Source organism: Neoarius graeffei, chromosome 17 (genome assembly GCF_027579695.1).
Source record: "Neoarius graeffei isolate fNeoGra1 chromosome 17, fNeoGra1.pri, whole genome shotgun sequence".
Lineage (NCBI taxonomy): Eukaryota > Metazoa > Chordata > Actinopteri > Siluriformes > Ariidae > Neoarius > Neoarius graeffei.
This window is the reverse complement of record NC_083585.1, coordinates 26,892,684-27,181,041: the sequence shown is the minus strand read 5'-3', so window position 1 is coordinate 27,181,041 and position 288,358 is coordinate 26,892,684. Positions and strand designations below refer to the sequence as shown.

General features: G+C 42.4%; 4 protein-coding genes across 6 annotated transcripts; 3 read left to right on the top strand and 1 right to left on the bottom strand.

Annotated features, from left to right (window-relative positions):
- Positions 1-12,895: 12,895 nt before the first annotated feature.
- On the bottom strand, positions 12,896-33,095 carry LOC132864651 (cytochrome P450 2F2-like). Its single transcript, XM_060898065.1, has 9 exons — positions 32,934-33,095; positions 20,158-20,320; positions 19,874-20,026; positions 19,591-19,751; positions 18,873-19,046; positions 18,661-18,796; positions 18,361-18,548; positions 18,129-18,270; positions 12,896-13,192 (listed from the first exon to the last, which is right to left on the bottom strand). Exons 1-9 carry the CDS (start codon positions 33,093-33,095, stop codon positions 12,996-12,998), a joined length of 1,476 nt encoding a protein of 491 aa, XP_060754048.1. The 3' UTR covers positions 12,896-12,995.
- Positions 33,096-55,651: 22,556 nt separating this feature from the next.
- Positions 55,652-82,552, top strand: spint2 (serine peptidase inhibitor, Kunitz type, 2). Its single transcript, XM_060943919.1, has 9 exons — positions 55,652-56,101; positions 60,783-60,953; positions 70,339-70,404; positions 70,926-70,976; positions 71,141-71,296; positions 72,982-73,035; positions 73,133-73,303; positions 80,184-80,228; positions 80,858-82,552. The coding sequence occupies exons 1-9, from the start codon at positions 55,753-55,755 to the stop codon at positions 81,031-81,033; spliced, it is 1,239 nt and encodes a 412-aa protein (XP_060799902.1). The 5' UTR covers positions 55,652-55,752; the 3' UTR covers positions 81,034-82,552.
- Positions 82,553-139,725: 57,173 nt separating this feature from the next.
- On the top strand, positions 139,726-242,546 carry plekhg2 (pleckstrin homology domain containing, family G (with RhoGef domain) member 2). The gene is made up of 20 exons (XM_060943489.1): positions 139,726-139,743; positions 152,342-152,419; positions 157,583-157,977; positions 166,249-166,349; positions 177,520-177,586; positions 179,450-179,496; positions 181,970-182,120; positions 182,382-182,513; positions 198,981-199,163; positions 199,318-199,410; positions 220,667-220,753; positions 229,269-229,302; positions 229,504-229,596; positions 229,865-229,963; positions 232,877-232,915; positions 233,074-233,084; positions 233,188-233,433; positions 233,649-235,155; positions 235,243-236,299; positions 239,621-242,546. Exons 2-20 carry the CDS (start codon positions 152,371-152,373, stop codon positions 241,491-241,493), a joined length of 6,264 nt encoding a protein of 2,087 aa, XP_060799472.1. The 5' UTR covers positions 139,726-139,743; positions 152,342-152,370; the 3' UTR covers positions 241,494-242,546.
- Positions 242,547-244,021: 1,475 nt separating this feature from the next.
- il15l (interleukin 15, like) lies at positions 244,022-283,478 on the top strand. 3 transcript variants are annotated; one of them, XM_060898062.1, is made up of 4 exons: positions 244,022-244,454; positions 266,525-266,572; positions 267,010-267,126; positions 282,089-283,478. In XM_060898062.1, the coding sequence occupies exons 1-4, from the start codon at positions 244,251-244,253 to the stop codon at positions 282,221-282,223; spliced, it is 504 nt and encodes a 167-aa protein (XP_060754045.1). In that variant the 5' UTR covers positions 244,022-244,250; the 3' UTR covers positions 282,224-283,478. The 3 variants fall into 3 exon arrangements, with proteins under 3 accessions (XP_060754045.1, XP_060754044.1, XP_060754046.1); XM_060898061.1 differs by having other exon boundaries at positions 267,007-267,126; XM_060898063.1 differs by lacking the exon at positions 266,525-266,572 and having other exon boundaries at positions 267,007-267,126.
- Positions 283,479-288,358: the final 4,880 nt, after the last annotated feature.

Genomic DNA, 288,358 nt, shown 5'->3' with positions numbered 1-288,358 from the left:
AGAAATTAATTATAGACTGTTCCTCAGTCCACATTTCAATTTCAGAAATAATTTAATAATCCAGAGAGGAAATTTGTCAGATGCGTGAGAGAGGCGGATGTATGTGCAGAAGTGTTTATTCTAATACAGTGTGATCTATACAAAAAGGTGTACGAAACACCCACAAAGAAAACAGTCCAAATCGGCAGGCCAGGTCATGAATGAGAAAATAGGCAAAGGGTCGATTAAGGCGCAAACAATGTCGTAAGCAAAACGAGGACGAGAACTAGGAACAGGAGTCGAGAAACCAGGAAAACCACAAACACAGGAAACAAGGCTCGGTAATGCGCACTGAACGTGGTGTAATACTTCACATCGTCCTTGCATCAGCACAGTCCTTAAATAGCCGAACACTTGGTTCATAATTGAGAACAGGTGCGCCTTGTTCACGGCGCACGCACGCAGCCCGAGGCATGACTCTTGGTGCACGTGCCACAGCGTGCAGGACTGACAGAACCCCCTCCCAAAGAGCTCCCTCCGGGAGCAAAAATCCATCATACGGGGCCCTGGTGGGGGTGGGGATTCGGGCTTAGGCTCTGGACATGACTTGGGTTCTTGACTAGGAGTAGGCTTGATTGCGAGACTTGACGTGGACTCTGGACTGGGCTCAAGCTCTGTAGAGGGCTCTGGACTGGGCTCAGGTTCTGTAGAGGGCTCTGGACTGGGCTCTCTTTTGAATTCTGACTCTGGCTCCGCCTCTGGAGCAGACGCTGGTGCTGACTCTGGCCCCGCCTCTGGTGCAGGTGTTGGCATGGGAACAGGAACAGGTGCTGGCTCTGGCTGAGAAACCAGCTCAAAAGAGACAACCTCCTCTGCTGTCTCTACTTCAGCCAATAGGGAAATATATGTGTCTTGTTTGAACAAATTTCACCCTTTAACTGATCACATTATGTTATGTTATGTTATTGTGGCAGTTCGTAAGAGTGGGCGGAGCACAGAAGACGGCAGGACAGAACTAAGTTTTGAAATCCTTTTTATTTTGTACACTTTTCAGTGGTCTCTCAGTAATATACAGACACTCGCGCATACACACACTTCCGGTGTCTGGTTCGGGAGAGAGCTCTCCTCTGCTCTCGCTCTGTCCTTAAATAGGGCGCGGTCACTGGGGAAGACACACAAACACACGTTAATTAACATCAGGTGCAGTGATTCTGCCACTTACCTTCCCTGACTCCGCCCTCCGGTCACAGACCGACGCTTGACCATGCCCCTGCTGCCACAGTTATGTTATATAAAATGGTTAATTTTCCAACCCATATCAGAGCACTATTTAAAGGGTTAATTCATCATGAGATACCAAAAACCCACCACGATTTAAAAGCACAGGAGAAACATAAGATAGATCTAACTGGTCCCCAGTCTGGCCCAAAATCATCTTGTTTAAAAACGACATATTTAAAATGTTCTATAAAACAGTTGATGCTAGATCACCCCGTAGGGGACATAAGAAACATGTGCCAACAAAACAAAATAATTTCTTCCTGAAATCATATAACCTGGTTAAGGCTGCTTCACCCTTAAGATTGCCATAATACAGTGGGGCAAAAAAGTATTTAGTCAGCCACCAATTGTGCAAGTTCTCCCATTTAAAAAGATGAGAGAGGCCTGTAATTTTCATCATGGGTACACTTCAACTATGAGAGACAGAATGGGGGGAAAGAATCCAGGAAATCACATTGTAGGATTTTTAATGAATTAATTAGTAAATTCCTTGGTAAAATAAGTATTTGGTCACCTACAAACAAGCAAGATTTCTGGCTCTCGCAGACCTGTAACAACTTCTTTAAGAGGCTCCTCTGTCCTCCACTCGTTACCTGTATTAATGGCACCTGTTTGAACTCGTTATCAGTATAAAAGACACCTGTCCACAACCTCAAACAGTCACACTCCAAACTCCACTATGGCCAAGACCAAAGAGCTGTCAAAGGACACCAGAAACAAAATTGTAGACCTGCACCAGGCTGGGAAGACTGAATCTGCAATAGGTAAGCAGCTTGGTGTGAAGAAATCAACTGTGGGAGCAATTATTAGAAAATGGAAGACATACAAGACCACTGATAATCTCCCTCGATCTGGGGCTCCACACAAGATCTCACCCTGTGGGGTCAAAATGATCACAAGAATGGTGAGCAAAAATCCCAGAACCACACGGGGGGACCTAGTGAATGACCTGCAGAGAGCTGGGACCAAAGTAACAAAGGCTACCATCAGTAACACACTACGCCGCCAGGGACTCAAATCCTGCAGTGCCAGACGTGTCCCCCTGCTTAAGCCAGTACATGTCCAGGCCCGTCTGAAGTTTGCTAGAGAGCATTTGGATGATCCAGAAGAGGATTGGGAGAATGTCATATGGTCAGATGAAACCAAAATAGAACTTTTTGGTAAAAACTCAACTTGTCGTGTTTGGAGGAGAAAGAATGCTGAGTTGCATCCAAAGAACACCATACCTACTGTGAAGCACGGGGGTGGAAACATCATGCTTTGGGGCTGTTTTTCTGCAAAGGGACCAGGACGACTGATCCATGTAAAGGAAAGAATGAATGGGGCCATGTATCATGAGATTTTGAGTGAAAACCTCCTTCCATCAGCAAGGGCATTGAAGATGAAACGTGGCTGAGTCTTTCAGCATGACAATGATCCCAAACACACCGCCCGGGCAACAAAGGAGTGGCTTCGTAAGAAGCATTTCAAGGTCCTGGAGTGGCCTAGCCAGTCTCCAGATCTCAACCCCATAGAAAATCTTTGGAGGGAGTTGAAAGTCCGTGTTGCTCAGCGACAGCCCCAAAACATCACTGCTCTAGAGGAGATCTGCATGGAGGAATGGGCCAAAATACCAGCAACAGTGTGCAAAAACCTTGTGAAGACTTACAGAAAACGTTTGACTTCTGTTATTGCCAACAAAGGGTATATAACAAAGTATTGAGATGAACTTTTGTTATTGACCAAATACTTATTTTCCACCATGATTTGCAAATAAATTCTTTAAAAATCAGACAATGTGTTTTTTCTGGATTTTTTTTTTCTCATTTTGTCTCTCATAGTTGAAGTGTACCTATGATGAAAATTACAGGCCTCTCTCATCTTTTTAAGTGGGAGAACTTGCACAATTGGTGACTGACTAAATACTTTTTTCCCCCACTGTATATGGAATAAAAATTAGCATCTCCAAATGGTTGGCCTGTTTAGGGGCCATCAAAGGCCAGAATTAGAATGTAGGATTAGCCGTTATTAAATGTTTTAAAATCAGTGAGTAAAAAAAAAATATATATATATATATATATATATATATATATATATATTCAATCTTGTATGTCCAACATTTTAAGTGGTATCATATATAATCTGTGCACATTGGGAGAAACACAGTTTACAATACAGATATAAAAATATACAATGATTTTTAAAAAAGAGAGAGAAAGAAAAAAATTGTTTTGGGCTAAGTGAACTGGGAGTCATCTAGTTAACCCCCAGTTAATTTTTGTTAAAAATAACTGATATACAGTAAAAAGCAGACTATATGATTTTAACAAAAGCCAGAATTTCGAATTTATGCAAAGCTCATTTTAAATAATTAAGATTTAAATTTGAATTTGTTCTTCTAAAAGATAAAGTTTAACTTTTTCAAAAAAGAAAAATTGTTTGACAATTTGATGGCCACCAAAAATTCACCACAATCTAATGAAAAGCTGCAAAAAAGAAACCTCAAAACTTCAGCCTTTTGTCAAAGGTGGACTGAACGTGAATCAGCTGAAGGTTTCTGAAGGTGGCGTTACACTTAAAAATGTGCACACAGGCCAGTGAATAAAAATGAACTACTTCAACAAAGCGTGTATTTACAAGTTAGATGGTAACACATGCGCTCTGCTGTTTATTAAAACCAGCCCTCAAGTACACTGTGTACAGCAGGGGTCACCAAACTACGGCCCGCGGGCCAGATCCGGCCCGCCACCCCCCTTTGACTGGCCCCCCAGCCCCTCTGCCCCCCATCACTTGAACCGGCCCTATGAGGCAATCCCCAAAAGTGGTCATGGCCTATTTTTTTAAATTGCTTTTTGGCAAATAATAACATGTCTGTATCTTGTATTTTGTTGATTTTATCAATTAAAATTGATATTTAGTTATAAAATGAACTATTCATATTTTCCGAATTTTCGTCATATGCTCACGATCAAGCAGTGACAGGCAGCGCATGCGCAGAGAACTGTCAGTGTTCAGGACAGCAAAATGGCTAGCGGTAAGTGAAAAGCTGACAGAGAGTGCAGAGTTTTTAAAGAACAGTGGACCACCGATTATTTTTTCGTTCAGTGTAAGGACCGTGCAGTTTATCTTGTATGTAAAGAAAGTGTGCCGGTTTTCAAAGAATATAATCTGCGTCGTCACTATGAAACCCACCACAAAGAGTATGCTAGTTTGCGAGGGCAAACAAGAGAAGACAGGATTCGGAGGATGAAATGCGGACTGGCTGCACAACAGAATGTATTCCTTCGCCAAACCCAGATCAACCAGGCTGCTGTCCGAGCTAGCTATAAGGTAGCTCACCTACTAGCTACCCATGGAAAGCCGTTTACTGATGGGGACTTTGTTAAAGTATGCATGCTTGCTGTGGCCGAGGAGGTGTGTCCCGACAAGAAGGATGCACTCAATGCGGTGAGTCTCTCCGCACCTGCTATGACCAGGCGAACCGAAGATTTGGGGGACAACGTGTATGACCAGCTGAATGAGAGAGCGTCAGAATTCGAGTTTTTTGCTTTGGCCATGGATGAGAGCAATGACGTGCAGGACACAGCACAACTGCTGTGATCTATTGATCTATTGCTCATATTATTATAATTTCACTGTTTTTTAAAATGTATTTATTTTATACGCCTATTTATTTGACCTTTATTAAGTGCTGCATACAATTATTATTTATATTATTAATAATATCAACAGGCCTACCTACAATTTATAATTTTCCACTCACCTTTGCCAGTGTCAATCACCTCAAATAGGCAGATGTTTCTTACCTTGACAGCTTTGATATTATTTTTATTAGAAAATAAATAAATGGAATATCAGTGGTATTTCAAATTAAAACAAAGTGTGAAGACTCGATTACTACTTTTGCAAACCACTAGTAAAGATAAACAAATATGTGCCAGGAATCAAGTGTTGATATAGTAGTATGGATATAGTAGTGGGGATGGCTGTGCCAGGCTAGTAATCTCTACTACACAATGAGGCCTGCTGGTGGTCATATTTGTCTGGGTCATACAATTCTATGTGATATAGCTGACCCGACCCCGGCTCCCATCACAGTCAGGAACGACAATGTGGCCCCCAGAGAAAAAAGTTTGGTGACCCCTGGTGTACAGTTTTTACTCTCGGACACCAGATTGTAGAACATAATATATAGAATATAAATTTAACGGTTCTGTCACAAATCAGAAAACTGAGTTATTTTGGTCCTTTTCACATGCACACATGGTCCCTTAGGCAAAGCTCATGTCGCAGTAGTAGTTTCTTAAAAACAAACCAACCCACACAACTTCTTACAATACTGGCTAGGACCAATCAAAGGGGATGGAGTTACTGACAGCAGGCACCATGCAACATCAGAAGAAAATTCAAATGTGTCTGAAACTTTGTTTCATTTATTTAACAGAATAGCACCCAATTTTGGCACGCATGAAATGTAAAAGATTCATTGGGCACCACTATTCATCTTCCTCAGTGATTATTAAAACTGTGTTTGTGTTAACGTACCCAAAAATGAGTAAATTCCACTTGCTGGCATTTGCTACTCAGACATCACCTGTCTGTATACTACATACACAAGGAATTAAAAACAAAATTCATTTGGTTTCAAAATATACCCATATCACACTTTTGTTCTAACTGACAGTACACCAAAATATTCCCTTTTATTCTGTCTACATTCACTGGATATGAGCAACCGTGTGCTCTGATTGGCTACTCTACTACTAGGCTATCAGCTCATATACCATGAGTAGAGAAAAACAAAATGGCAGAGCGTGTTGCTGAACCAATTGAGGACGAAATAACTCTACTCAAAAATGAAAAATTTATCATCAAGTATTTAAAAATAGCAAAAGAATATCGTCCCCCCCCAGTAGCTCCTGTTCCACACTCCAACCCAGTCGGTGGCGGTAATGGACCTTTAAGTTGGTTTGTCAATTGCCAAAAAACCCTAAAGAAGAAGAAGACTCCAAAAAATACAAAAAAGCAACAAAATATGGAATAAAACTATTTGCTGGGAAGAACATCTTTTTTTTTCCAAGAAGTATTATTATAGCATTTTTCACAAATTGCTCCTGTCACTTTGCCGGTTTGTGTACATTCTAAGCAGAAATGATTTTGTTGGACTTTTTGTGTAAAGTTTTTATTTATTGTATTTGCAAAAAATAAAAATGCTCTTTCTCTAAATCCAGTGAATGTGGATAGAATAAAACAGTTATTCCACTCAATCTCATCGTACATGGCTTATAGCCAACTCGGTGCTAAGTGCCTCATCGGTTATCAGCTCATGTACGACTCGATTTTATGGAATAACTTAAATAGCACATGAAAAAAGATCATTAGACAATTAAGCTACTTAGTGTGGTGATAGATTTCTTCACTGGTTGTGTGTGTGCTGGTGTAGTTCTGGGAAAAAACAAAACAAACAAACAAAAAACCCTGTGTGATTAATTCTTAGACCACTTGAGTGGTGATTATCTTTAATGTCAGCAGGCTACCAGTGACAGTCAGAAGTAACAAGCTAGCAGTTTAACATGTGTTAGTTTAACACAAAAGAAATGTTGTTGTGTAAATTGCAGTTTCTATTATTTTCAAATCAACAGGGGGCCCTGCCAGTGCTTGATACATAAACCTATTTGTCAAAAGATTGTGAAGTGTGTATGGTTTTTTTTTTTTGTATGTATATTTTAAAAACCATGGGGCCCCCTGGTGGTCTTGCAGAGCTGTTCTTAGGTATGTCATTATTTCTGTCTGCCTGTTAGTCAATATCCATCCATCCATTATCTGTCGCCGCTTATCCTGTGCAGGGTCACAGGCAAGCTGGAGTCTATCCCAGCTGACTACGGGTGAAAGGCGGGGTACACCCTGGACAAGTCACCAGATCATCACAGGCCTGACACATAGGTGGGGTTTACATTAGACCGTATCAGCGGATCATCAGATTAACGTTTTTAAAACGATTCGCGTGCACACAGCAACGCCAATACACGGATACGCTCGGCTCCGCAGGCATCCTGCGCTCCAAATCACTCCGCCCTGAACAGCGAGTGCCCTCTGGAGGGTGCGCACTCCGGCCCTGCGCAGCTCACAGAGCGCGCGAGTGAAGCGCACAAGCAGTGATTCGGGACTGAGCCGCTGTGTGTGTGATCTCAGTGCATGTCGGGCATGCGCGTCACTTACCACTTGCAAGTGGAAGGATGGCAAGCCTAAAGACAATCATAACTACACAATGGGCAGTATTTGCATCAGTATTTGCAGTATTTTCATACTTTTATACTCTTCAATGAAAGGTGATACAAGGCGGAAGTCCGCGCCGTTTTTCAGCAGTCGCATCACATGACCAACGTCAGCGAATCAGGAAGGTGGATGTCACAGTGACGTTGTCCAATGACGACGCCAGCTAGAGCTCAGCACAGCGTATCCGCGTATCCACGTATTCTCAATGTTTACACAGCACCGTACCAGACACGATCTGGATTGAATACGTGGACCCTGGCGGATTCTTGTTTCCCGGCGTTTCCAGGCGTTTTAATGTAAACGGACAGTGCATCCGCGAAGAAAACGAGACAGATACGGTCTAAAGTAAACTTGGCCATAGACAAACAACCATTCACACTCACATTCACACCTACAGTCAATTTAGAGCCACCAATTACCCTAACCTGCATGTCTTTTGACTGTGGGGGAAACTGGAGCACCCGGAGGAAACCCACGCAGACACGGGGAGAACATGCAAACTCCACACAGAAAGGCCCCTGTCGGCCGCTGGGCTCGAACCAGAACCTTCTTGCTGTGAGGGGACAGCGCTAACCACTACACCACCGTGCCACCCCAATAGTCAATATTTATGATATAATACCAAAACGTCAAGGATGTAGTAGCTCATCTGGCCTAACATCAGGACAACCATGACTACCAAAACATCAAACAGAACTGAAATGTGACGATGTGAGAGAGGACCAACCTCCACGACTAATTGTTTCCAACAGGAAAATCAACAAAGGACTAAATTTTGTTCCCCGAGGAAAGATCGACCCAAAACATCCATCAGAACTGAATTTGCATGATAAATGAGAGAGGAGATACAATTCTAGTCAGAAGAAAATTCGTGAAGTCGACCTAATTAGCAGTTCGTTAGCACAAATATGACAAAACAATGACCAAGTTTTGTGTAGAAGGTCTAGTTCTTTCAAACAAAACAATCAGAACTCAAATCCATTGAGAACTGAGGGAGGAGATATGATTTAAGGGCAATTCCATGTAAATGTCAACCTCACCATGCAAAAATAAAGCAACATGTAATACATCAAAACCACTCCCAGAGATATCACCAAGGCCTGTATTTTACAGATGTGAATAAGTTGAACCAATTTGTAACTAACCTAATATGTCCCTGTCAGTCTTTCTTTCTTATAATGTAAACCCCAAGCTAAAATCAACTTTGATCATGTACAATTCTATATTATTGCCACAAGCCACAGAAATGTATGCTAAAATCCACAAAACAGCAAAACAATAGCCATCCTAAATATTATTTAAGAACTTTGATAGTTTTAGCTGATATTTAGAGAGTTTTTCAAAGGGTTATGGTGGTTAAATTGCTGATTTTCTAAACATATGCCATGTCTATTTCAGACGCGTCACATCCATAACGGAATTTCGTCACATCCATAACGCTGACTTTTCCTTCCGAAACTCTGCATGAAATACAAAATATTTTAAACAAAGATTTTTTTAATATTCACCTTGGACCCCTCTATCAAATGGATATCTCCATTTCGACATTAGGTTTACAATTTCATAGAGTTTGATAAAAATGTACAGTCACCCAAGAAAAGTGATACTTTTTCTGTCACATCCATAACGCATCTTTTATTGGCATTTTCTGGCATGCCCTAGATGTACTATGGGAATTGTTCTTGTTCTATCACTTCTCCAGTATGGTACAGCCTTAAAATATGCAACACCTGTTTAAATACTGGGAGACAATAAAACATGCACTGGGTCATTTGTTGCCATTTTGAGTTCAAGTGTCACGTCCATAATGCTGGAATTGCACTTAACTGAAACTCAAGATTGTAAATAAATTGTTTACAACAGGAAAAATCAACAAACAAATGACCAAGTTTTGTTCCTCATGGGAAGATCTACCCAAAACATTGATCAGAACTGGAATCTGATGAGAAATGAGGGAGGAGATACAATTCTAGTGAGAGGCCCTTTGAAATTTGTTAATTTGGCCCTATTACTAACTTGTTAGCAAAAAGAAATTGACAAAACAACGACCAAGTTTTGTGCCGGTGTGAGGAGTTCTTTCAAACAAAACAAATCAGAAGGGAAATTCATAGAGAACTGATGGAGGAGATATGATTTAACTGAATTGTGGACGACGACGCCACGCCATGGCAACAGCTCATCGGTGTTATGGCCAGACGAGCTAATCATATAACTAACACAATAATTAGTCAATTTTATTAGTCAAAAATGACACACTAGTTACTCAGTTAAGTAGGTGAAATACAGCAACACTAAATTTTTTACTCCTTAAAGCCACCCTCTTTCCCACCTACGTAAACAAAGCCACGCCCCCAGAATCTCAGGTGCCTGGCAGAGTTAAATTAGTATTTAAGGGTTTACATCATGGGGGCACGGGCGCAGATAGAGGGGGGGACGGGGGGGATTCGTCCCACCCAGATTTAAATTCACCTCGTTCGGTCCCCCCCCACTTATAGGGAGGAAAAAACGTCTATGCTGTCTTTCTTTGCATAAGGCAAACCTCACTGAAAAATCAAAAGACTAATTACCATTCGGTTTATTGAGGTGCACAGCACCCACATGCAATGAACCGGTGCTACAGGTGCTCTAGCCCCTGCCCCTTTTCTGTTTGCTGTCCAAAGTGCCCTTTTCATAGGGACTGTTTTTTTTTTTTTTTTTTGCTTTTTTAAATATTTGTAAAAGATAAGTTAGCTCCAAGCCCTGTGATGACCTGGCGACTTGTCCAGGGTGTACCCTGCCTTTCGCCCGTAGTCAGCTGGGATAGGCTCCAGCTTGCCTGCGACCCTGTAGAAGGATAAAGCGGCTAGAGATAATGAGATGAGATGAGAAGTTAGCTCCAACATCAATATTCTCTACAATTTGACAATAATATATGAAATTATAGATTTATAAAATAACGTTTTTCTATGTAAATGCGGGCATCAATCCGTGACGTCATGCATTCAGTGCGCCTCCGTGCAGAAAGCGCATGCAGGCGGTTGACAGTGGGAGACAGTGCGAGGAACGGCATGGTAAGGTCACACTGAAAGTCTCCTTTCATTTCTTATCTGAACATGCAATATTGTGCAGCTTAGAACACAACAGTAAATGCGTAGGGTTGTTTATCATTTAATGAAGCCGCCTAGGCTATATTTAAACCGTTTGCTCCATCCATTTCATTAACGTGGCAGATTCGGAAACTTTAGTTTGAATGACGGCGTTAATAACATATTCTAGCAGCTTCGAAAACTTAAGGCTGAATGACGACGTCCACAACATATTCTATCAAGACTATTATGTTATAGTAGCTTAGGTTAGTTGAGTTAAAACATAGGGAAATGTTTTCTAAATAAGTGAAAGCCTGCATTATGCAAAGATGCCAAGGAAAGAGAGGATAAAGAAGCAGAAAGAGAAGGAGCTGCGGGAGGCAGCAAAAGGCAGTGGATCTCTGTCCAGTTGGGTCAGAAAGAAAACTACAGGTCAGACTAATCTTCACTTCAGAATGAACAAGAACTATCTGACATGTCTTGTTACCAAGATCAACTATATTTTCATATTAATGCTTCAATAAATACATACAATAAATAAAATTTGTTCCAAGTGCCCTTTTTTGAATGTTGAGCCCCTGCCCCTCCAAAGGTCTTTGCACGGCCCTGGTGCACAGCAGTACATACATAGTTGCAACTGCGCAGACTGCACAGGTTGCGAGCTCGAGCTTGGTTGCTATGGTTACCCACAACATGTTTGACAGGCATATCAGGGACAGCGCCTCCTAGTTCAGGACCCCAACACGGCATGATGAAGGGTGCCAAAAGGCAGAAAACGATTGCATCGTTTAAAAAAACAAAAAAACAAAAACGACTGTAAGTAAACTGTGCCTTACTTTATCATATCACCTTGCAATTTTTTGATAGTCTGTTCAAAGTAATGTCGTAGTGAAAGTAAAATCGTACGGAGTAGAGATGCCTTTCTGGTAGCCGCCTCCTTTCGGTGGTAGCCTGTAGATACAGTGCTCTGAAGGCAGTTTTAATGTTTAATCTGGCGTTCCCTGCCATAATTTCAGCGAGCATATTGTTTCATAAGGAAACTTTGCGAAGAGTTGTTGACTGACTGCCGCTCACGCAACACACAGGCATAGTTAGAAAGTCAGGATGCACTGGTTTACACTTTACACACACAAACGTAGCCCAGCCTCTCGCTATGTTTAACAGTTGGAACTTAGCGGTTTTAAAACTAGTTTTGCAGTTTTGCAATTTCTGCGCGTGATGATAATGTGTAAACTTTGGATTTCCATAGGCTATGTTAAAATGTTATCATTGTCCTGGCCTGCAGGTAGTTCCTGGTGATGGCAGTGAGGGAGGTGAAATAACATGTATACACACTACCGTTCAAAAGTTTGGGGTCACCCAGACAATTTTGTGTTTTCCATGAAAAGTCACACTTTTATTTACCACCATAAGTTGTAAAATGAATAGAAAATATAGTCAAGACATTTTTCTGCCCATTTTGAGCATTTAATCGACCCCACAAATGTGATGCTCCAGAAACTCAATCTGCTCAAAGGAAGGTCAGTTTTATAGCTTCTCTAAAGAGCTCAACTGTTTTCAGCTGTGCTAACATGATTGTACAAGGGTTTTCTAATAATCCATTAGCCTTCTGAGGCAATGAGCAAACACATTGTACCATTAGAACACTGGAGTGAGAGTTGCTGGAAATGGGCCTCTATACACCTATGGAGATATTGCACCAAAAACCACACATTTGCAGCTAGAATAGTCATTTACCACATTAGCAATGTATAGAGTGGATTTCTGATTAGTTTAAAGTGATCTTCATTGAAAAGAACAGTGCTTTTCTTTCAAAAATAAGGACATTTCAAAGTGACCCCAAACTTTTGAACGGTAGTTTGTGTGTGTGTGTGTATATATATATATATATATATATATATATATATATATATATATACACACACACACACATATATATATATATATATATATATATATATATATATATATATATATATATATACACAAAATGGAATCATTTGCTGACAGCTCAGTCCCCCCCAGTTCAAAAATCCTATCTGCGCCCCTGCATGGGGGGGGGGATTTCAGATCTTCCTATGATGGTTACATCACTCTGACTGACAGAGGAAAAAGTAAAGCCATTCCAGACAGCATGACCAGTTATACTCTCTTGAATCCCTGATCATCGATGGCTATAGAATTTTCTGATTTCAAATTTGCCACGATTGTGCAATTCAGGAACTTAAAATCTGTTCTGTAATCAAAGAAGAGCTTTAATAATAAATGATCAAATCTTGAAATACATTCAAAATTGCAAGAAGAGTGAGTAAAGAGAAGCTAGAACTGCGGTAATGGGTTCCATGTTCAATTACGTTTATACTGTACTATTAATCATAAACCAGTTGTGAGTATACAGATATTTGCTGACCAGCTCTACATTTCTCTTTCTGGCTGTCTCAGCCTGATTCCCATCCTGTATGGTTGGGGACGAAGTAAGATTCCATATTCAGGAGTGAAGTCTGGTTCTCCTGCATCTTCAGGCCAAATGAACTGGAAGCGGCGCAGCAGAGTGACCACGACGAGGAAGATCTCCATGCGAGCCAGACTCTCACCTAGACACATGCGAGCCCCTACACACATGGAAAGACACACATTAACGTGCCATGCTAACTCATTAAAGGAGATACGCAGAACCTTTATTTTTAAAATACATTTCTGAGTAGATAGTATCGCCATCCTTGACTCTTGTATGCTGCATAAATGGGAATAAAAAATATATTTTTGAGAATTAAAATCGACCGCAAAGTTGGCATTCGAGCTGCCCCGCTGAGCCAGCCAGCCCTGAGTGCGTGATGTCACAGCAGTAACCGGTTTTAAGGCCGAGCCCTTTGACAGCTATAGACCAAAGCCAGACTCGGCAGGCGAAAGTGGTTGCAATGGCCCATAGACCGTGGAACCGCCCGGGCCAGGGGGGCCGTGGCCTGGGTAACTTTTTGAAAAGTATTAAAAAAATAAATAAAATGTTGGCCTGCGAGTGTTTTTCAACTCAAAACATGTCGACAAAATCGAACTTAAACCCAACCCATGCTGTAATTTAATCAAACATTTGCTTAAACATTTCCTAAACCAATATTTTTTGATGTTGAGCAACGTGTATACGTCGTGCGTGAAATGTTGCAAAATGTACACAGCACAGTTTCTGCGCAGTTATGTGCTGGCATATTGTGGAAATGCACACACTCACACGCACACACGCACACACACACAGACGCGCACTCGCGCGCGCACAGACACACGCAGCTCTGACAAAACTGCAGGCATATTCCCATACTTGCCCGTCAGTGGCGGCTGCTGGTTTTTAAAACAGGGGAAGCCCATTTTACGCATTCATCGTAAAACCTGTAGGCCGGATATCAAAGCATAGAAAGGTGTGCCCCATTAGCATAGTGAACTAGAAAACCCTACCTAGTGGCAGAAAGTATTTTTGCTTGTACATTTCATGTTATAGTCTGGCTTGCCAGGCTAGTGCCTCATATCCTTAATCAAAAATATCAAACATCCAAAAATCACTGGCTATTCAATGAAGAGCCTTGAACATCATACCCTGATATGCAACACAGAGTCTTTAACACAACACCCAGCTGTGCAACACATCCTTGAACATCTTCTGCAACACAGTCTGGAAATTCATAACCAGGTAGGCTATGCAACACACAGAACCTTGAATATTATACCCAGGTATAACCTATAACACAGAGCCCACCATTCTCTTAACATTACTGAACAATATACACACTTCAGATTCATGAACATTATATGATGCACACTATTTATACGAGCACCTTCATCGATGGCATGTTCCACCCTGACCCTCCCCAGACAGCTAAGTCTTGCACATGAAGTGACATGCTCATTGCTCGTTTCATGCCTTTTGCAAGCCCTTTTTAAATTCACCAGGTTACCAAACCCATCTTTTGACCAAACTAAATTTCCCTGAGAGGGCTTCATCAAAAGACATAGCCAACAGTACATTTTATTAGTCACAGGAGACCCAGTCAACCAGTTCACATTTTCATACCAAGACACCTGAAAAGACCTGTTATGACCTGCTGATTTTTGAATGAGATTAAGCTTGGGCTTTGGTCTGCCTTGCTCTTTAATTCTCACTTTCTCCTCATATGGCAGAGTGTCAAAACATTTTGACAAAAGCATGTCCACGACGTTTGCCATTATAGCAGATAGATACCAGCTGTTAGCAGCTAGCACTGCAGATCCCAATAAGGCTCAAGCTAGCCTACAACCACGTTGATTGAACTACAAATGAAATAAACGAGTGAATTCACAAATGATCAAACTGATAGAATGGATGAAAGTTAACAGAGCACAACGAGTAATATTTACATTTATTTACAGAGTAATGTACAGAGACATCAATGAGAAGAAACGTTTATATGAAAAGAAATTCGGACAGCACTTTGGCACACGACTACACTTTCTCGACATCCGCTAGGGACTGACTGATCATGCTTACCGTGTTCCTCGCCGAAGTACAGCGACCACCCTCCTCATGTCTTTCAAACACCACCTCCAATAATCCTTTATCAGCCCGGCTTCTTGGCCCTCCCATGTCCCGTTTACCCCCAGAGATACCCGGCTTCCCTGGAAGTGACGATTTTGTCGATTTTAACCAATAACAACTAGCCGAAATTGGCTGTTCAGAGCCGTCTCGTAGACTGTAACGGATACCTGGCTGCCAGTCCATAGAGCCCATTGAAATAAGAAAGGTTACAGCCTGGCAGCAAAGGTGATTCTCGTAGCAAACTGCAAGTTCGTCAGACATCACTCAAATAAGTTACAGGATGACATAGGGATAGTTATGAACGTAAATACAATCTTGGGCATATATTATGTTATGCAAGTTATTGTTTTAATGAGAATTCAACGTCGTAGACACCGCAGTTTGGGGAGAGAATTTTAGGGGAAGTTCGGCTTCCCTTGTTGTCTCTGAGAAATCGCCCCTGGTGTCCGTGTATAATGTAGCCTATATGCATCATGTCTGACCTAACATTTCAGTGACATCCTCTTGCGATTGTGGCCCCCCCTTGTTCAAATGCGTTCCGCGGTCTATGCAATGGCCTCTTCGTTTGGATTTATTGGAGATTCTTTGGATTCCTCAGATAGTAATACATCTGACTGTGATTGTCCTGAAATTGGAGTGTGTGTACATGCTACTGCTATACATGTAGAACCATATCAGTTTGTACCATCGGAAAGTGAATCCAATAGTAACACATCGGCTATGGAGGCCTCCACCTTACAAAATAAAGCCAAAGAACAAAGCCGTCTAGAGAATTGGATGGAATTGAACTGACAGTCTCATGTGACTCTCATTAAAACAGGATAGGTGTTATAACTTATGCAACATACATGCACATGCATGCATTTTCACTGATAAAACATAAAAGGCTCATTAAATAATCAGATGAACTGAGACAATCACATTCTGAGGCAAATTAAATAAATCTTATACCGGTAACTTAAACACACAATGCAAGTTACATGTATTAATCTACATGCAGGTAAACAACGAGTGTTGTTATGCAACCAAATGAGAGTCGCATCTTACCCATCCGTATTCTTGCTTCTTGAAGGCCAATTGTTTTGAAACAATCTGACTTTCAGTTCTTCGTTCATTCACTTCTTCCACGTAAGGGCGAGATATTGCTGCTGAGGCAAGCATATCCAGTGGGGAAGGGGAAAAAAAAGCATATCCAGCAGAGAAAACTGAGGGCTTGGCCACTCATTCTCCATTTTCTCCATATTGAGTACTCCGCCATTACTGCTCGGCTCACACTCCGGGAGAACTGGTGCAACTGAACTTACTTTACTTTTCTTGTAGTTTTCTTTTCCTTTAATTGTTGGTACTGAACCTTCTTTCAATACGGGCTTATAGCCAACGCTCCTCAACAGATCAGAGGTCTCGTATGAGTCATCAGTAAAATGTCCCCATAAATTTCTCACAAAACAAGTCCAAATCTTTGCAGTTTGAACATTCTTGGGCCATGAATGCAATGTAAATCCACCTTCTGTCATGTTGCTGCACCCGTCAGCAACACATCTACGTGGCATGGCGATAAATTAGCTCAAAATGGAAAACCGGAGTTGCAGTCAGCTCTGTTTTTTAGTATAGCGGAAATGGCGATGAGACCGAAAGACTTCCTGCTGTGACGTTATGGACTTCAAGGTCATTCACTCAGACTGCTGGTATATGAATCATTTTAACCGTAAAAATTACTATATTAGATTTATTGTTAATGCTTAAAACTATTCCTATGCCATTCTTGTGGTCTCAAGGCATTTATAAACAAAAAGTGAGGCCATGGTTCTGCGTATCTCCTTTAATAATGCAATCTTTTTATTTTGGCACTGTGTTCTGTGAAATTGAATCAAAAATAAAAAGCTAAACTGCCTTTCAATTTCATAAAATCGCTGAAATGTAATTCACTCTGAAATTTGGTCATTGTGATACATGTTTACCCTGCGATAACCTGGCGACTTGTCCAGGGTGTACCCCGCCTCTCGCCCATAGTCAGCTGGGATAGGCTCCAGATTGCCTGTAGAACAGGATAAGCAGCTACAGATAATGGATGGATACATGTTCATTTTTGTAATATCTTACAAAAAAAAAAAAAAACAGGCCATTCTGTGGCTGGGAAGTTATTTAATTTGAGTGGACTCCCAAGCAAAATAATGTGCATGAAATCACCTGCTTCATGCAGTCAAGCAGACAGAGGAAGTCAGAGTGCGCATGCGCAGGTTTACCTTTGACCGTGCACTGACAGTTACATCATTCTGTCGCTAAACGAACAGCTGATCACACCAAGGTGCTTGCTGAGTGCTGATATTTATTAGTTTGGTCCTGCGTTTCCTTTCCTTCGTTAGGTTAACGTGGGGTGGCCTTGGGCTGAAGTGCCCTTGAGCAAGGTACCTAACCCCTGACTGCTCCCTGGGTGCTCTAGTGTGGCTGCCCACTGCTCTGGGTGTGTGTGCGCGCGTGTTCACTGCTTCAGATGGGTTAAATGCAGAGGATGAATTTCACTGTGCATGTGACAAATAAAGGTTTCTTCTTCTTCTATATAACATAACCTCTTTTCTTCTCGCTTTCCGTTACCGTAGTCGGTCCTTCACGTTTCATTCACACACTCCCATCCTCCATTTTTCTCTCCTGTTTCAAATTTGTATCCCACAATGCCTTGCGCAAATGGGGAAAGCCCACCACGCGATGCATGACGTAGTATCTTGAATTGGGTCATGGTGAAGCAGGAAAAAAAACAGCGGAGAATTTAGGGCCATGTGGAGATAAATTCATTAATTGTTCTTTTAGGAAAAAAAGTAAGAAAATCGGAAGTCTGTGATTTGAATTCAGTAGCTGTCAGTCCCCTAAAAAAATAATTGGGTGTCGGGGAAAATTCTTTTTATGACCTACACATGAAAAATCTGAAAGGCAGTCTAGCTTTCATTTTTGTGAAATATCCACTGCCAGGATATCCTGAAACCAGCTCTTACCAGCAGAAAACGGCATGAAGGCTTCAGGCTTCTTAAACTGTCCCTGATCATTGAGGAAGTTTAATGGATTAAACTCACGATGGAATTTCCACTGGCCTTCTTCACTTAGCACTGAAGAGAGGTGGGGGATAATTATAGTCCCCTGAAAACAGTAAAAGAAAGAAAAAGATCAAGATGGGTAGCAGAGGGTAAATTAAACCATGGTCTGAAATTGTTAATTTGAAACCAAAACCTTTGGAATGCTGTAGCCCATGACTTCGGTATCTCTTGTGGTGCAGTGGAACACACTCAGAGGTACGATATTGGCGATGCGCTGACACTCGTGAATCACAGCCTGTGTGTATGGCATGTTGTGCCTATCCTCAAATGACACACAAGCTTTTCCTTCCAAAACCTCATCAATCTCTTGCTGGCATTTCTCTAGAAACAACGTGGTTGGCACTATTACTAATCAAATTCAATCTATTAATAATACTGTTTTACATTTATGCAACAAGTAGACAAAAGAAGTGCAATTAATTATTATATAAACCCTGAATTTCTGGATAAGCCATGAGGTAGAGGAAAGCTGTAAGGAGTGTGTTGGACGTGGTGTCGGTCCCAGCTCCATGCAAATTTAAAACGTACATTATTAGATGTCCTTCATCAAAGGTGGATCCATAGCTTCTCTGTTGAAAGCAATACATTAAATAGTTGAGATTCCATGTAGCACCAGAACAATCTTATAGCCAGACAAACACATACTGTATCAAGCTCATCCAGATAGCAGTCCACAAAGTCTCTTGGTTGTCCTGGAACTCTTGTTGTCTTGTGCTCGTCGATCATGGTTTTTGTCATTTTTTTCATTAAGTCGGCATTTTTAAAGGCCTTCCTGAAGGGAAGAGGTAGCGATCTCACAAATGGAAGCGTATCATAGATCTACAAGAAGCCAAGACATTCTATTATTTTTATGGGTTATAATTGAATAAATTACATCAATTATTTCAGCTATTACTTCAAACCTAGAATTACACTGCATGTCCAAAAGTATGTGGACACTGGACCAGCATACCCATATGTACTTGATGAACATCTCATACCCAATTTACCTCACAGCCCCTTGTTTTATTGATACGATAACCTCAATTTTAGAACGCTACTATCAGAATTCCTGCTCATTCTGCCACAAGAGCACAAACCCCAAAGGTGTTCAGTGGGGTTGAGGTAAGGGCTCTGTTCAGGCCATTTGAGATCTTCTACACCAACCTTGGCAACCCATGGCTTCATGGGCCTCTCTTTGGGCGTCTTAATTCCAGTGAAGTTAAATCTTAATTTTACATCATACAAAAGACATTCTAGTCAATTCTGTCCTCTTAATTTTGTGGCAACATTTTGGGGGAAAGACTCACATGGTCAGGTGTCCACATACCTTTGGCCATATACTGCATCACTATACTGTCCTGGTGATAAGATAATATCTCACCATTCCCCATGGTCCATTAATAATTTTGGTAGAGTCTTTGAAAAGTGTAACAAAATTTTGAAGGGTTTCACTGCCGTAGTTATAACGAATACCAAACAAAACCAAGTAGATGATGTTTGATGCTGCATAATGGAAGAAAGTCTGAGGATTCATGGAGCCTCCTACAAACAGAAACACTGTGGTAATGGCTGTGTTTTTTTTTATTTCTTTGTAAAATCAAACAAGAAATCTTTTATTAAAGAGCTATAAAGGAGCATGATAAATAAAGCAACAATGCTGATACCAGCACAGCTCTCCAATTCAGAAACAAGGTGTTCAATTTCCCCCAAAATCCTGTCCTCCATAGAGTATTTCCCCATGCCAAAGTTCCTCAAGGTCATAAGGGCAAAGCGCCGATGCTCCTTCCATTCGAGACCATAATCAGTAAGTACGACTCCTGTTAAATTTCACTCATGTCAGTAACTCACTTCAATCACTATTTGCATGTAGAGTAAAATCCTTAAAAAAATAATGATGATTATTATTATAATTAACCACAGTTAAGTAGGTACTTATTTATGATCTCACCTTTCCCTTCATTTAGATGGCTGATCAGCATATTTTGTGGGCGTCCTGAAAAGTCTACAGATTTGGTCACCAGAGCTTCTTTCATAGCCTTCAAACCATTAAGAACAACAGCTGGTTTTCTCCCTAGATACAGGCTGTAAACATCTCCATAGCGCTCGGCCAACTAAAGATAAACAACACAAGTCTTCATTTATTCAAAGCATAGAAGCGTTTTGCAAAAGAGCCATTTGTTTCGATGTAACTGACATCTTTAACACTTATTAAATCTAGAATTAAAACAAAATGTTAACTTGGCCTATTATTAATTATTACTACAACACTATTTCCAAAAAAGTTGGGATGCTGTGTAAAATGTAAATAAAAACAGAATTTATTTGCTTTAACCTTACTTTCTTTGACATGGAGAGTACACACTAACACTGTAGGGTTACACAAGCAAACTTGTTGTACGAATCATTTATTTCTTTGTTTTGAGTTACCGTGGTTGACGGAGGAGGTCCCGTCCTGGTGGAGCAAAAAGGGGTGTGTCTGAAGACTCCGCGATCCTGGTGCCAGCTTGTTAGGCCTAAAGCATATGCTCATACATGTCAACCTATACGGAATGTCCGTATTTTATACGGATTTGATTCAATAAACGTAGTACACGGGCGTACAAATAAAGTTATACGGATTCTTTAAAAAAACTTCAATATTTATTTAGAGCTATAATCAATTCCCACGATGATAAAAGAGCGCATAACATTTACAAACGTACTGTACACCACAGAAAGCACAGACAGCCAGTAAAGAGTCTTATGAAATCGCGCGTTATCTTGTGGTAGCGAGACTTTGTTCCACTTCTGATCATGCGCACACCGCATTGCAAGAATCCTGGCAACCATGAAGTAACATTTTGTTTGAAAAGCGTATTTCCACCTGAGCAACTTTCAATAGCGACTGAAAAGATACTGAATGGGCACTCTGGCAAAGAAATTCAAAACACAATACAGCGGTAGGTTTCTCCCTGAATGGAAGGACCTTTTGAATGGCATAATCCAACCGGCAGCCTCCAAAAACGAAGAATACGCACACTGCACACTGTGTGTGCGTGACATCAAAGTTGCAGCATCGGGAGTGTATGATGTGAAAGAACATTTCAAATCGAAACTGCATCAGCGGAATGCAAGCCAAAGGCAAAATCAGCCACTGATGACAGTATTTGCGCGCTCAAAAACTGATATGCCAACAACTGGAAAAGACAGAAGACACAAGGTAGTGGGCGTTTTAGTTCAAGTTAGGCAGTGCTCTGTTTACCCCACAGTAATGCTGACTGTGAGAGAGTTTTCTCTCAAGTCAGGAAGATACACACAGAGAGCAGAAAGAACCTGAATGCAGACACACTGACCTGGCCTACTGCAGTGTAAGATCAACACAGACGCTTGCTGTGACATGCAGCCTAGTGAGGTATTGGTGCAGAGTGCTAAAAAAGCTGTCATGGAGTACAATTCAGAACATTAGAGTGACACTTTGTGTTTTTGTCAAACATTGGAGCTTTGTATTCATTCTGAAGGTTTATTGTTATTAATATTGAATAAAAAGTAACTGGGATATATCATCAGTGTTGGGCAAGTTACTTCAAAACTGTTTTGCATTATTTATTACTTGTTACTGTCATTTTAAAGTAATTAGTTACATTACAATATTACTGTATTTAAAATGTAAGGCATTACACTACTATTGCATTACTTTTAAGTTACTCTCACCAAAATAACTGGAAGTATGGATTTGGCAATCTAAATGTAGCTCAAGACGCTCAATTAGCTCATCACACATCCAGTGGAAGGTGATGTGGTATCTGACTGAACTAGGCTTATGGTTAAAAACAGTAGAATATAATAGCCACAGTGATGGCTCATGGCACAATACAAGGAACAATCATCGCAAGAACAGACAAAAGGTGAAAGTCTGGCAAATTGTGATAGAAATACTGTAACTTTAGGCCTATTCATATTAACATTAATTGAACTGTATTGTATTGTAATGTCTAAAGATATGACAGGATACAAAATTAGCATTTCTATGCCTTTATTGTTTTCAAGTTTACAGCATTAAGCATAGTTTATGCTTCATAAAAAAAAAAAAAGATTAGCCCTAAGGGATATGACTCCATTTCAGAAATTTAACAAAAATGAACATTATGGCAAATCGTAGCCTACAATAAAACTGGCCTGAAAAAAACCCACAAGCCTTTTAAATCACAGCTAGACAATGACTATTAGCTATATGAGGCTACCCAGTCACATTTCGAAAAACAGAATTAGAAATAACAAAATCAAAGTGCTTTTAATGATATTGAAGTGCTTAGGCATATTAGCCCTCGAAGGAAAGGCAGCTCAATCACTTTAGTCTGACTTCCGACCAGAAAAAAACCTCAGTTATACAGGACAAAAATGTAAACAAACTGTCAGCATATCTTCAACAACATACTCCGCCACAAGTCTCCTAACCTCTTGAGGCTGAAGGAGTATCTCAGAGCGGCAGAACGTTAATTTTGGCTGCTTTGTGATTTTATCGCCACTCTCATCCTCCACTTGCTTCCTTGCTAACTTCATGTTACTATGGCACCTCTGTAAATGTTTAGTTAAATTACTGGTGCTATTTCGGGAAGTGGACAGTTCTTTAGGTTTAGCACACAAAGTGCATTTGACTACGATGTTCTTCACATCCTTATTTTTCACAAACTTAAAATAATGGGCGTGTGCCCATCTGGAGAATGTGCTATCCGCCGTTAGATCAGCTGCAGGTTCACTCATCTCTCTCTTCTGTCTGACTAGCCTAAAGGAAAAGGAAGTGAAACATTTTGCGCGGACTTTTCACCTCTGCTGATCTCGCGGTGATTTTGGCGAATTTGTATGAAGGAAAAAAAGCCCACCACTTCATTCCAGGTTAAAAATGCATTGTAACGCGCATTACTGACATTTGTACCGAGTAAAATATTACCAATTTTTTTCTGTAATGCCTTACATTACCGCGCTACTGCAAAAAGCAATGCATTACAGTAATTTGTTACTTTTGTAACGCGTTACTCCCAACACTGTATATCATTGTTAATTATCATTCAAATTTTAGGTAAATTATTTTAATTTGCATCTTATAAGGATTTTATAAGGGAAATAAGGATTTTGGAGGTTGGTTATACAGGTTTGATTGACCAAAGGTTGACATGTATGTATGCTATTGTGTCATGGGGGGCTCAGTCAGGGTTTAGTTAGTCCTGTCTCGTGCTTAGTAGTATCTGGTGCCCACTTTGTTTACCCCATGTGTGTTATTTGGTTTGCCCAAGCCACTATATGTATTATCCCTCTTGTATCATTGTGAAAGGTCATTTTTTTAAAGTTAATTTTGTTATCATTTAGTTATATTTTGTTGACCTATTTTATAGGCCTAGTTATTAATCCCTAGGTTTGTGGAATTTTTTTGTATTTGAGTAAATAAAACCCAGATTTTCACTGACATCTCCTGTGTCCTCATTGCCTCACTGCTTGGTCCCTAAGACATACAAAATTTTGTAGATCACTTGTTGTTGCGGGATTGTTACTGGTTTAAAGGCTAGAAAGCAGGATTGTTGGTTTAAACGCCATTGCTAGAGCCTGGTAAAATCAGTCACTGCAACCTGTTTCAAGGACCTGAACAGCTGTTTGGGGCACAAGCCCAGTAAGCATGAGAACATCCGTGGTCAGACCAAGTGTGTCCACACTTCCAGGGCACGATTTCCTGAAAGTCAATTCATGATTCACTGAAATACCAGTTTCAGTTTTGTCCACCATGAAACACAGAGGGCTGCCCCACAAACGCATGAAAATCAAGCACCAAATCTTCAAGCAGATTGAAGAATGGAAGTTGCTACTAGAGAAAGAGTACTAAAATCATAACATATAAGCCAGATCACCTGATTGGGTTCTTTCTGAGATATCTGATGGGGGGGGAGTGGAACACACCCCATTCAGGATCTATGAAGCCTAATTTCCTTCTAAAAACAGCTGTTATGTTCCAGGTAAAAAGATATTTCTCTGCAGAGGAGGTCCATCACACATTCTGTATTAACATAACATATTTAACTTTAACACGCAGCCAGGAGCCAGTTTTCTCACTTATTCAAGAGAGGAGCTGCTGGCCCTGAAAACAATGGGATGAGCCAGGATACGACACCCCATCCCGGTGGAGCTGAAGAGAAACCCAGGGGCTGTAAGGCTGGAGCTAAGCTAAAGGCTAGGCTAGCGGACAACCGGCGGTGCTACAAACCATCCATTCCCTCCGTTATCATGGGGAATGTGAACTCGCTGCCGAATAAAGTCGACGAGCTTTCCGCTCTGAACAACTAGCGGATTTACCAGGAGAGCAGCTTATTTATCTTTACGGAGACATGGCTAACACACCTTGTACTGGATGCTAACATGGACCTGCGGGGATTCACTGCTGTGAGAGCCGACAGAGACACTAACACATGCGGGAAAAGCAAAGGTGGGGGACTCATCATTTATGTGAACAACCGTTGGTGTAACCGGGGACATATCTCCGTAAAGACAGTTTTATGTTGCCCGGATTTGGAGCTGCTAGCCGGTAGCCTGCGGCCATATTATCTGCCAAGGGAGTTCAGTCACATGATCGCCATCTGTGTTTACATCCCTCCGAGGGCAGACACAGCTGCTGCATGTGAGCGGATTCACTCTGTCACAGCAAGGCTGCAGACACAGCACCCTGAGGCATTTATCATAATTTCTGGGGACTTTAATCATGCTACTTTTGACTCTACTTTGGCTGCTTTTTATCAGGCTGTGGATTGTCCAACAAGGAACAACAGGACAATTGACTTGCTATATGCTAATGTGAGGTATGCATACAGAGTCACACCCCTCCCCCCACTAGGGAAGTCTGACCACAACCTGGTTCTTCTACAGCCGAAGTACACCCCCCTGGTTCAAAGGCAGCCTGCAACAACTAGCTCCATCAGGAGGTGGTCCCCTGAAATGGAAGCTGCCCTCAGAGACTGTTATGACATCACGGACTGGGATGTGCTGCTTAGCCCACACTGTGAGGACATAGAGGGGCTGACACACTGTCTGACGGATTACCTTAACTTCTGTGCAGATGTGGTCGCCCCCGCCAAGACTGTACGGCGTTACCCTAATAACAAGCCATGGGTAACACAAGAAGTCAAAGCTGTCCTCAACAGGAAGAAGGCCACCTTCAGGAGCAGGGATAGGGAGGCAATGAAAGCAGCACAGCAGGAGGTAAAACACTGCGTGAGGAAAGCTAAGGACAGCTACAGGAGAAAGGTGGAGCAGAAGCTGAAGGAGAACAGCATGAGGGAGGTCTGGGAAGGTGTGAAAACCATCACAGGCCACAATAGAAAGACCAGAGTCGTTGAGGGGACAGTGGAGAGGGCGAATGAGTTGAATGACTTTTTCAATCAGTTCAACCAGCCCACGTCCCCCCCCCCACCCTCTCCCTCACTGCAGCCATCTCTCCTTCTTCCCTCAACACACCTCCCCCCAGTCATTACAGCAGCCCCCTCTTCCCCCACCTCAACACAGACATGCATTACTGCAGACCAGGTCAGAGGTCAACTTGAGGAAGCTTCACCCCAGGAAAGTAGCAGGCCCGGACAAGGTGTGTCTCCGACTACTGAAGACCTGCAGTTGGGGAGAGTGCCAACCCTCTGGAAGACATCATGTATTGTTCCAGTTCCCAAAAAGAATCAGTCCAGCGAGCTGAACAACTTCCGACCAGTGGCACTCACTGCACATCTGATGAAGACGCTGGAGCCGCTCTTCCTCAGCCTCCTCAGACCCCAGGTACAACATGCCCAGGACTGTCTGCAGTTTGCGTACCAGGCAGGTGTTGGTGTGGAAGATGCCATCCTCTACCTGCTACACCGAGCCCACTCGCATCTGGATAAGGGAAATGGCACAGTGAGGATCCTCTTCTTGGACTTCTTGACTGCCTTCAACACCATCCAGCCCCTATTGCTTCAGGACAAACTGAACAGGATGCGAGTGGACCCCTGCCTGGTCACCTGGATCTCCAGCTACCTCACTGACAGGCCGCAGTACGTCAGGCTGAAGGACATCACGTCTAACACTGTGATTAGCAGCACCGGAGCACCCCAGGGCATGGTGCTGGCCCCTCTTCTCTTCACCCTGTACACCGCGGACTTCTGCTACAACTCGGAGCTGTGTCACATTCAGAAGTTTGCCGATGACACAGCCATCGTTGGGTGTATCAGTGACGACAGAGAGGAGGAGTATAGGAGCCTGGTGAGGGACTTTGCTGTGTGGTGCAACAGGAACCATCTGCAGCTCAACACCTTGAAGACCAAGGAGCTGGTCATTGACTTTGGGAGGTCCAGACCAAGGTCACGACCAGTTCTGATCGAGGGAGTCGAGGTGGAGGCTGTAGATTCCTACAAGTACCTCGGGCTATGGCTGGACAGCAAGCTGGACTGGACTTGCAACACCAAACACATACAGGAAGGGACAGAGCAGGCTATACTTCCTTAGGAGGCTGCGGTCCTTTAACATCTGCAGGAAACTCCTGTAGATGTTCTATCAGTCTGTGGTCGCCAGTGTCCTGTTTTACACTGTGGTGTGCTGGGGGGGGGCAGCACATCCAAGAAGGACAAATCCAGGCTGGACAAACTGATCAGGTGGGCCGGCTCTGTGGTAGGCATGAAGCTGGACTCTCTGGTGACGGTGGCAGAGAAGAGGTCTATGGACAAACTATTGAACATCATGGACGATGCCAGTCACCCTCTGCACACCGTCATCAGCAACCAGAGGAGCCTGTTCAGTGACAGAATGCTCCTTCCCAAGTGCAGGATGAACAGACTTAAAAACTCCTTTGTCCCTCATGCCATCAGACTGTACAACTCCTCTCTGGGGGGGAGGAGGGGTAACAGGAGGACAGAGGACGGGAAGGAGCAGTAGCCTAGCCTAACAATAAGCAATACCGGACAATGTGCAATATAATGTGCAATATAATGTGCAATATAAAGTGCAATATCTCTCCTGCCGCCCCCCCTTCCCCCCTTCCCCATATGTTATTCTTTTTATATTTGTATATGTAGATAATTTATTTTAATTTATCTAGAAGTTTTCTCTATTTATTTTCTCTGTTTATCTCTAATGATGCTGCTGGAATCTTAATTTCCCTGAGGGAACCCGCCCAAAGGGATCAATAAAGTTTTATCTAATCTAACATTTAACACTGTAAGAAGTAAGACTTGTGAGAGTTCTGTTTCTCATGGCTCTTCACACTCACTTATAGGGTCACTTAGACAGAGTGGCTCGATGGTTAATGGGTAACTGATTAGATAGTTGAAGTTCAAGCCTCAGCACTGCCAAGCTGCCACTGAACAAGGCTTTTAACCCTTGGACTATTGATCAATTTTTGTATTTGAACTGGTTGAGATGATTACAGATTGTTTCTAAAACTTCTGCACACTGCATCTGACTCTCCATTTTTACAAGTACTAATTGCATGAGGGTTCCCGCCCCTCCACAGATTGCCCATGATGTTTGTATACATTGAGGGTTTTGCTTACAGTAACATGATAAAGTTAATAAAACCTCAGTCTGTACTGAGATAAAGACCCAACTAGAAAAGTTTTCAATTCACATTCTATAATATCTTGGAAATATTATAGCATAGATAAACCATTACAGCTAAGGTAGATGTTCATTAGTTTGTTAGTGTGGCATGGTGGTGCAGTGGTTAGCACTGTTGCTTCACAGCAAGTAGGGTTTTGGGTTTGAACCCCATGGCCAACAGAAGCCTCTCTGTTCAGTTTTAATGTTCTCCCCGTGTCTGTGTTGGTTTCCTCCAGGTGCTCCGGTTTCCCCCACAATTCAAAGACATGCAGATTAGATAAAATACCCAGCCACTGGGGTTGTACCAGCCAGTGCATACTTAGTGCTGGTCCCAAGCATGGATAGATTGGGGAGGGTTGCGTCAGGAAGGGCATCCGGTGTAAAACCTATGCCAAATCATGCAGAGCAGATCCACTGTGGTGATGCCTAATGGGAGCAGCTGGAAGAAGATAATGACACAGTGGTGCTTGAAAGTTTATGAACCCTTTAGAATTTTCTATATTTCTGTATAAATATGACCGAAAACATCATCAGATTTTCACACAAGTTCTAAAAGTAGATAAAGAGAACCCAGTTAAAAAAAGGAGACAAAAATATTATACTTGGTCATTTATTTATTGAGGGGCGGCATGGTGGTGTAGTGGTTAGCGCTGTCGCCTCACAGCAAGAAGGTCCGGGTTCGAGCCCCGTGGCCGGCGAGGGCCTTTCTGTGCGGAGTTTGCATGTTCTGCCCGTGTCCGTGTGGGTTTCCTCCGGGTGCTCCGGTTTCCCCCACAGTCCAAAGACATGCAGGTTAGGTTAACTGGTGACTCTAAATTGACTGTAGGTGTGAATGTGAGTGTGAATGGTTGTCTGTGTCTATCAGTGCGTTTACATGCACATAGAGAAAATTGAATTTCTGCCGTTGCTCGACTGAAATCGAAGTTCAAAATGCCATGTATACACCTTAATTCGGCTGAAATTGAACCGAACTTGATTTCTCGGAATCGAGCTACACGACCTAGATTATGCGATTTCTGCCGAGCTACTTAGTGCATGTATACCCTATTGAGCTACGTATTCGAGCTACTTACTTCAGCACTGCCCCTTCCGGAAGTGACGAGTGACGAGACCACAAGCGGGAAACACAACAGCCTCGGTTGGCATGAATCTTTTTCTTTTTGTGGCATTGTTTGCACTGTTAAAATTTAGCTCACTTACTGTATCACCAAATACATCTGTTGCATAGCTGTGAATTGTGTACATAAACAAGTCACTGTATTTGTGTGTGTGTGTGTGTGTGTGTAGATGTCCAACATCTGAAGAATGTCAATAAAAACAAAACAATTTAACTTTTTGTGTGTTTATTAAGACAAGTTAAATTGTAAGCAAAAAAATATATATTTTTTGTAAGCAAAAAATGGACTTTAGAAAAATATACAATTGTGCAAAATAAGTTGTCTTACAAAACAGTGGTCTGCGCAGGACAGTTTGTAGCCTTACAGTCTGTTAGAGCAAGCCTAACAGCTTGAGCACGGAACTGCCAATGTTGCCAGATTGGGGGGTTTTAAGTGCTTTTTGGCGGATTTGAACATGTTTTGGGCTGGAATACGTCAGCAGTATCTGGCAACAGTATAGCTCTTCTTCATGACGACAACCGGAAGTGTACCAACACGATGGGGCGTGTAGCGCCACGTGTGGCTCGGGTGCACAATGCACCTTGCACAATAGCCCGATTTCACTTGTGCATGTAGGATTGGATTTCTCTGGCACCCCTGCTGGGACCCTTTGCTCGATTACCAACAGTAGCTCGATTTGGATGTGCATGTAAACGTACTGTATGTGTCAGCCCTGTGATGACCTGGCGACTTGTCCAGGGTGTACCCTGCCTTTCACCCGTAGTCAGCTGGGATAGGTTCCAGCATGCCTGCGACCCTGTAGGACAGGATAAAGCGGCTACAGATAATGAGATGAGATTTATTTATTGTGGTAAATGATCCAATATTACATATCTGTAAGTGGCAAAAGTATGTGAACCTTTGCTTTCAGTATCTGGTGTGACCCCCTTGTGCAGCAATAACTGCAACTAAACATTTCCGGTAACTGTTGATCAGTCCTGCACATCGGCTTGGAGGAATTTTAGCCCATTCCTCCATACAGAACAGCTTCAACTCTGGGATGTTGGTGGGTTTCCTCACATGAACTGCTTGCTTCAGGTCTTTCCACAACATTTCGATTGGATTAAGGTCAGGACTTTGACTTGGCCATTCCAAAACATTTACTTTATTCTTCTTTAACCATTCTTTGGTAGAACGACTTGTGTGCTTAGGGTCATTGTCTTGCTGCATGACCCACCTTCTCTTGAGATACAGTTCATGGACAGATGTCCTGACATTTTCCTTTAAAATTCACTGGTATAATTCAGAATTCATTGTTCCATTAATGATGACAATCCATCCTGGCCCAGATGCAGCAAAACAGTCCCAAACCATGATACTACCACCACCATGTTTCACAGATGGGATAAGGTTCTTCTGCTGGAATGCAGTGTTTTCCTTTCTCCAAACATAATGCTTCTCATTTAAACCAAAAAGTTCTCTTTTGGTCTCATCCGTCCACAAAACATTTTTCCAATAGCCTTCTGGCTTGTCCATGTGATCTTTAGCAAACTGCAGACAAGCAGCAATGTTCTTTTTGGAGAGCAGTGGCTTTCTCCTTGCAACCCTGCCATGCACACCATTGTTGTTCAGTGCTGTCCTGATGGTGGACTCATGAACATTAGCCAATGTGAGCGAGGCCTTCAGTTGCTTAGAAGTTACCCTGGGGTCCTTTGTGACCTCACCGACTATTACAAGCCTTGCTCTTGGAGTGATCTTTGTTGGTCAACCACTCCTGGGGAGGGTAACAATGGTATTGAATTTCCTCCATTTGTACACAATCTGTCTGACTGTGGATTGGTGGAGTCCAAACTCTTTAGAGATGCTCTTGTAACCTTTTCCAGCCTGATGAGCATCAACAATGCTTTTTCTGAGGTCCTCAGAAATCTCCTTTGTTCGTGCCATGATACACTTCCACAAACGTGTGTTGTGAAGATCAGACTTTGATAGATCCCTGTTCTTTAAATAAAACAGGGTGCCCACTCACACCTGATTGTCATCCCATTGATTGAAAACACTTGACTCTAATTTCACCTTCAAATGAACTGCTAATCCTAGAGGTTCACATACTTTTGCCACTCACAGATATGTAATATTGGATCATTTTCCTCAATAAATAAATGACCAAGTATAATATTTTTGTCTCCTTTGTTTAACTGGGTTCTCTTTATCTACTTGTAGGACTTGTGTGAAAATCTGTTGATGTTTTAGGTCATTTTTATGCAGAAATATACAACCCCGATTCCAAAAAAGTTGGGACAAAGTACAAATTGTAAATAAAAATGGAATGCAATAATTTACAAATATCAAAAACTGATATTGTATTCACAATAGAACATAGACAACATATCAAATGTTGAAAGTGAGACATTTTGAAATTTCATTTGAAATTTCATGACAGCAACACATCTCAAAAAAGTTGGGACAGGGGCAATAAGAGGCTGGAAAAGTTAAAGGTACAAAAAAGGAACAGCTGGAGGACCAAATTGCAACTCATTAGGTCAATTGGCAATAGGTCATTAACATGACTGGGTATAAAAAGAGCATCTTGGAGTGGCAGCGTCTCTCAGAAGTAAAGATGGGAAGAGGATCACCAATCCCCCTAATTCTGCGCCGACAAATAGTGGAGCAACATCAGAAAGGAGTTCGACAGTGTAAAATTTCAAAGAGTTTGAACATATCATCATCTACAGTGCATAATATCATCAAAAGATTCAGAGAATCTGGAAGAATCTCTGTGCGTAAGGGTCAAGGCCAGAAAACCATACTGGGTGCCCGTGATCTTCGGGCCCTTAGACGGCACTGCATCACATACAGGCATGCTTCTGTATTGGAAATCACAAAATGGGCTCAGGAATATTTCCAGAGAACATTATCTGTGAACACAATTCACCGTGCCATCCGCCGTTGCCAGCTAGAACTCTATAATTCAAAGAAGAAGCCGTATCTAAACATGATCCAGAAGCGCAGACGTCTTCTCTGGGCCAAGGCTCATTTAAAATGGACTGTGGCAAAGTGGAAAACTGTTCTGTGGTCAGACGAATCAAAATTTGAAGTTCTTTATGGAAATCAGGGACGCCGTAGAGGAGAAGGACGACCCAAGTTGTTATCAGCGCTCAGTTTAGAAGCCTGCATCTCTGATGGTATGGGGTTGCATTAGTGCGTGTGGCATGGGCAGCTTACACATCTGGAAAGACACCATCAATGCTGAAAGGTATATCCAGGTTCTAGAGCAACATATGCTCCCATCCAGACGACGTCTCTTTCAGGGAAGACCTTGCATTTTCCAACATGACAATGCCAAACCACATACTGCATCAATTACAGCATCATGGCTGCGTAGAAGAAGGGTCCGGGTACTGAACTGGCCAGCCTGCAGTCCAGATCTTTCACCCATAGAAAACATTTGGTGCATCATAAAATGGAAGATACGACAAAAAAGACCTAAGACAGTTGAGCAACTAGAATCCTACATTAGACAAGAATGGGTTAACATTCCTATCCCTAAACTTGAGCAACTTGTCTCCTCAGTCCCCAGACGTTTACAGACTGTTGTAAAGAGAAGAGGGGATGTCTCACAGAGGTAAACATGGCCTTGTCCCAACTTTTTTGAGATGCGTTGTTGTCATGAAATTTAAAATCACCTAATTTTTCTCTTTAAATGATACATTTTCTCAGTTTAAACATTTGATATGTCATCTATGTTCTATTCTGAATAAAATATGGAATTTTGAAACTTCCACATCATTGCATTCCGTTTTTATTTACAATTTGTACTTTGTCCCAACTTTTTTGGAATCGGGGTTGTAGAAAATTCTAAAGGGTTCACAAACTTTCAAGCACCACTGTATTTGAGACCAATGCCCATCTATCCTGAAAGTTTCATGAAGATTGGTCCAGACGTTTTCCTGTAATGTTGCTAAAAAAAAAAAAAAACCAAAGAAACCCGACCAAAAACAATACCTCCCCTGCTTACTCCATAGTGGGAGAGGTAAATAATATCATGCCATACCTTTTCAAAGTCTTTCAGAGGATTTCTGATGTCCAGCTGAAACAAGTTCCCAAATATGGGGATGGGTCGTGGCCCAGGGGGGAAGTTCTTGGGCGTCTGGATCCTGAGTAAGTGGAAAAAAAGGCATATACAAAACACAGCAATAATCAAGTAACCCAACATGATGACTATCACACTGCTCTCCTGCACACTGCACTCCTTCAGCTGGAGTGCACAAACTATAGGCATGCGCACAACAACTTTACTGTAGTTCCCCCACCTGGCCTACCAGCAGTGGCAGAGGGCGTGGTCTGAAAGGAGGACAAGCCCCCGAAGAAGAAGGTGATAACACACTGAGCTCTATATAAAATGTGGAGAGCTCATAGCCTATTCCCTGCTGTAGAGCCGAGTGAAGCCAACTTACCACTCACATCGCATGTTAAACCATCTTATCCGATCAAACTTGTTCCAAGAAAAGTATCTCCTGACTTTTTTCTTTCATTACCTCCTCTTATTTTCTCAACTTTACCCCCATTCCTTACATATCTTTATAGCACTCCGCTTCACTGTTATTGTTTTTTTCTTCCCTTTTCCAGTTCAGTCTCTGATCATTTTTAAACGGCTCTTTTACTACTAATTATTTCACTGGAGATTATTTCAGTTTTTCTCTTATACAGTGTATCTCTCTTTTTCATATCTATCTATCTATCTATCTATCTATCTATCTATCTATCTATCTATCTATCTATCTATCTATCTATCTATCTATCTATCTATCTATCACAAAGGCTGTACAATATTTCCTTTCTCTTTAGGCAGTTGTTGAAACAGGATTATTTTCTCATGTTATTTGCCATTTTCACTTCATTCTCACAGTCATGTCTTAACAATATTTATTGGTTGCAAGCTGCATGAATATTGTGACCGTGAATTATGTGACCAATAAATATTGTTAAGACAGGACTGTGAGAATGAAGTGAAAATGGCAAATAACATGAGAAAATAATCCTGTTTCAACAACTGCCTAAAGAGAAAGGAAGTATTGTACAGCTTTTGTGTTAGATAGACAAAATTTAGTCCTTTGTTGATTTTCCTGTTGTAAACAATTTGTTGTGGAGGTTGGTCCTCTGGCGGCACGGTGCTGTAGTGGTTAGCACTGTTGCCTCACAGCAAGAAGGTTCTGGGTTTGAGCCCAGTGGCCAATGAGGGCCTTTCTGTATGGAGTTTGCATGTTCTCCCCGTGTCTGCGTGGGTTTCCTCCGGGTGCTCTGGTTTCCCCCAAAGACATGCAGGTTAGGTTAATTGGTGGCTCTAAATTGACCGTAGGTGTGATTGTGAGTGTGAATGGTTGTTTGTCTCTGTGTGTATAACCCAGTGACTTGTCCAGGGTGTACCCCGCCTCTCGCCCATAGTCAGCTGGGATAGGCTCCAGCTTGCCTGTGACCCTGTAGAACAGGATAAGCGGCTACAGATAATGGACGGATGGCTTGGTCCTCTCTCACATCATCACATTTCAGTTCTGTTTGATGTTTTGGTAGTCATGGTTGTTTTGATATCAGACCAGATGAGCGACTACATCCTTGACGTCCTGGTATTATATTATAAATATTGACTAATAGGCAGACAGAAATATGGCCCTTTTCCACTACCCTTTTTCAGCTCACTTCAGCTCGCTTCAGCTCACTTCAGCCCGACACGGCTCGCGTTTCGACTATCTAAGAACAGCACGACTCAGCTCGCTTCAGCCCTGCTTAGCCCCTAAAACTCGCACGGTTTTGGAGTGGGGCTGAAGCGAGCCAAACCGTGCCGAGTGAGGCTGGGGGCGTGAGCAGACACTCCCCTGTGCACTGATTGGTGAGGAGGAGTGTCCTCACATGCCCACACACGCCCCGCGAGCACACTGGGATCTGTAAACACCGTAAACCCGGAAGAAGGAGAATTACGAATTACGAGAATTATGAAGCCTTATGCACCTCGCCTCATCTATACGCTCTTGCCAGTATCTGTTGGCGTTGTCGGTGACAACAAGCCACAGCACCAAGACCAGCAACACTAACGACACCATGTCCTCCATGTTTATTGTTTACTCTCCGGGTTGTGAGACTACCGCTTAAAAGATCACTGATGTCACTGTTTGTGCCGCATAACGACATCACCTGACGTCCACCCACTTTCGCTAACTCCACCCAATGTGTCCACCCACTTCCAGCCAGCACGGTTCAGCGCGGTTGTAGTCGAAATGCAACTCCAACAGCCCCACTCAGCTCGACTTAGCCCAACTCAGCACGGCACGGCTCAGCCCAACTCAGCCGTGTTGGTAGTGGAAAAGCGGCAATAGTGACCTAAAAAAAACCACACATTTTACAATCTTTTGACAAATAGGTTTATGTATCAAGCAATGGCAGGGCTCCCTGTTGATCTGAATATAATAGAAACTGCAATTTACACAATGACATTTCTTTCGTAAGTGTTAATCTAACACATGTTAAACTGCTAGCTTGTTACTTCTGGCTGTCACTGGTAGTCTGCTGACATTAAAGATAATCACCACTCAAGTGGTCTAAGCCAGTGTTTCCCAACCTTTCTTGAGCCACGGCACGTATTTTACATTTGAAAAATCCCACGGCACACCACCAAACAAAAATATCACAAAAATGTATATGTGTGTGTATATATATATATATATATATATATATATATATATATATATATATATATATATATATATATATATACACACACACACAACCCCGATTCCAAAAAAGTTGAGACAAAGTACAAATTGTAAATAAAAACGGAATGCAATGATGTGGAAGTTTCAAAATTCCATATTTTATTCAGAATAGAACATAGATGACATATCAAATGTTTAAACTGAGAAAATGTATCATTTAAAGAGAAAAATTAGGTGATTTTAAATTTCATGACAACAACACATCTCAAAAAAGTTGGGACAAGCCATGTTTACCACTGTGAGACATCCCCTTTTCTCTTTACAACAGTCTGTAAACGTCTGGGGTCTGAGGAGACAAGTTGCTCACACTGCAAAAACCCGGCTTACAAAAACAAGAAACAAAAGTAATAAAATGAGGAATATTTTACTTAAAATAAGCAAAATTATCTGCCAACAGAACAAGAAAATTTGACTTGGCAAGATTTTTAAAAACAAGTAAATATATCTAGCTTTAGAAACCCCACAGATGTCTTAAAACTAATGTATTTATACTAAAAACAAGTAGATTTGTACTACTCATTTTAACATGCTAGATACTTTGTCCCCCAACCAACAGTTTGACTATTTCATCTGGGCATATTGGTGTGCTCTGTTTAAGTAAGTGTTGATACCAACTGAGACCGCCAAATAAATCAAAATCAAAACAACAAACCAATCCATTTTGTAGCCTATTTTTGTTGCCAGATTGACAATACAACAATTCATTTAATTTAGTTATCTGTTTTGTGTTAAGAGATTAAAAGAAAGGATAAGATGCTTGAAATAAGAAATTCTGACTTTGACAAACTTGTCATGGTTAATACAACACCGATGAAATTATGGTAATTCTCATTTTAAGACAGAACTTACTCATAACCAGTAATAAAATCTCAATAACAAGTTATAATACCTTAAGATAATTGAGGGAAAAAATGCTTAAAGTAAGTGAAATACTCTTACACAAAACCTGCCTGGAAAGGAGAATTATCTTGGCAGACAAATAACAAGCATATTTTGTCTTGATTTAAGATATTTAATCTTGGTTAGATTTTACTTTTTGCAGTGAAGTTTAGGGATAGGAATGTTAACCCATTCTTGTCTAATGTAGGATTCTAGTTGCTCAACTGTCTTAGGTCTTTTGTGTCATTTCTTCTGTTTTATGATGCACCAAATGTTTTCTACGGGTGAAAGATCTGGACTGCAGGCTGGCCAGTTCAGTACCCGGACCCTTCTTCTACGCAGCCATGATGCTGTAATTGATGCAGTATGTGGTTTGGCATTGTCATGTTGGAAAATGCAAGGTCTTCCCTGAAAGAGACGTCGTCTGGATGGGAGCATATGTTGCTCTAGAACCTGGATATACCTTTCAGCATTGATGGTGTCTTTCCAGATGTGTAAGCTGCCCATGCCACATGCACTAATGCAACCCCATACCATCAGAGATGCAGGCTTCTGAACTGAGCGCTGATAACAACTTGGGTCATCCTTCTCCTCTTTAGTCCAAATGACACGGCGTCCCTGATTTCCATAAAGAACTTCAAATTTTGATTCGTCTGACCACAGAACAGTTTTCCACTTTGCTACAGTCCATTTTAAACGAGCCTTGGCCCAGAGAAGACGTCTGCGCTTCTGGATCATGTTTAGATACGGCTTTTTCTTTGAACTACAGAGTTTTAGCTGGCAACGGCGGATGGCACAGTGAATTGTGTTCACAGATAACGTTCTCTGGAAATATTCCTGAGCCCATTTTGTGATTTCCAATACAGAAGCATGCCTGTATGTGATGCAGTGCTGTCTAAGGGCCCGAAGATCACGGGCACCCAGTATGGTTTCCGGCCTTGACCCTTACGCACAGAGATTCTTCCAGGTTCTCTGAATCTTTTGATGATATTATGCACTGTAGATGATGATATGTTCAAACTCTTTGCAATTTTACACTGTCGAACTCCTTTCTGATATTGCTCCACTATTTGTCAGCGCAGAATTAGGGGGATTGGTGATCCTCTTCCCATCTTTACTTCTGAGAGACGCTGCCACTCCAAGATGCTCTTTTTATACCCAGTCATGTTAATGACCTATTGCCAATTGACCTAATGAGTTGCAATTTGGTCCTCCAGCTGTTCCTTTTTTGTACCTTTAACTTTTCCAGCCTCTTATTGCCCCTGTCCCAACTTTTTTGAGATGTGTTGCTGTCATGAAATTTCAAATGAGCCAATATTTGGCATGAAATTTCAAAATGTCTCACTTTCGACATTTGATATGTTGTCTATGTTCTATTGTGAATACAATATCAGTTTTTGAGATTTGTAAATTATTGCATTCCATTTTTATTTACAATTTGTACTTTGTCCCAACTTTTTTGGAATCGGGGTTGTATATTTTATATATATATATATATATATATATATATATATATATATATATATATATATATATATATACATACATACATATATATACACACACACACACACTGGGGCAAAAAGGTATTTAGTCAGTAACCAATTGTGCAAGTTCTTCCACTTAAAAAGATGAGAGGCCTGTAATTTTCATCATAGGTATACCTAAACTATGAGACAAAATGAGAAAAAAAATCCAGAAAATCACATTGTCTGATTTTTAAATAATTTATTTGCAAATTATGGTGGAAAATAAGTATTTGGTCAATAACAAAAGTTAATCTCAATACTTTGTTATATACCCTTTGTTGGCAATGACAGAGGTCAAACGTTTTCTGTAAGTCTTCAAGGTTTTCACACACTGCTGGTGGTATTTTGGCCCATTCCTCCATGCAGATCTCCTCTAGAGCAGTGATGTTTTGGGGCTGTCGCTGGGCAACACGGACTTTCAACTCCCTCCAAAGATTTTCTATGGGGTTGAGATCTGGAGACTGGCTAGGCCACTCCAGGACCTTGAAATGCTTCTTACGAAGCCACTCCTTCGTTGCCCGGGCGGTGTGTTTGGGATCATTGTCATGCTGAAAGACTCAGCCACGTTTCATCTTCAATGCCCTTGCTGATGGAAGGAGGTTTTCACTCAAAATCTCATGATACATGGCCCCATTCATTCTTTCCTTTACACGGATCAGTCGTCCTGGTCCCTTTGCAGAAAAACAGCCCCAAAGCATGATGTTTCCACCCCCATGCTTCACAGTAGGTATGGTGTTCTTTGGATGCAACTCAGCATTCTTTCTCCTCCAAACACGACAAGTTGAGTTTTTACCAAAAAGTTCTATTTTGGTTTCATCTGATCACATGACATTCTCCCAATACTCTTCTGGATCATCCAAATGCTCTCTAGCAAACTTCAGATGGGCCTGGACATGTACTGGCTTAAGCAGGGGGACACGTCTGGCACTGCAGGATTTGAGTCCCTGGCGGCGTAGTGTGTTACTGATGGTAGCCTTTGTTACTTTGGTCCCAGCTCTCTGCAGGTCATTCACTAGGTCCCCCCGTGTGGTTCTGGGATTTTTGCTCACCGTTCTTGTGATCATTTTGACCCCACGGGGTGAGATCTTGCGTGGAGCCCCAGATCGAGGGAGATTATCAGTGGTCTTGTATGTCTTCCATTTTCTAATAATTGCTCCCACAGTTGATTTCTTCACACCAAGCTGCTTACCTATTGCAGATTCAGTCTTCCCAGCCTGGTGCAGGTCTACAATTTTGTTTCTGGTGTCCTTTGACAGCTCTTTGGTCTTGGCCATAGTGGAGTTTGGAGTGTGACTGTTTCAGATTGTGGACAGGTGTCTTTTATACTGATAACGAGTTCAAACAGGTGCCATTAATACAGGTAACGAGTGGAGGACAGAGGAGCCTCTTAAAGAAGTTGTTACAGGTCTGTGAGAGCCAGAAATCTTGTTTGTTTGTAGGTGACCAAATGCTTATTTTACAGAGGAATTTACCAATTAATTCATTAAAAATCCTACAATGTGATTTCCTGGATTCTTTCCCCCATTCTGTCTCTCATAGTTGAAGTGTACCTATGATGAAAATTACAGGCCTCTCTCATCTTTTTAAGTGGGAGAACTTGCACAATTGGTGGCTGACTAAATACTTTTTTGCCCCACTGTATATATACACACACATATAAAGCCAAAGCCAACGGGGGATACCCCCCAGGAAAATTTTGAAAAATAAGGCCTTACAAACCACTTTTCCTGCAATCTGAGCTGTAGTAGATAAAAAAATCTGTTGTCTTTTTTATATATTTACATGAAAATATGTTTCAAATCAATAGGAGTATTGTTTGAATTCAAAATAAAATCACATTCTACATTCAAGGGTATGGTTATAATTTATGATCAACAAAAATGACAAACTAAATTCACATTAAACTTAAGTTCTATTAATTATCAAAATGTTCATATATTAAATAAAATTTCTTAGGGTGACTGACCTTTTCTCCCTATGTCCTCATTAGTTGCATATGATTTCTTCAAGAAGTCTTTTGAAATATTTAAGTTTTCAAAACTGTCAGCATTAATTCAGATTTACTGACTATCTATCATATACATTCAATGTATGAAATCAAACGAATGCTAAGTTTATGGGATAATGTCTATGTACACTTTATACAATTATTTATAGTTGACAGTCACTTCTCGGGGCGGCACGGTGGTGTAGTGGTTAGCGCTGTCGCCTCACAGCAAGAAGGTCCGGGTTCGAGCCCCGGGGCCGGCGAGGGCCTTTCTGTGTGGAGTTTGCATGTTCTCCCCGTGTCCGCGTGTGTTTCCTCTGGGTGCTCCGGTTTCCCCCACAGTCCAAAGACATGCAGGTTAGGTTAACTGGTGACTCTAAATTGAGCGTAGGTGTGAATGTGAGTGTGAATGGTTGTCTGTGTCTATGTGTCAGCCCTGTGATGACCTGGCGACTTGTCCAGGGTGTACCCCGCCTTTCGCCCGTAGTCAGCTGGGATAGGCTCCAGCTTGCCTGCGACCCTGTAGAAGGATAAAGCGGCTAGAGATAATGAGATGAGTCACTTCTCATTTTCATTTCGACTTCTTCAGCTTTTTGGCCAAAGACAAAAGCTTGTCAGTCCTCTCTTTTGTAAGAACTGTTATGATTGGCTGTCATGCTCTCGCCATCGATGTTTTGGCCAATTACATTGTAGATAACACGTATTCTACCGCGAGACTTAGCAAGACTAAAGATGGCAAAAATGTAAACATGTAACATCGTCGTAGGAATGAATTATGCTTGAGTATCACGAAGGAACATACCCCAACCCCCCTCAATAAATGAAGAAAAAATCTCAACGGATTTGGCATAATATAAAAAGGTCGATTTTTACTCAGAAAAAGCGGAAATCCGCCGAAAAGCGGGAAACTCTCATCCCTGCTATCGCTATCACCGCTGTCACACCCGAAGCATTACTAATTCTATTGTTTGAATGGCAACAGGTAGATACACAGGTTAATTAGCTACCTACTGCCATCTATTGGAAGAGTATTTAATTATTCTGCCGGTCACTATACGTCGCTGTCATAGATGAACGAAGACAAATTATTTGCAGTAAATAAATAATATTCGGAACAATGAAGTGAAATTGGATAATGTCCCATGGTACACCTGATGATCTCTCACGGCACACTAATGTGCCGCGGCACAGCGGTTGGGAAACACTGGTCTAAGCATTAATCACATAGGTGTTTTTTTTCTTTCCAGAACTACACGAGCACACACACAACCAGTGAAGAAATCTTGTCTAATGATCTTTTTCTTTTCATGTGCTATTTAACAGTTATTCCACGAAATCGAGTCGTACATGAGCTGATAACCGATGAGGCACTTAGCACCGAGTTGGCTATAAGCCATGTACGATGAGATTGAGTGGAATAACAGTTTTATTCTATCCACATTCACTGGATTGTGAGAACCAGAGCATGTTTATTTTTTGCAAATTCGATAAATAAAAACTTTATACAAAAAGTCCAACAAAATAATTTCTTCTTAGAATGTAAACAAACCGGCAAAGTGACAGGAGCAATTTGTGAAAAATGCTATAATAATTCTTGGGAAAAAAAAAAGATATGTTCTTCCCAGCAAATACTTTTATTCCATATTTTGTTGCTTTTTTGTATTTTTATGCCTCTGCCACTGTAAGGTACAGGAGGCATTATGTTTTCGGGTTGTCCGTCTGTCTGTGCGTCCATCCGTGCGTCCGTCTGTCCGTGCGTCCGTCCCGAAACCTTGTGAACGCGATATCTCAAAGGCTAATGAAAGGAATTTCACCAAACTTTCACCATTTGTGCGCTTTGGGACAAACATGAACTGATTAGATTTTGAGATCAAAAGGTCTAAGGTCAAGGTCACTGTGAGGTCAAATGTCTGTCCGAAAACTTGTGAACACAATATCTCCAAGGCAGATGAAAGGAATTTCACCAAACTTTCACCATTTGTGCATTTGGGGACAAAGATAAACTGATTAGATTTTGAGATCAAAAGGTCTAAGGTCAAGGTCACTGTGAGGTCAAATGTCTGTCCGAAAACCTTGTGAACACAATATCTCCAAGGCTAATGCAAGTAATTTCACCAGGTCAAGATTACTGTGAGGGGAAATATCCATCCCCAAATCACAACTTAATAAGGCGTGTAGTTTACTGGGCGGAGGCATCCCCATCGACACCACTGGCGTCGAGCTCTATCTAGTTTGGGGGGGGGGGGGGTTCTTCTTCTTTAGGGTTTTTTGGCAGTTGACAAACCAACTTAAAGGTGTATTACCGCCACCGACTGGGCTGGAGTGTGGAACAGGCACTATCTATTGATTGATTGATTGATTGATTGATTGATTGATTGGGGGGTATATTCTTTTAGCTATTTCTTATCTCATCTCATCTCATTATCTCTAACCGCTTTATCCTGTTCTGTTTCTTTTAAATACCTGATAATAAATTTTTGGGATTTTGTTTTCAAGCAGAGTTTTTATTTCATCCTTGGTTGGTTCAGCAACACGCACCGCCATTTTGTTTTTCTCTACTCATGGTATATGAGCTGATAGCCTAGTAGTAGAATAGCCAATCAGAGCACACGGTTGCTCATATCCAGTGAATGTAGACAGAATAAAAGGAAATATTTTGGTGTGCTGTCAGTTAGAACAAAAGTGTGATACGGGTATATTTTGAAACCAAATGAATTTTGTTTTTAATTCCTTGTGTATGTAGTATGCAGACAGGCAGTGTCTAAGTAGCAAATGCCAGCAAGTGGAATTTACTCATTTTTGGGTACGTTAACACAAACTCAGTTTTAATAATCACTGAGGAAGATGAATAGTGGTGCCCAATGAATCTTTTACATTTCATGCATGCCAAAATTGGGTGCTATTCTGTTAAATAAATGAAACAAAGTTTCAGACACATTTGAATTTTCTTCTGATGTTGCATGGTGCCTGTTGTCAGTAACTCCATCCCCTTTGATTGGTCCTAGCCAATATTGTAAGAAGTTGTGTGGGTTGTTTGTTTGTTTGGTTGTTTTTAAGAAACTACTACTGTGACATGAGCTTTGCCTAAGGGACCATGTGTGCATGTGAAAAAGACCAAAAAAACTCTCATCTCATCTCATCTCATTATCTCTAGCCGCTTTATCCTGTTCTACAGGGTCGCAGGCAAGCTGGAGCCTATCCCAGCTGACTACAGGCGAAAGGCGGGGTACACCCTGGACAAGTCGCCAGGTCATCACTGGGCTGACACACAGACAACCATTCACACTCACATTCACACCTACGCTCAATTTAGAGTCACCAGTTAACCTAACCTGCATGTCTTTGGACTGTGGGGGAAACCGGAGCACCCGGAGGAAACCCACGCGGACACGGGGAGAACATGCAAACTCCACACAGAAAGGCCCTCGCCGGCCACGGGGCTCGAACCCAGAACCTTCTTACTGTGAGGCGACAGTGCTAACCACTACACCACCGTGCCGCCCCCAAAAAACCTCAGTTTTCTGATTTGTGGCAGAACCATTAAATTTATATTCTATATATTATGTTCTACAATCTGGTGTCCGAGAGTAAAAACTGTACACAGTGTACTTGAGGGCTGGTTTTAATAAACAGCAGAGCGCATGTGTTACCATCTAACTTGTAAATACACGCTTTGTTGAAGTAGTTCATTTTTATTCACTGGCCTGTGTGCACATTTTTAAGTGTAATGCCACCTTCAGAAACCTTCAGTTGATTCACGTTCAGTCCACCTTTGACAAAAGGCTGAAGTTTTGAGGTTTCTTTTTTGCAGCTTTTCATTAGATTGTGGTGAATTTTTGGTGGCCATCAAATTGTCAAACAATTTTTCTTTTTTGAAAAAGATAAACTTTATGTTTTAGAAGAACAAATTCAAATTTAAGTCTTAATTATTTAAAAAGAGCTTTGTATAAATTAAAAATTCTGGCTTTTGTTAAAATCATATACTGTAGTCTGCTTTTCACTGTTGTGATGTATTGGGAATAATACTCTTATTCACACCACACCAGTAGGGGATGCTCTGCTATATCCAGTTGCATGTGTGCACATCAGTAAATAAACCAGTGTAGAATTGCACCCAAAATGTGGTCGGTCTTCACTCAAGTTGTCCTGCATATTGATGCTATATTATGTGATAATATGACTGGAGTCTAACTAGAGAAGTCATAACAAATTGGCGACGAGATAAGTAACCCACTGATGCGGTCAGATGATGAAGAGATCGCCCTAGATCAAGCTATCAAGGAGGGAATGAATACAAGAATGGCAGCACACATCGGACGTATAGAGTGTTTTCATCGACATCACCAAAACATGAAAGTCCTGGACGTGCACCATATTGGAGGCACTGATAGAGAAAACAACCATTCACACTCACATTCACACCTGCGGTCAATTTAGAGCCGCCAATTAGCCTAACCTGCATGCCTTTGGACTGTGGGGGAAACCGGAGCACCTGGAAGAAACCCACACAGACACGGGGAGAACAGGCAAACTCCACACAGAAAGGCCCCCATCAGCCGCTGGGCTAAAACCTTCTTGCTGTGAGGTGACAGGGGCTAACCACTACACCACCGTGCCACCCAGGAAGTCTATAGTAACTCAAATAATCACTCTTGGCAACCATGGTGAAAAGAAAAGCATTTCAGCATTTACAAAACATTGAAGCTTGAGGTAGATGGGCTACAACAGCAGAAAACTACTATAGGTTCCATACCAATCAGCCAAAAGCAGGAATCTGAGGCTATCATGGGCACAGACTCACCCAAACGGGACAGCTGAAGACTAGACAGACAAACAAACAAACAAAACCCACACCTGTCTTTTCCCCTTACCTTCAAATGTCTAGTTTTGGTGAGCCTGTGCTTAATGGTAGTCTCAGATTGTTGTTCTTGGCTGACAGGAGTGAAACCTGATGTGCTGTTGTGCCGTTGTAGCCCATCCACCTAAAGGTTTGATGTTTTATGCATGCGAAGATGCTTTTCTGTTCACTACAGTTGTAAAGAGTGATTATATGAGTTACTGTATCCTTCCTGGCAGCTCAAACAGGAAAATCTCGCCATTTTCCTCCGAGTTCTCGTAACACGGGGTTTCCACCCACATAACTGTTGCTCACTCAATGTTTGTTGATTGTTTGTTTTTTACACCGCTGTGTAAACACTAGAGATTATTGTGTGAAAATTCCAGGAGATAATCAGTTACTGAAATTCTCACACATGCTTTTCTGCTCACCACGGTTGTAAAGAGTGATGATTTGAGTTACTCTAGACTTCCTGTCAGCTCAAACCAGTCTGGATCTTCTCTTCTGATCTCTCTCACCAACAAGGCATTTCAGCCTGCAAACCGTCCACTCACAGCTGTGAATATTAACTGAAGCTCATGACTTGTATCTGCATGATTTTATGCATTACGCTGCTGCTACATGATTGGTTGATTGGTGTACAAGCATTTCTGTTAAACTGTACAGTGAGTGTACTTTTTGAAACTAGCACCAAGGAATAAGCAATTAAAATGTGCCATGTTGCCTTTAATAGGATCAGACAGATCCAGGTTGTGATAAACATTTTAATTAGTGCTGAAACCAAGATCCTGAGCATCCTTTTACCTAAGCGTTTTACCTAAGTGCTATGAAGTAGCGTTAGTTGATGCATTGTCATTTAGTTTTTTGGACAAATGATTGGGGACATATTAAAGTAAATTCCTGGGCTGATTTTGGCTCCCAGTCTGCCCTGGTAATATACCTTCTCTATCTACCTACATGCATCTGATTGCATACTGCTTGCTTGCCTCATTTGTGGGGAAAAACACTGTTGTGTTGCTTGTTAAGGCTACTCTGGCTCCCCCTTGTGGGAAATCTTCAGAATGTGAATGAGTGAGGATGAGGTTAATCACAAAAGCACTTTTTCCAGATTCTTATTCGGAGTATGAAAAAAATACATATATTTATAAAATAACTCAAAGTTGTCCAAAACATTCTCTCTAATGAACACTGATATGTCTTGTCACAGTTTTTTGCATACCATCCATCCATCCATCCATTATCTGTAGCCGCTTATCCTGTCCTACAGGGTCGCGGGCAAGCTGGAGCCTATCCCAGCTGACTACGGGCGAAAGGCGGGGTACACCCTGGACAAGTCGCCAGATCATCACAGGCCTGACCCATAGAGACAAACAACCATTCACACTCACATTCACACCTACGCTCAATTTAGAGTCACCAGTTAACCTAACCTGCATGTCTTTGGACTGTGGGGGAAACCGGAGCACCCGGAGGAAACCCACACGGACACAGGGAGAACATGCAAACTCCGCACAGAAAGGCACTCGCCGGCCACGGGGCTCGAACCCAGGACCTTCTTACTGTGAGGCGACAGTGCGAACCACTACACCACTGTGCCACCCCAATTTAAAAATCACAGAAGTAAAATATACCAAGTGTCTGTACTTTATATTATTCTACTCTTACCTCTTACAGTTTTTGAAACTGAAACCTCCGAACCAAGCCTGACATACACATACTGTTGCCATGACCCAAACTTTTATGTCCCGGAAATGGCCCGGCGCTAGAGCTCAGTGGTCTCAATACTCTTTTCGACAACTTTCCGTAACAACTCGGAAGTGCGTCACATCTACATCACACATGGGACCACTGGCCGAAGAAGGCGAGGAAATGGGGACAACCTGGAGTATATTTTAAAATAGGAACACACTTCCCCTTGGTAATAAGCATAAACATGTCTGAAAGCGATTTCTTTAGTCTAGTCCATTTATTTCGAATGGTGAACCAAATTGTACACACTCACCTGCCATTTTAATCGGAACGCGTGTATGTGCAGTGCGCGATTGTTACAATCTTCCATTCTTACAGCACAATGACATAGTGGCTAACGCCTCTATATGAAGCAGTAGCCACAAAAATTCTTTCTTATCTATGAAAATGTCCTACCTGCATTAACTGCACATGCACACAATGGATCATTCACTATTTCATACATGCCCATAAATATATGCTGCCATCAAATGAATTGAAGGGCTGTAGTTTTGTTGCCTTTAGACAAAGAAAGAAGGTTAGTTTTATAGTATTTTGTAACATTCGCGCAATTATGAATTATTCTTTATTTGCCTATATGCGAGATGTGAACTTGTCATGACACGTGTTGATTTAGGTTGGAGTATCATACATTTTCAAAGTACCATGTGCAGGAGATATAGTGCATCTGAGTACTGCAGTTTGAATTCACTATAGTTTAGGACTGTACATCATTCACATGATTTTTCAGCCCTTTTAAACTTGGTCATGGGCAACATTAACTCACAGGGTTTGCAAACACTACAGGAAGCACATACAGTGGATATAAAAAGTGTACACACCCCGTTAAAATGAAAGGTTTTTCTGATGTAAAAAAATAAGACCACAATAAATAATTTCAAAACTTTTCCCACCTTTAATGTGACCTATAACCTGTGCAATTCAATTGAAAAACAAAACAAATCTGTTAGGGGGGAAAAACATAAAAAATAAAAAACGTACAATAAGCTGGTTGCATAAGTGTGCACACCCTTAAACTAATACTTTGTTGAAGCACGTTTTGATTTAATTACAGCATTCAGTCTTTTTGGGTTCACACCTGCCATCTATTAAAATGACTCTGATTAACCCCAAATAAAGTTCAGACATTTACTCAGTCGCATCCTCCAGCAAAAGCCAGGGTTCACAGAGAGCTTACAAAGCATCAAAGGGATCTCATTGTTGAAAGGTATCAGTCAGGAGAAGGGGACAAAAACATTTCCACGGCATTAGATATACCATGGAGCACAGTGAAGACAGTCATAAATATGGGACAACAGTGACATTACCGAGAACTGGACGTCCCTCCAAAATTGATGAAAAGACAAGACAAAAACTGGTCAGGGAGGCTGCCGAGAGGCCTACAGCAACACTGAAGGAGCTGCAGGGATTTCTGGCAAGTACTGGTTGTGTACTACATGTGACAACAATCTCCCGTATTCTCCATATGTCTGGACTATGAGGTAGGGTCAAAGAAAAACTTCCAGGCCTGGCTAAATTTTGCAAAAAATTACATCAACTCTCCCAAAAGCAGGTGGGAAAATGTGTTATGGTCTGATGAAACCAAGGTTGAACTTTTTGGCCACAATTCCAAAAGGTATGTTTGGCACAAAAACAACTCTGCGCATCACCAAAAGAACACCATACCCACGGTGAAGCATGGTGGTGGCAGCATCATGTTTTGGGGTTGTTTTTCTTCAGCTGGAACAGGGGCTTTAGTTAAGGTGGAGGGAATTATGAACAATGGTGGTGTAGTGGTTAGCACTGTCGCCTCACAGCAAGAAGGTCCGGATTCGAGCCCAGTGGCCAGCAAGGGCCTTTCTAATGCCCCTTTTCCACCAAAGCAGTTCCAGGGCTGGTTCGGGGCCAGTGCTTAGTTTGGAACCGGGTTTTCTGTTTCCACTGACAAAGAACTGGCTCTGGGGCCAGAAAAACCGGTTCCAGGCTAGCACCAGCTCTTTGCTGGGCCAGAGGAAAGAACTGCTTACGTCAGCGGGGGGCGAGGTTGTTAAGACCAACAACAATCGCAAGACTGCGAAAGGTCGCCATTTTTAAGCGACGAGAAGCAGCAGCTGTACAAACGCGAAGTCATCCATTATTGTTGTTGTTGCTGCTTCTTCTTCTCCGTGTTGTTGTTGCTTCGATATTCACGCCAAGGTTTATGCAAACGCAGCGATGTAACTGACGTATACAGCGATGTAATGACGTTGCTCCCCTTAGCACCACAAGCTATGGAAAAGCAAACTGGTTCTCAGCTGGCTCACAAGTTGTGAACCAGCACCAGCACTGGCCCCGAACCAGCCCTGGAACTGATTTGGTGGAAAAGGGGTATGTGTGGAGTTTGCATGTTCTCCCTGTGTCTGTGTGGGTTTCCGCCGGGTGCTCTGGTTTCCCCCACAGTCCAAAGACATGCAGGTTAGGCTAATTGGTGGCTCTAAATTGACCGCAAGTGTGAATGTGAGTGTGAATGGTTGTCTATGTGTCAGTCCTGCGATGACCTGGCTACTTGTCCAGGGTGTACCCTGCCTCTCGCCCGTAGTCAGCTGGGAAAGGCTCCAGCTTGCCTGCAACCCTGTAGGACAGGATAAGCAGCTACAGATAATGGATGGATGGATGAATTATGAACAGTTCTAAATACCAGTCAATTTTGGCCCAAAACCTTCAGGTGTTTGCTAGAAAGATGAAGATGAAGATGAATTTCATATTTCAGCATGACAATGACCCTCCAAAAAAGTTTTGGAATGGCCCAACCAGAGCCCAGACCTAAATCCAATTGAAAATCTGTGGGGTGACCTGAAGAGGGCTGTGCACAAGAGATGCCCTCGCAATCTGACAGATCTGGAGTGCTTTTGCAAGGAAGAGTGGGCAAATACTGCCAAAGTCTAGATGTGGTAGGCTGATAGACTCCGACCCAAAAAGACTGAATGCTGTAATTAAATCAAAAGGTGCTTCAACATAGTATTAGTTTAAGGGTGTGCACACTTATGCAACCAGCTTATTGTACGTTTTTTTTTTTTTTAAACATTTTTTCCCCTGGGGCGGCACGGTGGTGTAGTGGTTAGCACTGTCGCCTCACAGCAAGAAGGTCCTGGGTTCGAGCCCCGGGGCCGGCGAGGGCCTTTCTGTGTGGAGTTTGCATGTTCTCCCCGTGTCCGCGTGGGTTTCCTCCGGGTGCTCCGGTTTCCCCCACAGTCCAAAGACATGCAGGTTAGGTTAACTGGTGACTCTAAATTGACCGTAGGTGTGAATGTGAGTGTGAATGGTTGTCTGTGTCTATGTGTTGGCCCTGTGATGACCTGGCGACTTGTCCAGGGTGTACCCCGCCTTTCGCCCGTAGTCAGCTGGGATAGGCTCCAGCTTGCCTGCGACCCTGTAGAAGGATAAAGCGGCTAGAGATAATGAGATGAGATGAGATGAGATTTTTTCCCCTTAACAGATTTGTTTGTTTTTCAGTTGAATTGTACAGGTATAGGTCACATTAAAGGTGGGAAAAGTTTTGAAATTCTTTATTGTGGTCTTATGTTTTTCTGATGTAAAAAATATCATTTTAACTGGGTGTATACACTTTTTATATCCACTGTATTTATGGTGTGATTAAATCTATAATAATGTACTGCCCTGGGGCAGCCATGGCCTGAAGGTTAGAGAAGCAGCCTTGGGCCCAAAGGGTTGCTGGTTTGATTCCTGGGACTGGCAGGAAAACTATGAGGGGAGTTGAGTGAATGAACAGCACTGTCTGTTCCCTCTGTATCATGGCTGAAGTGCACTTGAAGTCCCCAGGTGCTATAGCATAGCTCCCCACTGCTCTGGGTATGTGTGTGCGCTCGTTGCTCACTTGTGTGTTCACTGCTTCATATGGATTAAATGCAGAGGAGGAATTTCACTGTGCTTGAGTGTACGCATGATAAATAAAGCCTTCTTCTTCTTAAACACTACAGGAAGCACATATTTATGGTGTGTTTTTAATCTATAACAATGTACTACCACCTTAAACACTAAGGGAAGCCCATATTTCCTCAGGATCCTCTTTCAGGATGGCGCCGCAGATGGCAGCCTCCACGCTACCACTAGACATACAAGCAGCTTCTTTCCCAGTGCCATCAACGTCATAAATATCTGACCTGATCCATCCTTGCCATTACACTATTTTACCACTTGTATCTCCTGTAACATAGTCCTGTTAGCACGACTTCACTGCACTCTGTGTACACTGACTGTCATGTATATGTTTTAGTAGATTGTTTATTGTCTGTAAATATCCTACATATTGTCTGTATACGGTGTACTGTTTATATTGTTGATAGCATACTTATTTATAATGTATATTGTATATTACTGATAGATACTTTTTATGCATATTATAGATATTGATTATTATTGATTTTAGACATTGTATATAATATACAGTACTGTACAAAAGTCTTAGGCACGTGTAAATAAATGCTGTCGACCAAAAATGGCTTAAAAATAACGAAATGAAATGTTTCACCATTTAAAAAAACGCTAGAAACAGCAGTAAGCAACAATAAATGAAACAAAGTCAATATTTGGTGTGAGATGACCATTTGTTTTGTTTTTAAAATAGTAGTTTCAGGTACAATGAGTGCAGTTTTATAAGGAAATGAGCTGTAGGTTTTACTGAGTATCTTGCAGAACCAGACACAGTTCTTCTGGACACTTACTCGCTTCTTAATTTGACACCAAAACCCAGCAGCCTTCATTATGTTTTCTTTTTTTATCTGAAAAGTGCTCTCTTATGTAAAGAGCTGCTCAGATACAGACTTTTTTCTGTAACATTTAAGTTTGTGCAGGAAAACAAATGTTTGGACTCTAAAATGTTTTTGTACCAACTCAATAATGGAGAAGTCCATCCATCAGTTATCTGTAGCCGCTTATCCTGTTCTACAAGGTCGCAGGCAAGCTGGAGCCTATCCTAGCTGACTACGGGCGAGAGGCAGGGTAACACCCTGGACAAGTCACCAGGTTATCACAGGGCTGACACATAGGCCAAGTTTACATTAGACCGTATCTGTCTCGTTTTCTTCGCGGATGCACTGTCCGTTTACATTAAAACGCCTGGAAACGCCGGGAAACGGGAATCCGCCAGGGTCCACGTATTCAATCCAGATCGTGTCTGATCCGGTGCTGTGTAAACATTGAGAATACGCGGATATGCGGATACGCTGTGCTGAGCTCTAGCTGGCGTCGTCATTGGACAACGTCACTGTGACATCCACTTTCCTGATTCGCTGGCGTTGGTCATGTGACGCGACTGCTGAAAAACGGCGCGGACTTCCGCCTTGTATCACCTTTCATTAAAGAGTATAAAAGTATGAAAATACTGCAAATACTGATGCAAATACTGCCCATTGTGTAGTTATGATTGTCTTTAGGCTTGCCATCCTTCCACTTGCAAGTGGTAAGTGACGCGACATGCACTGAGATCACACACACAGCGGCTCAGTCCCGAATCACTGCTCGTGCGCTATACTCACGCGCTCTATGAGCTGCGCAGGGCCAGAGTGCGCACCCTCCAGAGGGCACTCGCTGTTCAGGGTGGAGTGATTTGGAGCGCAGGATGCCTGCGGAGCCGAGCGTATCTGTGTATTGGCGTTGCTATGTGCACGCGAATCGTGTATTGGCGTTGCTGTGTGCACACTAATCGTTTTAAAAACGTTAATCTGATGATCCGCTGATACAGTCTAATGTAAACCCCACCATAGAGACAAACATGCAAACTCCACACAGAAAGGCCCCTGTTGGCCACTGGGCTCGAACCCAGAACCTCCTTGCTGTGAGGCGACAGTGCTAAAAACTACACCACCATGCCGCCTAATGGAGAAGTCATAAAATAGAAATCTATAACAAAGTTTGTATGAAGAAAAAAAAAATAGGGTGCCTAAGACTTTTGCACAGTACTGTAGGTACTGTATATTATGTATATGATAGCGATAATAGTTATTGTAGATTGCATATTTATTATATTGTGTAATGTCTATAAATGTATATATATTGTACATTATATATACATATATACATTTTTCTTTTATTACACAGTAGTGGTTAGCACTGTCGCCTCACAGCAAGAAGGTTCTGGGTTTGAGCCCAGAGGTCGACAGGGGCCTTTCTGTGTGGAGTTTGCATGTTCTCCCCGTGTCTGCATGGGTTTTCTCCGGGTGCTCTGGTTTCCCCCACAGTCAAAAACATACAGATTAGGTTAATTGGAGGCTCTAAATTGACCGTAGATGTGAGTGTGTGAATGGTAGTTTGTCTCTGTGTCAGCCCTGTGATGATCTGGCAACTTGTCCAGGGTGTACCCCGCCTCTCACCCATAGTCAGCTGGGATAGGCTCTAGCTTGCCTGTGACCCTGTAGAACAGGATAAGCAGCTACAGATAATCGATGGCTGGCTGGTTAGCGCTGTCACCTCACAGCAAGAAAGTCCTGAATTTGAGCCTGGTAGTCGGCGAGGGCCTTTCTGTGTGGAGTTTGCATGTTCTCCCCGTGTCTGCGTGGGTTTCCTCCGGGTGCTCCGGTTTCCCCCACAGTCCAAAGACATGCAGGTTAGGTTAACTGGTGACTCTAAATTGACCGTAGGTGTGAATGTGAATGGTTGTGTGTCTGTGTGTCATCCCTGTGATGATCTGGCGCCTCTCACCCATAGTCAGCTGGGATAGGCTCCGGCTTATCTGCGACCCTGCATAGGATAAGAGGTTATGGATAATGGATAAATTATATTACACATATATAACTTACATATGCTTATATTCACCCCCCCCTTTTTTTCTGTATCACTAGAGAGACACAAACTTCCAGAACCAAATTCCTTGTGTGTCAGCAAACTTAACCAATAAACATTATTCTGATTCTTATGGTGTGTGTGTTTAAATAAATACTATTCAGACCCTCCAGAATTTCGCGATTTGCAACTTCAACGCAAATTCAACCAATCCCCGTGAATTCAGGGCGGTGTTGCAATTATATCCAATCATCGCAACGTTCCCGCAAATTTGACCAATCGTTGGCGTCGTCTTGAGGTGATGTCGACAAACTACCTTCCACCTTACTTCCAGTGTTTCCAGATTGGGCGGTTTCATGCTCAGTTGGGCGGTTCAAGTGCATTTTGGCGGGTTTTGAACATAATTTTGGGCTGGAAAACGTCCGCAGTATCTGGCAACACTGCTTACTTCTGTGTATACAGTGAAGGACTGTGTGCACTTTCCATTATTTGTTTTACTTAATGCAAGAAATTAATGGATGCCAACATTTTTGCCAAAATGGTATTTTATTTTCCATTGTTTAGGCAGCTTCAGCATCATCCTGTGAAATTCTGTTCAAATTGTTTTGTTTCTTCTATGAAACCTGAGCCATTTCTTTTATTAGTTTATAATTATTGTTTAATTTAGTCTTCAGGAGAGACTGCCTGCACACAGTACTAGTATTAATAGTTTTTTTTTCTTACATGAAAGCTGAGGCATTTATATTATATTTTAAGGTAACTTCATGTTGTGCTGTGAGGTTCTATGCACTTTAACTTTTGAACCAACAGGTGCATTTGGATAAGTAAAGCCTATTTTTCTGCATTTTTGTAGTCCTGGTAATCTTTTATATTGGTTAAGTTGTTTATAGGACCATTTCTCAGTGTCTTTGTTTTTTTTAATCAATAGTTTTTCAGTAATAACTTAATATTTAACATATTGCTCAATTTTAATCACAAAAAGAGAAAATCGCAACAATTTCTCGCAACTTTCACTTCCTCCCGCAATGTAATCACAACAAAAACCTAAAAAACACCGCAACTTTCATCGCAATTTTTTGGAAAACTCCCCGCAACATCAGACATTTTAGCCCGCAACAATCACAAAAAAGGCCCGCAAAATCCTGGGGGGACTGACTAATATATTACCACTTTAAACACTAAGGGAAAACAAAAACCGCATATGGTTATAAATCTATGCTATTGGGAGGAAAATCCAGAAGACGGTCAGTACCAAGAGATCAGTGACACTTCTGTTTGTGTTTTTGGATCAGATACTCCTTCACCTGCGGCATGGTGGTGTAGTGGTTAGCACTGTCGCCTCACGGCAAGAAGGTCCTGGGTTCGAGCCCCATGGCCGGCGAGGGCCTTTCTGTGTGGAGTTTGCATGTTGTCCGCGTGGGTTTCCTCCGGGTGCTCCGGTTTCCCCCAAAGACATGCAGGTTAGGTTAACTGGTGACTCTAAATTGACCGTAGGTGTGAATGTGAGTGTGAATGGTTGTGTGTCAGCCCTGTGATGATCTGGCGCCTCTCACCCATAGTCAGCTGGGATAGGCTCCGGCTTATCTGCGACCCTGCATAGGATAAGAGGTTATGGATAATGGATAAATTATATTACACATATATAACTTACATATGCTTATATCCACCCCCTTTTTTTTCTGTATCACTAGAGAGACACAAACTTCCAGAACCAAATTCCTTGTGTGTGTCAGCAAACTTAACCAATAAACATTATTCTGATTCTTATGGTGTGTGTGTTTAAATAAATACTAATATATTACCACGTTAAACACTAAGGGAAAACAAAAACAGCATATGGTTATAAATCTATGCTATTGGGAGGAAAATCCAGAAGACGGTCAGTACCAAGAGATCAGTGACACTTCTGTTTGTGTTTTTGGATCAGATACTCCTTCGCCTGCGGCACGGTGGTGTAGTGGTTAGCACTGTCGCCTCACAGCAAGAAGGTTCTGGGTTCGAGCCCTGTAGCTGGTGAAGGCCTTTCTGTGTGGAGTTTGCATGTTCTCCCCGTGTCCGCGTGGGTTTCCTCTGGGTGCTCCGGTTTCCCCCACAGTCCAAAGACATGCAGGTTAGGTTAACTGGTGACTCTAAATTGACCGTAGGTGTGAATGGTTGTGGGTCTGTGTGTGTGTCAGCTCTGGTGACTTGGCCAGGGTGCACCCCGCCTCTCACCCATACAGATAATGGATGGATACTCCTTCGCCTTCTCAACACAATGACGTCAGCGAATCAGGAAGTGCATTGCTAGTAATTCGAGCGGAAGTAAAACACCTGTGAACAACAGACAGCGATTTTTAACTGCGACGGAAAAAAACAACAAAGAAGAAATGATGTCTCGCTTGTTTTTCATTTGCCTTTTTGGTGCTGGATTAGTTCTCGGGCAGGAAGAACAGTGCCTGTTCACCGAGACGAACCAGGGTTTGAGTCCCGACTGCTTGGACGCGGTATCGAACGACTCCGCTCACCTGGCCGACGTTTCCGACGAGCAGGAGTGCCGACAGGCTTGCTGTAGTAGAGAAGACTGCAAGCTGGCCCTGTTTGAGACTCCAGCCGATGGCGGGTCACCCAGGTGTGTCCTGGTGAAGTCTCTGGAAGACGCTAAAGATATCTGTGTTTTGGAAGCGAGCGACAACACCAAGGCATTCCTCAGGACGGAGCGAGCCTACAGCGCAACAGGTAAACACTGGCCCAACAAACACTACATGACTCTCATGACAAATGTCGCACTCTTTTTTTCACTCGGTGGTATTGTTTTCCAAGCAGAGAAACCCATTAATACTCCCAGAGCCAGATATTCCCACGTTAAATTACAACATATAGTAAAGGCGAATCTGCGTTTCTCAAACTGTAGGCTGAAGTTCCACTTTCAGAACCATCCACACTAATGGGATAATAAATAGCAATATGCGCCTTTAATGGAATAGAAGCTAATAAAATATATTGTAGTGTTGCAGAGAGGAAATTCTGGAGTTTTGTTTGTTTGTGGTGTGTGTTCAGTTTGTTCATTAGGTTAGTACTTTTCGGGGGGGAAAAACACACAGCTGACTTATTGCAGTTCTTCCTCCAATCCGAATCATTCAGCTCCTTCGGTCGTTCATTTTCTAGTCAAAACTTAAAATGACTAAACACTACATGACTCTCTTCACAAATGTCGCACTCTTTTTTTTTTTTTTCACTCGGTGGTATTATTTTCCAAGCAGAGAAACCCATTAGTACTCCCAGAGCCAGATATTCCCACGTTAAATTACAACATATAGTAAAGGCGAATCTGCGTTTCTCAAACTGTATGCTGAAGTTCTACTTTCAGAACCATACGCACTAATGGGATAATAAATAGTAATATGCGCCTTTAATGGAATAGAAGCTAATAAAATAATATATTGTAGTGTTGTAGAGAAGAAATTCTCGTTCATTTAGGTGAAGGATAGGTGGGTTTTTTTTGGGTGTGTGTGTTCAGTTTGTTCATTAGGTTAGTAAAGGCGAATCTGCGTTTCTCAAACTGTATGCTGAAGTTCTACTTTCAGAACCATAGACACTAATGGGATAATAAATAGCAATATGCGCCTTTAATGGAATAGAAGCTAATAAAATAATATATTGTAGTGTTGCAGAGAGGAAATTCTGGAGTTTTGTTTGTTTGTGGTGTGTGTTCAGTTTGTTCATTAGGTTAGTACTTTTCGGGGGGAAAAAAACACACAGCTGACTTGTTGCAGTTCTTCCTCCGAATCCGAATCATTCAGCTCCTTCGGTCGTTCATTTTCTAGTCAAAACTTAAAATGACTAAACACTACATGACTCTCTTCACGAATGTCGCACTCTTTTTTTTTCACTCGGTGGTATTATTTTTCCAAGCAGAGAAACCCATTAATACTCCCAGAGCCAGATATTCCCACGTTAAATTATAACATATAGTAAAGGCGAATCTGCGTTTCTCAAACTATATGCTGAAGTTCTACTTTCAGAACCATACGCACTAATGGGATAATAAATAGCAATATGCGCCTTTAATGGAATAGAAGCTAATAAAAATAATATATTGTAGTGTTGCAGAGAAGAAATTCTCGTTCATTTAGGTGAAGGATAGGTGGGGTTTTTTGGGTGTGTGTGTGTTCAGTTTGTTCATTAGGTTAGTAAAGGCGAATCTGCGTTTCTCAAACTGTAGGCTGAAGTTCTACCTTCAGAACCATAGACACTATCTCATCTCATCTCATCTCATTATCTCTAGCCGCTTTATCCTTCTACAGGGTCGCAGGCAAGCTGGAGCCTATCCCAGCTGACTACGGGCGAAAGGCGGGGTACACCCTGGACAAGTCGCCAGGTCATCACAGGGCTGACACATAGACACAGACAACCATTCACACTCACATTCACACCTACGGTCAATTTAGAGTCACCAGTTAACCTAACCTGCATGTCTTTGGACTGTGGGGGAAACCGGAGCACCCGGAGGAAACCCACGCGGACACGGGGAGAACATGCAAACTCCACACAGAAAGGCCCCCGCCAGCCCCGGGGCTTGAACCCAGGACCTTCTTGCTGTGAGGCGACAGCGCTAACCACTACACCACCGTGCCGCCACACCATAGACACTAATGGGATAATAAATAGCAATATGCGCCTTTAATGGAATAGAAGCTAATAAAATAATATATTGTAGTGTTGCAGAGAAGAAATTCTCGTTCATCTAGGTGAACGAGAGTTTTGTTTGTTTGGGGTGTGTGTTCAGTTTGTTCATTAGGTTAGCACTTTCGGGAAAAAACAAAAACACAAAGCTGACTTGTTGCAGTTCTTCCTCCGAATCCGATTCAGCGCCTTCGGTCGTTCATTTTCTAGTCAAAAACTTAATGACCAAACAGTAGCCTAATAGACTAGTTATGTTTTAAAATGTATTATTGTATTACTGTAAAATAACCAGCCAGTGTTATCAAAGCAAGATGAAATTGGCCTGGATTTTCAGTAACTCTAAAAGATACCGTGCATGCTGTATTCTCTTCCTCTTACACATTCAGATCATTGTTTAAGAATTGCATACATAATTTATGTATTTCATAGTTTATCAGCAACAATATTTTTACGCTTTTGTATTTGTGCAAGGGAAAATTGTCGATTGGGACTACCCGTCCTGTAATTTTCGCCTGTCAATCAGCTTTGTATGGATTTATGACGAACTCTATTAGATTCTTCTCCAGCTTCTTTTTTTTTTTGGGTGGGGCACATTCCGAGCCATAGTGTGCAGTCTGGACTTCAACAACTCCTGCACATGCGCCTTACACATATGTCCACTTTTCAGATTTGTATATTTTAGATTCCTTATTTTTTATTCTATGTATATAGCGACTTTTATCTGTGCTAAATTCTTCTGTCTTAACTGTTCAAGCACTAATCACCAAAGCAAATTCCTTGTATGTGAGAACAGACTTGGCAATAAACTTGATTCTGTGAAAGACTCAGACGAACCGAATCACTGATCAGGGGTGGGTTTCCCAAAAGCCTCTTAACACTAGGAGAAAGTGTGTTCATTGTGCCGCTCGCTCTACCATTTAACGATCTTTGTGCTACGATGCTTTTGGGAAACCCAGTCCTGTTTAGGTTCTGTTCATTTATGTGATTTTCATTTGAAATGATTCATTTGTTCGTTCGGTTTTCATCTCTGTTATATTGAAGACATTCCACAATACATGTACTTTGGTTAAAAAAAAAAAACCCTGAACAACTGGTGAAAGTTTAGTAATGTATTTATTTATATAGGCTACGTCTTCAGAAAAAAATGTGCAAACACACGTTTATGAAATGTCAGCTACAAAGGGAAGGAATAGAAAACCTGTGTAATTTTTTACACACTTTTTTTTAATATATATATTTCACACGTGTGTGATATATATAATCCCCCCCCCCCAAGTGTCCTACTATTGTTAAAATAGATGTGTGCTAAATATATTACAAAACCAGGCAACTATAAGGATGTAGTCACAAGTTTTGTCCAAAAGGTGCAGCCCAAAGTTGTACAGGCTGTGTTACAAAATCAGCAAGGTGTGATTGAGCTGAAGTCAAACATGGACTGATCACGTACACGAAAAAATGTAGTACACAGCTTTATTCTTTTCTTTTTTTCCAGTCTTTGTCTCATTGTGTTTCTTCCTTTTCACTTGAACTACCTGATAAACTGGTATTGGCATTCTTATGTAAGCTTCTGATTGCAAGGTGTGTGCAGCAAATTATACTTGACACACACAGACAGTAGAATAGTTTGAATAGTAGGCATGTAACTTTAGTCAATTCACAATCTTGGGTTCACGATTTGATTTTAAAGAAATTTTAAATGAATGTTTTATTACCAAAAAAGCAGCCTTTTATATTCCTATTCTGTATCAACTTTTCTTTTGTTAAATTAAACAAGTGTTTTTCTTTTCTTAATCAACAGTAATATTTACCCACATTTGTAAAGGCTGGAGTAAAATATAATGGCCTATTAACCAAAATATTCCTTTTATTAAAAATGAAAAGTGAATAACAAATGGGCCTTTTCTGAATATCCATTTATGAACATTTGTGATGACTATAATCAGGATTAAACATTACCTCTTTTTCATGTTTCTTTACCCTTCACCAGTCTGTGTGTTTTTTTTAAGAAAAAGAAAAAAAAGCGCAGATTTCTTGTTAAATCTAATTGTCCAGTCAATCACACAACAGCTCCTTCCCATTATAGCTCTATTTGTTTGTTTTTTGTGGTTTTAGAGCTGTGTTACTTCTGTCTTGAGTGAAGTCATGTATGTTTTCATGATTTTACATTACCGTCTGCTGCCTAAACCAGCCTTTCTCAACCAGGGTGCCGTCTGGCTTCGTTAGGGGTGGCGTCAAAAAATTATATATTCTAACATTTGAAATAAATAAAATGAAAGTTACACTAATACAGATCATCGCTGCCTCATGCATCATCAAAATTTGTCTCATGGCCCCCTTTCCCATGTCACAACGTCACTGCCGGGGTCAGTGTATGGTCAGCGTGACTGCGTATATTTTATATGGGGGTGCCTTGAGAATTTGCATACTTCTGAAGGGTGCCATGACTGAAAAAAGGTTAAGAAACGCTGGCCTAAACAATACAATTGCAGCTAGGAAAAGCTAAAATTACGTAGCCTGATGATGATCGAGATTTGTTTTTAATTTCGTTGTTTTGAATCGTCAAGTGTGTTTTGATTTTATTGTTGTACGATATATTACATGCTTATTGAATACTGTTAGCCACTTGTTTAAGAGCATGCACAATAGTGTATAAATAAATATTTAACTAGTGCATTAAACACTAGTGGCTGAAGGAAAACGATGTATAAAACCATCTTCTCTATGTATATTTCAGAGTATTGCCGTTTTGAAAAAGAAGTTGGTCGTTGCCGAGCATCTTTCCGCCGATTCTACTACGATGTCACTGACCAAACCTGTAAAATGTTTGTGTACGGGGGATGTGGAGGAAACCGCAACAGGTTCGAAACAGAGGAGGAATGTCAGAATGCTTGTCGTGGCATAACAGGCAAGTGTGTGTGTGTGTGTGTGTGTGAGAGCTCTGTCTGAACAGTAGTTATGATAGCTGTGAACGTTTAGATCAGTTCAGCCTCCAACACGATAATTGAAATCATAATGTGCTGCTCATGTTCAAGGACAAAACAGAATAACCTGTGCTAAAATTGTATGTTTGAAACCTGAGCTGATCATGGGAGGTTTTCTGAGATGTTTCTTCTATGTGTTGTGTGTTGAAATTTGAAATCCTAACTATGAAGGGCACATTAGATATCCTTCCATGGCCAACAAATTGGTTTCATTACTTTACTCGGTGATTCTATAATTAAAATCTACTGATGATACTGTAAATACAATCAGTGCTGTAATGGCTTTGTGGACTTTTTTAAAAAAAAAAATATATTTTCACTACTCTCTTGTTTCATTTAGAAGGGGGTTGGCGAGAGAGGCAGCAGATTAGACGGTTTGCTCTCTCCGAAATGGTGTTTGTAATGCAGCGTAATGACAGATGTCTAAGAACACCTTGTTTTGTGGAGAGTTTTGCTTTGTTTTTCCTTTTCAGTATAATTGGCACCTGGTGAGTGTGTTGGATTTTACTTGACTGAAACAGCAGCCATAAAATGCCACATATACAATGATATATGCAAGATTCACAAAAAAAAAACGGGTATTTTGTAATCAGGCTTTTGTTTTAAAACGACATGGGAAGCCTGGTCACTCCTAAAACTTCAGTAAAATACAGCAGTGAAATACTTCTATATTAAATTTAGACACATCCATATTATTCATCACTCTCTTGGGGTAATTCAAGATTTTACTAAATCAAATGACCATGTATCTCACTGCAGGATCGTTCATTTTATACAAACTGTTTTTGTCGGACAACACAGCTTGCATAAAAATCTCAGTTAAAGCCTGTAGAGGCAATGCTGATTGAACTGCACTGACGCATGACCTCTGTGGCAGATTAAATGCACTGTTTAACGGGGTAAAAGATTAACGCTCGCTGAGCAAGAGACTTTTAATACGTCGTCATGAGGGTCTCTGGGAGTGAACGGGAGGGTAGGTTTTTGTGGTTGTCCTGCCCAGATGAACATATTCTTCATATGATTAGGAGACCTTTCAAATTAGCGGACGCTCATAACCAGTCACTGAAATGGTAATGAACATGACTGACATCTCAAACTTAAACATATCGGTGCTCATAGCTGGACAGTCACACCTGGAAAACGCTCTGGACTCTTATGCCGCTTTTCCACTACAAACGCAGCTGAGTCGGGCTGAGCCGTGCCGTGCTGAGTCGAGCTGAGCGGGGCTGTTGGATTTGCATTTCGACTACAACCGCGCTGAACCGTGCTGGCTGGAAGTGGGTGGACACATTGGGTGGAGTTAGCGAAAGTGGGTGGACGTCACGTGATGTCGTTAGGCGGCGCAAGCAGTGACATCAGTGAGCTTTTAAGCGGTAGTCTCACGACCCGGATAGTAAACAATAAACATGGAGTCGTTAGTGTTGCTGGTCTTGGTGCTGTGGCTTGTTGTCACCGACAACGCCAACAGATACTGGCAAGAGCGTATAGATGAGGCGAGGCGCATAAGGCTTCAGAAATTTTCGTAATTCTTCTTCTTCCGGGTTTACGGTGTTTACAGATCCCAGCGTGCTCGCGGGGTGTGTGTGGGCATGTGAGGACACTCCTCCTCACCAATCAGTGCACAGGGGAGTGTCTCCTCACACCCCTAGCCTCACTCGGCTCGGTTTGGCTCGCTTCAGCCCTACTCCAAAACTGTGCGAGTTTTGGGAGCTGAGTAGGGCTGAAGCGAGCTGAGTCGTGCTGTTCTGAGGTAGTCGAAACACGAGCCGTGTCGGGCTGAAGTGAGCTGAAAAAGGGTAGTGGAAAAGGGCCATTACAGTAATGCTTTTATGGCTGAGGACTGCAGTTGACTTGCTAACTTTAGGACTGCAGTTGTCATGAACAGTTTTGCACTCAAGTTTCCATCAATGAAGAGTTTATAACATCAGCGAAACTGACTTCATGTTAAAACTGTTAATGTTATAGTCATGTTGTCTGTTGTTGCCCAAATGAGGATGGGTTCCCTTTTTGAGTCTGGTTCCTTTCGAGGTTTCTTCCTCGTGGCGTCTGAGGGAGTTTTTCCTTGCCACCGTCGCCACAGGCTTGCTCATTGGAGATAGATTAGGGATAAAATTAGCTCATGTTTTAAGTCGTTCAAATTCTGTAAAGCTGCTTTGCGACAATGTTTATTGTTAAAAGCGCTATACAAATAAACTTGAAACAGTCTTACACAAGTATTATCTATTTATTTCATATGTTAATTGTACTTGGTAAACAGTGCAGGAAATGAGGAATTTTAAGAAGACTGTCGCAGGACAGACAAGTCTGAAATGTTGTCTGTCCGTCCAAATTTCAGCCTGTCTGAATGACGGGCCAAACGCTCGGAACAATGTGACCTGGCTGAAGGGCTTTAGATGCCTGGAGATGGCGTCTCAGCTATGTCCAGGCACATTTATGTGATCTTCAATGGTCAAATTATACTAGACATTAGTTGCTAATTACACTATATATTGAATATAATTTACAAGAAAATGTCAGATTCAAGAAAAACTTAGTTATACCCAAGAAAACAGTCGCGCACGCGCACACGGGTCAGTTCCATGTCTAGAACAAAGTACGGAGAGCAAGGATGTTCCAGTTGGCTACAACTTCCTGGTACTCATATATACAGTAGATACTATAATAACACTCATGACTCATGTCAACAATGACTTTTTTTTTTTTTTGAAATGTGTTAAGAAATTTAGTAATTAACAATACAGCTATTCTTACCTAGAGTTTAAAATTTTGAGGACGAGATTCCAAGTAACTTTGGGAGAAAATGACTCAGCTAGACATGGGAATATCATTTGGCATGGAGACTAAAATCTGCTGGACTAGAACTTAGAAAATGGAAGAAAATAAAACTATTAAAATATAAATTTACATCCTACCACGCATATGATTTATGATGGTCATTCTTATTATGAATGGAAAAACAAATTGCACACAATAACAACCATTGATTGGCAGTTTGGCACTTAACATAATACAGTGCTGCAAAAGTCCTGACGTCGGATCAGGCCGAGCCTGGGCTGGTTCGAAAGGGCTCAGGAAGAAGGGTGTGCCTGTAAGTTTTGGCACATCGGTGGCCAAGATATGAATTTTTAAAGTCGCGCCTGCGGAGGACCCCGTTTCACAAGCCGTGTTACGACATGATGTATTCGCCCAGTGTAACATTTTGGAAGTAGATTAGACCCATATCTTTACAATTTTTTTTTCATGGGCCATCCGGTCCGATGCTTTTGAAATACAGACAGGCAAATGCAAAAATTACTGGTCAGTGTCCGCCGGTCCGGCCTTATTTCCCACACTGGCTTTATAAGTCTAGCTAGCGGTCATGATGACGATGTGAATTTAGCTAAATAAGAAGCTGAGATGTTACTAACTCTGACGTTCGATACTCTTACTTATGAGGAAAGACTGATAACTGAACAGTAGGGTGGACCATCAGATGAAGTGGAACACCCGGATCCATTTATATAACTTACCTGTGCTTCTCCTATTTTAAAAGCCATTGGTGTGGATATATTTTGGAAATGATTGATGTTTATTGAAGTTCTTCAGTGTACAACTTTTATAAAGGTAAAGTAAACCATAGCAAAGATGTCCATTCATTGATGAGAGTGAAAGGAAGGTTCTAGAGACCATAATTTAAGAGCATTGTTCTGTGAATTTAACTTTTTTTTTTAAGTGACATTTCTAATTTTATGGAGTTTGTGGGTTTGGTCCAGCCAGCTACTTTTGTATATTAGTTCAGTTCTGTTTCAGTGTGTGGAAAGCAAATTATCCATCGAAGTTAATTATGAGCTAGGATAATAAAACATTTGATCTTTCCTTCCTGCTTTGCCCAGTACTTGCTTTGTGCCTTTGCAAAGCTAGCGTGCAGTCATTTGTCACGTTACAGGAAGTCTGGCACAGATGGCTTCACATTACACCTAGTTGTTGAGTAACCGGTCAAGTGACCTCTAGAAACCTGTATGACAAATGTGTTTTAGAATGGTTTCTGTCCTCTCTTAACCCTTGCCCTTAGTTGAGTGATGCATCCTCTAGTTGCCACTGTGGGGCGCTCTCGACAAAATGGGCTAAACAGTAGTGAGGCAGACGGTAAAGAAAGCAGGCTGAATATTTCAGACTAGGTAGATTGTGAAGACAAATTGTCAGGCCCTTTTTATGTCTATTTTAAAAATTATGAACAGCAGTTTAATATTGGAGAGAATATGCACCAGAGGAATACTTTACCTTTTTTAAAAATACATAAATTTTTATAGATTCTTCCAAAAACGATTCAGTGAACAGTGCCTGACTTGGGGGGGGGACAATCGACTGGAACATAATGAGCTCTGTAGTAGAAATGGTCCCAAAGTTGGTCAGATTGTCCAATTTCTGCAGTCTCTTTCTCAGAGGTGTGGGGATGGTGTTTGAAAGCTACTGAAGAGCTCGTTTTAATCGTTGTAATGTAGTCGTGTAACCATATAATGTATGCGTGTTGGTCATTGCAATCCAGGGCGATCAGTCACTTCACAAGAACAGATGATTCCTGTCATGGGTAATGAGATGGGAATTTCACAGGCTCTCCATGAAGGTGTTCATGAGCTCTAGATCCGCTTTAATAGGAGCACCTGCTCATTGATGTAGATGTTCAATCAGCCAATCATGCGGCGGCAGCACAATGCATATAATCGTGTAGATACAGGTCAAGAGCTTCAGTTCATGTTCACGTTAGCTGAATGAGGGGGAAATGTGATCTGTGACTTTAACCATGGCAGAGAATTTCAGTAGCTGATTACCTCATGGGATTTTCCCACACAACAGTCTCTAGTGTTTACACAGTGATGTAAAAAAAAAAAAAAACAGATTGGGCAACAGTTCTGTGGGTTGTGGAAACACCTAGTTAAGGGAAGTCGGAGGGAAAATGGCTAGTTTTTCCTGTCTGAGCTGCCAGAAAGGACCGTACAACTCGTGTAATCGCTCTTTACAACCGTGGTGAGCAGAAAAGCATCTCCACATGCACAAAACATCAAACCTTTAGGTGGATGGGCTACAAGGGCATAAAAGCACGTTGAGTTGAGTTTCACTCCTGTCAGCCAAGAACAGGAATCTGAGGTGATCATGGGAACAGACTCGCCCAGACTGGACAGTTGAGGATTTAGGGGAAGGAAAAAAAAAAATCTCCAGGTTTTTTTTTTCCCTTCTTCTTTCCTTCAACTGACCAGTTCCGATGACTCTGTGCCCATGACAGCCTCAGATTCTTGTTCTTTACTGACAGAAGTGGAACCTGATGTAGTTTTCTGCTGTTGTAGCCCATCCACCTCAAGGTTTGATGTGTTGTGCATGCTGAGATGCTTTTTCTGCTCACCACAATGCTGTCGACGTCCAGTAGCGCAACCTACATCCAAGGAAGGCCCGTCTCTGAGCAGGCTTTGCCCACAGACGTGAACTTCCACGCTATGTGCGCTCAGTTCCAAAATGAGCGATTTCACCTGGTGGTCCACACGAGTGCATATAATGAATTTAAGAATGATGCACAGATGTATTCTTTTTCTCATTTATTGCACTGATTTATTAAGTCACGAACAGTGTAGTTTAATAAAACATTCAAGCTGGAAATGAAAATTTTGTAGCCTTCGTATGGCTGTTAACCATATGCCTATCACATTTAACTGCGCAATGTAATGGATCAAAATGTTACGTAAACAGTTGACAAATAAAATTAAGCTATTATGATTTCATGAATTTACAGGGGTTTGTTTAATCATGCTTGTAGAATATCATGACATTTTATGACTGTCCTTTATGTAAGGCCCCCGTCACACTTATTCGGAATTAGCAGGAATCAAGCAGAGCCAACCGGAATGAAAAATTTTTCAAAATTCGTGCCACATTCAGGCGGGAATTTCAAACTGACCAACATTCTTACGACTTTGTAAGAATGCTGTTCGAATACTTAGAATGTGCTTCGAACCCACCTCGAGTGATTTTCTTTTACATTCCAGGTGTATTTGCTTTCGAATGCAGTTCAAATGTCGTTGGAACACAGTAGGAATACCTAGAATGCAGTAAGAATATTAAGAATGCACTTCAAATGCCATACGAGTGTGGTTCGATTGCTGCCCGAATACCACCCGAAGTCTGGTCGGAAGGTGCCTCGAATGCTGTACAAATTCACCTCAAATGCAGTCAGAACGCTCCCGGAATAGCTGCCGAATACGTTTCGAACGTCTAAGAATTCAACGAGAATGTAGCTTGAATACTTAGAATGTACTTCGAATATCCCGGAATATACAAAATTTTCATTCCGGCCCATTCGGGACATTCTGGCAGGATCTGAAGTGGCTTGCCATTTCGGTTTTTCCCTCGAACGTGATCAGAATGTTTGTTTGTTTCGAATGCTGTTGGAATGCCGTAAGAATATTCAGAATGCAGTCAGAATACACTTCGAATGCCATTCGATATTTCTCTTCTTCAAATACACCTCGAATGTTTTGAGCATGAGCAAAACATTCGGGCCGGCCACAAGAACAGGCCCGAATGTTTGGAATGCAGTCAGAATTTTTAGAATGCACTTCGAATATCCCAGAATATACGAAGACTTTTCATTCATTCTGTAGAGGGCCACAGATTTGGAATGAGCTTGATGACGCTCTTAAAAATGTCACGCTGTATTTCAAACTTTGACAATAGTTGTTTCTTTAAGTTTTTCTTAATGTATGTTTGATTGACCAGTCATGTATAGACCCCTTTCACATGACGTCACCGCGCCGCGAGATTTTGTTGGGCGCCATATTGGAAGACCAAGTACATGCACTCACAATATAAAACAAAGTACGAGCGAGAGTAAAGTGACACGATGGATGATAATTCTGGTTGTGAGTACATTACCAGCTGCAGAAAGGGCACGGTATGTGGAGAAATTGGCTGTGATTGATGGGTTTGACCCATATGATAAGACTCGCGGCAAGGGAGAATGGAAACATAAGGAGGACCTGACACCAATTCTGTCATCTGTTTGCTACCCAGACATTGTAAACTATTTGTTGTTTACACCCAGTGCCTACACTCAGTGTTCGAACTATGCCGATATTTTCAGGGGGTCCCTTTTTTTTCCCGGGGGGGCGCTTGCGTTTGTCTCGGAGCGCGGATCTCCAAACACATGAGAAGCCTATCTTACGCACATATCACGCGGACTCCACACACACATCGCGTCTGAAGTCATAACTCATCAGGGGAAATCGTGTCCACATTGGCATGTTCAAAAAACAACCTCGCGTCAACAATGATACCACATGCAAGGAAAAAAAAAAACAGTCAGGCTACTCAACAACCAACTTGGCAGCAGCGAGCAAGCCCCAAACCATCCTAAATTATTATTAAATTGTAGAAGTCTGGGAGGCTTGCTCCTCATACAGTTATCAACTTGGGGCTAATTTAGCATGTTTTAAATCTGAATTTCTTGCGTTTGCTTACCTCAAAGTGTCCGCAGATCATGCACAGACTTATCCATTATATCCACAGTTTTTTGCCAAGTCTCACACAGGTTTCTTTCAAATCTACTGTTGGGCCAATAAATCATAAATAAAACAGCTCAGATTTGTTTAAGTCGTTTGCCACTCCACTTTATTCTCGTGGGTTCACATACCGCTGCCGTTATTTCCCCCTAATCACGAGTTTGTTGGTCTTCCAAAATGGCGCAGGGTCTGTTTACTTCCAGTTTCGGGTGACGTCAGTGAAAGGGGTCTATATAGGTGGGTAATTTGGTGTACCAGTGGTGTTTCCTCTCATTGATGTTGCCCTGAAAATTGTTGGCAATGCTGCCCTTAATCAGAATCAGAAGCACTTTATTGCCAGGTATGTTACACACACGAGGAATTTGACTCCAGTTCGACTTAGCTTTCATAGTACAGACAGACAAAGAAAGTATGGGGAGGGGGGGAACACACACACAGAGAAAGTCTCACTGCAGTGAACTCCAGGGGGAGAATCGCGTTTCTACAGCGACGGCCTTGAAGGCAGTGCTGGCTGGGAGAGCTAAGATAAGATTGGAATTTGTTTAGACTTGAGATGGGTAGATGTCCTTTTTCGCTTAACCCGCTTGTCCATTCTGGCCACCAAAATGGTCCATTTCTCTTTGCAAAGCCATCAACTTCTCCATGATGTTATCAATGTTGCGACTCAAGTTCTGAATAGCTACAGTCTGAGTGCTAACAGCTCTGCCCACCGCCTCAATCATGTCGGGCAGCTTTGTGGGGCTTTGAACAGCTGCCACCGTTAACTGATTTCCTCGATACACCAGGGCAATGCCAAGTCCAATCAGCAAAAATCCTGTGATCATGGTTCCGAATAGGTAAATATCCTCAATGTCCTCCACGGAAAGAATCGCCAAGCACACCACACGCCACTTGTCCCAGGCATCCATGGTGTATCCGGCTGCAAACGTTCCTGCAGGACAGGCAGGTTCCCCCGAACCCAGACTTCTAGTCGAGAAGATTGTGTCAATTGTGTGAAGTGACCAGTTGATCAAATCCATAATTTTGATTCGGAGAACAGTGCAGGAAGGGGGTCTCAGACAAGATGAGTCCGCAGAAGCAAAGCAGGAGAGAGGCTTGTCAGGAAGGGAGAGGCTGAGAGATGAGAGGGAAAAAACACCCACACATTTCGCTCCTATCAGGACCGGAATGTGTAGGCATTAAAAAAAAAAAAACACCTCAGCGCAGCATTCCGTGAAGCACGGAGAAGAATTAACACAACAATTACACAAAAACATAGAAAGTACGAGAGAGCAAAGTCCCGTGGCAGCTGTCTGTGGTGCCATCTTGGATGGAAACAGTTGTATCTTGCCCCTAAATTGTTGTGTCCTGACTTTTTTTTTTTCTCCTCACACACAAAGTTGCGTTTGAATGCTGGGAATGTCTGGTGTGTGTGTGTGTGTGTGTCTTATAGTGTGTTGTTGTATTTAATGTTTGTTGTGTTAGTGTGATTGTGAGAAATTGGGCCCCCTACTATGATCTTTAAGTAGCTTCCTTGGGGTGCCCCCTTTTTCACACACTGAGCCATTGCAGTAATGTTAATATGTTTGTAAGATTTCTTTTGATGATGTGCGCGTGTGTGAAAATCAATCAATTAATTCCGACGGCATTCCAGCTCATTCCGCCTCTAGTGTGACTACCCTATAAGATACTGCTAAAAAATGGTATTGTTGTCCTGAAGTTCATGTCAAAAAGAGAATATTAGTTTCTTGGTAACATTTTTATTTTAAGTTTACTTTTGTACAAATCTTTGTTCTGTGTACAGGTGACGTGCTTACTGCTAGTCCAGCATCTCTAAAATCCAGAAAGGCCTTGTCCCAAGACCTCACAGGTAACATCCTTCTTCTAGTCCACTGAATTGCTTTATATCGTATGCTACTAATTTGAAGGATAAATATTTAAAATTAAAACAGGGTCCGTGTGAGTTTTGAAAGAGGATTAAAATAGGAACAGTTACGCTGATTGTGATTTGAATTAAATGTAGCTCTGGCATCTGAAATCTCATTTCTCTCTCTTACGAGGGCGAGATGCTAGTCTATTCGCCTGAGGAAATTCGCACAGTTCTGCAGTGTTGCGTTCCTCTGTAAATCCACACATTGAGAGGAACAATGTGTTTATCATTCATTTACTTCTCTTTTGGTCTAGTGTAATAATGCTTAGTGTTGTTTATTGGTGTGGGGAAATAAATATGCATCGCTCATCTAATATAGTTGTTTGTTCAAGTAGTTTTGCCTGTCAGTTTTATTTAAAAAAAAAAAAGCTTATAGCTATGATGTAGTGTTAGAAATCGATCACATTAGAATGAATACACATGGGGTGAATTGTGCCTTGATCTCATGTCTACATCCTCAGCTAAAACTTCTGAAGATCCCCTGCCTGAAATGACGACAGAGGAATATGCAAGTATGTGGGCTTTTTTTTTCCCCCCTTTTAATTCTTGTAGTTTTTAAAAAAAAATTAAGCCTTTTTTAAAATTATTTATTAAATTCTCTCCAGTTATTTGCAACCTGGGACTGTTGGCTGCTGGTGTGGAAGGTGGTAACACAATCTCATTTTCTTATTTTCAGAGAGGTGCCTGGCTGAACCACAGGTAGGGATGTGCAAGGCCTACATCCCACGCTACTACTACGCAAGTGGCACGTGCAAACCCTTCATATATGGTGGATGCGGTGGCAATGACAACAGCTATGACTCTGAGGAGGACTGCATGAAAACCTGCACAGGTATGTATAAGGCATTTACTCTATGATGCGCATCCTCACCATGGACTTAATGGTGTCTTGGTACTTTTCAACACCGAAGGAGGAAACTTAACTGACATGGCAACCATGGAAATTTTCTTTTGAGTCCAGTGATCAGGGCTTTGAACCGGTTCAAGGAACGAAAACCGGGAACTTTTTCTGTTTCACATGGAACAGAAACGAAACCAGAAACTTTATTATTTTTTATGTTCCGGAACAGAAACGCTTATTAAAAATAATGGTAACCGGTTAATACCGGTTTTTATTTCGTTCCTTAAAGTTTCCGTAGCCTACAAATAAAGTCATTCTTCTCCTGCGCAAGTTTCTATGACCCGCTGGGGTTCACTTCCTGTGTGACGTTCACTAGACATTCGCTGACTGAATGTAGAGAGCGGGAGGGTGGACTACTATCACGTCTCCACATCTTAAATAAGAGGTAAATATTGCAGTCTATCGTTATTCAAAAACGTCAATTCAAACACGATATCAATATATTTGTCCACGTTAATGAGAGGCTCACGAACATTAAATGACGTTAACCTCTGTTGGCCTATCAATGCATAGGGCCTGACTAGCCTTTGGTAACGCACTAAACGAATTATCTTTCATTTTTGGCACTTTTTCTGTTTGTGTAGATGGGAAGACGTACTGAGAATCCAAATCGCCAACATTTGAAATAATAATTGTTTTGAATTATTTCTTGTCTTATTTAATGAAGGTTGTAATAGAATTAGCCTACATTTGGCTTAAGCCGGATGAGACAGAGACATAATTTTATAGCCATTTGTTAAACAGCTGACAGGGAACGTAATTAACCGTTCCGGGAACGAAATATTTTTGTTCTAACCGGTTCGGGAACGTCTATTGAATGGTGGAACCCAAAACCGGAAATGTTAAAATTCCGTTTATGTTCGGAACGAACCAATAGGAGAAAAATTCTGGTTCAAAGCCCTGCCGGTGATGGTCTTGTTTTGAAGTCTGTAGGTATGCACAGAAGTGTGGAGAACCAATCAGATTGCACCTTTTAAGATTCTGAAGCTTGTGGCCAGAAAACTACAGTACCAGCCAAAATTATAGACACCCCTACTCATTCATGGGTTTTTCCGTATTTTGACCATTTTCTACATTTGTAGAACATTACCGAAGACGACAAACTATGAAATAACATATGGAATATATATGATGAGTGTTAAACGGTGTTTCATGTTTTAGATTCTTCAAATTAGCCACTGTTTGGTTTTTTCCCCCCTTCTCGATGACATTTTGGACTCTTGGCATTATCTTAACTAGCTTCACAAGGTAGTCCCCTGGAATGCTTTTCAGTTGACGGGTGTGCCTCGTCAAAAGGTAATTGGTGCAATTTCTTGCCGCCTTAACGTGTTTGAGATCAAACAGTAAATAACCCTGTTCCACAACTGTAATAATCCATGTTGCGTCAAGAACCGCACAACTAAGTAAAGAGAAATGACCTCTATCATTCCTTTAAGACATGAAGTGACTTAATAAAAAAAAATAAATAAATTAAAAACATTGAGTTAGGTGTGTCCAAACTTTTGACTGGTATTGTATATTACAGAAAAAGATATTAGCAGCCTGCGGGTGGAGCGTTTGGGGCTGAGCCTACGTGTTAATTGAGTTTTTATAATGTTGGAACCTCTCTTTTGTAGTGAAAATTGTAGATTCCAAGAAAACACCGGATTCTGACAATGCAGCATACCAAGGTAACGTGGCGTTTTCATCAAATGACTGACTAATTTCATTTGTGTGAATGAAAATATTGTATCTATAGCGTGATTAAACACTGTGTGCGCTACACAGAGGCTTGTGTTGTGCCAGCTGACTCTGGGCCATGCCGCGCCGCTTTCCCGGTGTTCTACTTTGAGCCGAATTCCCAGTCTTGCCAGGAGTTCATCTATGGAGGCTGCAAAGGCAACAAGAACCGTTACAACACCCTGGAGGAATGCATGTCCAATTGCGCTGGGAAAGACGGTAGGAGATTTTGTATGGGGTGGTGTAAATTTTTTTTTTTTTTTTTTTTTTTTTAAATGAAGGATATTATTATATCCTATATCCAGTTATTATATGAAGCAGGTGTTATTACCTTGGTGTTGAGTTACTGTTGGTTTTAATTCTAGAAAGGTAGTATATTTTAATTATGTCTAATTGTTTAATTATATTTTTTCTTATAGTGTACCTGAATTAATAAATAGGAAGTGACTGCTGGGTACAGTATTGAACTACATAGAAAAGCATTAGACATGCACACAGGAACACACTCGCCAAAGGATAGACGAGTAACATCTTTTAGTGATGGTCCAAAAAAAAAGTCCATAGTCATGCCAAGTCTCTGTTTTCATTAGCAGACATCGTAAACAGAGGTATTTGCTTGCTGTTACTCAGCTTTTTCTTTCAAACCACACACAACCTATGCTTGTGTGTCCCTTCATGTAATTTTTATTAGCATTCATGGTATTATATGTTGCAGGACATGAAGCACTACACAACATATGTGAGGGCATTACAGGAGCTCGTTTCAGAAGATGTTGCAGAAATCTCATCATAGCGCTTTTAATAAACTGTGTTCTATTCTATTATGGTGGTTTTTGTTCTGTTCTGTTTTATTTCACACTCCTTTTTACCCAGTCCTTACCTGGCTGGCTCACCATGGCCAGCAGGTCTCCATAATACCGGTAGAAAGACAAAGAATATGAAATTGATAGTTAGGACTTAGAATGTCTGCACCATGTTGGACAATGAAAACAGACCTTAGTGTAGAACAGCTCTGATTGCAGAAATTTAGTTCTTTCACAATGTCGATGCTGTAGCACTCCAAGAGACCAGGCTTGAAGGCCAAGGATAAGTGCGAGAGCGCGAATAAACCTCCTTCTGGCGTGGGAATGCGGACAGAAGAAAAAATGCAGGAGTTGCTTTTGCCATTTAGCAAAACTGGCAAGCTGCCATCACTACCAGTGGGAATATGAGAGCGAATCATAAGTTTACACGTACCCACAGGAAATCACTAGCTAAACCTGATCAGTGTGCATGCACCTACCATGACCTATCTTGATGAGGAAAAATAAGCCTTCGATCATGAATTAGCTGATGTGGTAGACAAGGTACCTCAAGTAGAGAAGCTTCTGTTCCTGGGAGATTTCAGTGCAAGGGTAGGAAATGATCACGTAACATATATGAAGGTCTCATCTCTATCTCTAGCCGTTTTATCCTTTTACAGGGTCGCAGGCAAGCTGGAGCCCATCCCAGCTGACTACGGGTGAAAGGCGGGGTACACCCTGGACAAGTCGCCAGGTCATCACAGGGCCAACACACAGACGACCATTCACACCCACATTCACACCTACGGTCAATTTAGAGTCACCAGTTAACCTAACCTGCATGTCTTTGGACTGTGGGGGAAACCGGAGCACCCGGAGGAAACCCACGCGGACACGGGGAGAACATGCAAACTCCGCACAGAAAGGCCCTCGCCGGCCACGGGGCTCGAACCCGGACCTTCTTGCTGTGAGGCAACAGCGCTAACCACTACACCACCATGCCGCCACATATGAAGGTACTATTGGAAAATTTGGCAAAGGAAATAGGAACACCAATGGTGAACTCCTGCTCAACATTTGTACTCCATGTGAATTATGCATCACTGGGTGGAATGGTGGTGTCGTGGTTAGCACTGTCGCCTCACAGCAAGAAGGTTCTGGGTTTGAACCCAGTGGCTGACGCGGGCCTTTCTGTGCGGAGTTTGCATGTTCTCCCCGTGTCTGCGTGGGTTTTCTCTGGGTGCTCTGGTTTCCCCCACAGTCCAAAGACATGCAGTTAGGTTAAGACGGGGCAGCCTTGGACTGAGGTAGGGCTGAAGTGCCCTTGAGCAAGGGCACCTAACCCACAACTGCTCCCCGGGCACTGTAGCACAGCTGCCCACTGCTCTGGGTCTGTGTGTTCACTAGGCCCGTCACGATGATAAATTTTGTTGGACGGTATATTGTCTCAGAAATTGTGATAAACGATATTATTGTTGCCGTCTTTTCAAGGCAATTTCATGCCACTCGTAAGATAATGATCATGCAAATACACCCTTTCAAAGAACAGTAAACTTTAAGTCAACTTATTCAATTCGACAGTGGAACGTAAATATATAAATAACCTAAATAAATAAAATAATCAAACAAAACCACTCACAACAAAAACAATAAATAAAATCCAATCTATACCTCTTGAAAATTGCACTTAAGTAAATAACTTGGCACAGGGTAATAAAGACGTTCTTTTCTTCACAGGCAACGTTCAGTTTCTCAAAGATTAGTTCCCAGATAAACACAGTGCAAAGTAACAATGTATTGCCAGCTGTCATTTGGATAAAAGTAACAATTAGAACGAGAACATGTAGGCAAGGGCGTAGGTTTGGTATTAACATTGGTGGGGACATAAACCCAGTGCCAACCCCCAGTGGCGCCAACTTCAGGTCAACATTAGAGGGTCACAATGTTTTTGCTCCATTGTGTTCCACTAAGAGTATCCATCATCTCTCCAAAGTCCAGACTTTTAAAATTTGAAGTTCAGAACTGTAGTGATTCATTAATAATAATAATAATGGGGCGGCACGGTGGTGTAGTGGTTAGCGCTGTCGCCTCACAGCAAGAAGGTCTGGGTTCAAGCCCCGGGGCCGGCGAGGGCCTTTCTGTGTGGAGTTTGCATGTTCTCCCCGTGTCCGCGTGGGTTTCCTCCGGGTGCCCCGGTTTCCCCCACAGTCCAAAGACATGCAGGTTAGGTTAACTGGTGACTCTAAATTGAGCGTAGGTGTGAATGTGAGTGTGAATGGTTGTCTGTGTCTATGTGTCAGCCCTGTGATGACCTGGCGACTTGTCCAGGGTGTACCCCGCCTTTCGCCCGTAGTCAGCTGGGATAGGCTCCAGGTTGCCTGCGACCCTGTAGAACAGGATAAAGCGGCTAGAGATAATGAATGAGATGAGATAATAATAATAATATGCAATTCATTTGATTAATTGCAAATCTTGCATACGATGATTAACTCATTCTACCACATTGCAAATGTGTTTTACAAGCGAATAGCGCATTGATTGTTGGGAGGGTGTATGTTACTTTCCCTCATAAATGGAAGTAAAACACACATACGGAGCCTTAAACACTGTTACATTAGGCTGGCAGGGGGAATCGGCGATCTTCTGTGTGATCTTTAACTAGTTTTAGAATGCTAGTTTAAGCTGATATGTGATTGATCTAATGGTAAAACAGGACAAGGTCTCTAGAACTTTTTTTTGACATGTTGAAAGGTTACAGTTTTACTTGGCAACAGAATGCCTCTGAATTCTGATTGGCGGTTGTTCGAGGGGAGGAAGAGGAGGGAGCGACGGGGTTCTACAGAGAAGTTTTTAGCCTACTGCTTTCAAATGAACCCCCTCGAAAACCAATCAGTTCAGTGTATGCATGTACTCGGTATGTGACGTTTTCAAAAGAGAGGCGGGAGTAACCAAAAATTTCTGATCAAGAAGGCGGAGGCTGTTATGCTTTATTATGTGAAAATGTTTGATTTGATTAAAAGGTGTCTGGGCCATGAACAGTGTCCACATCACCATCGCGTTGTTGTTGTTGTTCACATGTCACATTACCCGAACTTGGTCAGGGCTCTGCAGGTCTTAAATGAAGCACTTCAAATTAAGGGTTAGCGGGCTGCTAAAGTTTGCAGGCACTTCACAAGCAAGACTAGGTGCAATATTAGCCAACAGTAGCACAATTTGATATGATTTAATAATGTCTTTGTGATCTTAATGAACACCAGTTGTTGTCGTAATCAAGTTGGACTGTTATTTACATGCCACACAAACTTAAACAGTCATATTCGTATGTTGTTGTTTTTACACACTGAATACGAACTGTTGTTAACGGATTCATTTTACAAGCTAATCTAACGTTATAGTCTTCAAGGACCGTTTGCTAGCTAGCAGTGGGTCACTGCACTGCAACTCCACTTGCTAATTGACATGGTAGCCAAACCTACTTGCTGTTTTCATGACCACGCCCCCAGAGCGAATATTCATGAGCGAATTTTGCATGGTTTCGCCCAGTAGAAACCTACAGTAACCATTTGTGTACCGCGCACGGAGGTTTTTTTTTTTTTTTTTTTTTTTTTCCCCCCTGCAATCAGAAATATTGGTAGGGACAGATCAGCCGTCGTTTGATATTGGTAGGGACGCGTCCATACCCAATTCTACGCCTACGGTCTGTACAACGGAGCAACGTGTTGTCTTTTCCCCATTCAGTGGATCCCCTGGCTGGATAACTGTTGCATGCTGGGAGGCTCTGCCTCTGACAGAGAGCGTGTTTTATTCAGTCAGTGGGTCAAGCTAATACTTTGGTGACCTTCCCTTTGTAGATGTACAGCGCATAAATGCCAAAATCATGGTAAAAAAAAATTACCGAGTTCATTTTCATTTACCGTACAACAAGTCGGTATGTCGAATCTCACGACAGGCCTAGTGTTCACTGCTTCAGATGGGTTTGTTCGTTTTGTGTGTATGCTTTTATCTGCGTTGTACTATGAAAGCTAAGTGGTACCGGAGTCAAATTCCTCGTGTGTGTTTGCATACCTGGCAATAAAAGTGATTCTGTTAAATGCAGAGGTTAAATTTCACTGTGCTTAAGTCTGTGCTGGAGTGTATGTGTGACAAAGGCTTCTTGGCTTGGCTAATACCTACTTTCGCCAACCAGACAAAAAATTACATCTGATGCCACCCAGCATCTAAACGCTTATCTCCTTGATTGTCATGACCTTGCAGATCCAACATAAAGGAGAGTCCGTCAACCAAGGTAATACAAGGAGCTGAATGCTCAACAGACCACTATATGGTCCAATCAAAGCTGAGACTTGTATTTCTTAGACATGAGAGCAGCCTCCACAACAAATAAGAAACTAGACATGGACAAGTTGAGGAATGAGGAGACACGGCGCAAACTCAATGGCTATTACAGCTGCTCTACAGGAAAACGCCCCGATCAAGAAGACGCAGAAAACATTGAGGACCTGTGGCAACAGCTGAAAGATATTGTCTACACAACTGCAAGTGATGCACTTGGACAGCAGAAGAAAAATACACCAGACTGGTTTATTTATTACCCAAGGCCATTTTCTACGGAGAACTGAGCCAAGGAAAGGGGAGACGAGGAGGACAGACTGGGGTACAAAGGTGTTTTGAAGAGGAATATGAAGAATGCCAGTGTTATCGATCAGACATGGGAAAGTGATGCCTTGGAAAGAGCCACATGGCGAAGCATAGTTAAAAGCTCAGTGTCCGCAATTGAATACAAGCGTCAAAGGAAGTATGAGGGCTCACAAAACCAGACATTCCATAGTAGCTCAACCAGGCCGTTCATGCCACCGTTGCAGACGACTCCGGTGCAGGCCTCGCGGCCCATCTGCGTTCCTGCGCATCCTAATGAAGCATAATAAAAATATAAATTAACACCAAATCTAGGGGAAGTTCCACAGCTATAATCACTTAAGTCAGTGATGAAACTACAGTCTGGACTAGAAAGAAATCAGCCCCAGCCTCTACTTCATATAATTGTGTGTTTCGGCTTATGGCAATTGGTGCTGCTGTTATTAATAATCCACTTTTAATCGATTTATTAACTGCAAATAAAGTTGTATTTATGCATTTTTCCTTGTGAGAGGGTGGGCTTAACCCTGTTAACTCCTTTATCCCAGCCAGCCACCCAAATACAACCAAAGCAAATATTTCTGGGCTTGCTTTTTCCTGCAGATAGAAAGTCCTTTAATACGCAGAATAGAACTTGAGATTGAAATGGGTGAGTTGGAGGAAAAGAAAATGTCCAGGGCAATGTACTCCAGGACCAAGACTGCAAAACACATTTAGAGACCACAGCATTCATCACTGTTATTAAACTTGAAATATGCGGTAATGTACGTTTAATCAATCGTGTTCCAGGAGCTGATTTTCACACACATTCGAAGTTCATTCAGAGCAAACCTCAGACCACTGTTGGTCCTGTAGAGTGCACTTGGGGTTGAAAATACCTCAAAGCCTTGGTGCAAACATACTTTGGTCTGGGGGAAAAAATGAACCTTTGTGAAAATCCCCTGAGCTAAAAGTTCCCCTTTTTTTAACATACGGCACACTTATCATCGAAACAGCTGTACAGATACTTGGGTCATTTTCACACTTCTTGTTGAGTGGTGTTTTTTTTTTTTTTTTTTTATAAATATACCCCCCCCAAGTCTGGGAGTAGTCCTGCGAACAGATTCCTGGTTCTCCTGAAAATGGTGGTCTTGGACTTGCTTCCACTGAACCGTGGTGCAGTCAGAAAGCTACTGGAACTTAGTGCCTCATGCTGAGCAATGTGATTGGTTCAACTTGACGTTGCTTCCTGTTTCAAGTTTTGTGATTGCAGGGAAAGGGTTATTATGGTCAGCGGAGGAGATGGAATGCTTTCTTAATGCATAAAACCAGACTTTCACAGGACTGAAGGGCTGTAATTAGCTCATATTTGGGGTGCGAGTGTTTGCACTGAGAGGCACGTCCTGTGCTGTCCTGCATGTCTAAAAAGCTTTTGATACACGAATTGCTCCACTTCTTTACTGCTTGTGTTGATGCATAATAATAATAATAATAATAATAATAATAATAATAATAATAATAACGAACAGCAAACACTTGCTGATTTATCTTGGAAATCTGGATGTACATAAGGTGATGTATGGAATTGCACAGTTCAAAAGGAATTCTTGTATGTTAAAGCAAACTTTTTTTTTTTTAAATATATTAACCTAAAAAGTGATGTGTTTTTGTACTATGGTCATAAGTATGCAATGTTCCTGTAGGTGGATTTGATCAGCATGGAGACCACGTGACTCGCTGGACTCCAGGTAAGACCGTATGACCTGAACATGCAACAGGTCTTTGAGATTTTTATTATACATACGATACCAGTCAAAATGTTGGGCACACCTCCTAATTCAACTATTTTTCTTGATTTTTATTAAGATCCTTCAAGTCTTAAAGTAATGATGGCCGTAATTTGTCTTGACTTAGTTGAGCGGTTCTTGACGTAATGTGGATTACTGCAGTTGTGGAATAGGGCGACTTACGATATCTTTATTTACTGTTTCAGACACATTAAGAAGGCAAGAAATTGCACTAATTACCTTTTGATGAGGCACCTGTTAATTGAAAAGCATTCCACATGACTAACTCGTAAAGCTGGTTAAAATAATGCCAATAGTGTACAAAGTGTCAAGGTAAACGGTGTCTACTTTTGAAGAATCTAAAATATGAAACTGTTTTTCCATGTTATTTCGTAGTTTTGATGTCTTTAGTATTCCATAATGTAGAAAATGGTCAAAATACAGAAAAACGTGTAGGTGTGTCCAAACATTTGACTGGTACATTATATAATGCAAATTATGATTAGGAAAATCATTTTTCAAATTTTCTGCCTTTTTTGAAAATCACTTCCTTGTTGGTTTCTTAAAATTTTTTTTTTCCCCTCTTTCAGCCTTTTTCCTGGTTTCCATTCTGGCCGTTATGTCAGTCATGCTGTTTGCTGGCTTGCTCGTGGTCTCAGTGCGCCGTGTGAAGCAACAGCGCCTCCTGCTACTGGATGACAAGCAAGAGCTTCTACCAGAGGAGTACATTCCTGAGGATGATTCATCCCACAATGAATCCCACTAAATCCTTTCTTTTCCCCTCTCTGCTACTGAGCACCAATATATATATCTCTACACTCCGATCCTGTTACACACACCTTGGGTTTGGGGAAGCTTTGAGAAGCCAGGGCATTAGTACAATGGTACGATATCAGACCCAGTGGTGATGCGTAGAGCAAAAATGTCCTGGATAGGTGAAATTACACTGACATACTAGCTTAATGATTCTTTATGTAGCACACAAGTGAGATGAACATAGTTCTTTAAAACACTGGATGTAAGAATCTTTAAGGGAGAAAATATGGTCTTTAGTTGTTTTTTTAGTGATGGGGAAAATGAGTTTTAACATCCTTTTCTCTTTGCTTTATTTTTTATAGCATGAAACAATCAGCAAATGCGTGAATTTACTTTCATTTGCTCATTACAAAACAGTTTCTTAGCCTCTCCCTTCATTGGAAAATGGATGGATTTTTAGAAGGTTCATTAATGCATTCCATCGTGTGTATGTGTGTGCGCTAAAATATGAAGGGATTTTCTGTTTTTCCTTTAATTTATTCTACCTGCTGATAGAGCAGTCATTTTGGGTGGCTACCCCTGTGATGGCCTTCATAAAGGGGTGGGTTTTTTTTTTTTAAAAAGAATAACTCATTTTTCTTTTAAATAAAGTGAAACACATATACCGTATTTGAAAAGAATTAAAAGCCAATATTACAGAATGTGAAAAAAATGGACAGAAATTTGATTCTATAGAATACTCCGCTAATTTCAGATTTTCTACCAAAATTAAAATGGCTACTACATTAATGTGTACACAAGTCCTTGGCAGCAAGTGAAATCTAATAGTGCGTAACAAAATGAATTGGATTAGTTTAAGATTTAAAATGCTTTTAAAATTATTTATCTGACCAGTATGAAACACAGTTGTGGCTTCTTGGCATGTACAGTACCAGTCAAAAGTTTGGACACTCCTCCTAATTCAGTGGTTTTTCTTCCTTATTAATTAAAATAGACTTTGTCTTGAAGTAATGATATCTGTTGTTTCTGTTTACTTAGTTGAGCAGTTCTTGACATGGATCACTACGGTTGTGGAATAGGGCTATTTACTGTATTATTATTTACTATTTGATGATCTCAACTGTATTTAAGACAAATTCCACTAATTAACTTTTGACAAGGCTGACCTGCTAATTGAAAAGCATTCCAGCTGAGAACTTAGTGTCCAGACTTTTGACTGCTATTGTATACGTTATGTTGCTCACAAAAAGTGAGCTGGAGAACTACAGGAAGTGTCAAGCACATAAAATAAGAAATTTGAACTTAAGATCAATATATAAATGATATAAAGCCTGCTGGTGGCCGACTGGACTGATAAACAGGTAGTTATGGATTATTCTTGGTAATTGCTATATTAAACTTTGTATGTAAATGTTCTAATGGCAATAAAACTACTGATTTATGTAACAAGATCTTCACCTCTGTTTTATGAGTATTTCATTATCTGTTTAGAAATGGAAACTAGATATATAATAAACACTTGGAATTAATACCCTTGATGTGTTGAAAAGTTTCATCTATGCAGCCAATTTGGTAATCATAAGTGATTTTTTTTTAATACTTTGTATTGCATAAAAAGCTTGGTTACCCAAGCTTTCAACTCTATCCAGAGTCTTCGCCAGGAGGAAATGACGTCACTTCGAGCATGCATTGTGCATGCCCGAAAGAATGTTGTCCCAAATCTCCGGAAGCTGGTACCGGCCCCCGTCTCGGTTCAGGGAGGGCTTGAGGGTTCTGATGTGGATGGCTTCTCGTACACCTTGTTTAAACCAGTCTGGCCCCTGGTCTAGAATTTTCACATTGTCTAGCTGTATCCTGTGTCCCATGTGGTGTTTTGTGAATATGTTGCGATACCGTCGATGATTGATTCCGAACTTGGGCGTCTATGTTCCATGTATCTGGTTCGAAGAGATCGTTCGGTTTCACCAACATAAGCATTACACTTCTTGTCACTCCTCTCACACTGAATGAGGTACACAGGCAAAAAAAAAAAATCTACAAAGCCATCCACATCAGAACCCTCAAGCCCTACCTGAACCGAGACGGGGGACGGTACCAGCTTCTGGAGATTTGGGATGACGTTCTTTCGGGCATGCACAATGATGAAGACTCTGGATAGAGTTGAGAGCTTGGGTAAGCAAGCTTTTTATGCAATACAAAGTATTAAAAATCACTTATGATTACCCTTGATATGTGTTATTTATAGTATAAAAATGAGCACGTTAATCTCATCCTTCCAGTTACTCCTTTCTTAATGATGCAGGCTATTAATGACTGAGCTTTTTAATTGGGTGTAGACTTTACAGTGCAGTGGTGAAAAGCAACAGAGTATATTGGGCCAGGTATTCAACACACCCTGGAATGGATTCTTCAAGACTGAAACTGTACTGGAAGGATGAACACAATTATTCAAAATAATATTCCCTCTATTGTTTATTGGATGGTGTCATCCAAAATCTTCCATGTGTTCAATTGGTTTGGGGTCAGGTGACTGTGTTGGCCATTACATACGATTTACTTAATTTTCGTACACATCAAACTGTTCAAGGAACCCTCATGCCCAATAGCCCCTTGTGTTGTTTTTCTTTGTCACTGTTTATACAGTGAGAGTAAAAAGTATTTGATCCCTTGCTGATTTTGTTGGTTTGCCCACTAATAAAGACATGATCATTCTATACTTTTAATGGTAAATGTATTCTAACATGGAGAGACAGAATATCAAAAAGAAAATCCAGAAAATAACTTTAAAGAATATATATTAATTGATTTGTATTTCATTGAGGGAAATAAGTATTTGATCCCCTAGTATGCATTAGGAGTTCTGGCTTTCACAGACCAGTTAGACACTCCCAATCAACTTGTTACCTGAATTGAAGACACATGTTCTAACTAATCACCTGTATGAAAGACACCTGTTCACAGAATCAGACAATCAGACAGATTCCAAACTCTCCAAGATGGGTAAGATCAAAGAACTCTCTCAGGACCTCAGAGACAGGATTGTTGACCTGCACAAATCTGGAATGGGCTACAAAAACATTAGCAAGATGCTGGGTATTAAAGTAACAACCATTGGTGCAATTGTGAGAAAATTTAAGAAGTGTAACATGACCATCAATAGACCTCGGTCTGGTGCTCCACAGAAGATTTCACCTCGTGGGGTGGCAATGATCATGAGAACTGTGAGAAATCGGCCTGCAACCACACACCGGGAGTTAGTGAATGACCTCAAGGCAGCTGGGACCACAGTCACCAGGAAAACAATTGGCAACACTTTGCGCCGCAATGGATTAAAATCCTGCAGTGCCCGAAAGGTACCCCTGCTTAAGAAGGCACATGTGGAGGCCCGCCTAAAGTATGCCAATGATCACCTCAAAGATGTACAAAGTGATTGGGAGAAGGTTCTGTGGTCAGACGAGACCAAAATTGAACTATTTGGCCTAAACTCTACTCGTCATGTGTGGAGGAAGAAAAATGCTGCCTATGACCCCAGAAACACTGTGCCCACCGTCAAGCATGGAGGTGGAAGCATTATGTTTTGGGGGTGTTTCTCTGCCAAGGGCACAGGGCTACTTCACCGCATCAGTGGGAAGATGGATGGAGCCATGTACCGTGCAGTCCTGAGGGACAACATCCTCCCCTCTGCCAGGAAGTTGAAAATGGGCCGTGGTTGGGTCTTCCAACATGACAACGACCCGAAGCATACAGCAAAGGCAACAAAGGAGTGGCTCAAGAAGAACCACATTAAGGTCATGGAGTGGCCCAGCCAGTCTCCGGACCTCAATCCAATCGAAAATCTATGGAGGGAGCTGAAGGTCCGAGTTGCCAAGCGACAGCCCACCAACCTTAATGATTTAGAGAGGATCTGCAAAGAAGAGTGGGCCAAAATTCCCCCTGATATGTGTGCTAACCTTGTGGTTAACTACAACAAACGTCTGTCCGCTGTGCTTGCAAACAAAGGCTTTGCCACCAAGTATTAAGTGCTTTTGGCTAGAGGGATCAAATACTTATTTCCCTCAATGAAATACAAATCAATTAAAATATATTCTTTAAAGTTATTTTCTGGATTTTTGTTTTGATATTCTGTCTCTCCATGTTAGAATACATCTACCATTAAAAGTATAGAATGATCATGTCTTTATTAGTGGGCAAACCAACAAAATCAGCAAGGGATCAAATACTTTTTACTCTCACTGTATGTTTAGTGGTTAAAATATGAATATTATACTGTCTGTGGACTGGGATTTTGGGTTTGATGTAATAAATGTACAGTATCGGTCAAAAGTTTGAACACCTACACATTCATAGGTTTCTTTTGTATTTTGACTACTTTCTGCATTGTAGTACCATACTGAAGACATCAAAACTATGAAACGAGACCATCAATGACAGCGTAGCTCACTCCAGCCACATCTAGTCCAGAAGGAATGATCTAAAGCAGGCCACCTTGCATAATAAATGTTGCAAGCTATATACACCCTAGGAATACCTATCTATTTGCCAGAAATAATCCAAAACGTCGAGGAATTGACCGAGAAGAAACGATTTTTGTTGAACTGCTCATTAAGGCTTAATTAGTCCATAATTTCATTAATATTTGCAATTAAGCAAATCTGGGTAGAAGTTATATTCACCCTAGATACCCATACCTTCATGCCAGAAAGAAACAAAATCGGAGAAGAAGCAATTTGTGTGGAAACTGCTCATCAGGGCTTAATTACTCCATATCTTCATTATTAATTGCAATTATGCAAATCTGGATAGAAACTATCTATATGCACTTTAGGCAGACCTACCTTCCTGCCAAAAAGAATAAAAATCAGTGAAGAATTGAGAAAGGAGGAGTGATTTTCATGAAATGTGGACGACACCAGATGGACAACACATGATGGCATAAGCTCATCGTTTATCGTCCGGATGAGCTAATAACGTATGGAACATGTATGGAATTATGAGGTGAACAAAAAAAAGTGTTTAAAAAAAACAATATTTCATATTTTAGATTCTTCAAAGTGGGCGGCACAGTGGTGTAGTGGTTAGCGCTGTCGCCTCACAGCAAGAAGGTCCGGGTTCGAGCCCCGTGGCCGACGAGGGCCTTTCTGTGCGGAGTTTGCATATTCTCCCCGTGTCCGTGTGGGTTTCCTCCGGGTGCTCCGGTTTCCCCCACAGTCCAAAGACATGCAGGTTAGGTTAACTGGTGACTCTAAATTGACCGTAGGTGTGAATGTGAGTGTGAATGGTTGTCTGCGTCTAGTGTCAGCCCTGTGATGACCTGGCGACTTGTCCAGGGTGTACCCCGCCTTTCGCCCGTAGTCAGCTGGGATAGGCTCCAGCTTGCCTGCGACCCTGTAGAACAGGATAAAGCGGCTAGAGATAATGAGATGAGATGAGATTCTTCAAAGTAGCCACAGTTTACCTTGATGACGCTTTGCACACTGTTGGTGTTATCTTAACCAGTTTTATGAGGGAGTCACCTGGAATACTTTTCAATTAACAGGTGTCTCGTCAAAAGGTAATTAGTGCAATTTCTTGCCTTCTTTATGTGTTTGAGATCAAATAGTAAATTATGAACATACAGTAAATAGTCCTATTCCACAACTGTAGTAATCCATATTATGTCAAGAACCGCTCAACTAAGTAAAGAGAAACAACATCCATCATAACTTTAAGACATGAAGTGACTTTAGTTAATAAAACATTAAATTAGGTGTGCCTAAGCTTTTGACTGGTACTGTATGGAAGTATGTATATACATGAAAATGCAGTTAAATGCAAAAGTTAGCATCTACCGTTGTTTGTGGATGGAAAATGTGTGTCCTGCAACACAGAAGAATTGGTTTGCCATGACCTTCATTCAGTCTCCAGATCTGGTTTAAAGACGGTCCTGTCTGTTTAAGCTCTTAAGAGGATACAAAGAGGTTGGAAGCAGCTTTGAAACCAGTAATTGTATTGTTGCTATGAATCAAATGTATTAGTTTCCTTCATAATGTCTTATGGGTATGCAAATGTTTGCAATCAACTGTATACAGTCTTCACTGGAGGTATTGGAACAGCAAGTCAAGGTTTTTTATTTTTTGGGGGTTTTTTTTTGGCTAGACACTGAAGACATTTGGGTTTGAGATCAAAAGATGAATATGGGATGACATAAGAATTTCAGCTTTCATTTCCTGATATTCATGTCTAGATGTGTTCAACAGCTGGGAAAAGGATGCATTTTGTTTGAATCCACCCATTTGTCAAGTGATCAAAAATTATTGGAACATGTACCGGACATGTGTTTCTTGTTGCCCAACTGTGCCCTGTTAGTTTGATTTTTTTTTTTTTAAACAATTAATAGCTCTGAATATCTACTCTTGGTCTGAGCCCTGGATTTCACTTGTAAAGACTGCATTTATTGTTAAAAAGGGTAACTTAACATGAAGACCAGAAAGCTGTCTATTGAAGAAAAAGAAGCCATTTGGAAGCTAAGAAAAGAGGGAAAATCTATCAGCCATTACACAAGCACTGAGCATAGCCAATACAACAATTTGGAATGTCCTGAAAAAGACAGAAACCACTGGTGTACTAACAACCAGACATCAAACAGGTTGGCTAAGAAAACAACAGTCGCTGATGGCAGAAACTTTGTGAGAGCTGTGAAGAAAATCCCAAGAACAACAGTCAGTGACATCACCAACAGCCTCCACAGGGCAGTGGTGAAAATATCACGATCCACCGTTCGAAGAAGACTACAGAAGCAGAAATATAGATACCACAAGATGCAAACCACTCATCAGCAGTAAGAATCGGAAAGCCAGATTGGAATTCACAAAAAAAAAAAAAAAAACGGAGATGAGCTACAAAGGTTTTGGAACCAAAATTAATGTCTACCAGAAACACTGTCTGCCAATTTACAGAGAAATCATTATTTCATTATTCATTCATTCATTAAGCCCTTTGCTCCTCTTGGGTGCATAGGCCGTTGACGAACAACCTCCATTTCATTCTGTTGGTGGCTTTCTGTTCAAGCTCTCCCCAGTTCAACCCTCTCTCAGACATTTCTGCCTCTATGCTTCTTCTCCAGCTGTTCCTGGGGCGACCTCGTTTCCTTTTCCCTTGGGGGTTCCACTTCAGGGCTTGACGGGTGATGTCTGTGGCAGGTTTTCTGAGGGTGTGACCAATCCAACTCCATTTTCTTCTCTGTATTTGTACATCTATGGGGGTCTTGATTTGTTCTTTTCCATAGATCCACGTTGCTCACTTTGTCTTTCCACCAGATGTTTAGTATCCTTCTGAAGCAGGAGTTGATGAATGTTTGTAGCCTGTGTGTTGTGTATTTTGTTAATGGACTGGCCACTGGTTAGTTTGACCTCACCCGACTGTGTCCATCGAGTTTCTGCCAGGCCCAGGACTGTGAGATTGTAGAGCTCCATTTCCTTGCCAATGGTAGCAGCCTTACCAGCCTGGTATATGGTTCTGATGTTCCATGTCCCCACAGTAATGAGTTTCCTTGGCGTCAGAAGGTGTTTCAGCCTACCAGCTCCCTTGCGGGTTTGGCTGGTAGGCGTCATAGTCCCCATTGCTGGGGCACCCTCTTCGGCCAGGTGAGCGATTTGGTTTTTCTTCGTCAGCGTTTCCGTAACTGGAGTGTGTTTTACAGGGTTGGGTAGTTAACCCAACGCCCAACCCCCAACCTGGAGGGCCAGCTGCTGCTTTTCGTCTGGCCTCTACTTTAGAAATCTGCCCGGCATGGTTGGACCTACCGGGGGCATGGGCCCCCACCGATATAGCCTTCAGAGTCACGGAGGCACGCAAGCAACCCCACCACGACAAGGTAGCAGCATAGGGGAGTTACAGAGAAATGCCTCCAATCTATTTGGGAGCAACTTCATTATGCAGCAAGACAGAGGTGCAAAACACACTGCCAACACAACAAAGGACTTCATCAGGGAAAAAAGTGGAAGGTTTTAGACTGACCAAGTCAATGACCAGAATAACTAAGCATGCATTTCACCTCCTGAAGAGGAGACTGAAGAGAGAAAACCAACATACTTATACTTTCAGAGGGGACTGAGTCTGAACACAACCCTTTCCTTGCTAAAACACACCCAGTTCAATGCAGCATGTGTAATTATTTACCCAGGATGGGCCACCAGTCCATTGCTAGACACCACGCATACACGTTCATTAACTGCTACAGGCAATGTAGCATAGCCATTCTGCTTACCTGCTTGTTTTTGGACAGCTGGAGGAAACCAGGTCACATGACTTAACCTTGGCGCTGTGAGGTGCTACCCACTGCACCATTATGCCTCCCATGTGTAATTATATAATCATTTAAGGATTATATCATGGTAAATGTAATGGTTGGGTGTATTGGAGCAAAAGTTTACAAAGCACATTGTCCAGACCTGGCATTGAGAACTTAATAGTCAGCTACCTGAAGGCCTTAATGGAAAACTGCTGGATAGTGGTCCCTAGGGCTTGCACTGAGAGCCTGTAGGGCTTCATATATCAACATCTGTACCACAAGGGGGTGCTGCTAGTTAGGCCCTCCTCCTGCCTGTAGATAAAATTACAGTAATGATTCTGCTTATGGCAAGCATTGTCTTCTCCTACTGTTTTAAAAGATGTTGGGAATTGATACCAGCAGTTCTCTTGAGATGGTTAGTCCCTTCCTGCTAATAAATTTAACACAGCTGATGTCTTCTTTTAAGCAGATACAATCATGAATTACAGGAACCAACAGTGTCGTGTATAAATTATGTGTTTAATTGATTCCATGGATAGATTTCTTTAGCACTTAATAAACCGGTTACCCAATGTAAGTGTGTGTGTCTGTGAGGTTGACACGTTGAACTGCAGTGTGCTGGGTTTGTGCCATTGTCTCTGCAAACTGAGGCAGCTGAAATTAGGTCATAAAGACGGAGCTATTAGCTCATTTCCTAGTCATGTCCAACCAACCAACCAACCCGTCCAAGTGCAATGCACTTCACTTTTTAAGACACTTACCAAAAATGTAGCTTTCACTCAAGCTCTACATTACAGTCTGGTTACAGATGGAGAAGTGTGGAGTTAGTGTCATTTAGCAGAGTGGAAGAAGTCTGAAATGTCTTTAGAGTTAAAGCCTCCTGAAACTGTACCCAATGTTTTTGGTGAAAAATGTGCCAGAAGTTTATCCAAGAGCTCACTGTTTGTTTCGAGCGCAGTGTTAGAGACATGGTGTTTACAGAGAAGCCACAGGTTTTCATAGTGCTGACTGCTAGTAGGCTGTATGTGTGTCGGCTGTGTTCACCCTGACCACGGTAACCTGAGCATGTTGTCATAGCCCATGGTCATCTGGTTTTCATCCTACATTAGTCTAATTGTGGATTTTTAGCATTATACCGGCTGCCTCTTTAACTGCGAACTGCTTAGCATTCCACGTACATGAGTATGCGATGCCCTCCTGCCCTCAAACACACACACATGTAACTTCAGACATATATGGAATAGTTCATGAAAACATTCATAGCATAATATGTATGGAAAAATGTGTACATAAAAGTATTTGAAGTATTTGTACTATACATTTTAGTCATTACTTTTCAAAATGGATTATTCTATAGAACCTGGAATACTTTTAGAAACAGCTTAGATTAGAAAAAGCTGACTTTTTATGCAAGACACTTTTAAGCAGTTGATTATACGTTTCTACATCTTATTAGAAACTGGTTGTACATGGAAGCACAAAGTCTTACCAAAAAGGATAGAAAAAATTAAGCTCTTCATTTAAAAAAATATATATATTCATATACAAGGCGGCACGGTGGTGTAGTGGTTAGCGCTGTCACCTCACAGCAAGAAGGTCCGGGTTCGAGCCCCGTGGCCGGTGAGGGCCTTTCTGTGTGGAGTTTGCATGTTCTCCCTGTGTCCCCGTGGGTTTCCTCCGGGTGCTCCGGTTTCCCCCACAGTCCAAAGACATGCAGGTTAGGTTAACTGGTGACTCTAAATTGACCGTAGGTGTGAATGTGAGTGTGAATGGTTGTCTGAGTCTATGTGTCAGCCCTGTGATGACCTGGCGACTTGTCCAGGGTGTACCCCGCCTTTCGCCCGTAGTCAGCTGGGATAGGCTCCAGCTTGCCTGCGACCCTGTAGGACAGGATAAAGCGGCTAGAGATAATGAGATGAGATATTCATACACAATACAATTATACAAAACAATTATAATACAATTATACAAAAATTAGAATTCAAATATAACACCGAATTTAAAATTAAGTGAAAAACCAAAATTAACAGTAAAGAATAATGTGTATATGGAGATGTCCGTGTGTGAGTGTACAGTATATAAGGAGTAGTACTGACTTACTGTTGGGCCAGGGAGATGGAGGCTGGATCGCAGAGAAGGAGGGTTTCAGAGGAAATTAGTATTATTATCTTTATGTAGGTTAATAATAAGAGAAATAAGGATAGGGATAAGAATAGGAATAATTTGATTAACTGACTGATTATACAGATTGCCTGGGCACACAAGTATGGCCACGGTGTCGTCCCGCCCCCGCACAAGATATACCACAATGAGACGGCAGAGGGAAGGCCCTGCGTGTTAACCAGCGCACGGCCCAAGGCCCAGGGCCCCCAGCACCCCCTACGACCCACCACACCTCGACTCCAGACCATCGCAACATGCCATATTTGTCCTATATAAGAATGTAAATGGCTAGATTGTGGCCTTTCTCTAATGTATTGCATTAAAAGAAGTGTGCGCGCAGGGTGAATCTCTGCCCAGATTTCTCCCTGCACGCCACACTAACCCTGCGTACTCATAGATATATGCCTCCTCTAAATTGTGTTACCATTAAAAGAAGCGAGGCGTGCAGTAAAACACCTGCAGAGGCATCTGCATGCACGCCTCGCTTGCCCTAGTCTATTTGTTGTTCTTGTTATTGGTAGATGTATGATTTGTGCAATCTAACGTGTAGTGCATTTAAAAGATAATAAGGCGTGTTACGTATTACCAGGAAGAGGTATGTGTGTGTTTGCATAGGGCGAGTGCGCGATGGGGGCCCAGAACCCACATATACCCCACAGTACCGACTAACACCGGTCCCACATGGCAACCCGACAGGACCGGGCCGCCCGAGCCACCCATGGGGCCCGGGCAGAACAGGGATGAGTGAAGTAGAGAGAGGCAGAGAGAAAGGGAGGAAAGGAGAGAAAAAAAATTAAAATAAAAGGGAGGGAAGAGGGAGATTTTATATATATTCATAATAATAATAGGGCGGCACGGTGGTGTAGTGGTTAGCGCTGTCGCCTCACAGCAAGAAGGTCTGGGTTCGAGCCCCATGGCCGGTGAGGGCCTTTCTGTGCGGAGTTTGCATGTTCTCCCCGTGTCCGCGTGGGTTTCCTCCGGGTGCTCCGGTTTCCCCCACAGTCCAAAGACATGCAGGTTAGGTTAACTGGTGGCTCTAAATTGACCGTAGGTGTGAATGCGAGTGTGAATGGTCGTCTGTGTCTATGTGTCAGCCCTGTGATGACCTGGCGACTTGTCCAGGGTGTACCCCACCTTTCACCCGTAGTCAGCTGGGATAGGATCCAGCTTGCCTGCGACCCTGTAGAAGGATAAAGCGGCTAGAGATAATGAGATGAGATGAGATTGTTCCAGCTACGGGGAGAACATGCAAACTCCACACAGAAAGGCCCTCGCCAGCCCCGGGGCTCGAACCCAGGACCTTCTTGCCGTGAGGCGACAGCGCTAACCACTACACCACTGTGCCGCCCCAAACGTTGGCTCAATCTGTTCTTTCTCTGCTTGACCGTAGGTGTGAATGTGAGTGTGAATGGTTGTCTGTGTCTGTGTCAGCCCTGTGATGACCTGGCGACTTGTCCAGGGTGTACCCCGCCTTTTGCCCGTAGTCAGCTGGGATAGGCTCCAGCTTGCCTGCGACCCTGTAGAAGGATAAAGCGGTTAGAGATGATGAGATGAGATGTTCCAGCTACCAGCCGCCACCCTATTATATATAGCTATTTACATGTGGTTATAAAGTTGTGAGTTGGATCTCAGGCGCAGAGGGTCAGGTCATAACTGTAAGAAGGTGATGAAGGGTGACCAAGGGGAGGGTGTATCCTGAGTGTTGTTTAAGTTTGGAGTGGATATATTGTCCAATGATCTATAATCCGTTAACAAATTTTCCAATGAGTGATGCGTACAGTGTTCCTTGATTTCCAGTTCATGAGGAATGTTTTCTTGGTGATAGTCAGCGCTACTAGCAGTATTTTATTGCATGAGGTGCTTATATTGATTGCGGATGTATCACCAAGCATACATAGGGACGGGGTTGCTGGGATATGACAGCCAAGAATGGTAGAGAGTGATTCTGTGACGCTTAACCAAAACCTGTTGATTGGAGTGCAATGCCAGACAGCATGAATGTACCGGTATGTGTCTGGATTATTTTGCATGCAGTGAGAAGACAAGTCAGAGTCAAAGCCCATTTTATACAGTTTCTGTGCAGTGAAGTGAAATCTGTGAAGTACCTTATATTGTATTAATTGTAGATTGCTATTTTTTTGTCATGAGGTAGATGTTTTTACAGATTTGGGTCCAGAAGTCGGCACCGGGAGTAATGGACAAAGCTGATTCCCATGTGTGATATGGTATGCTTAAAGTTTTTTCTAAACGAGATATAATTTTGTATATTTTGGAAAGAATTTTTTTGGGGGGAGGGAATGTTGATCAACTCCATGATTGGTGAGGGGATGTCTAGGTTCGCTGTCTGGATGTTAATTTTTGCTTGGATAGATGATTTAATTTGTAGGTATTCTAAAAAGTGTTTACTCTCAATGCCGTGCTTCTGGACCAAACAAGGGAATGAAGCCAGATTTTTATCTTGAATAAAAATAATCAGCTCTTCATTTTCAATAATTCTACCTCAAATCTAAAAACAAACAAACAAAAAACCATGAAAGTGACAATATTTATCGCTATATACTGTATATTTATTTGTTCCTGGCTTATATTTTGTATTTATCTAGCCAATTTGTAATGAAAGCATTAGCATTAGCTATTAGCATATTAGCATATTATTGTTTAATCAGTTATCATGCTAGCTAACTGTTAAGACATTAAGGATTTAGCTAACATTGCGAGCTAGATTTGCTATAGCTAGATAGCTATTCGTTTGCTAGCTTTAATTGATGTTTGTCCTAATTCTTTTGTTAAAGGTGATTTATTTAGCTGGTTAGCGCTGTCGCCTCACAGCAAGAAGGTCCGGGTTCGACCCCATGGCCGGTGAGGGCCTTTCTGTGCGGAGTTTACATGTTCTCCCCGTGTCCGCGTGGGTTTCCTCCGGGTGCTCCGGTTTCCCCCACAGTCCAAAGACATGCAGGTTAGGCTAACTGGTGACTCTAAATTGACCGTAGGTGTGAATGTGAGTGTGAATGGTTGTCTGTGTCTATAGGCCAATTTATGCTGACAACCCAGATGGCGTCTGCGAAGCCCCCCTTCACAGATGCTCTGCGCGCACCTCCCAAAAATTGTGACCACCGCAGACAGCCTCGCAGACAGCGTCGCAGACAAGAGGGCTCTGATTGGTCCACTCTACATCTGCTGTACATGCACTTCCGCTTCCCTACTTTCCCGGTTTGGTTTGTTTTCACGACCGCCATTTTTAAAAACACGAGCGAAGATGGAGCAGCACGAAGAGCAGTTGATCGAGGAAGTGAGGGAGTACGTACATCTATACGACTCCAGTTCTAGTCATTATAAGTAACCGGAGGATAAACACTCCACTAACCACACCCACCAACTACTCCTAGCAATTTCACGACTTCGCGCCCCCTTGCGTTGTGGCAGTGAATAACATCGCGCAACTGTCTGAGAAAAGCTATCTGCGAAAGCCTTGTTGCAAGAGCATGCAGAGGCCTTTAGTGTCAGCCCTGTGATGACCTGGCGACTTGTCCAGGGTGTACCCCGCCTTTCGCCCGTAGTCAGCTGGGATAGGCTCCAGCTTGCCTGCGACCCTGTAGAACAGGATAAAGCGGTGAGAGATAATGAGATGAGATGAGATTTATTTAGCAACTGTTGAGACAGTAAGAATTTAGCTAACATTGCGAGCTAGATTTGCTATAACTAGGTAGCTATTTGTTTGCTAGCTTTAGTTGATGTTTGCCCTAATTCTTTTGTTAAAGGTGACTTATTTAGCATCAGTAACCCAACTTAACTTGTTAAACAAGATGCAGGCTGTGTGATTTCTTTGTCTTTTGTGTTTCTTACTTTGGCATTTACTTTAGGTTTAAAAGTTTGTACTTTACATACAGGTGTGAAACCGGAGTGTTTATTTACATGACTAATCTTTTGCTTGAGTAAGGATTTTGCCACTTCTTGACTCATCCCAGTAAGAGCATGTGTATGCAGTGATGCACAGTAGACATCACGTTTCCTTTCACAGATAATAGCTGTATTGTTGCATTGTAAGTGTTTATGTTTCCCTGAGGCGCTGTTTCCCCTGAAAGTCCCTCTGTCAGCCATCCCACCCTGCAGCCCTCTGGCCCTCTCAGCCCCGTCAGCACATCTTTAGCATGTGGCGAGCAGACAGATCCCTGAGCCCAGCTGATCCAGAGCAGAAGCCAATGGATTAAAGGACAGAAAAAAAAGAACGACACAGAGGTTAAGAAGGAGGCATCGAAACAAATGTAGAAAATAGGTTGTGACAAATGTGAGAGGTAGAAAGAGGGCGATAACTGGAAGACTGCACAGGGCTTGAGTTACAGGATGAGACATGCTCCGCCCAGGACAAGGATGATGTCATGGCTTTGTGTCTCAGAGCATGGATGAAGTTGAGGGGTTGTGATGGTGGGCGGCAGCGATTTTGGTGGAAGGGGGACTGTAATTTGAGTGACCCCCGTCGAAAATTGAAAGCAGTTGTGAATCCTCTGGAGGGCAAAGCATTTGCAATCCAGACTCCGCTAGCGGTTCCCACGACACAGACTGACCTCCTTCTTCCCTCTTTCCTGACTCCTTGTCCTTCTTTTTATTCTGTTCTTCCATCAAGAGTCTCTGTGCCTATAAATGGGAAGTCTGGTGGCATTTTGGAGGGACAGTCTGCACTGAAAAAGGCAAGAAAATACAACGGCGGCCATAGGGTCACAGTACATGCTTATTAAAAGCAATTTCAAATGATAGAAAATACCACGAAGTGGAAAAAAACACTTCAGACAACAGGAGAATTTTAGGCGGCTCGACTACATTCTCCATTTTCCTTTTTACCTTTTCCAGTGATTACTGTCTCACTTGCTCCATCAGTATTGTATAAGCGAACAGCTTTCTCTTTATTTCAAAGACAATTACTTTCTCATGGGTCGAGAATCATATTTATCATAAACTCCCTGGCAACTTTATTAGGAACACTCAACCACCTGCTGTTTTATGCAGTTACCTAATCAGCCGATCCCTTGACAATGCATCAAATCATACAGATACAAATCAAGAGCTTCAGTTAATGCTAACAGAATGGGAAAAATTGTGATCTTAAAGTGTGACTTTCACTGTGGCATGAGTGTTGGTTTGAGCCAGATGGACTAGTTTGAGTATTTCAGAAACTGCTGATCTCCTGGGGTTTTCACACACAACAGTCTAGTTTATACAGAATGGTGCGAAAAACAAAAAACACTGAGCGAACGACAGTTCTGTGGGTGGAAACAAATGCCTTGTTGATAAGAGAAGTCAGAGGAAAATGGCCAGATTGGTTCGAGCTGCCAGGAAGGATATAGTAACTCTTTACAACCGTGGTGAGCAGAAAAGCATCTCGGCATGCAACAGCAGAAGAACACATTGGGTTCCACTCCTGTCAGCCAAGAACAAGTTCCTAATAAAGTGGCCGGTGAGTGTATATTCCTAGTGAGGGAAGTCTGACTCACTTCAAATCTCAGTAGAACTTAGAAAGTACATAGGATCATGACTTCTGAAGGTCCTCTGAATTGGCAGCTGAGCTCTGGCCATATATCAGGTTTGTGGCAAACTTGGGGCCCGTTTACACGAGGACGCTGTCGGGTAAAAACGACTAAATATTTTATCGGAAGTGCCTTTCGTCTACACGGGGACGGCGTTTCCGAGGCTGAAAAACGGAAAAAATTGAAAACGCCTTCCAGAGTGGATAAGTTAAAAACAGCCCCCGTTGCATATCCGTCTAAACTACCCAATACGCGAAACTCTGCTCGGATCTGCTCACGTCGGGTACGCATTTACGTCATACATATGTCATATACTGTACATGCCAGCCCGGGAAGTAAGAAAGTAAGTAAAAAAGTAAGAGCATGTCTGATTACATCGATCCAACAGACCTTCAAGCTGCTCTGGCAGCTTTAATAAATGTCCAGGAGTCCTTCGAACATCTATACCGAATCTGCACATATACCGTTAATGAACAGAGGCGGGTATAGTATGCTCTTACTTTTTTACTTACTTTCTTACTTACCATAGCCAGAGTAGTCAAAGTTTTCGCGGCGCAGATCAGACAAGACGGAAGACGTTGCGCATGCATACAGACATAGCGGAGGTCTTTCACAGCACCACCTAGCCGCCTGGCATGCACATCCAATTGAATTCCACACATTTATGCGTCACCATATAGACGCAGATTTCCTCCTTGAAAACGGTTGTGTAGACGCGGAAAAAAGTGAGAACGAAAACGGACTTTTGCGTTTTTGTTTCAGACCGTCCCCGTGTAAAGTGGGCCTTAGTTGGAAACGTTTTTCCAGATGATATTGTTGATGGGTAAAAATCTGATCCCGTAACTTGATTGGAGTATTTTGAGTTAGAAAAGGGATGAATACATACATACACATACATAAGGATAACTTGTAAACTCTGTCATTGTTTCAAATAAAATGAGAATAATCAACCCATTAAAATCAAATTAAATTAACTTTAAAATTAACTGTATGCTAAATGTTTTCAGAGTACAGGCGTGTGTTTTTAAGCATATTTAAATCTACGAGCCCAGGATGTCAGCCAGGTGAATTGTGGGTGGCAACTGTTAGGAAAGCCAAGCATGTGTGTGGCAAACTTTGTAAGCAATCAGTTGTATTTATGACACAGAAAGGATTATGGACTATTGCCATTTTCAAACGAGCACATCTCTGTTGATGGGAGTGGCCACAATATGATGTCAGACATGAGGTCATGGAGTTTTTCAGGTCATTGCCCCTTTTCTTTCCTCTTTCTAATTCTCCTACCCTCATTCCATTCCCTCTCTCTCCTTTGCCTCTGTACTCACCCATAAAAATAATGCCCCATTGTATTTTTGCAAGATAGAATCAGAAGGAAAGAATGTTTGGTGCTGGTTCAAAAATGTAAATAGGATTTGGAATTGGTCAGGGAAAAAAAGTTGTACGTCAACTGAAAAAAAAAAGAATAGAGCCATGTTCTCTCATTTTTTTTCCATCACGAAGTGGGCTGTGAATTGGTTTGTTAACAGCAAGCTGAGATCAGATAAGCACCATTACTACATTCAGCATATCATGGCATGAGATTTGTGGTGTGACTCTGGAGTGAAAGGTGCTCTGTAATTTACCAGCACGGATTAGAAGTTATTATTATGGCATGCATTCTCTAAGCATACCTGTGACTAGGTGGCCATACTTTTTCTTTCTTTCTTTTTTGTCATAGCTTTAGGATGAAGTACTATGGTGTAAAATAGCAACGCACGGTGCCAAAAACAAAACACTCATCAGCACAATCAGGACAGGTTTTTTTTCTTTTAATTTAATTTGGAAACCTTGTGTAACACTGAAAGCATACCACATGGCCACGAATAGTCCCAGATGGAATGCTTTCGGTTGGGTTTTATTTGTTTCAACACATATTGCCATGTTTGGTGATTGTGATTCAACCCAGCCATATCAGTAAGGTTTACTGTTGGTCACAATCCATGAAGTAAAGTTTCTTGTTTGATTTGATATCATAATGATCTATAACAAATATATTTAATTTATTTCCATGGACTTAACACTGTTGGCCTGAAGGTACCTAAATGTAGGCAACGTTAACATTGGCTGCAAATGTACAGTGTTTTGCAAAAGTATTCATCCCCCTTTGTGTTTCTCCTGTGTTACTGGATTACAAACTAGAATTAAAGTGGATTTTTGGAGGGTTAGCACCATTTGATTTACACAACATGCCTACCACTTTAAAGGTGAAAATTATTTTATTGTGAAACAAACAATAATTAAGATGAAAAAACAGAAATCTGGAGTGTTCATAGATATTCACTCCCTTTCGTACGAAACCCCTAAATAAGAGCTGGTCAAACCAATTCACTTCATAACTCACATAATTAGTTGATTAAGATCCACTTGTGTGCAATCAAAGTGTCACATGATCTGTCACATGGTGTCTGTATAAATCAGCCTGCTCTGGAAGGACCTTGACTCTGCAACACTACTAAGCAAGCAACATGAAAACCAAGGAGCCTCCAAACAGGTCAGAGACAAAGTTGTGGAGAAGTATAGATCAGGGTTGGGTTATAAAAAATATCCCAAACTTTGAATATCCCATGGAGCACCATTAAATCCATTATAGCAAAATGGAAAGAATATGGCACCACTACAAACCTGACAAGAGAAGGCCCCACCCACCAAAACTCACAGACCGGGCAAGGAGGGCATTAATCAGAGATGCAAAAAAGGCACCAAAGATAACACTGAAGGCGCTGCAAAGATCCATAGCGGAGATGGGAGTATCTGTCCATAGGACCACGTTAAGCCATACACTCCACAGGGCGGGGCTTTATGGAAGGGAGGCCAAAAAAAGTCATTGCTTAAGAAAACACATTTGGAGTTTGCCCAACAGCATGTGGCAGACTTCCCAAACACATGGAAGAAGATTCTCTGGTCAAATTAGACTAAAATGGATCTTTTTGGCCATCATGGGAAATGCCACGTGTGGTACAAACCCAAAACCCTGAGAACACCATTCCTACAGTGAAGCATGGTGGTGGCAGCATCATGCTGTGGGGATGTTTTTCATCTGCAGGGACAGGAAAGCTGGTCAGAACTGAAGGAAAGATGGATGGCACTAAATACAGGACAAATCTGGGAGGAAACCCGTTTGAGTCGGCCAGAGGTTTGAGACTGGGACGAAGGTTCATGTTCCAGCAGGACAATGACCCTAAAGATACTGCTAAAGCTACACTGGAGTGATTTAAAGGGAAACATTTAAATGTCTTGGAATAGCCCAGTCAAAGCACAGACCTCAATTCAGTTGAGAATCTGTGGCATAACTTGAAGATTGCTGTCCACCAACACAACCCATCTAACTTGGAGTTGGAGTAGTTTTGCCTTGAGGAATGGGCAAAATTCCCAGTGGCTAGAGGTGCTAAGCTAATAGAGACATAGTCCAAGAGACTTGCAGCTATAATTGCAGCAAAAGGTGGCTCTAAAGTACTGACTTTGGGGAATGAATACCTATGCACACTCCAGATTTCTGTTTTTTCATCTTAATTATTGTTTGTGTCACAAAACCCCCCCAAAACAATTTTCACCTTTAAAGTGGTCGGCATGTTGTGTAAATCAAATGGTGCTAACCCCCAAAAAATCCATCTTAATTCCAGCTTGTCATGCAACAAAACAGGACAAACACCAAGGGGGATGAATACTTTTGCAAGACACTGTACAGTGGTGCTTGAAAGTCTGTGAACCCTTTAGAATTTTCTATATTTCTGCATAAATATGACCGAAAACATCATCAGATTTTCACACAAGTCCTAAAAGTAGATAAAGAGAACCCAGTTAACCAAATGAGACAAAAATATTATACTTGGTCATTTATTTATTGAGGAAAATGATCCAATATTACATATCTGTGAGTGGCAAAAGTATGTGAACCTCTAGGATTAGCAGTTCATTTGAAGGTGAAATTAGAGTCAGGTGTTTTCAATTAATGGGATGACAATCAGGTGTGAGTGGGCACCCTGTTTTATTTAAAGAACAGGGATCTATCAAAGTCTGATCTTCACAACACATGTTTGTGGAAGTGTATTATGGCACGAACAAAGGAGATTTCTGAGGACCTCAGAAAAAGCATTGTTGATGCTCATCAGGCTGGAAAAGGTTACAAAACCATCTCTAAAAAGTTTAGACTCCACCAATCCACAGTCAGACAGATTGTGTACAAATGGAGGAAATTCAATACCATTGTTACCCTCCCCAGGAGTGGTTGACCAACAAAGATCACTCCAAGAGCAAGGCTTGTAATAGTCGGTGAGGTCACAAAGGACCCCAGGGTAACTTCTAAGCAACTGAAGGCCTCTCTCACATTGGCTAATGTTCATGAGTCCACCATCAGGAGAGCACTGAACAACAATGGTGTGCATGGCAGGGTTGCAAGGAGAAAGCCACTGCTCTCCAAAAAGAACATTGCTGCTTGTCTGCAGTTTGCTAAAGATCACATGGACAAGCCAGAAGGCTATTGGAAAAATGTTTTGTGGACAGATGAGACCAAAAGAGAACTTTTTGGTTTAAATGAAAAGCATTATGTTTGGAGAAAGGAAAACACTGCATTCCAGCAGAAGAGCCTTATCCCATCTGTGAAACATGATGGTGGTAGTATCATGGTTTGGGCCTGTTTTGCTGCATCTGGGCCAGGATGGCTTGCCATCATTGATGGAACAATGAATTCTGAATTATACCAACAAATTCTAAAGGAAAATGTCAGGACATCTGTCCATGAACTGAATCTCAAGAGAAGGTGGGTCATGCAGCAAGACAATGACCCTAAGCACACAAGTCGTTCTACCAAAGAATGGTTAAAGAAGAATAAAGTTAATGTTTTGGAATTACCAAGTCAAAGTCCTGACCTTAATCCAATCGAAATGTTGTGGAAGGACCTGAAGCAAGCAGTTCATGTGAGGAAACCCACCAACATCCCAGAGTTGAAGCTGTTCTGAACGGAGGAATGGGCTAAAATTCCTCCAAGCCGGTGTGCAGGACTGATCAACAGTTACCGGAAACGTTTAGTTGCAGTTATTGCTGCACAAGGGGGTCACACCAGATACTGAAAGCAAAGGTTCACTTACTTTTGCCACTCACAGATATGTAATATTGGATCATTTTCCTCAATAAATAAATGACCAAGTATAATATTTTTGTCTCATTTGTTTAACTGGGTTCTCTTTATCTACTTTTAGGACTTGTGTGAAAATCTGATGATGTTTTAGGTCATATTTATGTAGAAATATAGAAAATTCTAAAGGGTTCACAAACTTTCAAGCACCACTGTATAATGTGCACCATAGAAAAGATTACCCTAACAAATACTCTTCTATTGGATTTTAGAGATGACATATATTAACTGGGTAGAAAAATAGTGAGACTTGGTACTTTCTCACTTAGTCACTATGGCTTACAGGAAGTGGGATGAAAAAGACTCAGGGAATGTCAGATTTTTTTTTACACAGTCTTGGACCCCTGCTGTGTTTGGTTAGTGGCTACAGAATTAACTGTATGTCCATATGTTGTAATTATGAGTGTGTGTGTGTGTGTGTGTGTGTGTGTGTGTGTGTGTGTGTGTGTGTGTGTGTGTGTTTGAGTGTTAGAGAGAGAGAGAGAACACACAAGCAAGAGGAAGAATTTAGAAGCAATATGTTATCAATTATGATGTTTGACCTTTTTTGCAGTACAAAGTTGAAGCCAGGAAAAGCGAAAGAAAAGAGAAAGCAAGAATGTGCACGCCAGAAGATTGAGAACAATGGTCTAAGAGATAAGCAAAAATGGGATCCTTATGGCTACTACACTCAACAAACAACAAATGATGAAAAACAAAGGCTTATTCTATTAATTTCAGCTAATATCTATCAAGTCCTCTTCTGACATACAGTATGTCATCTCCTCCTCCAGCACCTGTCCAAGGATGCGATATCACATGGAGATTCTCAAACACGTCTCAGAAAAAATGTAATTAGCTCATCAATGTAACTTTTCTTATTGGCTAAATAAACATAATGATTCTCTGAACTGGGAGCATGCTGAATTCTGTTAGGTCTCATGATGGATATGGATAGAGTTGTTGATCAGCATCTTCTCTTAAAGAAATTGAGGAATACAGTAATTGTAATATTCATTGTGAGTAAAAGTACCTTTCAAATGTCTACTGGCAGATGACAAGACAGAAGAACCACATGCTCCAATTAGATTGCATGAACACATTTTGTTTTAAAAGGAGACTCACTTACTTCCAGTTGTTGTCAAATTGACATTGGGACAGACGACACCATGTTTTTCAATCTTGCATGCATGTTTCAAATTCCTCAACATTGTGGATGTTGGTATCTTGGAGAAGCGTATCAACAAAAATTGCTTGAGGTCTCCCTTTCTCTGCTTGACCACGGTTAGGAATCCAAGTAACAATTTGCTGTGCAGGTGAGGTTTTACCTTTGAATGTATGTCCTGCAAGTTTCAGATGCCGCTGCTTGATGATGTTTGATACTTTGATCAAATCTCCATACAGTTCTTCATTGGTAAATCTATCAGACTAACTCAAATTATATACCATGCACAGCATGTCTCATTTAAGGATCTTTCTTCTTGAGCAGTGAGAGACCACGTAGCACTTCTATAAAGCAGAATTGTTTCAGTAGTCGCTCTGAAGAGCTGGTTTTAGAGAGGTTCCATCCATCCATCCATCCATCCATCCATCCATCCATCCACCCATTATGCATAACCAATTATCCTGTGCAGGGTCATGGGCAAATTGGAGCCTATCCCAGCTGACTATGGGCAAGAGGCCGGGTACACCCTGGACAAGTCACCAGATCATCGCAGGGCTGACAGATAGAGACACACTCACATTCACACCTACGGTCAATTTAGAGCCACCAATTAGCCTAACCCCCTAGAGTTGGCCTAGTGGTTAGCGTGTCCGCCTCTCGATCGGGAGATTGCGAATTCTACTCGTGGTCGGGTCATACCAAAGACCATCATAAAAATGGTACCTACTGCCAATACAGCTGCAAATGGGGAGTCAAACTCTCACAGTTGCCAGAGAACTAGTCCCTGACTGTAACCCTAGCTATGTAATAGGCAAGAGGCCAAGGGCTACGGAAACGGAGATCGGCGCCGCCCTATGGCATGGGAAGGACTTTGATTTTTTTAAAATTAGCCTAACCTGCATGTCTTTTGACTGCGGGGGAAACTAGAGCACAGACACGGAGAGAACATGCAAACGCCACACAGAAATGCCCCTGTTGGCCACTGACTCGAACCCAGAACCTTCTTGCTGTGAGGCAACAGCGGTAACCACTACACCACCATGCCGCTCATTTTAGAGAGGCTGCACTTCCATATTTTCAACATTTTATGCAGTGATTGAATGAATGAATTAAAAAAAACAAGTATGGAAAGCATGTTAGACTTGTACAGAGACCTTGTTTGTAAAATTATTGAAAAGATATTATAAGCTGGAAAAGGGAAGAACCTATATTTGAGCCATGATCTTTGCATTTTGTATCATCTCCCTGGAAGGTCTATATCCAGGCTTGATAATGTAATGAGTTTTTTTTTTTTAAATGAGAGTTTTAAACGGGGCGGCACGGTGGTGTAGTGGTTAGCGCTGTCGCCTCACAGCAAGAAGGTCCTGGGTTCGAGCCCCGGGGCCGGCGAGGGCCTTTCTGTGTGGAGTTTGCATGTTCTCCCCGTGTCCACGTGGGTTTCCTCTGGGTGCTCCGGTTTCCCCCACAGTCCAAAGACATGCAGGTTAGGTTAACTGGTGACTCTAAATTGACCGTAGGTGTGAATGTGAGTGTGAATGGTTGTCTATGTGTCAGCCCTGTGATGACCTGGCGACTTGTCCAGGGTGTACCCCGCCTTTCGCCTGTAGTCAGCTGGGATAGGCTCCAGCTTGCCTGCGACCCTGTAGAAGGATAAAGCAGCTAGAGATAATGAGAATGAGAGTTTTAAACTGAAATATACTTGTAAAAGTACAAGTCATGATCCAGGTAAAATATAAAATCCTTAACATGATATTCTTTATAGTAACAAAGTATAATTGATTTTCTACATCTCAGTGTGAGCAATCAGTGAACAAACAGTCTTCACCAAAGCTGACATTTGTGTTTACAGCAGTGCTGATTATCAGTGAATCTTCTGTTGGAAATTCATTCTGTCCTTACTTCTGGAAAACAGCTTAGGCGAAAAGTATGCTAGTATAACAGCCATCCTACGTTTACGTGTAAAAGACTCGTGTGCATTTGTCTGTCTTTTTCTTCTCCATAACTTCTCAAATATTCCAAGCATTCATTTACAAGCACAGAAACCAAGTGGACCCAAACAAAGTTACTGCCACCAGCTGTGGCAAAAGATTCCAAGCTGCAAAGCTCTACCCCATTTCTCTGCTGCCACAGGAACAGGTGGAGGGCCTGGCACTGCATTTTACCAAGCATTCGACTCCACTAGGATCAACTCCAAAGTCACAGACAGCAAATGGTCTCACAGGCTGTGTGTGAGATGGACAGAGACAGGATGCAACTTACTGTTTACTTCCCCAAAGGCTCAAGCCGTTTCCTGCTGGTCATTTGGTCACTGAACACAAAGTCAGTGACTTACTGTATGTTTACCCGTCATGTATCTCAGTTCTTTATACGGCTAAAAAAAAAAATTAAAAGGCTCATTTTGTTTTATTAAGGCTCCGTACTCAGTTGCACCAGTTTTCCTCATAGATCAGTTCTTCTCATAGTGTAAAGTTTATCCTAAATTCTATGTCAGACATTTTTAATACTAGTTTTGGACAGAATTTCAGTTACATAACAGACACTTAAGGTGTAACTAGCATTGCATTAAAAGTGAATATACACTCACCGGCCACTTTAACAGGAACTTGTTCTTGATTCTAAGATTCCTGTTCTTGGCTGCAGGAGTGGAACCTAATGTGTTCTTCTTTCTGCTGTTGCATGCTGAGATGCTTTTCTGCTCACCACGGTTGTAAAGAGTGATTATAGGAGTTACTATATCCTTCCTGGCAGCTTGAGCCAATCTGGCCATTTTCCTCTGACCTCTCTTATCAGCAAGGTGTTTGTTTCCACCCACAGAACTGTCACTCACTCAATTATTGTTTTTTGCACCATTCTATATAAACTCTAGAGACTGTTGTGTGTGAAAACCCCAGGAGATCAGCAGTTTTTGAAATAAATAAACCAGTCCATCTGGCTCAAACCAACACCCATGCTACAGTTAAAGAAAATCACACTTTGAGATCACAATTTTTCCCATTCTGATGTTTGAAGTGAACATTAACTGAAGCTCTTGATTTGTATCTGCATGATTTTATGCATTGTGCTGCTGTCAAGGGATCAGCTGATTAGAGAACTGCATAAAACAACAGGTGGATGGGTGTACAGCAAAACTCTGTTGTACAGATGGTTTTTGAAATTTGCAATCAGTAGAGAACCAAAATAAATGTTTATTCATGATATTAGATAGTAAGCTAGTTAAGGTCCATGTCTTCCATCTGCCACATATTTACTTACAGTATAGTATAGTCAAGCCATAAATATTTGGACACTCACAAATTTGTGATTCGAGCTGTTTACTACAGTACATTGGTAAGACAGAGTAAATACTAGGATAAATGAAAAAGTTAGCTAGCCTTATATAATAGGTAAGGTAAAATGTTCCAAATGATGAATTGGTCAATGGATGAAACTCAAGCAACAGAATACAAAAAGCATATTTTAACAAAATAATAATAAATAGGTTAAGGAGGTTGAATAATTTGTACATTTGTCTGTTATTCTGGTGGCACAGTGGTGTAGTGGTTAGCACTATCGCTTCACAGCAAGAAGGTTCTGGGTTTGAGCCCAGTAGCCAACGGGGGCCTTTCTGTGTGGAGTTTGCATGTTCTCCCTGTGTCTGTGTGGGTTTCCCCCACAGTCCAAATACACGGAGGTTAAGTTAACTGGTGGCTCTAAACTGACCGTAGGTGTGAGTGTGAATGGTTGTTTGTCTCTAAGCGTCAGCCCTGCAATGATTTGACGACTTGTCCAAGGTGTATCCTGCCTCTTGCTCATAGTCAGCTGGGATAAGCTCCAGCTTGCCTGTGACCCTGCACAAGATAAGTGATACGGATAATGGATGGGTCTACTATTCCATAAATATTCATTTTCTATACCACTTATCGCGGCATGGTGCTGTAGTGGTTAGCACTGTCACCTCACAGCAAGAAGGTCCTGGGTTCGAGCCCAGCGGCCGGCAAGGGCCTTTCTGTGTGGAGTTTGCATGTTCTCCGCGTGTCTGCGTGGGCTTCCTCCGGGTGCTCCGGTTTCCCCCACAGTCCAAAGACATGGAGGTTAGGCTAATTGGTGGCTCTAAATTGACCGTTCGTGTCAATGTGAGTGCGAATGGTTGTTTGTCTCTGTGTCAGCCCTACAATGACCTGGCAACTTGTCCAGGGTGTACCCCGCCTCTCGCCCATAGTCAGCTGGGATAGGCTCCAGCTTGCCTGCAACCCTGTAGAACAGATAATCGATGGATGGATATACCACTTATCCATTGCAGGTCGTGAGGAAGCCGGAGCCAGTCTCAGCTGACAGTGAGAGTTGGAGTACATCCTGGATGGGTCACCAATCCATCGCAGGGCCAACACAGAAAGACAGACAGCCATTCACACTCACACCTATGGGTAATTTAAAGTAGCCAGTTGAACTAAGCTGTAGGTCTTTGGACTGTGAGTGGAAACCAGAGCACCCAGAGGAAATGCATGCAGGCACAGGGTGAACATGCAGATTCCTCACAGAAAGGCCCAATTCGGAACTCAGAACCTTCTTGCTGTGAGACGACAGTTTTAACCATAGCACCACCATGTCGCCCCTATTGTTGTTGTTAGCTGTTGATGTATATTTGATATAAATATACCTTGAGTTAAAATTAAATAATGAATATGGCACAAATTGCAGACTTTCAGCTTTAATTTGAGGCAATTTACATGTAATTGTAGGAATTGCAGCACTTTTTATGTTATCCCCCCACCCCCTTAAGGGACCAAAAGTACTTGGATAATTGCCTGCACAACTGTGTGTGTGTGTTTGCGCACGAAAAAGATATTTCCTCATTTAAGCAGGTAAATTTCAAGTGTGCCATTTGCATTTTGAAAGAATAATTTGAAATCCAAAATGCTGTGACTGTGACAGTGAAGCAAGCCATTATTAAACAAGAACATTAGGTGTGGCCAAATCAGCAATTTGGTACATTCCTAAAAATAAAGAATGGTGCTCCTGATCACTGGTAAGATCAGGAACACCAAAATTCCTGAGAGACCACTGAAACAACTGTGGTGGATGACAGAAGAATTCTGTTGAAGAAAAACCCCTTCATGACAGTTGGGCAGATCAAGAACGCTCTCCAGGAGGCACATCTGTGTTCAAATCAACAACCAAGAGAAGGCATCACCAGAGTAAATACAGTGTGTTTACCACAAGATGTAAACCATTGGTAAACCTCAAAAACAGGAGGACCAGATTAGAGCTTGTCAAAAACATAAAAAAAACAACAACTTGTACTCGAATGACAGGAAGAGAAGAGTATCGACAAGGGAAGGAACTGCTTGTGATCTGAAGCATACTACCTCATCTTATGGTGCGAACATGCATGACTGCCAGTGGAGCTGGTTCCCTTTTATTTATTGTTACATTACAGTGGATATAAAAAGTGTACACACCTTGTTAAAATGATAGTTTTTTTCTGATGTAAAAAAAAAAATGAGGCCATGATAAATAATTTCAAAACTTTTCCCACCTTTAATGTGACCTATAACCTGTACAATTCAACTGAAAAACAAACAAATCTGTTGGGGTAAAAAGCGTACAATAAGCTGGTTGCATAAGTGTGCACACCCTTAAACTAATACTTTGTTGAAGCACCTTTTGATTTAATTACAGCATTCAGTCTTTTTGGGTCGGAGTCTATCAGCCTGCCACATCTAGACTTGGCAATATTTGCCCACTCTTCCTTGCAAAAGCGCTCCAAATCTGTCAGATTGCAAGGGCATCTCTTGTGCACAGCCCTCTTCAGGTCACCCAACAGATTTTCAATTGGGTATAGGTCTGGGCTCTGGCTGGGCCATTCCAAAACTTTTTTGGGGTCATTGTCGTGTTGAAAGATGAAATTCCTCTTCATCTTTATTTTTCTAGCAGACACCTGAAAATTTTGGGCCAAAATTGACTGGTATTTAGAACTATTCATAATTCCCTCCACCTTGACTAAAGCCCCTGTTCCAGCTGAAGAAAAACAACCCCAAAACATGATGCTGCCACCACCATGCTTCACCGTGGGTATGGTGTTCTTTTGGTGATGCACAGTGTTTGTTTTTGCACCAAACATACCTTTTGGAATTGTGACCAAAAAGTTCAACCTTGGTTTCATCAGACCATAACACATTTTCCCACATGCTTTTGGGAGAGTTGATTTTTTTTTTTTTTGCAAAATTTAGCCAGGCCTGGAAGTTTTTCTTTGACCCTACCTCATAGTCCAGACATATGGAGAATACGGGAGATTGTTGTCACATGTAGTACACAACCAGTACTTGCCAGAAATTCCTGCAGCTCCTTAAGTGTTGCTGTCGGCCTCTCGGCAGCCTCCCTGACCAGTTTTTGTCTTGTCTTTTCATCAATTTTGGAGGGGCGTCCAGTTCTCGGTAATATCACTGTTGTCCCACATTTTCTGCACTTCTTGATGACTGTCTTCACTGTGCTCCATGGTATATCTAATGCCGTGGAAATGTTTTTGTACCCTTCTTCTGGCTGATACCTTTCAACAATGAGATCCCTGTGATGCTTTGTAAGCTCACATGACTTTTGCTGGAGGATGCAACTGAGTAAATGTCTGAACTTTATTTGGGGTTAATCAGAGTCATTTTAATAGATGGCAGGTGTGAACCCAAAAAGACTGAATGCTGTAATTAAATCAAAAGGTGCTTCAACAAAGTATTAGTTTAAGGGTGTGCACATTTATGCAATCAGCTTATTGTACTTTTTTTATTTTTTATGTTTTCCCTCGGGCGGCACGGTGGTGTAGTGGTTAGCGCTGTTGCCTCACAGCAAGAAGGTCCTGGGTTCGAGCCCCGGGGCCGGCGAGGGCCTTTCTGTGTGGAGTTTGCATGTTCTCCCCGTGTCCGCGTGGGTTTCCTCCGGGTGCTCCGGTTTCCCCCACAGTCCAAAGACATGCAGGTTAGGTTAACTGGTGACTCTAAATTGACCGTAGGTGTGAGTGTGAATGGTTGTCTGTGTCTATGTGTCAGCCCTGTGATGACCTGGCGACTTGTCCAGGGTGTACCCCGCCTTTCGCCCGTAGTCAGCTGGGATAGGCTCCAGCTTGCCTGCGACCCTGTAGAACAGGATAAAGCGGCTAGAGATAATGAGATGAGATGTTTTCCCTCTAATTTGTTTGTTTTTCAATTTAATTATACAGGTTATAGGTCACATTAAAGGTGGGAAAAGGTTTGTAATTATTTATCGTGGCCTCATTTTTTTTTTTTACATCAGAAAAACCAATCATTTTAACGGGGTGTGTACACTTTTTACATCCACTGTACATTACAGGCATTTAGCAAAACACTCTTATCCAGAGCGACATACAACATACCCAGAGCAGCCTGGGGAGCAGTTGGATGTTAGGTGCCTTACTCAAGGGTACTTCAGCCATTCCTGCTGGTCCAGGGAATTGAACAGGCAACCTTTTGGTCCCAAAGCTGCTTCTCTAACTATTAGACCATAGCTTCCCCAGCACTACATCTGGTGATGTGTCTGTTGTGAGCAGCAGGATGAATTCTGAAGTGTAGAGGGCTAATATTATCTGCTCAGATTCAGCCAAATGTGTCAAAACCCACTGGATAACGCAAGGGCGTAGGTTTGGTCTCAGCTTTGGTAGGGACAATACCAATCCCCCCCCCCCCAAACACCAATCCTCTGCCAAACTACTTACTTAACCACCCATACTATTACATGCACAAGTAGAGCATAATACATATGATATAACGACATAATGCTGAACAATTTAATGCTTTATTTACTATTTCTAATGGAAAACACTGCAAATGGTACATAAAGTTCGAGTACTTGCTTGATGGCGATTAAAGCTGTCAGTGGCATTTTTCCAGTTACCAAAACCATTTAAGCAAAATGCAGGGTCATTCTTTTTTTCCAGAGTGGTCTTTTTGATTGTGAATGCCTTGACACACTCAAAACAAAGAACTTTTTGTAGTGTGGGACTATAATGCAGCCATGGATAGCGATTATACCACTTTGCCTGAAACCATAGCTTCTTGTTTGGCAGTTGCTGTACTACAATGAATTTTGGATCAGGCTGGTATGGTTTACTCCCCATGTCCAGAACACTGCTACACTGACTTGCTTGAGAGTCACTGTCACTCACACTGACTGTCTCCTAGAGCAGCCTTTCTCAACCAGGGTGCCATGGCACCCTGGGGTGCCGTCTGGCTTTGTTAGGGGTGCCGTCAAAAAATTATACATTCTAACATTGAAATAAATAAAATGAATTAAAATTCCAAAAAACAATAGTTACACTAATGCAGATCATCGCTGCCTCATGCATCATCAAAATTGTCTCACGGCCCCGTTTCCCATGTCACAACGTCACTGCCAGGGTCAGCGTATGGTCAGCATGACTGCGTATATTTTATATGGGGGTGCCTTGAGAATTTGCATACTTCTGAAGGGTGCCGTGACTGAAAAAAGGTTGAGAAACACTGTCCTAGAGAGCAAACAAAACTTAACCTGGTCTGTATTCACAGTAGCAAGATTTTATAAAGAGTAACACTAACAACGAAGTAGGTTGACTAAAATAATTTGCTTGTAATGCATAGTATCTCCCATCACAGAATCAAAATCTCACCTGGAGCCCTGCAGTTTCAGCCACTTCTGACCCTACCTGTCCTATAGTATCTTCACAGGATGTCTGAACATCCTATATGTTAAAAAAAAAAAAAAATATATATATATATATATATATATATATATATATATATATATATATATATATATATATACTGAATAAATTGCAGACCTACAGTGGTGCTTGAAAGTTTGTGAACCCTTTAGAATTTTCTATATTTCTACATAAATATGACCTAAAACGTCATCAGATTTTCACACAAGTCCTAAAAGCAGATAAAGAGAACCCAGTTAAACAAATGAGATAAAAATATTATACTTGGTCATTTATTTATTGAGGAAAATGATCCAATATTCCATATCTGTGAGTGGTAAAAGTATGTGAACCTTTGCTTTCAGTATCTGGTGTGACCTCCTTGTGCAGCAATAACTGCAACTAAAAATTTGCGGTAACTGTTGATCAGTCCTGCACACCGGCTTGGAGGAATTTTAGCCCATTCCTCCGTACAGAACAGCTTCAACTCTGGGATGTTGGTGGGTTTCCTCACATGAACTGCTCGCTTCAGGTCCTTCCACAACATTTCGATTGGATTAAGGTCAGGACTTTGACTTGGCCATTCCAAAACATTAACTTTATTCTTCTTTAACCATTCTTTGGTAGAACGACTTGTGTGCTTAGAGTCGTTGTCTTGCTGCATGACCCACCTTCTCTTGAGATTCAGTTCATGGACAGATGTCCTGACATTTTCCTTTAGAATTCGCTGGTATAATTCAGAATTCATTGTTCCATCAATGATGGCAAGCCATCCTGGCCCAGATGCAGCAAAACAGGCCCAAACCATGATACTACCACCACCATGTTTCACAGATGGGATAAGGTTCTTATGCTGGAATGCAGTGTTTTCCTTTCTCCAAACATAACGCTTCTCATTTAAACCAGAAAGTTCTATTTTGGTCTCATCCATCCACACACCATTTTTCCAATAGCCTTCTGGCTTGTCCACGTGATCTTTAGCAAACTGCAGACGAGCAGCAATGTTCTTTTTGGAGAGCAGTGGCTTTCTCCTTGCAACCCTGCCATGCACACCATTGTTGTTCAGTGTTCTCCTGATGGTGGACTCATGAACATTAACATTAGCCAATGTGAGAGAGGCCTTCAGTTGCTTAGAAGTTACCCTGGGGTCCTTTGTGACCTCACTGACTATTACACGCCTTGCTCTTGGAGTGATCTTTGTTGGTCGACCACTCCTGGGGAGGGAACAATGGTCTTGAATTTCCTCCATTTGTACACAATCTGTCTGACTGTGGATTGCTGGAGTCCAAACTCTTTAGAGATGGTTTTGTAACCTTTTCCAGCCTGAAGAGCATCAACAGCGCTTTTTCTGAGGTCCTCAGAAATCTCCTTTGTTCGTGCCATGATACACTTCCACAAACATGTGTTGTGAAGATCAGACTTTGATAGATCCCTGTTCTTTAAATAAAACAGGGTGCCCACTCACACCTGATTGTCAGCCCACTGATTGAAAACATCTGACTCTAATTTCACCTTCAAATTAACTGCTAATCCTAGAGTTTCACATACTTTTGCCACTCACAGATATGTAATATTGGATCATTTTCCTCAATAAATAAATGACCAAGTATAATATTTTAGTCTCATTTGTTTTACTGGGTTCTCTTTATCTATTTTTAGGACTTGTGTGAAAATCTGATGATGTTTTGGGTCATATTTATGCAGAAATATAGAAAATTCTAAAGGGTTCACAAACTTTCAAGCACCACTGTATCTTGGGATACATAGTTCTATGTATTACACCTACATTTATTTCACATCAATTTGAAATATTAAGGAAATAAGCTGACATTTTCTGCTAGCCTATTCAAAATACATCACAACCAAAACACATAGTCCTAATTTTCCAAAGATCCTTCCGTTTCATTGCTAATCCTTTGATGCTTCTAAATGCCTTAACATTCAGACCTCACCTGAAGCCCTCCAGCTTCTTCTCGCTCAACCTGCTCTTGATCCTTTGTACTGGATTTCTGAGTTTCCTATGTGATCAAATAATGTGTTAATGAAAATTAACCAGAAACCTAACATTAGTAAGAATACACCTTTTATCATGCAAATGTATTTGGCCTAAGCTACTAATAAAACAACCGAAATTATGGAATGACTTGACATGACTATATTAATATGACATGATGACATCCTCACTTCAAGCACTGATTCCTCATTAACCGGTTTGCATCGGCCTTATGCTGTCTTTCCTGTACACAAATGATTCATTAATTAGCTTTCATAGTGTCAGCTTTAATAGTAGCCTTAGTAACAGGCTACACTAACTTTAGCCTACCAATTTCTACAGCAAAATGGGAGATGGTTAGCATTTTGGCATGAATTGCATGGTTAATATTATTACCCCTTGTCATTAATATGTAGGCTCATTAGCAGTCTCTCAATTTTCCACAGTAGAAAGACTGGTGGTAGCCTAGTCTATAACATTTTGCAATGATAGGTTTGCGTTGCGGCGGCACGGTGGTGTAGTGGTTAGCGCTGTCGCCTCACAGCAAGAAGGTCCTGGGTTCAAGCCCCGGGGCCGGCGAGGGCCTTTCTGTGCGGAGTTTGCATGTTCTCCCCGTGTCCGCGTGGGTTTCCTCCGGGTGCTCCGGTTTCCCCCACAGTCCAAAGACATGCAGGTTAGGTTAACTGGTGACTCTAAATTGACCATAGGTGTGAGTGTGAATGGTTGTCTGTGTCTATGTGTCAGCCCTGTGATGACCTGGCGACTTGTCCAGGGTGTACCCCGCCTTTCACCCGTAGTCAGCTGGGATAGGCTCCAGCTTGCCTGCGACCCTGTAGAAGGATAAAGCGGCTAGAGATAATGAGATGAGGTTTGCGTTGCGTTGTAGGCTATAGCTAAATAATGTCAACCTGTTCTGGGCACTACTTACTCTCTGTGTTTTGAAATAGCTCCGTATATCTTTTTTCTTTTTTGGTGGCATTGTCTAGGTTATCTACAAAGCAGATAATCGGACTAAATGAGTTTGAATACCAAGGTAACAGTAATGTTAAGTTGTACACTTTTCTGAAGACATACAGTTGCAGGCTATCACAGATGACTTACGTTACCAGCACAACACACGGGCCTGTGGTCTCTTCGTCATTACCACCACTAGAAGCGCTTTGTTTACGTCCATGTGAGGAGAACGTGAGCCTGCAGACTCTCTGTTTCAGCCAATGAAATTGCAGCATGGATAACTCTGTCACGTCGAAAAAAATAGTGACTAAGATTATAGCCTACTATTGAGTTCACAAAAAATATGTGAATAAATTCATATTTTGTAAAATAAAAATAAAATGCTAAATATTGGTAGGGACTATTTTGCCATCCTAAAATATCGGTTGTGACATGTCCCTATGGTCCATATGCAAACCTACACCCTTGGGATAACGCTTTACAGTGTAGATGAACAATGACCTGAAGCATACTCCAAAAGCAACCCAGGGCATTTTTTCGGCAAAGCAGCGGAATATTCTCCAATGGCAAAGTCAGTCACCTGACCTGAATCCAACTGAGCATGCATTTTACTTGCTGAAGGCAAAATCCCCCAAGAACAAGCAGGAACTGAAGACAGTTGCAGTAAAGGCCTGGCAAACCATCCTTAAAGAAGAAACCCAGCTTCTGGTGATGTGTCTGGGTTCCAGGCTTTACAAAGTCATTGGAAAGACAGTCATGCAAAGGATTTGCAATCACGTGTTTTAAAATTTCAATTTAATTTATGAGTGTTAGTTTGTCCAATTACTTTTGGTCCCTTAAAAAGCCACCAGTAGTAGAACAGCTGATCAGTTCAGTACAAGTAGTATTGTAAGGTGAATGTTGGACACCACAAGGAATGCTCTGCAGGTTCACCGTCCCAGAACACTGTCAGGCCAATCAGTTAGTTAGAAAAAAGTTTGATATGACCATAAGGTCACCAATGTATGTAAGGCGAGCATATCTACCACCAAGACATGCAGCTCTCCCACCTCTCCCACTCTTTTTTCTGAGGTGATTGGCAATAAAAGGCAATTAATTGTGCTAACTGTGCTAGCTACAATAATGTGGAATGTAAATATATCCATGACAAATTTACACACATAATATCTCTTGACTTTGTACTTATAGCATAATTATGAATAGTGTTGTAATCAAGACCACCTAAACCATGACCAAGACCAGAGTGTATCAAGACTGAGACATGACCAAGATTTTGAGGGTTGAGACCAAGTCAAGACCAAGACCAAGGCAGGGTGAGATCAAGTCAAAACCAGTACCAGACCAGTGGGTGTGAAGGGGGGAGGTGTGACAGCCATTAACAGTAATGAAAATTTCAAATTTGCGATGAGTCATGTTATTGGTTGCATTTGAAACAGGAAGTTTTACATCCAATCACAGTAATGATGTTAACAAATAAATCAGACAATGCATTGGCAATTTAGTGATCTCCTCACAGTTGTGGTCTTGACTGGTCTTGAAATGAAATCTTGAGTCTCTATGTCCAAAACCGAGACGAGACAGACCAAGAAAAAATGCGGTTGATTCCAAGACAAGACCTAGACCATCAAAAAGTGGTCTTGAGATCGGTCTTGAGACCAAGGTCTGTCTCAAGTACTACAACACTAATTATGGTGTATTCATAAGAATAAACAAATATATGTTAAAAAAGAAGAAGCTAAATTGATCATGAAAAAGTCAGACTCCATGAATTACCAACATTCGTTTTTTTTTTTTTTTGCAACATTTGTTGCAAAGCTGTTCTTGGCAATTACAGCTTCAAGATGTCTACGGTAAGAAGTAATCATCTTTTTGCAGCATTATGGTTCAATTTTGGCCCATTTCTCTTGCCAAGCCATCTTTAATTCCCCAAGGTTATGATGGCCCTGCTGATGGACTTAGAATTTCAAAATGTTCAATGGGATTCAAGTCAGGAGATTGGCTCGGACATTCACACACCTGCTTGAGTTACTTTAGCTGTATGTTTGGTGGTGTTGTTTTGTTGAAATGTCCATCTTCTCCTCAGTCAGTTTTTGGCCAATGAGTTTGAATTCTCCTCTCCATACGTTACCCCATTCGTGTTTCCTTTGAAATGAGTTCTGATTGTCTAAACGCTTTTAGATGTGCATCTCTGTGCTTGTTTTTTTAAGCAGAGGAGTTTTGTGTGAGGTGTAGGGATGGAAATGATTGCTGTGCAGTTTATTGCTTATTGTTCTCTGTGTAACTGTTGTTCCTGATGCTTTCAAGTCATCCTGCAACTCATTTTAAATGATTGCTGGCTTCTCTCTTACCTTCCTTATCATAAGTCATTTAAGTAATATTGGCTAGCTTTTTTCGTGGTATGTCAGATATATTCCATACAGCTAGCATGATATTGAACTCGTCTTTGACTCGTCTGATATACCATGAAAGAAAGCTAGCCATTATTATTATTATTATTATTATTATTATTATTATTATTATTATCCCCTTCGGACATAATGTGTACAATTGTACACAAAGTTCCATAGCATTTTTCCTTGTGTTCGAAGGGGTTGTACATACACACTCTCTTTTCCAGTTTTTCAATGTCTCTTGGTATGTTTTTCTTTTGTAAATATGCGTGAAGAATATCTAATGAAGTTTTGGTAGTCTTTCTGGTGTTCAACGCATCTTTCTCTTTCCCAGTGAACAAAGAAATGCTTCTGTGCATGTGCAGCAGAAAACCCTCATCTCATTTTCTCTAGCCACTTTATCCTGTCCTGTAGGGTCGCAGGCAAGCTGGAGCCTATCCCAGCTGACTACGGGTAAAAGGCAGGGTACACCCTGGACAAGTCGCCAGGTCATCACAGGGCAACACATACCATAGACAACCATTCACAGTCAATTTAGAGCCACCAGTTAACCTAACCTGCATGTCTTTGGATTGTGGGGGAAACCGGAGCAAATCCACGCGGACAACATGTAAACTCCGCACAGAAAGGCCCTCACCGGCCACGGACCCGGACCTTCTTGCTGTGAGGCGACAGTGCTAACCACTACACCACCGTGCTGCTGCAGAAAACTCTTTCATCTAATATTTGCATCAGCTCTGACATGTGACACCATGTTGTCTTGACAACCATGCACTTTTGTAAACCATATTCAATGCTCATTCTCCATTGGGTAGAGTGACGTGGTACATGTAGGATAAGAGATATGCTAACAATATTGCATGCTATCAAACCAATGAATGAAACTTGCTAGAAGGGAATAGAACACATTTTTGTTCCATTGAAAAAGTGTCCTGTATGTACATATAATAATATAAAATATAATTAACAGTTTCATGAACTTACCACCTGCATATTATCAAGCCAACTGACAGATGTTATTAACATCTTTCATGTTATTTGTGTATTATGCTCTTAGGGCAGCACGGTGGTGTTAGCCACTGTCACCTCACAGCAAGAAGGTTCTGGGTTTGAGCCCAGCCGCTGGCGGGGGCCTTTCTGTGCGGAGTTTGCATGTTCTCCCCGTGTCTGCGTGGGTTTCATCCGGGTGCTCCGGTTTCCCCCACAGTCCAAAGACATGCAGGTTAGGTTAACTGGTGACTCTAAATTGACCGTAGGTGTGAATGTGAGTGTGGATGGTTGTTTGTCTCTGTGTCAGCCCTGCGATGACCTTGTGACTTGTCCAGGGTGTACCTCGCCTCTCACCCAAATGGGGCTTTTCCACTACCAACGCGGCTGAGTTGGGCTGAGCTGTGCGGTGCTGAATTGGGCTGAGTCGAGCTGAGTGGGGCTGTTGGGGTTGCATTTCGACTACAACCACGCTGAACCGTGCTGGCTGGAAGTGGGTGGACACATTGGGTGGAGTTAGCGAAAGTGGGTGGACGTCACGTGATGTCGTTAGGCGGCGCAAACAGTGGCATCAGTGACCTTTTAAGCGGTAGTCTCACGACCCGGAGAGTAAACAATAAACATGGAGGACATGGAGTCGTTAGTGTTGCTGGTCTTGGTGCTGTGGCTTGTCACCGACAATGCCAACAGATACTGGCAAGAGCGTATAGATGAGGTGAGGCGCATAAGGCTTCGTAATTCTTCTTCTTCCGGGTTTACAGTGTTTACAGATCCCAGCGTGCTCGCGGGGCATGTGTGGGCATGTGAGGACACTCCTCCTCACCAATCAGTGCACAGGGGAGTGTCTCCTCACGCCCCTAGCCCCACTCGGCTCGGTTGGGCTCACTTCAGCCCCACTCCAAAACCGTGCGAGTTTTGGGTGCTGAGTAAGGCTGAAGTGAGCTCAGTCGTGCTGCTCTGAGGTAGTCGAAACGCGAGCCGTGTTGGGCTGAAGTGAGCTGAAAAAGGGTAGTGGAAAAGGCCCAATAGTCAGCTGGGATAGGCTCCAGCTTGCCTGCGACCCTGTAAGACAGGATAAGTGGCTACAGATAATGGATGGATAGATGGATGCTCTTATGGCGGCATGGTGGTGTTAGCCACTGTCGCCTCACAGCAAGAAGGTATTGGGTTCAAGCCCAGCTGCTGGCGGGGGCCTTTCTGTGTGGAGTTTGCATGTTCTCCCCACGTCTGCGTGGGCTTCCTCCGGGTGCTCCGGTTTCCCCCACAATTCAAAGACATGCAGTTAGTTAACATGGGGCAGCCTTGGGCTGAAGTGCCCTTGAGCAAGGTACCTAACCCCTAACTGCTCCACGGGCGCTGTAGTGTGGCTGCCCACTGCTCTGGGTGTGTGTGCGCGTGTGTTCACTGCTTCAGATGGGTTAAATACAGAGGATGAATCTCACTGTGCTTGAAGTGTGCATGTGACAAATAACGGTTTCTTCTTCTTCCTATTTTTTGGTTTGTTAAAATTGTCTTTTGCATCAAATATTGCAGTAAACAGAAAAAATGCAGTCTGTTTTTATCACTTTCATTGTCTGACTTTTCTGTCACCTGTTTTTTATTCTGCTGCTTGATTTTCTTTCCATGATTTTTAGGGATTAATACATAAAGACAAGCATTGTAACACTAAAAGAGAACAACCTTAGCTATCTAACAATGTTGCTTTCTGTGGTTAAAAACCTCACTCTGTGTGACATTGTTTGATTGCTTAAGGCTAGTGATTAAGCAGCCTCATTTATTTTCCTTTTTGTAATCTAAAATCTACATTCTCGAGTAGAATCTAGAAATCTCTACAAACCAGTTCATTGCTCAATACATTTTTTTCATACACACACTCTTGGCCAGATATGGTAAACCTCGTCTTGTCTCGTCTTCTTCCGCTTTATCCGGGGCCGGGTCACGGAGGCAGCAGTCTGAGCATGGAAGCCCAAACTTCCCTTTCCCCAGACACCTCGGCCAGCTCCTCGGGAAGAACACCGAGGCATTCCCAGGCCAGCCGAGAGACATAGTCCCTCCAGCGTGTCCTGGGTCTTCCCCGGGGCCTCCTCCTGGGGGGACATGCCTGGAACACCTCCCCAGGGAGGTGTCCAGGAGGCATCCGAAAAAGATGCCCGAGCCACCTCAGCTGATTCCTCTCAATGTGGAGGAGCAGCGGCTCTACTCCGAGCTCCTCCCGAGTGACTGTGCTTCTCACCCTATCTCTAAGGGAGCGCCCAGCCACCCTGCGAAGGAAACTCATTTTGGCCGCTTGTATCCGCAATCTTGTCCTTTTGGTCATTACCCAAAGCTCATGACCATAGGTGAGAGTCGGAACGTAGATCGACCGGTAAATTGAGAGCTTCGCCTTTTGGCTCAGCTCCTTCTTCACCACGATATGGTAAACCTAATGATGATAATTGTGTTGATATGTGACTGATATAACATGCAATTATAATTTAGTATTCTTGAGAATATAATTATTAATTGCAACCAGGTGAAAAGGCAGCTGGTAAAACTTCACCTGAACAAGGCTGTGGGTCCAGATGGCATCAGTCTCAGGGTCCTGAAATCCTGTGCAGACCACTGTGCTGGATCCTACAGCACCTGTTCAACCTCAGCCTTGGGCAGGGGAAGGTGCCTGTGCTGTGGAAAACATCTTGCCTTGTTCCAGTTCCAAAGAAGCCTTCTCCATCGGTCCTCAATGACTACAGACCAGTTGCCTTGACATCACACATCATGAAGGTGCTGGAGAGACTGGTCTTGGCCCATCTAAGACCACAGGTGACCTCCTCCCTGGACCCCCTACAGTTTGCCTACTGTCCCAAGGTGGGGGTAGAGGATGCCATCATATACCTGCTCCAGAGAGTTCACTCTCACCTGGACAGAGCAGGCAGCACTGTGAGAATCATGTTTTTTTATTTCTCCAGTGCATTTAACACAATTCAGCCTGGACTGCTGGGTGAGAAGCTGCAGAGGATGCAGGTGGACACAACCATCACCTCCTGGATTATGGACTACCTCTCAGATAGGCCACAGTTTGTGCGGCTTGGGGGCTGTGTGTCTGAGCGGGTGACCAGCAGTACAGGAGCACCTCAGGGGACTGTTCTATCCCCTTTCCTCTTCACACTCCACACCTCTGACTTTCAATACAGCTCAGAGTCTTGTCATCTGCAGAAGTTCTCAGATGATTCTGCATTAGTGGGGTGTGTCGGGGGGGAGAGGAAACAGAGTATCGGCAGATGGTGGACCGCTTTGTGGAGTGGTGTGGTAACAACCACCTGCTCTTGAACGTGGCCAAGACTAAAGAGATGGTGGTGGATTTTAGAAGAAACAGGGCCAAGCCAAACACCATCACCATTCTGGGCAAGGAGATAGAGGTGGTAGAGAACTATAAATATCTGGGGGTGCATATTGACAATAAATTGGACTGGAAATGCAACACTGAAGCTGTCTACAAGAAGGGCCAGCGCAGGCTCTATTTCTTGAGGAAACTGAGGTCTTTTAATGTGTGTACTAACTTGCTACAAATTTTTTATCAGTCTGTGGTGGCAAGTGCAATTTTCTTTGCTGTCATCGGCTGGGGTAGCAGTATCAGGGCAAGTGATTCTAACAGACTAAACAAGCTGATTGGAAAAGCAGGCTCTGTGCTGGGGACTACTTTGGAACCCCTAGAGTTGGTGGTGGAGAGGAGAATGTTACAGAAATTGTTAAACATTATGGACAATGCATCACATCCTCTACACAGTACACTGGCAAAGCAAAAAAGTGTTTTCAGTTGGCGGCTTCGCCAGCTCAGTTGCAGTCGGGACAGATATAAGAGGACTTTCTTACCCACAGCAATAGCACTTTATAATGACTCCTCTCTGAGCAGAGAGAGACGACTTATTTTTTAATCTAAAATGTTGATGCATAGTACTGTGTTATGCCTCACTAAGCAGTTACAGTCTCACTTGCTACTTGGATATGTGTGTGTCTTGACAGCTACCTCACCTCTGGCTGTGTTTTGTGGTTGAATGTATTTGTGCTTATTTATTTATGTGTATTGTATGTGTGTTTGTTGTATATGTTTTTAAGGCTGCTGAAACAATGGAATTTCCCTCTGGGATGATTAAAGTATATCTAATCTAATCTAATCTAAAGTAGACACAACATTTGGTGAAAATGACCATAGAAAGATTGTTATATAAAAGTGCTCTCTAATGCATTCCGATACTTTTTGACCCATGTCCAGCTTTGAGTAACGTGTGCTTGTACAGCTGTGTTATTGCATCACCTCTCATCCACAACCCCCCCCCACAGCCCAATCATATCGACATGCACAATATCTGATAATATGTTTCTCAAGCTTCCAATTTTCTCCTTGACAACAAGGTCCTGACGTCCTGCAAACGTTTGTAACTGGTCTCCACCAACAGAGGCCCCACCATGGTTCCACATGTGTATTTCATGCCTCCTGCTGTGAATATGAATCATCAGTCATTCCTGCAAGCGTTCAACTTCATACAGCTAAGCAAGCTATTTCCATACTGACTTATATTTAAGTGTGAATAAGGCTGTAAGGTCATCTAACATTGGAGCTCTGGTATTTTGATTCTGGTTTACAGTCTCAACAGAAGTAACTGAGTCATTAATCTTTTTTGTCACATGTTGTGCACTAACACGGAGCTGTGATTTGGGTGGATGGGGTAACTACAATTGGCAGGCGTGAGATGGCTGGTGCCAGTCACCACACTTTCAAACTGTTTTAACAACTCTAGGTTAGAGCCAGTGACCAGAGTTCTGTAATTAGAGTAACCCAAGCCTGAGCCTGCAGCTCATGCCTGTTGAAATGTGGGTAGTGCGAAGGGAAACTTGGGCCAACTTGTCTCTCTACAGTGGTGCTTGAAAGTTTGTGAACCCTTTAAATTTTCTATATTTCTGCATAAATATGACCTAAAACATCATCAGATTTTCACACAAGTCCTGAAAGTAGATAAAGAGATCCCGGTTAAACAAATGAGACAAAAATATTATACTTGGTCATTTATTTATTGAGGAAAATGATCCAATATTACATATCTGTGAGTGGCAAAAGTATGTGAACCTCTAGGATTTAGATTCAAGATGTTTATTTGTCATATACACAATAACAGACACAGCGGTTTATTATTGGGTAATGAAATTCTTATTCTGCAACTGCCCGACCAAACTATGCTTACCAATATAAAAATAAATGTATATATAAAATATGAAATATAAAATATAAAGTGCATACGGAATGCAAAATATTAAAGTAGAATGAAAAACGAAGATAACATAAAAAAAGAGGCAATCAAACAAACAATGTGCAAACATAGAGGTAGATATACTGTGCAATGTCTTGTGCAAAATTGCTAATATAGAGGTAGATGGTGATTATAATCCGTGGTTCCAAAGCCTGATGGAAATATAGAGGTAGATGGTGATTATAATCCATGGTTCAAAAGCCTTATGGGGGTAAAAACTGTTTGTCAGTCTAGTAGTCCTTGCTTTCAGACTCCTGTAGCGTCTGCCAGATGGTAGGAGTGTGAATAGTCTGTGTTGTGGGTGTGATTTGTAGTTCATTTGAAGGTGAAATTAGAGTCAGGTGTTTTCAATCAATGGGATGACAATCAGGTGTGAGTGGGCACCCTGTTTTATTTAAAGAACAGAGATCTATCAAAGTCTGATCTTCACAACACACATTTGTGGAAGTGTATTATGACACGAACAAAGGAGATTTCTGAGGACCTCAGAAAAAGGTGTTGTTGATGCTCATCAGGCTGGAAAAGGTTACAAAACCATCTCTAAAGAGTTTGGACTCCACCAATCCACAGTCAGACAGATTGTGTACAAATGGAGGAAATTCAAGACCACTGTTACCTTCCCCAGGAGTGGTCGACCAACAAAGATCACTCCAAGAGCAAGGCGTGTAATAGTCGGCGAGGTCACAAAGAACCCCAAGATAACTTCTAAGCAACTGAAGGCCTCTTTCACATTGGCTAATTTTAATGTTCATGAGTCCACCATCAGGAGAACACTGAACAACAATGGTGTGCGTGGCAAAGTTGCAAGGAGAAAGCCACTACTCTCCAAAAAGAACATTGCTGCTCGTCTGCAGTTTGCTAAAGATCATGTGGACAAGCCAGAAGGATATTGGAAAAATGTTTTGTGGACAGATGAGACCAAAATAGAACTTTTTGGTTTCAATGAGAAGCGTTATGTTTGGAGAAAGGAAAACACTGCATTCCAGCAAAAGAACCTTATCCCATCTGTGGAACATGGTGGTGGTAGTATCAAGGTTTGGGCCTGTTTTGCTGCATCTGGGCCAGGATGACTTGCCATAATTGATGGAACAATGAATTCTGAATTATACCAGCGAATTCTAAAGGAAAATGTCAGGACATCTGTCCATGAACTGAATCTCAAGAGAAGGTGGGTCATGCAACAAGACAACGACATTAAACACACAAGTCATTCTACCAAAGAATGGTTAAAGAAGAATAAAGTGAATGTTTTGGAATGTCCAAGTCAAAGTCCTGACCTTAAGCCAATCAAAATGTTGTAGAAGGACCTGAAGCGAGCAGTTCATGTGAGCAAACCCACCAACATCCCAGAGTTGAAGCTGTTCTCTACGGAGGAATGGGCTAAAATTCCTTCAAGCCGGTGTGCAGAACTGATCAAGAGTTACCGGAAACATTTAGTTGCAGTTATTGCTGTACAAGGGGGTCACACCAGATACTGAAAGCAAAGGTTCACATACTTTTGCCACTCACAGATATGTAATATTGGATCATTTTCCTCAATAAATAAATGAGCAAGTATAATATTTTTGTCTCATTTGTTTAACTGGGTTCTCTTTATCTACTTTTAGGACTTGTGTGAAAATCTGATGATGTTTTAGGTCATATTTATGCAGAAATGTAGAACATTCTAAAGGGTTCACAAACTTTCAAGCACCACTGTATATCTAGGTCAGTGAAAACAAAGTCTAATTTATGGTCTTTCTCCAGCAGAATTACAGCTGTGGTGTCTTTATTTTGTCCTCAAAGCTGGCAGTAGTAATTTTGCACAACAGTCCCACTCCAGTAGGCTCAACAGCTCAACACTCCACTGTCCTTTTTTTTTTCCTTCACACAACCGGTTCTGAAAAAGGAGAACTTACATGGCTGTCCAAGAATGCAGAAGAGATGCATGGCAAAATATTCAGGAACTTCTCCAGCTTTCCATGCTAGAGACCTCTGAAATCTATCTACCAGTCATATCTCAGACTGCACAGGCCATCATCAGTGTGGAGGAAAACACTGTACAAGTCCTTTTTGGCCCTAGTCATCATACTTGTGCTGAAATGCAGAATTCCTTTATGCACACTCCTGTTGTGAGGTGATTTTTGGAAAAGCTCTCCAGTGTGCAATTTGCAAATACATGGTCCAAGATCCCATTTTAGGCTTAGTTGCTTGATGCACAACAGGAAGATTTCCTCAGCTTAATCTATGCATCATAGCCTTGAATGCCTTCAGGGACCTGTGGCTATTTTTATGAGTCCTGATACCAAATGATATTAGATGAAGTAATCCTAAACTATGAATCTGAAATGACCGAAATAAATCTAAAATAAGCATGATTCATTCTGGTCATTACAATAAAGTAAAACTATTAAGGACGATGAAAACAAGGCCTTGTGCTACGGTTATAAAACAAATCGTCATAAAAAGACATTCCAACCAACTTCACAGAAAGGAAAATAATCTGATAATAGTTGCCTCTTAATATATTAATGGCCTTTTGGGGATAATCAACCTAACAGAATGTCTGATGTGGAAAAAAGCTTTGCTCTCCTTTTGTGTCGAAACTGTTGATCTAAAGCTGGAAGTGAACATTCTTCACATTGTACCCCCACCCTGCACAAAAAAACATGGCCCTCCTCTTTGTTTGTGCAGAAGTTAACTGTGTGACTGGAATGTCTTTCACCCCCACCATTTCTGTGTGAAAATGACCATTTATGTGTATATTTGTGTTCATTTGCACATACAGTGCCTTGCAAAAGTATTCATCCCCCTTGGTGTTTGTCCTGTTTTGTCGCATTACAAGCTGGAATTAAAATGGATTTTTGGGGGGTTAGCACCATTTGATTTACACAACATGCCTACCACTTTAAAGGTGCACGTTGTTTTTTTATTGTAACACAAACAATAATTAAGATGAAAAAACAGAAATTTGGAGTGTGCATAAGTATTCACCCCCTTTCGTATCTCATTATCTGTAGCCGCTTTATCCTGTTCTACAGGGTCGCAGGCAAGCTGGAGCCTATCCCAGCTGACTACGGGCGAGAGGCGGGGTACACCCTGGACAAGTCGCCAGGTCATCACAGGGCTGACACATAGACACAGACAACCATTCACACTCACATTCACACCTACGGTCAATTTAGTGTCTCCAGTTAACCTAACCTGCATGTCTTTGGACTGTGGGGGAAACCGGAGCACCCAGAGGAAACCCACGCGGACACGGGGAGAACATGAAAACTCCGCACAGAAAGGCCCTCGCCGGCCACGGGGCTCAACCCGGACCTTCTTGCTGTGAGGCGACAGCGCTAACCACTACACCACTGTGCCGCCCCCAATTCACTTCATAAGTCACATAATTAGTTGATTAAGAGCCACCTGTGTGCAATCAAAGTGTCACATGATCTGTCACATGATGTCTGTATAAATCAACCTGTTCTCGAAGGACCCTGACTCTGCAACACTACTAAGCAAGCAACATGAAAACCAAGGAGCACTCCAAACAGGTCAGAGACAAAGTTGTGGAGAAGTATAGATCAGGGTTGGGTTATAAAAAATATCCCAGACTTTGAATATCCCACGGAGCACCATTAAATCCATTATAGCAAAATGGAAAGAATATGGCACCACTACAAACCTGACAAGAGAAGGCTGCCCACCAAAACTCACAGACTGGGCAAGGAGGGCATTAATCAGGGATGCAACAAAGACAGCAAAGATAACGCTGAAGGAGCTGCACAGATCCACAGTGGAGATGGAAGTTTCTGTCCATAGGACCACTTTAAGCTGTACACCCCACAGAGTGGGGCTTTATGGAAGAGTGGCCAAAAAAAAAGTCACTGCTTTAAAAAAATCATGTTTGGAGTTTGCCCAACAGCATGTGGCAGACTCTCCAAACACATGGAAGAAGATTCTCTGGTCAAATGAGACTAAAATTGATCTTTTTGGCCATCATGGGAAAAGCCATGTGTGGCGTAAACCCATCACCCTGAGAACACCATTCCTACAGTGAAGCATGGTGGTGGCAGCATCATGCTGTGGGGATATTTTTCATCTGTAAGGACAGGAAAGCTGGTCAGGACTGAAAGAAAGATGGATGGCACTAAATACAGGGCAATTCTGGAGGAAAACCTGTTTGAGTCAGCCAGAGGTTTGAGACTGGGATGAAGGTTCATGTTCCAGCAGGACAATGACCCTAAACGTACTGCTAAAGCTACACTGGAGTGGTTTAAAGGGAAACATTTAAATGTCTTGGAATGGTCTAATCAAAGCCCAGACCTCAATCCAATCGAGAATCTGTGGCATAACTTGAAGATTGCTGTACACCAACACAACCCATCTAACTTGAGGGAGTTGGAGCAGTTTTGCCTTGAGGAATGGGCAAAAATCCCAGTGGCTAGATGTGCTAAGCTAAAACCCCAAGAGACTTGCAGCTGTAATTGTAGCAAAAGGTGGCTCTATAAAGTATTAACTTTTTTTTTGGGGGGGGGGGGGGGGGGATACTTATATACACTCTTGATTTCTGTTTTTTCATCTTAATTATTGTTTGTGTCACAATAAAAAATAATGTGCACCCTTAAAGTTGTAGGCATGTTGTGTAAATCAAATGGTGCTAAGCCCCCCAAAATCCATTTTAATTCCAGCTTGTAATGGGATAAAACAGGACAAACACCAAGGGGGATGAATACTTTTGCAAGGCACTGTATCTGTTGAATCTTATATTGCCTATAAAAAGCCTGTGAACAAACAAAATGTTTATTCACTCACTCACCACTTATGTCTGGGTCACTGCCACGTGGACCCTATTGATCCACGTCATATTAATTGGAGCATAGTTTTACACCGGATGCCCTTCCTGCTGCAACCCTCCAATTTCCAGGCTTGGGAAACAACCATTCACACTTATGGACAATTTAGAGTAACTAGTTAACCTAACTGCATGTTTTTGAACTGTGGGAGAAAACCCACACAGACACGGGGAGAACATGCAAACTCCACACAGAAAGGCCCCTGTTGGCCACTGGGCTCAAACCCAGAACCTTCTTTCCGTGAGGTGACAGTGCTAACCACTACACCACTGTGCTGCCCAGCAAACAAAATGTTTGTTACTGAGTCTAAATGTTCTAATTTATGAATGGAACTATGCTCATCATTCATATTTCTCATACAGGGCTCCATTGATGGAGTTGCTTTTGGCACAATCCCTTAATTTAAAGTTTCCAACATTCAACTGAAAACATGAAGAGTGGGTGTTTGGTGCCTTGCTCGCAGGCACTTCAGCCATTCCTGCTGGTCCAGGGAATCGAACCGGCAACCTTTTAGTCCCAAATCTGTCTCTAACCATTCTTCTTTTGACCTTTTTAGTCATCTAATGTACCTGAACATCTGTTTGGTCAAAAGACAATATGAATTCACTGCCTCACTTCACTGGTACTGTCTGAAATTTCCTGGCTCAGAGCTGGAACTGATGCTGCAGTAAGCCTAACAGCTACTGCATGTATTTAAGATCAGCAAAATATGTACAAGGCCATGCAACACTGGGATTTTCCTGTGTGAAATACAGAGATGTTCCAAAGAAAGGTGTGACACATAATGAAGTCATTTTACTCTGGCTACACGTCAAACCAGATGCTACCATACTGAGTAACATTTCGAAATAGTACGTCACTTTCTCAAACCGAATGACTTTTTTTTCTTCTTCTTTTTTGTCATTCTACTTAGTATGGCAGTATATTGCTTTGGCTAAGACACAAAACTAACTTCCAGTTAACCCGTCCCCCCCGTTTGCTTACGTGTTTGAATGTTTGTGCAATGACCAATCTAATCCATTTTAATAATCAAAGACAAAGTTCTGGGTTTTGTATGATAACACTTGTATGCGAATAAAGCAATAAACATCTAACTATTATTCTAAATGTTTAAACAATCTACTTAATCTAAATATTTTGAGAAATTCATACTTTAGCCATGACTTGAAGGTGCAATTTATGACTCCTTGGGCTGTGTTTAAGACCAATTACACACACACACACACTTATTTTTCTTGGCTAAATGACTACTGTGCACTGAACCATTTATCGTTTCAAGGTTCAGCTCTGCACATAAGCAAATTGAATATCTGCTCAGGGCCTCACAGCTAGCAGGGGGCTGTGTTAAGGACAGGTTAAAGGACAGGATAGGCTTATCATAATAGTACAGTAACACATTTAAGTTCCTACATAATTAATTGCGCCTGATGTCAGGTAAAAGTCATAAAACATCGAACAAGTAAGTTGCATTTTTTGGGATGTTGAATGAACTCCCAGTCCTAAGGGAAGGTACAAATGCTAGCCCCACAGCTTTTCATATAAATTTCTTATGGGAACTTCCAGCATTATGAATATGACATTTGCACTTGTATTAATGAACAAAACGACTCACATCAGAAACGAGCTTAGGATTAATAAGTCAATCTTCATACAGTGGTGCTTGAAAGTTTGTGAACCCTTTAGAATTTTCTATATTTCTGCATAAATATGACCTAAAACATCATCAGATTTTCACACAAGTCCTAAAAGTAGATAAAGAGAGGCGGGGTACACCCTGGACAAGTCGCCAGGTCATCGCAGAGCTGACACAGAGACAAACAACCATTCACACTCACTTTAGAACCACCAATTAGCCTAACCTGCATGTCTTTGGGGGAAACCGGAGCACCTGGAGGAAACCCACACAGACACGGGGAGAACCTGCAAACTCCACACAGAAAGGCCCTCGCCAGCCGCTGAGCTCAAACCCAGGACCTTCTTGCTGCGAGGTGACAGTGCTAACCACTACACCACCATGCCGCCCCTCCAGCGCTCCCATGTCCCTCAATAGATAAGCGGTATAGACAATGAAAGAATGACCCAAACATTTTATTCTCCTACCAGAAGGTATGATGAAGGTAGGGAACAGCAACACAGTGATTTGAGCATGTTAAATGTTCGACTTTAGTATACCAACACAAAGCATAGAATGAAGAAATTAAACTGTCAGCAGTAAGAATTTCAGGTTGCATGTCTTGGCCATCAGCAATCCCATTAGTGTAATACTTTTTAGATTATGAATAGTCAAGGAAGTTGTCAAAACAGTTATGGAGGACTAATGATGATGGAGAAGGCAAACATGAGTGAAGAATGATTGGCTTAACTAACTAGTGCCAGAGTAGTAAAACAAAGACATATTGTGCTCTGGAATTAAGCCAACAATTAATTACTAAGCTCTTAATTAGTTTATGTTTGTCTATTTTGTAACTAGAAACTCTGTGGTTAGGTTGAGTCTTCTGTTCTTGTTATTACCACTTGGTTTGCATCATGTTGCACCTCAGATGATCTCAGTGCATTGTTGAAATAGTCAAGGGACCACAAAAAGCTACAGTTACAGCCCCTGGGGAATACACAGCAGATTATAAAACCATCTAATTATATAGCCTACACATCAGTTCAGTTCCCTTGATTTCTACAAGAAGTGCACATCCTAGACTACAATATCATGTCAGAACTAGATCTCACTACATCAGAGAGATGAAGCTCCATCCTCGAAGAGCTGGTCCTGCCCTTCACTATAGCCTTGTGAATGTTTCATCCCTCATATAATAACAGCAGACATAACTTTTTTTTTCCTGTTTAGTTACCTTGGTGGGCGGCACAGTGGTGTAGTGGTTAGCGCTGTCGCCTCACAGCAAGAAGGTCCGGGTTCGAGCCCCATGGCCAATGAGGGCCTTTCTTGCGGAGTTTGCATGTTCTCCCCGTGTCCACGTGGGTTTCCTCCGGGTGCTCCGGTTTCCCCCACAGTCCAAAGACATGCAGGTTAGGTTAACTGGTGACTCTAAATTGACTGTAGGTGTGAATGTGAGTGTGAATGGTTGTCTGTGTCTATGTGTCAGCCCTGTGATGACCTGGCGACTTGTCCAGGGTGTACCCCGCCTTTCGCCCGTAGTCAGCTGGGATAGGCTCCAGCTTGCCTGCGACCCTGTAGAACAGGATAAAGCGGCTAGAGATGAGTTACATTGGTGGGAAATGTCACATTATCAATGATAGGTTTTGATTTGTCTGTACTGAAGAAAGATGAATTGACAAAGTTTGATCTAGAAATGTAGTCCTCTACTGTCTAGGAGATTCTACCTCACGGATCAACCCAGAAGCAACAGTCACCGACCCAAAGACATGGCTGTTCAGAGATCTTCCTCAGTTTATTGAGAGACAAACATGAGTAGATATCCACATTTCAAAGTGTGGTGTAGTGATATGATTGGAAGATGTGATTAGGGTGACCAGATTGCATTTTGTTATCTAGTAGCATAGTGGTATACAGATCAGTTAAATTATGGTCAGATAGCAGATTTTGTAATGGCTGAGAATAGGCCAGGCTATGTCCATAGACCAAATTTAAACTGATTTATTTCACCTGTTTGTGAGAACACCAAGAAGAATGCATATGCACATGTAGGCTATATCTCAAAAATTGTATGCACTATAGCATGAACTTAAAAAGTAGATATGTGACCTCAACATAGCCTAGGTCAGAATCAACCTTACTAACCATTCCCCACAACTGAATGAATAAAGCAAGATGATGTGTACAAAAGTGAACACTTTAATGGAAGGTGCAACAAGCTGTTCAACACAGCAATATGGCCAAACTGTCAGAATGGTATGTTAAACAGAAACAAAAAAGAGACAAGTGATTTGAGAATATATACTACGGAAGCCAAGAGAGGCCCTTCATATAATCCTTTTTTTTATTCACCTTGTTATCCCGAGATAACGACATAATTAATTCAGGATCTCGAGAAAACAACACAACTAATTCGAGATCTCGAGAAAACAAAACCTTTATTCCGAGATCTCGAGAAAACAAAACAATTATTTCATGATCTCGAGTAAACAGCTGAGAAATGGTTCATTCAGGTGCGCCAAGAGACTTGTGATATGCTGACTTTGGGGCTATTTCTCATTCTGTATAGACGCAACTTTGGTCATTAGAATGTCTGGAATAATCGATCACCTAATAAGGCAATATTTTGATCAGGGGTTGACACAGGGAGAGATTGCATTAAGTCTTTTAATCAGGGATAATTTCAAAATTAGTCCATGGCACCTCTGCAGAAGACTGGCCCGGCTTCGTCTCTACCGACGGAGATACAGTGATCCAGCTGAGATCATGAAATAACGGTTTTGTTTTCTCGAGATCCTGAATTAATTATGTCGTTATCTCGGGATAACAAGGTGAATAAAAAAAGATTATATGAAGGGTCTCGCGGCTTCCGTAAATATACACTCAAACAAAACAGCAATAAAGGAGGAGAGGGTGACAGCCCGAGGAAAGCCCCCACAGGAGCGCACAGCATTTGCAGCATAGGCTACCCAACTCAGTACAGGAACAAAGCACTTACAGTGTGTGCAGTAGGCTTCATGCGCATTGTTCTCGGAGGAAGGGGTAGGTGCCCTGTAAATCTTTGGAAAAGGTACATTTTCTTTTCGGCATAATTGCTGCGGCATTACTGCTGCTAGCTGCTAGACAAAGAACAATCGCGCCAGTTAATGTTTATTTTATTGTTGCATGGCAACACGTTCTGTTGTCTGGAATAATGTGGCTAAATAAACACCCATGCCACAGGGCCAGGGGGCAGTAACCAGGAAAGCTTGCGATTCCTGTCAATTCATCAAAATAGTAAATGCAGACATTTCTGCGCTAATGATTCCCACGCTGCTCAGTCGCAAACGTCGTGAGTGGCGAAAACCGGGACATATCCGTGTCCCGACAGACTTTTGTCGGGACTCGGGACACACAACCCCAAATTGGGACTGTCCCGGTAAAACCGGGACGTCTGGTCACCCTAGATGTGATTCAAGAAGCCTAGTTATCTGAGTGTGATAGTGTAGCTTCATTGGGTGATGCAGTATTACATTACTGATCAGGATAGCCTTATGAAAAATAGAGAGTGAAGATAAGTTTCAAGGATTTAGGTGGAACTGGAACTAGCCAAAACAAGTAGCAAGCAAACTAGCCAAAACCAGATGCAAGCATGCCAAACAAATATCTCTGTCAATCAAAGTTATTATACACTCTCAGAAAATAAAGCACATTATTATACATACAGGACACTTTTTCGATAGAATAAAAACATGTATTCTATTCCCTTCGAGCAGGTTTCATTCATGTGGTTTGACAGCATGCAATATTGTTAGCATATCGCTTATCCTACATGCATTACATCACTCTACCCAATGGAGAATGAGTATTGAATATGGTTTATGATACTGCATGGTTGTCAAGACAACATGATGCTTTCTGCTGTGCATGAGCAGAAGCATTTCTTTGTTCACTGGGAAAGAGAAAGATGCGTTGGTCGGACACCAGAAAGACTACCAAAACTTCATTAGATATTCTTCACACATATTTACAAGAGAAAAACATACCAATGGACATTGAAAAACTGGAAAAGAGAGTGTACATGTATAATAATAATAATAATAATACTAATAATATTGGCTGGCTTTTTTCATGGTATATCAGATATATTCCATTCAGCTAACATGATATTGAACTCATCTTCAACTCGTTCAGTATCATGCTAGCTGAATGGAATATATCTAATTGACCACTCAATGCCAGCCAATACTGTTTAATTACTGTACCTTTAGGGGTACAATGGCTTGTCATTGGGGCAGTACCATCAAAGGTACTTATTTATACCTTCTATATACTGCTTGGGAACATATATGTACCTTCTTGCCCTAAAATGGTACAGATAGTTACCTTGAGGTCCAATAATGAGCCTTTAGGGGGTAAATTAGTATACCTTAGCCAAACAGAAGCTTTTATTTATCACAAATTTAACCCGCCTAAAGCAGTGAACACATACATATGCCCAGAGCAGTGGGCAGCTATGCTACAGCACCCAGGGAAACAGATGTTAGGTGCCTTAGTCAAAGCCCAACCTCAGGCCATGGCTGCCCCATGTTTACCTAACCATCCGTCCATTATCCGTAACTGCTTATCCTGTGCAGGGTCACAGGCAAGCTGGAGCCTATCCCAGCTGACTATGGGCAAGAGGTGGGGTACACCCTGGACAAGTCACCACATCACCACACACACACACACACACACACACACACACAAAACCATTCATACCTACAGTCAATTTAGAGCCACCAATTAGCCTAACCTGCATGTCTTTGGGGGAAAACAGTGCACCCAGGGAGAACACGCAAACTCCACACAGAAAGGGCTCAAACCCAGAACCTTCTTGCTGTGAGGCAACAGTGCTAACCACTACACCACCCAAATACTCCTGTGGTCCATCCAGGGATCAAACCCTTGGCATTATTAATACCACATGCTAACCAACTGAGCTAACCCACCTAAGGGGACAGAAATGGACTCCTACTATAAACCTATTTCTGACAGTGTATTTAGGGGTCCAAGCATGAAAGTCAACTCAGACCTAATGTGTTCAGTCAGTGGGAATTTCAAGAATAGAAAATCCATCCATTATCTGTAGCCACTTATCCTGTTCTACAGGGTTGCAGGCAAGCTGGACCCTATCCCAGCTGACTATGGGTGAGAGGCGGAGTACACCCTGGACAAGTCGCCAGGTCATTGCAGGGCTGACACAGAGACAAACAACCATTCACGGTCAATTTAGAGCCACCAACTACCCTAACCTGCATGCCTTTGGGGGAAACCAGGGCACCCTGAGGAAACCCACACAGACATGGTGAGAACATGCAAACTCCACACAGAAAGGCCCTTGCCAGCCACCAGGCTCGAACCCAGGACCTTCTTGCTGTGAGGCGACAGTGCTAACCACTACACCACTGTGCTGCCAGAAACAGAGCATTTTTATTTTTCATCCATCCATTATCTGTAGCTGCTTATCCTGTTCTACAGGGTCGCAGGCAAGCTGGAGCCTATCCCAGCTGACTACGGGCGAAAGGCGGGGTACACCCTGGACAAGTCGCCAGGTCATCGCAGGGCTGACTCAGAGATGAACAACCATTCACACCTACGGTCAATTTCACCTCTAGCCACTTTATCCTGTTCTACAGGGTCGCAGGCAAGCTGGAGCCTATCCCAGCTGACTACGGGCGAAAGGCGGGGTACACCTTGGACAAGTCGCCAGGTCATCACAGGGCTGACACATAGACACAGACAACCATTCACACTCACATTCACACCTACGGTCAATTTAGAGTCACCAGTTAACCTAACCTGCATGTCTTTGGACTGTGGGGGAAACCGGAGCACCCGGAGGAAACCCACACAGACATGGTGAGAACATGCAAACTCCACACAGAAAGGCCCTCGCCAGCCACCAGGCTTGAACCCAGGACCTTCTTGCTGTGAGGCGACAGTGCTAACCACTACACCACTGTGCTGCCAGAAACAGAGCATTTTTATTTTTCATCCATCCATTATCTGCAGCTGCTTATCCTGTTCTACAGGGTCGCAGGCAAGCTGGAGCCTATCCCAGCTGACTACGGGCGAAAGGCGGGGTACACCCTGGACAAGTCGCCAGGTCATCGCAGGGCTGACTCAGAGATGAACAACCATTCACACCTATGGTCAATGTCACCTCTAGCCACTTTATCCTGTTCTACAGGGTCGCAGGCAAGCTGGAGCCTATCCCAGCTGACTACGGGCGAAAAGCGGGGTACACCTTGGACAAGTCGCCAGGTCATCACAGGGCTGACACATAGACACAGACAACCATTCACACTCACATTCACACCTACGGTCAATTTAGAGCCACCAGTTAACCTAACCTGCATGGCTTTGGACTGTGGGGGAAACCAGAGCACCCAGAGGAGAACATGCAAACTCCTCACAGGAAGGCCCTCGGCTCGAACCCGGACCTTCTTGCTGTGAGGCGACAGCACTAACCACTACACCACCATGGTCAATTCAGAGCCACCAATTAGTCTAACCTGCATGTCTTTGAACTGTGGGGGAAACCGGAGCACCCGGAGAAAACCCACACAGACACAGTGAGAACATGCAAACTCCACACAGAAAGGCCCTTGTCAGCCACTGGGCTTGAACCCAAGACCTTCTTGCCGTGAGGCAACAGTGCTAACCACTACACCACCGTGCTGCCAGAAACAGAGCATTTTATTTTTCATCCACCCATCCATCCATTATCTGTAGCTGCTTATCCTGTTCTACAGGGTTTCAGGCAAGCTGGAGCCTATCCCAGCTGACTACGGGCGAAAGGTGGGGTACACCCTGGACAAGTCGCCACATCATCACACACACACACACACACACACACACACACACACACACAACCATTCACACCTACAGTCAATTTAGAGCCACCAATTAGCCTAACCTGCATGTCTTTGGGGGGAAAACAGACATGGACCTCAAGGTAACTATCTGTACCATTTTAGGGCAAGAAGGTACATGTTCCCAAGCAGTATATAGAAGGTATAAATAAGTACCTTTGATTGTACTGCCCCAATGACAAGCCATTGTACCCCTAAAGGTACAGTAATTAAAAACACTATTGGCTGGCATTGAGTGGTCAATTAGATATACAGTGCCTTGCAAAAGTATTCATACCCCTTGAACTTTTTCACATTTTTCCACCTTACAACCACGAACTTAAAAGTTTTTTATTGAGATTTTATGTGATAGACCAACACAGAGTAGCACATAACTCTCATCTCATTATCTCTAGCCGCTTTATCCTTCTACAGGGTCGCAGGCAAGCTGGAGCCTATCCCAGCTGACTACGGGCAAAAGGCGGGGTACACCCTGGACAAGTCGCCAGGTCATCGCAGGGTTGACACAGAGACGAACAACCATTCACACCTACGGTCAATTTCATCTCTAGCCGCTTTATCCTGTTCTACAGGGTCGCAGGCAAGCTGGAGCCTATCCCAGCTGACTACAGGCGAAGGGCAGGGTACACCCTGGACAAGTCGCCAGGTCATCACAGGGCTGACACATAGACACAGACAACCATTCACACTCGCACCTACGGTCAATTTAGAGTCACCAGTTAACCTAACCTGCATGTCTTTGGACTGTGGGGGACACCCACACAGACATGGTGAGAACATGCAAACTCCACACAGAAAGGCCCTTGTCAGCCACGGGGCTCGAACCCGGACCTTCTTGCTGTGAGGCGACCAGAAAATCCTATGGCTCGAGGACCGGTAGTCGCGCACCACTCATCTCATCTCATTATCTCTAGCCGCTTTATCCTTCTACAGGGTCGCAGGCAAGCTGGAGCCTATCCCAGCTGACTACGGGCGAAAGGCGGGGTACACCCTGGACAAGTCGCCAGGTCATCACAGGGCTGACACATAGACACAGACAACCATTCACACTCACATTCACACCTACGGTCAATTTAGAGTCACCAGTTAACCTAACCTGCATGTCTTTGGACTGTGGGGGAAACCGGAGCACCCGGAGGAAACCCACGCGGACACGGGGAGAACATGCAAACTCCACACAGAAAGGCCCTCGCCGGCCCCGGGGCTCGAACCCAGGACCTTCTTGCTGTGAGGCGACAGCGCTAACCACTACACCACCGTGCCGCCCGCGCACCACTCTTCCTTCCTTAATGAAAACTGCGCGCACGTGCGTCTTCTCCACCTGGTTTCCTGCCAAACCAAACGCTACAGATGAAAGCTGGAAAACAGGGCAAACGAGTGAATTCCGGCGCCCTTTCCACGCTTTCGTGTCGCTGTAAGCGGCGGAGAGTGTGAGCTCTGGAGTGACGTGTGGCCTTTAGCCGTTAGTGGGCGTTCAGAGGTTCAGTCCGGTTTCCTGAGCAGCGCGAGCTGAACGCACACAGCTGTGTGGAGCTCTTTCAATCCGTGCGCGTGAGGCGCAGCGGACAACACAGCTGTTCTTCTGCTTCCCTGCGCCATCAGTGTTACACACAGATTCCCACTAATGCGCCCTGACTGGGAACGTTATTCCATTGACGGACGCGGAAAAGGTTTTCCAGAGGAAGGACACGCCACAGCTGGACACAGCAGCAGCAGCAGCGCGACTTCGGGACCTTTGATGACTTGCACACCTGTGAAGGTAAGATAGCATCTTGATAGCGCTCGTGCCAGTTAAATACCTACAAGGATGCAAAGGAAAACTTTCCCTGGTATCTCACACACACACACACTTATTGTCAAACACATCCAGTAGTGTGTTTACTCTTATGGGTAAGATACAGACTGTTTAGTTTTAATTAAAGCTATTAAACATCTGGTGTTGTGTTGTGTTAAGGGTTTATTCAAACCAAAACAGCCAAACACTAATCCATATCTCTATAACTTTATTCACTTCCTGAACCGATTCCCACTCTGAATCAGTAGGCTATGAATCAACTCCTCCTTCTGTATGGTGCAGCTCTTTACACCAGAGCTTCTCAAACTCTTTGCACCCCCTTCTGAACATAATCTGACTATTTAACTATGAGCCTCATTATTTCAACGTGTTTTTTTATTATTATTATTATTTCTGAAATTTCCACCAACATGAGGTCCAAGTCCACATTAATAGCTAGTTTGTGAGTTATTGAGATCTGGATTGAAACAATTCAATTAGTCAAACCATAAGACCTCAGTGATAAATATAACAACTTCGATAATAACCTGTTGTACTTTCCAGCACTAGCTTATAACGACAAACAAAACAAAATAAAATAAAACATGGTCGCCCTGACTATTCTTCAAGAACTACAGGACCCCAGTAGTTAAGAACAATAGAAAGTTCTGTCAGTTAAGACAAGAACCTCTGCTCTTCACTCACTTATCTACAGTTCTACAGGATATCAGTAGGGGGTAAATTCTTCTGCACGCATAGTATACTGCTGTCCCACCACAGCCTAGTAAATAGCATGTCAAAGTAGTAAACAGCATGTTTTCCTTTAACTCTTTGTCATGAAGCTCTTTAACTGTTGCAACCAAAAATGACTCCGTTTATAATTCCTCCGTTTTATATTTTTAAATTAAATAGCCTACTAATAATCTCGAAAAGTTTCATCCAGTTAGTTGGTTACTAATCTTAAAGTTCTTATTATACACAAGTGAAGAAATTTTCATTTACTTATGACGTTTCGATGTCTTTCTTAGCTGACATCTTGATCAATGTCCCTACATCCTGCTAAGCTAAGAAAGACATCATAAGTAAGTGAAAATTTCTTCACTTGTGTATAATAAGAACTTTTTTTTAAAAAGATAAATAGCCTACTTTTTTGGCATCATGGTAGGTTTCATGCTAACGGATTTCATTTGTCAGAATAATGTTGAGCTGTGTAATGTGATCCTGTAATCAGAAACCTATTCCTTTGACTAGCAATTTGACTTTAAACTTTATTATTCATCATTAATCTACATTTTATGGACCATCCTTTATGGTTCACAGTTACACAATATTTATATGCATTAAATTCCCGAATGCATTCCTGTCCCTCTGATTTATTATCTTAGCTGTAGCTCAGAGCCTTTCTCTTTGGAGTCAGGGAGGCTTGGTTAAAAGCCTTCAGAAACAGATCTGCTTGGAGATAAAAGTGCAAACAGTCTCCCGGAGCATTGGCCCTGCTCTCCGGCCCATCTTGCTCAACGGACTTTATTTTCTTAACGACTGGAATGCTGGCTATTCAGGGCTCAGAAATAAAACATGGCCTGCTCTATATTCAGAGAGTTACTTGAGCCTGGAATAAATTGCTTTATTAGCTGTCATGCCAGGGATGGCAGTCATCAGAGTCAGATTGAGCTTTGGTGCTCAATTGCTTTCACGTGCCAAGAATTGTCCCTGGTTTGTGCCAGCACAAGGACATGAATCATCATTAAAACTCAGAGAACATAATAGATTTTTGCAAGTTTTCTTATTTATATGCATATAACGTGCTCTTTGATTGCAGTACAAACACTGAGAGCGCTGCCCTACAATACAAACACCAAAGCCCAAATCCTTAAACTATGTCAAAGACTGAGCATGCCAGGTACCACTGAGATGAAGAATTCTGATCACATATGGATTGGTTTATCAAAATGGACTGTTTGTCCAAAAAAAAGTTTGCTCTATATGCACCTGTGCTAAAGCTTAGCAACACAGAGTGGATTGTCTGCCAAATGCTGTCTCTTGGAAAAGCACCCAACTCCTGGTTATTTTCTGTGTAAACACACCATGGACCTGTTGGATACATATATGTAGAACTTGGCAAAACATGACAGTCACGTATTCTGGCCTAGCACTCCTGCTAATATCTGTGTCAAAGCAAAACATGGAAATATTTCCCCTGAAAGAGATTCCTGTCGTTTCCCGGCTACTTGTTTATCTTGAATATTGTTGTGTATCACAGGGAAAATATATTTTTTAGATAGCAACCCTGGGAGTCTTCACATGATGAGGTTTCACCATTTGGAATCACAGGGAAGAATGGGAATACGCTATGATGTTAAGTTTATGTGTACGGCCTTGAATGAGAAAGTTACATGTTTACTTTGAAAACACTCATCGCTCACACCTCTGCTGTAGAGAGACATTGACAAGCAGCCTATGCCTTACTTTTTCCTCTTCTCAGGAAAGCAACGCCCATCCTCATGAGCATGTAAATGGAATAACCTGAATCTTCATTTCCTTTTTTTTTTCTAAACCCCAACAAAAGGAATGATGATGATCTTCCCAGTTCTCTGCACAGTATCCCACAACATGACTACAGACGATATACATCTGTAGTTTGTCCTGTGCTTTTTGTATCAGGAGAATGATATTTCATTAACACTCTGGCAGTTTTCTAAGCCATGCCTCTTCTCTTGTGGTATTTTTAACATTTTGCCAAGAACTGGAACAGGCTCGGGTCCTTTGAAGACTTATTTTAGAACAAAAGCCAAAAAGTGGCTGCAAGTACGACAATAAAGCAATTGCAGCCCATTTGTAATGCTTAATGCTCTTTCAGTGTACAATAGTCCCACTCTTTATGATGACCCAGACCATATGTTTTGTCCGCATGCATCTAGTTTTGCACTGCATCATGAACTAGAGTAACAGTATTAACTAGATGATGTTGATGTATAGTTACGGTACTAGATGGTCATTTGAGTATCTTCATGGAGACAGTTTTGGCCCTTTTCCACTGCATAGCTCAACTCAACTTGTCTGGACTTGACTCTACTCATTTTTTGTATCAGCAGTTCATTTTCCACTACAGCTGGTCGTCATAGCGACGACGCATAACACCGCAGTGATGTCACTGTCAGTGCGACACAAACAGAAACATCTTTATCATTATTAATACTACTACTCATACACGTTTCAAGGGTCCGAAGGGTTCGGCAAAATATCAGTACAGGGTGGATAATTTTAAATGACCAGTGAGAAAACACATACAATCAACGAGGTATAATAAATAAATAAATAAATAAATAAATACAGGGTTAGTCAAAATTATGTTAATACTAATGGATTATTTTTCTCCTGAATGTGTGGTGCGCCGTGACCGCTGCTGGCGTAATTGGGCCCTACTTTTTTGACACCCCAACAGTGACGTCAGACGTCTACTTACAGATGGTGCAGCAGTACGCCATGATGAACTTCCACTACAGATCCGATTGGCGGGGTATTTCCAACAGGATGACGCACCGCCGCGTCTTGGCCATACTGTTCATGCTTATCTTGACCACACATTTCCAGGTCGATGGATAGGTCGCGGCGGACCATTGCCATGGCCTCCACACTCCCCTGATTTGACGCCCTGTGATTTCTGGTTATGGGGTATGGTGAAAGAGCATGTGTATTGCAGGAAAGTTCATGATATCAATGACCTCAAGGACAGAATAAGGACTGTGGCATCATCTATTCCACACGAAATATGTGTCCAGGCTTTAAATGGTACTGTTGCTCGCTGGTCTTTGTGTGTTGAACATGATGGCAAACAGGTTGAGACCGTCCTGTAAATCATCTTGCACGTATGATGTATGTTTTGTGAATAAATGGTTTCTACCATTTAAATGTTAATATAATTTTAACTAAACCTGTATAAGGCTATTTAAAAATGGAGGGTTTGTTCAGGACGTCCTGTCTCACACAATGATGATGCAGTGATATGATTCTCTCTGACTAATCAGTAGTCTGCAAAGTTTTCACTTCATCTTTTGGTATCTCCTCAGCTTGCTTGGAACCTTGATGGCGGTGATACAAAAAAAAAAAGTACTGGTTACCGGGTACTATCCATGACTTTGGCCCAATGGAAAACCAAAAAAGTTGAGTAGAGTCGAGTCGAGCTGGTACCAGGCAGTGGAAAAGGGCCATTTAAGACATCCACAACAGGCAATTTCTCCTTTTCTCCTGCTTTATCTTGAGTTTTCTACAAGTCAAAAGCATAGTTTTACACTCTTCTCCCTTTTGCGGCAGAATTTCCAGCCCAGTGATACAGTGGCGGCCTGAGACAGAGATTGGCTTTAGTTGAAAGGGGGAGTAAGTCTGGAAGGAAGCAGTGGCGCTACAGCTGCGTTTACGATTCTGAATGCAAGGTGGTTCATGAAGGCTGTCCATTGCCTGCTGACTCAGAAATAACGCTGTCTGTCTCTATATACTGTCACTGTCTTCTATGAATCATCCAACCCACCTCCCTGTTCTGACTTCTCAGATCTCTGGATGCAGAGTGCTGTTTCAGGGATCTGACATCCTTTCAGCACATCTGTCTGTGTCTTCCCCTTGTATAAATCATTACCGTCTTTATAGTGCATTCCTTTTTAATTATCATCCACGGCTTACTTTTTTCTAGACGTGCATTTTTCAGGCGCCATGTATAAATTCTTTTATCTTTTTTTAAAATATAGACACCAATTAACTTCCACCCACCCATGATTAAGTGAAAACAGAGCTAACTTATCTGTCACCTTTTATTTGATATACAGACACTTAGGGCTTTATTTTACTCCATTCTGGCATGGCTCACCAGCTATAATTAGTCACATGCAGAGACACAAAGGGATTTTCCCTGGTAAGAGACACTCAAGCTGATAATATTCGCTCTCCATAGTTTTTTTTTTACAGTCTTATTCTTTACTACAGCCAATGACACTTTTATAGCGCCTTGGAAAAGTCTGGATGTTGCAGCTCTCCCAGTCAAACCCTTTCCCCTAACTGTATGCTCTTGAGGGTAACAACCACATTTGCGTGAAACTATGATGCCTCACAGACAGCCGGAACGACTCAGGTTCGGATTTTCAGCCCGAGTTGCTTATCATTATGTCATTAGAAGACTTGTCCTTGCCATATCATAGGAATGCGTCAGTCTTATAGTCCAGAACTATAACCAATTGTGTTTTTTCCTCAGTAGGTGCTTTATTGTGTGTCTTTTCACATGTAACCGATTACTAACCCACACAGCTGCTGTACAGCTTCAGGGAGTTGCCAAGTGTAGTCCAATCTTTCACAACTTCAGAATGTCTGATTTAGAGCATGCCAAGCGCATGAAATATGTACACAATCTAAGGTTCATGGAATTATTTTGTACACATTATTCATATAACATATGAGCTCTAGAAGATTACACCGAGCAGCTAATTGAACCAGAAATCTTCGATAGGTAGATAGATGTGCCATCTACTAATGCAAGAGTACAGCCCACATCTGTTGCAAGTTAGGGTAAGTATTTACAAGACCAAATAGTATCCATTTAAGATATTTAGGATATTGATGTTGAAGGCAGAACAGTTACGATACCACTTGTTACTTGTCACACAACAAGCTTTAGAGAGTTTTTTATGGACTGTTTGAAGATGGATGACGATTAAAAAAAAATTTACTTCCTCTTCACCCTGGCGTTTGAGAACCATATATGAGATACTTTTATCAGTTCTTTACTGCCCTGCTTGCTAAGTATGGGTATCTACTTCAACAAACATTTCTCATTGTTTTTGCACAGGCTACAAGAGAGGGCCTTTGTTTTTGGTGAGAATGAGGAGGAGACCAAAGGGTTTGGTGCCATGGGCCGATGAATGGTTATACGGGGGGTTGAGCCCACTGGGAAATGTGAAGGTCAGCTAGAAAAGAAACAATGACGTCCACTCTTTGTCTGAATGTGGACAATAGCCCAGGCAGGCTGGTGCTGATGTCTCTCTTCTGCAGTGTCTTCACTGTTTATTTTTATGTTTGGGTCCATTGGGTGGCCTTCCTCAGTGAGCAGGTCAACAATTGAACATCAAAGTATAACCTTGTACTTTCACACACAGTCACAAAAACAAATACAATGCCCACAGTGTGGCTCTATTGTTTATGCGAATGCAAGTGCGTTAGTGCTGGCCACAGAGCATTTCATATCTTTTGTACAGTTTTCTGGCCACAAGCTTCAGAACCTTGAAGGCTTTAATCTGATTGGCTCTTTGTATTTCCATGGAGTATCTGCACTTTCATGTTCCAGTTTTCAGGAGGAAAAGAAACTTTTGAACACTGTGGCACAATGGCAAACATACAGGCAGTGGTACATTCTGGCGTGATCATATCCATGCCCTACACCCTTTGAAGGTTACAACATTCATAGTGAGAAATCTGTCGGGCCCTCCTCTATAGGAGCTGAAGCTAATAGTCATTTGGAAAGCAAAAAATCATTTTCAAAGCTGGTGATTTATCGTCATACAATCACTGAAATGTAAGCAAAAATGAGCATCTCAATAGAATAAGGATGTAACTGAATATGAATGCATTTACTTTCATGTGAGTGTGAGTGAGATATAAAGCTTGCAGGACAAACAAAGAGCATGCTCAGGAACATGCATTTACAGCATTCATCCTTAGTAACCGCCTGATCATGGCCATGCTGGTTTAAATTAGGTTGCAACTTGTTTATTTTCATTTATTTTTCTAGAGACCAATTATGAACTCGAGTGTTGTAGCTGAGATTGAGGAAGCAGTATTCACTGACCGTGCTAACATTGCTGACATGTACCCCTTTCTTCCAGTGTTTCCCAGTGTGCCTGAAGGCATAGTTTTAAAGAGGGCTCATATCTAATTAACCCCTTGGCTGCCGCCCATAATTAATTGTAATGGGCCGGGCATATAGGACAAAAATAGGTCAAAATTGGGATATTTTGGTAATCTTTCTCTAACTTGTTTTGAACTTTATGTTTTTAATATTTGTATAGAAAAATCACAAAAGACACTGTTTTAGAGTAAAAATAACTGGTACCCAAGTAAAATGGGTACCAGTTACCCAGTAATGGTAAAATGGTACCCAGTAAAATGGTACCCAAGTAACTGGGTACCATTTTTATGATGGTCTTTGGTATGACCCAACCGTGAATAGAACTCACAATTGAGAGGTAGACATGCTAACCACTAGGCCAATTTGTAGTAATGTGCCACTGTGAAGTAAAAGTAATGTGCCATGTAAGGTGCATAAAAGGAGGTGTTTCTCACGAGTAGCGTACGTCATAAGGCACAGCGGTGAAAGATGTCATGATGTACATGACTCGTCCAAGGGCATTGAAGGGGTTAATAAGAAACTTACAAAAACCTTCAAGTTTAAGCCATGCCTACTTCACATTTAGCTAAATACAGATACAGATATTTGGAGCACTAAACATATGCAGATAGCACTGTTATTGCATTCTACCCCTACTATATAATAATGAACATAAAGGCTAAGGAAGTGGCATGGTGGTGTAGTGCTTAGTGCTGTCGCCTCACAGCAAGAAGGTTCTAGGTTCGAACCCAGTGGCTGACGGGGGCCTTTCTGTGTGGAGTTTGCATGTTTTCCCCATTTCTGTGTGGATTTGCTCTGGTTTCCCCCAAAGACATGCAGGTTAGGCTAATTGGTGGCTCTAAATTGACAGCGAGTGTGAATGGTTATGTGTCAGCCCTGTGATGACCTATTGACTTGTCCAGGGTGTACCCTGACTCTTGCCCCTAGTCAGCTGGGATAGGCTCCAGCTTGCCTGTGACCCTGCACAGGATAAGCGATGATGTCTAAAGACTAAGCAAAACCCTTAGCAAAAAGAAGTTTATTCAAGTGTACTATGAGTATACTTATTTTTTACTAAAACTGAGGAAGTATACTTGAAGTTCATCTCATCTCATTATCTCTAGCTGCTTTATCCTGTTCTACAGGGTTGCAGGCAAGCTGGAGCCTATCCCAGCTGACTACGGGCGAAAGGCGGGGTACACCCTGGACAAGTCGCCAGGTCATCACAGGCTGACACATAGACACAGACAACCATTCACACTCACACCTACGGTCAATTTAGAGTCACCAGTTAACCTAACCTGCATGTCTTTGGACTGTGGGGGAAACCGGAGCACCCGGAGGAAACCCATGCGGACATGGGGAGAACATGCAAACTCCGCACAGAAAGGCCCTCGCCGGCCACGGGGCTCAACCCGGACCTTCTTGCTGTGAGGCGACAGCGCTAACCACTACACCACCGTGTCGCCCCATACTTGAAGTTGACTTTTTATAAACTATATTTTATATACTTAAGAATAGTATAGTGAAGTATACTTGGCTTATACTGAAAAGTATAAACAAAAGTCTAAGACTAAGTACATTAATACTAAGACTTACACTTATACTTTAATACTAAAACTTATACTTTAGTATACTTTATACGTTTTTCTGCCACAAAGTACTAATACTTAGTATATCTTGCTCCAAGTGCATAATAAGGTCAAGTCATTGACTCATGCTTAACATTTAATTTATATATTAATATAATATAATGCTGGAGTTTAAAACTTTACAGTATATAGTATGTGTGCTCAATTGCATTATCTTTATGTACCTTAAAATCATACACAAAAACAGAAAAACTTTTGACTTGACTTTATTGATCAATTTCTCCAGTAAGGAAGGACTTGATTTCATAAGTCTTTGTTTTTGAAATGTTTGAAATGTTTGAAAATATATCAAACTTGTTTTCAACATTCTGTCTTGTGATTTTGTAAATGCATCACACTCGTGTGTACATACAGTGTGAGTAAACTTTAAGAATACTTTAAGGAGTATATTTACAGTATATAAATAGTAAGCTACAAGTAATATGCCAAGCAAACTTTTAAAGTATAACAAGTAAACTAGTGAAATAACCAACGTTTATAACAGTATACTTAAAGTATACAATAATAAACTAAAAATAGGGACTCGAAGTATATAAATAAGGGCTGTTGTGGCTCAGTCGATTAAGGCGCCATGCCATAAATCTGGGGCCCCGGGTTCGATTCCGACCCGAGGTTATTTCCCGATCCCTCCCTGTCTCTCTCTCCAGCTCATTTCCTATGGAATCAATTTTGTGCCAAAATGTTCATACAATACTTCTGAAATATCAAACAAAAACGACAAATCAAAATACAAAAAAAGAAAAAAGTCAATTTTTTTAGACTGGCAAACAAATTATTCGTGTAATCGTGCAAAATATCAGTCTATTACTCTTCAGAAACCTTTTATTTTTGTTCTGCGTCTTTCTCAGTTTTGTTTGACGTAATTTATTTTGGTTGCGATTCCAGCTTTCTCGTTTGCGCTCCCTGACTTTTTGCTTGCAGTTTTGGCACAAACTTCACGTGTGGGTGGGCTGTCCAGGAACGCATTCCCATTGGCTAACTTGTGTTTGACTGACAGCTACGCTCAGCCATTCCCTACTTGGATTCTGGCGGACTGTTTGGCGAGTGACCGATCCATTGACGGTACACAAGGATCGAGTGGACTTCAGTGGCGACTATGATATTGAATTAATTCGACAAAGTGTAAATTCAATATCATAGTCGCCACTGAAGTCCACTCGATCCTTGTTTACCGTCAATGGATCGGTCACTCGCCAAACAGTCCGCCAGAATCCGAGTAGGAAATGGCCGCAACAGCCTCCGGAGGAATCGCTGAGCATAGCTGTCAGTCAAACACAAGTTACCCAATGGGAATGCATTCCTGGACAGCCCACCCACACGTGAAGTTTCTGCCAAAACTGCAAGCAAAAAGTCAGGGAGCGCAAACGAGAAAGCTGGAATCGCAGCCAAAATAAATTACGTCAAACAAAACTGAGAAAGACGCGGAACAAAAATAAAAGGTTTCTGAAGAGTAATAGACTGATATTTTGCACGATGACACGAATAATTTGTTTGCCAGTCTAAAAAAATTGACTTTTTTCTTTTTTTGTATTTTGATTTGTCGTTTTTGTTTGATATTTCAAAAGTATTGTATGAACATTTTGGCACAAAATTGATTCCATAATTTCCTGCCTCTACACTGTCCTATCCAATAAAGGTGAAAAAAGCCCCCAAAAAAATCTTTAAAAAAAAGAAGTATATAACTAGTACAATGGCAGTATATCGATAAGTGTACTTGTGGTATACTTTAAGCATACGAGAGGGATATACCAAGTACATTGATAGTATATAGATGAGTGTACTTGTTGTATACTTTAAAGTGTATTTTTGCAAACTTAAAATGAACTTTAAAGTATACTTTTACAAACTTGAAATGTTCCAATTTAGTCCGAAAAAGTATTAAATTTGTATACTTTCTAGTACACTAAAAGTACATGGTCTGTAGTATACTTGCTATACTTATACTGAAGCATAATTAATAAAATGAACTTTAAGTATACTACTTTTTGCTAAGGGAAGAAATGGCAACTTCAAACAAAGGCACAAGCTGTAGAATGTTACCTCAGCTAACGATAAAAACATGAAAGCTATAGGAACTTATATCATGCACCACTCTACTGTTTTATACAATTTAAAATTATTATCTACACCAACTGTGTTGGAGAAGGTGATGTTTTCACCTCCCTTTTTGGGTTCGTTTGTTTGCTGTTCCCAATATAACTCAAAAAATAGTAAACAGATTTTGATGAAATTTGGAGGAAAGGTGGGCAATAGGCCAAGGAACAATTGATTAGATTTTGATGCAAATCCGGGTATGTATGTGGATCCAGGATCCAAATATGTTTGCAGATCCAAGATTTTTTTGTAGATATTCTAATATGTGGCTTGGCGGAGGTATGCGCTCTACCAAGTGACCTTTTAGTTAAATGTAATGCTTTGTGCTTGAACTTGACCTACCATTGTTAAATTCAGGGTCAGAACGTGGCAGAAAATGTCAGGAGCAAAGTGTCCATCGGTTGTTCTTTTTGAGGATGACTGTTTTGGAGGGCCCTTCATAGCAATTGCATTTCATCATATCAGTAAGGAACAACTCCACAAATGGCTGCCATGGGCAGTCTGCCTTTTGGAGTGCTGTTCTTTGGGTTTCATCCCTTGTGAAAGAAGTTCACAGCATTCCGTTTAAAAAAGTTATTAAAGAATGTGCTTTGAGGCAGTTAGTGGTGAGTAAACAAAAATATCTTGCTGAAGGACTATGGGAAAACGTCTGTGGCTGGTTGTCTGCAATGTCAGTCATGTTGGCTCTTTCTGTTCTTGGCCACATTTATTAACAAAACATACCAGATTCTTTAGCGAATGCCAGAGACCTGGCTTGTGAAACTAGTACGTGTGAGACATACACTCAAGTTTTCATTAAGCCTCCAGTGTAAAACTTAAATGTCTATAATGGCTACCATGAGCAATATGCTTAATGGGCTTTTCTTTTTTTTTTTAAATTAAAACCACAAGCTACAATGGAGGTCGTTTGAATCGTTCGGATTACACTGTATTGACATCACTATTATATGATTGTAAATGGGCTATGTAGGCGAGACATACTGCCTACTCATGACACATGACATGTCTGCACATGGTTCTGCTAAGAGACAGCTGAAACACACCATATTAGGTTGTAACGCATACACTTAGTCATTTCTAAGTTATACAATTCTAAAACCCAGATCCCTCTCACACATAGGGCTTTTAAACCTGGACTTCTTTAGTGCCTTCACAATCACTCACAAAAAGGAAAAAAAAAACAACTCCCTGCTTTCCCATCCACACATGCGCATACACATACACACAGCTGTCCAGCTGTGCTCCCATATGTCAGCAGGAGTGTGTGTCTCTCTGTCTGTTACTGTCAGGAGCAGGGCTTGGAGAGCACGCAGATGTACCTGAAAGCATGCCATGAGGGTTTGACTGTTACATGTGAAATTATAGGGTGTAAAAATCTTCCCTTCATACATTTTTCATCATGACAGCATTTTGCCTGAGGAGCATGTTAGACCGCTCTGAGCTTGCACTTTGACACGTAGGACATAGCTCTACATTAGGAGGTACAGAGTAGCGTGTAAGCGTCACTCCAACATCTGGGGCAGTTAAGCAGATGTTGGCCCATTTCCACTCGGCCTTAAAATACCCCCAGCCCCAGGAGGAGGCATTTACCCTCTATTAGAACCTTCACAATGGTAAAGAGTGGAAAAACAGAGTTACTTTACGCTGTAACTCTGTTTCTGGAATTCAACAAACAGGCTCTGGAGCCAAAATAGTATACGTGGGGTCTAACCACAGAGCCTCGTAGCGCTCGGAGTCCTTCATGCTCACAGTTACAGGAAGTGGGATGCCTTTTAATTTGGCAACACTGGAAATGAGGTTCTAAAAGACCCAGGACACTGTACTGAAAAACACACGGAAGGACACTTCAAGGCATCATGCCAGAGTAATTTGGAAATCGTAATGTTTGCAAAAGTTCTAAACGGCAAATCTATGAAGGCAAACAGCAGGACCTCAGTAGCAGGAGTTATACAGCCACTAGCACAGTCTCTCTCGGGTATACGGACCGTGAGATTATACGCACCTCTTTACTGACATACATAAATCAAAGCTCAGGAAAAGACGGTGTTAACTCCTTGGTTGTAAAGCAAAAAGCCAACAGGAAAGGCAAACCTCTAACCCTGTTTGAATTATGGAGAGCTGCTCGAAAGTTCTGTTTAGGTAACGCTGTGAAGTTGTACCCCCTGCTGGTGGTGTTCTGAGTAAAGGCCAAGGGCAGGTGTCGATTGAGAGACGGTCTAGAGAGACAGTCTATAGTAACACCATAAATAAACATCAGTGCTTCTCAGACAGAGCCCTGTTGGCCCTGTTATTTCCTTTCACTATAACACTGGTTCCTGGTGGACTTACAGGACGAATGCTCAACACATTGCATGAGCAAGAGAAGAGCACATTCTTGTGTCCACGCCAACCATTACATACAGTAAGTTCGGCGTTCTCCTCTTCCAATGGAGATAGAGGTTCAGAAAGGCAAAGAAAGTCTCTACAAGTCTCTCCCACCCCCTGTTTCCCAAACAACTTCTATTGGATTTCAGCTCTTTAATTGCTTTGGCTCGGAACGTAGGTATTTTTCCTCCAGTGCCTTTTTTTTAAATATCCAAAGCCTTCCTCTTTGAGTGAAAGAAACGGAAAGCACTGCACCACTGATAAAGAGGGCGGGTTTGCCTTTCACTTTTCTCAGTTTCTACTAAAAGAGGGAAGTATTACAGAAAGAAAATCACATTCTAAGCTAATCAGTAAAAAATACTATGCTTATTTCTCTGATCTGTGTATGGAACTGGTGAGTCCATCAGGTTTGATTAGAAAAACACACTGAAACCAAGAGCAGTTGTCAATGACACAGTCCAATATTTTTTGTTGGAGTTTGTGGTAAGAAATGGCTGTCAGTTCCGTACCACTTCTAAGCTTTCATTTTGAATAGGTTCTTGACATGGAGTACACTGAGGCGTTGACAGTTTCAGTACTCAGAAGGCATTCATTGACTCGCTGGAAAAATTTCCTTCAGCTTCAAATGCTGTATAAAAGCATACAACATGTCTATGCTCATTTTGTCTCATTGTGTTTAATTTTTAAATAACTTGTCCTTTACAGGTTTATACTTCCTGTGCCATATTCACACCATGCCTGAGGGGGCGGGCCGGGACAGCCAGAAGAAGCCAAGTAACCAAGGTCAGTAGCCACAAGATGTGACATCAAAAAAATAAAAGAGAAAACATACAGTGGTGCTTAAAAGTTTGTGAACCCTTTAGAATTTTCTATATTTCTGCATAAATATGACCTAAAACATCATCAGATTTTCACACAAGTCCTAAAAGTAGATAAAGAGAACCCAGTTAAACAAATGAGACAAAAATATTATACTTGGTCATTTATTTATTGAGGAAAATGATCCAATATTACATATCTGTGAGTGGCAAAAGTATGTGAACCTTTGCTTTCAGTATCTGGTGTGACCCCCTTGTACAGCAATAACTGCAACTAGACGCTTCCGGTAACTGTTGATCAGTCCTGCACACCGGCTTGGAGGAATTTTAGCCCGTTCCTCCGTACAGAACAGCTTCAACTCTGGGATGTTGGTGGGTTTCCTCACATGAACTGCTCGCTTCAGGTTCTTTCACAACATTTCGATTGGATTAAGGTCAGGATTTTGACTTGGCCATTTCAAAACATTCACTTTATTCTTCTTTAACCATTCTTTGGTAGAACGACTTGTGTGCTTAGGGTCGTTGTCTTGCTGCATGACCCACCTTCTCTTGAGTTTCAGTTCATGGACAGATGTCCTGACATTTTCCTTTAGAATTCGCTGGTATAATTCAGAATTCATTGTTCCATCAATGATGGCAAGCCATCCTGGCCCAGATGCAGCAAAACGGGCCCAAACCATGATACTACCACCACCATGTTCCACAGATGGGATAAGGTTCTTATGCTGGAATGCAGTGTTTTCATTTCTCCAAACATAACGCTCCTCATTGAAACCAAAAAGTTCTATTTTGGTCTCATCTGTCCACAAGACATTTTTCCAATAGCCTTCTGGCTTGTCCATGTGATCTTTAGCAAACTGCAGATAAGCAGCAATATTCTTTTTGGAGAGCAGTGGCTTTCTCCTTGCAACCCTGCCATGCATACCGTTGTTGTTCAGTGTTCTCCTGATGGTGGACTCATGAACATTAGCCAATGTGAGAGAGGCCTTCAGTTGCTTAGAAGTTACCCTGGGGTCCTTTGTGACCTGGCCGACTATTACACGCCTTGCTCTTGGAGTGATCTTTGTTGGTCGACCACTCCTGGGGAGGGTAACAATGGTATTGAATTTCCTCCATTTGTACACAATCTGTCTGACTGTGGATTGGTGGAGTCCAAACTCTTTAGAGATGGTTTTGTAACCTTTTCCAGCCTGATGAGCATCAACAATGCTTTTTCTGAGGTCCTCAGAAATCTCCTTTGTTCTTGCCATGATACACTTCCACAAACGTGTGTTGTGAAGATCAGACTTTGATAGATCCCTGTTCTTTAAATAAAACAGGGTGCCCACTCACACCTGATTGTCATCCCATTGATTGAAAACACCTGACTCTAATTTCACCTTCAAATTACCTGCTAATCCTAGAGGTTCACATACTTTTGCCACTCACAGATATGTAATATTGGATCATTTTCCTCAATAAATAAATGACCAAGTATAATATTTTTGTCTCATTTGGTTAACTGGATTCTCTTTGTCTACTTTTAGGACTTGTGTGAAAATCTGATGTTGTTTTAGGTCATATTTATGCAGAAATATAGAAAATTCTAAAGGGTTCACAAACTTTCAAGCACCACTGTAATAACGTAACATAAAATCTCTTTATTTGATTCTATATAGTAATATTAGTAGCGTGATAAAGCTTTTAATTTTTGGACTTTCCACCACCAGAAATTATTACGTCTAATTTGACATTACTTATACCGTCATTATTGTTTTTAAGTTACTGACGTTTGGATTAACACATTTAATTAAGATGACTAGTAAAAGAGACTATTAAGAATTCAAGCATAAATATAACAGCTTTGATAACGGTGAGTTGTGATTTCCATGACTGTAACAAAGTAAAAGAAGAATGTGCAGATGCGCTGGATATGCTTCATGCTTCATGGATTACTGGGGATGTTTGGACCTAACTTGGAGAACCACTGCTCCAGAGATGAAAGTTACATACAGTCACATGATAAGAAACCTCGTATTTATAACTAGAAGGAATGTACATGGTAAAAAGGAATGATCTGTCAGTGGAAATAAACTACTGAAATGTGTACGTGCATGATAAGAAATTAAACCCTCAACCAAACGTAGAGGTTTGAATTGAGTCTTTCCATCTCCTGCACTACAAATAAATCTTACTTAAATTATGAAATATTCTGACAACTGCAATTGTTTTATATTTTCTCTTTGATGCGAGGAAAAGCCTCTGATCAGCCTTTTTTTTTTTTTGCTCCAAAGGAAACACATATTTGAGCATTTGTATCACATGAGATGTATTTACACTTGCATAACAGTGTCTTATTTTTTTTATAACCATAAATCACCAACAGAAAGTCCAACCCTTAGTTTTTTTCATTTGTTTACTGGAAAGTACCCATTCATCGTGTGTGTTTTGCAGTGGTGTTTTACAAAACACAGCAACAAGACACCAGTTTATCCAAAGCTGACAGCAGCATGATAAACTATTTGCAAGTTTTCCACATAATATTATATTGTTGTACATTGAGTAATGCTGGACAGCATAAACATCATATTAAATATCGGTAAGGATTCAGTTGTTTTTGGGTTGTTTTGTAGCCCATCTGACTGGTGATGTGCATCGAACACTTTGTAGACTAAAGCACAGGATCTCAGGTTTTGACCACATCCTCATCAGCAGGTGCAGGGTGCCACATTTCTACCTCTTTGCAAAATTCAAGCAAAGGAAGTAGCATCATTTATGTTCGAAAACAGCACAAGGACTCACTCTGAAATTAGCCTGATTGTGAGCTCTTGTAGACTTACTGCAATATTAATGCTAATAAATGTAATAATGAAATAAATAATACATGCCTTATTCGGGTATAGGGCAGTATGAAAAACGCTGAAATGACCTGCCTTCTAACTTTAAGTAGACTAAAACACATATCAAAGTGCAGACAAGCATGTAAATGCGTCATTTCATTGACCACATACCGTAAGCATGCATTTTGTAATTTCAGTAGCATTTAGGGAAATGCAACTTGCATATCGAGTTGTTTTCTGATTCTGCAAGGCAACATGATAATGTGTTAGACAGGAAGAAATGGGTGTGGTTGTAACACATACATCTCTAGCTGTCAGTGATCACAGTTGAACTGTTTTTCCTGGGCAAGGGCTGTTAAGCAGACAGTTAACTGACATGGGAGCTGGCTTGTCACTACCGGAAAAAGAAATCTAATCAATCGTAATTTGTGAACTTGGCTACTGCACGCTGGATTAGCGCTCTACCTCCTGGGCTTTACGAAGGGGGCTTTGAAAAACTCTGTCTAAAAAAATCAAAGGTGATGATCATCATTAACCTGCTCTGTATATAATCTGTGGCTCTGCATAGTGAGAATGAGGTAGGTTCTCTTGTTTTATTTTGAGTCCTCTCTCAAGAGGCTATATAATACAAATCCAGGCCAAATAGAGTTTTACTAGCCATCATTGAAGTGGTTAGATTTGAGATGGCTGGTGTAATTGTGAGTGACATTTTTAGAAATTATGGTCATGCTTCAAAAATGGTTTTATGCTTGGTTAGAACTGTCTTAAAAGTAGATCTGTAGTCACATATATAATGAAAGCAGTAGAAGTAACTTTTAGCTATAAAACAACAGGTTACATATTTGGTATGAATTTAAGGCCAATTATATATATTTCCATGTTAAAGTATTCTGAACAAAGCAACAGACAAAAATATTTATTGAATGAGAATGCCAAGAAGCTGCCAAATTCAAACATTTTATTTGAGGCTGTTTTTTTTTTTTTTTTGAACAGCAAATTAGTTCCCTTGTTGATGACATTCAGTTTCCATATTATTAAATATAATTACAAAGCATAACACTCACTCACTCTCTCTCTCTCTCTCTCTCTCTCTCTCTCTCTCTCTCTCTCTCTCTCTCTCATTTCCTGTCTTTATTTGTTCTCTTTTTATTGTAGCTAAGATGAATTCTGAAAAAGCCACATCAAATCCTTTGCCTGCAAGAGTAAATAATGATTTAGTTTGTGTTTGTCTCTATTCCAGAGGATGCATCCGCTTTACATTATCACACGTCATGCACTTGTCAAATAGAATTTATGTTGAGCTTTGAAACAGTTTGGCCCTGCATTCTTGTTTCACTCAGTATAAAAACCTTGGAGCTGGCGTACTAGTGTACTCATGCGACCTTGAAGTGACCAGCTGATGAAGTGATCAGTCTAGCTAGCAATGATCTATGCTTAGCGATGAAAGGCATTAATCACTTATTTGCCTTATTTTCTTTCCTTTTCACGTTTGTTCATTTGAGACCGCTGCCATATTGCTATTGGTTTTGGAAAACAGCCAGCAAAAGATAAACACTTGCTTTCAGCCTTTTTAATGAGGAAGCCTAAATCATATTTGGACAATTGATATTGCCAAAGCGCTTCAGAACATGGGACCAGGGAAGTCTTTGTGAGCGGTTCCAGTGATTAGTTGGATGACTGGTAGACAGACTTGGCCAGTGAGGCAGTATGGTTTTTGACTGTTGACTGCTGGGTCATAGGAAATGGAGGACTGTACGTCTCAGTTGGCTTCTGTTCCATAAATGGGCAACCATTGTAGAGGCCATGGCTGTACATTCTCCTTCAAAACAAAACCCATCTTTTGTTCTACAGTGGCCTGGTTTTGCTCTCTATAATGGCCAGGCTACTTTGTGCAAATTGGTGTACATTTTTTTTTTCATGTTAGAATATTACTGCCTTATTTTAGATATACTGGCTAACACAGGATGCATTCTGTTTGAAAGAAAAAATGTTTGCATGTTTGGTCATCCAAGAACTTGAGGGCATGAAGTTGTGATTTCTGTTTCCTGTCTTCACTGTGTGGTTGCAGCATTTCCCTACAAAGCTGTGTGACTGACACACATACACTGTATTGTGCAATGTGTTTTTGCTCGGTTACTTTTTTGAGACAAGCACCTGAGAAGGTTTTAGCAAAGGTGTTTTGCAAAAGTACATGGTAAGCGCTTTTATCAAGGGCCAGTGCAAAAGAGAAAGTAATAGTAGCTACCACTCTCTTTTTGTGTCTCATGTTCTTCGTTTTCATTTTTCTCCTCCACTCTGCGGGTGCGTAGCTGCTAAGCGGCCTTCCTCTGTCTCCTCTCTGAGTGGGATCGTGAGCCGGATGGCCTCCTCTGGTGGCACCTCTCGTGGGAGCTGCACCTCCGTCAACACTGTTTGCTCTGACAGCGACCGGGGAGCAAGTCTCAGCTCCTCCACCTCTTCTGCCTCCCTGCAAGATGGCCACTCATCCTCCTCCTCATCTTCACTGCCCTGTGGAGCTGTTCCAGCCTACCCATCACTACCCCAGCGCAATGGCTCTGACATCAGCCTGGACCTCACACCATTGTCAGGTCCAGCCTCCTCCTCTTCCACCACTGTGCCGAAACTTTCACGCCTGCAGCGGGTGTTGCTGGAGATCGTTGAGACAGAGCAGGCCTATGTGAGGGATCTAAAGAGCATAGTTGAGGTATGGGTTCTAATTCACACCATTATCTCTCACTCACACACACACACACACACACACACACACACACACACACACACACACACACACACACACCTCTAGCTTTCAATTATCTTAAGTGCAACATTAATATGAGGCATATGTAGTCATTCAGATGAAACCAGACGCTCTCAATGGAGCCGTATATCTTCAGTAGACCGTTTCATTTCTCCAGTTGTACATGCCTGAGGCGTTTTTACTGACTTATAGGAATCCAGACTAATACAAAGGCCTTTATCTTTACATTAATGCTATCATATTTTCTTCAGATGTAATATGAACCGGTTGTGTAGGTGATAGAAGAAAAAAGCTGGACTTTTGTGCTAGCGGCCATTTCCTGATGATTACTGGGAGATGCCATCGCACTATTCATCACACTCTCAGGTGACGTGGCAGTGGCCATGGCAGTGGATTAAAGCAACAGTAAATTTAATCTACCACTTCAAAAGCACATTTGCGATGTTTCTCACTGGGGTCAGTTGACCAAGGACAATGAGGAAGTTGTTGTGCATGGTTCGCTTACACACACACACACACACACACACACACACACACACACACACACACACACACACACACCAATCAGATGGTGGTGAATAGTACAACAGACTCTTTGTAGAAACTCTCAACACATTGGTCATATGGTCATATGGTACATGGAGTCGAACCACTGACCTTGGGAGAAGGTTGTCCGGTTTCTGTCAAGAGTGGTGAAGTATAAGAGGCATGCGCTGTTAGAAAAAAATATTCTGTTATCTATTACGCTTAAGGCAGGGGTAATACTTGGTTTTAAATATGCATATAGATGCACAAGGTGGCTGCCATGTGCATACTGTGCTCACTTGGCACCTTAATTGTGCCCATTTGCAAAACAAATTAACAGAGCACATGCATGAAGTGCAATGACAACGTAAATTGGTCAAATGTGGTACAAGATGTTGAGATGTTGCAAGATGTACAAGATGTTATTTCACATTTCTCAGAAAAATATACTCTTTGTTATTGCTAGGAGATTGGTAACCTGAAATACCATCATGTTTGTGCAGCTGCCGCTGTTTCCGCCATTTTCTCAAGGTACACATTATCCTTATCTCCAGTCATCTTCACTGATAACCTCATTGTACAAAATCAGAGGAAGTGAACAAAGAAAGTATTCTGGTGCTGACAAGGTATGTGTCAGCTCTGACCTGTCCCTTAGTGGACAGAGCTTTTAAAATTCCAGGTGTATAAAAGGTACGCAGGGAATTATATGAAAATGTACTTAACTGCTGTGCAAACATTAAGTAGAAATCCTGGTCGTAGCGTCCTTTAGCTAATCCTTCTGAAATGTTCGATGTAAAATGCTATAACAATGTTTCCCTATCAGAAAAGTTCAACCTACAGTACTGTGCAAAACACTTAGGTACATGTAAAGAAATGCTGGAGACCAAAAATGGCTTAAACATCTCATCTCATTATCTCTAGCCGCTTTATCTTGTTCTACAGGGTCGCAGGCAAGCTGGAGCCTATCCCAGCTGACTATGGGCGAAAGGCGGGGTACACCCTGGACAAGTCGCCAGGTCATCACAGGGCTGACACATAGACACAGACAACCATTCACACTCACATTCACACCTACGCTCAATTTAGAGTCACCAGTTAACCTAACCTGCATGTCTTTGGACTGTGGGGGAAACCGGAGCACCCGGAGGAAACCCACGCGGACACGGGGAGAACATGCAAACTCCACACAGAAAGGCCCTCGCCGGCCACGGGGCTCGAACCCGGACCTTCTTGCTGTTAGGCGACAGCGCTAACCATTACACCACCGTGCCGCCCCTAGCTTAAACATAATGAAATTAAATGTTTCAACATTTAAAAAATACTATAAACAGTAAGTAGTAAGCCATAATAAATGAAACAAAGTCAATATTTGGTGTGAGATGACCCTTTGCTTTAAAAAAAATAGTCTCCGGTATAATGAGTGCAGTTTTATAAGGAAATGAGCTGTAGGTTTTACTGAGCATCTTACAGAACCAGCCACAGTTCTTCTGGACACTTTCCCTGTGTCCGAAATCGCTCCCTACTCACTATATAGTGAGGACGCCATTTTATAATGCTGTCCGAAACCTTAATGAGGATTATTTACACTCTATATAGTGCACTCAAAGTATCCCACAATGCATCACGAAAAGTAGTGTACAACTGATGGTCACTAACCAAAGCAATGTATCCCATCATGCATTGCGGTTGCGCTGAAAGAAATCAAATTAAAAGTCTCAAATTTGATTTGATAAAAGGCAGCGGCAAAGAAGAAAGTATTTAGCCTTGATTTAAAAAACAAACTGAAAGATGCAGGTACTTTGTATTGATTAATGTGGGAAATGCGCTCAGTATAATATAGATTTATCACAAAAATACATGCATGTATTTATTATTTTTGAAACCCACCAGCCGCCTGATCTGACACGTTTTAACCGTGTGACAGTAATGACGTAAATACGCTGCACCGCGACAGACTAGTGTCCGAAAGGTTTTTTTTTTTCATTTTACAAATGAGCTCACTATATAGTCCTCTATATAGTAATTCCCTGTATAGTGAGTAGGGAGTAGTGAACGAGTGAGCGATTTCGGACTCAGGGTCTGACTATCACACTTGCTTCTTAATTTTGCACCAAAACCTAGTAGCCTTCATTATGGTTTTTTTGTTTGTTTGTTTGTTTGTTTGTTTTTTAATCTGAAAAGTGCTCTCTTATGTAATATGCTGCTCAGATACAAACATTGTTTCCTGTAACATTTAATTTTGTGCTGGAAAACGAACGTTTGGAATCTAAAATGTTTTTGTACCGACTCGGTCATGTAGAAGTCATAAAATAGAAATCTATAACAAAGTTTGTATGAAAAAAAAAAGAAAGCCTAAGACTTTTGCACAGCACTGTATTTAGGAAGCTAAGTATGTTTAGCTACATCATCAATCCTTTTCTCAGAGTTTATGGGCCATTTGTTTTAACATTTTCACATATGCCTTTAACAGGTGTCATTCTGGTGCTGCTAGATCTCCCAGGCTTCAGGATTAATGACCATATTTTGTATTTGATCTGGAAAAAAAACAGTTCCTAAGAGGTTTTTTTTTAAAGTTTCTAAAGAAGTTGGACTTGGAACCCTCTCTGATTGGGAAAAAAACCCTGTTCTCCCAGAGAGACAACTCAACAGAGCCGTTAGAGTTTTCGATCTACCCTTATTTCCTTTTCTCGTGGTGGTGTTTATGTCAAATACAAAGTTAGAAGGTACTGGTGTTTATCTCGTTGGGTGCTGCAGGTTGCCGAATGTATCACTCTGCCGTATCACTGATGAGACTTTTGAAGTCAGCCTCTTTAAAAAGAAGTGATAAAAAAAAAGAAGTTACCGAAGTGTGGCCTGCTCAGTGAAGATGGCCATAAATTATTTGCTGAAAGAGTTTTCTAGTGGAGGAGTGCTGCTATTTTATCAGTCTGCAGCCTTAAAATGGGGTGTGATTGTTGAATGATGTCAGAGCACTTACTCTGGGATTTACACATATCATGTCTCAAACCATGGCTGAGCTTATATTAGCAAGAGTTGTCTGGTTTTAATAGAAAGTAAGTGAACAATGAAGTCTAACTTGCTTGAAAGAAAGGCCAACTTCTCCTGTCCCATATGTGTACTGTGCTACATATGTGGAGGTTTTTTTTGTTGTTGATTTGTTTTGTGAGTCCTTTAGTATTTATCTGCATCACTGCATGTATATGATTTAGAGAACTTATGGGGTAACGGAATGAATGAAGCCCCCTTTTTCCTTTTTGTAGGACAGGAAACAGGGGGGATGGGGGTCTTGGCTGTAACCCCCCTTTCTGGAGCACAAGCAGAGGGGCCCACTCACTAGAGAGGGACAAACTTCTCCTCCAATCTATGACCTACTTTCTCAGACAAAGGAGAATATGTGCAACTCCTGTAACGCTCAGCCTATACCCCGTCTCCGTCCTGCTCTGACTTTCATTTCTTTGTCTGTCTTTTAATGAAAACATCCCTTTGTAGTTTCTTTTCCTTGTTCTCCTTTCCATCACTCTGTGGTTTACTCTCCTAATCTGATACTCAGGTTTCTGTCTGTCTCCTGTTTTGCACATTTCCCTGTCTCACTGTCATATCCCTCACTCATTAACACCCCCCCCCCCCCCCCCCCCCCAATCCCTTTCTCCCCTTCAAGCTCCTAGCATCTGGGGAGTTTTGCTCTGGCTTGTGACAGACTGTAAATCAGAATAATAACAGTGACCCATACTGGCTTTACCTTTAAGAGGTGATGAATGTGTCCGACTCCTTATTTTCCACCTTATTTTGACCTACCACGTCCTGTTTGCCTTCCCCGACACCCTGGCGGCTCTGGAAACAAACGCAGCACAAAGGACAGGGTGAGGAGCCAGACCAGAGCACGTTCCTCCACCATAATGTCTCATATCCCTTATAATGTTTGTTTGTTTAGAGCTGTTTATTGCACCAGTCCAGTCTGGGGCATTTTTGGTGCTATTTTTAGTGTTTGTTTTGCCTGGTGGCCCCTTTTGATATAAACTATAGTCACTTTTCTCATGACAGATTGCATCAGGAATTAATGGCACCTCTAATTTTTTCATGTGTCGCATGTTTGTTTGCACTAAAATCCTGGACGGTTAAAGAGTTAATGAGGGAAAGCAGTGAACACTAATAATGCCCTCATGGACGTGCCTGACTAGCACAGCATAAACATAGGTTAGCCTGGAACCAGACAAAAAAAAAAGTACCCTACAAGATATAATTTGACTGAAACTGATATTGTAGAACATTTAGTATTTATAAATGACACTGATTTGATTGCAGCATGTGTTTTCCACATCAAGTTGATAAAACAAATGGATCACAGTAGCGTTGTAATTAAACGGTTCTCCTTGCACTGCACATTTTTGTGTGTTCCCAGCTCCCAAACCATCTGACTCAACTCATCAGCTTTCCTGATGAGGGTAAAATTGCGTGTTCGAGCAAAGAAAACTAAAATAATCCAGAGAGGATTCACGACCAGGATTAGGAAACACTGATGTATGATTAAAATCAATTCCATGACCCTATTAGTTTCAAGTATTAGCTCATAGCGCAACAGTCTACTGAATGGAAAAGACCTGAGCCCCATTCTTCATATTTTGCTTAGCAAACCCAAGACTTACTCATTATTCACTATAAGTAACTGCTTTATACTGGTGAGGGTCACGGTGGACCTGGAGCCTATCTTGGGAGAAAGGGGTGTGAGGTGGGAATACATCCCGGAATGGACGCCAGTGTATCACAGATCACTTTACACACACATTCCTCCCTGGGGGCAATTTAGCTTACACCGACAGTACTAGTCAAAAGTTTGGACACACCTTCTAATTCAATGTTTTTTTTCTTTATTCTTATTAATTAAAAGACACTTCAGGTCAGGAATGATGGATGATGTTTCTCTTTACTTAGTTGAACGGTTCTTGATATAATACGGATTACTACAGTTGTGGAATAGGGCAGAGGTGGACAAAGTACCCAACTTCATTACTTAAGTCAAAGTACAGATCCCGCTGGTCAAATGTTACTCCGATACAAGTGAAAGTTGTACAGTCAAATTTTTACTTAAGTTAAAGTACTGAAGTATTTGCTTTTAAAAATACTTAAATATTAAAGGTACATTTTCTGTCAACACATTGTTGTATTATTGCCACAACGCTTACAAAACCTAACGCCTCTGAATCAACCGACTGGATTTACAAAATAAGCGCATGCTGTGCCATCATGGTGGTTTAACGTTAAGCTAGCTAGTCAGTGAAACTCCACCTGACATGCTAGTAAACACTTTTCAAACTCAAAATCATATTGGGTAGCTAACGCTACTAGAAAAGAAAGATTTCTACATTCTGTTTATTTGGCAAGATTATACTAAAACATTTCTGAAAGGACTTCAAATAAGTTAACGTTATTCATGTTAGCATAACTCTGTTTTTACATGCTAACTAACGGTGTCCATGTTAACTAGGTATGTGTTAACGTTAGCCGTGGACAAGGCTACGGCAACTTGGCGGGCAAATCCATAGAAAGTCATTTGACTAACCAGACTGCATAGCTATTGCAACGTTATCGCTAGCTCTAAAAGCACAGACAACTTCATTGCAGGCTTTCTCTTGGAATAAAACGTTTACATCCCTCAATATGTTTCTGCAGGTTGGACGGCGAGTTTTTGTAGGCCGTGATGTGGTTCGTTTTCGGCAAACAGAGCAAACATTTAAAACAAAATGAATTTTTAATCCTTTCAGAAAACTGAAACATGGGTTCTAGGTAAAGCCATGGGTGTGTGCATTCCCCAGAAGAACCGCCTCCTTCCATTCTGCCATCAACTGATCGAGTTGAGAAATCATTGAACTTGATTTTATACAGTCGATGGACGTGGCGTGATTCTAGTGATTACTGATCGGCTGTCTCAGTATCATTTGTGAAAAAAAACCCCAATCACGGTTTAGAGAAGGAAAGGAAAAAAAACCATCCACTTTCAAAGCTGCTTCATGGTAACGAGTAACGAGGACCTTGATAGAAATGTAGTGGAGTGAAAAGTACGATATTTGTCTTTCAAATGTAGTGAAGTTAAAGTCATAAGTTTCCAAAAAAAAAGTAATACTCAAGTAAAGTACAGATACTCAAAAAGTGTACTTAAGTACAGTACTCAAGTAAACGTACTTCGTTACTGTCCACCTCTGGAATAGGGCCATTTCCTGTATTTTTATTATTTACTATTTGATCTTAAACACATTAAGAGGCAAAAAAATTGCACTAATTAACTTTTGATGAGGCACAGCTGTTAATTGAAAAGCATTCCAGGTGACGACCTCATGAAGCTGGTTAAGATAACGCCAGTAGTGTGCAAAGCGCCATCAAGGTAAACGGTGGCTACTTTGAAGAATCTCATCTCATCTCATCTCATTATCTCTAGCCGCTTTATCCTTCTACAGGGTCGCAGGCAAGCTGGAGCCTATCCCAGCTGACTACGGGCGAAAGGCGGGGTACACCCTGGACAAGTCACCAGGTCATCACAGGGCACTTTGAAGAATCTAAAATATGAAACTTTTTTTGTTAACACATAATTCCATATATGTTCCATTTGTTATTTCATAGTTTTGATGTCTTCAGTTTTGTTCTACGATGTAGAAAATAGTCAAACTACAGAAAAACCTATGAATGAGTAGGGGTGTACAAAGTTTAGCCTGGTACTGTACGTTTTGGTGAGATGGGAAGAAACCAGAGAACCACACGGACATGGGGAGAACATGTGAAATTCCCCATAGATAGTAAGCTGTACTCAGGATCGATCCAGGGGCTCTTGAGCTGTGAGGTGGCAACTCTGTGCCACCCTCCACTAATCACCATAATTCTTAACAGGCTAATTTAGCTCGCATCTCAGAACTTGATTAATAAATTTGCATTCATATCATTATGTGCTCTGGTATTGTTTGGAAAGGCGAAAGGAACTTATTATACTTGTGCATGCCTGCTTTAATTCGTCCTCTCAATTTGCTGCTTGGAGTTCTTGATTTCATAAAATTGTCTATGTTTGGTTAATTTGGGGCCTGTTAGCTGATCAGCTCCGTTTATAGTGAGGCCTAATAGGATTGGAAAACTCCTGCTGTCCTGATGTGCTCAGTTGCATGTGTGTGTCAGTGATTACTGAGAAGTCTTATTTTCTCATGAGCTCAGATGATGGCTTTTATTTCCTGGGAAAATAGCACAAGAGTGGAGAACGATAAGATAAAATAAAGATAAACCTTGTAACAGGGAGGGTCTTTTACCATCCATTAATTGCATTCCTTATTTTCTTGATGCATTTGCATGGTAGGTGTTAGTGGCTTAATCTCTGCCTTTCCTCTCATTTAAAAGCCTTGATGGGAGTCAAATTATAACAGTGATTAGTGTTGTTAGATTGCTCAGAGGTGAGAGGATCTTCCTGCTGTGGAAGGATTAGTTGTGTAGATACCACACCATGCGCATGTGCAACTGATTTCCGTATAATTGCTTATAATGGAAATACGATAAATGGAAGCAAATTATAGGTAATTATTGGCAAATAAAATGTCAGATACAGCTCATGAGATTTAAAAAAAATAATAAACTATTGCCAGAGTGCTGGAAACACTCATACAGATGAACTAATGCTTCAAAGTTTCAGCACATTCTTTCTTTCTGCTTTGTCTCTCTCAGGACTATCTGGGGTGCATCATTGACTGTGGAGACCTGCCTCTTAAACCAGAGGAGGTCAGCACGCTGTTCTGCAACATAGAGGACATCTACGAGTTCAACAGGTGAGGGTTGTTCTGCTCTGCTTTCACTCACTTTCTCTATCCCCACTTTTTTCTTTCCCTCTCTGCCCCTCTGTGTTTTGCAGTCATGTCTGGGTCAGAGGTACTTTTGGTCAGACGCTGCTACTTGGGTGGTTCTTCTATCTGTTTAACGTGACTCACACAAAGGTTGGCTGAGACTGTAGACGATTACGGTGAAAAAAAGGAAAAAAAAAGATGTCCAGGCTGCAGCCAAGAGGGACGCTGTTTTGTTTTTGAGTCTGTCCAGAAGACTCGCACTCTCAGTCTTGATTGCTATCTTGCACTGCTCTTAACAAGCCCTGATCATGACTTTTTGTTTTATTTATATATATACAGTGGGGCAAAAAAGTATTCAGTCAGTCACCAATTGTGCAAGTTCTCCCACTTAAAAAGATGAGAGAGGCCTGTAATTTTCATCATAGGTACACTTCAACTATGAGAGACAGAATGAGAAAAAAAAATCCAGAAAATCACATTGTCTGATTTTTAAAGAATTTATTTGGAAATTATGGTAGAAAATAAGTATTTGGTCAATAACAAAAGTTCATCTCAATACTTTGTTATATACCCTTTGTTGGCAATGACAGAGGTCAAACGTTTTCTGTAAGTCTTCACAAGGTTTTCACACACTGCTGGTGGTATTTCAGCCCATTCCTCCATGCAGATCTCCTCTAGAGCAGTGATGTTTTGGGGCTGTCGCTGGGCAACACGGGCTTTCAACTCCCTCCAAAGATTTTCTATGGGGTTGAGATCTGGAGACTGGCTAGGCCACTCCAGGACCTTGAAATGCTTCTTACGAAGCCACTCCTTCGTTGCCCGGGTGGTGTGTTTGGGATCATTGTCATGTTGAAAGACCCAGCCACATTTCATCTTCAATGCCCTTGCTGATGGAAGGAGGTTTTCACTCAAAATCTCATGATACATGGCCCCATTCATTCTTTCCTTTACATGGATCAGTCGTCCTGGTCCCTTTGCAGAAAAACAGACCCAAAGCATGATGTTTCCACCCCCATGCTTCACAGTAGGTATGGTGTTCTTTGGATGTAACTCAGCATTCTTTCTCCTCCAAACACAACAAGTTGAGTTTTTACCAAAAAGTTCTATTTTGGTTTCATCTGACCATATGACATTCTCCCAATCCTCTTCTGGATCATCCAAATGCTCTCTAGCAAACTTCAGACGGGCCTGGACATGTACTGGCTTAAGCAGGGGGACACGTCTGGCACTGCAGGATTTGAGTCCCTGGCGGCGTAGTGTGTTACTGATGGTAGCCTTTGTTACTTTGGTCCCAGCCCTCTGCAGGTCATTCACTAGGTCCCCCCGTGTGGTTCTGGGATTTTTGCTCACCGTTCTTGTGATCATTTTGACCCCATGGAGTGAGATCTTGCGTGGAGCCCCAGATCGAGGGAGATTATCAGTGGTCTTGTATGTCTTCCATTTTCTAATAATTGCTCCCACAGTTGATTTCTTCACACCAAGCTGCTTACCTATTGCAGATTCAGTCTTCCCAGCCTGGTGCAGGTCTACAATTTTGTTTCTGGTGTCCTTTGACAGCTCTTTGGTCTTGGCCATAGTGGAGTTTGGAGTGTGACTGTTTCAGATTGTGGACAGGTGTCTTTTATACTGATAACGAGTTCAAACAGGTGCCATTAATACAGGTAATGAGCGGCGGACAGAGAAGCCTCTTAAAGAAGTTGTTACAGGTCTGTGAGAGCCAGAAATCTTGCTTGTTTGTAGGTGATCAAATACTTATTTTACCGAGGAATTTACCAATTAATTCATTAAAAATCCTACAGTGTGATTTCCTGGATTCTTTCCGCCATTCTGTCTCTCATAGTTGAAGTGTACCTATGATGAAAATTACAGGCCTCTCTCATCTTTTTAAGTGGGAGAACTTGCACAATTCGTGGCTGACTAAATACTTTTTTGCCCCACTGTGTGTGTGTATATATATATATATATATATATATATATATACAAGCACAAAAGGCAGCATATGGTTCGTCACATCCTGGGTTCATACGGAGAGCGGTGAAGTAGATTCACGTCCGGGAACATTTATGTAAACAATAAATATTACAAAAAAGCTTTCATATTTCTATTTTTGCTTGTTTTTCATCATTTCAGATTCATTCTTGGGCCAAAATTAAACCTTGAATGTCCCAGATGTGTATCGGCAATTACTGGGTAGCGAGCAGCAAGAAAGATAGATTACTGCTAATGCATAACTAATACGGATTACGAGTACTTTGTGCTTTTTACAAACAGTTAGAAAGTGATGGTAAGGGAGGATGACATTTCAACTAAAAAAAAAATCAGCAGGATTTTTTCAGGTGTTACAAGTTAGGCATATTTTAATGACCAAAAATTAATTTCTGCATATTTTGATCCCATTTTAATCACATCATTATGAAAACAGAACTACTTTCCGGAGAGAAAACAGAAAAACAAACAAACAAACATTTCACACAGTGTCCCGAGAACAGAACAATCTGTTTGTACTTCCAGGTCGACTCTATTCATGCTGTCATGCACTGTAGAGGACTTTTTTTTTTCCATATTTGGAACAATGAATATTTGATTTTTAGACTTTGCATGGTAAAACAAGTAGAAACAATGAATTAAAGTAATTAAAAAAAAAAGCTTTTTCCTTGTTTCTCATCTCATTATCTGTAGCCGCCTTATCCTGTTCTACAGGGTCGCAGGCGAGCTGGAGCCTATCCCAGCTGACTACGGGCGAAAGGCGGGGTACACCCTGGACAAGTCGCCAGGTCATCACAGGGCTGACACATAGACACAGACAACCATTCACACTCACATTCACACCTACGGTCAATTTAGAGTCACCAGTTAACCTAACCTGCATGTCTTTGGACTGTGGAGGAAACCGGAGCACCCAGAGGAAACCCACGCGGACACCGGGAGAACATGCAAACTCCGCACAGAAAGGCCCTCGCCGGCCACGGGGCTCGAACCCGGACCTTCTTGCTGTGAGGCGACAGCACTAACCACTACACCACCGTGCCGCCCGATTTCCTTGTTCTCATCTCATCTCATTATCTCTAGCCGTTTTATCCTTCTACAGGGTCGCAGGCAAGCTGGAGCCGATCCCAGCTGACTATGGGCGAAAGGCGGGGTACACCCTGGACAAGTCACCAGGTCATCACAGGGCTGACACATAGACAACCATTCACACTCACATTCACACCTACGGTCAATTTAGAGTCACCAGTTAACCTAACCTGCATGTCTTTGGACTGTGGGGGAAACCGGAGCATCCGGAGGAAACCCACGCGGACACGGGGAGAACATGCAAACTCCACACAGAAAGGCCCTCGCCGGCCACAGGGCTCGAACCCGGACCTTCTTGCTGTGAGGCGACAGCGCTAACCACTACACCACCGTGCCGCCCTGTTTCCTTGTTTCCTTTTTGAAATTGAAAACGAACGAACAGCACATACGCTGGCTGATTTATATTTTTCTTTGCATGTATTTTCATGTCTCTCTGTCATCCTTATGGTGTTACAGAAGAGTTTGTGTGGATCAGTAATCATTATTTGGTCAAACAGTTTCTCCATGACTATTATTTGCTTTTAGTTCACTTGTGGTTGTTGAAGCCTTCAGTAGAAACTCTGCTCATCAGCTGTTTCCTTGCACCAGTCACCAGCAGTCACATGTATCCGGCTACAGTTTGTTTGAAATTTTTAAGATATTTGTAATGCCTTTCAAGGAAGCATCCTCTGGCTTCTTACGTTTCATCACCCCAGGACCTCCCCTACTGAGGGCCGTGTTTTTTTTTTTTAACATTTCACTCTCTCATCTCCACTGCAGGCTTTTCTCATTACAGGACCCCCTCTGACATTATTAAATGATGAAATCTAGCATGACGTTTTTCCAGCAGCCCTCATGGGAAATTTGCTTTGCGATGTGGTAACAGAAAATCTTACAAAAGTCCTGGGTGTATTTGCAGCATATCGTATGGTAATATCTATAAAATGCAGGGCGTCAGACCCAGGGTTTTTTTTGTTCCCTCTTCGAGCTCTTTCTGAAATTTGATTTGCGTCTAAAGGAATGAGAGTTAATCACAGTTCCACTACAGAACAGATTTGTTCCTCATTCTTCTCCATAATTGTTTAGAGTGGAAGGCTGGCCTTGTTTTTTTTCCCACAGTTTATATTTTATTTCTCCTGCTCTTCTTTGTCTTATTCATTTCATCTTCTCATTTGTATGGAATGAGGTCCCTGTTTTCACTCACAATGCCGTTGTATCTTTTTCTTGGCACCACTCACTGCATGCAGATGTCATGTTACCTGGAGCCAAAGCAGCGAGGCTGTGAGGTAGCGCTCTAGGCCTCTGTAGTGAATACTCTACACATGGCCTGTCAGAGAGTGAAGGCCCAGTGCATGCTGGGCCAGCAGACAGCCTGCTGTCTCTTCCCACACTCATCATATCTCTTGTATTACAGCACTGTTTTGAAATGAAATGCAAGTGCAAGTTATATTTACTAACTTGTGAATTCATGTACTGAGCTCAGAATAGACAGAATGGAACGCTAGTGATGAAAAGACTTTTCTCAATTAAATTTCTTGTTTCTGAAACATATTTGGGGATTACTCATCAGGACAACACTGTCGGCGCACCGCTAACTGTTTTATAAATCACACAGTGAACTAAGTGCTGAAAGTTTCTTTTCACAGATATATTCTTATGGGTTTTACACCCATGGATTGTTGACTGTGGCGTTATTTGTCCGAAGCCAAGCTCTTCAGTATGCTTTTTTTTACATGTGATGTTAAGCACGATCTTATCACAAACTCCATGCAATGTTAAAATGCTGCATGTATTTTGAACACTTTTTTGAATATTATATGTAGTAACCCTTATCAAAAAGAAGTATACCTCAGGTACATTTTATTAAGTAAAGTTAAAGTATATTTCCTTAAGTATACTTTTGTGTACCAAGTATACTGATATCAATGTACTTACAGTATACTTGTAAGTAAACTAATCTAATACTTCTTGGGACTAAATTGGCCCACTTTTAGTTTATAAAAAGTATACTTTAAGTCTAAGAGAAGTAAACTCTGAGTATACAACTAGTATTTTTTATTTTGTACTGCAAGTATACCACAAGTAAACTTAAATACTAATAGTTTACTAGTTCTATACTTGTCGTCCACTCTTTAGTTTACTTCATAGTATACTGGAAATATACTACGAGTTTACTTGTTTTATGCTTCACTTTTTAGTTTACTAAAGTATACTTTGTAGTATACTGGAAATATACTATTGGTTTACTTGTTACACACTTCTAGTCCACTTCTTAGTTTATAAAAGTATACTTTATAGCATATTGGAAATATACTATTAGTTACTGGTTATATACTGCATCTAGTCGACGTTTTAGTTTTGAAGTATACTGCAGTTACCCTTTTAGGTATACTATTAGTTTTCTAGCCCTAACCCTTACCTCATGCACACTACCAGTAGACAACTTAAGTGTTTTGTACCTTAAGTTACAATGAAGTTATAAAGGTAAGAATTCACAAAATAACAACAGATACTCAGGATTAAGAACATATTCATTTTCTTTAAAAATCAAAGTTTAAAGCAACATTGTATTAAGCGCCAAAGTATAAAAACATGGCAATGACAACTGACATTGACATCCAAGCTCTACAGAAAAATAAATAAATAAATAAATAAATAAATAAATAAATAAATTTTAATTCTCCCACTCAGGAGAAATTAAAAAAAAAAAAAAACTTATATGGAACCACAGACATACCTAAGAGTCAACAGTGCTGTCTAACCCAGTAAAGAGCAGTGACAGAACTCGTGCAAAGGCGGAAGAAATATTGCAAATGTCTGAACTATGAAATGTGTGAACTACAAGTTCTTTGCTATTGTACATGTAGGTTTAAAAGATGGGATTTAAAACATGCTGCCATATATCACAAAGAAGCCAATATGTGTGAAAAAGAAGTATTTTATAGGCTATTATCAACAGGATAAGCACAAGTACACTTAAACATAAGGCACAAATATTTTAATACTTTATTACACTTTTGTTAAGTATATCTTGATCAAAAATGTAAGTATAAGCTTAATATACTTAGACTTTTCTATATACTTTTCAGTATAAGCCAAGTATACTTATGTATAACTGTATTAAGTATATCTCTGATAAGTAAATAAAAAGTAAACTGAAAGCATACTCTCTTGTTTTTAGTTCAAAAGAAGTATACTAGAAGCACACTTGAATAAAATTATGTTTTGCAAGGGAACCCTAACACCAACCCTAGCATAAGCCTAAGTCCAATGATTTGATTTGATTTTTTTAATGTAGGCTGATTACATTCTAACTCGTAAATTAATGAATCGTATCAGTAACTTCACAAATGCAGCATATTGTAGTGTGAGACTACAAGAGAGATAAGTGGTCCATGAGGGCAAGAGGCCTAACACAGGCATGTAGAACATAGTCTACCTTCAAAAGCACATTTCTCACACTGGGGGTCAGAATGGCACATTTATTGGAACAACCAAGATGGATTCCTCAACTGAGTGAAATCTAGACCTCTGTCTGACCTCTGTCTCTTGTGTTCCTTCATCTGAGTTCCATGGCTTTGATATTATGCCCACAGTGGCACGTCTTCCAAACTTGAGAAACTCAATCGGGTTTTTTTGTTTTTTTGTTAACGATATTACGGGAAAACAGCTGGATCGAGCTTCATGAAACTTTCGGGATAGATGGGCATTGGCCTCAAATAGAACCTCCAACATTTTGAGGGTCATCCGGTCAAGGTCACCAAAAAGGGCAAAATCGTTTTTGTTGTAGCTACTGTCTCATATAGAAGCACTAGCCATTACGTCATTGTGCTGTAAGAATGTAAGAGTGTAACAATCGCGCACTGCACATCCACATACACGTGTTCTAATAAAAATGGCTGGTGAGTGTATATAATTCGGTTCACCATTTGAAATAAATGGACTAGACCAGGGGTTTTCAAAGTGTGGGAGAGTCAGCCCCCCCAGAGAGCAAATAAACAACAGCCCCCCCCTTACAATTTTTGTTGTTGCTATACTTAATGTTCCATTCGCATATTAAGAAAATGGTTGTTGTACACATATTTTTTTTCTTTTACACATTTTAAACATGTGCTTTTTTAAAACATCTTTTTTTTACACATTTTAAACATCTGTGCTTTTTAAAACATCTTTTTTACACATTTTAAACATCTGTGCTTTTTAAAAAACCTCTTTTTTACACATTTTAAACATCTGTGCTTTTTAAAAAACCTCTTTTTTTACATATTTTAAACATCTGTGCTTTGTAAAACATCTTTTTTACACATTTTAAACATCTGTGCTTTTTTAAAACATCCTTTTTTACACATTTTAAACATCTGTGCTTTTTTAAAAACCTCTTTTTTACACATTTTAAACATCTGTGCTTTGTAAAACATCTTTTTTACACATTTTAAACATCTGTGGTTTTTTAAAACCTCTTTTTTTTACACATTTTAAACATCTGTGCTTTGTAAAACATCTTTTTTACACATTTTAAACATCTGTGCTTTTTAAAACCTCTTTTTTACACATTTTAAACATCTGTGCTTTTTAAAACCTCTTTTTTACACATTTTAAACATCTGTGCTTTTTTAAAACATTTTTTTACACATTTTAAACATCTGTGCTTTTTTAAAAAACATCTTGTTTTACACATTTTAAACATCTCATAGCATCGTTAGCTAGCACCTCTTGGCAGACAACACACTGTGGCAGTGGAGCATCTTCAGATCCAGTCCATGAAAATCCAAACTTTAAATAATCGTGGTCATACTTCCTTCTTTTTTTGCTTGGCCCAGACTCTGTCTCTTCACTCACTGTAGCTTTAGGTACTAAAAATCGATCCATTTTGTCTCTGGCAAAGGCTAGCTGAAGTTCGCTAAATGTCCGCAATAGTAACTTATTCTGGTTTATTTTTCCTCACTTTGCGCCCCCCCGAAGAACTCTGGCGCCCCCTAGGGGAGGCGCACCCCACACTTTGAAAAGCCCTGGACTAGACTAAAGAAATTGCTTTCAGACATGTTTATGCTTATTACAGAGGGAAAGTGCGTTCCACTGAGCTCTAGCGCCGGGCCATTTCCGGGAAATAAGAGTCTGAGTCATGGCGACAGCGTGTGCATGTCAGCCTCGGTTCGGAGGTTTCAGTTTCGAAAACTGTAAGAGGTAAGAGTAGAATAATATAAATTATAGACACTTGGTATATTTTACGTCTGTGATTTTTAAATTGTTCATTTTTGGATGACTCTTCATTTTTGTGGCTACTGCCTCCTAGAGTAAATATATATGCTACATTTACTGTATGGACATGGGATCAGAAAACTATTTTATTTATAAGCAGTAGCCACATGGACCCATAGGGTATCTATTTTTTTCACGATATCTTACTTCATATTCATCGTAAGTGCTAACGGGCGAGGTTTGTTTTGCCTGGCAACACTTGTTTTAAATGATGTTTGCATGAAATGAAGAAGTGTAGATTTGCCGTCATTCAACCTTAGAACCACTGCCCACAGCTCCTGTAGGGGCTGATAGTTTCGTACACTTCTCTGGCTTCAAGCTTCAGAATCTTCAAGCTTTCAGTGTGATTGGATCAATGTACCTTTGGGTATGCACAAGACAACTTTTCAACACCAGGACGCAGTGAGCTTTTAAGAGCAAAATATATTCACCGGATTAAAAATGTTACAGTTTTATGTGAAACAGTGGCAGCTAAATGTGAATCATTGTTTACAGTGTAAGTCAAACACCCTTTCTTATGAACGCAAGCTGTTCTTGGCTACATTTAGTGATGAAAAGTATGACACTCTTGAACAAAGCCTGGAGTCTAGGTGTCACTTCAAGAGGAATTAGCACTCCAAACCAAGAAATGGAGCAGTAGCGAGGGCCTCTGGATGGAATCATGTCTGCAGTGCAACTTAAGATTTGACAGTTTTATAAAATATATGAGCACGGTGACAAATGCTTAAATAAAGTTGGCTTTTTTTCCTGTACATACCACACTAACTGCATTAGCAGGCATACATTGAGAATACATGAAAGAAGCCAGATGACAGTAGGCTGAGTAAAGAGATAGAATAAGAAGCCAAGTAAGTCTAAAAAGCAATATAGGAAGAGGTTAAGGTGGAGATGGAAGGAATGAAGGCAAGGAAGGGAGTTTTTGAATTTAACGTCCCTTGAAGGGAACTCCCTTTCCTGATCCTGATTATAACTATAGGAGGTAGAAACGGGGATTATCAGCATCTTTATTTTCCAACACTGCCAGTGTTCAGTTCCCCAGGTCTCTTCTCTTTCACCACATCAGGATTCTATAACAGCACATTTGGAACACATGTGGTTTCTGCAACCATGATTCATTATACTGTATGCGTTTTTAAACAACTCTGACACATTTACAGATCTGATCAGGACTTGGCCAACTTTTCCTAATGGTGTTAAGAGTCTATGCAAGTGTTTTGCGATTGACAGCATGGAGAAGTAATAGCAAGCATATAACAAGCATAACTTAAGTCTTTGGCTCAAATCAGCCAATACTTTTCCTCTGATTTTCGTGCCAAATTCTCCGATGATGAGCCAGGTTGTTATTATATCCATCTTGTCTACCAGAGTTTGAATGTAAGTAGATGCATAGCCTATGATCACAATACTATACCTCTTATTTAGCCTTTTTGTATATGAGGAGATCTTTGTTCTGGAAAATATGCACACAGCCAAGCTGCATAAACAACAGTATCGTTTTGTTCTGCCTCTGTATTGTAACCAAGCCTTGGGCATCACAAACCATAAATGGCACTTAGGAAAAGCCGGCTCCTTCATGTGCTTTACAGCAGACAGCCAGCACGAATTCCCCTCCACTTTTGTTATAACCAAATTGAAGCCCCTCACCACAAAGGGCAGCTGCAAAACGTGCTCTGTCTCCAGAGGAGGAGGGAAAGATGCTGAAAGCTGGAGCACAGCGGTTTTCCCCGTGAACTTTTCCCCTTGGCCACATGTAGGCGTGATCAGAGAACATACAGAGCACCGCGTTGTTTTCTTTGGAGCATCGTGGAGGGTTCCCCACAGACTGACCAGTCTAGTAGCGTGAGGCCTTTTTAGTGATGATAGTTCAAAGTTTGCTGATGAATTGAATGGCGTCCAATGTGTTGAGTTAGCTAAATTCCCATCAAGCTCTTGTTAGATCTTCAAGGGAAGGGGTACAACCTCACACCAAAACCCCTAGAGATCAAGTGAAAAATCCCAGTTTTTCTGTTTTATGTCTGACTCATGATAGTTATTGTTTCATAAATAAAAAAAAAGCACTAACCATAAATACCTCGACTACTCTTCTATCCCACCAACGTTGCTGTCCAAGATAATCCACGCCTGCTGTTTTTGATTCATTCAGTCACTATGAGGAGTGCTCCTTTGCTTTCTTTTTGCTCACTGCCATTTAAAAGATATCAATCATGCATACTGCGTTCTCAGGAAGCATATTTATCTATGTATGCATTGTGCTAAAGCTATAGACATCTTAGTTGAGGAAAAAATGTGAGCTGGCAGCACACACATGGCATATTCAGAATTATTTAGCATGCTGGTCCAGGGGTCTTGTATCAGGGAAATCCAGAGAAGGGGGTTCAGTGTCTGTAAGATCTGCTGTGGGGATCTGGGGGGAAATGGGATGGGGGTTGGTACTTGAGCCAAAATAAGATGTATTCCATCTGTGTGCTCTTAAATGATAGTGGGGTTGAACTGATGGAAAAGAAACAAATGAACGCTATGTGGAAATGGAGACAGGGATCAGGGTTTACTGTAGCCAGGATTGTCCTTTTGAAACACTAGTCCCAGATGTCTCCATAGAAAGAAAATAACACTGCTCAAACAAAAACCAGTCCTAAATTGTAGCCCGGGAAAAAAAAACCCAAAAAAACCCAAAAGGCTTCCATGTTCTGTGGCGTGACATAACAAAGATTTGAAACTTTTATCACTTGTACTTCTGAGATATACTGTACTGTATTTGTGGGAATATGAAATTAAACAGCAGCAGAGTTCTCACTTTGCGAATCACATCAAGATGTGATGAAAATATTTGCTCTATCAACAGTGAGCTTTTGGAAGATCTGGAACGCAGCCCTCATGCAGCAGCGATAGCCGAATGCTTCGTGGAGAGGGTAAGTAAAGAACAGCGAGGTCGTGAACTTTGAAATGATACCAATAGTATAAAATCATTTACATGTAAATCTGTAACCTGTCACGTGATGCTCTTGTCCGACAATCAACAAAGAAATTTTTTTTTTTTTAAATTCCACTGCCACAACAAAGGAAAAAAGAAGTCTATGATTTAAATTGTCTTAAAATGTTTTATGTTTCCCTTGGGTTGGTGAAATTGCTCATTCAAACGCAGCTTTTGTTAAACTTGTAAAAAAAAAAAACAGCTGTGTGAATGTGCCATATGCCTGGCAGTGCAGCAGAGGCACAACAGTGGAATATTGTCTGTGAGGTATTTGTGTGAAAGACAGATGGGCTTTGTGAATGAATCCCAAACATATCAGCAAGCTGTGCTGACCTTTGAACATGTGCATGTGTGTCAGTTGAGGGGGTTTACAGTCACTTTCACTGACACACTCCACACTACAGTGACAGGCTAAAGACCAGACCTGGGTGGCATGGGAGCACAGACAATGCCGTCTTTGTGTTTAGTGAGTGGTTGAATATGTCACTGCTCTTTTTGTTTTGTTTTTGGAAAAGTCTTAGAACAAAACTTCTAAAGAAGTTAAATAAGTATTTGCTATTTGCTGAAGGTATTGACGTCTCTCCCAGGATTTAAGGTCACATTTTCTTCTTGGTGAGTGGAGCATTTTTTGGATCAATTAGTGTTGTGTACTATTAGGACAGTACATTGGATTAAGTCATTACCAGTGGGGGGAAAAAAGTATGTTTCCAAAACAAAGATTTCTGAGATAAGCACCAGGCTCTGTTTAAAGCACAAATCTGATATGCTTAAATACTTGAAGGCTATATCTAGCCAGGTTTCCATCAGTCCCCAGTTGTGAAACACAGTATCCAAACCAGGGTGCTAAGCTGATGCCTCACACCTCACATCTCCAGGGCCCTGGTTTTAAACCTGAGCTTGGGTTCATGCACAGTCCATGCAGAATGTTGCCTTTACTCACTGTGTCTGTGTGGGTTTCCTTCAGGTTCTCTTGTTTCTTCCTGCCTCCCAAAACATGCCCTTGGTAGATTGGCTGCACTAAATTTCCACTAAGTGTACCGGTAAATGTGTGTATGAATAGTAACCCACGAGGGTTTATTTCCACCTCGTATTCAATATTCCTAGGATAAACTCTGACCAGCACAAAGTGGTTACTGAAGACGAATCAATTAATTAATGGAGCATTTTAAGATCAAATAGTTTTTTTTTTTGAAGTACATACCAAGTAAGTACCAGTAGCAGTGGCTGTTTTTAGGACCTTATTTGGACTAATTTGGTCTTTTCTCAGGGTCTCAGTGAAAAATATCAGACGCTAGTATTTTTCCAAAACAAAGATTTCTGAAGTGGACATCAGGATCCAAATAAAGCACAAACCAGACATGTTTACATGTTTGTACAGAAGCCCATATGTGGCCTTCAGTTGCCAGTTGTGAAACACAGTATCCAAAGCAGATTAAGGACATCACGTAATTATGATGTGATGATGAAAATAGTAGTGTATGTGGGTAGAAGTGGTTTACATTTTCATGCATGGCTCCAAACCAGCAGCTGGGTGATTGCGGGTTCGAGTCCTAGATGGATCATAAGAGCTGCAGCTGAAGATCCCCACCATTATGCTAATTGCTGAACCTTATAAGTTGCTGTAATGACTCCCATATTTATTTTCTCTGCCAATTATCCACCCATCTGAAAACCTCCAGTGCTGAATATGTTTGTATGAATTATGAGTAGTTTTAGCTGTATGATCTGTATTACTGATATTAAAATAGTTTGACAATTGTGTACTTATTTGTGTAATCAATCATTTTTTCCTCTGGTTTAGAGTGAAGCCTTTGACATTTACACCATTTACTGCATGAACTATCCCAAGTAAGTAGATTTATTTGCAGAATGTTTTCTGTGTTTCTTTGGTTATGTAATGCTATGTCTTGTATCTGACCTGCACTCATATATCTCATTTCAGAACACAGTAACTCGCTACATGTCGACTATACAGCTGTTGTTATGGCTTGTAATTATCTCACATTTAAGCTCTTATGGAATAAACCACCATGTACAGCACAGATTCATTTAAAAACCGTACTTTTCATGGAACCCATTAAACTACTGGCTTTTTAATTGAGTTGTTTATTTTATAGTATATTATTTAGTAACTACTGTAATATGAATCTAATGGGGCAGATGTGTAGTATGAGTGGGAGGAATGTAAGTCTGGACCTGATGATGGGTTCTTGGAGCTAAATACCATAATCCATGGATTAAAACAATATACTATATATTTAGGTCCTGGATTAAGAGATTGGCTTCAACCATTAGACAATTCATTGTAGAATTTGTTTAGGTTTATTTTTGTGAACCAGGGTTGGCTGGCATAAACAGGCTAGTGCCAAAATTCTTTGGAAGAGAAGCTAAAAGTAAATAGACTAAGCACACAATCTCCAGTTAAAGTATAGCTTGAAGCCAGTGGATCATTATGGACTTAAAACACTTTAAAAATAAATCCCAAATGCAGCTGCTTATCTCCCTTTAATCTGTTTAATGGTTTGCCACATATTCTTTTCATATCATTGATTTGGAACGAAGAGGAATGAAGGTGAGCCGTAGCAAAACAGAATACGTGTGCATCAGTGAGAATGGGGATGAGAGTGTAGTGAAGATGCAAGGAGTAGATGTAAAGAAAGTTGGTGAATTCAAGTACCTGGGGTCAACTGTGCAGGAAAATGGGGGCTGCGACAGTGAGGTGAGAAAGAGAGTGCAGGCAGGGTGGAGCAGTTGGAGAAGGATTTCGGGAGTCGTTTGTGATAGGAAAGTTCCAGCAAAAGTGAAAGGTAAGATGTATAAGACAGTAGTGAGGCCAGCTGCGATGTATGGATTGGAGACCGTACCCTTAACGAAGAGACAGGAGGCAAAGTTGGAGGTGGCAGAGTTGAGGATGTTGAGGTTTGTGATGGGAGTGACGAGGTTGGACAGGATAAGAAACGAGCACGTCAGAGGGACAGCACATGTGGAGAGCTTGGGAATGAAGCTAAGAGAGATGAGACTGAGATGGTACGGGCACATCCTGAGAAGAGATGCAGAGCATGTTGGAAGGAGAATGTTGAGGATGGAGCTGCCAGGCACACGAAAACGAGTAAGGCCAAAGAGGGGATACATGAATGCGGTGAGAGAGGACATGAAAGTGGCAGGTGTGGTAGAGAAGGATGCGGAAGACAGGGAGCAATGGAGACGAAAGATCCGCTGTGGCGGCCCCTAATCAGGAGCAGCCAAAAAAAGATGATCATTGATTTGACTTTGTGATGTACAGCATTGCTCAACTCATTATAAAGCTAACAATTATTGGCTGAAGGCAAAGTGAATATCCGTGAATAATAACCGAGATGAAGCTGAGGTTATTATATACCAATATTCACTGAGCCTGAGGAGTATAATTGTTTTAGTATAAATACACAAATGATTATTTTAAAAAATTGTGATAAAAAACAATTTATTTCAATCTTCAAAAGCGGTATGCAAATGTAATAAAAGAGCAGTGCAGACTTGTCACTTATCTACGCCGAGTCACATAAAATACTTTGTTTTGAAATCGATAAAATAAATCACAATTCCACGTTACCTTTGAATAGTTTTAAACCAAACTTCGTAGCATCTTTAGTGCTTTTAGGAACAGCATTTTCTTTCATCATTTGTAATTCTTCCTCACTTACGGTGACAAAGCGATTGGCCGCCATTTTGCCGAACCGCTCGAGGTGATTATCGAAAAATAGTTTGAATTTCTCGACCAATCAGCGCACGCGATTTCCTGTAATGACTATTAAATTTTAGCCTTCCCATTTAATATCACAACTACCCATCACTGCTTCTCTGCTCATGATAGTTTTCATATGAATAGATTGCATGAATGTTGTGTTTCCATTTCTTCTACTTCGTTCCCATGAGCCACTCAAATGCCTCAGCAGCAGATGTTCCGCTCAAGCTGATTCATGACCACAGTCATATTTACTCACTCGTACAGACACACAACCAAATAACACTGGCTCCACTGCACTGTTTTCTGTGTGTTAGTATGTGAGTGTGAACCTGAACCATATGACCCCACTATGCCTCTAGGACCAGCAGTATTTTTTGCCTGATGCGGTTTGCAGACACCTTAGCAGCTGCATTTTGAGACCCTGGCTGTTTTCATAAATGGTTTAGGTTTGCCATAAGGAAGTTTTACAGAGCCATCAGCTGAATCCATTAGCATAGTGACATGAAATACCTGACAGGCAGTACTGCTTAACTTATGTCTCCCAGTGGACCACCCTCACCATGACTGTCTACCTACCTTCTTCCTGAACACCAGCTCAGTGGCCGTCCTCAGGGAATGCATGAAGAATGAAAGCCTGGTGCGCTTCTTCCAGGAGAGGCAGGCCACTCTCTGCCACTCACTGCCCCTCGAGGCCTACCTGCTAAAACCTGTGCAGAGGATCTTGAAGTATCACCTCTTGCTGCAGGTCAGTGTATGGACACAATGGCTGTGCTCTTTATAGCTTAGACGTTAATTTCTAAGATTTGCACAAATTTTGTAAATCTTACTTCATTGTCTGTTTAAGGTAGTTTCTGTCAAAGAATCTTTATCAAATGTTATCTGAAAGAGTTATAAAGCAACATAAGAGTTAACATAAGAGAAGCAGGAACCAGAATGGTGTGTTGTAGCTCTCACATCTGCATTCAGCAGTTTCAAGAGTGTAATCAATGGCTCCCCCTTCTGCCAGGAACTGTCCAAGCACTTTGACAAGAATGATTCAGGATACGAGGTGGTCGAAGATGCTATCATCACCATGACAGCTGTGGCCTGGTACATTAATGACATGAAGCGGAAACAGGAACATGCAGTACGCCTCCAGGTGCAAGCAGAAAAATTTTGTCTATTGTATAAAACAAAAATCAGTCGTTTACAAATTACATTACTCTCTTAAAATTGTAAAAATGTTTGGTTTGGGTAATTTTTTTTTCAGTGTCAATATTACAAAGCCATTGCTACAGAATATTTTAATATAGAAATACAGAACATCTTAATTCACCTCCTGAATTAAGGCGTGTCTCCTGATTTTATGATACCATCTGTTAGTGATGAAAACAAATGCAAATGCAGGGTTTTTTAAATCATGTCAAAAAAAAAAAAGTTCAAGCAAGATTCCTAAGTTGAGAGAAACACAAGATAGAGAACTGTGGCATGAAACACACAAGGCTACATAAAACATTCATCCATCCACCCATCCATTATCTGCTGCTTATCCTGTGCAGGGTCGCGGGCAAGCTGGAGCCTATCCCAGCTGACTATGGGTGAGAGGCGGGGTACACCCTGGTCATCGCAGGGCTGACACATAGAGACAAACAACTATTCATGCTCACATTCACACCTCCAGTCAATTTAGAGTCACCAGTTAACCTAACCTGCATGTCTTTGGACTGTGGGGGAAACCGGAGCACCCGGAGGAAACCCACGCGGACACGGGGAGAACATGCAAACTCCACACAGAAAGGCACTTGTCAGCTGCTGGGCTCAAACCGAAGACCTTCTTGCTGTAAGGCGACAGTGCTAACCACTAACCGGTACATAAAACAGAGGCTTAATAACTAGACAAGAAACTTAAGAACTTAAACAGTGACACTAATCAAGGAGAAACCAAAACAGTTAAGTATGATCAAGAGAACATGTGACAACGTCATGTGATCTATTGTCATTTTATCTGTCCACAGAACATTGTTCTAAAAGGACATATTAGAAGAAGAAACCTTTATTTGTCACATGCACACTTCAAGCACAGTGAAATTCATCCTCTGCATTTAACCCATCTGAAGTAGTGAACACATGCACCCAGAGCAGTGGGCAGCCACACTAGAGCACCCAGGGAGCAGTCAGGGGTTAGGTACCTTGCTCAAGGTACCTTCAGCCCAAGGCCACCCCACGTTAACCTAACTGCATGTCTTTGGGGGAAACCGGAGCACCCAGAGGAAACCCATGCAGACACGGGGAGAACATGCAAACTCCACACAGAAAGGCCCTCACTGGCCGCTGGGTTTGAACCCAGAACCTTCTTGCTGTGAGGCGACAGTGCTAACCACTACACCATCGTGCCACCCCTGTGTCATGGTGTAGTCACCCTGTGTCCGAAATCACTCACTCATTCACTACTCCCTACTCACTATCTAGGGAATTCTATATAAAGGACTATATAGTGAGCTCATTGGTAAAATAAAAAAAAGAAAAAAAAAACACTTTGGACACTACCCGGACACTGCACCGTTATTTATGTCATTACTGTCGCGCAATTAAAATGTGCCAGATCGGTTGGCTGGTGGGTTTTCAAAATAATAAATCCATGCATGTATTTTTGTGATAAATCCATATTATATTGAGTGTATTTCCCACATTAATCAATACAAAGTACTTATAGTGCACTATATAGTAATATGTAGTGAGTGATTTTATGTCTGCTGCATCTTTCAGTTCTTTTAAATCAAGGCTGAATACTTTCTTCTTTGCCGTTGCCTTTTATTAAATCAAATTTGAGGCTTTTTATTAATTCCTCGCTCTGCACTCTAACTGTTACTCTGTCGTCTGCCATTTTTCTTTCAGCGCAACCACAATGCATGATTATTTATTTATATATATATATATATATATATATATAGCTTAGTTAGTGGGCGGCACGGTGGTGTAGTGGTTAGCGCTGTCACCTCACAGCAAGAAGGTCCTGGGTTCGAGCCCCGTGGCCGGCGAGGGCCTTTCTGTGTGGAGTTTGCATGTTCTCCCCGTGTCCGTGTGGGTTTCCTCCGGGTGTTCTGGTTTCCTCCACAGTCCAAAGACATGCAGGTTAGGTTAACTGGTGACTCTAAATTGACCGTAGGTGTGAGTGTGAATGGTTGTCTGTGTCTATGTGTCAGCCCTGTGATGACCTGGCGACTTGTCCAGGGTGTACCCCGCCTTTCGCCCGTAGTCAGCTGGGATAGGCTCCAGCTTGCCTGCGACCCTGTAGAACAGGATAAAGCGGCTAGAGATAATGAGATGAGATGAGCTTAGTCAGTGACCATCAGTTGTACAGTACTTTTCACAATGCATTGTGGGATACTACGAGTCCACTATACGGGGTGTAATAATTCTCACTATACATTCGGACAGCACTACAAAATGGTGGACTCACTATATAGTCCACTGTATAGTGAGTAGTGAGTGATTAAGGACACAGGGTCAGTTTTTGAAAAACTGAAATTGGACCTACACATTGTGGTCCTCCTGGGTCTCTGAGCGCAAAACCTAATGGACCCTAAGACATAAAAGAATACACCGTAATTTTTATTCACACACTGTGTTTGTAGCGTGTGTTTGTTGTTTGACTAAAAAAAACCCTCTTTTAAATATATGATTACGTAGCGTAAACACAAAATCATACGCTGTAATGTTAAAGGAAGGCTAGGTCATTTTGGAGACACCACCAAGAGTCAGCTAGATTTTGAAAGTATCCAAAAAAAAAATCCCCCTCTCTCTCCCTTCAGCACTCCCTCCAAGGCCAATCCTCAAAACACATGAATGCATACTGCCTGACTACAGCTGAAGGATGAGTACATGAGAGAGAGTGTTGAGGGGAGGAGCGTAGTACATTGTTGTCACTACCTCATGTTTTATTCACATGCAAAAAAAATTAACACCTAACATTATCATAATACTGGGCGGCACGGTGGTGTAGTGGTTAGCGCTGTCGCCTCACAGCAAGAAGGTCCGGGTTCGAGCCCCGTGGCCGATGGAGGGCCTTTCTGTGCGGAGATTGCATGCTCTCCCCATGTCCGCGTGGGTTTCCTCCGGGTGCTCCGGTTTCCCCCACAGTCCAAAGACATGCAGGTTAGGTTAACTGGTGACTCTAAATTGACCGTAGGTGTGAATGTGAGTGTGAATGGTTGTCTGTGTCTATGTGTCAGCCCTGTGATGACCTGGCGACTTGTCCAGGGTGTACCCCGCCTCTCGCCCGTAGTCAGCTGGGATAGGCTCCAGCTTGCCTGCGACCCTGTAGAAGGATAAAGCAGCTAGAGATAATGAGATGAGATGAGATAATGCAAACAATGAACATGGCTATTGTTAGTGCTCACAGCTGTCGACTAGCTTGCTAGCTTTATCACCGTGTTTACAATATGTCTGCCGAGCCATGCGGAAGACTCCGGTCACACGCAATGTGTGCATGAGCAGAGCACGCACAAGTAGGCAGGTGGACAGGCAGGTAGGCCATCCAATCAATTCATTCAGACCAAATGAAATGATTGGATAAGTTTCTGCAGCCCTGCGACTGCCAGATGATGGATTTTTTTTCCTTTTTAGAGCCAGATTTATTCATTGCTGTCAGAATGTAAAAAGAATTTCAAGAAATATAACAAAAAAAAAGCTTTTAAAATAAATTACCTTCCCCTGTCTTTAAAGGTATTAGCATGAGAGAGACATGAATGATTATACATGAATAATACACTAAAAAGCAGATGTGGTTTTTGGCAGAACTTAGTTTTTACATACTGAATGTACCATAGAACCATAAATTCTTCCCTCTGAAGGAGGAGTGTTTATCTCTGACATTTGCAAACACTGTTCACAAAAGAATCAATCAAAAGGATTCTATCAAAATATCCACTACAAACTGACAGTTTGTAATGCACATGGTTTTCTGGTGCCTTGACTCTATTTCTTTTAACTTCTACATGATGCTAATACTGTTGTTTTGGCCATTTTAATAGTTTTTGTAGAATGTGCTTTCAAAATAACACCTTTACCCCTGAGTGTTCATGAAATTATACAGTCAGTCAGTCATGTGGCAGCAGTGCAAAGCAATCATGCATATACACGTCAATAGCTTCAGTTAAAGGAACAGTCCACCGTACTTCCATAATGAAATATGTTCTTCTCTGAATTGAGACGAGCTAATCCGTACCGCTCCGAGCTTTGCGCGACCTACCAGTCAGTCAGACGCTCTGTCACTCCTGTTAGCAATGTAGCTAGGCTCAGCATGGCCAATGGTATTTTTTGGGGCTGTAGTTAGATGCGACCAAACTCTTCCGCGTTTTTCCTGTTTACATAGGTTTATATGACCAGTGACATGAAACAAAGTTCAGTTACACAAATTGAAACGTGGCGATTTTCTATGCTATGGAAAGTCCGCACTATAATGACAGGCGTACTAACACCTTCTGCGCATTTCGACAGCACATTGATACTTCACTCCTGAGTGCAGATCCGAGAAAGAGGATCACAGATATACACAACTCCGGAATGTCTCTTGGAGCCATTTCTAAACAACTGCAAATCCCAAGATCAGTTCAGACAATTGTATCCAAGTTATTGTGAGGTGAAGTCACTTTGGTTTGCTTCAAGAAAACCCAAACTGTCACTCTCAGCTGAAAGGAAATTGGTTTGGATGGTCAGGAACAACCTGGGAACCACCACGGCACAGCCCTTCCATGAACTGAAAGCTGATGGATCACTGTGTACAGTTCAGATCACCATGGACTAAGAGGCTGCTATCCAAGAAATAACCCCCACTCCAAAATTGACACCTTCAAGCTTAACTAAAGTTTGAAGCTGACCACATGGACAAAAAAAAAAGCCTTCTGGAGGAAAGCTGTATAGTCAGATGAGACAAATATTGAGTTGTTTGGCCACAATGACCACCATGTACAGAGGAACACTGTACCAGCTGGAGGTGGTAGGATCATCATGTTCTGGGGCTGTTTTGCTGCTAGTGGAACTGGTTCATTGCACAAAGTGGATGGAATAATGAAGGAAGGCTACCTCAGAATTCTTCAGCATAAACCATCAGAAACTTGAACACGACTTGGGAGTTACAACAGAACAGTGAACCCAAACACACATCAGAGCTGGTTGTGGAGGATAAAGCAGGCTAACATTAAGCTTAAAACAAGTCCTGACTTCAGCCCTGTTGAAAATATATGGACCGTGCTTATAAGTCGAGTCCATGGCAAGAAAAAAAACAAAAACAAATTTAATTGAACTCTACCAATTCTACCATGAAGAGTCGTGAAATATCCAACCAGAATTCTGCCAGAAGCTTGTTCATGGTAAACAAAAATGTTTGGTCAAGGTGAATCTTGCGAAGAGACATTTTACCCAAATATGAGGTGTGCTATATGTATAATTTTGACCCTGGGTTGATTTAAAAAAAACGAAAGAAAATTATAACTTGTGCACCAAATTCTAGTGTTTTTTTTTAATTAAAGCTGTATGCTGTACATTCTGCCACAGAAAAAGAACAGTTCAAAGAAATTACTGAAAGCCCAAATATTGCCATGACATTCATATCCAAGATGACATTCATGTCACTGTATGTAAACTTCTGACCACAACTGTATACAAGTGTACTGTATATATCAAATCAGTGGTGAACTGTTACTATTAGAGCTGGGACTTCAGCTCAACCAAAACTTAGCCAGACACAACAAAAAAGCAACAGGGTAAAGGATTTTGTAAGGGATTAGCAGCAGGGTGCCAGGTCGCTCCGTTGTGTGTAGTTGTCAATGTTGATTTTAAAAGTAAGTCAACAAGTGTTGCCAGGCAAAACAAACCTCGCCCAGCAGCACTTATTTCAAGTCAAGTCAAGTCAACTTTATTGTCAAATATGCTATACATGCTCGACATACAGCACAGATGAAATATCAGTCCTCTCTGACCCAAGGTGCAAACAGGCAATGCAATAAATAAAAATAGAATAATTGAAAAAAACAAACAATATAAACAGTATAAACACTCTAGATAGGAACTAGACATAGACTAAACACTCAAACAATATAAACAGTATAAATAAACAGTATAAACACTAGATAAGAACAAGACACAGACTAAACACTCAGACAATATAAACAGTATAAACACTCTAGATATGAACTAGACATAGACTAAACACTCATATATATATATATATATATATATATATATATATATATACACACATAAATTGGTTCAAATAACCAAACAGTCAAGGGCACTTGAGGTATAGCAGGTAAACATGAAACATGAAATAAGCAGTATAAACAAACTAGCAGCGGCGCGGGAAGACATTGTCGGCAGGGGGTGCTGTGACATGACCTGGGACATTTTTTTGAAGGGGGGTCTGGGGGTCCTCCCCCAGAAAATTTTGTATTTCTTAGATGCAATTTCCTGCATTTTAACCAATCAGGCGTCCGAAATCCTTTTAAGCTTGCAATTGCAATATTTCGTTAAACTGCCTGCTACTAATAGGCCTAATCCGTAAAAATGACGTTTTTTTTTTTTGAGTGATGACGGAAGAATCTGAAGCCTGTCTGTCAATGACAATTCTCAGTTAACACGATTACGAAGTACAGGTTATTTTAGAAGCAGAAGCGCACAGCTGTGGTTTAACAGTCGCAGGTTTTACATCTGCTCTAGATAAACAGAAGGAGACTCGGATTCCACCCGATTACAGCCTTACATACCCAGATCCAGTCAAGCGAGTGTGCATTTCAAATACAGTAGTTAGTCGCACGCACGCACACACACACACACACACACACACACACGAAACAGAACAACACTCTCGCTGGAACAACACAAACACCATGGTTCTCTCAATCAACAGACCGAAATCCATGAACCCACTCATCCTACTACTATGGGTTAGTGACACTAACTTAGTGTTCTATTGCAAAAATCACTCATAAAAGTGATGCAGCGGTATTTCACACTCTCCATTAAGAAAAGTAAAAGTAAAACATGATGAGCATGGACACACCGTTTTAAACGAACATTTTTTAAGACTGTAGTTACATCTGAGTCAACTTCAAAGCACGATGCTAGCAACACCTGCACCTGTTCAAGGCATACCAAATAGGCTCAAGTGAACACGACACAGCGGGCAAAATTAATAACCAAATGGCCTTACCTTAAAACGCTGTCTTGATCATATGACTTCTCGCAATTATTCCACTTAAATCCACACGGTTCTCTTCTGAGACATAGTAACTATTAAGTATCAACTAACTAACTAACTAACTCTTACTCTTCTCTACAGACGGTCGACTCGTACTCGCTTCCTGTTGTAATTTCGCGCGCTGAAAAGCTGAACGTCAACGTCACGACAAAAAAAATTCTGATGGTCCACTAGGCTACATATTAAGTTATAAGTTTTAATTAAATCCTTTTTAAATAACTAAAATGTAGCCCTCATCATCCTACATCTAAAACATGACATATAAAATCAGCAGAGCCAAATGAAAACAAATAAATAAACAAATATATTTTCACGCAAGTTTTGTTTTATGTTCATGTCAGTTTTGAGGGTCCACCACCAGGGGGTGCTGCCGCACCCCCCGCACCCCCGGTTCCCGCGCCGGTGCAAACTAGCAGCTGTTAAGATGAGGTAGTGCGGAATAGTGCAAATGAGCGAGGTAAAGTGAGATGTGCGGTCCCTGAGTTCAGTGTGTTAATGAACGATGAGATGTATGTATGTACAATGGTGCTTGAAAGTTTGTGAACCCTTTAGAATTTTCTATATTTCTGCATAAACATGACCTAAAACAACATCAGATTTTCACGCAAGTCCTAAAAGTAGATAAAGAGAACCCAGTTAAACAAATGAGACAAAAATATTATACTTGGTCATTTATTTATTGAGGAAAATGATCCAATAGTACATATCTGTGAGTGGCAAAAGTATGTGAACTTTTGCTTTCAGTATCTGGTGTGAGCCCCTTGTGCAGCAATAACTGCAACAAACATTTCTGGTAACTATTGATCAGTCCTGCACACTGAGGAATTTTACGGAAGAATTTTAGCCCATTCCTCCGTACAGAAGAGCTTCAACTCTGAGATGTTGGTGGGTTTCCTCACATGAACTGAGGACCTCAGAAAAAGCATTGTTGATGCTCATCAGGCTGGAAAAGGTTACAAAACCATCTCTAAAGAGTTTGGACTCCACCAGTCCACAGTCAGACAGATTGTGTACAAAGGGAGGAAATTCAAGATTGTTGTTACCCTCCCCAGGAATGGTCGACCAACAAAGATCACTCCAAGAGCAAGGCGTGTAATAGTCGGCAAGGTCACAAAGGACCCCAGGGTAACTTCTAAGCAACTGAAGGCCTCTCTCACATTGGCTAATGTTAATGTTCATGAGTCCACCATCAGGAGAACACTGAACAACAATGGTGTGCATGGCAGGGTTGCAAGGAGAAAGCCACTGCTCTCCAAAAAAACCATTGCTGCTCGTCTGCAGTTTGCTAAAGATCATGTGGACAAGCCAGAAGGCTACTGGAAAAATGTTTTGTGGATGGATGAGACCAAAATAGAACTGTTTGGTTTAAATGAGAAGCCTTATGTTTGGAGAAAGGAAAACACTGCATTCCAGCATAAAAACCTTATCCCATCTGTGAAACATGGTGGTGGTAGTATCATGGTTTGGGCCTGTTTTGCTGCATCTGGGCCAGGACGGCTTGCCATCATTGATGGAACAATGAATTCTGAATTTTACCAGCGAATTCTCAAGCAAAATGTCAGGACATCTGTCCACTAACTGAATCTCAAGAGAAGGTGGGTCATGCAGCAAGACAATGACCCTAAGCACACAAGTCGCTCTACCAAAGAATGGTTAAATAAGAATAAATTTAATGTTTTGGAATAGCCAAGTCAAAGTTCTGACCTTAATCCAATCGAAATGTTGTGGAAGGACCTGAAGTGAGCAGTTCATGTGAGGAAACCCACCAACATCCCAGAGTTGAAGCTGTTCTGTATGGAAGAATGGGCTAAAATTCCTTCAAGTCAGTGTGCAGGACTGATCAACAGTTACCAGAAATGTTTAGTTGCAGTTATTGCTGCACAAGGGGGTCACACCAGATACTGAAAGCAAAGGTTCACATACTTTTGCCACTCACAGATATGTAATATCGGATCATTTTCCTCAATAAATAAATGACCAAGTATAATATTTTTGTCTCATTTGTTTAACTGGGTTCTCGTTATCTACTTTTAGGACTTGTGTGAAAATCTGATGATGCTTTAGGTCATATTTATGCAGAAGTATAGAAAACTGTATAGGTTTCACAAACTTTCAAGCACCACTGTGTGTGTGTGTGTGTGTGTGTGTGTGTGTGTGTGTGTGTGTTGGGGGGGGAAACTGTGAGGATGACATGTCAGATGCTGAAGGGGGGTGTGCAAGCAGAATCTGTGGCAGGGGGCAGAGGGGGGAGGAGGGGCAGAACAGGGAGGGAGTTGAGCCTCCTGACTGCCTGGTGAAAGAAACTGTTCTTGAGCCTGCTGGTTTTGACCCGGAGACTCCGCAGTCTCCTCCCCGATGGCAGCAGACTGAAGAGGCTGTGAGATGGGTGGGTGGGGTCACCTGCAATCCTGATGGCTTTGCGGGTGAGGCGGGAGTTATAAATATCCATTAGAGAAGGGAGAGAGACACCAATGATCATCTCAGCTGCTCTCACAATGCGCTGCAGAGTCTTGCAGCAGGACACGGTGCAGACACCGTACCACATGGTGATGCAGCTAGTCAGGATGTTCTCGATGGTGCCTCTGTAGAAAGTGTGCATGATGGGGGCCGGGGCTCTTGCTCTCCTCAGTTTGCGGAGGAAATACAGACGCTGTTGGGCTTTTTTGGCCAGTGATGCGGTGTTGTTGCTCCAGGACAGGTCTTCAGAGATGTGCACACCCAGAAACTTGGTGCTGCTCACCCTCTCCACTGCAGCACCGTCGATAGATAGTGGAGCATGCTGGGTGTGCGCTCTCCTGAAGTCCACAACAATCTCCTTCGTCTTCTCCACGTTCAGACGGAGATTGTTGTCCTTGCACCACATGGCCAAGCGGCTCACCTCACTCCTGTAGATTGTCTCATCGCCATTGTTGATGAGACCCACCACAGTCGTGTCATCCGCAAACTAATGCCGCTTTTCCACTACCAACGCGGCTGAGTTGGGCTGAGCCGTGCCGTGCTGAGTTGGGCTGAGTCGAGCTGAGTGGGGCTGTTGGAGTTGCATTTCGACTACAACTGCGCTGAACCGTCCTGGCTGGAAGTGGGTGGACACATTGGGTGGAGTTAGCGAAAGTGGGTGGACGTCACGTGATGTCATTAGGCGGCGCAAACAGTGACATCAGTGATCTTTTAAGCGGTAGTCTCACGACCCGGATAGTAAACAACAAACATGGAGTCGTTAGTGTTGCTGGTCTTGGTGCTGTGGCTTGTTGTCACTGACAACGCCAACAGATACTGGCAAGAGCGTGTAGATGTGGTGAGGCGCATAAGGCTTCAGAAATTCTCGTAATTATTCTTCTTCCGGGTTTACGGTGTTTACAGATCTCAGCGTGCTCGCGGGGCGTGTGTAGGCGTGTGAGGACACTCCTCCTCACCAATCAGTGCACAGGGGAGTGTCTCCTCACGCCCCTAGCCCCACTCGGCTCGGTTTGGCTCGCTTCAGCCCCACTCCAAAACCGTGCGAGTTTTGAGTGCTAAGCAGGGCTGAAGCGAGCTGAGTCGTGCTGCTCTAAGGTAGTCGAAACGCGAGCCGTGTCGGGCTGAAGTGAGCTGAAAAAGGGTAGTGGAAAAGGGCCATTAATGAAGAGATTTGAGCTGGATGTTGGTGTGCAGTCGTGGGTCAGCAGAGTGAAGAGGAGGGGGCTTAGCACACATCCATGGGGGGCCCCCATGTTCAGTGTGATGGTGCTGGAGGAGTTGCTGCTGACCCGTACAGTCTGTGGTCTCCCCGTCAGGAAGTCCAGCAGCCAGTTGCACAGGGAGGTGTTGAGTCCCAGCTAGTCCAGTTTGTGAATGAGCTGCTGAGGAATGATTGTGTTGAATGCTGAGCTAGTCTATGAACAGCATTCTGACATACAAGTCTTTTGTCTCCAGGTGGGTGAGGGCTGAGTGGAGGGCAGTGGAGATGACATCATTGGTCAAACAGTTGGACTGATATGCAAACTGGAAAGGATCCAGGGCGGGGGGGAGGGCAGACTTGATATGCCTCATGACTAGCCGCTCGAAGCACTTCATGAGGATGGGAGTGAGTGCGACAGGGCGGTAGTCATTGAAGCAGGAGGGAGACGGCTTCTTCGGGACCGGGATGATGGTGGTGGTTTTGAGGCACGTGGGGACAACAGCCTGGCTCAACGAGATGTTGAAGATGTCTGTAAAGACATCTGTGAGCTCCTTGGCACAGTCTCTCAGGACACGACCAGGAATGTTATCAGGACCCGGGGTTTTCGTGCATTTGTCGTCCTGAGAGCCCTCCTCACGCTGTCTGGGGACAGCGTCAACACCTGGTCGCCGGGAGGTGGTGAGGTCTTCTGTGCCGTGGTGCTGTTGTCTGCCTCAAAGCGAGCGAAGAAGTTGTTCAACTGATTCAGCAGAGACGTGGAGTTGTCACAGGTCTGTGGTGAGGGCTTGTAGTCTGTGATAGTTTGAATCCCCTGCCACAGGTTCCTGGTGTCTCTGCTGTCGTTGAAATGGTCATCAATGTGCCTGGAATACTGTCTCTTGGCCACCCTGATGCCTCGTGACAGATTGGCCCTAGCTGTCCTCAGGCCCACCTCATCCCCAGCTCTGAAGGTGGCATTCTGAGCCCACAGGAGCCTATAGACTTCCCCTGTCAGCCATGGCTTCTGATTGGCCCGAATAGAGATGGTTCTGGTGACCGTAACGTCGTCCATGCACTTCCTCATGTAGGCAGTGATGGTCTCCGTGTACTCCTGGAGATCTGTGGTGTTGTTGTAGGTGGCCGCCTGTCTGAACATGCTCCAGTCAGTGGTGGAAAAACAGTCCTGGAGTGCCTCCGAAGACCCCTCTGGCCACACACGTTATCTGCTTTGTAGCTGGTTTGGTGACTTTAACCAGCGGCCTATATGCTGGCATTAGCATAACAGTGGAGTGATCTGAGGCCCCAAGGTGGGGGAGGAGTAGGGCTTTGTAGGCATCTTTATGCATGGTGTAAACACTGTCCAGAGTATTGTTTCCACGTGTGGGAAAGTTGATATGTCCATAGAGTTTTGGAAACACGCTTTTGGGGTTTGCATGATTGAAATCCCCAGCCAGGATGAGGAAAGCATCTGGGTGGGCTGTCTGCTACTCACTGATGTGCTGATAGAGTTCATTCAGTGCTTCACTCCTGTTGTTATTGGAGCCGGGAGGGATGTATATTGCTACCAGCAATATGGCTGTAAATTCCCTCGGCAGGTAGAATGGCCGGCACTTAATAATCATAAACTCCACCAGAGGTGAGTAGTGTTTGCAGACCACAACAGCATCGTGGCACCAGGCATCACTGATGTAAACACGGAGTCCTCCGCCGCGAGTCTTCCCCCCCCTCGACTAGCGCTCTGTCTGACCGGTAGCATGTTAGCCGGGCTTGCTGAATGGCACAGTCCGGGACGCTGTCATTAAGCCATGTTTCCACAAACACAAGGACACAGCACTCACTCACAGACTTAAAGGATGAGCGGAGCAGGCGGACATAATCCAGCTTGTTGTCCAGCGAGCGTACGTTGGCCAGAGTGATGGTAGGGCTAGCCGGCCGGTGAGGGCTAGCCGCTAGCCTAGCTCGGATACCTCCGCGTTTGCCTCTCTTCTGCTTCCGCATGTTCCACCTGTGGCGCTTCCACTGTGGGCTGGATGCAGGAGTGGGGGTCGGTGATTGAGCAGGCCTCCGGAGCAAACCATAGCCGCATAGCATGTCCGCGTCCGCTGGATTTATATCCGTGAATATAGTTCTGTGGATGTCGAGCAGAAACTCACGGGAGTATGTGCGCCTTGAGACTAATGGACGCGACAAAGACGAACAGATACACACTGTTTTAAAACACAAAAAACACGAAAATACCGTTCTGTCGGGACAGAGAGGAGCCGCTGCGTGTGTGCGTGCCGCCATCTTGGAAAAGTTTTTATAGCTATATGTTGATAATGGTAATATTTCTCAATCATCAGCTGTCAGGTTATAGTCCTGTGAAAATCCATGACCTTGAGTTTGACATTTCAAAGTCATTCAAGGTCAAAGGTCATGGCGGCAACTGAAAGCCCATATGGAACTTCTTATATGTTGATAATGGTAAACATCTGGCTATCATGAACCATTTTAAAGTTATAGCCCTTGACCTTCAGTTTGACCTTTCAAGGTCACTCAAGGTCAAAGATCATGGTGCCAAATGATGAAAGGCCATATGGGAGTTCCTATATGCTCATAATAGTAAACATCAGTCTATCGACAACCGTTTTTGAGTTATAATGGAAAATGTTATTTTGACCAAAAGGTTGACCTTTCCAGTGACCTTGACCTTCACCTTGACCCGATTACCCCCAAAATTTAATCAGGTAATCTACGGACCATTGCCCACCTACCCTGAAAATTTGAAGTCAATTGGTGCAACCTTCTAGACGTTAGATTGTTAACAAGCAGATACACACACACGCGCACACACACACACACACACACACACACACACACACACACACACACACACACACAAACAAACTGATTACAGTATTTTGCCCCACTTACTCCATCACGAGCGAGGTAATTACACAGGGAAATGAATACTTAAGTCTGAGTGAAAAATACTGTAGCGAGCGTGCAGCGTAGAAGAGGAGCCTGGAGACAGAAATCTTCGTTTCTCAGTCGTTAGCCTGTGATACTTGCTCTCGACAGCACTGGTTTGATCACTTTATTAGCATTTGCTAACACTACTGATGAACATTACACCGGCTGGAAGGTGATTTCACTGCCGCGCTGACAGAACTGACTCACGGTTAAGCTCGTGTTGACCTTCGAGGAGGCCTAGGGTGATAAATTTTTGGTCCCTCACACTATAAATCAGAATCCAATTGGTTAATTCATCTGTCACTTCTTACATAAACATACAGTGGGGTAAAAAAGTATTTAGTCAGTCACCAATTGTGCAAGTTCTCCCACTTAAAAAGATGAGAGAGGCCTGTAATTTTCATCATATGTATACCTCAACTATAAGCGACAAAATGAGAAAAAAAAATCCAGAAAATCACATTGTCTGATTTTTAAAGAATTTATTTGCAAATTATGGTGGAAAATAAGTATTTGGTCAATAACAAAAGTTCATCTCAATACTTTGTTATATACCCTTTGTTGGCAATGACAGAGGTCAAACGTTTTCTGCAAGTCTTCACAAGGTTTTCACACACTGTTGCTGGTATTTTGGCCCATTCCTCCATGCAGATCTCCTCTAGAGCAGTGATGTTTTGGGGCTGTCGCTGGGCAACACAGACTTTCAACTCCCTCCAAAGATTTTCTATGGGGTTGAGATCTGGAGACTGGCTAGGCCACTCCAGGATCTTGAAATGCTTCTTACGAAGCCACTCCTTCATTGCCCGGGCGGTGTGTTTGGGATCATTGTCATGCTGAAAGACCCAGCCACGTTTCATCTTCAATGCCCTTGCTGATGGAAGGAGGTTTTCACTCAAAATCTCACGATACATGGCCCCATTCATTCTTTCCTTTACACGGATCAGTCGTCCTGGTCCCTTTGCAGAAAAACAGCCCCAAAGCATGATGTTTCCACCCCCATGCTTCACAGTAGGTATGGTGTTCTTTGGATGCAACTCAGCATTCTTTCTCCTCCAAACACGACAAGTTGAGTTTTTACCAAAAAGTTCTATTTTGGTTTCATCTGACCATATGACATTCTCCCAATCCTCTTCTGGATCATCCAAATGCTCTCTAGCAAACTTCAGACGGGCCTGGACATGTACTGGCTTAAGCAGGGGGACACGTCTGGCACTGCAGGATTTGAGTCCCTGGCGGCGTAGTGTGTGACTGATGGTAGCCTTTGTTACTTTGGTCCCAGCTCTCTGCAGGTCATTCACTAGGTCCCCCCGTGTGGTTCTGGGATTTTTGCTCACCGTTCTTGTGATCATTTTGACCCCACGGGGTGAGATCTTGCGTGGAGCCCCAGATTGAGGGAGATTATCAGTGGTCTTGCATGTCTTCCATTTTCTAATAATTGCTCCCACAGTTGATTTCTTCACACCAAGCTGCTTACCTATTGCAGATTCAGTCTTCCCAGCCTGGTGCAGGGCTACAATTTTGTTTCTGGTGTCCTTTGACAGCTCTTTGGTCTTGGCCATAGTGGAGTTTGGAGTGTGACTGTTTGAGGTTGTGGACAGGTGTCTTTTATACTGATAACGAGTTCAAACAGGTGCCATTAATACAGGTAACGAGTGGAGGACAGAGGAGCCTCTTAAAGAAGTTGTTACAGGTCTGTGAGAGCCAGAAATCTTGTTTGTTTGTAGGTGACTAAATACTTATTTTACCGAGGAATTTACCAATTAATTCATTAAAAAATCCTACAATGTGATATCCTGGATTCTTTCCCCCATTCTGTCTCTCATAGTTGAAGTGTACCTATGATGAAAATTACAGGCCTCTCTCATCTTTTTAAGTGGGAGAACTTGCACAATTGGTGGCTGACTAAATACTTTTTTGCCCCACTGTACACTGCCATGGCCTTCTGTCCTGGCAATGAAGTCCTAACCAATGAGTGAGTCAGCTCTAAACTCTTCTCTGCCAAGAGACAACAAACAAACAAATCTCATTGGATAACTCGATTTTAATGTTTTCAGGACAGTAACCCTTTCGTTTCTAAAGCAAATTTGATAGAAAATTAGAAGAGAATAGAATTGGAATTAGAAGAGAATAATTATAATGAAATTATGAAAGAAATTAAAGTATGAAAGAAATTAAATACAACATTTGAAATGCTGATGTGTTTGGGTCTTCTCTGAAGGTCTAGGAGGCCCTGATGGTTCCCCTCTGTATCAAATAAATTACCATAAATAACAATAAACAGTAAAAAAAAAAACTAAACCAAGTCAATAGTGCGTCCACATTTGCCTTTTTGCCTAATTTTATAAGGAAATTCGAACTCTTGAAGAACTTGCTGTGGGTGTTTCGTACATAGACTTTGACTGTCTCGCTTCTGTTTCTGCAGGTAAAACAAGACAACCTGAATGACATTTTTATTTGAAAATGCTCTTTAAATGAATTAAAATGTCTTCCTTTCTTTCATGTTACACAGAGAAAAAGGTTTGTGTGGTGGTGATTAATTTTTAGACATTTAAAATTAGGTCTTTCCTACTGATGTATTAACAAATAAGAGATGCAGAAGAGATAAAAATTATCACTTAGAACAAAATTCATAAAATCATTAAGGGCACCTGTGACACCTGGTTAACACATGAAAAGTTGCAAGAAATGTCCAGTACACACAACAGACACAAATACACATGTTTAAAGCGAAAAGTATTAGCATTGAAGTGTAACTGAACAAATTTGTTACATTCTACCAGGAGATTGAGAGTCTGTTGTTAAACTGGACTGGTCCGGATCTCAGCGGCTTTGGAGAGCTGGTCCTGGAAGGTTCCTTCCGGGTTCAGAGGGTTAAAAAGGAGCGGGCCTTCTTCCTCTTCGATAAAATGCTGCTGATTGCAAAAAAGAGGATGGAACATTTCATCTACAGCACACACATTTTTGTGAGTCATCAGTGTTACAAATCACCTTTTTCAATCTGTTGCTACTGGTATTCTACAATGTTTGGATTTGGATCAGGTGTCTGTGCATGAAAAGTTGTGAAAGTCTTAGTATGTCACAGAACACTCATGTGTAACCTCTTTTGCAATTTTCAAGTGTTGCAACTTGCTCCTGGTGGAGAACATGAAGGATCCTCTGTGTTTCAAGGTGTCAGATCAGACAATCCCAAAACAACAGCACATTGTTCAGGTATGAAATGGAAGATGGGAGACATCAAAGATGTGTGTAGAGTATATAATTAAATTCCAGTTTGATGTATTGATTATCACTTCACTCACTCTCTCACACACACACACACACACACACACACACACACACACACACACAGTGATTTGCTATTCTGTCAGGTGCCTGTACATATACTGTAGAGATCAGCAGAGGACCACACAGCTGAACAGGTGTTATTTTAGGCATATAGCAGTGACGTTTATATGGTACTACTATAGTATTGTTTGTGGTACTGATACCGCAATCACCACCTCTATGCCACGTTATGTTGGATCCAACCTACAAACGTCATAAACTGACACTGATGAAGCACCAGGGTAGGGGTGTCCAGTGTTTTCTGGAAAGGCCCTGCGTGGGCGCGTATTTCTTATTAAAAACAAACAAAAGCCAATTATGAAAGTCTGTTGAGAGCCAAGATCAACTGATTAAACAAATGGAATCAGGTGTGTTGGCACCTACTTAACTGGAATGAAAACCCGCACATGGAGTGGCCCTTTTATCTTTGCGGATAAGTTTGGACACCCCTGGGCTAAATGATGATTATAGTATGTCCCTGATGTGGGTGGAATACTGAGGTGGAAAATAACATTAACACAGACTTTTATTGTAATTCTCTTCACTTTGGCTTTTCAGCTTTTGCTCAGCTTATTCAGTCACGCGCGCGCACACACACACACACACACACACACACAAAACACACAGACGTGCTCTGACTGGGAGAGATCCTCTCTCATTGCTCTCTCCCTCCTTTTCTATCTTCCATCCTCACTGCAAAGCACATACAGACACAACTTTATTTGACCATAGGTGTACTGACTTTGCCACTCACCTTCCATGGCCCCGCCCTCCATTCACAAACTGACGCTTGGCCACACTCCCGCTGCCACAGTGATTAATGTGTGTTGTACAGTGGTGTTTGAAAGTCTGTGAACCCTTTAGAATTTTCTATATTTCTGCATAAATATGACCAAAAACATCATCAGATTTTCACACAAGTCCTAAAAGTAGATAAAGAGAACCCAGTTAAACAAATGAGACAAAAATATTATACTCGGTCATTTATTTAATGAGGAAAATGATCCAGTATTACATATCTGTGAGTGGCAAAAGTATGTGAACCTTTGCTTTCAGTATCTGGTGTGACCCCCTTGTGCAGCAATAACTGCAACTAAATGTTTGCGGTAACTGTTGATTAGTCCTGCACACCGGCTTGGAGGAATTTTAGCCCATTCCTCCATACAGAACAGCTTCAACTCTGGGATGTTGGTGGGTTTCCTCACATGAACTGCTCGCTTCAGGTCCTTCCACAACATTTCCATTGGATTAAGGTCAGGACTTTGACTTGGCCATTCCAAAACATTCACTTTATCCTTCTTTAACCATTCTTTGGTAGAACGACTTGTGTGCTTAGGGTCGTTGTCTTGCTGCATGACCCACCTTCTCTTGAGATTCAGTTCATGGACAGATGTCCTGACATTTTCCTTTAGAATTCGCTGGTATAATTCAGAATTCATTGTTCCATCAATGATGGCAAGCTGTCCTGGTCCAGATGCAGCAAAACAGGCCCAAACCATGATACCATAACAGCCATTGAATTTGTTCCACGTTTCCGTGACTGGCCCTCTGCAGGCCCTTGGCCATCCCCTGACTGGTTCGTGACTGTCTGCCAATTGGTCAGTGCAGATAATTTATCCCCCACAATGACGTAGTCAATGCAGTCCTGACTGGTGACGCCCCTAAGCAGCTTGTGTGAAAACCAGCTGCTATCCCTCATTTTTCCACGGGGAGGAGCAGTGATTGTCCGTTTCACAAAGCAGGTTTATCAAACGCTGAGAACAGCTGATTTCAGTTAGTTAATTCAACCCAGAGGACTTTCACCGTGAGTTAAAAAGCCATAAGATTTTAATGCGCTCATACAGCGAGTTTGAATATGTTTTCTGAAAGAAGCGCAACACTGCTGCAGCTGCCAATCACACTGGGAAATCCTAATAGAAATGAAATTACTAATCGGTTACAGCACAATGTCAATATAATTTAAAATTAATTCAACAGATCTGACAGGTGATTTATGTACGGTATGTGAAGGGAAACCGGCAAGGACTATATGCGCCTTGGTAGCCCGGGGGTTACACTGCATGCCTCATGATAGTGCGGTACGTAGTTCGATTCCGACTCGGGACATACAGCCTACTGCAATTTACTCCCCTCTCAGGCTAGAAGACCATGTATGAAACTTTTTTTTTTTTTAATGGGTAAAAGCCGTTTCAGATCGAGGCACACTTTTCTGATCGGCCTGCATACTCAAGCATCTCTGATATTGTATTAAAAAAAAAACTCCCATAAGAAACGCGGTGCAATGGGCTTAATTTGAGCCGGAACATGACGGAACAAGATCCGGAACCTCCGTCGTCGGATCCGGCAGCTATTTTCATTTCATTCGGTGTTCCGGCAGCTATTTAAATGGATCAGATCACCTCTGTGACCATCACAAAGGGGAAAAAAAATCAAACAATAAATTAAATAAATAAGTAAATAAAAATTTGTTTAGTGTTCGGTTTTGATTTTGATATCTGTTGTTGATTTCTCTCCTATGACATCCACAAAATCTATGCGAAAGGGGAAGAGGGAGGGACATGGGGTGTATACTTCCCATGTCCCATGTTCCCATGTTAAATACCCTACTTAAATCCTTAAAATGAGTCATGTAACGCATGTCTTGTGTGATCTGATCTCCAATGGTGAAATAAACCGGTTGTGATATGAGTACAGTCTGTTATTTTAGAAGATAAATTTAATATATAATTTAATATATGGGTGGCACGGTGGTGTAGTGGTTAGCGCTGTCGCCTCACAGCAAGAAGGTCCTGGGTTCGAGCCCCGGGGCCGGCGAGGGCCTTTCTGTGTGGAGTTTGCATGTTCTCCCTGTGTCCACGTGGGTTTCCTCCGGGTGCTCCGGTTTCCCCCACAGTCCAAAGACATGCAGGTTAGGTTAACTGGTGACTCTAAATTGACCGTAGGTGTGAATGGTTGTCTGTGTCTGTGTCAGCCCTGTGATGACCTGGCGACTTGTCCAGGGTGTACCCCGCCTTTCGCCCGTAGTCAGCTGGGATAGGCTCCAGCTTGCCTGCGACCCTGTAGAAGGATAAAGCGGCTAGAGATAATGAGATGAGATGAGATTTAATATATAGCCTAATAAAAAATAATATTTTATAACATATCACGACATATTACTGTCTGTAACTGTTCGTCACTAAAGCGTTTTCTAAGATCATAATGTTTGATATTTTTTTTTTAACACACACAATAGGCGTGTGTGCGTAAAGTTATAGTAAACCACCCCCCGCCTTTTTTTTTTTGAGTCGCCGGACCCACCCGCCTCCTGCGTTCCGGGACCTCCCACTTCACAAATTAAGCACTGGTGAGAGCATTTATTCATTGATAAAAACCTGAGGTCCGTTTCACAAAGCAGGTTTAGTGAAAACTCTGAGTCTGTAAACCCTGAAATGAGGGAAACTCTGGGTTTTCCGTAGAGGTCTGCGCGGGACAGAATTTTCAGTCCCGCTCCCGCAAAGAATTATGATTTTCAGTCCCGCTCCCGCCCGCCATATTTTGTCCCGCTCCCACCCGCAAATCCCGCATGATGCAGACGTTCGCGTTATTTCTCACGAAAGTTCTTGTCATTGGCTTGGGAAATTAAACATGCTGAACTTAGCTGAGCTCTCCACTGACCGATCCTTCACCTAGCGCACGGAGCGAGGGAGCGCGTTGCCAGGCGGCATGCGCAGCTGAGGCTTTACATGTACATCTGTATCTCTGTCCGGGGGCGCCGCTAGAAATCTTGGGCCCTATGAAAGATTACAATTTAGGGCCCCCCCGGTAAAATTTTCAAGCTCAAGCAACTGAATTTGAAGTCTGTTTTTGGCTGGCACTTTTACTTTACTACGCGTGTGATCAGCTACCTAGCAAGTTTAGGTGATACAATTATTTGGTATATGAACATTTTAAATGCAGAACTGTCAGAATTATACTGAATAGACTGTTGCCTTAAAATGAACATTCCATGATATATATGGAAGATATATATATATTTTTTCCTTTTATGAGCAACTATTATTAGGCCACTCAGTAGCCTATGGAGTTCATTCAATCCAAATGTTTGTGTTGAGAGAAATTGCATGCATATGGATTTATAACATTCTGTATGCACATTATGGATACTCCAGAGCCCTCCAGCAAACATCATCAATAATCAGGATTACAGAATGTATTCCTTTGTTTCCTCCATTTATTGACTTATTGTATGTGATCAAATGTATGCCTTGATGAATAACTACACTAGTTTTTTGATACAATTACAGAGTGCACTGCAAGAAATCCACTAAGTGTTTTTGGTTTCTTTTAGGCATCACACATTTATTAGAAAACACAGCAAATGTTCAAATATTCAAGTTAAATACTTAGCAACAGTATCAATAAATCCACACATGAACAATAGCAATGATATCTCTGACCACAGCTAATATGCAAAATATTAAAGTTAAATACTTAACAATATCAACAAATCCACACATGAACAATGGCAAAACATCTAGACTTCATTATACAATAAAGATACCTATGAAAAAAGGTGATTTTTTTTTCACACAGTGTGATATCCGGACTTCATAATTCATCACACCTGCTCCTGCTTAGCAACTTCTAGAATGTTCACCTCTGTTGCGCACATAGAAAAACTGCCAGCTGCTCTAAACTGCGCTAATCCCGCGCCCAGAATCAGACTGTACCATTAGTAAAAAGGGTGGAGGGGTGAAATGACAATATCATAAATAATTCAAGAAAAATGTTATAGCAAATCATAACCATGTATAATTTGCATATTTTAACAGATGAAATGAAATATTTTATTTCAAAAACTTACACAAGGCAATACTATTAAAATAATATTAATATCCCTCACAGGCCCCCCTGTCAGTGCCAGGCCCTTAGAATCGTCCTAACTTTCCCCCCCGAGCGGCGCCCCTGTCTCTGTCTGTCTGTCTATCTCTCTGTCTGTCTGTGTCTATCTATATGTCTCTCTCTCTCTCTCTCTCTCTCTCTCTCAATCTTTCTCTATCTGTCCGCATGGTGTGTGTGTGTGTGTGTGTGTGTGTGTGTAAAACCCTGACAGCATTTGGCCAGAGTGTCGTATTACACTGAGGCTATTCTCTCTCTCTCTCTCTCTCTCTCTCTCTCTCTCTCTCTCTCTCTCTCTCTCTCACACACACACACACACACACACACACACACACACACACACACACAGGAAATGAAGAAAATAAAAAGGAATAAGAAAAAATAAATAAATAGAAAGAAAGAAAGGCGGCATGGTGGTGTAGTGGTTAGCGCTGTTGCCTCACAGCAAGAAGGTCCGGGTTCGAGCCCCGTGGCCGGCGAGGGCCTTTCTGTGCGGAGTTTGCATGTTCTCCCCATGTCCGCGTGGGTTTCCTCCAGGTGCTCCGGTTTCCCCCACAGTTCAAAGACATGCAGGTTAGGTTAACTGGTGACTCTAAATTGAGCGTAGGTGTGAATGTGAGTGTGAATGGTTGTCTGTGTCTATGTGTCAGCCCTGTGATGACCTGGCGACTTGTCCAGGGTGTACCCCGCCTTTCGTCCGTAGTCAGCTGGGATAGGCTCCAGCTTGCCTGCGACCCTGTAGAACAGGATAAAGTGGCTAGAGATAATGAGATGAGATGAGAAAGAAAGAAAGGAGTTTGAAAGTGAAAAAGAAGAAAGCGAGACTGACATTGAGGAAGAAAGAAGAGAAAAAACAACAAATGAAAGAACAAATAAAATGAGTGCGTGAGAGAGAGAAGAGAGAGAATGAGTGTCAGTGTATGAACAAAATAAAAAATAAGAAGACTTTACACACGCACACACACACACACACACACACACTTATGTACGTGCACACACAGACACAGACACACACAGGCAAAAATATTAGAATTGCACATTGGCAGTAGTGCATTAGCATTGTGTGTGTGTCTCCCCTCTGAAAAAACATGTGCGGAAAGGAATCGGAAACGTACGCGAGATTAGACCACATTCGCAAATTTAGGCATCTTAAAATGTTTTTATTAATGCCAAATAAAATATCCAGCACAAATTATATATGATAGACATAAATTAATATTTAATTCGGTTTTTCCACAGTTTATCCAAAGTCTCATTTTTTTCAGGGTGTGTTCTGAGTGTTTGCCCTTAGCAGTTTACAGGAGACAGAAAAACAGGTTCTGAATGTTCTGGGGGATGCCTTTTGCATTGTTCAAAGACAGGTGAGAATGGTCCCTTTTCACTGAATGGGAGGTAGGGCAGCTTGCACATTCCATCCAAACAAGCTGTTATGCATTACAAAAGGTTAGACGCCATACTGTAGTTTACCCTGTAAGACCCATTGTTTCAATATTACAACATCACTTTTAGCAATTTTAACAAAAGGTCTGCAAACATGTTTTTTTTTTCTCAAGACCACATTTACACCATAATGTAATCATATGAAAAATACCATTACAGACTGGTGGAGCAGCGTGCCGAAAATAATATGTATTTGGTCCAAGGTGTGGGTTTTTTTCATACGTCGCTGGCTCTTTTGCCAGTAGCGCATCACTTGCGCAGGTCTGGGGTTACCCTGCAATTTTCGGGTTGTTCTATTATTATTAGGCTACCGCATAAAAGCGGTCACATTGTGTGCTCAATACCTGTATACAGCGCTGAAATAAACGTTTTGCAATGAATAAGAAGTGTTTTGAGTTAACAGCATATTTTTAACACTAGAAGGCCCAAAGTGCAGACTTTAGTCTGCAATGAAATCCCCCCAAATTTGTGAATAAGTCTAACGTACCATTATCTGCCTCCCATTGTTGTGTAAAGAAGCCTAATTATTGTGTTACCTGAGAAATAGCCTCTTTGTTTCTAACCCTAACCAGACTTCACACTCAGTGCGTTTACATGCACATAGAGAAAATCGAATTTCTGCCGTTGCTCGACTGAAATCGAAGCTCTAAATGGCATGTAAACACCTTAGCTAGGCTGAAATTGAACCGAACTTGATTTCTCGCAATCGAGCTACACGACCTAGATTATGCGATTTCTGCCGAGCTACTTAGTGCATGTAAACCCTATCGAGCTACGTAGTCGAGCCGCTTACGTCAGCACTGCCCCTTCCGGAAGTGACGAGTGATGAGACCACAAGCAGGAAACACAATAGCCTCGGTCGGCATGACAACGAATCATGACAACAGCATGAATCTTTTCTTTTTGTGGCATTGTTTGCACTGTTAAAATTTAGCTCACTTACTGTATCACCAAACACATCTGTACAGCTGTTGGATAGCTGTGAATTGTATACATAAACAAGTCATTGTATTTGTGTGTGTGTATGTGTGTGTATATATATATATATGTCCAACATCTGAAGAATGTCAATAAAAACAAAACAAATGAACTGTGTGTTTATTAAGACATAAGTTAAATTGTAAGCAAAAAAAATATTTTTTTTGTAAGCAAAAAAATGGACTTTAGAAAAATATACAATTGTGCAAAATAAGTTGTCTTACAAAACGGTGGTCTGCGCCGGACAGTTTGTAGCCATACAGTCTGTTAGAGCAAGCCTAACAGCTTGAACACGGAACTGCCAGTGTTGCCAGATTGGGAGGTTTTAAGTGCATTTTGGCGGATTTGAACATGTTTTGGGCTGGAAAACGTCAGCAGTATCTGGCAACACTTTAGCTCTTCTTCATGACGACAACCAGAAGTGTACCAACACGATGGGGCGTGTAGCGCCACCTGTGGCTTGGGTGCACAATGCACCTTACACAATAGCTCGATTTCACAGTTGCATGTAGGATTGGATTTCTCTGGCACCCCTGCTGGGACCCTTTGCTCGATTACCGACAGTAGCTCGATTTGGATGTGCATGTAAACGTACTGAATGTCACAACCAAGGCAACCAAGAAGGATCAGTTCTAACCCTAACCCCAAATCCTGGATCTAACCCCAACCTGAGCTCACCCCTAACCCAACCCCTAGCCTTAGCCCCTAACCCAAAACCTAGCCTCAAATAATAATGGAATAATAACCCAAATATAACATGGGGGTACTGACCAGGCACTTGTGGAGCATTGAGGATGGGGCTTGGGAAGGACAGTGCACAACACGGCCTTGGCCTAGGCCAGGACGTGGATCTTTCCGGAAGCCCTAACCCAAGTATGTGATTGAGCAGGACAGTTCAGACACAGAGGCCACATCAGATGAGGAGGAAGACACAATGCACATCAACCCCCCTTGTAATAAAAAAACAAAAAGTTGCAGATGTGGGCATAACACCTGGATCCACAGAGAAGGCGAAAAATGGCACTGTGTGGTTCCACCACAAAGTTGGAGACTTTTCTGCTCATGAAACTCCACAGACAGCATTCAATGGATCTGGAGGGCCAACAGAGTTTGCAACATGCAAAATCACGAGTCGCCTTCAAAGCTTCCTGTATTTGTTGGATATCAGCATGTTGTTGGCCATCAGAGACTGCACAGTCCAGGAGGGCCATAGAACAAATCCCAGCTGGCAGATGAGTGTCTTCGAGCTGATGGCGTTCCTCGCAATCCTTTTTCGAAGGGCTGCCAAGGGCTACATTGGTGCCATGCGACTCATGTGGGCCAATAGATTCGGCAACCCAGATATCAAAGCCATAATGCCCCATAACCACTTTCTTGAAATAAAGCGGTACCTTCGCTTCGACAACAAGGACACCTGCAAGGAGCGCATACAAACGGACAAATTTGCAGCAATTTCAGACATCTGGCAGGAGTTTGTTCAGAATTGTGTGTCGTCCTACAGTCCAGGACAACATGTTACCATGCATGAGCAGTTATTTCCTTCAAAGGTTCGTTGTCCCTTTCTGCAGTACATCACATCCAACCCTGACAAGTTTGGAATCAAGTTTTGGATTGCAGCAGATCTGGACACAAAATACATGTGTAATGCCATCCCTTACTTGGGAAAAGATCCCACTTGTCCAACGGGAGAGAGGCTATCAGAGAATGTTGTTTTGAAATTGATGGAACCATTTACCGTATGGACCAGGGAAGGACTGTAACTATGGATAATTTCTTCACCTCTCTGTCTTTGGCTAACAGGCTTCTTCAATGAAAAACAACTCTGCTTGGCACCATCAACAAAAATCGTCAGGAGCTACCAGCAACTGCAAAGGAAACCTCGGGGCACCAGTTGTACTCCACACAGGTGTTCACATCTGGAAGTGCCTTGCTGATGGTGTTTGCAACAAAAAAAAGAAATCTGTTTGTCTTCTGAGCACCATGCATCAGAAAGTGGAAATTGTGGACACCACAAAACAAAAACCAAACACTGTTGTTGATTACAACCATTTCAAATGCAGCGTTGATATCATGGACCAGAAATTACATAATTACTCGGTGCGTGCAGGAACACGGAGATGGCCCATGGCTGTGTTTTACAACCTGCTTGACATGGCTGTCACAAATGCACATGTCTTGTACACAGTATGTACAGGATCCAAAGAAAGTCGCCAATTGTTCATGCTGGAGCTTGCAGAGGAACTTCAAAACAGGCTTTTGCAGGAAAAGGCACAAGGGGAAGAACACAAACAGCAGCGTGAGATGAAAGTTTCTCAGAAGAAAAAGACACAGTGCCAGGTGCGCATACCCTGCAATAATAACAGAAGCACTGAACTTTGTGTACGCTGCCACAAATACACCTGTGGCGAATGTACCGTAGGAAAGACTCACCATGGGAATGTGGAAACTACTAGATGGGACAACTGTATGCTACATTTCTGTGCTTTGTATAGCCTCCATTTGTAGTGAGCCTGCTTTCCTTAGTGTGAAATAAATGTTTATTTTCTTCCTGAAGTTATACCGTCTGTAGTTTTTCCAAGCTGAAATTGTGTTTTTTGGGGCACTAATTCCAGTCCTCTGTCCTCTGACATTGTGCGCTTGAGTCATTGCGTATTACTGAAAAAAAAGAAAGAACGAATGATACACGGATTGTGTATCATTCGTTCTTTCCATTTTTAATTGCCAATCAAAAAATGAAAAAAATGACTTGTTTTTCATTTCAATTTTAGGCTCATATAAAAAAAAATATGAAAAAACAGTCATTTTTTCATTTTTTATGTTAAAATAAAAACAAATAACAAAATAACCAGTCACTTTTTCATTTTTTGATTTTTGATTGCCATTTGAAAATAGAAAGAATGAATGATACACTGATTCAAACAATTAAGCTGTACGGTACTTTCATCACAAGCATGTTGTTTAGCGTGCCCTATAAGGCCTGCTTCATGAAACAGTAATCAGTGGCTACATTCAACTTGTAATAGATTTCAGTAGTTAGTAAAGTCTTATAAGCAAAAAAAAGTCTGTTTTCAGTCATCCCAACATTGCCACTATTTAATATTGTTTAGCCTATTTGAAAGCAGGACCTACATGTAACACTAAAAAGTGCACAGTGCTTCATTGCAAGAGTCACTTTTTTTAAATATTTATTTTTGAGCGAGTTTGCCTTTGTTTAACAGTAGCTGGTGTAGAGGTTGGCAGAAAACAGGGAGAGAGGAGTGAGGGTGAAAAACCCAAGGCAAGAATCGAACCATGTTTCAGGAGTTACCGGTACAAGACGTGCAGTAACCACCAGACTACCAAGACCCGCAGTTTTGCCTGCTCCTGCACCGAAAACAATAACCTACCGTATAGACTTTACCCAGTAAATCTGAGGTAACATTTTGCATTGACTTGTTTGGGGTAGATTTAATTCCATATATTGAGTATAAAATAACTGAAATAAAAAGGTATGAAATACTTAAATTGGGTAAAATTTACCTCACATTTATGTATCTATTCAACAGCTACTTTCTCATTGAAACTGGGTAAAATTATCTCTTGTTTGCTAGTAGGTAATACCTGATAATTACTAATCAAAGGTAATTAATATCACTTATGGTAGTAACCATTACTTATTCGGAGAAGGTAAGATGTACCCCCCCCCCAAAAAAAAAGACTTTCAGATGGTTCATCATCTCAATGTTTTTAATCCATAAAATCATCAAAAAAAAACCCACAGAATAAAGTGCAGTACAACAGCTTCACACAACATTTCAAGTAATGAACCTGTTTTACGGTATACCGTAGCTCACTAAACTATACGGTAACAGCCGGAGAGAGGAAGATGGCAGTCCGAGAGTTCCCTGGCTGACTGCAATAATTCCTAAATATTCCTTGGCTGACTGCAATAATCGAGTAAATTTTATCTGGTTTGCTTAGATTATATTTACCACTCTCCAAAATCACTTCTTACAGTGTACACTGAAAAAAGTAACCTATGGTATAGAATTTACCCAATAAATCTGAGGTAACAATTTGCATTGACTTGTTTGGGGTAGATTTCATTCCATATATTGAGTATAAAATAACTGAAATAAAAAGCTATGAAATACTTAAATAAATTGGGTAAAATTTACCTCACATTTATGTATCTATTCAACAGCTATTTTCTCACTGAAATTGGGTAAAAAATTATCTCTTGTTTGCTAGTAGGTAATACCTGATAATTACTAATCAACGGTAATTAATATCACTTAGTAACCATTACTTATTCGGAGAAGGTAAGATGTACCCAACCAAAAAAGACTTTCAGATGGTTCATCATCTCAATGTTTATAATCCATAAGATCATAAAAAACCCCAGAATGAAGTGCAGTACAACAGCTTCACACAACATTTCAAGTAATGTATTTTTTTATGAGAGAAGCGCCATCTAATGGTGACACCGTAGAATCGAATGAATGGGCGTGTTTAGAATTAAAATAGGAGAGGGAGGGGGTCTGAGCTCTGCATGGCAGCCTGCTGGCTTTCAGCTGGGAACTGCACGGAAGTCGCATGGCAGTCGCATGGCGTGCGGCTGGAACGGGAACAATTCAATAGCTGCCATCCTGGCCCACATGCGGCAAAACAGCCCCAAACCTTGATACTACCACCACCATGTTCCACAGATGGGATAAGGCTCTTATGCTGGAATGCAGTGTTTTTCCTTTCTCCAAACATAACGCTTCTCATTTAAACCAAAAAGTTCTATTTTGGTCTCATCCATCCACAAAACATTTTTCCAATAGCTTTCTGGCTTGTCCACGTGATCTTTAGCAAACTGCAGACGAGCAGCAATGTTCCTTTTGGAGAGCAGTGGCTTTCTCCTTGCAACCCTGCCATGCACACCATTGTTGTTCAGTGTTCTCCTGATGGTGGACTCATGAACATTAAGGCCAAGTTTACATTAGACCGTATCTGTCTCGTTTTCTTCGCAGATGCACTGTCCGTTTACATTAAACCGCCTGGAAACGCCGGGAAATGGGAATCCGCCAGGGTCCACGTATTCAATCCAGATCCTGTCAGCTTCGGTGCTGTGTAAACATTGAGAATACGCGGATACGCTGTGCTGAGCTCTAGCTGGCATCGTCATTGGACAATGTCACTTTGACATCCACCTTCCTGATTCGCTAGCGTTGGTCATGTGACGCGACTGCTGAAAAACGGCGCGGACTTCCGCCTTGTATCACCTTTTATTAAAGAGTATAAAAGTATGAAAATACTGCAAATACTGATGCAAATACTGCCCATTGTGTAGTTATGATTGTCTTTAGGCTTGCCATCCTTCCACTTGCAAGTGGTAAGTGATATACGCTGGGATCACACACACAGCGGCTCAGTCCCGAATCACAGCTTGTGCACTTCACTCGCGTGCTCTGTGAGCTGCGCAAGGCCGGAGTGCGCACCCTCCAGAGGGCACTCGCTGTTCAGGGCGGAGTGATTTGGAGCGCAGGATGCCTGCGGAGCCGAGCGTATCCGTGTATTGGTGTTGCTGTGTGCACGCAAATCGTGTACTGGTGTTGCTGTGTGCACACTAATCGTTTTAAAAACGTTAATCTGATGATCTGCTGATACGGTCTAATGTAAACATGGGCTAACATTAGCCAATGTGAGAGAGGCCTTCAGTTGCTTAGAAGCAGTGGGGTCCTTTGTGACCTCACTGGCTATTACACACCTTGCTCTTGGAGTGATCTTTGTTGGTCGATCACTCCTGGGGAGGGTAACAATGGTCTTGAATTTCCTCCATTTGTACACAATCTGTCTGACTGTGGATTGGTGGAGTCCAAACTCTTTAGAGATGGTTTTGTAACCTTTTCCAGCCTGATGAGCATCAACAATGCTTTTTCTGAGGTCCTCAGAAATCTCCTTTGTTCATGCCATGATACACTTCCACAAACATGTGTTGTAAAGATCAGACTTTGATAGATCCCTGTTCTTTAAATAAAACAGTGTGCCCACTCACACCTGATTGTCATCCCATTGATTGAAAACGCCTGACTATAATTTCACCTTCAAATGAACTGCTAATCCTAGAGGTTCACATACTTTTGCCACTCACAGATATGTAATATTGGATCATTTTCCTCAATAAATAAATAAATGACCAAGTATAATATTTTTGTCTCATTTGTTTAACTGGGTTCTCTTTATTAGGATGCAGTGCAAAGCACAGCAACTATTGTTCTTCTACGTGTTTCTTCTTCTTCCGTATTATTCTTCCTCCTACGCAAATTTTGATTTCGAATAACTCAATAACCGTACGTCGCACACAGACAAACAATATATCAAAACGTGCGGCTCGATCGGACTCGCTATGCTATTACTTTTCTCTACAGAATACGATTTTTTCGCGATGTAGTCGCGAAAAAATCGCCCCAAAAAAACCCATTCATTTCTATGGAATTAATTGAAAAAAAAGCACTTTTTCAAACATCCGCTGCTCTGGCATGCTTTCACCTAGAGACGAGATTCAAATTCTAAAATGTAGGAAAACTTCTCCTCTGTGGATCTGGCATTCAACTTTTCTGCTAGGTTCTACACTTTCGGATCAGTCCCGGCTCAAACGCCATGTGGGTTCCGGGAGAAAATCCGGCTTTTGAATGGGTGTCTATTGCGTTACACACCAGTGGACCTCGTTAAGTCAGAGTGGAGAGGGGTTGAAAAAAAAGGTCAAACTTTCTCGCTTAAACTGTGTTTTCAGCCACAAATTTCACTCTACAGATATGATTTTCTCAAAAGTAGTAGTAAAACTTGTCCTGATTCACACAATGTGTCTACCTAAACGACAGGATTTACAGTTTTTGAATGAGAAGCCTCAAACTGAGAAGAGGGCAGCCGAATGGCCTCATTGACACCCATTATAAATGTGACAGAAAAGTCAGTCATTTTTAAATCGCTCTAGTGTCCTTATTTTTAACACTACAGAGAAAAAAATACATCATTTTATTCAGGAGACCCTTCTAGCGCTCACTGTGAAAGAATTTTGTGAATAGCTTCTTCCGTTGTCGAGTTATTTGTCATTGTTCGAGGCCTGTTCCGTAGTAAAACACAGCACAAAATTCAAGACCTTGTGTGTCTTCTCATTGACACCCATTATAAATGTGACAGAAAAGTCAGTCATTTTTAAAATCGCTCTAGTGTCCTTATTTTTAACACTACAGACAAAAAAATACATCATTTTATTCAGGAGACCCTTCGAGCGCTCACTGTGAAAGAATTTTGTGAATAGCTGCTTTCGTGGTCGAGTTATTTGTCGTTGTTCGAGGCCTGGTCCTGAGCAAAAAAACAGCAGAAAACTCAGTACCTTGTGTGTCTTAGCTCTCCTGAGGCCCGTCGCCATGCCGACTGGGGCCAATGACAGGGCAGGTTGGGGGGGGGGGGTTTGCTGTCTCAAGCACACACATAAATCATGCTCAAAATTTCAAACTTAAACTGTGTTTTCAGCCACAAATTTCACACTACAGACATAATTTTCTCAAAAGTAGTAGTCACACTTGTCCCAAAAAACCCCCATTCATTTCTCATCTCATCTCATCTCATTATCTCTAGCCGCTTTATCCTTCTACAGGGTCGCAGGCAAGCTGGAGCCTATCCCAGCTGACTACGGGCGAAAGGCGGGGTACACCCTGGACAAGTCGCCAGGTCATCACAGGGCTGACACATAGACACAGACAACCATTCACACTCACATTCACACCTACGGTCAATTTAGAGTCACCAGTTAACCTAACCTGCATGTCTTTGGACTGTGGGGGAAACCGGAGCACCCGGAGGAAACCCACGCGGACACGGGGAGAACATGCAAACTCCGCACAGAAAGGCCCTCGCCGGCCCCGGGGCTCGAACCCAGGACCTTCTTGCTGTGAGGCGACAGCGCTAACCACTACACCACCGTGCCACCCCCATTCATTTCTATGGAATTAATTGAAAAAAAAGCACTTTTTCAAACATCCACTGCTCTGGCATGCTTTCACCTAGAGACGTGATTCAAACTCTAAAACGTAGGAAAACTTCTCCTCTGTGGATCTGGCATTCAACTTTTCTGCTAGGTTCTACACTTTTGGATCAGTCCCGGCTCAAACGCCATGTGGGTTCCGGGAGAAAATCCGGCTTTTGAATGCGTGTCTATTGTGTTACACAAGTGTTGAATGGGCGCTCCTGCTCAGGCCCGTCGCCATGCCGACTGGGGCCAGTGAGGTAGCAGAGAGGGGGGAGGGGGCTGCTGTCTCAAGCACACACATAAATCATGGCATTGTAGCTTCATAGCAGGTCACACATTCACGGCCAGCAAACATGCGTGACCGAATTGCTTCGCGCACTGCATCCTCTCACAATTTCCCCCGGGGAATTGTCCGGTCTAGTCTAGTTTTAGGACTTGTGTAAAAATCTGATGATGTTTTAGGTCATATTTATGCAGAAATATAGAAAATTCTAAAGGGTTCACAAACTTTCAAGCACCACTGTACATGCAAAATTAAGTCCTTTAACATTCAAATGCTCAGTTGTATCCTGTCTCAAATGTAACTCGCTTTGGATAAAAGTGTCTGCCTTAAATGACTGCAATGTAAAAGTATTTAAATACAGTCTGGGCCATAAGTTTTTTATACACAGAGAAAATTAACACTTTACAAAAAAAAAAAATTATTTTACTAATAAAATATGCTCCACATGGTTGCCATTATTTTCAAAACAGATTTGAATACACCATAAGTATGATTCCAGTTCATTCTTCTGCTGATAAAGGCATCCTTCAAGGTTATCTGGAACATGAAAATAAACATAATTCTCCCCATCCACAGAGAATCAACTATTCACCAAGTTTCTGTTCTACATTTCCACACCAGTGATGCATCTTCATGTGAACATTTGTTTTTAATATCAGTCTGCAGATGTTGTGGAAACTTGCTTGTTTATAAGAAGAGTCAAAAAGTCAAGGATTTGCGGAAATTAGAATTTTATTGGCTCAGACAACAAAAGCCAAGTCAGGCTGCAGAGTGATCTCTCGTATAATGACATCGTATGATTGCTGTATGCTAATGTGAGGGATGCATACAGAGTCACACCCCTCCCCCCACTAGGGAAGTCTGACCACAACCTGGTTCTTCTACAGCCGAAGTACACCCCCCGGTTCAAAGGCAGTCTGCAACAACTAGCTCCATCAGGAGGTGGTCCCCTGAAATGGAAGATGCCCTCAGAGACTGCTATGACATCACGGACTGGGATGTGCTGCTTAGCCCACACTGTGAGGACATAGAGGGGCTGACACACTGTCTGACGGATTATCTCAACTTCTGTGCAGACGTGGTTTTCCCCGCCAAGACTGTACAGTGTTACCCTAATAACAAGCCATGGGTAACATAGGAAGTGAAAGCTATCCTCAACAGGAAGAAGGCTGCCTTCAGGAGCAGGGACAGGGAGGTGATGAAAGCAGCACAGCAGGAGGTGAAACGCTGTGTGAGGGAAGCTAAGGACAGCTACAGGAGAGAGGTGGAGCAGAAGCTGAAGGAGAACAGCATGAGGGAGGTCAGGGAAGGTGTGAAAACCATCACAGGCCACAATAGAAAGACCAGAGTCGTTGAGGGGACAGTGGAGAGGGTGAAGGAGTTGAATGACTTTGGCCAAGTTTACATTAGACCGTATCTGTCTCGTTTTCTTCACGGATGCACTGTCCGTTTACATTAAACCGCCTGGAAACGCCGGGAAACGGGAATCCGCCAGGGTCCACGTATTCAATCCAGATCGTGTCAGCTCCGGTGCTGTGTAAACATTGAGATACGCGGATACACTGTGCTGAGCTCTAGCTGGTGTCGTCATTGGACAACGTCACTGTGACATCCACCTTCCTGATTCGCTGGCGTTGGTCATGTGACGCGACTGCCGAAAAACGGCGCGGACTTCCGCCTTGTATCACCTTTCATTAAAGAGTATAAAAGTATGAAAATACTGATGCAAATACTGCCGATTGTGTAGTTATGATTGTCTTTAGGCTTGCCATCCTTCCACTTGCAAGTGGTAAGTGATATGCGCTGGGATCACACACACAGCGGCTCAGTCCCGAATCACAGCTTGTGCACTTCACTCGCGTGCTCTGTGAGCTGCGCGGGGCCGGAGTGCACACCCTCCAGAGGGCACTCGCTGTTCAGGGCGGAGTGATTTGGAGCGCAGGATGCCTGCGGAGCCGAGCGTATCCGTGTATTGGTGTTGCTGTGTGCACGCAAATCGTGTATTGGTGTTGCTGTGTGCACACTAATCGTTTTAAAAACGTTAATCTGATGATCCACTGATACGGTCTAATGTAAACATGGGCTTCAGCTACATCCACACGACAACGAGATGTTATTTAAAAATATATCGCGTCCAAATGGGCAACACTGTGATGACCTGGCGACTTGTCCAGGGTGTACCCCGCCTTTCGCCCGTAGTCAGCTGGGATAGGCTCCAGCTTGCCTGCGACCCTGTAGAAGGATAAAGCGGCTAGAGATAATGAGATGAGATGAGATGAAATGGGCAACAATCAGTAAAATATCAGGTCCATATGGCAACGCAACGCTTGCTGAAAACGATGCAATACACATGCCACACCTCTAGGGGCGCTGTAAGACGGTCCCTTCGGAGACAATAGAAGAAATAAGGACGCATGCGCATAAACTATTATGCGCGAGACTTCATATTAGCCACAAAGTCAGGAAAATCTGTTTGTAAAATTACATTATAATGACCAAATACGAGGAAAAGTATTTTTCCAGTCTCACCTGTGAAAGGTAATCCCATGTGATCTCGTTTGGACAGCAAACCTGTTGGTACAGTTAAACGCAGCTAATCTTTATTCTCCGCTTTGACCTCTCCAAAATGGCGGTGAGGATGACATGATTCTACGCGGAAGGCGGCGTCTTTAATGGTCCGGAATAAATTGAATGATACACGTTGATGGATTAATTTGTTGTTTCTCACCTGTGAAAGGTAATCCCATATGATCTCGTTTGGACGGTAAACCTGTTGGTACAGTTAAACGCAGCACATGAATCTTTATTCTCCGCTTTGACCTATCCAATATGGCGACGAGGATGACATATGATTCTACGCGGAAGGCGGCATCTTTAATGGTCCGGAATAAATTGAATGATACACGTTGATGGATTAATTTCTTCTACGCCCTTTTTGAGGAATGTATTGTAGGACTTAAACCCACATCTGAAGAGGTAAGATCGCTCCTTTTTTTTTCCCTATTTTTGCTGGCGGGATTGACTCTGCCCTAAGGGCAGAGTCTCTCTCTCTCTCTCTCTCTCTCTCACTTTGCACCATTACACAATAAATATTCACAGTGAAAATATTTTGTAAGCGCGTTTCATGAACCAAGTTATAGGATTTGTTGACAACTCGCATCGAGTTCGTTACACTTCTACCCGGCGTGAAGCACTGACAGTCATGTGGTTGTGACGTCATCGTAAACAAATCCGTTCTACTCATCCAGACGACTTCACAACGGCAACGTTGCCAGATCTTTCCACTCTGGAACCCGTTCTCAAAAAGATTGTGTTTTGGGCACCCAAAACGCCGGTGCCGTGTGGACGCCAGGCCAAAACGATAAGCAATTGCCGTGTGGACAGGGCCTTCTTCAACCAGTTCAACCAGCCCATGTCCTCCCCACCCTCCCCCTCACTGCAGCTATCTCTCCTTCTTCCCTCAACACACCTCCCTCCAGTCATCGCAGCAGCCCCCTCCTCCCTCACCTCACCACAGACTCTTCCATGCATTACTGCAGACCAGGTCAGAGGTCAACTGAGGAAGCTTCATCCCAGGAAAGCAGCAGGCCCAGACAAGGTGTGTCCCCAACTGGATAAGGGAAATGGCACAGTGAGGATCCTCTTCTTGGACTTCTCAAGTGCCTTCAACACCATCCAGCCCCTTTTGCTTCAGGACAAATTGAACAAGATGCGAGTGGACCCCTGCCTGGTCACCTGGATCTCCAGCTACCTCACTGACAGGCCGCAGTACATCAGGCTGAAGGACATCACATCTGACACTGTGATTAGCAGCACCAGAGCACCCCAGGGCACGGTGCTGGCCCCTCTTCTCTTCACCCTGTACACCGTGGATTTTTGCTACAACTCGGAGCTGTGTCACATTCAGAAGTTTGCTGATGACACAGCCATCATTGGGTGTATCAGTGACAACAGAGAGGAGGAGTATAGGAGCCTGGTGAGGGACTTTGCTGTGTGGTGCAACAGGAACCATCTGCAGCTCAACACCTTGAAGACCAAGGAGCTGGTCATTGACTTTGGGAGGTCCAGACCAAGGTCACAACCAGTTCTGATCGAGGGAGTCGAGGTGGAGGCTGTGGATTCCTACAAGTACCTTGGGCTGTGGCTGGACAGCAAGCTGGACTGGACTTGCAACACCAATCACTTATACAGGAAGGGACAGAGCAGGCTATACTTCCTTAGGAGGCTGCGGTCCTTTAACATCTGCAGGAGACTCCTGTGGATGTTCTATCAGTCTGCGGTCGTCAGTGTCCTGTTTTACACTGTGGTGTGCTGGGGGGGATAGCACATCCAAGAAGGACACATCCAGGCTGGACAAACTGATCAGGTGGGCTGGCTCTGTGGTTGGCATGAAGCTGGACTCTCTGGTGATGGTGGCAGAGAAGAGGACTATGGACAAACTATTGAATATCATGGACGATGCCAGTCACCCTCTGCACACCATCATCAGCAACCAGAGGAGCCTGTTCAGTGACAGAATGCTCCTTCCCAAGTGCAGGATGAACAGACTTAAAAACTCCTTTGTCCCTCGCGCCATCAAACTGTACAACTCCTCTCTGGGGGGGGGGAGAGGTAACAGGAAGACAGAGGATGAGAAGGAGCAGTAGCCTAGCCTAACAATAAGCAATACTGGACAATGTGCAATATCCCTCCTGCTGGTCCCCCTTTTTTCTCCCCCCTTCCTCTCTTCCCCATATCTTATTCTTTTTATACTTGTATATGTAAATACTTAATTTAATTTATCTAGAAGTTTTTTCTCTATTTTCTATTCTCTGTTTATCCTGTAATGATGCTGCTGGAATCTTAATTTCCCTGAGGGAACCCACCCAAAGGGATCAGTAAAGTTCTATCTAATCTAATCGTTTCTTATTTGATATATTTCTAAACATCATAGTTCACATCCATTATGATATCACCAATGATCTTATTGGTTGGTGTTTCACATCAACCCTCACCAGATCTTCTCATTACATTAATGGCATTTAGCAGACGTTCTTATCCAGAGCGATGTACAACACACCCAGAGCAGCCTGGGGAGCAGTTGGGGGTTAGGTGTCTTGCTCCAGGGCACTTCAGCCATTCCTGCTGGTCCATGGAATCAAACCAGCAATGTTTTGGTCCCAAAGCTGCTTCTCGAACCATTAGGCCATGGCTTCCCCTATTCACCTTTTTTCTTTTCTGTGTAGCCATGTCATAGTGAGGTATTAGGAGTGCAGGCGCCAGAGAAGTTAAAATAATTCAGAAGAATACAGATGTTTTTTTTTTAGCAGAAAACAACTTTGACAGTCAACCTCAACTTGAAATTCATAAGTAGGCCAGCACAAAATGTGCAGGTGCAGAGAAGTTATAATACACAACTCAGGAGTAAAACAGGTCAGAATGATTTTAGCAGTTTATAAATATGCCAAAATGAAATATGATTTTATACATGATTGCATATGAGATACATGATTCTGATTACATATGAGACATATGATTACACATGAAATTTTCCATACAGATTATGAGCTTTCTGTTTTTTCTAGGCTAAAAATCAGGAGGAAAAGCGATTATGGCTGCACTACCTCAAGAGGCTAATAGTGGAAAACCATCCTGCATCTCTGCCCCAGAAGGTACGATTTAGACCAAGACATGAATTGCATTCCATCATGTTTAAATTAAATAAATTATCAGTATTCATGTAAGAAATAAAACAGAGGGTCATGAAGTGTTTACATTTTATATTGTGAAAAGTCGCTGGAACAAGTTCGTTCCTGTTATCACTTTAAAACAGCATAGCATCCATCCATTATCATTACTTGGTCATTTATTTATTGGGTCCAAGATGAACCTAGCAGGAACCCAACTTCTCTCCTCAGGACCGTAACCTTCCCAGTCCACCAGGTACTGGAGTCCTCTGCCTTGCCGCCGCACCTTCAGCAGTTTCTTGAGTATGTAGGCCTTGCCGCCATCAATGAGCCTGGGAGGAGGAGGGGGTTTGGAGGGTGGGAGCAAAGAACTAGAGACCAGAGGTTTAAACTGTGACACGTGGAACGTGGGGTGGATGCGTCACATGGTGAGTGGTAGTGCCAGTCTGATGGAACATGGGTTGATTACCTTTTTGATGAGGAAGGGTCCTAGGTACCTGGAAGCCAGCTTGCAGGAGACGGTTCTGAGTGGCAGATGGCGTGTGGAGAGCATGACTCATTGCCCCACCCGGTAAGTGGGTGCCTTAGAGCGGCGTTTGTCGGCCTGTCTCGTGGATGCTAGGGCGGAGCGAATGAGTATTCTCCGGGCCAATGCCCAGGTCCTCCTGCAGCGGCATATGAAGATCTGGGCTGAGGGTACGGCGACCTCCTCCTCTTGGTCAGGGAAGAGTGGTGGTTGGTAGCCTAGGGAGCACTGGAAGGGTGAGAGACCTGTGGCAGATGAAAGAAGAGTGTTATGAGCGTACTTGATCCAGGGTAGGTACTTACTCCAAGAACTGGCATCCCTGGATGCCATGCACCTGAGTGCAACCTCCAAAGCCTGGTTCTCCTGTTCTGCCTGGCCGTTGGTCTGTGGGTGGAAGCCTGAGGTGAGACTGCAGATGGCCCAGATGAGTTTGCAGAAAGACCTCCAGAACTTCAGTGAACTGAGGACCCCGGTCAGAAACAATGTCGGTGGGTAGTACATGTAAGCAGAAAACGTGATGGACAAGTAATTCTGCAGTTTCTTTGGCTGAGGGGAGCTTGGGCAGAGGAATGAAATGGACGGTCTTGGAGAAACAGTCAGTCAATGACAGTGAGGATGCATGTGTTGCCACCTGAATTGGAGAGTCCTGTGACAAAGTCCAGGGCGATGTGAGACCAAGGTCGATGTGGAGTCAGGAGGGGTCTTAGCAAGCCGGCAGGGGGTTGATTGGTTTTCTTGTTCCGGGAGCATGTGTCACAGGCTGCCACGAACTCCTGGATGTCCTCCTTGATGGATGGCCACCAAAAGTGCTGCTGGATGAGTGCCAGGGTTCAGGCAGCTCCCGGATGACAGGCCAGCTTGGAGCCATGACCCCACTACAGCACCTGGGTTCGCACCAGACAGGGAACAAACAGATGGTTAGGAGGAATGTTGTTGGGGTTACCTTCACCAGGATCCTGCTCCAGGGCCTTCTGCACGAGCATCTCAACCTCTAGAATGGCAGCTCCCACCAGGCAGCGTGGAGGAAAGATGGTCTCCAGTGGCTTAGACTCCTCTTGGTGGGAAGAGAACATCCTGGACAGGGCATCGGGTTTGCCGTTCTTGGAGCCTGGGCGGTAGGAGAGCGTGAAGTTGAACTGGGAGAAGAAGAGAGACCAACGGGCTTGATGGGAATTAAGGCGTTTGGCAGACTTGAGGTACTCCAGATTCTTATGGTCGATCCAGACTAGGAAGAGGAGCTCCGACCCCTCAACCCAGTGCCTCCACTCCTCCATGGCTAGTTTAACAGCCAGTAGTTCTCGGTCACCGATGTTGTAATTCTGTTCGGCTGGGGATAACTGGCGGGAGAAGGAGCATGGGTGGACCTTGTCATCACTGGCCCTCTGGGATAGTATAGCTCCGACCCCTGACTCGGAAGCATCGACCTCAACAATAAACTGCTTGGTAGGATCGGGTATGGTGAGAATGGGTGCTGTGGTAAACCTGTGCTTGAGCGTGGAAAAGGCTTTCTCTGCTTCCTCCCCCCATTTGAATTGGATCTTGGTCGAGGCCAGGGCTGAGAGAGGTCCGGCCACCATGCTGAAGTTGCAAATGAAGCGCCTGTAGAAGTTGGCAAATCCTAGGAAGTGCTGGAGCTCTCGTCTCGAAGATGGGGTGGGCTAATCGGCAACTGCCTCGAGCTTGAGGGGGTCCGTCTGGATCCTTGCCGAGGAGATGATGAATCCCAGAAACGAGACAGAGCTCTGGTGAAATTCGCTCTTTGCCACCTTGATGAACAACTTGTTCTCTAGTAGGCGCTGGAGGACCTGCTGGACGTGACCCTGATGTTCCTCCAGGGAGCAGGAGAAGATCAGGATGTCATCCAGGTACATGAAAATGAAGCTGTTTAGGAAGTCCCTTAAGACGTCGTTAACGATTGCCTGGAAGACTGCAGGCGCATTGGTCAGGCCGAAAGGGACCACAAGGTACTTGTAGTGACCAGTGGTGGTGTTAAAGGCTGTCTTCCACTCATCGGGATTAGGGAGGGGGACGAGATGGTATGCATTGCATAGCTCTAGCTTGGTGAATACCTTGGCTCCCTGGAGTAGTTCAAAGGCCGTGGTCATGAGTGGTAGTGGGTAGCAGTTTTTGACCGTGATGGCGTTGAGACCCCGATAGTCAATGCAGGGGCAGAGCAACCTGTCCTTTTCCACAAAGAAGAATCCCGCCCCTGCCGGGGAAGAGGAAGGATGGATGAGCCCAGCTGCCAAAGATTTGGAGATGTACTTCTCCATGGCTTGCCTGTTGATGGAAGAGAGAGAGTAAAGTCGTCCTTTGGGTGCCACTGTCCTGGGTAGGAGGTCGATTCCACAGATCAATAAAGTTTTATCTAATCTATCTAATCAGTCATAGGGTCTGTGAGGAGGGAGGGACACTGCTCGGGTCTTACTGAAAATGTTTGAGATCCAAATATTCCAAAGGCACCTGAGAGAGGTCAGGGAACTCGCTGGCTGAAGACTGTGGTGGTTTGGTGGGAGGCAGAGCAGAGTTCAGACAGGAAGCTAGGCAGGACTGGCTCCAACCTAGGATGGTGTTGTCAGCCCAGTTAACGTGGGGGTTGTGCTGCATTAACCATGGTAATCCTAGGACGATGGGTACGTGGGGGTTGTTCATAACGTGAAGCTGGATGGTTTCTGAGTGGTTACCGGAAATCCTTAGGGTGAGCGGGGCAGTAAGGTGGGTGATGTTGGTCAAGCCAGTGCCATTGAGTGTCAGGACAGTGAGAGGGACGTCAAGAGCAAGTAGTGGGATTCCCAGACGCTTGGCAGTGGCGGAGCAGATCAGGTTCCTGTCCGCCCTGAGTCGACGAGGGCCTGGAGGTGGTGATGCTGGTTGTCACGGATAATGATGACAGGAAGTAACAGATGATTAGCGAGGGACTGGTTCCGAGTGTTGCCCACCAGGGCCCCTTGATTCACTGGTGGGCTCATCCTTTAAGGGGGTAGGCTCAACAGATGTGTCCCAGCTGACCACAGTAGAAGCAGGCCCCCGTGCTCCGCTGGTGATGTCGTTCCTCCGCGAACACCTGAACCCGGTCTACCTGCATGGGTTCGACGGACGCAGCGGGAGCTGGAGAGGAGGTGAACCTGGGGCAGTTCTTCTCTCCTCCATTGCTGGATCAGAGCATCGATGCGGTTGGCGAGGTCCACGAGGCTGGAGAGATCTGATGGCAGTTCCCGTGATACCAATTCATCCTTGATGGCGTCGGACAAGCCGTGTAGGAATGCGTCGATCTGGGTGTTCTCGTTCCAACCGCACAAAGCCGCCAATGTCTGGAACTCGATGGCGTAATCAGAGGTAGACCGGGACCCCTGCCACAGCTCCAGAGCTCTCTGGCCACCTCCCGGCCAGACAGAGAGCAGTCAAAAGTTTGCCTCATCTCCTCGGAGAATGCTGTTCCCCACTCTCTGGCCTTGCTGGTGAGGAGCGTTATTGTATATGCTACCTGGGAGCGTTCTGTGGGGAAGGCCAGAAGTTGCAGTTCTAGGATTAACGAACATTGAGACAAAAATGATCTGTAAGTACCCGGTTCTCCATTGTAGGGCTGAGGCGCTGGAAGTCTCGGTTCGTGGAGAAAGGCGGTGGCAGGAGCTGAAGTAGGAGATGGCTGAGCAGGGGTAGGCACGGCTTGACAGCGCTGCATCTGCGTGGTGAGAAGGTTGAGTGCGTTGGACAGGGTGACGAGGTTCTGGGTAATTTGTTGTAGGTCTTGTTGGTGGTTCCTGAGGAGAGTCCCTTGCTGCTGTATAGCCGTTCTCAGATGGGTCAGTTCTGCTGGATCCATGTTGGCCAGAACGTACTGTTAGGGGTGGTGGAGGTGTGGTGAGATAGGATCCAAAAGCAGAATACGACTCAGACAGTAATCCAATAAATGAGGTGGTTTTAATCCAGGAAAAAGTAGCAAAAAAGGAGACAAAAACTTGATAAAACAAACGAGGCAAACAAGGACAAGAAAAACACTAGTGCAAAAAACCATGAACAAAGGAAAAACACTGGAGAGAAAAAACCATGAAAAAGTATTAAGGCACAAAAATGGCTAGGGAAAACAAATGAGACGTTCTGGCAAAAACAGAATCTGAGAATGGCCTATTTATACACAGCAGTGAAAACCAGGAAGTGAGTTCAGGGGAGAAGGAATTCCTGTCCCGGATCTGGATCAGTGCTGACGTGAGAGATCCATAATCTCCGGAGTGGATGTCTGGGGTGGAGCATGACACAGTTACCAGAAACATTTAGTTGCAGTTATTGCTGTACAAGGGGATCACACCAGATACTGAAAGCAAAGGTTCACATACTTTTGCCACTCACAGATATGTAATATTGGATCATTTTCCTCAATAAATAATTGACCAAGTATAATATTTTTGTCTCATTTGTTTAATTTGTGGGCGGCATGGTGGTGTAGTGGTTAGCACGGTCGCCTCACAACAAGAAGGTTCCAGGTTCGAACCCAGCGGCCGGCAAGGGCCTTTCTGTGTGAAGTTTGCATGTTCTCCCCGTGTGTGCGTGGGTTTGCTCCGGTTTCCTCCACAGTCCAAAGACATGCAGTTAGGTTAACCTGAGGCGGCCTTGGGCTGAGGTGCCCTTGAGCAAGGTACCTGACCCCTGACTGCTCTCTGGGTGCTTTGGTGTGGCTGCCCACTGCACTGAGTGTGTGTTCACTTCTTCAGATGGGTTAAATGCAGAGGATGAATTTCATTGTGCTTGAAGTGTGCATGTGACGAATAAAGGTTTCTTCTTAACTGGGTTCTCTTTATCTACTTTTAGATCTTGTGTGAAAATCTGATGATGGTTTAGGTCATATTTATGCAGAAATATAGAAAATTCTAAAGGGTTCTAAAGGGTATCCTTATATACAGTAGTGTAAGTCTGGCTTTGGGGGAAGACTATAAAAATGGATGATTTGAGATTTGGAACCAGTTCACTCTGCAGACCAAACTCGGCTTTTGTTCATTGATTTAATAAAAGTCTAAACTCTTCTGCAACCTCTTTGACTTTGAATAATTTTTGCTTGGGAGAGTTTAAGTTTTGAGAGTTTCCATGACAATGGCTCAAAGAACAAATTCATCAGTTTTAGAAGAATTACAAGTTCTGGAATGTTGACTAGTAAACTTTGTAAAGATCACATCACACACATCACATTATCTCTAGCCGCTTTATCCTTCTACAGGGTCGCAGGCAAGCTGGAGCCTATCCCAGCTGACTACGGGCGAAAGGCGGGGTACACCCTGGACAAGTCGCCAGGTACTTTGTAAAGATACAAAAGATAAAGTATTTTCGAAATCCAAAGCTTAGAGCGAGTTACCCTTGAGAATAGAAGCCACAAGTATGCAGGGCAGGCCCAGGCATCGGGAAATCAAAGAGTGACTGGAATTGCCTATGAGGGAGGAAACCTACCTGACAACAGATAGAGGACAATACAGGGCAGCCACATCACTGCAGTGATATGCCAAATAGATAGAGGTTTTAATTTATTAGCTTTTTGCCAATATGGCTGGGAAACCACAACAGCTTGCACCAATTACAGTAGCCCACTTTGTACCTAATCTGCATGGTTTTTGAACTGTGGAGGAAACATACAAACTCCACACAGAAAAGCCCCTGCTGGCCATGAGGTTCAAACCTGGACCCTTCTTGCAATGAGGCAACAGCATTAACCACTGCGTCACCATGCTGGCCTAACCACATGCATGTTTGTCTAGCACTTGATTTGTATGGCGCATGAACTAGGGAACAGAAAATCATAACCATGTTCAAGATAGATAGATAGGTAGGTAGGTAGTCAGTCATTCTTTCAGAGTGGTAAACCCCTCCCCATCTTTACTTTTGAGAGACTCTGCCTCTCTGGGATGCTCTTTTTATACCCAATCATGTTACTGACCTGTTGCCAATTAAACTATTTATTTATTTATTTATTTATAGCATTATACAAATTTTTCAGTCTTTTGTTGCCCCTGTCTCAACTTTTCTGTACCATGTTGCTGGCATTAAATTCAAATGAGCCTATGTTTAAAAAAAAATAAATAAATAAAATTTCTCTGTTTTTATTTACAGTTTACACAGCGTCCCAACTGTTTCGGAAAGGGGGTCATACATTTTACTTTGCTAAATAACAAACTTGTAACATCTGTGTTTTGTTAGACATAAAATGATGTGACTGTCCACCATACAAGTCCCTGTGAATTACTTGTTACCATAGGAATGTCAGAGCCGTGCTCATTCATAAGTAAGGGAAGCAATTACACAACTTCAGACTGCTTTTAATCAAGTCCAGTCGTTTCTCTTAGGGTTGAAGCTGGTATTGAATGCCAAAAAAACAAAAACAATGCTTTTTACAAACTCACGCTCTCCAGTTGACTTCGCTGTATCAACACAAGATGGCACAATAATTGACAGAGTATCTTCTTACAAGTACCTGGGCATTTGGTTGGATGATAGGATGTCTTTTGGTGTCCATATTGAGAGTCTCTGTAAAAAACTGAGACCAAAGCTAGGCTTTTTCTTTAAAATGAAAAAGTGTTTTCCTTACACTGCAAGGAGAAGGTTGGTACAGAGCACGTTCTTATCAGTGCTGGATTATGGTGACATAATTTATATGCACTCCAGTTTATGTTTACTAAAAAAGTTAGATGTATTGTACCACTCAGCCTTGCGTTTTATCACAGGTGCATCGGCTAGGACTCACCACTGTACTCTGTATGAAACAGTGCAATGGTCATCTCTTTCTCTCCGGCAAAAAGTCCATGCTTTGATTTTTATTGCGAAAGCACTTATGAGTAAACTACCCCATTATATTTCCAGTTTACTTTTTTATCAAAATAGTGCTTACAGGACTAGGTCATCAGAAAAAATATTACTACGCACACCTTTTACAAGAACAGAACTGGGTAAAATAGCTTTCTCATCATTTGTACCAAATGTCTGGAATGAATCTCAGGCCATCCTAAATCTTGAAACTCTTCCCTCTATTAACATTTTTAAAAAATGTTTGAAATCAGCTTTAACTGAGCTATGTAACTGTTTTTAAACCTATGGTTTCTTGTCTGCTTTTAGCTGTCTGTGTTACTTTGTTTAATTATAGTCTGTCATTACTAGTGAGCTGGTGTGTGTAATATGTTATGAAGTGTGTGTAGCAGGTTATGTAGTGAGTGTAGTATATTTGTAGTGTAGTTGTGGTTTGTCTTGTCTTTTGTGTATGTGTAACTATTTTGCCGTCCGTCTTGGCCAGGACTCCCCGGTGGAAGAGTTACTGTAACTCAGTGGGACCATTTTTCCTGGTTAAATAAAGGCTAAATAAAAATAAAAATAAATAAATAAAAAAATTCATCTCATTATCTCTAGCCGCTTTATCCTTCTACAGGGTCGCAGGCAAGCTGGAGCCTATCCCAGCTGACTACGGGCGAAAGGCAGGGTACACCCTGGACAAGTCACCAGGTCATCACAGGGCTGACACATAGACACACACAACCATTCACACTCACATTCACACCTACGGTCAATTTAGAGTCACCAGTTAACCTAACCTGCATGTCTTTGGACTGTGGGGGAAACCGGAGCACCCGGAGGAAACCCACGCGGACACAGGGAGAACATGGAAACTCCGCACAGAAAGGCCCTCGCCGGCCACGGGGCTCGAACCCGGACCTTCTTGCTGTGAGGCGACAGCGCTAACCACTACACCACCGTGCCGCCCAGAGCCGTGCTGTTATAGAAAATCTATCAGTGCATTCTGACCAATCACAGTCAAGCATTTAACAGAGCAGTGTTATAATCTACAAGTAACCATCATCGAGAACACATAAAAGGTTATTCAAACATTATTTGAAATATTGTACAGAGCTCCTGCGTGATTTAAAAGAAAACAAAATAAAACAGTTTCTAGGACTCTCCACCTTTGAGTAGCTAACTTACAGCCTAATATTTTGTTTTTTACAGGCAAGGCAGGTCCTTGGTGATAATTTCTGTCAATGTAAGTAATGCATGCATGTTTGTATAGATCTTGATTTGTATGGCACATGAACTAGGAAACAGAAAATCATAACCATGTTAAAGCTGCTTATAGTCTGTCAGCTCATGCAGATTTCATGCACTTGAGTAAATGATGTTATAAATTGGTTATATCTTTAAATGGGTCCTTTATTAATGAGCTTTTTTTTTCCTTGACCTTCAGCACCTCGGTTTGAACAAGAACCGAACCGGAAGCCTGTGCCTTCTCCTCGATTAGATGATGTCCATGGCTTTCACAGAGGAAGAAGACAATCAGGTTTGAAAGCAAATTTTAAAGTGTAGTTTGTTTGTTTGTTTAAGAATTTTTTTAGAAATGTTACTATATTAATATTAATGTGCTGTAGATGACAATCCATAAAAACTTGAATGACTTCACCATATTTATAGCCTGACATTTATTTCAAGAGGAAGTCCATAAATGGGTGTTTGACAGATCACTTGGGAACCAGAGGCTTCCATGTACAGCTAAGATAATTAAGATTTTAATTATCCTGTATTGCTACTTTGCTTATGCTGTTCTTCAGAACCCCCTGAGTTTATCTACACCCCTGAGAAGGCCAGGAAAAGCCTTCCATTGTTACTGGAAGGGAACCTGCCATATCGCCGAGGGCGCAGGCAATCAGGTAAATCTTGTATAACAACTTATAGATATTCATCATAGTGTACTGTGAGGTGACATATAGACAGGCTTGTAGCACTCGAGTCTGACTTGTGCCCTAATTTTAAGGACTCATGACTCGACTCGGACTTGAGCACTGATGACTCAGACTCGGACTCGTGCATTAACTGCATTAGGACTCGGAAAATGGAGATGAGGACTCTGATTTTTTCTTTATTTTTTGTAACATGACATAATAATTTGGCATAAGATATTTATATCTACGTTAATTTTTGTACTAATTTCGTGTAAGAGTGTCACACCTGTGTGCCTTGGTGCGCGCTCCGGACAGCGCGTGCCCCAAGCGGACTCTCACGCGCGCTGTAAACGACTTGCACCTGCACAGGATTAAGGTGCAATCAGTGCACCGATATAAAAACTGTGAAAACGCACTTACTTTGCGAAGTATTGAGTTGTGTTGCCGACACATTACCAAGCCTTATTTCCTTGTTTGGTTTCCTGATCCCTGATTTCCTGTTTCTCTAGAGATGCACCGATACCACATTTGTGAAAACCGATACGAGTATGAGTACTATCATTTCAGTACTTGCCGATACCGAGTACTACCGATACCGATACTGTTGATGTTATTAAAATATAATTTTTCAAAAATTGCAGCATTTGAATATTTAATAGGCCTACTTTATCTATTTCCCGTGAATGTTGTTTTCTAACTGGAGTGATCATGCACACAGGTTCACATTGACAATCTCCGCTGCTCCAGAAGCGCAGAGTAGCCTTGAGTCCACGTCACACAGCCAGACAGCGCCTCTTCATGGTAGCGCTTATCTTTTGCAACATTGTTACAATAATGTTGCAAAACCTAAGCGCTGCTGCGCTAGGCCTACATAACAATGTTGCAAAAGAAGCGCTACCGTGAAATGAAGAGGCGCTGTCTGCTGGCAGTGTAACGTGGACTACAAGGCTATCTGCGCTTCCGTGTGCAACCTCTCTCGATTGTCGCGCAACATTCACTCCCAGAAAACTACACTCATTGCAAATAGCCTACACAAAGAATTAAATATTTAGCTGCTGCAATTTCTGAAAAAGGCTGCTATTTATTTGGATTAGATTACAATGTCCAACTTTCGAAGTCAAGAAAGACTTGCACTCTTGCAACATGTAAGACCGATTGTTGATGAAGGGAGGAGAGAGCAGTGAGTTACCACATGCAGCGTGATCATTTCACTCCGCTGGCCACTTACCCCCTCTATCTTCGGCCTTCCGCAACACTGCGGTCTTGGTTGACTTAAGGGTTGTTCTGGTGGTGCGCTTAAACTACTCCAATTACATTTAGCAACAAGACAAGGGCGTGAAAGGGAGGAGCAGTGACCATCGCAACATCACAGAGAGCGCACAAGATAACAGTGGCGGCCGGCGACGATGTATTATTTAATTTCCATCGCCAGTAATGCAGACTAAAATATGCCCCCCCCCCATGTGCATGTGCGCACATCCTGCTGTGTGCTACAGGAGAGTTGAATGCCTCGAGCACGCTCTTGTTCAGTCGCAGAACTTGTTAGGCAGACGCTGTTGCTGTCCATTCGCAACATCGCGTCCCGTGCTCGTGGAGCTCCATACCTGTAGATGGGACGTTAATTTCCTTGGTCTTAGCGTTGCCCTCAACTGAAACATGTTGGAAAACTCAATCAGCCATTTCTTAAAGCTCTCTCTCTCACTCTTCACTCTTAAACTCTCCCGGTTGGACTCGTACTTAAAAACTCTGCCGGTTGGATTCACCTATACAAAAATCTGATTTTCATTTGTTTGTTAGTGAGTAGCCTGTCCTACAAAACCCTTACCTAGGCGAATAGCCAACATTAAAAAAGGACAACGTTGGGGATCTTAGCGTAGGCCTATCTGCGTATGGCAGCGAAAGGGAGTGGAGTGTGGAGAGATGTTTAAAATTACAGTGTTGGGGAAAGATGTTGTGACGGCACTGTTTCATGACTATGCAAACACATCTTCGTCATGGAAAAATGGGTTGTTGTCGAACAATTTTTTTTGTCTTCTGACGAAATTAGCCTACGCTCAATGCTTGAGATTTACAATTTTTTTCCTGGGAGAGGCTTTTCTTCCTTGAACGGACGCTGGCAAAAGGCGCTTCACGGAACACTATCGGCGCATGGTATAGCCTATCATATTATGCTCAAGCCTGAGCTCAACAATGCTTCAGTTTTTTTTTCTCTCTCTCTCGAATGGAACAAAAAGCGCTGCGGGGAACATTGGTATCGGCGCATGGGATCGGCACTGGTATCGGTTCATGGTATCGGCAACTGTTTGACAAGTACGAGTATGAGTATATTAGTGGAGTATCGGGGCCGATGCCGATGCCAGTATCGGTATCGGTGCATGCTTATGTTTCTCGTCTTTGATTCTGCCGAGTCTACGATGGCCTGTTTGTGCTTCGCTCGACCTGTTGCTTGTTTCACTGTTTTACGATTTTGCCTGCCGTTCTGGATTGTTTACTGTCTTCACTTGTATTAATAAACACACCTTCTGCACTTACATGTCTCCCAACCATCTCTGACAGAATACTTCACACTCCCTGACAGAGAGAAACACATTCACCTGTTCATATGTCATGTTCAGGAACAAACTAATGTTAATGGCGCTGAAACAGCCACCGTCAAATGGCTGTTTGACGGTGTTTGACGGCTGTTTGATTGGAGTGTTGGACTCGACTCGGACTCGAATTTTTTTTTTAATGACTTGGACTTGACTCGGACTTGAACACTGGGGACTCGGGAACAGAGGCTGGACTCGGACTCGAGGTTTAGTGACTCGACTACAACACTGCATATAGATAATAAATTTTAGTAATAATTTATGATTACTTTTGGCTTGGATGTTACAAAATGATATCTTATTCTTCTAGCTCCTGCGAAAGACATAGAAGCAGCGTTTCAACAAAGTGGTAAGTGAGTTTCTCATAATAACTGCCATAGGAAATTAATACATTGTTACTATAAAGTATATTTCAATTTCTGACATAGTGTTTGGACCAAATAAAAGTTTGATTCTGATTTCTCTGTTTTCCTTTTTATTTCTGTGCCATGCAACATCGGACAACAGGCTCTTTAAAGGTGAGAGCAGACTTTTTTTGCAGAGTAAATATCTCAAGTTTTATAACATTTTAAATGAAGTACTTGGCCTCATAGCACTTGTGATGTATTTGGGGTTTCCTAGGCTGGCAGTGAAGGTGAGCTCTACACACAGGTCGAGAGCTTGGCCTCCTCAGGCAGTGCCAGTACTCTTGCATCATCAGTCATTGAGGTTGGTTCAGGCCAGGATAATTTGGGTCTTGGTCATGATGAAGATGAAGACATGTCACCTCTCCCTACACCTCCAACACTCTCCATCACAGAAGAAATTATGCAGTTTATCAACGAGAGCCGTGCACGAGAAGGCATGCCAGAGCTGTCTTCAAATGTGGTAAGAAATGACCTACGAATTATGACCACTGATGTATCTAAAATTATTAGTAGCTTGTAAATTGGTAATATCAATATGAATAAAAGTATGATGTATGCTCGAAATCAACCCTTGATAGAACTTCACATTCATTATAAGTTGAAACTGTATATCGTATATTGATTATTATGTTTAATTGAACACACATGTTTATCATACTATTGCTCTGTCTACAGTGTGAGTCCAGATCAGAGCCCTTGGGCACCCAGTGTACTGAGCCACAGGACCTAAGTGAATACCAGAAAACGCAGGTGATGCAAGAGGAAGATCAGTGGAATGTTGTGGCCAATAGTCCACAGGATAAGCAACCACTAATAGATATTAAAATAAACAAAGAGGATAATGCTGAACATGTTACACACAGTTTATTGCCTGACTCATCCTCTCTGAAGGAGTTTGGGGAAGATATTTCATCTCTGTCTTCCAATCTTATGCCCAGACCTAATTACAGAAATGAAAGTGAATTGCCAGAAGCAGAGATAGTCATGGCAACACTCATTCCTCAGCAATTCATGGAGCAAGATGTTGAGAACACCACTGCCAAAGCAGAAATATCTGAAGTGGCAAATAAAATGGATGAAATTGTCAATGGAACCTCAGGTGAACTGTGTGATAACTCCTCTTCCACACTCCAACCTGATGAAAACCCTCTGCTGCCTAAAGGGGACATTGAACAAAAGTTGACTAAAAGTCACCGGCAGATCATTGAAAAAATTCGGAGCTATTATGAGGCAGCAGAGGCAGTGGCTGAGGATGGACAAGTTTCACGCAGGAATAGTTTTTCAAACATCCCTACTGGCCTGGTAAAAGACTCAGTGTCACGCTTTAATTTCTTTGTTCACCAAGTCAGTGTATGTGATTCTGAGAGTGGGCGCTCAGATTCCAATGAGAATGACATCCCGTCCACATCACCTACTGTGCCTGACCAAAATGCAAAGACTTTCAGTCAGCCGGACTACACTGGCATTGACGCTACAGTTGCACATAACAACCAAGAACAATGTAAGACTGAGTCAAAATCTGATGATGATGAGCAGATTTGTGACTTTAAACCCTGTATGGAGCTCTGGAAAGAGAAAGAAAGGAAAGCTTCAGGTCTTCAAGAGAGATCAAAAGCGTCTGCCTGCAAGGAGGGTAGATTTTCTGAGGATAAAGAAGCATGTGAAAAAGATCCATTGTCTACAACTAATAAGAGGACTCCTGTGCCCAATGAACAGCTTTCACCGGAACAGGACTGCAATGAAAACATAAAGCTTAAAAGCCCTGAGCAAACAGACAAAACTATCAAAGAAACTCAGTCCACTGCCGTGCCCAGAGACAAGACTTACCCTAATGACAATTTGGATGGTCTACCCAGTCAGATTAAAGTGGGACGGTTGTCCCGCCATGGTAAGGCTGCAGTCACCTGCAGTAGGACACTTTACGAAGGCATTGCAGATGTGTCAAGTATAGGATTCTTTGAAACTGCTCCAATGGATCAGTGCTTAGTAGAGAACTCAGAAAAAATTCTGAGTAAGGTACAGATGCTAGCACAAATGTATATGGCCAAGTCAAGTAGTATGAAGGTACCATTGCATCAGAAAAGAACCCGGTTTACAAAGGGACCATGTAAAGTGAATACCCCTCTGAAGTCTCAGATAATGCTGCATCAGGCAGACGTGAAGACACAGAATCATCCCTCAGGTGAGACATTATTTTTATGTTTGAGATTTCAAACTATGCATAACTATTTTTTTTTTTCATTTCACAGTTTGTTTTCTTATTTGACAGATATTCACATGGAGTCTGTTACTCACTCTGCACCTGAGTCATTTGGGCATGTGATAGTTAAAGAGCAATTCACGACAACCTATCACCAGGAAAATTACTGCGACGTTACTGGACAAAAGGAGCAGCTCACCAGACTTGGAGCTTGTGCAACAGAATTTGAATCCTGTGAAACATTTGAATCCTCTACTATTTCATCATCTGAAATAATGGAAGAACATTTGATCACAAATTTGGGAACTCAAAGCTCTTTAGAGAGCTCTCTAGATCAAGAAATACTTTCCAAAGAAAACCAAGTCACATCACCTATTCAAAGCTCTGGACCACAAGTCAAGTGCTTTATTGAGCAGGATGCCAGCCACACTTTGTATTCAATTAGGGAGGACCATTCGTTAGCAGATAAAAATCCGACCTTTGAGAGTGAAGCTCATCAAACTCAGTTCAAACCAGTGATGGATTGCTATTCTAAAAATGAATCAGAAGAAGTTGCGAGCCTCAAGGAAGAAGCCCACAGTGCTGAAGAGAAGAATGGTTTAATTGATAAGCCTTGTGAAAGCTTACCATCTACTGAGATTATAGTGGGTGATACACAGCTGAAGGCATCAGTAAATTCTGGTTCCACTGGCGATCACATATCTTGCACTGAGAATTCCACTTCTAAAGTTGATGTATCCCCTGTTAATGTTGTAGATACATCTCGTCCAATAGAATTGGCACTGTGCTTGGAGAATGGAGTCTCAGAAACAACATGCAACGAAAATCCCCAAATGTCACCAGATGTGCTCAACTTTGATGTCCAATATCAAAGTTCACCTGAAACAACCTGTACAAATGTACCACCTCTCCTTGGTTCCAGAGAAACGGTAAACCCAGAGTCTCTGGCAGGCAAAGAAGTACGAAACAAAGATTTATTGGTGTCAAGCTACCACCAAACATCACCTCCCTGTAGACCTGCCTTAGATAATCTTCCAAAATTCAACAGGCAAAGACCTGCCAATCTGCCTACTGCAACGGGAAGAAGCTTTTCTCCCTGGAATGCATCAAACATGTCCTCTCACAGGTACTTCAATGAGTGTATTTTTGTTTTTGCATTTAGCTTCAGGTGGAGAAAATTCCACCCTGAGGAAGAGCAGGGTGTTTATTATACCACTGAAAAGAAATTGGGTATACTTTGAGTGAATCTGATACAAGAGAAATTCAAATAAAATGCAGAATGTGAGTCCTTGAGAGCTTTAAAGAACCTGATTGGATGCATAATCATGATATCTATCAAATCAAAACACATCGGGGATCAGCTATAACTATTGGGGTATCCACAATAGTTATAGGGAATAACTATTGAATTATTGACTCATGACCAAGGAAATGCCAATGGTCATGAGTCTCAGAAAGACAGAACAGTCAGGGTGAGATATTAGGTGAAGGGTGAAGGAGGGAAAACAAATGCTAAAGGGGTGTGAGAATGGGAATTCAGCAGAAAGTTTTCGTTTCATATTGCAAGGGGGTCAGAAAGGGTAATGTATCCCATCAATTTACAAACAGCAACATAATTAAAGGGAAATTGATCACAAAGAGAAACTGTCTAGGCAGCACGGTGGTGTAGTGGTTAGCGCTGTCGCCTCACAGCAAGAAGGTCTGAGTTCGAGCCCCGTGGCCGGCGAGGGCCTTTCTGTGCGGAGTTTGCATGTTCTCCCCGTGTCCGCGTGGGTTTCCTCCGGGTGCTCCGGTTTCCCCCACAGTCCAAAGACATGCAGGTTAGGTTAACTGGTGACTCTAAATTGAGCGTAGGTGTGAATGTGAGTGTGAATGGTTGTCTGTGTCTATGTGTCAGCCCTGTGATGACCTGGCGACTTGTCCAGGGTGTACCCCGCCTTTCGCCCGTAGTCAGCTGGGATAGGCTCCAGCTTGCCTGCGACCCTGTAGAACAGGATAAAGTGGCTAGAGATAATGAGATGAGATGAGAAACTGTCTAGGAGATTATAACTCTGTGGGCAATAGAGAAACACTAAGAGGTCAAAAATCTGTCTTTGTCATAAAGTAGTGTAAAAATGACTAATCTGAGTCTGTGTCACTGTGATAGGACAGAGTAAAGCAAGGACACATAAATCAGCATTCTTCAGTGTGTGTAATTTATATAAAATAATAATACAGTAATAATAAAAAGGCAGTTTACGTACTAGTGCCACTTAGTGGACTAGAACAGATTGCCATATGGTTGGAATTTGCAATCACCCATCCGGAAAGTCTTTCAGAACCACAGCAAATCCTCCTTCCAGCAATAAAAAGGATCTCCCCATGTGAAAAATGGAGAGTCATGAACAAAATATACGTTATATGTGATAACATATTCCACATAATTATGTGTGAACCCTTGAATGTCAAAATACATAGCAGGTTTGGTCTTGTTGTCAACCAGAACAGTGAGGTGGGATGAGAGCAAATTTCCATTTGGCACGGCACAAATTTAGTGATCTATTTGATGTTGTATAATTGAAGAGGGGGAGGATTCTGTGAGGAGTGTGGAGAAGTACATGATTATAGTCCAAAATATGATCCACAGCTTTGAGGGCCCATTCTACACAGTCCAGGGCCAATAAACAGGGCAATCGTCTCTTTGCAGGAGAAGGTATGAGAGTTGAACAATACCCAGTAACATCACCACTGTCCCCTTGGATTTGGGAAAATAAAACAGCATGGTAGCCTTGCCAGCCAAAGTGTGTCCTGTGTGATAATGTTTTCAGTGAGAGAGAAATTATCCTTTAGCATTTAGCTACAGATTAGATAGCTGCAATGACAATGAAAGAGGAGGACCAGGATGGCCCTCAGGATTAGGATTTGGAGTGTTAAAAGTCACGTTGACCACTGATCACAATTCAACAGCAGGCACAGTGAAAACCTTTCCTTTCAATAATTCTCATCTCATCTCATTATCTCTAGCCGCTTTATCCTTCTACAGGGTCACAGGCAAGCTGGAGCCTATCCCAGCTGACTACGGGCGAAAGGCGGGGTACACCCTGGACAAGTCGCCAGGTCATCACAGGGCTGACACATAGACACAGACAACCATTCACACTCACATTCACACCTACGCTCAATTTAGAGTCACCAGTTAACCTAACCTGCATGTCTTTGGACTGTGGGGGAAACCGGAGCACCCGGAGGAAACCCACGCGGACACGGGGAGAACATGCAAACTCCACACAGAAAGGCCCTCGCCAGCCACGGGGCTCGAACCCAGGACCTTCTTGCTGTGAGGCGACAGCGCTAACCACTACACCACCGTGCCGCCCCCTTTTCAATAATTCAACAAAATAATTTAGAGACTACCCTGCGATGACCTGGCGACTTGTCCAGGGTATACCCCGCCTCTTGCCCATAGTCAGCTGGGATAGGCTCCAGCTTGCTCGCGACCCTGCACAGGACAAGCGGTTATGGATGGGCCCATAGAGTTCTGGTGGAGAAAATTCCACAATAAAGAAGAGCAGAGTGAACCATGCTGAATCCAGATGATCAGTCAAAAAAAAGTATTTATTTTGCAACAGAAATGAAGGAAAGTATACTCTCAGTGAATCTGATACAAGTAACAGACTGACCTAAAATTACAGACACATCACTTCATATACTGCAGAATTCTAGCACATTATTGGTTATGGAGAATAGGAGGCTCTACATCTTATTTGTAAATGGTCACATGAATCTAACAAAGGAGGAGTAAAGACAGGAATATATGAGTTTCCTGGACTGCAGGTGCACAATAAACCTGGCTCAATCTATTTTCTTCCACTGCACCAAGAAATCAGACCAGATAGAGACTGTGACTAAAGTCACAGTGATTTGCACTAGCTCTTACAAACCAGGATGTCTGGTCACTGTACCCTACAGATCCGGAATGGTAAGAGATAGAGAATGGCGCTTAGTGAGGAAAAAAGGCCATTTTTCATGGATCATTCCGGTTCGGTGATCCAGATCAGCAAAAAAGTCAAAGTCATAGCAACTTAATTCAGCCCAGAGGTATTCTGCATGTGAAATTTGGTGATGATTGGTTGGAAACCGAGGGAGAAATAGCATCCTAAAAACATTAGGAGAATAATAATAATAATAATAATAATAATAAAGTTGAAAGATCCTGAGTGAGAGTAGCAATTTGCGCTAGCGCAAATTAAAAATAAAACCTTGTTATAAAAGGAAAACATTGCATCATGTGAGGTCACTGCAACCTCAGAAATATAGTAGGTGTGCAAATGATCAACACGTACAAATTTAAATCAAAAGAGAAATCAAAATATAAAAGCAATACAGATACATAATAGTGCTGTGAATAAGAGGTGGAATAATGTATAAATAAAATTTAACTTTGATCTTATTTCTGTTTGGATTTTAGACTATCACAGACACCGCCCATGTCTGGAGAACAAGAACAAGACACTTTATCCTCAACTTCTGTGATCTCTTCCAGTAAACCATCATTATGTGATAAATCTTCAAATATTCCCACAAGTTTTCCTGACTCAAAGCCATCATCAGCTTTTAACATTAGCCTTTGGGTGCGTTCACCCTCTCCTAATATAAACTATTCAAACTCCTCTGTAAATTCTGCTTTTGCCAAATCACTTGCTGCTTCTTGTATTAGTCAGACGATTTCTCAAAGCATGGCCAAAAGGAATGCCCGTATGCAGGCCACCTCTCCCCCTGACAGTTCCAGTGCATTGCATGCATCCCCTCTAAGACTGAGGTCTCCGTCCCCTAAACCTGTCATCCTGAACTCATATGTACAGTCAAATTCTAGCAGCTTACCCACTAAGGTGACAGGAAGCCAAATTCTAAAATGTTCCCCTTCCCCTTTCTGCTCTAATAGTCAACGATCTTCCCCAACAACTGTACAGTCACCTCCTCCTTATCGCAGCCAATGTCCAGTATCCCCTGCATCCCCTGTACAGCTCCACTCAATACCCTCTGTTACTCATACAAGGGCTGATCATCTTGAACATTCTCCCTCTACTCCTCTGAATAGCAATAACAACAATAATAACAGTCTTTGTAGTAATGACTGGACAAGTAGTCATAAAAAGCCATTATCATCATCATCACAAACGTACAGAGCTCCTCATTCCCATGAGCTACATCGAGGGACCTCCCACAACAGAATTGCTCGACCATTCCTGTCCTCTGAGCCTAACTCACGTGTGCAGTCTCCCTCAGCCTCTCCCTCACCATCTCTGATCACACGTATCTGTTCCCCACCACTTGTCCCAAGTAGTGCTGGTCCAGTAATAACCAAGCCTCCTAATCCAAGGACCCCCAGACAGGGTGGGGCCAGTCCTTTCACACCTTTGTCTTTAGAGCTTTCGCAAACCACTTCATCTTGCTTTTTGTCTCCATGCGCAAGTCCAAGGGTAACTTCCCCACCCCCTATTGGCATTCCTACAAACATATGGTGCATTGTAAGCCCTCAGCCAAGGAATCCCTTAGTGACCCCTTCCTCCCCAGCAAGTTCTACTTCAAGAGGCTCCAGCATCACTTCACCAGTGTCGGGATCGTCTTCAGGCTCTCTGTTATTCTCTCAGAGCCAGAGAAGACCAAGAGGAAGTAGCTTACCATTTGAGAACCTGACAGGCAGCCCATCGAGTCCATTCAGAAATGAGCATAGGTCCTTTGCTGAGAATGGACAATGGGCAATGGATGCAGAGTCACACCCAACTAGTCCTCAAATGCGCTCCTGTAATGGTTCCCCTATGTGTATTAGTCCAGGACCTCAGTCTCCTATTAGAGGGACTGCTGGGAAGACCACTGATGCTGGAAAGCACCTAACAAACTTTAATTGGCCAGAAGTACATGAACTGCCATCTGTCTATAACACAGGAAACAATTCTCAGTGTAACCTTTTACCCTCATCATCTTGTCCTGAAACTGGGCAAGAGGACTCAGAATTGGGGAAGGCTACTTGCCAGAGTAGCCTGATCTGTGCCTATGTGGCTCGAACCACCCCTGTACCTGAAAAGGACACTCATATTCAGTGCTCAGATGATGAAAAACAAGTGGATAATGTGCCAGTACAGGGGATGAAGACACCATTAAAAACCAGTTATGCCACAACTGTCAACCTACAGATTGCCGGGAGTGGGAGAATTGCATCCTTTAGTAATGCCCAGGTTAGCCTGACTCAAACTCTGGCACCAGTGACAGAGAACCAGGGCATGAGAAGGGTCAGCATAAATGGCTGTACATTGTCACTGCAGAACTGCAAAAGGCTCTAAGTGGAACTCATCTGAGGCATTTTATAGTGCTTTATCAATATTTACCAGGCACGTTACCATGTGTAAAAGGATGCGGATAGAGATTCATGTCCACTTTACTGAGATGACAAATTACGGGTGTCAAGAAACTTGTTTTTACTGCGCATTGCTAACTCTTTCACTGCAAAGGGTGCTTCACATACAGCTCAAGTTTGGATTTCTGCCCAGCCAGAATTTCTGGCTTGTTTTTTTAAGCAGTGTTATTTTATTATTTTTATATGATTGTAAAATATTCTAAGTTCTACATAACTTAATCAAAGCATCTGTGACAAAAAGTTTTTTTTTTCTTTTGACTGAAATAGGCAGTTCTCTTATTTATGAAGTAGGGTTTTTTTATGGCACTTATCTGTATCTCTCATCTGTATTTTGCACAATTTCTGATGTGGTCCAGATATATGAATCATTGTGTAGGAAGAAAAGAACTTTGTATGTACAAATAAGGGAAGGTCGAAGAATGTTGCTGTTTTTCAAAAAGGTTAATCAAACACGACACTGCTTTAATCGAAAGGCTGATTCCATCATTCCAAATTCATCGTGAGTCCATTTATAGACCCAATCTACCACATCCTTTGAAAGCACCTTAGTAATATCTGTGGGAATGGTAAGGTGGATTCTTTGTCATGTTTTCTAGATTACCAACATTTGATAAAAATGTTGCCAGTCTGCTTCTGTACACGAGAAACAAAAAGTGGAAAATGTTTGTAAGAAGCAGAACAAATATGTTATTTAAAAGCGTATACCATAATACAGTAATACAGTCCATCCTGCAAAACAAATGAGCAAATCAGTGTGCAGGATTTTATGATTTAATGATGTGTCGTTATAACTATGTATAGTTTAAACTATATATTGTATAATTCTATAATATACTATGTATTGTGATAACTATGTATATAGTTATCAAAAGTATGACTGTGAGTTTCCAGAATTTGCAGAATTTCATAATGTATAGTTATTTCCAATGTGACAACAGTCAAAAAATTTTAATACACCCTATAATAATAATAATAATAATAATAATTTGTTCCCTCAATATAAATAAAAATCTGTATGTTTTTTTTCCTGAATTGTAATCCATTTTAATCAACATTTTGACAGTTAAGAACCCATGTACTGTATATATATATGCCCTCAACTTTAAGAGGAACACACCTGTACACTTGCACATTCACAAAATTATCTAATCAGTCATTCTGATGTGTCATTCATTCATGTGTCATTCATGTGTCAGCAGCAAGTAATGTACAGTAATCTACAGTAATCAATCAGTTGAAGGAAGATAAATTGTAGTCTGTGTGACATTAACTATGGTATGCTTGTTGGTGCCAGATGGACTGGTTTGAATATTTCAGCAACAGTATTTTCCTATGTTGAAATCGGTGGATTGTGTTGCCTTCACCCTTGCCCTGTGGAGGTTATTGATGATATCACTGAGGAAATATTTTGGTTTTTCTTTCCAACTCACTTTTATCAACTGCTGTTGTTTTCCTTGGCTGACCTGCAGTGAGTTTCCCAACAGCCTCTTCACACTAAGAGCATCTTAACTAGGAAAGAGAGTGTTCATTGTGCTGCTTGCTCTACCATTTAAACAAATGACCTTTGTGCTGTGATGCTTTTGGGAAACCCAGCTCTGTTCGGTGTCTGGTTGTTAGTACACCAGAAGCTCTGGCACTTGCCTGGGAAAGCATCACAAAAGAAGAATGCCACAGTTTGGTGATGTCAGTGGGTCGTCTGCTTGATGCAGTTATTGCCAGGAAACAATATGCAACCAAATATAAAGTGGTCTTCTTCGTTTTATATCTTTTCACACCTCTATGTGGGGTCTCTGTATGGATAGGTTGAACTAATTGCAGCACAGACCCAACAGTGGCAGCTTGGCAGTGCTGGAGCTCAAACCTCGGACCAGCAACCCAGAGCTTTAACCCACTGAGCCACCACTGCTCTGTTAAGTTATTTACTTTACTATCTGTTCCTATACTTTTGCTCAAGTAGCAATTGGGTAGTCTGCCATCAAAGATGTTTATCTAGAACTACATCTGGAACTAAATACCTGGAAACGAAAGCTGAAATCCTGATCTCTTGTCCTGTTTATCTTTTGGTCTCAAAGTCATATGTCTTCAGTGTATAGCAGACAGCCTTGCCGTTCCAGTATTTTTAGGAGGGGACTTGGAGCTATATAAGTTTGCAGTACAGAGGAGATCAGATCTATGGAATAAAGAAACTGTTCTGGTGCACAAGTAAAACCCAGATAGTTCTAGAAGAAAGAAATCCGTTTTTGAAGAACACCATGTTGTGTAGCAGTGTTGTAAGCTCTGGTCGTGTCCACAGGCAAGCGTTTCTACTTTACATAACCGTTCCAAAGTTTGTTCCAAAGCTGTGTGAGAGAGCAGGGGTGTGGTCGAGCGTTAGCTGTGGAGGGAGAGGAGGCGGGGCGAACCTGCAGGTAACGCCTGATGTTTCTCGTGGCTTCTTATCGAGTTTCAGAGAGAGAGAGAGAGCGGGCGTAGCTTTGTTGATCTCATATCCAAGAGCTTTAAAGCTAGGATGTTGTTGGGATTGCACAGTGGATCCAGATATCAAACAGCGGTGTAACCCACTAACCACAGCTGGATTATAAAACGTCATCATCTGTCATCCTTCCCGGGGACTTGCCAGGGCGCTTGTGGATTTACAACGGCGCGTGAATCAACGTTTCTAGGGCGAGAAGATGATGTGGAAATGCGGACAGATGTGGTGCGCGCGGCGAGCCCCAGCTGGAACATGGTTTTGAGAAGAACAGAAGAGCAGCAGTTTTACATGGAGTTAACACCACTGCTTTTTTATTTCGGCGCCATGGTTTTAAGACAAGCCAAGTGTAACTCAGTTTGCAGTTCAGAGACCGTCCATTCAGTGCAGGAGTTCCTGAACAAGCTCTCCAAAATGGTACTGAACTCTATTCATCTGGCAGAACTTTCTAATCTGTTGCTACCCTTCTCTCATCTTTTCCCACAAATGCGCACTTATCTGCTCAACTGAAAGAGAAACTAGCTCGCTTATTTAATCACTCATTTGCACTATATATATATATATATATATATATATATATATATATATATATATATATATATAGTGTGTGTGTCTATAACCAGTAATCATCCTTATCTTTATACTCATCACCAGAGGTGGAAAAACCCGGGTGCAGAAAGTTAAAAACCCTGCCACATTTTTGCTCCAGCCAATTCAGTGAACCAGCTGATCCTAATTACCACATCCCCTAAGCCAGGTTGATGAGCTAATTGGTGAAATCACCAGTGTTGAAGGGCAGCACGGTGGTGTAGTGGTTAGCGCTGTCACCTCACAGCAAGAAGGTTCGGGTTCGAGCCCCGGGGCCGGCAAGGGCCTTTCTGTGCGGAGTTTGCATGTTCTCACCGTGTCCACGTGGGTTTCCTCCGGGTGCTCCGGTTTTCCCCACAGTCCAAAGACATGCAGGTTAGGTTAACTGGTGACTCTAAATTGACCGTAGATGTGAGTGTGAATGGTTGTCTGTGTCTATGTGTCAGCCCTGTGATGACCTGGTGACTTGTCCAGGGTGTACCCCGCCTTTCGCCCGTAGTCAGCTGGGATAGGCTCCAGCTTGCCTGCGACCCTGTAGAACAGGATAAAGCAGCTAGAGATAATGAGAGATGAGATGAGACCTGTGTTGAGAGCACAGGCAGAAGGAAAACCTAAGCAGGACTTTAACTTTGTCAATCCAGTTTTTCCACCTCTGCTCATCACTCATTTTCACAAAATGAAACTCGAAAGCTGTTTCTGTCCTGGTCATTTGTTTCAGCTTTTACTTTTATTTTTCTGGCAACCAAGAATTCACTGGCTGAGTAGCATCTCCTGACATGGACTGGTGAGAACGTGGAGAATCTGAGCAGGCTAAAACACTTACTGAAGATGGATGAATGAATGAATGAATTGGGTCGAACCAGATCAAGTGAAATACGGGGTCTAAAAATGTCTTCCAGAATGTTCATGTGTGTGTATATGATTTCTTATTTCCGTGTAGCATGCCTGAGCTGGTTAATGATACTATGAGGAATCAGTGGTATTTTCCTTTTATCTAGACGGACATGTGCAGCTTGAAAGGTTTTACGCATTGCACGTGGCTCTGCTCCACCACCTATCCCACACGTGCTTCACGTAAGGGGCGGGGTTGACTGCATTCCTATTTATGACGGCAGGTTTCATGAATGAATCTCGATAGTCATTGGCTGATGCGGTGGTGAGCTGCAGTAAACCCATACTCAAACACGAATCTCAGTCACAGGCTGAGAACATTAAAAATGAATGCATTACTGCTTTCATACACCAAAGCACAAATCGAAATGCACATACAGTAGCTACTGTACACACGTTTCATTGATTATATATTGTTAGTGTAGCCAATACATCTGGCAGACCTGCAGGTTAGGTAAAATACCCAGCTCCTGGGGTTGTACAAGACAGTGCATGCTTAGTGCCCGTCCCAAGCCCGGACAGATTGGAGAGGGTTGCGTCAGAAAGGGCATCCAGTGTAAAACCTTCTCTTCTTTTGCAGTCTGTCGATAACGATGATGACTGTTTCATGTGGCATCAGGGACAAATCAAAGTCCTCCACTTTTGTCTGTTGTTGGCAGATACGTTCCACAAGTGAGGGTCGATGTTCCTATGTTTCTGGTTCTTCTTTACAGTGTCTTTAAACCTCAGCTGAGGCCTTCCCCGGTCATGTTTTCCCTCAGACAGCTGAGAGTAGAGTAGCTTCCTCCATATGGTCTAACTATCTGAGATTCATTAGTGTTAGTATATCTTCCATAGATGAGAGACCTGCCGGTCTCAAGCCCGGACAGATTGGAGAGGGTTGCGTCAGAAAGGGCATCCAGTGTAAAACCTTCTCTTCTTTTGCAGTCTGTCGATAATGACGAAGACTGTTTCATGTGGCATCAGGGACAAATCAAAGTCCTCCACTTTTGTCTGTTGTTGGCAGATACGTTCCACAAGTGAGGGTCGATGTTCCTACGTTTCTGGTTCTTCTTTACAGTGTCTTAAAACCTCAGCCGAGGCCTTCCCCGGTCATGTTTTCCCTCAGACAGCTGAGAGTAGAGTAGCTTCCTCCATATGGTCTAACTATCTGAGATTCATTAGTGTTAGTATATCTTCCATAGATGGGAAACCTGCCCGTCCCAAGCCCGGACAGATTGGAGAGGGTTGCGTCAGAAAGGGCATCCAGTGTAAAACCTTCTCTTCTTTTGCAGTCTGTCGATAACGACGATGACTGTTTGTTTCATGTGGCATCAGGGACAAATCAAAGTCCTCCACTTTTGTCTGTTGTTGGCAGATACGTTCCACAAGTGAGGGTTGATGTTCCTAAGTTTCTGGTTCCTCTTTACAGTGTCTTTAAACCTAAGCCGAGGCCTTCCCCGGTCATGTTTTCCCTCAGACAGCTGAGAGTAGAGTAGCTTCCTCCATATGGCTTAACCATCTGAGATTCATTAGCGTTAGTATATCTTCCATAGATGGGAGACCTGCTCTCTCAAGGATTTCCTTGTTAGGGATCTTATCCTTCCAGGATATAGTCATAATCTGTCTCAGGTGATGCATCATGTAAGCATGTAGTTTCTTCACATCAGTCCTATAGATGGCCCACGTTTCTGCACCATAAAGGAGGGAGGAGAGTACTACAGTTCTGTAAACTTGACATTTTACACAGATGGTGACATGACGATTTTTCCACAGTCTCTGTTGGAGTTTCCCAAAGGCTGCACTGGCTCTTCCCATTCTAAGGCCCTGTCCACACGGCAACGGATTCAAGTGACTCCGATACAATTGCTTATCGTTTAGGCCTGGCGTCCACACGGCACCGGCGTTTTGGGTGCCCAAAACGCAATCTTTTTGAGAACGGGTTCCAGAGTGGAAAGATCTGGCAACGTTGCCGTTGTGAAGTCGTCTGGATGAGTAGAACGGATTTGTTTATGATGACGTCACAACCACATGACTGTCAGTGCTTCACGCCGGGTAGAAGTGTAACGAACTCGATGCGAGTTGTCAACAAATCCTATAACTTGGTTCATGAAACGCACTTACAAAATATTTTCACTGTGAATATTTATTGTGTAATGGTGCAAAGTGAGAGAGAGAGAGAGAGACTCTGCCCTTAGGGCAGAGTCAATCCCGCCAGCAAAAATAGGGAAAAAAAGGAGCGATCTCACCTCTTCAGATGTTGGTTTAAGTCCTACAATACATTCCTCAAAAAGGGCGTAGAAGAGCAAATTAATCCATCAACGTGTAGCATTCAATTTATTCCAGACCATTAAAGATGCCGCCTTCCGCGTAGAATCATACGTCATCCTCGCCGCCATATTGGATAGGTCAAAGCGGAGAATAAAGATTCATGTGCTGCGTTTAACTGTACCAACAGGTTTACCGTCCAAACGAGATCACATGGGATTACCTTTCACAGGTGAGAAACAACAAATTAATCCATCAACGTGTAGCATTCAATTTATTCCGGACCATTAAAGACGCCGCCTTCCGCGTAGAATCATACGTCATCCTTGCCGCCATATTGGATAGGTCAAAGCGGAGAATAAAGATTAGCTGCGTTTAACTGTACCAACAGGTTTGCCGTCCAAACGAGATCACATGGGATTACCTTTCACAGGTGAGACTGGAAAAATACTTTTCATTGTATTTGGTCATTATAATGTAATTTTACGAACAGATTTTCCTGACTTTCTGGCTAATATGAAGTCTCGCGCATAATAGTTTATGCGCATGCGTCCTTACTTCTTCTATTGTTCTGGTGTCTCCAAAGGGACCGTCTTACAGCGCCCCTAGAGGTGTGGCATGTGTATTGCATCATTTTCAGCAAGTGTTGCGTTGCCATATGGACCTGATATTTTACTGATCGTTGCCCATTTGGACGCGATATATTTTTAAATAACATCTTGTTGCCGTTGTCGTGTGGATGTAGCCAAAGTGTGAGCTCCTGATCCAGTCTGGCATTCTCAGCAATGGTACTCCCTAAACCTCTTACAAGTCGTGAGTGGCTCATTGTTTATCTTCGCTTCTAGATGATGGGATGTTGTAGTCTGGGGTTTTGGTGATTGATATAGGCATTCTGTTTTTTTAACATCAAACTGAATTTTTCTGTTGCTCTGGCAAACTTGTCTACAAGGAGCTGTATATCACTAACACTATGTGAAACCAGTGCAGTGTCATCTGCAAAATGTGTAAAACCTATGCCAAATCAAATATGTGTAACAGATCTACTGTGGCAACCCCAAAAGGGAGCAGCCGAAAGAAGAAGTGTAGCCAATCTTTTTCTTCTTTAGTGTTCTGCCTGATGGCAGGTCCAGCTCTGACGTCCATCAGAGTTTCTCAGGAACATTACAGTAGTGGTTTCCTGTTGCCTTTTACTGGATAGAGGTTTTCTCCTTTCAATCGTTCACACATACATTTACACCTATGGACAGTTTAGAGTAGCCAGTTAACCTAACCGCATGTCTTTGGGGGAAATCAGAGCACGCAGAGGAAACCCATGCAGACAACATGCAAACTCTGCACAGAAAGGCCCCCCATTGGCCACTGGGCTCAAACCCAGAACCTTCTTGTTGTGAAGCGACAGTGCTAACAATTGCACCACCCTGCCACCTTGTGTAACCAATACATCTGCATTAATGAAACTATATTTCAGTTAAGTAATCGTATTTTAATGCTGTAACAACAAACATGTATGCCTGCACATTGTTGCAATTATACAATCAGCCAAGTGCTTGGTAGCAAAACAATGCAATCATACACATGCAGGTCAAGAGCTTCAGATAATGATCTGATGAAAAATGTGCCTTTGACTATGGTAGTTGTTGGTGTCAGACAGGGTAGTTTCAGAAACTGCTGAACACCTGGGACCAGTGAGTGGAAACTATGGGCGGAAATGCCTTGTTGATAAAAAAAGCAAAAGCAAATGACCAGGGCTGATTTCCTAAAAGCATTGTAGCATAAATATTATTGTTAAATGGTAGAGCAATAATCACAATGAACACACCATCTCCTAGTTAAAATGCTCTTAGCATTAAGGGGCTTTTGGGAAACCCACCCCAGACTGTTTAGAGCTGATAGGAAGGCTAATGGCCCTTTTCCACTACCCTTTTTCAGCTCACTTCAGCCCGACACGGCTCGCATTTCGACTACCAAAAGACAGCACGACTCAGCTCACTTCAGCCCTGCTTAGCCCCTAAAACTCGCACCGTTTTGGAGTGGGGCTGAAGCGAGCCAAAGCGAGCCGAGTGAGGCTGGGGGCGTGAGCAGACACTCCCCTGTGCACTGATTGGTGAGAAGGAGTGTCCTCACATGCCCACACACGCCCCGCGAGCACGCTGGGATCTGTAAACACCGTAAACCCGAAGAAGAATTACAAATTACGAGAATTTCTGAAGCCTTATGCGCCTCGCCTCATCTATACGCTCTTGCCAGTATCTGTTGGCGTTGTCGGTGACAACAAGCCACAGAACCAAGACCAGCAACACTAACGACTCCATGTCCTCCATGTTTATTGTTCATAAGTAACTCAAATAACCACTTGTTTGTTTGTTTTTAACTATGGTGAGCAGAAATGCGTCTCAGAACACACAACATATGAAATCTTGATATGAATTGCTTACAACAGCAAAAGACTACATTGGAATCCACATCAGGTCAACCAAGAAGAGGAATCTGAGGCTATCGTGGGCACAAGCTTATGGAAACTGGACAGTTGAAGATTGAAAAAAAAAAAGTTGCCCGGTCTGGTGCGTGTCTCTGATTACCTCCACCAACTGTGTTGGCGGAGGTGAAGTTTTCACCTCAGTTTGTTTGTATGTATATTCCCAACATAACTCAAAAAGTAGTGAACAGATTTTAATGAAATTTTAAGGAAAGGCGGGCCATGGGCCAAGGAACAATTGATTTTGATTTTGATGCAAATCCAGATATGTATGTGAATTCAGGATTGTTTTTTTTTTTTTTTTTTGTCTGTTCTCAACGTAACTCAAAAAGTAATCAGCTGATTTTGATGAAATTTGGTGGACAGCTTTAGTATTATCCTAGGTTCAAGTGATTTGATTTTGATGTTGATAATATGTGGCTTGGTGGAGATATACACTCTACAGAGTGCCCTTCTAGCTTCTGCTGCAATATACTGATGGTAGGGTAAGAATTTGGTATGAACAACATGAATCCATGGACCCCATCTATCTTATGTCAGTAGTTCAGGCTGATGGTGGTGGTGGTGTAATGGTGTGGGGAATATTTTCTTGTTGCACATTGAGCCCTTTAATACCAATTAAGTATTGTTTTGTTGTCATAGCTTATCTGAGTATTGCTGAAGACCTGTCAGTGAGAGAAGCGGTCATGACAACTCTGTCCTTTAAGTCTGCTTGGGAGCAATGGCAGTACCACACTTAAATTGAAAGACAAGACAACACATGCAAGAACTCGACATTAATACTAATTCAGTGAGTGTAAGATTAGCAGAAGAGTATGTATAAATGTTGCAGTAGATGGATTGAAACCAGTAGCAGGACTGTTGTAATTAAATTAGATGTGTAACTTTAATGATTATGCATTAATACAGTCAGAATTAGATGGTCAGATTTAACAGTGTGATAAGTGAAGCATGAAAGAAACAGGGTTTTGCCACAGCCTCTGGAGAAGTTATGAATTAAAGACGCTGTTTCTGAAGCAATGTGTTTTAGTCATCAAGAGTCTAAATCTTCTGACAGGTGGAAAGGGCTGAAATCTGTTCAAGTTTACCAAAAATGTACTTTTGGTGCGTGAGTCAGTATTGAGGAGTTCTCAGTTCTCTGTTGTGACTTCTTAATAATTTTTCTTGCCCCAACGGCTGAAATGTGTTTTCAGGAGTTAGAAACAGACAATGATTGGTTACTTGCCAGTTCCAACAAACTATGCAATATGGGAAAATAATCAGTTCCTTGGATTTGGAGGATGGAAGGAAGACCAAAGCATTTTTCCACTTAATCTAGTAATGGTGCTGCCATACTTGAAATGTTTAAAAAAAAAAAATTAAAAGATCTGTATTTTGAGATAAAGGGATCATGAAAATAGGCATCACACAGAGCTACCAGTGTAATTCAATTTTGTGGTTTCATGGACACTGAAAAATGTAAATAAAAACAGAGTGCAACAATTTGCAAACCATGAAAACCTTATATTTCATTGAGAATAGTATAAAGAAAACTTGAAACACTTTTTTTTAAGATACAGTACCAGTCAAAAGTTTGGACACACCTTCTAATTCAATGTTTTTTCTTTATTTTTATTAATTAAAAGACACTTCATGTCTTAAAGCAATGATGGATGTCGTTTCTCTTTACTTAGTTGAGTGGTTTTTGACATAATATGGATTACTGCAGTTGTGGATGGAATAGGGATATTTACTGTATTGTTATTATTTACTATTTGATCTCAAACCCATTAAGAAGGTAAGAAATGTCACTAACTTTTGACGAGACACACCTGTTAACTGAAACGCATTCCAGGTGACTACCTCACGAAGCAAAGATAATGCTAATAGTGTGCAAAGTAGGGCTGTGCGATGTCCCCTTAATTGGCATCGACGATGTTTACAGTGCAAACATCGTGATGGACGATCATATCGTGGGTGGGGCGGGGGGGATTTTAATACCACATTATTAAATTTATTATTATTATTATTATTATTATTATTAAAAGTATTAGATACTCATCCGAGGCTTTGGCACGTAAAGAAAAAAAAAGCGCTAGGTGATGTGGAATATTTGGCCTTGATAACGGATATGTGGTCCAGCTGCAACATGATGCCCTATATGTCAGCTACCGTACATTATGTGGACCGAGAGTGGGCAATGCAGTCCAAATGCCTGCAGACGAGTTTCATGCCAGAGACACATTCAGCGGACAATTTAGAAGACGCATTGCGCGAGACACTTGCCGAATGGAAAATAGAGGAGAAAAAGATCGCCTGCATACAGGGTTCCCGCGGGGTTTTAAAAGGTAGTAAAAGGTAGTTAATTAAAATAGGCTAAATTATGGCCAGTAAAAAGTAGTAAAAGGTAGTAAACGTAATCTGACGTGGTAGTAAATTTTTTGACCCCCATCCAACTGGGCCTATGTGTTTTCTAATTCGTTTAATTAACCTGCATGCCATAATATCCATAAATTACTACATTTGGGCGAATTTATTTTTATGTATCGAGGAGGACCGCAGTGAGGAGTTGGTGGCGCATGCGCATTGAATTCCAATAACGGTCGAATCCAGTATAAATTTATACCAGAGATTGTTTAGTACGAGACTGACTTTGTTTATACGGCTCTAGTCGAATCTATCTGTTGACCTGACTGGCGACATCTGCACGAGAATTAAACAATGGGGAAATGCAAATTTTCAGACCTCTGGCTGGAGGAACCTGATTTTAAAGACTGGCTAAAGGCGGTAGATGGCAATCGGCGAGAGGCGTTCATTGAAAAGTTGATCGAAGAAAAGGTCAAACAACTGAGGCACATGTAATGCGTTGTGTGTGTGTGTGCCTGGTGCGTTGTGTGTGTGCCTGGTAGTGATGTGTCGGTCGCGAACGATCCGGTTCAAAGAGCCGGCTCTTTGAAGTGAACGACGGGAGCCGACTCTTCGGTGGGAGCCGAGTTGGGGAGCCGAATTAGTTTTTTGTCCTTAGGTGCCTCAGAGAGAGAGAGAGAGAGATGGCTGGCTGTTTGTTTTCCGACTGAACCCCCCAAAACTGAACCCCCCAAAAAACAAAGGCTGTCTGAGGAGTGTGTACAGCTGAAAGTCTTCTCAGAAAGAACATAAAACTTTCATTCATTGGTCAAGAATACTGTAAAGGAAAAAAAATGTGTATTAGTGTGTAATGTATAAAGTTCTGTGTATTTTATATTGGTAATATAACACAGTTTTGCATTATGTTTGTGAGAAAATAATTTATTAATTGGTAAGTAAGTTTTATTTCTATAGCTAGAACATTGTTACACTGCTATACTTTACAAAGCTTTACAATGGCTACAAAAACTAAAAAATAAAATGGAAAACATCCTATTGATAAAATATAAATAATAATGTAATTAATTAACTAGTTAATTGCAGCAATTAAATCAAAAATAAAATCTCAGGAGCCGTTTGGGAGCCGAAAGAGCCGGCTCCTTATAGTAAGAAGAGCCAAAAGAGCCGGCTCCCGAAAAAGAGCCGAAATTCCCATCACTAGTGCCTGGTGCGTTGTGTGTGTGTGTGCCTGGTGCGTTGTGTGTGTGCCTGGTGCGTTGTGTGTGTGTGTGTGCCTGGTGCGTTGTGTGTGTGTGTGTGCCTGGTGCGTTGTGTGTGTGTGTGTGCCTGGTGCGTTGTGTGTGTGGGTGTGCCTGGTGCGTTGTGGGTGTGCCTGGTGCGTTGTGTGTGTTGGTGTGCCTGGTGCGTTGTGTGTGTGGGTGTGCCTGGTGCGTTGTGGGTGTGCCTGGTGCGTTGTGGGTGTGCCTGGTGCGTTGTGGGTGTGCCTGGTGCGTTGTGGGTGTGCCTGGTGTGTGTGGGTGTGCACCGTCTGAGGCATCCAAAATGTGATGAGCAAATGTGTGTGTGTGTGTGTGTGTGCGCGCGCCTGGTGCACTGTGTGCGCGCGCCTGGTGCACTGTGCGCGCGCGCCTGGTGCACTGTGCGCGCGCGCCTGGTGCACTGTGCGCGCGCGCCTGGTGCACTGTGCGCGCGCGCCTGGTGCACTGTGCGCGCGCGCCTGGTGCACTGTGCGCGCGCGCCTGGTGCACTGTGCGCGCGCGCCTGGTGCACTGTGCGCGCGCGCCTGGTGCACTGTGCGCGCGCGCCTGGTGCACTGTGCGCGCGCGCCTGGTGCACTGTGCGCGCGCGCCTGGTGCACTGTGCGCGCGCGCCTGGTGCACTGTGCGCGCGCGCCTGGTGCACTGTGTGTGCACCATTTGAGGCATCCAAAATGTGATGAGCAAATCTGTTGAACTGTTCAAATGATTAAGATTAACCCTCTAAAACACTGATCTCTGGGAGGAAGGTGTTGACTCTGCCCACGGGCCTTCACGACTACAGGACTGGTGCAAATGACTATCTTAAGCAAACTTGGCAATGTGTTGAGAGACTGCCAAAATAGGGCTTGGGTTATGTGTGTTTTGTATCTTTAGGGTGTGTGTCTTGTCTTTGTCGTGTGTGCGTGCGCCTGGTGCGCTTTGTGTGTGTGTGTGTGTGGGTTCGTGTTTGCCATTTGACCTGATCTAAATGTAATGAGTTGATGTACCTAAGCACATAAGATTTTTTGTGCAAATCCGTTCACCTGTTCAAAAGATTATTCCACAAACAAAAGGTTGGCCATCTTGAAAGTGTTGGCCGACAAAATGTAGTCAGATCTTGTACCTAATGTGAAGTGTTGACACACAAGGTTTAGTGCAAATCTGTGTACCCGTTAAGAGGTTATGGTCCACAGTTTCACAGTTCAATAAAATTATAAATTATATGTGGAAGTTTATTTTCTTTTATGCAAATATGCATTACTCCATGTGTAGCCCTAGCAATGGGAGGTTCTATTATGCGTCCAAAGGGAAAGAGTTACACTACCGGTACGTTCAGATTTTCTTTCTATCTTGTCTCATCAATCCAACTCTTTGGGTAGAGTTGTCACTAACTTATATGTAGCACATTCACTTGGACTAACACATACACTCAGATTACCTTGTTAAATTGTGAGAAAATGTCCAAATCCAAATTGTCGCTGTGGTAGTAAAAAAAAAAATGTGAAGGTAGTAAAAAGGTAGTAAATTCAACATAAAATATCTGTAGGAACCCTGGCATAACAACGGGGCGAATATTGTCACAGCCATCAGGCAATTGAAATGGCCGTGGTTAAGTTGTTTTGGGCACAATTTGAACCTGGCCATAACCAACTCGCTTGCGCAACAGAGGGCCAGTACAGACCGAGCGTTTGGAGTTTGCCGAGCAGTCAACACTGCGTTTGCGCACAGCTGGCTTCGGAGAAATGAGCTGCGCAAAGCGCAGGTGGAAATGAACCTCCCCGAGCACTCACTGATCACCGCAAGATATTAATCTGCTCTAACAATGAAAGACTAGTATTCAAACTATGAGAAGAAACTACACTTAAGCTATTACTCATTGTCTATTTACACCATATCAATTGAAGATGCGTTTCGGCCTTTAGTGCGCACTTGAACGCGCTAATTTTTCCAATTTATTAGTGTTTGAATTATTGCACCAGCTTTTAAAATCATGATTTAATTTTTTTTTTTTTTAACTGTCTTTACATTTGTCAGAATCACCTTCATTCTTCCATTTGGTTTGACATTATGGCTTAGAGTGGACCATTTTGTGTCTGAAAGTAGGCCTATTTACCAGATTAAAGTTATTTGACTTCTGCCGAAGTCTGCGCTTCACTGCCGTTTGGGGTGCAATATTTCCCGACGAAAGTCGTTAATAGTGGCTATTTGTTTGAACAACATGACAAATTTTACATTAAAAGTATAGTGTAGGCTAAAAAATGAAGTCAAAATTTATTATTAGTAGCATACTGTATTTGTGTAACCACGTTATCTTCACTAGCACGTCCCTGGACCATAGCCTACGTGAACAAGCGGTAATAGGATATTACTTTATAATGATTTATATAATTATGTATTTATAATTATATGTTATATAATATATTTATATATTAAACTAAACTAACAAAAAACTAACTTTTTAGGTTAAATAGGCCCAGATAATACCGTATATGCATGATTATGACAGGAGGGGGCGTGGTATCACGATGGTGGCTCTCCATCGTGATGGATGACCACCATCGTCGATGGACGATGGCATCGTCTATCGGCACAGCCCTAGTGCAAAGCGTCATCAAGGTAAACACTGGCTACTTTGAATAATCTAAAATATGAAACATATTGGGCTTTTTTAATACACTTTTTTGTTGACCACATAATTCCATCTATGTTCCATATGTCATGTCACAGTTTTGGTGTCTTCAGTATTGTTCTACAATGTAGAAAATAGTCAAAGTACAGAAAATGCTATGAATGGAGTAAGTGACTGGTACTGGATGTTTATGTTGAATTTAATGCCAGTAACACATATTTCAAAAAAGTTGGAACAGGGGCAACACAATTTGAAAAGACTTGAAAAGTTGTGCAGTGCTAAAATAAAACATGATGGCTCATCTCATAACTGTCAGACAAATCCAAAAAGTGAGACAAAAGCACAAACAAAGTTTAGGCAAGGCAGAAACAGAATGTCGAAGGCAAAGGCAAAAGAGCAAACTTCAAAGAACAGACAAAGTTAAACCAGATAAACAACGCAATGACCGAAAAGCTTGGTAAATTAGAACCACTTGAGCATTTACTTCACAAAATCCTTTTGCTGTGTGTATATGTAGTGTGCTGTGGTGATTATTTCCAGGTGTGTTCAGTCAATAATCAGGTGACTGTGTGCGGTGAGGTCTGTGTGTGTGTGTGTGTGTTGTGTTGTAGTCCATGGTGGCCATATTTGAAGGCTGCTCTGAATTCTGGAAAATGCAGTCTTGAGTCCTGATGACAATAACTAATTAGGTTCCTTGGCAACATGATTGGGTATAAAAAGAGAAGCTGAGTCTCTCAGAAGTAAAGACGGGGAGGGGTTCACCGCTCTGTGAAAGACTGCATGGGCAAACAGTGTAACATCCATCCATCCATCCATCCATTATCCATAACCACTTATCTTGTGCAGGGTCACGGGCAAGCTGGAGCCTATCCCAGCTGACTGTGGGTGAGACGCGGGGTACACCCTGGACAAGTCGCCAGATCATCGCAGGGCTGACACATACAGTGGATATAAAAAGTGTACACACCCAGTTAAAATGATAGGTTTTGCTGATGTTAAAAAATGAGACCATGATAAATCATTTCAAAACTTTTCCCACCTTTAATGTGACCTATAACCTGTACAATTCAATTGAAAAACAAATAAATCTGTTGGAGGGAAAAACATAAAAAATATGTACAATAAGCTGGTTGCATAAGTGTGCACACCTTTAAACTAATTTTTTTTTTCTTTTCTTTTATTGAGGTTTGCCACAATAAATACATAAATAACAAAAGTGGCACGAGAAGAATACAGGGCAAAGCCCCAATTAACATTCAACCCCTTAACAAAATACAAAACATACTTAGATGATTAAAAACAAGAAAAACGATAAATATAAAAAAAATTATCAATTGACTAAGTAACAAAAATATCCAAGTTAAATAAATATAGGTCAGGGTGCTCGGTATGAGTACAATCTTGAATTATAATGGCTACGAAGTAGTTTTTTTTTAACTCAGGAACTGACGTAGACTGCTTTTATATAACTAGGGAGACTGTTCCATAATTTTATAGTTTGAGGAAAATATGATTTAGTGAAATAATCTTGCTTATGCGACGTAAGAGGACAAAAGTTGTTAAAATCATAATTACGAGTTCTATAATGGCTGGTTGCAGGTGACAAAAAATTGACAAAATTTGCTGTTATTATCCCAACCTTGAATTTGAATAGGAGGACTAAGTCATGTATCTCCCTATGAAATTCTAGAGGGAGTAAATTTAGCTTACACAACCTGTCATTGTATGTTAACTCTACGGCCGGATAGTTTAGAATAAACTTTGTGGCGCGACGCCTGATGTTTTCCAACAGCTTTCGATGTTTAACTGTATAAGGGGACCACAAAGGCTATGCATATTCTAATATTGGCCTAACTAAAGTCATATACAGTAATTGCCTAGTTGATACATCGTAAATATCACGCCCACAAACGCGCTTCACAAGACCTAACACTTTGTTTCCCTTAGCACAAAGTTCCTCAATATGGGTAGCCCACGTGAGCTTATTAGAAACGACCACCCCGAGATCGAAAGTTTCAGAGGCTGTTTCCAATACCTTCCCAGCTAGTTGATAATTATTTTGAGTCCCTTTACATTATCTCAGCTTTGACATGTGCAAAACCTTGCATTTAGAGATGTTAAACTGCATGCCATAATCCATACTCCAGTCATGGAGACAGTTCAAGTTGCTCTGCAAAGAGACACCGGAACTTGCAGATTCAATAGGGCAATAAAGCTTGCTATCATCTGCAAAGAGGGCGAGGCTCAACCCATACTCAAGATACCTTGGCATATCAAATATATTACGTTCATTATGTCTTCTTAAATCAAATCATTAGTTTTCTTTTGTTTCAGACATGTAAAAGTTTTTACCTTTACCTGACATGTTTCGACGGTGTAACTTCCGTCTTCATCAGAGGGTGACCCTCTGATGAAGACGGAAGTTACACCGTCGAAACATGTCAGGTAAAGGTAAAAACTTTTACATGTCTGAAACAAAAGAAAACTAATGATTTGACCTTGGCATATCGTTAACATATATATCAATACTTTGTTGAAGCACCTTTTGATTTAATTACAGCATTCAGTCTTTTGGGGTTCACACCTGCCATCTATTAAAATGACTTTGATTAACCCCAAATAAAGTTCAGACATTTACTCAGTTGCATCCTCCAGCAAAAGCCAGGGTTCACAGAGAGCTTACAGAGCATCACAGGGATCTCATTGTTGAAAGGTATCAGTCAGGAGAAGGGGACAAAAACATTTCCACGGCATTAGATATACCATGGAGCACAGTGAAGACAGTCATCAAGAAGTGGAAAAAATATGGGACAACAGTGACATTACTGAGAAATGGACGTCCCTCCAAAATTGATGAAAAGACAAGATGAAAACTGGTCAGGGAGGCTGCCGAGAGGCCTACAGCAACACTGAAGGAGCTGCAGGAATTTCTGACAAAGTACTGGTTGTGTACTACATGTGACAATCTCCCATATTCTACATATGTCTGGACTATGAGGTAGGGTCAAAGAAAAACATCCAGGCCTGGCTAAATTTTGCAAACAAAACAAAACATCAACTCTCCAAAAAGCATGTGGGAAAATGTGTTACGGTCTGATGAAACCAAGATTGAACTTTTTGGCCACAATTCCAAAAGGTAATGTTTGGTGCAAAAACAACACTGCACATCACCAAAAGAACACCATACCCACGGTGAAGCATGGTGGTGGCAACATCATGTTTTTTGGTTGTTTTTCTTCAGCTGGAACAGGGGCTTTAGTCAAGGTGGAGGGAATTATGAACAGTTCTAAATACCAGTCAATTTTGGCCCAAAACATTCAGGTGTCTGCTAGAAAGCTGAAGATGAAGAGGAATTTCATCTTTCAGCATGACAATGATGCCAAAAAAAGTTTTGGAACGGCCCAGCCAGAGCCCAGACCTAAATCCAATTGAAAATCTGTGGGGTGACTTGAAGAGGGCTGTGCACAAGGGATGCCCTCGCAATCTGACAGATCTGGAGCGCTTTTGCAAGGAAGAGTGGGCAAATGCTACCAAAGTCTAGATGTGGCAGGCTGATAGGCTCCGACCCAAAAAGACTGAATCCTGTAATTAAATCAAAAGGTGCTTCAACAAAGTATTAGTTTAAGGGTGTGCACACTTACACAGCCAGCTTATTGTACGCTTTTTATTTTTTATGTTTTTCCCCCGAACAGATTTGTTTTTCAGTTGAATTGTACAGGTTATAGGTCACATTAAAGGTGGGGAAATTTTGAAGTTATTTATTGTGGTCTCATTTTTTACATCAGAAAAACCTATCATTTTAATGGGGTGTGTACACTTTTTATACCCACTGTAAATGGAATATACTGTTAGGGTTTTGCTGGGATTTGAACCCAGGTCACTGGTGTGATAATCCAGCAAACCCCCACTAGGCCACCCAGGGGATGACTCAAGTGCAGAGGCGTGAGGCATAGGTAGAGTATCAAAAAAACAGTTTATTTACAATATTTACAATCCGATGGAAAAAACAAAAAGAAAATCCAAAAGCTCAGAAGATGACCAAAAATAAAAATATCCAAAAGGTTCAAAGTCCAAAAAACAAAAGGAAAGGCAAAAATGCTGAATGCTCAGAAGATCAAAAAATACAAAGTCCAAAGAAAGCAAAAACATCAAAAACACAAGGGCACAGGCGAGATACGTGGGACAGAGGAAACTAGCACTAGACAACATAGCATAAAGACTCCGTGACAAGGGGAACAAACAGAGGGATATTTATACACAAACTCATTAAGGAACAGGGCGGGGCAGGAAACAGGCAATCAAGACAAACACAAAACACAGTGGCGGCCTCTAGAGGCCAAAACAAGCATGACAAGATAAACATAACAGCGGCCTCTAGAGGCAAAAACAGTCCCGGTCCTGTCCCCCCCAGGAGCGTCTCCTGACGTTCCCAGGGCGATCCGAATGGGCCGAATGGAAGTCCCGGCACAGTCCTTTATCTAAAATGTCCCGGGCGGAGACCCAACAGCGTTCCTCAGGGCCATAGCCCTCCCAATCTACCAGGTATTGAAGCCCGCCGCAGACCCGGTGGGAGTCAAGCAGGCGATGCACGGTGAACACAGTCTGACCCTGGAAGATGCGGGGGGGTGGGGGATTCCTAGGGGCAGGGGCATACGTGGACGTCAGTACGGGCCGCAACAGGGAAACATGGAATGTGGGGTTGATCCTCAGAGTCTGGGGCAACTGGAGCTGGTAGGCGACAGGGTTCACCCTGCGCACCACCTTGAAGGGGCCAATGTAGCGAGGAGCAAGCTTGCGGTTCTCCACCCGCAGCGGAAGGTCCTTGGTGGACAGCCAAACCCGCTGCCCAGGGCGGAAAGCGTGGGCAGGTCTTCTATGGCAGTTGGCCTGAGTCTGGTTGGTTCTGGAGGTCTGGATGAGGGTCTTCCTGACCTTGCTCCAGGTCTTGCGACACCATCTCACATATTGGTTGACCGAGGGCACCCCCGCATCCTCCTCCTGGTCCGGGAACAGAGGTAGCTGGAACCCGAATTGGCACTGGAATGGCGACAGCTTGGTGGCCGATGACTGCAAAGTGTTGTGGGCGTACTCTGCCCATGGCAGCCAGGTGCTCCACGATGTCGGGTTATCCATAGCCAGGCCTCGCAGGGTGGTTTCCAGGTCCTGGTTGAGCCTCTCCGTCTGGCCATTGGACTGTGGGTGGAACCCAGAGGAGAGGCTGGCAGTGGCTCCGATGAGCTTGCAAAACCCATGCCACACTCGGGAGGAGAACTGGGGCCCCCGGTCAGAAACTATGTCCTGTGGGAGACCAAAAACTCGGAAGACATGAGTGAACATGAGTTTGGCAGTTTCCAGGGCAGAAGGGAGCTTGCACAGTGGTATGAAGCGGCAGGCCTTAGAGAATCTGTCTACTATGACCAAAATGACAGTATTACCTTGTGACTCAGGGAGACCCGTGATGAAGTCGACTGCCACGTGGGACCAGGGACGCCGGGGAATAGTCAGAGGATGCAGGAGACCCTGGGGATGCTGTCGTGGGTTCTTGCTTCTGGTGCACACTTCGCAGGAAAGGACGAATGACCTCACTTCCTTCTCCATGCTAGGCCACCAGAAGCATCTTCTCAAAAAGTCCAGGGTCCTTTGAGCTCCCGGGTGGGCGGTGAGAGGGGACGAGTGACCCCACTGGAGAACCTTGGCCCGGGCTTGATGTGGGATGTACAAGAGGCCCGGTGGCCCCGTCCCAGGACCAGGGTCCTGGCATTGGGCTCATCGGACAGCCTCCTCAATACCCCAGCGGACAGGGGCCACAATCCGGGACACAGGGATAATAGGCCCAACTTCGCTCTCCCTGTTGGTGGGAGCGAACAGCCTGGAAAGCGCGTCAGGTTTGGTATTTTTGGAGCCAGGGCGGTATGATAGGGTAAAGTCGAACCAACTGAAAAATAAGGCCCACCTAGCCTGTCGTGGATTGAGTCTCTTTGCTTGCTGGAGGTACTCCAGGTTCTTGTGGTCCGTCCAGACCAAAAATGGGTGTTGCGCTCCCTCCAGCCAGTGCCTCCACTCCTCAAGGGCCAGTTTAACTGCTAGCAGTTCTCGATCCCCCACGTCATACCGGGACTCCGCAGAACTCAGGCGGTGGGAGAAGTATGCGCAGGGGTGCAACCTTCCTTCCGAGCGTTGAGAGAGGACCGCGCTGACGCCGCTGTCCGAGGCGTCCACCTCAACGATGAAGGGTTGCGAAGGGTCCAGGAGGACCAGAATGGGTGCCATGCAAAAGCGGTGCTTGAGGTCCTTGAACGCCTTTTCCGCCTGAGGAGACCAGACATATGATCCACCTGTCCCTTTGGTGAGGTCCGATATGGGCGCTGCTACAGAACTAAAGTTCCTGATGAACTTGTGGTAGAAGTTAGCAAATCCTAAGAACCGCTGAACCTCTTTGATGGACTTGGGGGTGGGCCAGTCCCGGACGGCCAGGGTCTTGGCTGGATCCATCTGGAGTTGGCCTGTCCGTACAATAAAACCCAGAAAGGAGACCTCGGGAACATGAAATTCGCATTTCTGGGCCTTAGCGAACAGATTGTTCTGTAGCAGCCTCTGGAGAACCTGGCGGACATGGTGGCGGTGCTCCTGCATGGTCTTGGAAAAGATTAGGATGTCGTCGAGGTAGGCAAAAACGTACAGGTTAATCATGTCCCTCAAGACGTCGTTGATTAGGGCCTGAAAAACAGCTGGTGCGTTGGTGAGTCCGAAGGGCATCACCTGGTACTCGTAGTGCCCTGACGGGGTGTTAAAGGCGGTCTTCCACTCATCTCCTTGTCGGATACGGATGAGGTGGTATGCGTTCCGTAAGTCCAACTTGGTGAAGACGGTGGTGCCTTGGAGCAGGTCGAATGCTGTGGACATCAGCGGAAGGGGATAGCGGTTGCTCACAGTGATCTTGTTCAGGCCCCTATAGTCAATACACGGTCGGAGCCCCCCATCCTTCTTGCCGACAAAGAAGAAGCCGGCACCAGCAGGTGAAGTGGAGGGTCGAATGAACCCAGAGACCAGGGCTTCCTTGATGTATTCCTCCATGGCCTTGCATTCTGGCTGAGAGAGGGAGAACAGTCGGCCCCGAGGAGGAGTAGTCCCAGGGAGCAAGTCGATGGCACAGTCGTAGGCGCGGTGCGGAGGAAGAACGGCGGCCCTGCTCTTGCTAAAAACCTCTTTCAGATCCCAGTACTCTGTGGGAACTTGAGATAACTCGGTGAGATCAGGAGGCTCGGCAGGAGACACAGGAGAGCTAGAGAGCAGACAAGAGGCATGGCATGCAGGACCCCATTCCACAACCTGGCTTGTTACCCAGTCTATGCGAGGGTTGTGGCGAGTAAGCCAAGGAAGGCCTAGAATAACTGGGAACTCAGGTGAATGAATAAGGTGCAGGGATATTTCTTCTTTGTGACCTTGAGACTGGAGAAAGACTGGAGAAGTAACTTGGGTGACTCTTCCATCACCTAAAGCTTGGCCATCCAGGGCAGACACAGACAGTGGGACTTCAAGAGGCGCAGTCGGGACATTGATACTTTGGGCGAAGTGGATATCCATAAAGTTTCCAGCCGCCCCTGAGTCTAACAAGGCCTGGCAAGAGTGGACGGACTCACCCCAGGAGATGGAGACCGGGATGTAGACTCCTTGGCCAGGGAGTTCAGGAGAGAGGGTAGGCCCCGTCACAACCCTCCCTCGGCTGGACGGGGCGGTCCTTTTCCCGAGAGCTCGGGACATGATGCTCGGAAATGGCCAGGCTTGCCACAGTAGATGCAGCACTTGTCCCTCCTTCTGCTCTCCCTCTCAGCTGCGGAGAGACGAGTATGGCCAACTTGCATGGGCTCTGGACAGTCACTGGAGGAGGTAGACGGGCTCCAGGTCGAGGCAGTGAGGCCGGGGAAGCTCAGGACTCGGCGGCGCTCTCTAATCCTGTTGTCAAGACGAGTAGAATGTGAGATCAGAGTTTCGAGGTCACTTGGGCATCCGATAGAGGCCAGGCCGTTTTTGATGGGGTCAGACAAAGCATGGTGAAAGACTGAAACCAGGGCTGCTTTGTTCCATCCGCTGACAGCTGCGAGCGTCCGGAACGCGATGGCGTAGTCCGCGACGCTTCCATCTTGCCGGATGGACATGAGCTTCCTGGCTGCGTCTTTACTGGTGTCTGCCTGATCGAAGACACGAAGCATCTCCTCCATAAAAAACTTGAAATCAGAGCACTCGGGTCCCTGTCTCTGCCAAATGGCCTTTGCCCAAGCTCGTGCCTTACCAGCTAACAAGGTTATCACAAAGGCAGTCTTGCGGCGATCCATAGTGTAGGTGATAGGCTGAAGCTCAAAGGTGAGTTGGCACTGGGTAAGGAACTCCCGGCACTCACCGTGCTTGCCGTCATACCTCTGTGGTGTAGGAAGGCTGGGTTCGCGAGGTGAAGGAGACAGCGTGGCGGGAGGCACTGGAGCCGGTGCAGATGGTGGAGCAGGAGCCGGATCAGGATGAGGAGATGCGGGCAGAGGAGTCAGCTGTGCCAGGGTTTTCCCAATTTGCTGAAGCAGTACCTCGTGGCGAGCAAGGGCCTCATGTTGGCTCGTAAGTGTTTGTCTATGAGTGTCCATGGTAGCTCCAAAGTGTGTTAAAGAAGCCATAATTCCCTGAAGGTTAGCCGGGTAGATCGTTGAAGATGCCTCTGCTGAGTCGGTCATGACAGAGTCTTTCTGTTAGGGTTTTGCTGGGATTCGAACCAGCATATAATCCAGCAAACCCCCACTAGGCCACCAGGGGGATGACTCAAGTGCAGAGGCATGAGGCGTAGGTAGAGTATCAAAAAACAGTTTATTTACAATATTTACAATCTGATGGAAAAAACAAAGAAAATCCAAAAGCTTAGAAGATGACCAAAAATAAAAATATCCAAAGGTTCAAAGTCCAAAAAACAAAAGGAAAGGCAAAAATGCTGAATGCTCAGAAGATCAAAAAATACAAAGTCCAAAGAAAGCAAAAACACAAGGGCACAGGCGAGATACGTGGGACAGAGGAAACTAGCACTAGACAACATAGCGTAAAGCAGGGGTGTCAAACCTGATCCATAAAGGGCCGTGTGGCTGCAGGTTTTCATTCCAGCCATGCAGCAGCACCCTGATTTGGCTTATTCAATCAACTGACACACCCACCCTTTAATCAAGGGTGGGTGTGGCTGCAAGTATTTGACTGTGTGAAGACAGTTCAGTTGATTGAATGAGCCAAGTCAGGTGTGCTGCTGCATGGCTGGAATGAAAACCTGCAGCCACAAGGCCCTTTATGGATCAGGTTTGACACCCCTGGCGTAAAGACTCCGTGACAAGGGGAACAAACAGAGGGGTATTTATACACAAACTCATTAAGGAACAGGGCGGGGCAGGAAACAGGCAATCAAGACAAACACAAAACACAGTGGCGGCCTCTAGAGGCCAAAACAACCATGACAAGATAAACATAACAGCGGCCTCTAGAGGCCAAAACAGTCCCAGTCCTAACATATACTGGTTACTTTCAGTTGCTTTTTAAAATTGCATTTACAGAATTTATCAGATGCTCTTATCCAGAGCATTTATGATGTCCTCATTCATTCATAAATGAGTTCAGGCGCAGAGAAGGCAGCGGTGTTTCTGGATATTGTATTCGTACCGTATATACGTTTTATTTTGTTTTTTTCTTTGCATGGTATAATTTTAAATTGCATTTCTGGATACAGCAATAAACTAATGATGGTTTTCGGAAATGTTTCTGAACCTATGCAGTGATTTCCATAACAGAATCATGTCTGTTTTTAATGCAGTACCGCCCGAGGGCCCAAAGATCACGGCCATCCCATGTTGGTTTTCTGTTCAAATGTTTTGTTGCTTTTAAATTGATAATAGAAGTAAAAGCTGAAGATGAAGTTGTACCCTTATTTCACTAATTTGACTAATTTCTCTATTTTACATTAATAACTCATTCAAAAAAAAGTCTATACATTAATAAGACCATAATTTACTCATTTTGATAATGATACCAATGTATTCTTCTATCATAACAGGAATTAAACGATTTCAAGCTATACACACCAACGCTAAGCAATTATGGGGTACGTGTTTCTTGCATGTAATAGTATTCTTCATTTTTATTTATGTAGCTCATTATTACACTTATTATAATTTGTGAGCAGTAGTGTGTCTCGGGATATAATACATATAAGTAATCTGTTAAAATGTCATGATTACACTAATTGACAAGTCTGTATTTCTGACAACACATGCTTTTAATATTCTGGGAACAATTTCAGCAAGACATAAACCATGTGTTTGTATGTTGGATGTTGCATATAAACTAGAATATTTTATACAGTAAATTAAATATGGGGAAATGTGATTTTTTTTTTTTATTCACTACAATCACAAGACATGGAAATGTTGTTCTTTATGTATTTATTTTAAGCACATAGACACAAAGTTATAAAATATTCTGGTGTTTTTGCCTGTGTACAGTATACCATTTCAAGGTGTTGTCTTCTCGCTCCAGCAGAACTGTTCCAAATCCACAATGACATGCTTTGAAAAAGAGATGACTGTTCTTGTTCACGAGACTGAGCAAAACTCAAATTTACCCACAAGGCTCAAGAAACTCACACGATACCTTAGTGTGAGTATGATGTCTCTGTGTTAAATACCCTCTCACAGATAAGAATTGACCTCTGTTTATACTGTTAAAGGACAAATGTTTAATGCTGTATGTTTTGGAAGAATATTTAAAGATGTATTTGTGGAGTTTGATACTCTGTTTAACTTCAGCATTCACTGAAATGAATATAATTCATATTATTATACAGTAAAATCATTATAAAGATTGTGTTGTAGCAGATAAGTATATTATGGAAACAATTTTTATTCACTTTTTTTGGTGCCGTAAGTCAACAGTGTTCTTCACGACAAAGTCGGAAACGGTGACTGATGGTTGAGTCTCTGAAGAAGACTATATTTATTTATTCTCCAGCCAGACAATTTCATATCTTCACAACGTTGCATTTTCTTTTTATTAGGAAAACAAAACTAAAAGCCTTAGGGCTGACTTTTTGACCTTTTAACAGTTAACATGTAGTTTTGATGCCAGATTAAGTGATTTTTATGATGGCGCTTATGTGCTTTACTATTCATAATATGTCATGTGCAGACAGACCAAATTTGTTTTAGTCAGCCGTTGAACACTTTTTCTCTTCTGAAAATCCATTATGTAATAACTATTCCCTCTTCATTGGCCTCCCTGGAAAGTCGTTACGAAAGTTAAAGTATATTCATAGCGGAGTTTTCGCATGTGGAGCGGAACTCCATGCTAAGAGAATATGGTAATGCATTGACCTGATTTTTGATGGCTTTTGCGACCGTAGGACATCTGTACGTACGAACGATATATGTGTACCATCACAAGGGATCCGATCATAAGTACAAGGCAAAATATCTCATAAACATTAGCCACCGGACAACGAAAATTTGTGTCTTTATTTACATAAGATATATGGGTTTTTATCCATCACTGTTTTTTTTACTTGCTTTTTAAAAAATAAGTTTTTTTTTTTTTTTAAAATGACTGTACTTTTACAGTATAAATGGAATATACTGATGAGATTAAGTTGCTTCTTTTTATTACATTTACAGACTTTATCAGATCCGCTTATCCAGAGCGTTTATGATGATGGCCTCAGTCCATCATAAATGAGTTCAGGCTCAGAGAGGGCAGCGATGTTATCAGATAAGATTATATTTATATAGACATGTGAAAAAGAAAGTACACACTCTTCCAGTTACATGGTTTTACCAATCAAGACATCACAAAAAATCATCTGATCCTTACCAGGTCCTAAAATTATGCAAATCTAACCTCAGGTGTAAAGCAACACACGACAGATTCCACCGTGTCATTATTTATTAAACAAAAATTAAGTGAAAATACAGAATCCATGTGTGGAAAAACTAAGTACAGCCCATGATTCAATAGCTTGTAGAACCACCTTTTGCAGCAATAACTTGAAGCAATCATTTTCTTTATGATTTTATCAGTCTCTCACATCATTGTGGAGGAATTTTTGCCCTCTCTTCTTTACAACATTGCTTCAGTTCATTCATGTTTGAGGGCGTTTGTTTATGCACAGCCCTCTTAAGGTCCCGCCACAGCATTTCAATTCGGTTGAGGTCTGGACTTTGACTTGGCCATTCCAACACCTTGATTCTTTTTGTTTTCGGCCATTCTGCTGTAGATTTGCTAGTGTGCTTGGGATTATTGTCCTGTTGCATGACCCAACTGCAGCCAAGCTTTAGCTGTTGGACAGATGGCCTCACATTTGCCTCTAAAACACTTTGGTATACAGAGTAGTTCGTGGTTGACTCTGACTGCAAGGTGCCCAGGACCTGTGGCTGCAAAACAAGCCCAAATCATCACCCCTCCACCACTGTGCTTGATGGTTGGTATGAGGTGTTTGTGCTGATATGCTGTGTTTGGTTTTCGCCAAGCATGGCGCTGTGCATTATGGCCAAACATTTCCACTTTGGTCTCACCTGTCCAAAGGACATTGTTCCAGAAGGCTTGTGGCTTGTTCAGATGCATCTTTGCAAACCTAAGGCCAATCAGATCTACCAGATCGCAGCAGCAAAATTTACTGGTAAAATCTGTTGTTAAAACAAAGTGTGGTGAAGCAGGTTTTAGCTACTATGCAGTACAGCTATGGAACCAACTCCCAGAGGACATTAAAAATGCTCCTGCTGTTGGCAGCTTCAAATCTAGATTAAAGACCAAGCTGTTCTCAGATGCTTTCTGCTAACTGATTAATATCATCATCTTTGCATGTTTTAAACTTTACTTAACTTTTATTCTATTTTATTCTGCTGTTTTTTACTGAACTTTTACTTCATTTTATTATTTTATTTCTACTATTGCTTAATTCTTCTTATTTTTTTATCTCTTCCCTGTTTATTTTATGTAATTTTATTTTCTATTGTTTATTGTTTTGCTTTTACCTCTGTAAAGCACATTGAACTGCCACTGTGTATGAAATGCGCTATATAAATAAACTTGCCTTGCCTTGCCTAAGCTGTGCTGCCATGTTCTTTTTAGATAGAAGAGGCTTTCTTCTGGCAACCCTTCCAAACAAGCCATACTTGCGCAGTCTTTTTCTAATTGTACTTTCATGAACTTTAACATTTAACATGCTAACTGTGGCCTGTAGAGTCCTAGATGTAGTTCTTGGGTTTTTTGCAATTTCTCCGAGCATTGCACAGTCTGACCTTGGACTCAATTTGCTGGGACGTCCACTCCTGGGAAGATTGGCAACTGTCTTGAATGTTTTCCACATCTGAATAATCTTTCTCACAATAGAATGATGGATTTCATATTGTTTGGAAATGGCCTTATAATGCTTCCCAGACTGATGTGCAGCAACAATTGCTTCTCTAAGATCATTGCTGATGTCTTTCCTCCTTGGCACTCAGTGCGTTTACATGCACATAGAGAAAATCGAATTTCTGCCATAGCTCGACTGAAATCGAAGTTCTAAATGCCATGGAAACACCTTAGCTCAGCTGAAATCGAACCAAACTGGATTTCTCGTAATCGAGCTACGCGACCTAGATTATGCGATTGTAGCCGAGCTACTTAGTGCATGTAAACCCTATCGAGCTACTTACTTCAGGACTGCCCCTTCCGGAAGTGATGAGTGACGAGACCACAAGTGGTTCAACAAGTGCTGAGCTGCTTCGTTGTTGTCCATCTTCTCTCTCTCCATGTTGCTGTCCTCGTCGTCGTTCTTCTTGTGAACACGGAACTGATAACTTTGTTTATACTCTTGAATAGCTCTTCTTCATGATGACAACCGGAAGTGTACCAACACGATGGGGCATGTAGCGCCACCTGTGGCTCGGGTGCACAATGTACAGGGTTTTTTCTAGAAAAATTTAGTATGAGGGCGCTCACCATGGCGAGGGAGCGAAGCGGGGGGGAGATGGTGCCGGTTGTCCCCCCCCCCCCCCCCCCCCCACCGTGCAAAGCCTTTGAAAAATGCTCCAATGGGACATTCTGAGGCTATCTGAGAGGGAAATTGTAACAAATTGTCTGTCAACATTGAAAAAGAAAGAAGTAATCTTCTTCTGCCCTGGACAGTCTTTGGCTTTCTTCTGCTTCGTGCCATGGGATGACATCTTTAAATGCCCAAGTGTCAACAAAAACAACTCGTGAACTACTTCTGTCAAAAGCTCCTGCGCCGGTGGGTGAAAGGTCATTCAGTCTCGAGAAATCTTGCTCTACAAGTCAGCTGACCTTGTATGTAACTCATGTCAAATCTCACGAGAGCAGCCGCGACAAGTAAACAACTAAACAACATGGCGCCTCAGTCTGGAAAACGCCAATTCGGATAGTTTTTGCACCGTCTGGCGGTGTATCTACTATGATTGGAATATTTTTGGAGCAATTATAACGTATTTGATGATCAGACACATTGTCACGTAGTGTTGCTGGGATGTTTTTATGGAGTCGGTAAGGGGGCGCACGCCGAGAGTAAGAGGGCGCAGCGCCCCTGTTCCCCCGTTTAGACGAAAGGCTGATGTACCTCACACAATAGCTCAATTTCCTTGTGTGCATGTAGGATTGGATTTCTCTGGCACCCCTGCTGGGACCCTTAGCTCGATTACCGACAGTAGCTCGATTTGGATGTGCATGTAAACGCACTGACTGTGTTAACATACACCTGAGTGCTCCAGACCAGCAAACTGCCAAAATTTCTGCTTTTTAAGAGATGGCCACACTTGCAGATGATCAATTTATCAAATTAATTTGATCAGCAACACTTGGTTGCTAATTCCCTTCATAATTTCTATGGAAGCAGTAAGGGTGTACTTAATTTTTCATACACTGCTACTGCATTTTTGGCTTACTTTAATGACAGGGTGAATACACCATGTGTTATTGGTCATCTGAGGTTGTATTTACCTAATTTTAAGACCTGGTAAGGACCAGATGATTTTTTTATGTCCTGACAATTACTGTAAAACCTAGACTTGAAAGAGGGTGTGCTTTCTTTTTCACATAGCTGTATATATCAGATAAGATATATATATATATATATATATATATATATATATATATATATATATATATATATATATATATATATATACAGGGTGTCTCAAAAAAATGTACTCACACTTTGAATGACGAGAAAACCTTTATTTATGAACATAGAGTGAAATGGAATAGCTTCGAATACAGAAGACAAATGTAATTGAAGAATCATGTTTGCAAATGTTCAAATTGATGACCATTATTGTCCAGACAACGCTGATAACGCGCACCAAGGGATTCGCAAACATCACGAAACAGGTCATTAGGAATATCGCGACATTGTCTTTCAATTTCCAATTTCAATGCATCAATTGTTCTTGGTTTGGTGCGATAAACTTTGTCTTTGAGATATCCCCACAAAAAGAAGTCCATGCTGTGATTAATTAATTACACCTGCAACACAAAAAAGGCAGCATGTTAGGGACAGTTAAAGTGTGAGTACATTTTTGTGAAACACCCTGTGTGTGTGTGTGTGTGTATATATATATATATATATATATATATATATATATATATATATATATATATATTTTTTTTTTTTTTTCTCACCCATATGCAGTCTTTTACTCACTTCACCCTGTTCCTCTATCAGCTACACTTGTTACTGATTTAGTCCTCTCTTCTTCTGCTTCCTTCTCTTTTTTGGCTGTTCCCATTAGGGATTGCCACAGCGGATAGTATCCCTCCATCTCCTCCATATCTTTTTATGTAGCACCAACTGTCCTTGTGTCCTCCTTCATCACATCCATAAATCTCATCTTTGGTCTTCCTCTTTTCCTTCTACCTGGCAACTCCATCTCCAGCATTCTTTCCTCTGGATCTCTCCTCTGGACGTGTCCAAACCATTTCAATCTTGCTTCTGCCACTTTGTCTCCAAGCCATCCTACATGTCCTGTCCCTCTAATAAACTCATTTCTCATCTTGTCCAACTTTCTCACTCCCAATGAAAATCTCAACATCTTCAGCTCTGCTACCTCCAGTTCAGCCTCCTGTCTTTTTGTCAGTGCCGCTGTCTCCAAACCGTACATAATCACCGGTCTTACTACTGTCTTGTACACTTTCACTTTCACTCTTGCTGGCAAACTTCTGTCACAAATCACTCGACATCCTCCTCTCCTCCATCCAGTCTAACCTTTAGTCCTGTATCAAATATAAAACGTTGCTTCTCAGCTTCAAAACCCTGCAGAACCTTGCTCCTCTCTACCTCTTGACCCCTTACTCCCCTTCTCGCTCTGTCAGTCCTTCTAGCAATAATCTACTTGCTGTCCCACGCACCAGAGTTTCCACCTTGGGAAGCAGGTCCTTCAACACCGTGGCTTCCAAACTCTGGAATTCTCTTCCTCAGTCTCTCCATGACAGCTCCTCTTTCTCCATGTAAAGCGACCTTGAGATTGTGAAAGGCACTACAGTGGTGCTTGAAAGTTTGTGAACCCTTCAGAATTTTCTGTATTTCTGCATAAATATGACCTGAAACATCAGATTTTCACACAAGTCCTAAAAGTAGATAAAGAGAACCCAGTTAAACAAATGAGACAAAAATATTATACTTGGTTATTGATTTATTAAGGAAAATGATCCAATATTACATATCTGTGAGTGGCAAAAGTGTGTGAACCTTTGCTTTCAGTATCTGGTGTGACCCCCTTGTGCAGCAATAGCTGCAACTAAACGTTTCCGGTAACTGTTGATCAGTCCTGCACACCAGCTTGGAGGAATTTTAGCCCATTCCTCCGTACAGAACAGCTTCAACTCTGGGATGTTGGTGGGTTTCCTCACATGAACTGTTCGCTTCAGGTCCTTCCACAACATTTCCATTGGATTAAGGTCAGTACTTTGACTTGGCCATTCCAAAACATTCACTTTATTCTTCTTTAACCATTCTTTGGTAGAACGACTTGTGTGCTTAGGGTCGTTGTCTTGCTGCATGGCCCACCTTCTCTTGAGATTCAGTTCATGGACAGATGTCCTGACATTTTCCTTTAGAATTCGCTGGTATAATTCAGAATTCATTGTTCCATCAATTATGGCAAGCCGTCCTGGCCCAGATGCAGCAAAACAGGCCCAAACCATGTATAGAGCTCGCTTAGGTGTGGGTGGAGCACAGAGGATGGCAGGACAAAGCTTCAGGGAACAAGCAGGCTTTTATTGCCAGACTTTTCAGTATAACAATCATTCCTTTATCTGTTAAATACACACACACACGCTGTGTTCTTGTCCCGGGAAGAGCTTCCCTCTGCTCTCCCTCTGCCTCCTTAAATAGGGCGTGGTTACTGGGAAGACACACAAACACAGGTTAATTACCGTCAGGTGTAGTGATTCTGCCACTCACCTTCCCTGGCTCCGCCCTCCTGTCACAGACCGGCGCTTGACCACGCCCCCGCTGCCACATACCCCCACCGCCCGACTCAGGCCGGGCGCCCGTCCGGCCCGCAGCTGACTCTCCCCCCCCCCCCCCCCCCCCCTTGACGGGAGAGGAAGTCCGCCATGACCATCTGCGCCCCCGGCCTGTGGACCACCTTGAAATTGAAGGGTTGGAGCGCCAGATACCAACGGGTGATCCGCGCGTTGGCATCTTTCATGCGGTGGAGCCACTGGAGGGGCGCGTGGTCCGAACAGAGGGTGAAAGGGCGCCCCAGCAGTAACGGAGGGCGAGGACCGCCCACTTGATCGCCAGGCATTCCTTCTCAATAGTGCTGTAGCGCCCCTCACGCACCGACAGCTTCCTGCTGATGTACAGGATGGGGCGGTCCTCCCCTTCCACCTCCTGGGACAACACCGCCCCCAGCCCTCTGTCCGACGCGTCGGTCTGCAACACAAAAGGGAGAGAAAAGTCAGGGGAGTGTAAGAGTGGCCCCCCACACAGTGCAGCCTTTACCTCAGAGAACGCCTGCTGGCACTGCTCCGTCCACTGGACCGGATCTGGCGCCCCCTTTTTAGTGAGGTCAGTCAGCGGGCTGGTGACGTCCGAATAATTAGGTATAAATCTACGATAGTAGCCAGCCAGCCCCAGGAACTGTCTCACCCCCTTTTTGGTTTTGGGCCTCGGGCAGGCCGCAATCGCTGCTGTCTTATTAATTTGGGGACGCACCTGCCCGTTGCCCAAGTGGAAGCCCAGATACCGTACTTCCACCCGCCCAATCGCACACTTCTTCGGGTTGGCAGTGAGACTCGCCCGCCTCAGCGACCTAAGGACGGCCCTCAGGTGTTGCAGGTACCGCTGCCAGTCGTTACTATAGATGATAATATCATCAAGATATGCGGCCGCATAGGTGGCGTGGGGCCGGAGGACCCTGTCCATCAGCCGCTGAAACGTAGCGGGCGCCCCAAACAGCCCAAAAGGAAGTGTGACAAATTGGTGTAAGCCGAACGGTGTGGAAAAGGCCGTTTTCTCCCGGGATAATGGAGTCAAGGGGATCTGCCAATATCCCTTCGTCAAATCCAGTGTCGAGTAAAAGCGAGCTGTGCCTAGTCGATCGAGCAGCTCGTCAATACGAGGCATTGGGTGCGCGTCGAATTTAGACACCGCGTTGACTTTTCTATAGTCCACACAGAACTGGACCGACCCTTCGGCCTTGGGTACCAACACCACCGGGCTGCTCCAGTCACTGTGGGACTCCTCGACGATGCCCATTTCGAGCATGGTCTGAAGTTCTTCCTGAACCACCTTTTTTTTTGTGTTCGGGTAGCCTGTAAGGGCGGCTACGCACTACCACCCCCGGGGGCGTCTCTATGTGGTGTTCTATGAGGTTAGTGCGACCGGGCAGGGGTGAGAACACATCCGAAAACTCGGCCTGCAACTGGGCAACCTCCGTGAGTTGGGTCGGGGAGAGGTGGTCTCCACAGGGGACCGGAGGGGTACGTGATGCCAATGTCCCTTTTTGAACCTCCGGCCCCAGCTCCGCCTTCTCCGGAACTACCGACACCAACGCCACGGGGACCTCCTCGTTCCAGAGTTTAAGCAGATTGAGGTGGTAGATCTGTAGCGCCCCCCCCCGTCCGTTCACCTCACCTCATAGTCGACGTCCCCGACTCGCCGTGTGACCTCAAAGGGTCCTTGCCACTTGGCGATTAATTTGGAGCTCGACGTGGGCAACAGTAAGAGTACCTTATCTCCCGGAGTGAACTCTCTAAGGCGCGTGCACTTGTTGTACAGGCGGGCTTGCCGTTCCTGGGCCTGCCGCAAATTCTCCTGAGTTAGGTGGGTGAGCGTGTGGAGTTTTGTGCGCAGGTCCATAACGTACTGAATTTTGTTTTTACTCTGTGAAGGTCCCTCCTCCCAATTTTCTCGCAGCACATCTAAAATGCCGCGCAGCTTACGCCCGTATAACAATTTGAATGGGGAGAACCCCGTGGAGGCTTGGGGGACCTCTCGCACTGCAAATAACAAGGGTTTGAGCCATTTATCCCAGTTACGTGCGTCCTCACTTATGAATTTTTTAATTATATTCTTGAGGGTGCGATTGAACCGTTCAACTAAACCGTCCGTTTGTGGGTGATAAACGCTGGTGCGGATCGGCTTAATACCTAATAGCCCATACAGTTCGCTCAGTGTTCGTGACATAAACGAGGTGCCTTGGTCAGTCAGAATCTCTTTCGGGATTCCAACTCGGGAGATGACGTGGAAGAGGGCCTCCGCAATACTGCATGCTGAGATATTGCGAAGAGGCACCGCTTCCGGGTATCGCGTTGCATAGTCCACCAGAACTAATATAAAGCGGTACCCTCGTGTTGACCGATCTAATGGCCCGACGAGATCCATCCCAATTCTTTCGAACGGGGTCTCGATTAATGGTAGGGGGCGCAAAGGCGCTTTTGGAATGGCCGCTGGATTTACTAACTGGCATTCGCGGCACGCCGTACACCACCTACGGACATCGCCGCGAATCCCCGGCCAATAGAATCGGGCCATTATTCGGGCTAGTGTCGTATCCTGCCCTAGGTGTCCAGCCATGGGATTAAAGTGAGCCGCCTGAAATACCAATTCCCGGCGGCTCTTTGGAATTAACAGCTGTGTGACTCACTCTTTCGTCTGAGTGTCCTGCGTCACTCGGTATAATCTATCCTTCAAAATAGAAAAATAGGGGAAGGACGGGGTGGCGTTCGGCTGGAGCGTTTGACCATCGGTTACTCTCACTTGGTCAAACGCATGTCACAGAGTCTCGTCTCACGATTGTTCTAATGGGAAATCTGCAAGGGATTCCCCAACAGAAAGAGGAGGAGCCGGCGGCTCCTCACTCTGTCGCGGAGATGACGTAGACGGCTCTGCGACAGCAGCTCCAGCCAAAGCGACACCGGGACCTCCCCCTGTCAAATGGCAGGATCCACTCTTTACTAGGCGCGTCATTAAACCCCGAAATCCCGGCCAATTAGTCCCCAAAATTAAAGAGTGGGTAAGGCAAGGATTAACCGCTGCCTTCACTATAGGTTTTTCCCCTCTGAAAAATATGTGGACAGACACCAAAGGGTAGCTGTGAACATCCCCGTGCACACACAACACCTTCACCCCCTGTGCTCCCCCCAATGCCTCGTCTTGCACCAGGCTTTGGCGGATTGAGGTCTGATTGCAACCAGAATCCACCAACGCCTGATATGTAGCCCCTTGAACACTCACCGGTATGCAATACGCTCCGGCCCGATCGAGGGCAGCCTCTGGTGCGTCGGGGATCCGTACCACCGCGCCCACCTCCATTGCTGCGCACTGTTGTTGCAGGTGGCCCGGCTCCCCGCAGTGCCAGCAAACCGGCCCGGGCTTTCCCTCTGCACCGGTGCTCTGGGGCTCACTCACCTGAGGGGGGGGGAGAGACAGACACAGAAGGGAGAAACGAGAGGGCACCACAGGTGCGGCGGGCTGGCTGGGGTGGAGCCAGCCCCCGTCTCCGTGGTGGGGGAATGGGGCGAGGACGGGACACAGAAGGGAGGGGAGAAAGAGAGAGAGAAGAGGAGAGAAGAGAAGACGTCGTCGGCTGTCCTGCTGCCGGAACAGCCGCCAAATGATCCTCCGCCAGTCCTCCTGCCTGATCCAGCGACGCCGGGCAGTGGCACTGGACCCATTCCGCGGTTCCGGCTGGTAAGCGGGCGATGAACTGCTCCAGCACCACCTGATCGATGATTCCCTCAGTGTCGCAATCGTTGGCCCTCAGCCACCGCCAGCAGGCGTCCCGGAGCTGCTGGCCGAACGTGAACGGCCGGCCGACTTCCTCCAACCGCAGCGCGTGGAAGTGCTGGCGCTGTTGTTCTGGTGTGCGCCCCACGCGCTGGAGGACGGCCCGGCGAAGGTCCGCGTAGGCCAGCCGGCGGTCGGCGGGGAGCTGTAGCGTGGCCAGCTGCGCCTCTCCCGTTAGGAGGGGGAGGCGGCGCGCCGCGCGCTGCTCCATCGGCCACCCCGAGGCTTCGGCGACCTGTTCGAACAATGCGAGGAACACCTCGGGGTCGTCCTGCAGGCCCATCTTGATCATGGTGAGGGGAGACGGGCCCGAGGCCGGGATGTTGGTGGACCCCGCCGACGTGAGGAGATGCCGGAACACCTCGCGATTTTCCTGCTGGGCCAGCACCAGGGCTTCGAAGCGCCGCTCTTGTTCCTTTTGGAGCGTGATGAGCGCCTGGTGCTGGCTTTGCTGAGCCGTGGCGAGGGCATGGACCAGGTCTGCGAACGGGGAGGATTCCATGGGGCTGCTGTGTTGGTGCTCCACCTTTTTCCCGGGTTTCAGCACCACTGTAGAGCTCGCTTAGGTGTGGGTGGAGCACAGAGGACGGCAGGACAAAGCTTCAGGGAACAAACAGGCTTTTATTGCCAGACTTTTCAGTATAACAATCGTTCCTTTATCTGTTAAATACACACACACACGCTGTGTTCTTGTCCCGGGAAGAGCTTCCCTCTGCTCTCCCTCTGCCTCCTTAAATAGGGCGTGGTTACTGGGAAGACACACAAACACAGGTTAATTACCGTCAGGTGTAGTGATTCTGCCACTCACCTTCCCTGGCTCCGCCCTCCTGTCACAGACCGGCGCTTGACCACGCCCCCGCTGCCACACCATGATACTACCACCACCGTGTTTCACAGATGGGATAAGGTACTTATGCTGGAATGCAGTGTTTTCCTTTCTCCAAACATAACGCTTCTCATCTAAACCAAAAAGTGCTATTTTGGTCTCATCTGTTGACAAAAATTTTTCCAATAGCCTTCTGGCTTGTCCACGTGATCTTTAGCAAACTGCAGACGAGCAGCAATGTTCTTTTTGGAGAGCAGTGGCTTTCTCCTTGCAACCCTGCCATGCACACCATTGTTGTTCAGTGTTCTCCTGATGGTGGACTCATGAACATTAACATTAGCCAATGCGAGGAGAGGCCTTCAGTTGCTTAGAAGTTACCCTGGGGTCCTTTGTGACCTCGCCGACTATTACACGCCTTGCTCTTGGAGTGATCTTTGTTGGTCGACCACTCCTGGGGAGGGTAACAATGGTCTTGAATTTCCTCCATTTGTACACAATCTGTCTGACTGTGGATTGGTGGAGTCCAAAATCTTTTTAGAGATGGTTTTGTAACCTTTTTCAGCCTGATGAGCATCAACAATTTTTCTGAGGTCCTCAGAAATCTCCTTTGTTCGTGCCATGATACACTTCCACAAATGTGTTGTGAAGATCAGACTTTGATAGATCCCTGTTCTTTCAATAAAACAGGGTGCCCACTCACACCTGATTGTCATCCCATTGATCGAAAACACCTGACTCTAATTTCACCTTCAAATGAACTGCTAATCCTAGAGGTTCACATACTTTTGCCACTCACAGATATTGGATCATTTTCCTCATTAAATAAATGACCAAGTATAATATTTTTGTCTCATTTGTTTAACTGGGTTCTCTTTATCTACTTTTAGGACTTGTGTGAAAATCTGATGATGTTTTAGGTCATCTTTATGCAGAAATATAGAAAATTCTAAAGGGTTGACAAACTTTCAAGCACCACTGTATATAAATGTAACTTCTTCTGCATTCCTAACTAGACCGGACAATTCCCCGGGGGAAATTGTGAGAGGATGCAGTGCGCGAAGCAATTCGGTCACGCATGTTTGCTGGCCGTGAATGTGTGACCTGCAGTGATGTTTCAATGCAATGATTGTGTGTGTTTTTGAGACAGCAACCGTCATGAAGAAGAGCTATTCAAGAGTATAACCAAAGTGACTACAGGCGGAAATTAGCATGTACTGCTATAACCTGGGACAGACATCTGTCCTTACCACAAGGATAATGTTTAATTTGTGCACTGTCCCTTTTAAAAATAAAATAAACTCTAAACTCTGAGTGTTTGTATGTACGACCAGAAGTGTTCCTAATAAAGTGGGCGGCTAAGGTGAAGTGTCATGCCGACCGAGGCTGTTTTTTTTTTTTTTTTCACAATAAAAAGAAATTCACAAAATTCTTTCACAGTGAGCGCTAGAAGGGTCTCCTGAATAGACTGATGTAATTTTTTTGTCTGTAGTGTTAAAAATTAGAGACTTTTCTGTCACTTTTATAATGGGTGTCAATGAGGTAAGACACGCAAGGTCTTGAATTTTGTGCTGTGTTTTACTACGGAACAGGCCTCAAACAATGACAAATAACTCGACAACGGAAGCAGCTATTCACAAAATTCTTTCACAGTGAGCGCTAGAAGGATCTCCTGAATAAAATGATGTATTTTTTTGTCTGTAGTGTTAAAAATAATGACACTAGAACGATTTAAAAATGATTGACTTTTCTGTCACGTTTATAATGGGTGTCAATGAGCTAAGACACACAAGGTCTTGAATTTTGTGCTGTGTTTTACGAAGGACCAGGCCTCGAACAATGACAAATAACTCGACAACGGAAGCAGCTATTCACAAAATTCTTTCACAGTGAGCGCTAGAAGGGTCTCCTGAATAAAATTATGTATTTCTTTTGTCTGTAGTGTTAAAAATAATGACACTAGAGCGATTTAAAAATGATTGACTTTTCTGTCCCGTTTATAATGGGTGTCAATGAGCTAAGACACACGAGGTCTTGAATTTTGTGCTGTGTTTTACGAAGGACCAGGCCTCGAACAATGACAAATAACTCGACAACGGAAGAAGCTATTCACAAAATTCTTTCACAGTGAGCGCTAGAAGGGTCTCCTGAATAAAATGATGTAATTTTTTGTCTGTAGTCTTAAAAATGAGGACAGTAGACCGACTTAAAAATGACTGACTTTTCTGTCACGTTTATAATGGGTGTCAATGAGCTAAGACACACAAGGGCTGGAGTTTTCTACTGTTTTTTATGAAGGACCAGGCCTCGAACAATGACAAATAACTCGACAACGGAAGCAGCTATTCACAAAATTCTTTCACAGTGAGTGCTAGAAGGGTCTCCTGAATAAAATGATGTATTTTTTTGGTTGTAGTCTTAAAAATAACGACACTAGAGCGATTTAAAAACGAGTGACTTTTCTCTCACGTTTATAATGGGTGTCAATGAAGCCTGTCAGCTGCCCTGTCCTCAGTTTGACGCTTGTCATTCAAAAACTGTAAATCCTATCGTTTAGGTAGACGCATTGTGTGAATCAGGACAAGTTTTCCTACTACTTTTGAGAAAATCATGTCTGTAGAGTGAAATTTGTGGCTGAAAACACAGTTTAAGCGAGAAAGTTTGAGCTTTATTTTCAACCTCTCGCCACTCTAAGTTAACGAGCTTCACTGGTGTGTAACGCAATAGACACCCATTCAAAAGCCGGATTTTCTCCCAGAACCCACATGGCGGTTGAGCCGGGACTGATCCGAAAGTGTAGAACCTAGCAGAAAAGTTGAATGCCAGATCCACAGAGGAGAAGTTTTCCTACGTTTTAGAGTTTGAATCACGTCTCTAGGTTAAAGCATGCCAGAGCAGCGGACGTTTGAAAAACGTTGAAAAAGTGCTTTTTTTTTTCAATTAATTCCATAGAAATGAATGGGGGTTTTTTTTGACGATTTTTTCGCGACGTAGTCGCAAAAAAATCGTAATCTGTAGAGAAAAGTAATAGCATAGCGAGTCTGATCGAGCCGCACGTTTTGATGTATTGTTTGTCTGTGTGCGACGTACGGTTATTGAGTTATTCAAAATCAAAATTTGCGTAGGAATAATAAATATAAGAAGAAGAAGAAACACGTAGAAGAACAATAGTTGCAGTGCTTTGCACTGCAACCTATGGGCTCCCCTAGGGGAGCCCATAGGTTGCTGTGCTGCAGCACTGCATCCTAATTATCAGTATCTTAATACCTGAGAAGAAATGTATACTTGCCTTAGTATACTTACCAATTTCAGATATTTTCTTGGCATATCTTTTTAGTGTTGTCATCAAACACATAGATTTATTGCTCCTATTTCTTTTAATAGATCAATATTTTGTTTTCGGTTAACAGTAAGAATCATGATGTTGCTATAATACTGTTACAAATACCTTGTGTCCTATTAATCTTTGACATAAAATTGATAATTGTGTGTTTCATTTCCATGTTTGGTTGCAGGACAAGACACATCCTTGCCCACAGTGTGAGGTCTACAAAGAAGAAAAAGCTGAAATATTTCTCAATACTTTACTTCATATTTTGCAAATTATGTGTTCAATCAATAATACTGTGACCAAATCTGAATCTAAATAAACTATGCACACAGGAAAAACATATTCCTGAGTGGAACCCTACATATTTTTGTATGTAGGGTTCCATCTCCCTCGAGGATCAACATGTTGCGCTTTCTGAAATACTTTTCTCCTCACCACAGTTGTAAAAAGTGATTTTTTTTTTTTAATCACCATAGTCAACAGAACTGCTGCTTAGTGGATGTTTCTCACTGTGTGCATTATTCTGCAAAAACTCAAGACTGTTGTGTCTGAAAACCCCACGAGATCAGCAGTTTCCGGAATACTTATTTGGCACCAACGACTACGCCACCGGGGGCAAAATTTTCCTCATTGGCATGTTAACATTTACTGAAGCTATTGACCTGTATCTGCATAATTTTATGCGCGGTGCTGCTGCCACATAATTGGCTGATTGGATAATAGCATGATCGTGCAGGCATATAGGTGTTCCTATTAAAGTGGCCTGTGAGTGTATATTTTGTTTCATATTTGCACAGTAGTTAAAAGGTATAGGCTTTGCATATTATTTGTTGCATTTGGTTTGACAGGAAACTACCTCTGGGAAATATAAACACAATTTTTATAGTGTCTTGACATTTTTAAAAGGGTTTTAAGAAGGATACGGTTCAGGAATTGCGAGCAGGTGGCAAGGCTGAAAAATACTTGCTTATGTTATTATTTTGGCTTTGCAAAGTCAGATTTCAGTGTTTCTGATCTCTGATTGTTTCCTGTTCTAACCTAACAGCTACATCATGAACGACTTGTTGCGCAATACATACAGTAAAAAGCAAAATTTTGTGTGATATTTATTTGTTGAGTATAATGTAAATAATTCATTTTTGCTTTGTGTTATGAATAAATGTTGGCCTGTTACTTAGCTAGTTTTTGTGAAAATGTCATTCATCTGGGACAGATTTTTTTTGCATGTGCTAATTTGAACATGCCACGACTTCTTGTTACATTCAAATCCTGAAATATAAACAGCTATGAATGTCTGCAATCTGACACTGCTCAACAGAGAGAACAAAACATTAGGTATGAAGAGAACATACAAGTGTCTTTAAAGGTTTGTGAGAAGAGCATCCGGCCTACAAGGATATGAGAGCACTATGGAAAAATGTGACCAGCCACACTGTGTGTGTGTGTGTGTGTGTGTGTGTGTGTAAACTCTTTTTAATTAAAGCTGTTTTAAATATTTAATTTAATAATAGTGACGGATTAGTGATTAGAAGGGAGATAACACAGGCCTGATTTCCTTTGCCAAACAATTGGACTCTGTGTAATTTAAAAAAAAAAATATATATATATATATATATATATATATATATATATATATATATATATTATAGGCAAAATCCACTTGCAGCACACCAGGTTATGGAATTCAAAAATAGATTCACAATTGACTTAAGACTATAAACAGTATGCCGAAGTTTGTTTACCAGTTTGACCAGTTCAGCCTGTGTTAATTGGTAACTGTTTAGACTAAACTGGATTTGCAGGCTACAGAAATAGCATATTTTCGATAATGTGAGTAGAGTGCCCTTACAGTGGCTATACTATCTATCTATCTATCTATCTATCTATCTATCTATCTATCTATCTATCTATCTATCTATCTATCTATATAAAATTACTACACACCCCTGTTAAAATGGCAGGTTTTTGTGAATTAAAAAAAAAGAAACTAAGATTACACTAAGTGTTATTCTGTCACTTGTTTAGTTGGCACTAGAACTTTCTTATGAGGACTTTGTGTACCTGACTTTTGCACTTCTTGTACGTTACGCTGGATAAGAGCATCTGCCAAATGCCATGTAATGTAATGTAAGATAAATAATGTCAGATCTTTTCCCACATTTAATGTTCAAATAAAGTGAAAAACCAGAGGTGGACAAAGTACCCAACTTCATTACTTAAGTCAAAGTACAGATCCCACTGGTCAAATGTTACGCCGATACAAGTGAAAGTTGCCCAGTCAAATTTTTACTTAAGTTAAAGTACTGAAGTACTTGCTCTTAAAAATACTTAAGTATTAAAGGTACATTTTCTGTCAACGCATTGTTGTATTATTGTCATAACGCTTACAAAACCTAATGCCATTACCAAAGACAGAAATGTGAATTCACAAAATGAACGCATGCTGTGCCATCATGGTGGTTTAACGTTAAGCTAGCTAGTCAGTGAAACTCCACCTGACATGCTAGCAAACTATTTTCAAACTTGAAATCATATTGGGTAGCTAACGTTACTAGAAAAGAAAGATTTCTACATTCTGTTTATTTGGCAAGATTATACTAAAACATTTCTGAAAGGACTTCAGGTAAGTTAACATTATTCATGTTAGCGTAACTCCATTTTTATATGCTAACTAACCGTGTCCACATTAACTAGCTAATGTTAGCCATGGACAAGGCTATGGCAACTTGGCGGGCAAATCCATAGAAAGTTATTTGACTAACCAGACTGCATAACTATTGTAATGTTATCACTAGCTCTAAAAGCACAGACAACTTCATTGCAAGCTTTCTCTTGGAATAAAACGTTTATGCTTCCGCAGGTTGGGCAGCGAGTTATTGTAGGCCATGATGTTCATTTTCGGCAAACAAAGCAAACATTTAAAACGAAATGAATCTTTAATCCTTTCAGAAAACTGAAACATGGGTTCTAGGTAAAGCCATGGGTGTGTGCATTCTCCAGAAGAACCGCCTCCTTTCATTCTGCCATCAACTGATCGTGTAAAATAATGCTGCTGAGAAATCAGTGAACTTGATTTTATACAGTCTATGGACGTGATGTGATCCTAGTGATTACTGATGGACTGTCTCAGTTTCACTTGCGAAAAAAACAATCACATTTTAGAAAAAAAAAGAAAAAACATACACTTTCAAAGCTGCTTCATAGTAACGAGGACCTTGATAGAAATGTAGTGGAGTGAGAAGTACGATATTTGTCTTTCAAATGTAGTGAAGTTAAAGTCATAAGTTTCCAAAAAAAAAAGTAATACTCAAGTAAAGTACAGATACTCAAAAAGTGTACTTAAGTACAGTACTCAAGTAAACGTACTTCGTTACTGTCCACCTCTGTGAAAAACAGCCAGAAATGTTATAAGGCGGAAAAAAAACTTACAATAAGTGTTAGGTTCTGTATTTGTGTGTATCAAAGTTTTTAGAATAGAATGCCTTTATTGTCACTGCACAAACATACAAGAAATTTTTTTAGTTCATCATAGGAGAGCAAATCCACTGTGTACATGTGCACCTCCACTCTTGGGCACTTCAGCCCAAGGCCGTCCTATGTTAACCTAACTGCATGCCTTTAGACTGTGGGGGAAACCAGAGCACCCCCACACAGACACAGGGAGAACATGCAAACTCCACACAGAAAGGCCCCCGTCGGCCACTGGGCTTGAACCCAGGACCTTCTTGCTGTGAGGCAACAGTGCTAACCACTACACCACCGTGCCACCCTGTTTTTCAGTTTATTCTAAGTTAAACATAAGTATACACCGATCAGCCATAAAATTAAAAACACTGACAAGTAAAGTGAATTACATTGGTTATCTCATTACAATGGCACCTGTCAACAGGTGGGATATCATACATTAGGCCGCAAGAGAACAGTCAGTTCTTGAAGTTGATGTGCTGGAAGCAGGAAAAATGGGCAAATGTAAGGATCTGAGCAACTTTGACAAGGGTCAAATTGTGACAGGGGTGTAGCTGGGGGGTCCTGGGGTGCCCGTGACTCCCCCTTTGTCAGACCATACATTTTTTCAATAGCCGCATAAGAATATTAGAAAAGCGCCCACTGTAATTTTTCTAACATTTTTTTTCTAACTAGATTGTCACCTCAGCCTCATTGGGGTTTCTACCATATAACCTTGTATGGACTTCCTGTGGTTTAGGCGCGAAAACCCAGTTTGTCAGAGTGTGTGCGGGAGAGGCGGATGTAAGTGCAGATACATTAAATAATACACAGTGCGATATGAGCATAAAGTGCGTGAAATGCACACAACAGGTAAACAGTCTGAAACAGCAGGCAAAGTCGTAATTGAGGAAACAGGCAGAAGGTCAATCGAGGCGCAGACAGAATATCAGAGGCAAACTATACAAGATCAAGGGACAAGAAACAGGAGTCGAAAAACCAGGAGGTCAACAGGGACAGGAAACAGGGCTTTTTAAGGCACACTAGACATGGCGTAATACTTCGCATCATCCTTGCATGGGCACAGTCCTTAAATAGCCTAAACATAGTTCATTGATTAAAGACAGGTGTTCTTTGTTAACGCCACGCGTTCTGGAGCTCATTAGACACACGCGCAGCCCGAGGCACACCTTCAGGTGCACGAGCCAAGGCGCACAGGACTGAAACAGTTCTGCGCAAGCGCAACACGATCGCACTAGAAAGCATGGTCAAGCTGCCAGTGTAGCTGCAGTCTTTTTAGTTGCGAATTACGAGTATTTCCTCGTGTTCATAATTCGCCATGTCAAAACAAGTGAAACTTTCCTCCTTCTTTCGACGTGAAGAGAGGTCAGTAAATTTTTTTTTTCCGTCAAAGTTGCATTTTGTGGCTTTGAAGCGAAGTTTTAGTGTGTTGTTTCTAGAACACAACATCAAGAAAATGTGGAAGAAACGGTAATAATGGAAGAGTCGGTTTCCAAGCTACCTAAAACTAGCAATGGTAATTATTTTTTGTTACATAATGTACTCAGGCTGCCAGTCAGTGTGTGACCCCCCCCCCCCCCCCTTGAAAAATCCCAGCTATGCTCCTGTGTGATGGCTAGATGACTGGGTCTGAGCATCTCCAAAGTGGTATATCTTGTGGGGTGTTCCTAGTATGCAGTGGTTAGTAGTGACCAAAAGTGGTCCAAGGAAGGACAACCGGTGAACCGACAACACGGTCACGGGTTTCGAAGGCTCATTGAGTTGCATGGGACATGACGGCTAGAGCATATGGTCCAATCCCACAGAAGAGCTACTGTAGCACAAACTGCTGAAAAGGTTAACGCTGGTTAAAACAGAAAAGGGATACTTTACGGTGTACCGTACCGCGTATTCAGAAATCTAGGGGTGAGGGGTTGGGGTTAAGGGGTAAGGGTTAGGGTTAACCCTAGTTCCAGTGGTACAATAAAGTGTAAAATAACCCAGAAAGGTATCAGCATCAGTGTTGCCAACTCCTCAGTAAGGAAAGTCGCTATTGGCTGCCCTTAAAGTCGCTAGAAGTCACTAAATGACGTCATTGCCTAATTTGCATAACCGACAATTTGCAAGTAATTGTAATGGACGCTGTAGGAGGGAGGAATAACATTGTGGGAGAGACAAAAAGTGAGTAACAAACACCCTAAATATGTTTAGAACTGCAATGAACTTTCTTCTTCTTTTTTTAAATTTTGCCATTGAAATAGGCCATCACTTCTCAAAATAACTTAATGACTTTAGTCTTTTTTTTTATTTATATAGCGCCAAATCTCATCTCATCTCATTATCTCTAGCCGCTTTATCCTGTTCTACAGGGTCGCAGGCAAGCTGGAGCCTATCCCAGCTGACTACGGGCGAAAGGCGGGGTACACCCTGGACAAGTCGCCAGGTCATCACAGGGCTGACACATAGACACAGACAACCATTCACACTCACATTCACACCTACGGTCAATTTAGAGTCACCAGTTAACCTAACCTGCATGTCTTTGGACTGTGGGGGAAACCGGAGCACCCGGAAGAAACCCACGCGGACACGGGGAGAACATGCAAACTCCGCACAGAAAGGCCCTCGCCGGCCCCGGAGCTCGAACCCAGGACCTTCTTGCTGTGAGGCGACAGCGCTAACCACTACACCACCGTGCCGCCTAGCGCCAAATCATAATACAATTATCTCAAGGCACTTTCCATGTTACATAAATCAATTTTGTCCTGTATTGTTAAATGTTAGAATCAAAAAACTGTTATGCGGGGTGGAATTGTTAGCTCTACATCCAACCCTCCTCCTTTATCCGGGCTTGGGACCAGCAAAGTGACCCAAAAGAGACACTCTGGCAGAGTTACTTAGGTTTTTTTTTTTTTTTTTTTTTTTGGGGGGGGGGGGGGGGGGGGGTGTCTTAAGTTTATGCTCTACTTAGGAGCCTACAACAAGTCATAACATAACATTTTAACATTTT

Excerpts from the sequence above, each read along its gene's own strand:
- LOC132864651 (XM_060898065.1), bottom strand. The coding sequence starts at position 33,095 with ATGTTGGGTTACTTGATTATTGCTGTGTTTTGTATATGCCTTTTTTTC. Across the intron at positions 18,797-18,872 it reads ATCTGGATGAGCTTGATACA|AGAAGCTATGGATCCACCTT; the intron begins GTATGTGTTTGT and ends TGCTTTCAACAG. Across the intron at positions 18,271-18,360 it reads TGGGCTACAGCATTCCAAAG|GGGACTATAATTATCCCCCA; the intron begins GTTTTGGTTTCA and ends TACTGTTTTCAG.
- spint2 (XM_060943919.1), top strand. The coding sequence starts at position 55,753 with ATGATGTCTCGCTTGTTTTTCATTTGCCTTTTTGGTGCTGGATTAGTT. Across the intron at positions 73,304-80,183 it reads CAATTGCGCTGGGAAAGACG|GTGGATTTGATCAGCATGGA; the intron begins GTAGGAGATTTT and ends ATGTTCCTGTAG. Across the intron at positions 80,229-80,857 it reads CGTGACTCGCTGGACTCCAG|CCTTTTTCCTGGTTTCCATT; the intron begins GTAAGACCGTAT and ends CCCCTCTTTCAG.
- plekhg2 (XM_060943489.1), top strand. The coding sequence starts at position 152,371 with ATGCCTGAGGGGGCGGGCCGGGACAGCCAGAAGAAGCCAAGTAACCAA. Across the intron at positions 229,303-229,503 it reads TGGTGATAATTTCTGTCAAT|CACCTCGGTTTGAACAAGAA; the intron begins GTAAGTAATGCA and ends CTTGACCTTCAG. Across the intron at positions 236,300-239,620 it reads TCAAACATGTCCTCTCACAG|ACTATCACAGACACCGCCCA; the intron begins GTACTTCAATGA and ends TTTGGATTTTAG.
- il15l (XM_060898061.1), top strand. The coding sequence starts at position 244,251 with ATGCGGACAGATGTGGTGCGCGCGGCGAGCCCCAGCTGGAACATGGTT. Across the intron at positions 244,455-266,524 it reads TGAACAAGCTCTCCAAAATG|GAATTAAACGATTTCAAGCT; the intron begins GTACTGAACTCT and ends CTATCATAACAG. Across the intron at positions 267,127-282,088 it reads AACTCACACGATACCTTAGT|GACAAGACACATCCTTGCCC; the intron begins GTGAGTATGATG and ends GTTTGGTTGCAG.